Here is a 288,358-nt window from a genome sequence, read left to right on the forward strand (position 1 = left end):
CCCAAAGGAGAAGAGAAAGTCTGGGCACACTGTGGTTTCCTCCACCTGCCTGGGGCTGGGTTTCTGGTCATGGAGGAGTTTGGTATAGCACTTTCAAACTCTGTCATCCCTTAAAGAAATTTCCACTCTGGCGTCTTCCCTTCCTGGCACCTGAAGGGTCCCCGTCCACAGGCGGGTCCACTCTGTTGGATGAATCTGTCACTACTCTCCTACTTTTGTGATTTTATGTTTCCTTTCCCTTCCACCTAGGTACACACACTCTTTTTTTTAACTTTTTACTTTGAAATAATTTCAAAGAACAGTATAAATAGTAAAATGATGTAGATGCTTTGAAAACCAATTTTGGCAGTGTCTTAGAAAGTTAAACATGACTTTACCGTATGAACTAGCAATTCCATTCCTTGCCCAGAAGAACTGAAGACTTCACAGTAGCCCAAAGGGAAAAACCACCCCAATATCTGTTGATGGATACACGGGTCAGCAAAATGTAGTATCTATATACAATGGAATATTATTCAACCATAAAAAGATACGATGTTCTTTTTTTTTTCCTTAAGATTTTACTTATTTGAGAGAGAAAGAGCTAGAGAGAAAGAGGGCACGAGCATCAGGGAGAAGCAGGCTCCCCGCTGAGCAGGGAGCCCAGTGTGGGGCTCCATCCCAGGACCCTGGGATCATGACCTGAGCTGGAAACAGATGCTTAACTGATTGAGCCACCCAGGCATCCCAAAATGAAGTTCTGATACATTCTACAGTGTGGATGAACCTCAAAAACACTGTGATAAGTAAAAGAAGCCAGACATAAAAGGCCAACATAGTATGTTATCCTATTTTTAAGAGATATCCAGAATAGATAAATCTGTAGATACAGAAATTAAAGTGGTGGTTGCCAGGGACTCAGGGGGAGGATGAAAATGGGATGTAACTGTTTAATGGGTATGAGGTTTTTAGCACCCTGGCTGGCTCAGTTGGTAGGGCATAAGACTCTTGATCTTGAGGTTGTAAGTTCACACCCCCCACTGGACATTGAGCTTACATTAAAAAGAAAAAGTAAAAAAGAAAAATGGGCATAAAATTTTCTTTTGGACTGGTGAAATGTTTTGGAACTAGAGGTAGTGGTTGCATATTATTGTGAATGTATTCAGTGTCCCTGAATTGTATACCTTTAAATGGTTAACTTCATGTTATGTGAATTTTACCTCATTTTAAAAAACTGCACTAAGGCTTATGGGAATACATATAGATATATATTTTTTCTTTTTCTGAACTATTTATGCCAACCAAATATTTCAGCATGCATCCCCTAGAACAAAGACATCTTACATAACTCTGATAAAATTATCAAATTGAGGAAATTTAACATTAATGCAATACTATTATATTATCTAAGCTACAGTCCACATGCAATTTTTGCCAATTTCCCAACAATGTCATTCACAGTAATTTTCCTCTCAATTCAGGATCTAGGATTGTACGATGCATTTAGTTGTCAAGTCTCTTTATCCTCCTTTAATCTGGAACCGTCTTTCAGCCTTTACATTTCTTTTCCTTTTTTTCTTCTTGGTCTTTCCTGACATTGCCATTTTTGAAGAGTGTAGGCCTGCTGTTTTGTGGACTGTCTCTCAGTTTGGGTCTGTCTGATGTTTCCTCATGATTCAGGTTATGCATTTCTGGCAGGAATAGCCCACAGTGATGCTGTCCTTCTCGATGCATCACATCAATTTGTCCCATTACTGAAGATGTCCACTTTAATCACTTGGTTCACGTAGTGTCTGCCAGGTTTCTCCACTGTAGAACTACTATTTTTTTTTCTTTTTGTATTTAATAATAACATATGGTGTTTTTAAGGTCTAACAAAACTAATTCATAAAGTCATTTTTTTTAATGCCAGCTGCTATTTTTTCACCCATTCATTTCATTACATCTCTACTTAGTCCAGGAAAGCTATGGTATTTATCAGAATTCATGATTTATGAATTTATAAATTTATGATACTTCTTACCCAAAGAACTCATTGGGTAGGAAGTTCCCAATTTATGATACTCCATTTATGATAATTCAATTATGATACCTCCTACCCAAAAACCTCTGATACTTCCTACCCAAAGAGCTCATTGCTTTTTGCGGGGTGACAGGTTCCAAGTTCCCCAAATTCTAGAGTACCGATTCTGCCCATTATATTAACTATTTCTTTTATCAATTTATAAAATTTATCAATTTTGTAAGCTGAACACAAGAGAGAGCTCTATGAGAATCGAGGATAGAATATAATCATTTTGGCCATGGAAACCAAGCAGTTGTTAAACTGTCTTGCAAACAGTAGAGCTAATGAGTCTGGAATATTCCACTGCAGAGAATGGAAATAATATACAGGCTAATGCATAGATTTTTGTTATAAAACCTGTTTCAATATTTTGTGCTTTTCCAATGATAATAGCTTTTTCTTTAGTTGAATATCTTTAATGGACTGATTCTTTAGATTGTCAGGATAAAACTAGAATTTAAATGACCTGACAGAACACTGACAGTAAGTACCCATGTTGGAAACATGGTTAAGCTGTGTTGTATGACTGTGAGTGCACTTGGCCTCCCCTAGTCACTTTCCCATATGTGACTAATCTTTATTGTCTCCATCATGAATTGTCAAAAGGAGTGGGGGGAAAGGCACACCGACAAAAATATATTTCTTGTGCAACTTCCAAGTATTTCTCTCACTCTGTCACTTTACTAATTTTGAGTGCTAGAAAAATGATAAAATATAACATAATTAAAGAACACATGATTATGCCTCAGATATTTGAAAAGATAGTTTCCATTGTATGATTTGCCTGATTTTCATAATTTCAGATTGATTTTACTATTAGAATCACCTATTTTACTGCAAAAAGTATTGTTTTTATTTAATCGTCTAACAGAATGCAGGCTCAGATTCTAATAATTTCACAGTAGCTTGGAATAAGTGCACTGATCCACTCATGTTTTCAGTGCCTCTTTCTAGGAAAGATGAGGCCCCAGGCCCCTGAGAAAAACACATGAGTAGGAAGCCCAAGAAGGGGAGTCAATGGGTGTTTTAGGTCATTGCTTTCTAAACAAAACAAAACAAAAAAGCTTATATCTGGTTACATTTCTAGGCCTGCCAGCCATGATGTAATTTTAAAAACAGTTATTATTTTGTACTATTTAAGTATATGTACTATTTACATGTTCACCATAGAAAAGGTAGAATATAGCATAATAAAAGAAAAAATTATTCATAAATCACATGCAAAAATAATTATATATAAATAATCATGTATGTGAAATTTTAAGGCATGTTGTGTTCCCTTTTTTATGGTGAAATTTATATGTATGTTATGCAATTTTCATATATGTAATGTAATTTATATTTTATTTCATCCATCGTTTCAAGATAAAAGCTATGATTACACTATTTTTCTTTTTTTTAAGATTTTAATTATTTATTTGACAGAGAGAGACACACAGCGAGAGGGGGAACACAAGCAGGGGGAGTGGGAGAGGGAGAAGCGGGCTTCCCACTCAGCAGGGAGCCCGATGTGGGGCTCAATCCCAGGACCCTGGGATCATGACCTGAGCCAAAGGAAGACACTTAACAACTGAGCCACCCAGGTGCTCCAATACTCACCTTTCAAAATATAACATGATTCTTAGAGGGTATAGCAAATGTTGCCATTGCTCCATTCAGAACCTCTGAACATTTTGGTGTACTTCAGACTGGCTCCCAAAGGCCACCCCCTATATCTTTGTATCTTTGTGAGCCTGAGCCTTTGGGCTGTGAAAATCCACTTTGCCCGTGAACATGACAAGTCAGAAATGTCTGAGAGTTGACACCCCTTGCCGGGAGGCTCTCCACATGTGACTGGTGTATGGGGTGTAAGTACCCCAGCTCCCTCACCTCTTGGCCAGGATGACTGTGACCTCTGTGTTCTATACAACTTTCTTTTTTTTTTTTTTAAAGATTTTATTTATTTATTTGACAGAGAGAGAAATCACAAGTAGACAGAGAGGCAGGCAGAGAGAGAGGAGGAAGCAGGCTCCCTGCTGAGCAGAGAGCCCGATGTGGGGCTCCATCCCAGGACCCTGAGATCATGACCTGAGCCGAAGGCAGCGGCTTAATCCACTGAGCCACCCAGGTGCCCCTCTTTTTCTTTTTTTTTAAGATTGTATTTATTTGGGCGCCTGGGTGGCTCAGTGGGTTAAGCCGCTGCTTTTGGCTCAAGTCATGATCTCAGGGTCCTGGAATCGAGGCCCGCATCGGGCTCTCTGCTCAGCAGGGAGCCTGCTTCCCTCTCTCTCTCTCTCTCTGCCTGCCTCTCTATCTACTTGTGACCTCTCTGTCAAATAAATAAGTAAAATCTTTTAAAAAAAAAAGCCTCTGCCTTCGGCTCAGGTCGTGATCTCAGGTCCTGCGATCAAGCCCCACATCGGGCTCTCTGCTCATCAGGGAGCCTGCTTCCTCCTCTCTCTCTGACTGCCTCTCTGCCTACTTGTGATCTCTGTCAAGTAAATAAATAAATCTTTAAAAAAAAAAAAAAAGATTGTGTTTATTTGCCAGAAAGAGAGAGAGCACTAGTAGGGGGAGCAGCAGGCAGAGGGAGAAGCAGACTCCCCACTGAGCAAGGAGCCCGATGCAGGGCTCGATCCCAGGACCCTCAGATCATGACCTGAACCAAGGGCAGATGCTTAACAACTCAGCCACCCAGGCACCCCTCTATACTGCTTTCTGGAGTTACCCTACAGGCTGGCTCTTCTGTTGCCCACTGTGGTAGCTGGCTTAATAATTTATCTTTTTAGAGACACCTGGGTGGCTCAGTCATTAAACATCTGCCTTTGGCTCAGGTCATGATCCCAGGGTGGTGGGATTGAGCCACATATCAGGCTCCCTGCTCTGCAGGAAGCCTGCTTCTCCCTCTCCCACTCCTCCTGCTTGTGTTCCCTCTCTCGCTTTGTCTCTCTCTGTCAAATAAATAAATAAAATCTTAAGGAAAAAAAGGACCTACATACAAATGTCCAGTTATAAGATAAATAAATCCTAGGGATATCGTGTACAGCATGGTTAACGATGTAGTTAACAACACTGTGCTGTATATTGGAGAGTTGCTAAGAGAATAGACTGAAATGTTCTCATCAGAACAAAAAAAATGTGTTACTATGTGTAGTGATGGATGTTAACTAAACTTATTGTGGTCATCCTTTCCAATATATGCACATATCAAATCATTCTGTTGTGCACCTAAAACTAATACAATACTATATACCAATTATACCTCAATTTAAAAAAAAAAGTTTTCCCAAAGAGCTTCTCCATCCCTTCTGCCATGTGAGGACACAACGAGAACATGACCAGCCATCGGTAAGCCAAGAGCAGGCTCTCACCAGATACTGAATCTTTAGGCACCTTGATCTTAGACTTCTCAGCCTCCAGAACTTGAAAAATAAGTTTCTGTTGTGTAGAAGCTACCCAGTGAATGGTATTCCATTACAGCAGCCTGAATGGAGTAAACAGTTGCCTGCTGTCCCTTTTCTCAGACCTATGCCTGCGCCTTTCAAATCACTAACTACGCTGACTCCTTCCCTTAGGGTAGACTTCTGGGGATGGGTGCGGGGGCGCGGGGTGGCAGAAAGAAAAGCAACTTGCCAGAGTAACTAACAGAGCCAAGATTAGAACTGCAAGTCGCTCCAGAGCCAGCTCTCATAACTTCTGCATGAATGGCTTCCCCAGTTTGGGGATGCCCACCGAGATCCTCAACTTTGGATTAGCCGGGATCAAAAAGGAGCAGGGAGGAGGTAGCTTTCTCAGGCACTGTTAAAAAGGCCCCACTGCTCAGCCCACAGAATTTGCCACCACCGCCGAGGCCACCCCAGCAAAGAAGACCTTCCTCATCTGCCCCACATCATGCTCGTGAGACCACACCTTGTTTTACCCTCACTCCGCCGTACCTAAATGCCCGGAGCGGGGCAGCCAGAGGGCGTGGGCCAGCCAGAGGGCATGGGGTGATCTGAGGCTCCTACCTAGGCAGTGCATGGGCTGCTTGAAACAGGAGCAGTGGCTGTCTTTGTTCTTGAACAGTGTTCCTGTTGCCTTGGGCTGGCAGAAGCCGTGGCTTTGCCCTCCATGCGGCAGATGGGCAGAAAGTTTGGGCAGTCTGCATGCCTGGCGCAAAGCCCCAAAGGACACACAAATGTCTTTGTGGTGGATGCCAGGGCTGAACCGTGCCACAGAGAGCCGTGTGATGTCCTTTAGAAAGGACAAGGCATCTTTCCTTTCAAAGGAAAACCCATGTTTCAGAACCACTAGGGAGTAAGTAGCCAGACAACATGAAATCATTATCCTTTGTCCCTCTGGGACGGAGTGTGAGGTTGCAAATTTCCCAAGGAAAGCATGTGATTCCTTTCTGTAAAGCATGATTCATTCCAGAAAAGTCCACTTTGTTCTCCTAGTGACAGGGAATTAGAAGCAGTATCTTGAACATACAAACCGAGCAGCGTCCCCTATTATCACATAACAAAAAGAATCCAATTTTGTAAGACTGAGAATTAGGGGCAATAATGGTGTTCATAGTTTTCTGAACATCCCAGTCTCAGCTTGTGGAAAGAACAATTTTATGTAAAAATCTCTGTTTTACCTTAAAATCTAGTGCAGCCCTCATGGTGAACCCGCGGGTCACTACCTAAAATCCCCCTGTGCAGCCATGAACCAGATGAGAACAGGAGTTAGCTTCATCTGCTTTTCACAGCAGCTCATCTGGATTTGCAGGAAGGACTCAGGTCTGCGTGCGGCTCTAGCCCTCCACTCAGAGGCCAGCTTGCTCCCTGGAAGGTCCTGATACGGACCCTCTTCAGGATTATGATTAGCTGAAAGGTACCCAGGTCTTCCTCTTGCAAAAAGGCCATCTCTCCTTTACCTTGTCCTCAGATCCAGGCAATTAGACACTTTCTTTCTTCTTTCCTTCTAGCACCGTCCTCTCCAGCTCTCTGCCTCTCAAGCCTAGAGCTGTCTTCCCAGCTTTCCTTTCTTTACTGCTATTGTCTTGTATTGTATATTTTGTAAATTCTACACCCAGTGTGGGGCTCAAACTCACAACCCCTGGATCAAGGATCACATGTTCTACCAACTGAGCCAGCTGGGCACCCCTCCTTTCTGCTCATATAGAAAAGCCCACGTGCACTTTCACAGAAGGCTTTCATCACTAACTGCAGGAAGAAGGAGTACGACAAAGAATATCAGCAAATATGGGAAAAAAGACTTTTTTTTGACAATCATCAGGTTGCAGAATGGCTCTTGTGTAGATCAGATGAGGTCATGTAGAGGGGCACCTTGGGTGGCTCAGCTAGTTAAGCATCGGACTCTTGGTTTAGGCTTGGGTTGTGGTCTCAGGTCGGGGGATTAAGCCCCCACATTGGGCTCCACAGTCAGCTTGGAATCTACTCGGGATTCTCTCTTTTCCTTTCCCTCTGCGCCTCCCCCTCCACTCTCTCTCTCTCTCTCAAATAAATAAATAAATCTTAAACAAATAAATGGGCTCATATACAAAAAGTAGGCAACCCAAGGAAAAGAAAGAAATGGTAGAGTGGCAAATATGGGACATGCTGATAAGGGACTTGCTAAGCTGAGCCGTGTCAGCAGTGACATCCACCTCCTAATGTTCTCACACTAAGGGTTTAATTCAGAGCTGTCCAGTAGAAATACAATGCAAATCATAGATGTAATAACACACTTTTTAGCAGTCCTATTTTAAAAGGTAAATAGGAACAGGTAAGCTTCATTTTAATAACATTTTTAAACCACGTTATCATTTCAACATGTAACCAATATAAAAAACTCATGACACAGTTTGCAGTCTTTTTTTAATATGAACTCTATGAACCCTGATCTGTGTTTTACACTTCGCATATCTCACTTTGGGCTGTCCACGTTTTACTCTATAGTCACATATGATAATGGCTGTCATAACAGACAGCTTAGGTCTAACACGTCTTATTCTGTCCTCTCTCCAAAATGAGAACCATTTCTGCACCCCTGCTACAAATTAGGAAACTGAGGCCGAGAGCTATTCAGTAACTTGTCAAAGTGGTCAGCAATGAATAAGGATTTCATTTTTTAAAAGATTTTATTTATTTTTGTGAGAGGGAGAGAGAGAGAGAGAGCATGAGCAGGTTGGGGAGGGACAGAGGGAGAAGCAGACTCCCTACAGAGCAGGGAGCCTGATGCAGGACTGGATCCCAGGACCCTGGGATCACGACCTGAGCTGAAGGCAGCCGCCCACCTGACTAAGGCTCCCAGGCGCTCTGGAAGTTTCACTATTAAACAGAATCCCACTTGAATCCTGGCTCTGCCACTTCCAACTTCCAGGACTTCTGGTAGCTTGCTTAAACTCTCCCAGCCTCAATTTCCCCATAATTAGAATGAAAGAAATAAAATAATACCTACCACTAGAGTGGCTGAAAGGATTAGAGATCGTGGATGCAGAGGCCTATCAAGTAGCTAGCACATAAAAAAAGCTTACTAGATACTGGCTATTCTGGTGCAAAGGACTGAGCAGAACGTCCCTGTGCAAAGAAGCAGAAGTGCTTCTTTGGGTCTCAGAGCTGAAAATGGGCTCCCCATTGTCAGTCTCTCCCCTGCACCTAGGACCCTCCTGCCCCCAGCTGGCTCCACAGACCCAGACTGCCCAGCCCATCAGTTCTTGCCTCCTGCTCAGCTACACGTTACCCATTCCGGCGCCAGAATCTCTCTCCTCCCTGTCTTTCTCCCTGTGAGATCTGCTTTCTACCCAGTGACAGGTAATAGAATCTCAATACGTCTGTGCTAGTTATCTATCACTGCATCACAATGACCGTAAGACATTGTGGCTTCAAACAACAACATGCATTTTGCTCACAAATCTGCAACCCGGTCATAAACTAAAGTGCTCAGTTTGCGAGGGGTTTCCTGTATCCATTCGGTGCCAGGCACCCTGCGGATTCTGTGGACGTGGAAAGAAATCTGATTGCATCCCTGCCTCTCACAGAGCCTGGTAGAAGTCCTACAGAGCCGCCCGCATTCTGCTTCTGTATTAGCCACTGCTCAGGGAGGTCACACCTCAGGACTTCCTTGTCAGTTTGTGGGGTGCAATTTTTAATCAAGGCAGCATCAATGTCGTCCCCTCCAGGGACTTTCAAACCCAAGCCCGTTTGGTGAGGCAGGGAAGACTGTAACGTACAGAAGGGTTTGGGTGGGCCACCTGTTTTAGAAATGGACCGAAAGGAATTCCCATGAAGTAGTTTCATTTTAATTCTGAAGGTGGATTTTTTTTTTTAAGCTTAAAAAACTTCACTGTGGTTATTGTTCTCCATAATTGTACTTTGACAAGACCAGTGCCCTAACCTCTGAGCTACGGAGCTAACTGCTGTCACTGTACTTTTCGATGTTCTCTGTTCTACTTGAAGTAAAAATAGTTCATTTGCAAAGTTCGACATCTTCTAGGGGCTTTGGTTCATGAGAGCTGACTCAGCATGTGTTTCTAACTCTTCCCCACCTCAGCCCCACTGAAGTGGCAGAGGAATTGTAACAATCCCATGAGCCTGTGCCGTGCTGGGAGCTGGACGGGGTGCCGCCAAGAAATGAGAGCAGTAAGGAATTTTGAAGTGAGAGGAACAGCAAAATCTCATAAAACTGGACTCAGCCCTATGGAACCCAAAGAAAGCGTCTTCCCCCAAAAAATGAACTTTCCCAGAAGCATCATGGAAAACCCCCCAAGAAAAGAGGCAGCAAGAGCTGGGGAAAGGATTGAGCCGTGGGTAGTCAACTTGACAATTTATTAAAAGGCAGCAAAACTTGGCTTTGCTTGTCAGAGGGCTGACTCTGGAATATCACCCTCAGGAAAACCTGTTAACACCTGGTTGTAAAAAGGAAGGTTCCCAGGGTGCCTGGGTGGCTCAGTGGGTTAAAGCCTCTGCCTTTGGCTGGGGCCATGATCCTAGGGTCCTGGAATCGAGCCCCGCATCGTGCTTTCTGCTCAGCAGGGAGCCTGCTTCCGCCTCTCTCCCTCTGCCTGCCTCTCTGTCTACTTGGGATCTCTGTCTGTCAAATAAATAAATAAAATCTTTTTAAAAAAAAAAAAAAAAAAGGATGGTTCCCTGCATAAAACTCCCTGAGGGGGGACTGGACCCACGACTTCTTGGGTAATGGCCCAGGTAAGCTCTGCCGCAGTGAGGAACAGGGAGCTCCATATCTAGAAGACATTGGAAAGGAAAGGTCACCTAGCTGCATTCCCTACCTCTCTGGTCTCTCTTACAGTCACTGGAGCAAAAACTCACCTTGTCAGAACATGCATTGGCCGGCATGTGTACAGGGAGTGTCTTACTCGATCTAGACCATCATCTACAAATATAAACAAAAAAAAAAAACCCAACTTTACCAGATACTTGAGGAAAATCCCTAGTGCAGGAGAAAGTCATCTAAATTGGTACAAGAAGGGGCACCTGGGTGGCTCAGTGGGTTAAAGCCTCTGCCTTCGGCTCAGGATCCCAGAGTTCCCGCATATGGGTCTCTGCTCAGCAGGGAGCCTGCTTCCCTTCCTCTCTCTCTGCCTGCCTCTCTGCCTACTTGTGATCTCTGTCTGTCAAATAAATAAATAAAATCTTTAAAAAAAATAAAAATAAATTGGTACAAGAAGGGGAAGAAAGTCTTGCAAGTCTCCTCAGACGGTCACAGTTAGCAGACCAATAACAGACAAGGAGAAAGTATGTGAAAGTAAGTAAAGAAAGGATTATTATCCGGGGAACCTGGGTGGTGCAGTCAGTTAAGCATCCGACTCTTGGTTCCAGCTCAGGTCCTGATCTCAGAGTTGTGAGATGGAGCCCAATGGAAGGCTCTGTGCTCAGTGCGGAGTCTGCTTGTGGGTCTCTCTCCCTCCCGCTCATACCCTCTCTCCCTCTCTCAAATAAATAAGTAAAAATTTTTTAAAAAGAGAAAGGATTATTATCCATAACAAGCAAAGAGATTCTATAAATCAGTAAATGAAAAAACAAACTTCCTGCTAGAAAAATGGGCAGAGGATAATTATAGGTCATTCATATAAAAAAAAGATCTATAAATGGAAATGCTCAATTTCAATATTTGGGGTTTTTTTGTTTTTGTTTTTTTAAGATTTTATTGATTTAGGGGAATCTGGGCGGCTCAGCCTGCCGAACGTCTGCCTTCAGCTCAGGTCATGATCCCAGGGTCCTGGGACTGAGTCCCACGTCAGGCTCCGGGAAGGGAGCCTGCTTCTCCCCCTCCCTCTGCCTGCTGCTCGCCTTTCTTGTGCTCTCTCTCTTTCTCTTTGTCAAATAAATAAATAATCTTTTTTAAAAGATTAGTATGTTCTCAACAGATTGAGAGAAAGAACATGAGCAGGAGGAGGGACAGAGGGAAAAACCGACTCCCCGCTGAGCACAGAGCCCCACCCAGCGCTCCATCCCAGGACCCTGAGATCATGATCTGAGCTGAAGTCAGACACTAAACTGACTGAGCCACCCAGGCACCCCTCAGTTTCATTGTTAACTAAGAAAATACAAATTAAATAAGATATATTTTTGTTTATCAAGTTGGTAAATTTAAAAGGTTGATCAAATACATTTTTGGTGGAGGTGCACGTAAGAAGGAGCTCACATGCTGTTGGAGGCAAAGCTCTTTTTCGAAGACAATTTGGCAATACCTATAACAGTTTTAAAAGCTCCTAGCCTCTGACCTAGCAATTCTGCTTTGGGTAATCCAAACTCCAGAAACGTTTGCATGTATGCACAGAGGTACATGTAGAAGAAAGTTAGTTGTCTTTTTAAATAGTAAAAAACAAAAGAACGGAAAGCCACATGTCCTACGATACAGGCACAATTAAGTACACAGGGTACATACAAGTACAATGTACATACACACCGCTGTCACATTTTTTAAAGTGGCCAGTCTACATATTCTGACGTGGAAAAATGTCTAAATTGTACATATGTAGCACAAAACAAAAAAGTCACAAATACATCGAGCGTGACCTCATTTCTTTCATTCATTCAGCAAATGTGTTGACCAATGTCTGTATGTTGGGCCCTGGAATGAGGCTGGGGATTCCACAGTGAAGGTGACCTTCTAGTGGGCGTGTGAGATGATTATTAAATAAATACATTAACAAGACGAGTACAGGGGCGCCTGGGTGGCTCAGTGGATTAGGCCGCTGCCTTCGGCTCGGGGTCGTGGTCTCAGGGTCCTGGGATCGAGCCCCGCAGCGTCGGGCTCTCTGCTCCGCAGGGAGCCTGCTTCCTCCTCTCTCTCTGCCTGCCTCTCTGCCTGCTTGTGATCTCTCTCTCCGTCAAATAAATAAATAAAATCTTTAAAAAAAAAAAAAAAAAAACCACAAGACGAGTACAGATTGTGATGAGCTCCACAAAAGAATAACGTGGGGGATGAAAGAGTGATTGGGGAAGGGAAAGTTCCTTGGAGGAGGTGACTTTTTTAAGATACTGAAGGATGAGAATGATTTGGCTAAGTGGGGAGTTGTAAGGGGACACTCTTGGGCAGAGGGAAAGGAAGCATGGTGTGAAAGAGAAGAGGCAGGAGAGGATGTAAGACACTGGTCCACGAACAGGGGATTGGAAATCAGCCTTTGGAGCAGTGACAGTGCTGCCAAGTCAAAGCGGCAAGGGGGGGGTGGGGAGTAGATTGGGGGAGGGGCGATGAGTAGATGGGGGGAGGGGCAACAAGTTCCGACAAGCTGGAGTACTGAAAGACCCCTGATGCACTTGCTGCCACTACCAAGAACAAGGACAGGAGTCAAATGGAGAGGAAGACAGTTAAGCTGAGAGATTAAATCCTCAATGAATAAAGTGCAAAAAGCAGCCAGCTGGTTGATGGCAGCATGGAGCCATGCCAAGGGGTAGAGAAAGCTGTCAAGACCTTCCAAAGTCATTTAGGTCTTTGAGAGAGAAAGAAGGTGGAATGGTTTTGGCCATAGCTCTGGTGAGTAAAGTGGACCACTAGTCCCCTTCTGGCCCTAATGGACTTCTCTGTTTGTTTGTTTGTTTATTTGTTTTAATGCATAGAAAATGGTCTGGAATGATATGCTCCAACCTAGAAAGGTGGCTCCTTTGGGTGTGAAAACTTCTCTTTTGACTCAGGCACTTCTGTTTGGTTGGTTGGTTTCTTTTTCTTTTCTTTTTTTTTTTTTTTTTAAGATTTTTACATATTTATTTGACAGAGAGCGCACAAGCAGGGGGAGCAGTGGGCAGAAGGAGATGCAGACTCCCCACCGAGAAGGGAACCCCATGTGGGACTTGATCCCATGACGCCGGGATCATGACCTGAGCTGAAGGCAGATGCTTAACTAAATGAGCCACCCAGGCACCTCTGTTTGTTTCTTTTTAACAACTAGTGTCTATGAATGCAAACATGCATTTGAGAGTTTTTTAAACAGTGAAAATAAAAGATAGGATTAATGATGGGGAGGGGAAAGCCAACATAAACATTATACCACCCCCATCACAACTATTAACAGATAATTTTCATGGACAATAACAGGTCTCGGGGTACACAGGTTGGCATCACAGGGCTCCCCTAGATCCTATAAAATCAGACACTAGACTTCTTTGATGGAGGAGTTACACTCCCCTTCCTCTCACTGCTCTGATACCAAAAATGAGCAGTAAAAAAAAACCATAATGTGTCCAAAGGGGCCATTATAATTGATTGGATAGTCAAGATATTCTCAAATTTTAAAAGGAGGCATCATTATGAATCTATCATCCTAAAACTTATCTTGACAAGATTAAAAAGAGTTATCTCTTGAAGGTGATAATCAAAAAAAAAAAAAAAAAGGAAAGTTTGTGAAATGTTGGATGTCTCTGAGTCAGTCTCTATTATTATAAAGTGCAGTATCTTTGGGTGTTTGCTTCTCCTCAGTCCCCTATCTGCCTTTCTTTCTGGTAAGATTCCTTTCTTGGTTCTCAGACCATTCCAGGAGAAAGAGCTGTCTCAGTGCCAAAATCTTAGAACCATCTCCCTCCTCTCCCTGTGTCATGGCGGCCTTTGTATATTTTGAATGGGTGTGGTTCTTGCCTGCAGGTGGATTATGATCCAGCCCTGTGTCTCAGGAGAGTGAAGACTTTACAAGTCCACTCTGTGCTGCTCTCCAAATGTAATGAATCAGGATATCTGTGGGTGGGGCCTGGGAATCTCTACACTTTTAACAAGATTCCCCAGGCGATTTTCTTCTGCTTAGTGAAGTTTGGCAAATACTGAACTAGGGGCTTGATGGAGGTAACTGGGGGTCATTTCAGAGGTAGAACCACCAGCAAGCATGTAGCTCACGCTATGACTTCCCTCCTTCTTCTTGGGCATGCCGCTTGATAGGTGCTGTTCATGAAATTATAAACGTAATAATAGAAAGATGTAGAGGAAATTATCAGACCAAAGTTGTTGCATTGTCATTTTGTTCCCTTTTTTTTTTGAAGCAAGCGAAACTGAAACATGGTATATCTATTATGTTGAGTTTTACATGAAATAATGGAGGTTCAATTTCTTTTTTAAGTCAAGAAAATTCATCTCTCAAATCTCTGAATGTTCTGAACGCTGGCATTTAATCTTTAGATCCTGTAACCTGTCTCGAAGTCCAGTCGAAACCTGAAAAAACAAGGCCAGATGTTCTCCCATATACACACCTGATATTTGGCCCTCCTGAAAATAAACCAAAAAACTCAAGGCACATGAGGCAGAATCAGATCCCAGCAATTACATAGCCTTGTTTGTGGAGCAAATGAAAAAAAATTATTACATGTTTTATTGCACTTCACAATCTATTTACAACTGCCTAGTCATTCCGAGGTTTTGAAATGAAAAGCCCTGTAATAAAAAATAATAGAGAGGGGTACTCTATTGGAAAAATGGTAATGGAACTGTAAAAAAGAAAAATAAATTATACCATTGTTGTTCTTTAGTAGTCATTCAATAGTCATCAAAAAAAAAAAAAGAAAAGAAAAGAAAAAAAAAATTAGGATCCAGGCACAGTTCTAGGTACTCAACAACAGCAGTGAATGAAACTAAACAAGCATGTTTGTTCTCATGGAGATTCTAGTTGGGAAGGAGATAAATAAATAAATATAGAGAATATCATGTGGTGAGAGAAGCTATGAAGAAAATTAAGGCAGGGTTAGAGGGCAGAAAGTGAGGAAAGGTTTATTTTGGGGAGGAGAGGATATAACTAATTTAGACGGGCCAGTGCGGGGAGGGGCCAAGGTGACATTTGAGCAGAAACAAAGGAGTTAGTGATCGAGGCAAGCGACTAGGGGGGGAGGGGGGAGGGGGGAAGTGGGAGCATATGGATCTCTTCTGGCAGACAGATCAGCAAGAGCAAAGGTCCTGAGGCAGAAGTGTGCTGGGTACATTTTTTTAAAAAGATTGATTGATTAATTGATTGATTTTAGAGAGAGTGGGAATGGTGTGGGGGGCAGGGGGTGGGGGACAGAGGGAGAGAATCCTCAGAATCCCCACTGAGCAGGAAGCCCGACATTCCGACATTCTGATGTGGAGCTTAATCTCAGGACTATGAGTTCACGACCTGAAATCACGAGTCAGACAAGTAACTGCTTAACTTACTGAGCCACTCAGGTGCCCCTGTGCTGGTGCATTTAAGAAACAGCTAGGAGCCTGTTCAAGGGGAAAAGTAACAGGATGAAATCAGAAAGGTGGTTGGGATTGTGAGCTCATATAGGACCCGGTAGATTTATTTAGATTTAGATTCAGCCCAGAGCTGGAAAGCCATTGGAGAAGTGACCTAATCTGACTTATGATTTGCAGATTGAGAACAGGAAAGAGGTCACGGGTAGAAGGAGAGAGGCTGATCAGGAGGCCACAGCCAGGAATCCACGTGAGAGGTGAGGACAGTTGACAGGGAGGGCAGCTGTGAAGGTGGTGAAAAGTGCTTGGTTGTCAACTGAAGGGCTAACTGGGAAAAGATTTCTCTGTAAAGCCATGACCTGGAATAAACCCATGTTTCTTGAGTCACTTTCTGGTCAGGTGTGCCCTCTGCCCTGCCCAGTTTAGCTCTTCACTAGACCTTCCAAGGGAAATCTCCAAGTTGTGGGAGTCACGCTCTTTCCCATTCCACATTAGTCTATTCTTGCCAAGGGAAACGATGTCATCCCCCAAAGACCTTTCACTGGGAAGATTCCACTGCTCTCTAATCCTTGGGCTTTCAAAGGCAAAATCTCCTCACCCCCTGGAGAAAATAGCCTTGATGAAGACACAATGTTGGAATATTTGGAAGTACAAAGGACTCAGCTCAGCAACCTGGTTTAGCTAGAGTATTAATGATTATGGAAAACTGTAGAAAAACTCATCCCTTAGATCCCAGCATCCACATATTTGCAAAGCCTGTTGAATGAAACAGGTAGCCCGCCCAGGGATGCTTGGTATAGAAAACAGGCCCTCTGAAGACTGCTGCAAAGAAATAATCTTAGGGTAGAAGCTGCAGCATAGAGAGGGCATGTTTGGCCACGGTAGGGGTGGGAGGAGATGTCTGATTCCTATCAGTAAGCAGCTTCCCATCTTCTTTCTGCACTTCATTCATGTATTTGTTCATTCATTAACTCATTAACTGATCCATTCATTCATCCGGCAGATTTATCGGATACCTACTCTGTGCCAGGCACAGTTCTGAGCTCTAGGGCACAGAGACTTAAAAACAAAAACCAGACAATGTCAACTGTGAAGGAATTTGCACAGTTGGAAGGCCATCTGTTATTCTGTGGCCCAGCACAAACGTGGGTCCTCTGCAAGGCCCCAAAGCCATGAACCCTGAGGGTCTCCTGCAAGTGCCCTCAATCCCTCAGGAGGCTCTCTCTCCAAACACATGGGGTCTACCACTTCAGCACAGGGCAGTTCCCATTTTACTCCTTACCTTGCAGTGGAAGGAATCAAAACTAGATGGAAAGAACTTTCTGATCTGGAGTCTGAGCCCTGGGAAGCAGCTTGTGTCTTCGCTGGTTGAAAGTATTTTAAACCTGCCCCCTAGGGGCACCTGGGTGGCTCAGTGGGTTAAGACTCTGCCTTAGGCTCAGGTCATGATCTCAGGGTCCTGGGATCCAGCCCCATAATCATCGGGCTCTCGGCTCAGCGGGGAGCCTGCTTCCCCCTCTTTCTCTCTGCCTACTTGTGATCTCTCTCTCTCTGTCAAATAAATAAATAAATAAATAATTTAAAAATAAAATAATAAAATAAAAAATAAAAATAAACCTGCCCCCCATGTAAATGTGAAGGGAAAAAAAATTCAAGATGCAAACACATACATACAGAATGATATCTATTTGGTAAAAAAAAAAAAAAAGTATATTTATACACATATATATGTGAGGAGAAAATACTGAACGGGAACACAGCTAAATGTTTCTGGGGTTATCTCAGGAGATATGGGATTTATGGGAGAATTTTTTGTGTTTCCTTTACCTTTCCTTCATTTTCCAAATTTCCCATACCCGGGGTGCATTACCTCTATTATTATTCAAAAGCAACTTTTTGCAAACTAGTTAATGATCTGCCACCATTTATGTAGTGCCACTTACTCAAACTTCAAAAAGCCCTCTAGAGACCTTTGGAAAGCTGCCGCTGAAGTTCCTTGAATTCTCAACAGTGAGCTTGAGCTCATCTTCATTTTATCGATGAGCAGCAGCCTCGGGAAGGTAAACATCAGGTCCCAGGCGGGTGGGAACGAGAACGCATGCGCGCGCTCGCGGCTGCAGTATCCCCAGCAATATGGAGCCGCCCTAGAATGTGTGCACCCATCACCCTTGTTACCACGCAGCTTGGAAGCAGCCCCCACGTGTTGCTGGTGCTGTTGCTCCACAGACCACACAGGAGTAGCAAGGGCCTTAGAGACTTTAGGTCTCTTATCCCTCCGGGCCTCGGTTTCCCCAGCTGTCACTCAGGAACTCTAGTGTCTGCTCCAAGGGCTGGTTATGAAGGTAAAATGAAAAGACGTTATCTGTAGAGCATTTTGCACGCTGCCTAGTCCACATGAGGGCTCAGAAATATTAGACGTTTTTCACAAACCCAGGGCTGCCTCCCCGAGTTACACCATACTCTTCAATATCCGCCAGCCTTACTGGAATCTATCAATGCCTCTCTTATTCCAACTGCCCCCAAGCACAGTCTCAACTCACCCACACATAGATGTAAATATTGTCTAAGGGGCCTCTGTTTGCAAGAAGGCCCAGGAAAATACTAGGGCTTTCTTTGCTGCAGAAATTTACTTTGCTCTTTTTTAAAAAGGTAAGGGATCTTTGGTTGAAATGTTTGCTTGGGGGCTGAGAATTAAAATTTATGTCCCTGAACCCATCAAAACAATTTGTTGTAAACATTTCAGTTTTAAAAATTACTGTAAAGAACCTTGAAGGAAGAAAATGGGAGGGGGGAGAGGGCGTGTTATTTGTTTGTCTCACAGACACTTCAGAGGGTTTCCTCTTCACACAGATGGAAGGAGAGGTGGTGACAGGGAGCCAAGAGTACAGGGGAGGACCCGGAGGGGGCAGTAAAGAAGCCCCAAGAAAGAAGCCCTGTTTATTATCAACAAACTTTCTGCTTCACTATGTTAATTCTCTGAGATCCCAATGCTGGAGGAACACAGCTTCCTTGGCAAATGCTGATTGTCTCACTTGCTCAAATAAATCCCAACAAGGAGGGAAAAACTAATTAGGATGGATCAAAGACAATTCACCTGAGTTTTGTTTTCCTTTTCTTTACCCCATAAAGGATGGTTGGGAAGGGGAAGGTGGGATGCTGCGTCCTGATGATTACTGGAATGTGCCCACCTGGGCAGGAGCTCAAGTCCAGCACTTTTTGAAGTGACGACTGTCTCCGGGCTGATTCAATGGCTTAATTAGACAATCTGGTTTTTGGCTGTCAGTCTAGACAGAGTCTTTTTTTTTTTTTTTAAGATTTTATTTATGTATTTGACAGACAGAGATCACAAGCAGGCAGAGAGAGAGGAAGAAGCAGGCCCCCCGCTGAGCAGAGTGCTCCATGCAGGGCTCCATCCCAGGACCCCGAGATTATGACCCAAGCCCAAGGCAGAGGCTTTAACCCACTGAGCCACCCAGGCGCCCCAAGTCTAGACAGAGTCTTGACTGAAGAATGGTTATGGCTGTGACTGGGATAAGGAAAGAGCAAGGAGATTCCAAAGGTTTTGGGGGCTTCCAGGGGGCTTTTTTTTTTTATTCCCTCAAGGTGTGGTCTGGCTGCTGGACTTCCATAGGTCCACCCACACAGCTCTGGCTACAGCGTGTTTTGTTCTAGTGGGTGGCATGAGGGACCCCTGAATCCTCTCCACAACACCACCTTTTTTGTATCATGCATTTAGGTCCACCCCACCAACTAGATGCACAAAGGCTGCACATATCAGGGGCTAATAAATGCGCAATGATGACAGCATCAGAAAACACTAAACAGTTTGCAGAACCCCACCCCATGTGACCTTCCTTGATCCTTAGGACAACTCGTGAGGTATGGCTTAATAGCATCATTTTATAATTAAGAAAACAAGGATCAAAGATTAGGTGACAGGACCCAATCACACAGCAAGTGCAGTGTTGAATAATATTGAGGCAACCAAGTATGAAATGTGAAGTAAATAATGTATCTAATACAGAATAAATAAACGTTCCCCAACTTAATGATGAAGTTTAGTGAAATTTGTATTCTGGTCAGGCTGAGGCTATTTTAGGCAAATGGCTTACTATTTAAGTACCTCTGTGTACTTTTCCACCTATGACTGGTTGGACAGCTGTTTGCTCATTCACTCATTCATTCATTTATCCATTCAAAAATACGTATTGATTGGCTGCTGGGTGAAACCCCAGAGGATGGGAAAAAAGACACCCTGCTCACCAGAGCTTTGAAGGGGAGGCGGAAAAGGGAGGGATGCCAAAGCAGCTGCAGACATCAGGGCGGCTCTAAGAATCTTCAAGAAGTACGCCCACAGGCTGTTCAGGAGGGTGGGGAGGAAAAGGGGCCCGGCAAGTAGTGAGAATCCTCTTCTGCTGCTGGTGCAGGAAATGTGAGTCTGAGTCCCAGCCTCTAAAGCTACATTTTGCAATCCAGTTTCTTGTGTTGCATTGTTCTCGGTTCAGCACAAGGCATTCTACTAAGTTATGAGTTTGCATGTTCTTAGGGTTTGAAATTCAGTTGGAGAAAATTGTAGTCGTTATTTATTGTCATCTGTGGGTAGCTGACCCACAGATGGGAGGCTGGGCTCTAGAGTCAGTCCTGAGTTTGACTTCTGGGCTCTGCCACCTAACATCTGTGTAACTGTTCACAGTTACTTACAGAGAGGTAAGTAACCTCTCTGTAAGACTAAATTTTCTCATCTGTAAGTAGGTGATAATAAATGCAGCTACCTTATAGGGCAGTTGCAAAGATTAAGTGGAATAATGCAGGTGAAGTGCCTAAGACATAGAAAGCAATCGATACATTTCAGCTAGTAATTATTAATAACACTGTATAACCCTCCCCCACCAAAAAAAAGATCATTTTTAGGAGCTTTGAAGTGGAAATCAGCTTTGTGAAATTTTCAAGAAATTTTTTTTCTCTCTATTATCATTCAGGTATGATAAAAGACAATTATGATTTTCAATTTTCTGATATGTTTACCCCACCACAGCTTGCTATAATTTTGGTGTCCGTCGCCTACATTGGATTGATGTATATATTTTAAATCTATTCCAAAGATCTTACTGACTTTTATGTAAATTATAATAAATATTTGCAGGGTTAGAATTATCACAGTTACATGTTGTATTTCTGGGGGTACGTGGCTGGCTAAGTTGGAAAAGCATGTGACTCTTGATCTTTAGGTCAGGGGTTTGAGCCCCATGCTGGGTGTAGAGATGACTTAAATAAATAAATAATCTAACAAGGAAAAAAAAAAAAAGCAAAACATCTTTTTACGGAAATAGCAGAACAGATCCTTCCAGAAACCACATGGCCTGTTAATATTGTTTCAGGACCAAGTAAGTGAAGCTATTTGGAAATCAATATTTAAACATTTTTATGAAGTGAGCCATATGTCAAATAAAACGGGACAAAAGGAGGAGCATTGTGGAGAAGAAAATACAGGATATCTGCTTATGGTGTTACTTCGTATGTCTATTTCCCTTTAGGCAAAGTTTTTTTTATTATTGTTGATGTGATTTCTTTTATTGCGTTGTCAGTACCACCAGGGCAGGTAAGTAATAAATGCTTCTGATTGTTATTTTATATCCATATTTTATGTCTTCCCCTGTAAATGCCTATTCATTTCGTGGATATGAAAGTAATAGAATAACATCACTGAAAGACTGAAAAAAAGACAAAGACAAAACCCAAAAAACAACATCCTCTCCATCCCCTAACACAACGACTGGTATTTCTGTGTTGATACTTGGCTTTTGTGTAGTACTCACGGTGATTTCCTGCACAGGCTCTGCGGTCGGGTGGTGGAGTTTGCATCCCGCCTCCTCCTCTTAACCGTGTGTGACCTATGCAAAATCGCTTCACTCTCTTTGTGTGTCTCTGTTTCCTCACCTGCCTAATAGAGATGATAGTAATAGTACCGATCTCTTGTGGCTAGTGTGACGATTAATTGGAATCATAAATTTTAGTAGTATAATGGAATATTCCATTTCCAATAGTAAATGGAAAGTTCTTGCATAAGGCTTGACATAGTGATTGCTCAATAAATCATAGTTATTCATGTTATTCTTTTCTCCTGTGGTCCTTACCATAACCCTGTGAAAGTTACAGAGTTAGTACTGCTTTTCCTTCTCACAAGAGAACTGAGACTCATCTGAGAGGGAGGGTATAAGACATTCACAGTTCTGGTCCAGTGGCTGTTTTTTGTTGTTGTTGTTTTGGGGTTTTTAAAGATTTTATTTATTTGAGAAAGAGAGAGCATGAGTGGGGGAAAGGAAGTTGAGGCGTGGTGCAGATGAAGAGGGAGAAGCAGACTCCGTGCTGAGCAGGGAGCCAAGTTCAGGGCTCAATCCCAGGACCCTGGGATCATGACTTGAGGCAAAGGCAGACCCTTAATCAACTGAGCCACCCAGGTGCCCCTCCAGTGATGTTTTTTAAGATAAAGGAGAAATGGTACATGTTTCTGCTTCTCAGGAGATTCCTTTTAAGGGACAAGCATTCATTGCCTCTTGATGTGATGCAACAGGAAGTACGGTGTCACATATGACTTAACTCTCTTGGCGAAAAAGTTTAACTGGAATGAGTCACACCTCAGATTTACAGAATATAGGGGCACCAGTGTGGCTCAGTCGGTTAAGTGCCTGTCTTCAATGCAGGTCATGATCTCCAGATCCTGGGATCAGACCCCACGGCAGGCTCCCAGCTAGGCAAGGGGTCTGCTTCTCCCTCTGCCTCTCCCCCACTTTTGCTCTCTCTGTGTCTTTCTCTTAAATGAATAAATAAAATCTTTAAAAGAAATTTACAGTATATAGGAAGGATAGAGGGGTATTACTAAATGGTACCCTGATGAAAAATAGTTAAGCAAATCTGTAATGTAGAGCATTCTACAATACAAACAGGCATGTCTTTTCAATGACTCAATGAAAATGCCACAAGGAAAAAAGGGGGAAAAGATGTGGAATAGTTGGGATAATAGATTATCTATAATAATAGATTAAAAGAGACAGAACAGGGGTGCCTATATGGCTCAGTTAAACAACTGACTCTTGGTTTTGGCTTAGATCATGATCCTAGAGTTACCAGATTGAGCCCCATGTTGGGGTTCAGCAAGGAGTCTGCTTGTCCCTCTTTCTCTCAGCTCCTCCTCCTGCTCTCTCTTTAAAATAAATAAATAAATAAAATCTTTTAAAAAAAGAGACAAAACAAACAAAAGCAATGTGAATGGTCTTTAATAGAATACTTATCCAAACCTAAAAGGAGATTAGAGAATTGAATATGTATAAAATATATTTAGACAATACAGGGGAACTGTTGCTAGTTTTGTGTGGTGTGCTAATGGGATGTGGTTATTTTTTGAAGAAGCATATTGAAGAATTTAGGGACAAATTGTCTTTTTAAAAAAAGATTTCTGTATTTATTTGAGAGGGATTGAGGGAGAGAAAGCGTGCGTGCACATGGGAGGAGGGGCAAAGGGAGAGGGAGAGAGAACCTCAAGCAGACTCCCCCCCCCCCACGAGCATGGCACCCCACACAGGGCTTCATCCCATGACCCTGAGATCACAACTCCAATGGAAACCAAGAATGCATGCTCACTTGACTGTGCCGCCCAGGCGCCCCAGGGGTGAATTGTCTTGATACCTGTCATTGTAAATGATAAGGCAAAAAGAAGAAGAATGAAAAGAAGAAGAAGGAGAAGAAGAAGGAGGAGGAGGAGAAGAAGAAGAAAAGTAGGATGGGGGAGGAGAAGAAAAAGTAAATAAGACAAATATTACCAATTCTTGAATATGAATGGTAGAGTGGGTATATGCGGATCCTTGTACTATTATTTCTATTTTTGTGAATGTTTGAAATTTTTCATAGTAAAAAGTAAACAAATAAACAAAAAGGGACTTTTTAGAAAGCAGAAGCTGTGTATTCAAGTTGTTCCAGGGGCACCTGGTTGGTTTAGTTGATAGAACATGTGACTCTTGACCTTGTGGTTATGAGTTCAAACCCCACATCGGGGTAGTGTTTACTAAATAAATAAATAGTCTCAGAGGTAGCACAGTACCATGCCCAAATGTCCTCTCAGTGACAGTAACATACAGCACAGCTTTGCCTTCACATCTTACACAAATCACAAGTGAGAGTTTGATGCATATTTCATAAGGAGAGAACACAAAAATCCTATACTAACAAAACTAAACAAAAACTCCCTAGACTCCTAAGGAAAGCCTTGCTAGCCATCCCTGTAGAGGGCCAAACCTAAATTATTTAGTTTGGGCACTGTATAGCATTTAGATGTACAATAAAATAAATGGGCAGTTTCAATAATAGTATGTGTTTAAACATAAAGCAGTTTTTTGTTTTGTTTTGTTTTTAAAGAAGAAGATGGTTGATGAGTCTGGTAAGGATCAATCCATACACAGGGACAGAGCTAAGAAAAAAGTGGAGAATGGGAATTCCCTATTCTGGGCTCTGCTCTAAGTCACTCATTTACAAGTAAGCAAGTTTGAGGAGAGTAAATGTATGCACCTCCAAGTTCATAAGATCTTTATTTTGTTTTCAAGCCAAGTTGAAGGAAAATCACAAGTTTTCATTTCATTCTCTAACATTTTCCAAAAATAACATCTTAACTATATACCTCTTAAACCCACCCACTACCCCAAGGATTTATTTTAAGCTAAGACAGAACTGGAACTAAACAAACTCTAAATATTGGAATGTAAAACTCCTAATCTCCCCACCCATATCGCTCAAGGACACAGTGGTGCCGAGGAGTGACCCAGAGCTGCAGATAAGTGGCTTTTTTAGTATTTGAGGGTTTCGGAATCTAAATCTTTATGTAACTATAATGAAAAAATTGGCTTTCATAGAAAAGTTATGGCACTCAACCCTTGAATATAATAAAACTTTAGAACTCTAAAAAAAGGACAAATATTCCCCCAAACTGTCTAGTTCTAAAGTTCTCCCCTAGAATGGACTTATGAACCTGAGCAGATGTTGCAGAAAATGAGTTTTTCAAACAAGAAGTGATTATGAGGGGTGCCTGGGTGGCTCAGTGGGTTAAAGCCTCTGCCTTCAGCTCAGGTCATGATCCCAGGGTCCTGGGATCGAGCCCCGCATCGGGCTCTCTGCTCGGCAGGGAGCCTGCTTCCACCTCTCTCTCTCTGCCTGCCTCTCTCCCTACTTGTGATCTCTATCTGTCAAATAAATAAAATCTTTAAAAAAAAAAAAAGAAGTGATTATGATGGTTTTATTGCCTCTGGGGATCCATTGTGCAAATCCTATAGGGGAAAAATAATCGTGTTAAAGAGTCTGAATATTTTCACCAACATTTTCCACACCTGCCCATATTGTGATTAACAGATTTCCCAGAGAGTTGCTTCGTGTTTAAATGTCTTTGGAAATCCCATCTTGTCCACAGCCAGTTTTCTTTTGGATCTCTTGATTTAACATTTTCAAGAGTTTGGACTAATGGTCCATCTAAAGAGAAAGAGAATTCCATGCAACAGACGCAAATCCTCTGAAACGATCGTTCACCTGACAGTTCTCCAAACAGTCTAAGTAGAAGTGTCACTTATTTGGAGAGGAACATTACCGGGCAAAACCAGATGTTTTCTGACTTACTTGTTTGTTCATGCTCTATCAGAGGCTCTTGCCACTACAACAATCCATCAATAGGTGGTTACTCGGTTCTGTGAGCTTGTCCGTGGGCTGGAGCCGGAAGAGGGCAGGGGTCCTTCCCTCCCTTTGCTTACCATTTCTCAACTGACAGGAAACAATACAAAATCGTATATAAGTAAGGTTGAGCTGCATGCACTCTTCTAATTTATTAACTCTGGAATCGCTGAAGAAAGTCTGAGGTTGCTGCCTTGAACTTTGGAAAAATACATCAAGACCGGATAACATATTAAGTTCAACTGATGATAGCTACCACTTATTGGGTATGGCCATGCTAGGCACCTGGGCTAATAAGCATTTTACAGACATTTCTCATTTAACCTTCAAAAGATCTTATGAAGTGAGTTTTATTAGTTCAGTTTTACAGATGCAGCATGAAGACTGAGCAGTTTGAAGAACTTTCCTGAGGTCACTGCTAGTAAGAGGCTGTACAGGTATAGAAACTCGTCTGTTTGTTCTCTTAACTACCCTGAACTACATGCTCCTCCCTTAGATGGAGGAGTAGGGAAGAAGGAGGTGTGGGAAAACGGGGCTAGGATATTCTCCAACTTTCAGCTCCTCACAACCTGTGGGAACCCGATGCCGATGGGTGTAACCTCAGCCACAAAGCCAGAGTGGTCGTGCCCAAACATTTTCCTGCTTTTCCTCCTCCCCTAGACCTAAAAAGACTTCCCAAAGTGAGTAAATTAGGGAGGAAGAAGGGGATATAGGAATCTCTACTTCTTTTCTTACATCCACACTGGGCAAATATCTGTTACCATTGCACTGTGAGATTTAGGATTGCTTCAATTCAGCGAGTAGTTTAGGAAAGCAAGAGTTGTATGTGCGAGTGTGTGTGTGTGTGTGTGTGTGTGTGTGTGAGTAGTAAATCTGGGTCCAGTCTAACGTATACTGTGGAATGGGTATCAAAGACTCTGACAGCCCAGATCCACAGAAAGCAGTGCCGTGTAGATGAAATACAAGCGTGTTTGCCTCGGCAGAGGCAAGTTATGTCTGGCTCCTCTGGCCACTGTCTGCTGCTCCATGTTAGAGGGGTAGGCATGTAGATTCCACACATCTCTGTTTGGATTCTTCCAAGGGCTGCTGCTAACTAGTTGCCTGATCTCCGAAAACTCATCTTGCCTCTTTGGATCTCAGCCTCCTTGTCTGTCAACAGAACTGGGTCCATCTCATGGTCTCTGGAGCTCTTCCATTTTGGAATTTTTTAACTCTGATGTCAATGTCTGGATTCCTTGCCATGCTGGGGGGACTGGGGGTCACTGCACGCCTTGCCCTGGGGTCACTTATGCTTCCCCTGGGAACAGCACTACAGATTCCACAAGCCCCTTGTCGACCCCTGGGTGGAATGATGGAACACCACAGGAGACGGGAAAAGGGAAATAAATCACCACTATGAAAGACAAGGATGGTTTTCATTCCCTACCTCAATTTTGTATTGCTTGCCTACTAGGTGCCAAGCATTGTTCTGTATAGTTCTAAGCAGGCATGGTCTCTGCTGTCACAGGACTGAAATTCCCAGAGCTTCGGCACTAAACTGCAGTTAATTAAAATAAGCGCAGAGAATTAGGAATTAGGAACTGCTTCCCTACGCATATACTCTTCAGTGGCCTCCTCCTGGTTTCCTTGACTCCTTTCTCTCCTTTCTGCCTTTTCTATCAAACTAATCTTCTTAAAATACCCCTGAAGCTAAAATGCCTTTCACGTCTTTCCCTGGTACCTTTCATCCTATAATGAAATCCAGGCTTCTTAGCTCTCCATGAAGTCCCTCTCTGCAAACTCAGGGTACCCACTCTTCATCCTTCTGTCCATCCAGTCACTTTTCTGAGTCCTTCAACCAAATTAGCCTATTCGTGGGCTCCCCAGTCACTTCTTGGGTTTTTGTCCTCCATATATCTTTTTGTTCTTTTAATGACTTAGTGGTTTGATTTAAAACGTACTAAAGGAATGCACACTTCTTTTGAGAAGTGAAACAATATAGAGGTATGAAATGCGTTAGTAATCTCTTCTTCATCCCCCTGCATTTCATTCCTTCTGACAGAAACACATTTTTGTTCCTCCAAACTGAAAGGAAAACCATACATGTAGTAAGGAGAATATCCATACACCTTTTACCCAGATTCACCAATTTGTAACATTTTGACACATTGGTTTTGTTCCTTCCCTTCCTCTCTCTCTCTGCACCTACCCCCAATACACACTGTTAATTTTTTTCTTCGTAATTTACATGGTTTACAGACATCATGCCTCTTTACCCCTTAATATTCCAGCTTGTGTTCCCTAGAAACAAGAATATTCTCAGTATAGTTATCAACTTCAGGAAATTTAACATCCATACAACACTTTAATCTAAATTCCATATTCTAATTTTTTTTCTATTGACCCGATTCTGTCTTTTACAAATTTCCCCCCATCCTGTACAGGACCTGGTCCATGAACATATATTACATTTAGCTCTCATGCTTCTTTAGTTCCCTTCACTCTGAAATCCCGTTTTTCTTTGTCCTTCATGCCAGTGACAATTCTGAAGAATAAAGTCCGGTTTCATTATTTTAGTTTTTAATAATAAAGTATTTTCTACCTTATATGTATCTATATTTTAACAATGAAATAGTTTGAGTCTGTCTGGTGATTTTCCCCTATCTTTTTAAATGCTATGTCCAGGGCGCCTGGGTGGCTCAGTCAGTAAAACATCTGCCTTCAGTTCAGGTCAGGATCTCAGGGTCCTGGGATTGAGCCCCACATTAGGTTCCCTACTCACTGGGGAGTCTCCTTCTCCCTCTACCCTTCCCCCTGCTTGTGATCTCTCACTCGCTCTCAAATAAATGAATAAAATATTTTAAAAATATGTCATTTTCATCTCAGGGAATGCCTCTCCATCTTCCCAGGTCTTCCCAAGTCTTAGCTATAATCCTTCTCCCCTGGCCCTTGCTGGAGGCCAGCGAGTACCTCTTAGACTTCTTTACATCTGCTGAGACACCCAGTACTATGCTTAGCACACATGGGGCAATTAATAAATGTTTGCTGATTAATTGATTTGTGGCTGAGACATGAGTACTGTGCTGCAAAGACAGAACTCGTCACGTATGCTCAGCAAGTCAAGATTGGTATCTTTGCCGCTGATCGCTTCCGGGGTTTTGCAGTTATTGAGGTAAAGTTTGGATTCAAAACCGGATCCTTGACCATAGATTTGCCACACCATGGAACTACGGGGAAAGTGATGTTTAAAAAGTTTCACAATAGATAATTTAGAGGGTGAAATAGAAGTAATTTTCCCTACTATTTCATTCCTCCCAAATTAAAAAAAAGCAAACAACTGTGAAAGTGTTAAGTTTAAGAAAATGTTTCAGAGATTAATGAACCCAAACTGCCTGAATCACAATCCAGTATGTTTCAATATAGTCCTTATGTTATCAATATAAAGAAGGTTAAAGAAGCTAATTTGTTTAGAGAATAAGCTCTACAAAGGACATGCTAAATTATAAATTGAGAGAATGCTTTCCTACTAAACACTATCCATTTGTCAGCATCAAACAAACCTTTTTTCCCTCTCCTGAGAAAGCACCAGACTCTTATCAAGTCTTGGTAAGTTTTGAAAATCACATGGTTGTTCAATGCCTCCATGTGGTAGAAAAAAATAATTTAGCTTTGTCCTAGCTTCCTGTGATAGCAACATTCAGGACCACTAAAGTCTAACAATGCTTAGGTCCTTCAAAGGGATCAGTGTTTTTTTAAAAAAGGCCTACAGAAAAATGACCTGAATTGAAGATAAAAGCCCTAGATATCATTAGACTTCATGGAATTGACCCTTCTTTGCGAACCTTCCTTATCTTTCTGTGTAAGGAATGCATTTTTCAGGCAAAGGAGCATCATAAAATAAATCAAGCGCACTGAAATCTGCAGTGAGTCCGTATTTTCAGAAAGGCTTTATAGGAATTCTTTTTAAATTCCAAACATAAGATTTTTTTTTCTTTTGACAGAAAAAGGAAATCCTTTCTATCCAGCCATAAGGGAAGTTTAAAAACGCATATTAACAAGTATTAATTTGCTTGACGGTTCTTTAGATGTGAAATTGGCCAAAGAGAACAGTTGCTTTTATGAAACACCTGAAGTTCAGTGTTAGCAACAAGCCAAAAATAGGAATGCTCAAAAGTTAGACTGGGTCTCTTTCTTCTGAATCAACTGTATCATTTCACCTACTAGGGATCAGTCAACACCTTGATCTTCAAGTGTTTCTACTTAAAAGTACTTGATACTCTAAAGATGGCTTGAAGAAAAGGGTTGGATTATCCTGAGGATAAGGAATAGGTATTAGTAAAAACTGAAGCCCACTTTCTCAAAGCTCAGAGATATCACAGTGTTATATCATTTGGGCTTCTGTGACTGCAATCATCTTTTAAATGTAAATTGAGCATTCCTACCAAAGCATCCAGTGTATTTGTATGCATTTGCTTGCTTAAGCACAGCCTACCGCAGAGTTGGGGGAGTGGCAGAGAGATATTTTCCTGGCATACCTTTGATTTCTTTAAAAATGATATAGCATGAGAATGTATTACCTATTTAAAATATATCAAAAAATATAAAATAAATAAATAATAATGATTTTTCTCAGAATGGGGAGTAGGAACTTTAGAAGTGGTCATTGTTTAAAGTAAATGTCAAAGTAGTGATTCTTTTAACTTGCTTCCATTTTTTCCACTTTCCCATCTGTCTTGATTGTTAATATGTTATTTTTTTTTAAGATTTTATTTATTTATTTGACAGAGAGAGAGCAGGAGAGCACAAGCAGGGGGAGCGGCAGATAGGTAGAGGGAGAAGCAGGCTCCCTACTCAGCAGGGATATGGGGCTCCATCTCAGGACTCCGGGATCATGACCTGAGCTGAAGGCAGTCACTTAACCAGCTGAGCCCCCCAGATACCCAATTGTTAATATGTTCTTGAAAATATTACCCAATTTTTAAAAAAAGATTTTATTTTGGGGCGCCTGGGTGGCTCGGTGGGTTAAGGCCTCTGCCTTCCACTCGGGTCATGATCCCGGGGTCCTGGGGTCCAGCCCCGCATCAGGCTCTCTGCTCCGCGGAGAGTCTGCTTTCCCCCCCCCCCCCCCCCCCCGGTCCCCGCCTGCCTCTCTGCCTACTTGTGATCTCTGTCAAAGAAATAAATAAAATCTTTAAAAAAATTATTTTTATCTTTGAGTAATCTCTACACTCAATGTGGGGCTTGAACCTACAACCCTGAGATCAGGAGTCTTTTGCTCCACCGACTGAACCAGCCAGGTACCCCCAGAGCTCTTTTATATTTAATACCTTTTTAGAAGATTTTATTTATTTATTTATTTTGAGAGCGAATGAGAGTGAGAGAGCACAAGTAGTGGAAATGGCAGGGGGAGTGGCAGAGGGAGCAGCAGAGGGAGAGACAGGCAGGGAGAGGCAGAGGCAGGGAGAGGCAGAAGTAGGCTTCCTGCTGAGCAGAGAGCCCCAATGCCGGCTTGATTCCAGGACTCTGGGATCAGGACAAGAGCCAAGGGCAGATGCTTAACCGACTGAGTCACCCAGGTGCCCCTTAATACATATTTTTTAATGTAATTGAGGCTTTCCCCTCCTCTACCCCCCATATCATCTCTCGGGAGCATGACCTATAGCCACAATTTTGCCACCAACTTACTGCATGACCTTGAACAAGACATATCAGGCTTTCTTTGCCTTAATTTCTCCATCTATAACACTAGGAATTTGAACTTGAATATATCTTAGGCTCCTTCTAGTAAATAAAATTCTATGGTTCCTTGATGCTCTCATAGGAGGCTTTTTATATTTGTCATCAATTCTAAGTCATAAAGGCTCCATGTCATAACAGAAATCCTGAGAATTAGTATCAGGGTGGGATTATTAATAATTTACTTTGCATAACAGTTAACAAACCGTCTTTATCATATAGCCTCAGTTGACTCTTCTAACAGCTCTGCCCATCAGTGCAGCACAGGTAGTCTTGCCCTTTAGAGACAGGGAAATTGAGGCTCAGGGAGGTCAATTTAACTCCTTAGGCCTGTAGCTAATAAGTAAAACTGGAAGGTTGCAAATGAATTTTTAGTTTTTCGTGACTGAGACAACTGTATATTTAAAATAATCTGATGTAACCATTAGTCTTTTGAGAGCAGTGAATTCTTTTCTAAACATTTTGAGGTTTTTATTCCCCCTCAATAGGTCATTCTCAAACCATAAAGCACTAACCAAGGTTAGAGATAAGGGCCCGTACACAAAAGAGGGCTACTATCCTTCTAGACTCGTGGTTGGGAAAACACTTCTCTTATAGAGGAGGAGCCCTTCAATTACATGATTTATTTCCAGAGGGACAGATCCAACCCAAGCATCAACAATAAACACAAACTACCATGTTCAGGATTTTTTTTCTTTAAGTATTATTATATTTAGTATCCAAGTATGCGATATACGCAAACCAAAATTGAAGAAAAAAGTCACCCACTGTCCTAGTCATATCAACAAATCAAACCTTTTATTTTCCTGTGTTCTGTCAGCTCTCTTCTTTATACATACAGGATTTTTTACCGGTCATACTCATAGTGTGTACATGTATTTTAAAGTATCAGAAATTCAAATTTTTGTAAGAGAAAGTCTCAATTGTAATAACTTTATTTCCTTCATTCCAACTCAGTTTATTTCATACTTGCTTATTGTTTTCTTTTGAATTTACATCTTTTTCATCAGAAGCACAAAAATATATACTTTTTTTAAGATTTTATTTATTTATTTGACACAGAGAGAGCATAAGCAGGGACAAGAGCAGGCATAGGGAGAGGGACGAGCAGCAGGGAGCCAGCCCTGGGCTTGGTCCAAGGACACTGGCATCATGGCCTGAGCCAGAAGCAGACACTTAACCACCTGAGCCACCCAGGCGCCCTATAACCTGGTTTTAGAGAGATTTTTTTGGTGGTGGTTTTCAAATAACATACAGCAGAGAATGTCATTAAAAAAAAAAAAAAATATATATATATATATATATATATACATACATATATATACTCTATCAGGACTCCTGAAACCAAATGCTATGTGTGGAGATCTTTCAAAATTTCTGTGCATTTGAGTGACTGAGGGATAGCTCTGTCTGAAGGTAGGAGGCTGGAGGCTGATATGATGACCTATAAAGTTTTTTTCCACTTCTTGATTCTTGGCAATTCCTGGTAGATACAAGTTTCCTGGTAAGGATTAAGAAGCATGCACAATTACTTTCTCAGTCCTGATAAAGTTGGAGTTTCAATGTTGAGGGCTAGAAGGGTTTCAGGTGGGTGGTAAGAATGCTTGTTTTCCTGCCACTGTTGCCATGAAAAAGGATGGCAATTTGAACGAGATAATTTAGAGTGCCCATGGAAGTCTGTCTCACCGGCTCCTTAATGTACCAGACCCTGTATATGTGGCATTGCACATATATCTTCAGTTTCCTTCAACTGAAATAAGTGAGAAACTAAATCGTAATTTGATGCATTGATCTTTTTTTTTGATGGCTTAATCTTAACCTTGGTAAAAGCGCTACACAAAGAACAATTCATAAGAATTACTGAGTGATTATTCCAAAAATATTATTTGAATAGCATTTATATTATTGTTGAAGCAGGTTCCAGAGTTCCAAAACTTTTGATCTAATTTCCAAAATCCAACTTTCTATTTAAAGTAAACTGACACCCAAAATTCTAAATCCAGTCTAATTCAGTAGCAAAAGGTTCTTTTCCCAGTGATTTCTCACATTTGTAAGGCTGATACACGTTGGTTTTACCTGTCACGGATCCTTTGTATCACTTCTATAACACACCACCACTTTTTATGAAAAGTGACTAAAAGAATCTAAAATTGTAAAATTGCACGTGCCTGAGCAGAAAACTCCTGCTTTGAGATTTTTCTCGCAGGCGTCCCTAAACCGACCTCTGCTCTTAGCAGGTAAATTGCCAGAGGGTGAAGCCAGTGTCAGCTCAAAGGGAAACCCTGTTGTGGGATTTCTTTTTTCCCCTTAAACCGATCACTTTTTAGGGGGAGTTTCCACCGCATTCTCTGGTCCAAAGTCCTTCCCACCAAATTACTACCTTCCCCACCAATTTGTCCCCCCCCTTTCCAAAAGCCCTTATTGGAAAGAACTTCCTCTCGTGACTGCCCTATTCCATACAGTTCCTATCGCTCCCAGCGCCCCCCATCTCGGAACAGCTTGCCCTCTCCAGCCCAGGATCCAGGTCCCCAAACCACTTGAGAGAAAATTCCCACCCCTCGCCCCTTCTCTGGCGTCCCGCGGCGGCGCTGGAGTGGGGGAGTGGGTAGGGAGGGGGGAGGGTTTCCCGGGGTCCCCTGTGTCATCCTCGCGCCCCCCCCCGGAGGTGTGCAGGGGGAGGGGAGCGCGGGTGGGTGGGACCGGGGCGGGTGGGGGAGGGGTGAGGGCGAAGAGGAGGAGGAGGAGGAGTGTGTGTGCGAGCGTGTGTGGCTGGGGGAAGCCATTGCCTGTTTAATAGTTGCTGTTGCTGCACTTCCGCTTCTCTCCCAGCGAGAGAGAGACACGAGTGGCCAGGCCCAGCCGCAGCCGCAGCAGCAGCCGCCGCGGCGGCACGGAGGAGCCAGACACAAAGAGAGGTACGGGGATCCCCCCCGCCGCCCGCCGCCCCCCGGCCGCGTCGCCGGGCCTCGGGGACACCCCTTGCCGCCTCCCCCGACCCGCGCCTCCCGGACCGCCGGGCACGGGGCTGAGGGGGGGCGGAGAGGGGCCGAGGAGCCTCAGGGGTCCGGGGCCCGCCCGCGGGGGATGGGTAGAGACCCCGGGCCGCGTGGGGTGCGGGGGCCGCCCGCGTCGGGGATGGGGGGGCATTGTGGCTCGAACTGTCAGCGCTGCCCCGGGAGCCCCCCACTGGCCGCTGAGGGGGTCGGGAGCGGGGGAGGGGGAGGCGGAGGAGCCCCGTTTCCCCCCGGGGTGGGGGCCCGCGGGGATTTACCCCTCCGGGGCGGAAGGGCTCATTGTTATTCCTCCGCTGTGGAGGCCGAGCCCCCCCTTCACCCTCGCCCCACCCCCACTAGGGGTGGCTGTCGGGCGTGTGCTCGGGACCCCCGCCCCAGCCGCGCAGCCCTGACCGGGCGGCCAAGCCACAGGCCTGCGGGGAGAGGCGTCGGGGCGCGGCGCTGGGGGGGCCTCGGGCCTCGTCGCCCCTGCCGTCCCCCCCCGCCGGCCTCTCCCTTCCCCCACCCGAGCACCCGCTCCCCGCCTCCGTCCCCCCGTTTCGGCTTCCTCTCTTACTCCTCTCCGCCCCTTCTCTCTTTCCGACCTCGCCAAACTCCACTCCTGGCCCCCGCTGTCTCGCCCTGATCAGTGGCCCCCCGTGACCCCCCAGAAAGCCCACTGAAACAGCCCCGAGGCCAGCACACCGCCGGGACCTTGTCTCCTTGCCCGGCCGAGGCGCTCGGCGCCCCCACCCTGCCCTCAGCCTGCTTGGCTTCTCTCCTCCCTGCCCCGAGGGGAGCCCCGGGGGGCGCGGGAGGGGCTGCTCGCTGAGCTAGTTCTGGTTTTCCCACCGCGTCCCCCACTTGGGGCCAAAAATAAACAAGCCGCGTCGGATTTGCTAAAGCCTTAATGGGCCTGAAGACTTGGAAAAGCGAGTGGAGGGCGGTGGGCGGCCGGGTGCACCCCTGGCCAAAGCCCTTCTGACAGCACCCGAGTTCCTTATTTACACTGACTGCATGGTCTGTGTGTTTCTGTTTTGTTTCTCTCCCCCTGCAGGGGCTGTTTGCGGGGTGGGGTGGGGGGTTCGCTATGTCGGATGACGATTCGAGGGCCAGCACGAGCTCCTCCTCATCTTCGTCCTCCAACCAGCAAACCGAGAAAGAAGCAAACACCCCCAAGAAGAAGGAGAGTAAAGTCAGCATGAGCAAAAACTCCAAACTCCTCTCTACCAGCGCCAAGAGGTACCGTACTCCACCTTCAACCTCCTAGGCTTCCTATTTTCCGAACTGCCTCTTGCTGCTTCGTTTGGCCTGCCTCCCAATGAGGGGTAGCTTGAATGCTCTCATGGTTTGCGTGCTGTTAAAAATGAAAAAAGGGCCTTGGAAGCTTTAATTATTTTACTCTATTGCTTCTGGTTTTTTCCTTTTAATAGTTGCCCAAGTGCAGCTGTTGTGGCTTGCCTCTCTCATTTCTTGCTAAAGTTTGTAAGAATCCTCATTACTTTTCTTAGTGACCCCCAAATCTGGTTTCAAATTACTTGTCCTATTAATCACTAGCTTGTGACCCTTCTCAAGGCTGTCATCTCACTTAATTACTAATACCTGCCCAGACAACTCTATCAGAATGAATTCTGTTATCGTCTTGCTTCCTCTTCACCTGTTGCACTGTGATCTTTTCTGAGTGGAGCTTTCTCCACAAACTGCATAAGGAATAACTCTTGTTAGTGCGGTGAAAAATTTAATAGGTGAAAACAGGTGTTTTTTAAAAGAGATTCTTCTGATTTGGAGACTTGAGGCAAATGAATTGATAAATGATGTAAAATGGGTATTGTAGGTTGTTTGGGGGATTCTCTTTTTCTCTTCAAAAACTTCAATTTTGTCAAATTAAACGGAGACTCATTTTTTTCATGATGCATCCTCTCATATGCTGTAAAAAATTTTCTTTTCCCAAGCTGAATTCAAGCAGTGGCTCTTTTTTCTTTACTTTTTTCTCTTAGTGTCTGAAAGAACCTACTTTGTTACCTCAAGCATCCTTCAGTAATATTCTCTCATCTCCATGACCCTTAAAATAATCTATAGCAGATTCCGGGGAAATCCCCTGCCCTTTCATAAATCCTGCTGCTCTCAGGTGGACAGTCATTAAACTTTAAGGTGGCAAACCAGGAAGACAGTAAGGAATACAAATGGTGGGTTAAATAGGGGTATCTTTTTTAAAGGAACATAAAATAAAACGGAATGTGAGTCTTTAGTTTCCACTCAGTAGTGAGCCCTGAACTCAGAGTCAAAGTTTGTTCTGTTATTTTTCCAGAAATTTGAAAAGTTGGTAAAGTGCTTTGGTGACCTAACCATGGGGGGAATGAAGGAGAGATGTTAGCTTGTTTTAAAGAATTTAGAGGTTTAGAGTTAAATGGCAAGATACCTTAGCAAGATTCTACTTATTTTTGGAGAGGTGGTTTGATGGCACCTCGGCTTCCCAGGAATCCAAACTGGCCCTCATTGATTAGTCCAGAACCTGGCATCTCCCCTGCTCACATTGGATAGGGCTTTCCTTAATCTCCCCAACTCCCTACCCCTCACTACCCTGACCTGCAGTACCTGTGCCCCCTGATCCATGCTGGAACAGCTTTGGGACTGACCTGAGTAAAGCAGGATATTTGCTTTAGATTATTAGTATTTTTTGTGCACCAGGATATCACTGGCGCACATGAATATATTTGGGGGTAAAAGCACAGGTGTCGAATATAAAATAGTCTTCCTTTGTGTCAGCAAATTACTGAGGGGGATTTTTCATTACACACAATTTGTCCATTTATGCTAAGTAAGTTTAAAAACTTACTTGAAAATTCCTGGGAAAGAGATTAGTAGGTGTACAAAAAATGAAAGGTGGGAAGCTACAAGGGGTAATTTTACATAGAAAGTTAACATCAGTTTTCGCTCTCAGAATATCTTGTGGAAAGAGTGGCTGTTAAGTGTTAAAGCAGAGCTAAGGTTAATAGTGAAGGCAAAAAATGGAGAGGGGCAGCGTATCCTGGAAAGAATAAGGAGGAGATTAATGTTAGTGGGACCCTATTAAATCTGCTCTGAAATACGTTGACTTGGAAGCTGAGTGTTGCTGTAGACTTGGAAAGGGCCCATATACCGGGAGGCAGAATAAAAAAGCCTGAATTGGTAGACATAAAGTTACTTAACTGCATATTAGAAAGTGGTTTCGTTTGTAGTCCATGGGTAGATGAAAAGCTCCCATTGAGAGTGGTCTGGACAAGAATTATTCTGTGAAACGTATGTAAGAATTACTCGTACAAATCTTTTGTCAGTATTACGGAAATCGTGCAAATGTTAGTTGTAGAGATGAAGTAGTTAAAACTGGTAGTATACTTTTTAGGTATTAAAGAAGTAACCACCTTTTCAGTACATACAGTAGAGGTTGAATTGGCAAGAAGTGAAGTCAATATGTATTTTTATGCAAGTTGTGCTCAGGTGGAGGATATTTTTGCTTATGTACATAGGTCTTAAGGTATAGTCATTCTAACATGCACATAAAGAATCAGGAAACCAGGATTCCAAACTTTTAGTCCAACATACAGTAATGAGTCAAACAGCCAGGGTGTTTGGAACTGAAATGCTTATTGGTAGCAAAAGAATTGTGCAAGACACAGATAAGTACATGTCCGTAAAGGCTGTGATCAAACCGCCTTCTAAAGCTCAACAGATTTGTAGGGGGCAGGAAGTGTCCTCCAATAGGAAGGTCTAAAGAACTTCCCTAATAACCACCCTTAATTTCTCTTTACTTACACATGGAGAAAACAATGCCTTCTAAAACCTACTGCGCATTGCATCTACCCAGCCTATCTTCCCACCCTCCGAGAACCTTTGGAAAGAGAAAAGCAACCATTGTGATTCTGATTGCCTTTAGACTGTGTGTGTGTTTAGTTTTTTACTACCGTGCTACCTCCGTGAGATTTTTTTTAAGTTGTACCGTAGCCCTTTGGGGTTTTATGTGATAGGAGCAAGAAAGGTTATAAAAATAGAAGGCACCATTTAGTAGATGTCACAAGCTTAAAGGTCTCAAACTTTGCCTTGTTAATTGATGCTCTAAGCGCCTAGGTAAGCAGAAGACAAAGGCCAGTGCTTGGTGTGAACTGCTTGGTGGCGTCGGCCTAGGAGTGGGGGATGGGGCTCTTTGTGAAGTCGTGGGTTGGTGCGAAGATAGAAAATGGGCTGGGGGCCGCGCGGGGGGGTGGGTATTGTCCCGGGTTCTGTGTCCATGCTGAGATGGAGAAGGAAGGGAGCAGATCTAAGAGAATTTGGAGGATATCCAGGAAAAAGCAGGTCCGGAAAGTGGGGGGTGGGGGTGGGGGGGGTGGCTAGAGTGCGAGCGCTGTGCGGGACGCAGGCCGGGTGCACCTGTGCGGGCCCGCTGCTAGTGTCCGGTCTCGTTGGAGGGGCGGGCGGGAGTGTTGGCGCCCAGGGGCCCGCGCGCGGCGTGAGGGCTGGAGGTCCCAGGGCGCGGTGGAGGCGAGTTGGGGAGTCGCTGTGCGTCCTGGCGCGGGCTCTCGCCACCCCTGGTCCGTAACTTCACCCGCGGGTCTGGCGTGCGCCTCCCGAGTTGTCGGGCGCGCGCGGGCTGGGGGCCGAGAGCCGCGCAGCCGAGAGGGGGCTCGGCCTTGCGGCCTGCGCTGCGCCGGCACCCCGCGATGCGGGGCAGGTCAGTCAGGACCCGAGGGGCCTCGCGGGGAGCGGCCATGTTGGCTTCGTCACTGAGGACGCGGGACGGCCTGGGGAGGGCGCCCTGCCGAGGCGGCGGGGAGGGCATCCGAGGTGCCCGGAGTGGGGGGGTGACCCGGGTGGAGATTGGGGGCGCACCCTTCCCACCCACGCGGCGGCTTGGGTTTCTCGGTTCAGGGAAGACGTGCAGCGCAGAAGTGAGTGTGTCCCGGCACATTCTAATGCAACTTAGGAAACGAGTCCGCAAGTGAAGCTTTACAATGATTTCCTAAATGGAAAACCCCGAGAAATACAACTGCCTCAGTGTGGGAGGCAAGACTGGAACCGAAACATTTTAGATAACAGCAGGAGACCCCGGACCGCCAGCTCACTGCCGGTGGGAAAAGTATTTTTTTCCTAAACGATGGGCTTGAAGCTTTTGATGTGTAGTTTCCTTCTCCCTCAGTAGAACCCAGTTATCATGGCAGGCAGTTACGGTTATCTGCCAGACCTATGCGTTACCGGTGAGAGGCTACCAACGCCTTCATGTTTCTTGTGTTTCTCTCTCACTTCCCTGACTCCAGGATTCAGAAGGAACTGGCAGACATCACTTTAGACCCTCCACCTAACTGCAGGTGAGCTTCCTTTCACAATTTTTAAAAATTCTTCTAATCTTTGTCTTGGGGGCTTTTTGTTATTAAAAACTTCTGCTTTTATTTCATGAATTATTTTGGTGCTAACATCAAGTAACAGCTGAAATTGATTAACCTGGGAGTAATGTTTTGATGAGCCTCTGACAGTTTCAGTGTTAAATTCATTACTTCTCTTCAGCATTATCTGGCGTGGACCCTTTCACATACATAAAAAAGAACTGTGAAATGAATTAAAGGTATACACTTGGCCTAATCGTGGACCTTGGATATGTCATTAGGAATTATGTAAAACCTTTTTAGATACTCAGGTACATTTTGGTTTAGAAAATTGCTTTGCCATTTTAATCTGTTACTCAAGCTCTCTGTTAATCTAATAGATCATAGAGTTAAACCAACAGATTCTCAAGCTTATTTCATTGTATATATAAATTCTGTGTTGGACTTTGGCAGATCAATTCAGGACATAATTTGTGGCTTTGATAAAAAGGTTTCTTAAATTTTATAGATTTAAGCTCTTCCATGGGGTATTTTTAAATTTTTTCTCAAAATTGCTTTGCATTGTATACATTTGTGTGTTTCAGTTTGAAAGCAGTTTGATTCCAGCTTTGTGGAACATTTGCCAATCACTTTATTTTATTTAGAATAATTGTTTTGCCACTGTTGAGGTAAAAGACTTGGATTTTATTAAGTCAACAGTGAAGTGAGGAAGGAATTAATGTGTTGTACTAGGCCATTTATATAAGGAGAGATGAATTCAAATCTGTTACTCCCCTAATTTAAAAATTAGGTGTAACATTTAACCTAATTCTCAGTTCTCAGGGTTAGTATTGAAATGGGATGCCACATATCAGAAGTGTTCTCAACTTACAAGAAGTCAGTAGAAGAAAATATTCAGTGGCTCTGCGCAGAATTTAAAACAAGCATGTGGAAATACTCAAGTTGAAAAACTAAATGAAATATTTTGTTTATTAACACTGAACTTTCTAAAGTATGGTTAATGGGTTAAATGGAAACTTTAATATTGCCATTTGGGTTACATATGTTCTTACTGTTGGTCAGGTGTGGGATTTTCTTTGGTAAAATTTTGTCCTGTTTTGTAAGGAAAGTTGTTTTGAATTTGAAATGCTCTTAAATTATGGTTTGTAACTGAACCACTTAATTTCTTAAGGATTTCTCTCATGGCTTTTAAGAATCTTTTTATACTAACGAGAAAGTGGAGAAATAGGCCAGGGTTAGGGCTGTGACATTTTACTTCTTTATTTTAGTGGAATCATTGTTCAGATAGAAGCCTATAGCTTCCCTTAGCTGTGTTGAATCCTTGGGCATTCTCCATGGTAGATGCATGCTGTGTAGTTATTGCTCCTATTTGGTATCATGTCTTTTCCAATGTGCCTCTTGTGAGTTCAGACTTCAGCTGATGAAATTAATAAAGTTTTTAAAGCATCTTTCAAAACTAAGAACATTGATCAAAACCTAATGGTTTTCTTGCAGATATGTGCGATCAGCTTTAAAATTGTAAACACTTTGAAGTTTTCATGGGATTAATTTTTAAAAATGGGAAAAGTACACTTAGTTTCACAGCATTTGAGTTGAATTCATGTGTGAGAGATTTGTGCTGCTGAACATGTAGAACTTTTATTCATGGGAAACCCTCTTAATTACCCCTTCAAGATAAAACCTATAAATGTTAGGGGTGCTCTGGTGAAGCACCAAACTGGATGGGTATTGGATGGTTGGTGTGGGGAGACAAACTGCGACATACTTAAGCATTTTGAAAAAAAAAAAAAAGATTCTTGAATTTGGGAGAAGACGCTAGGTAGCTTTAATTTGCAAAGAATATATTATGGTGAGTTTTAAGAATAAAGACTGCTTTATTTTCTGAAAACATTTTTTCAGTATGGCTTCTTAGGTCATATGAATTACAGTTTCTACTTTGTGTTGGCTTACTAGCGTTACTGACTAAATGTCATATAGTAGTCCCAATATTTAGCTACCTTAAATTTGGTTTTGTGTTTTTGTGTTGGTACCTTTTGGGATTCGTTATTAAACATTTTAATGTACATTATTTGAGATGGAAGAGGATAATTTGGGGATACTTTTGAAGTTAAAAATGTATGAATTAAATGACATATTGAATGCATTCATGTTTATTTTTAGTAAATCTTTCTGATGTTACTCAGCATGAGAGCTCCATTACTTGGTCCTTCTGAAATTGTAATTTCATCAACTATGAATTCTGTTTTGAATGAGTTAAACAATTGACTTTAAATTAACCTATCTTATGTATTAATCCTTTGTAGGACTGCCTTTTTTCAATCAGTATTCAGCCTGTAGTTTTAAATTTAAACGTGTTACTTTATTAAAATACAGCAGTTGGCACAAAGTAACCTCTCAATACACAGTTGATTATTGCAAATCAGTGGAAGAATTGCTTCTCTTGAAGGTGCATTGCTTGCATTCCAGTAATTTTCGCACTTTACTTGGCAAACTTCAAAGTTACTGAACTTAAACTTGTGTGAAATGCAGTTGCTAAATATGTTATAACGTGTGAGCAATCACTTAAAGTTAAATCCTGTGTTGAATATTGTGTTGAGTAGATTTTTTTTTTTTAAGAGCTGAGTGCAGGGGCGCCTGGGTGGCTAAGTGGGTTAAGTCCCTGCCTTCAGCTCAGGTCATGATCTCAGGGTCCTGGGATCCAAAATCCCGCATTGGGTGGGGGGGGAATCTCTGCCCAGCAGGGAGCCTGCTTCCCCCTCCCTCTCTGCCTGCCTCTCTGCCTACTTGTGATCCCCCTCTCTGTCAAAAAAAAAGAACAGAGTACAGATTATAGTCAGTGACCAGTCAGTTTTTTTAAGTGAATATTTAAAAATTTTTCTATATTACCACATAAATCAAATTCTTTGGTATCTAACTATTTGGTCCTGTGTATGTATGCAGATGAAGTAATAGTCTCCCCACTCATGTACTATGCATTTGGTTAGTTTTTTCTTGCATTTTGGCTGTTGGGGGGAAAAAATAACTGTCTTAACTACTGTAATGATTTTCTCAAGCATGCTCTATCCTGGATTATAAATTTATGCCTTTCATTTAACTTTTTAAAAGTTTTTATTTAAATAAAATGATGCCTTTTAGGTAGCTGATGAACTCTGGGCCACTAGAGTCAGTTTTGTACCTGTTATTTATAGTCTAGGGCTCAAGCTTTGCTAAATTGTCTAGTTATAGCTATATAACCAATCTGTAGACATGTGTCTATAGATAGTATGTCTGTATGTAATAAATGATATTTTCCCAAGTCCTTTAAATTCAGAATTTACGTAAGGAAATACTAGTATTTCGAGTAAACTATTTATATAGCAACTTGAAACCTAAAAATTCAAATTTTTTTAGACCTACTCTTTTAGGAGAAAATGTCTTTGAGAAGTCATTAAATGTTTCAAGCAAGGTGGAGAATAATAAAAAATAAATTCTTGTTTTATATGACTTTACTATATTTGATAATTATTTTTGTGTTTCTTAAATATGTAAACCCCACTAAGTAAATGTATTTTATTTTTCTGGGAGAACAGTAGAATCAGATATAGTTGGTTTTAAAGTTTTACAGATAAATCATTCTTTTTTTTCTTTAAGATTTATTTATTTGGAGAGAGCAAGTGTATGCACAAGCATGAGTTGGAGGGGGGTGCAACGAGGGAGAGAGTCTCAAGCAGACTCCTTTCTGAGTGCAGACCTGGACATGGGGTCATCCTACCAACCCGAGATCATGACCTGAGCCAGAATAATACCAAGAGTTGGATGCTCAATCATCTGAGTCACCCAGGTGCCCCAGCTAAATCTTTTTAATTATCTTTTTAAAGATAATTTAAAGGCTAAAGTGAAGAGCATTTTAAAAATGTAATGGATTTGTTGAAGAAATTAAAGTTTTTTTTAACCTTTTTCTCATTTGCTAAAAGGGCCAGCAATCTGACTTGCCTATCTTATAGTATTGTAAAAATTCAAATGAGATTAGAGTTTTCTGTATGTGTTAGCTGTTGGTATTATTAGAGTTGCTCATTTAGCTCCTTTTAATTGCTCATTTTAAAAAATTAACATTATCTTTTATTGCTTGTATTTTATTTTTTTAAAGATTTTATTTATTTATTTGACACAGGGGGAGAGATCACAAGGAGGCAGAGAGGCAGGCAGAGAGGTGGGGGGGGGGGTGGCGATGCAGGCTCCCTGCTGAGCAGAGAGCCCGATGCCAGGCTCTATCCCCGGACCCTGAGATCATGACCTGAGCCGAAGGCAGAGCCTCAACCCACTGAGCCACCCAGGCACCCCTATTGCTTGTATTTTAAATAGTCTTAAGCCATTGTACAATAATTGGAGTGAATGTTTTTGAAAATTTGAGATGTAGAAGTGGAGCTGTAAAAAGTGAAAAACCCCCTCATGATCTCTTCTGATCCTGCTCCTTTGCAGAGATGCTCCTAATTTGGAGCTAATTGCACTTTGTGTATATCCTTCCAGATAGTTTCTGTGAATGTACATTGTTGTATTTTTCTGGTTTTATAAAATCTGGAATTGGTGGTAATAATAGTGAGATGTTAATTTAGAAATCCCAGCCTGCTAAACTTGAAAGGAAAAGAGGCCTTTTCCTTGGAGTAGTAAAGGCCTATACATTTTGTCCAAATTTAGCTTGCTTTAAATGGTTGTTTGGGTATAAGAAATGGGTTCAACAGAAGTCCTTTACAAAATCCTGTATCTCACCCGAAAAAAACCCTTTTTGTTTTTCATTCATCTGATGTTACTAAATGCATTAAAGATAAAAATGTGACTTCAACATCTGAACAGTGTTCAGTTTCATAATAATTCTCAGTGCAGTGTGTTTGCCTTTATGTGCACAGAGACAGTGTTGAAAAACAGTGAGAACCAGGAGACTGGAGTGTCAACGCAATCAAAGCCAAATGAGGGTCAAATCCTGGAAATTAGATCATCATCTAGCGCCTGAGTGGGTAGGAAGGAAGGAAATCTATCCAGAAGTGAATTGCTTACTAAATAAGTAGGAACTCTTGTGACTGTTTTGTTTACTAAAAGACCATGTGTCTGGATTATAAAACTATACTACTATTGTTCCTCAGAAAGCTAAACAGAATTACCATATGACCCAGCAGTTACACTCCTAGGTATATACCGGAAAGGATTGAAAACAGGGAGTTGAACAGATTCTTGTCAGTGTTCATAATAGCCCCAAAGAGGAAACAACCCCAGTATCCATCAACAAATGATTGAATAAACAAAATGTGGTATTTACAATGGAATATTATTTAGCCATGAAAGGGAATGAAGTTCTGATATATGCTACAATGTGACTGAATCTTCAAAAATGTTAACCTAAGTAAAATAAGCCAGATACGGAAGGACAAATACAGATAAATCATACTTTTTTTTTTTTTTAAGATTTATTTATTTGAGAGAGAGCAAGTGTATGCACAAGCATGAGTTGGGGGGGGGTGCTGATTCTAGTTGCATGAAATACCTAGAATAGGTAAATCCATAGAGGCAGAGTATTAGAGGTTTTCAGGGCTAGGGAGAGGGCAGAATGGGGGAGTTATTTCTTTTTTTTTTTTTAAAGATTTTTATTTATTTATTTGACAGAGAGAGATCACAGGTAGATAGAGAGGCAGGCAGAGAGAGAGAGGGAAGCAGGCTCCCTGCTGAGCAGAGAGCCAGATGCGGGGCTCGATCCCAGGACCCTGGGATCATGACCTGAGCTGAAGGCAGCGGCTTAACCCACTGAGCCACCCAGGCGCCCCTGGGGGAGTTATTTCTTAATGAGTACAGTTTCTGTTTGGGGTGATTAAAATTTTGGAAATTTTGAATGTCATCAAAATTCACACTTAAAAATGGTAAAAATGGCAAATTTTACCTATTTTACCACAAAAAGGAAAACCCCTATACCATTGTTGTTGTTGCTTTTTAAAGATTTTTTTTTTTTTTTTTAAATCTCAGAGAGAGAGCTCTTGAGCACACAAGAGGTGCCAGAGGGGTAGGGAGAAGCGGGCTCCCAGATGAGCTGGGAGCCCATTCGGGACTAGATCCCAGGACCTGGATACCTGGACCTGAACTAAAGACAGATGCTTAACTTACTGAGCCACCCAGGCACCCCACATTGTTTAAATGTTAACAGTATTTTGAGGAAAGATGCTTATAGCTTACAAGGCCGCATTTCACAATCTTTGTGGATTACTGCATAGGATACTTAACATTGTATTCTTGTCACAAACCTTGAGTGCTGTTAAATATGAAAACTGGTGACCTTGAAGGAGTTCATTGTCTAGTAAGGGTGGTAAGAAATGCATGTACGGATCTTGAATAGTACTTGGAAACATGAGTATTATTTGGAAAGTAATGAGTGCACATTACATGTTATGAAGGTTCAGAGCAGTGAGAAATTGCTTGACCTGGGTGTGAAGAATAGTGTCTGGAGCACTTAGATATGTGGGAAAACTTCCTGGAGGAGATGAAAAGTGGAGTGGGAAGAGCAAGAGACATCTCTGTAGTAGAGGAAAGGCCGAGAGGGCACTATTAGGTAAGAGTGAATAAACCTATGGCAGGAGTGGGAGGATAACCAGTAAGAGATAAAGGTTGTGTTCTTCAGTGTCAGGCTGAGGCTTTGAATTTCATTATATAGTTACTGGAGAATCATTGAAACCCTTTTGGGTGGGATGTCTAATCCAGTTAGAACTGAGTTATCTGGATAGAGACAAAGCAAGGGTTGAATGGAGTTTGGTGGGAAGCAGGAGACTTGTGGAGAGCTGCATTAGTCCAGGCGAGAGGCCAGGTGGGCTTGGGGGCAGGTGACAGCCATCAAAGCGGAGAGGAGAGAATGGAAAGCAGAAGTCTACAGAACTTGGCCACTGATTTAGAGATGTAGGGCTTGAAAGGACTCTGGTTCTTTGGGTATTGGGGAAGATGGTGGTGCCATTAAAAGAAGTCAGTAAGGCAGGAAGAGGAACTAGTTTGAAGGAGCAGAGGGATTATAGATAAATCCTCTTTCCAAGGTTTAATTTGTATGGTTTGTTGACCATATAGAGCTCTTAACGTATTGTTGTCACGTAGTAGGCTCTCAGTAATATTTGTTGTTCCTTTCTTTTTTTTTTTTCTTTTTGAGGGAGACAGCGAGGAACCACACGTGTTTTGGAGGGGTGGTGCAGAGGGAAAGGAGAAGCAGATAACCTGCTGAGCAGGGAGCCAGAGTGGCTTGATCCCAGGATCCTGAGCTGAGCTGAGCTGAAATCAGACGCTTAACCAACTGAGCCACCCAGTGCCTCAATATTTGCAGTTTGATTTTACATTTAAGTTTATTGTTAATCAGTCATTGAACTCTGATATCTACCTAATCTAATTTTAGATTAGACAAATGGATTATAAACGCCTTAAAAGGCAGGGACCATGACTTTTCTCCTTGATTTTGATCCTACGTGTTTTTCGCCCCAACTTTTTTATTTGTAGAATTTCAAAGCTACAGAAAAGTTGAAATGAGGTGCATCCTTCACTCTATCAGCTATTAAAACTTCACCATATACAATATATATCTTCAAGGAATTGCTGTATGCCCATGGCTTTTTTCTTTTTTTTTCTTTAAACTCTGTTTATTTATTATTTGATAGAGAGAGTGAGCTGTGGGCGCCAGCGTGCAAGCCAGCACAGGCAAGAGGAGCTGGAGAGGGAGAGGGAGAAGGAGGCTCCCAGCTGAGACCAATGTGGAGCTTTTTCCCAAGACCCTGGGATAATGACCTGAGCCCAAGGCAGATGCTTAACTGACTGAGCCACTCTCTCTTATCTCTGTATATTTATTTTGTGGGACCATTTGACAGTGTGCTGCAGGCATCATGGCACATCTGTGTGTTTAGGGTACATGCATTGAATCTGAGGTGGGCTGGCAGGGATGCTGAGGCTGGACCTGGCTTTGCGGGGGAGGTACACATTAGATTTAAAAGTTTGGGTGGTGGTTGAAGTACTCCTAATCGCCAAGGGGAAGAGGTGAATTGAGAATTGTGCTCTGAGGGGTGTCTACACAAGGATAGGGAGATAACGACCTGGACAGAAGCAAAGTAGGAGGAGAGCTACAGGCCTTAAGGGGAGGTCAAGGAAATTTTTTCGTTGGCCTTTAAAGTGTAGAATTAAGAGTGCTCTGTGGGCTGAGAGGAAGAAGCAAGAAGGAAAGAAAGTGAAAATGCGAGGGAGGGAGTTACTATAATGTTTTTAAAACAAAATTTTAGAGAAGGTGATAGAATATGGAACTGAGGTCATAAGTGGAGAGTGTATATTTAGAAAAGCTGGAAGCCTGAACTTTATGATGGAGTGACAGTTTCTAAAGGATTGGAAGCATTTTTTGTCCTTGAGTAATACTCGTGTTACTTATATAGAACAAAAAGAAGCAGCATATTTCCCCAGTGCTATTTGGTTTTTTCTTTCTGGATAGATTTTAAGTTCCTTGAGAGCAGGGATGTCTTTGCCATCCCTACCTTGTCCAAGAAAGAGAAGATAAACAACATACTTGTTAAATTAAAACACAGACACAAAAACCTAATTTGAGTCTGATGGCTTAATGGAATGTCTTCATTACCCTCTTTGGAAAATAATGGAAAGAGTTGGGGAAATTGCTGTCACATTTTACAGCTGTCTGTTGCTGGCAGTGTTTCTGACTTGGCATCCAAGCAGTTTTGGCAATTTTCACCTTCTCGGAATCACAGAGGAGCTCTGGACTGCAGTGTGTTACAAAAGACGGGATCAGTGCTTTGGGCTAGATTGAGAAGATGTATAAAGAAAATACCAGTACCTTTGGTTACCATGTTTTGACTTGATAAGATTACTGTTTGCCGACAAGTAAGCGTGGGTTTAGGGTGCTAAGTAAATTGGACTTCCTAGCGATGTTCCCCCAAATCCTAAAGCTGTTCCAGATAGTCAGTTATGTTATAGCTGCTGGCACCCGCCTGAGACATCTGACACATTCCAGTCATCAGTGGAGTGAAACAGGGTTTCATAATAAGCCCATTCTTATTCAGCCTCTCTTATGCAGCCATGCCGTAAAGTGAAACAAAAGACCTAGTAACTGGTGTCAGAATATGCCTCTAATCCTCAGATTAGGAATCCTCAGAATAGGAAACTTCCTACTCTGTAGGCTAAGAAGCTCATCAGAGCTCTTTGCTGGAACATTGTAATCCAGGAATTGCTGTATGCTCATGGCTTTTTTTCTTGAAACCTCTACCCAAGTGATTATGGATTACTTTGTAGAGTCTGCTGCACTGCATAGGCGATAAACCTGTGGAAGGCCAAGGTAGTGTTTCAGCCCAGTCAGCAAAGTCCTAGGAAGCCAACGGTTTTCCTATGTGGAATGTAATTGAAAGTTGTCACTGGGTTTTGTTACCTGGGGCAGCATACTGTTCACTAATATGTCAATTAACAAAGTAGTTAAAAACTGAATTCTGTCTGCTTCTAAAGAACCTGAATATGACAAAGGGCAAGGCCAGGCCAAAATAAAGGGACTGTATTATCAAGCTCTTAAATAGCATTTAACATTGCGTTCGCCACGGATGTCACATCTGACTTGATTCTAGTACTGAGTTGTGTCAGTATTAAATTTTGAATATAAATAATTAATGGAGAGTCTCAGTAGGGTCTGCTAGCGTTGAAATGATTATCATTATGTGAAATACCAGGACATTGGTTGTTTGTATCTATTTAAATAGAGGAAAATTGATGTGGGATGGATCCTAATTAATTCTTTAAAAAGAGGCATAGAAGCACATTTTCAAATAGCAATAGATAGAGCAGCTTGGAAGGATTTTACTTAGAAAAAAGTTTTAGGGGCACCTGGGTGGCTCAGTTGGTTAGGCATCTGACTTCTGCTCTGGTCATGATCTCAGAGTCCTAGGATTGAGCCCCTTGACGGGCTCAGTGCTCAGCAGGCAGTCTGTTTCTCCTTCTTCCTCCCCCACTCCCCCCATGTACAGACACATGCGTGCACCTGTGCTCACTCGCTTGCTCTAATAATTAAAATATTTTAAAAAGAAAAAAGGTTTTAGACTACAGTTCAGAAAGGTTGTACAGGAGTGACAAAAGCATAAGTAAATTAGATTATATTCATTTAAAATATGAGAGTCCTCTGTGTGCTACTCAGGTGACTAGAACAGATCCGGCTTCTGGCTTGTGGAACTTGAATTTTATTTTACTTTTTTTTTTTTTAAAGATTTTATTTATTTGACAGATAGATCACAAGTAGGCAGAGAGCCAGGCAGAAAGAGGGGGAAGCAGGCTCCCCACTGAGTCAAGAGCCTGATTTGGGGCTCCATCCCAGGACCCTGAGATCATGACCTGAGCTGAAGGCAGAGGCTTCAGTCCACTTCAGTTAGAGGCTTTAATCCACTGAGCCACACAGGCGCCCCTGTTTACTTATGTTTAAATCACTTTTTTTTTTAAACATACAAGAAATACTTGAGACACAAAGCCCAAGAAAGTGCTCAGTCCCTGAGTTGGCAGTTTAGGGAGAGTTGATGACAATGAGCCTTTCCAGTCTCCCAGGGAAAGACAGGGTTGAGAGGTCACAGTATCACAAGGCCCCTCATGAACTCAGCACCGGGGCCACTCACGGCCTAGTTCTCTACCAAGTTTGGAAAGTACTGATTTTCCTTGACCTGGTTCTCGTCCTGCTCCCACACTCAGCCTCCAGTTTTCAGAAGTCATCCAGTTCCCAGAATGTCTGCTTCCTTTAGCTCCCTAGCATTTTCACTCAGGGGAGAAGAAGGCCGCTTACCCTGTCATGGTGTCAGGATGGTGGGGGGAGAGCTCCCTAGTACCTTGCCATTTACTTAGCGTCCATCTATTGTGCTTAGAACCTGAAGATCGGGGGAGTCTCAGGTTCCCTTAAGGGCTTGTTCAAGCCCTGGCTATTCATGGGGGTTTCTGAGGGCTGTCCTTCTTGGAGAAGGCCTGCTTAGAGAGGAGGGAAAACTAGGTACCCAGAGGCGTGTCCAGTGCAGAAGAGGAAGTTGCCTCTGCCTCTAAGGGCAGAACAGGCTCTGGGGAAGATTTGATTTGGGGCATTCGGTCTCAAATACTTCATTCAGGTGTTTAACCAGTGGGCTTGGGACACTCTCTGCTGCTGGTTTTCATAGGTGTCCATGCAATACCAAGGGTAGAAGAGTGGGGGTCTGAGTTTCGGATGTGATTAGGACCTTCCAGCTGCTCCCCTGCTGGTAGGTTTGGCTGTGGAGTGCTCTCCACTGGGATGGGAGTGTGCAGAATGACTGTGTTAGGTAAATGGAGTTCCATCACTTGGGCCAGAAGCTCTTGCGCTAGAGGTTGTGCTGGAGTGACTGGGGTGCTTTTGACTGAACCCATCTCAACCAGGAGGAATCAGGTGGGGCAAGGGCACAGCCCAGGGAAGGGAGAAGGTGCCTGGCTCCAGTTCCTCTTTTGGGTGCACAGCAGCTCGAGCTTCAACTCCCTACGTTGAGTTTCAAACCTCCCTGAAACTTGAATTCTAGTAGGCAGTACAGACAGTAACCAGGTGGAAGGTTAGGTATCTACAAGTTGTGTCAGCTAGTAAGAGAGAAATTAACAGTGCATTGATGGAGAGTGATTGGGATAGGGAAATTACTTGGAGAAGGCTTAAAAAGACATTTAGGCAAAGACCTGACAGATGAGAAGTAAGGAGAAAAACCTTGTGCAAGTACAAGAAGAACATCCCAGACTGAGGGAAGCACAGACCTGGAGGCCATGAGGTGGGAGTACCATGTGAGGCGGGATCATGTAAACCAAGGTAGAGTTTGGATTTCATTCTAAGAACAGTGGAAAGCCATTCAAGGTTTTGAAGCAAGGAGGTGACATTATTTCAATAGTGATTAAAAAGTCTTTTCCTGCCTTCCTTGCTGTGTGGCAGATAGCTGGGAGGAAGGCACGAGGGGAAGAACAGAGATCAGAAAGGAGGGTATTGCTCTATTCCAAGCAACTGGTGATGGCAGTTAGGATTAAGATGGTGGCAGTGGAGATGGGGTTAGAACACCTGTATCTGTTGATGGATTGGATGTGGGAGGTGAGAAAAAGGACCAAGAATGGCTCCAAGTTTCTGTGGTTTTAACAATTAGGTAGACAATGGCCATGTTTTACTGATAGGAACAAGACTGTGTTTGTTTTTGGATGAAGGCAGCATAGAAAAGGAGTCCTTTGTGGATATGTTTGGCTTTATTTTTAAATTTATTTTTATTATTTATTTATTTATTTAAAAGATTTTATTTATTTGACAGAGATCACAAGTAGGCAGAGAAGCAGGCAGAGAGAGAGGAGGAAGCAGGCTGCCTGCTAAGTAGAGAGCCTGATGCAGGGCTCGATCCCAGGACCCCGGGATCATGACCTGAGCCGAAGGCAGAGGCTTTAACAGCACAAGCTGGGAGGGCAGCAGGCAGAAGGAGAGGAAGAAGCCATCTCCCAGCTGAGGAAGGAGCCCCACACGGGGCTTAATCCCAGGATCCTGGGATCATGACCTGAATCAGAGGCAGACAATTAACCCACTGAGCCACCCAGGCACCCCATGTTAGGCTTTAAATGGAGGCATCCAAAATGAAGGTGGCAGATAGAAAGTAGAAGTTAGATATAGGTGAATGGAGCTCAGAGGAGTATTTTAGACTCAAGTTAATATTCATAAGCTTGAGATACATACACATTTGGGAGACGTCAAATATATAGAGGCCCTTGTCTGAGGAATCCCTCAAGCTCATCAAGAGAAGAAAGGTAGAATGAGAAGAGGGTCCAGGATGCAGACTTGAACCTCTAGTTTAGAGATTATATAGTCTGAAGGAGAAGCAAAGGGGACTGAGAGAAGGAAAATCAGAGAGTAATGTCAGAAAGCAGCAAGTGGAAAGTGTTTTGAGGTAGAGTGGTCATGAGTGCTGAAATAACACTTTGAGGTCGGGAAAGATGAGCAAATAATCACTGGATTTTACAGATCTAATGTAGAAGAGGTGATGCAAAAGAGGGGATGATTTCAAGAAGGAAAAGATATTTGTGTTACTCTACTGAATTAGATTTCATGTGTTTATCTGGGGGAGGTGATTTAGTAGTCTCAGATTTTTACACTCTAGGGCAGAACTTCTTAAAACATTGTATAATTATTTTTCTTGGGGGTGTGTGTCTTTTTTAGTGGATTCTCGGATTCTCCCCACCCCCACTAGAAAAAAATTGACTTCTGCTTTACAAGATTCAAGTGCTTTGTGATTTTTATGGTTAACATTGTAGTATGGATATCATATGTAAGTTCCAGGTTCACATTTCACATCTTGATGAATCCCTTTACCAAGGCATATTTTATAAATACTGGAGAGTGGATAAATTGGAAAATCGGTAAATTGCTGCTGACATCCTTAAATTTTTTTACATGCTTTGATTTGCATTGATCTTTTTTACTTTTCACACTTGTGGATACATGAGAATGAGTGGGTATATGTGTTTACTTTTTTTTTTTTTTAAAGATTTTTGTTTATTTTACAGAGATCACAAGTAGGCAGAGAGAGGCAGGCAGAGAGAAGAGGAAGCAGGCTCCTCCCTGAGAGAGCCCGACACGGGGCTTGATCCCAGGACCCCGGGATCATGACCTGAGCCGAAGGCAGAGGCTTTAACCCACTGAGCCACCCAGGCGCCCCTATGTGTTTACTTTTAATACAGTGTAGATTATCATATTCAATTTTTTTCATCCTTTTAAGATTGGTTGTTACGTTTAAGCTTTACATTGAACTTACCTGGAGTTTTGTTTTGTTTTTGCCTGGATTTCTTAAAGCATTATCATATAAGCATCATCTTTCTAATCATTTACCAGTCATATTTTATTGTTTCGTATTAACCAGGTACTCTTGATCCTTGGTCCTGTGTAACATGATAATTAAGATTGTCACTTTTTCTGGGATTGGTCTTCTCAAGACACATACTTATAAATTATACACAGTTAAGCCAGGGGACAGTAGGACAACTAGAGTCATTGTTGAATGTGGGTTAATAGTTTCATAAAGGAAATGTCACATGATGCAAACATATATCTTAATATTTCCCAGCAGAGCAGTATGTGTACATAATAGCTTCTGTATAAAAAATTCAGGTGCCAGATTCCCGTTCAAATTTGGGTGTGGGGGACTTGGGGCATGTGATGTGCAAACATCCTAAGTGGTCTAGGTCTGGTGTCTTTTTATTCACATCACCACAAAAGTGATCAATCAGGTACCTTTTAAAAAGATTTTATTTACTGAGAGAGAGAGAGAGAATGAGCACATAGAAGGGCAGAGGGAGAAGCAGACTGCCTGTGAAGCAGGGAGCCTGATGCAGGATGACCTGAGCCAAAGACAGATGCTCAACCAACGGAGCAACCCAGGTGCCCTCAGTCGGGTACTTTACAACATTTTTAGTCTCCGAAACTGGTGTAGTTCATTGGCATTAATTTTTTTTTTCGTTGACACTAATTTTTTTTTTTTAAAGATTTTATTTTATTTATTTGACAGAGATCTCAAGTAGGCAGAGAGGCAGGCAGAGAGAGAGGAGGAAGCAGGCTCCCTGCTGAGCGGAGAGACCGAAGTGGGGCTCGATCCCAGGACCCTGGGATCATGACCCGAGCCGAAGGCAGAGGCCTTAACCCACTGAGCCACCCAGGCGCCCCTCATTGACGCTAATTTTGTTTAAAAGTTTTAAAGTTTGGTTTATGATTGATGTTTTTCACATTTTAAAATCATTATTAGAGCTTCTCTTCTAGTGTGCCTTTATAGTAAATGAGTATTTAGAGGAGAAATTATTTATGGTATCTCTTAGTCAAATAACCGACAAATTTCTAAATTAAAATTGATGACATAGAGACATGGTTTCTATTTGGTTTTTTATTTTTTTCTTGAATAAACAAATTGATTTAATAAAGGTTGATTATGTTTTATGGAACTCAGTATATCAGAACGTCCTGTGGAGTGTGGTCAAGTGCTATTCACTGCTAGGCAATACTGGATGTGAAAGTTGGCTAATAGCATATATAAAAGGAAGAGTTTATTTGCAGAGTTCGGTTTTGTTTTTTTATTCAGTTAATTAACATGTATTGGTTTCAGAGGAAGAGGTCAGAGATTCATCAGTCATTGTATATCAGGGCTCATTATATCACATGCCCTCCTTAATGTTTAGTTACCCCATCTCCCCCAACCCCACCCACCAACTCCCAGTTTGTTTCCTATGATGAAGACTCCCTCTCTGATTTCATCTTATATTTATTATTTTTTTCTCTCTTCCCCTATAATCCTCTGTTGTTTCTCAAATTCCACATATGAGTGAGACCATATAATTGTTTTTCTCTGATTGACTTATTTCACTTAGCATAATACCCTCTAGTTCCATCCATGTTGTTGTAAGTGGAAGATTTCATTTTTTGTGGCTGTGTACTATTCCATTGTGGCAGGGTTGTGTGCGTGCGTGTGCACGTGTGTGCACATTTTCCACATCTTCTTTACCCATTCGTCTGTTGAAGGACAGATAGTTTGGCTGTTGTGGACATTGCTGCTATAAGCATTGGGGTTGAGGTGCCTCTTCAGATCACTACATTTGTATCTTTCGGGTAAACACCCAGTAGTGCAGTTGCTGGGTCATGGGTAGCTCTATTTGCAACTTTTTGAGGAACCTCCATATGGTTTTCCAGGGTAGCTGCACCAGCTTGCATTCCCAGTGTAAGAGTGTTTCGCTTTCTCTGTATCCTCACCCCCATCTGTTTTTTCCTGACTTGTTAATTTCAGCCATTCTGACAGGTGTGAGGTGGTATCTCATTGTGGTTTTGATTTGTATTTCCCTGATGCCAAGTGATATGGAGCATTTTCTCATGTGTCTTTTGGCCATTTGTATAAGACATGGTTTTTATTTGTATAATATAAAGCTTTAGGCTCAGATCCTGGTGCTGGAGATCACTGGGTGAGATGAAGGCAGCAGGATTGTGCTGCTTGGGTAGGTCAGTGACTCAGCCTGTCTTACAAAGGGATACAGAGTTCTGGGAACATTGAGGGTAGAATTAAGACATTTTCAAGATTGGGAGACACCCTTAAAGTTCAGAGTATTAGTTGGAATGACAAAAGTATTAGGCATTGCCAGAGGGAAGCAAATGATAACATGTAAAGCCACAAGTATTTGGCTCCATAGGAACTTTGCTCCCCAAATAACTTAAATTTCTCCTACTACACATAATCCTTCCTCCTCTATGGGAATACATCTCAGTTTTCCAAGGTAATTTATTGGAATTGGCTTTATAAAATTTTACTTCGTACTAGACTTTGCTAGAATACATTCATCGTAAAGAAAAAGAGATGTTGAATTGGTATACATCAAAGACACTAGAAGAAAACATTTGTTTTTATAACAGTCACCCAGGAGGATATTTTATAAACATGAAAGATAACTTTCCTCTAACTTAAGTATTTCAAAACAAATATATGTTAAGTGATTATAGTAATGTGTGAGCAGAGACCAGCAGTAAAGGCAAAAATATCAACTATTACCTAATAGTATATGATAATTCTTTGGCCTTGGTCCTTTTTCTGAGTAATTGTTTCTGTGAAAGTCCTCCGAACACAAAGCTTCAGTTTTCAGCAGACGGGTAGCCTCCCCAGAAGTTGTTAGCATTTTGAGATGGTTTCACATCTGAAGTGTTTATTACATAGTAAACATTGTCAGGTGATATGGACCAGCCCTAAAATAGACCATATGTTGAGGACACAATTCTTGTTAGAGCTGAAATTTGAAATTGATTTCTGTTCTGTCTGGCTATAGTGCTAGATTCTGTGTAGATGCAGGGCTTTCTACTACTATTTTTAACATAGCTATTATACATCTCTATATATTGGGAGGGGATTTTGTATTGTAGTACCTGCAAATTAAAACACATGATTGTGGGGGTACTTGGGTTGCTAAGTCAGTTAAGTGTTTGACTCTTGAACAGGTTCATGATCTCAGGGTTGTGGAATTGAGTCCCATGTTGGGCTTTGCCTGGGCGTGGAGCCTGCTTAAGGTTCCTTCTCTGTGCCCCCCCCCCAAATAAAATAAAACACATGAGTGTGAAAAACAGTAAAAAGCTATAGAGGTGCCTGAGTGGCTCAGTTGGTTGAGCATCCAGCTTCTGACCTCAGCTCTGGTCTTAATCTCAAGGTTGTGAGGTTAGGCCCCAAGTTGGGCTCCACGTTGGGCATGGAGCCTACTTAATTAAAAAAAAAGGGGGGGCGCCTGGGTGGCTCAGTGGGTTAAAGCCTCTGCCTTCGGCTTGGGTCATGATCCCGAGGTCCTCGGATCGAGCCCCGCATCAGGCTCTCTGCTCAGCAGGGAGCCTGCTTCCTCCTCTCTCTCTGCCTGCCTCTCTGCCTACTTGTGATCTCTGTCAAAAAAAAAAAAAAAAAAAAAGATCTTGGAGCCCAAATTAATATTTGTGGTAGAAATTTTGTAGCTAAAAGGACTGGCTGCTCCCTTCTCTGTGCTCCTTTGTGTCCTAATTATTACATGGTGTGTATTGATGAATTTTTATCCGTTCTCCATTCTGTTGCCGGATGACTGCTGCATTCTTCTTTTTCCAGAGCCACTCCTGAAACCTTTTTACATGTTTTTTTATTCCAGTCCAGCTCTCACTGCTTTCCAAAGATACACACTCCCCAGCCCTTTTAGTAAGCCCCTCCGATGCAGTCACCTTCAGTTCTGAAGCTTCCTTGATCTCTGGCAAGCCTCTGTCTACTGTAGTGCATGGTTTGAGGGCGATAACATTTGCACATTGTCATTTAACCTGGAGGTGCATGAAAGAAATGCTATCTTGTTTTTTTTAAGGGGCTAAGTCAAATCTCAGGATACCTAATGACATTACTGCAGGGTTAATTTGCATTTTCATTTCTGGTTGAAATCTTTGACAGTTCACTCTTGGATTTCTGGCTTTCTTACACCCTGGTTGCCCCCTCCCCCCTCCATTGTACCTTCTACAAAAAAAGGATGAGACACTTAGGTGAAGTTTTCTCAGCAGTTTCTTCTGGACATGCTCACTTAAGTTAAAAAAACAGTTTGTAGACACTTGACTTTTTGATGCAAATTTTGTGCATCCAGACTATATATATGAATTGTTATTGGCCTAACTCTGAAGGTATGATTCATTCCCTAACAGGTATTTACCAGGCCTTCTAGAGTAGTAATTAGGTTCCTTGAATGAGTTTTTAAAATATGTAACTTACTGAACATACATCATTTGCATCATGAGAATTGTCTGTACTAATAACAGTTTTTTTATTTTTTTCAGTTAAATCTTAGTACTAGTTTTGCCAAGTGTATTGGGGCCTGGCAAGGTTATCAGTGACTCAGCTCAGGTGGGCGGGACAGTCTCCTTCTCCGTCCATTTGTGTTCTCTGCCTGTTATTACTGTGAACCAGGCTGAGCAGTACACATCACTGAACATGCTGCCAATACTTTGGTCTCTGCTTGACCTGTTCTTTTCTGGTGTGTGATCCTTTGACCTAAGATAACAGCTGTAACCAGCTGCTCTTCACTGTATTCACTTGCTCATTCTAACAATTGCTGGGCATTTCCTATAGAGCAGTAAAAAAGACCATGTCCCTGCCCTTATGGAGCTTACACTTGTATGGAGGGAGGACAACTTAAAAATGCACAAAAGTGATTTCAGGTAACAGTACTAAGGAATTGGGACACCTGGGTGGCTTAGTCGGTTAAGTGTCAGCCTTCAGCTCAGTTCATGGTCCCAGGGTCCTGGGGTTGAGTTCCACATGGTCCTCCTTGCCCAATGAGGCTTCTCCCTCTGCCTGTTGCTCCCCCTGCTTGTGCTCTCTCTCTCTGACTTAAAAAATAAAAAAATATTAAAACAGGGTAATGGCATAGCAAATGACTGGGCAGATTGGGTCATTGTTACAGGCCATTTTAGGGAGATGGCCCTGAATGATGACAAGGACCTGGGTACGAGAAAGGGCATTTTAGGCAGAAAGACAGCAAACAGGTATTATATGGGGAAGGCCAGTAAGGCTGGCTGTTGTGAGTGAGGATGAGAGTGGTAGGAGATGAAGCAGGCAGGAGTCAGATTTTATCAATTTCAGTAGAAAGCATTGGAGAGCTTTAAGTAAAGGAATGATATACCACCACACTTGACCTATACTTGAAGAATAAAATTCTCATAAAATTTCCAACTCCTAAAAAAAGAATTTTTGAAGCTATTCTTTGTATCTTTTTTTTTTTAGTGAACAGATTTACTCATGTTTTCTTGTATAGCATTTCTGTTATGTCTACATGTAATTGATATATCTATCATACCTATTATGTCTAGATATCTATAGATGTCTAGATATCTATATCTATTATATCCAGAAATTTTATAAAAATTAGAGACACGCTACCCAAAATTTGTGTCTAAACCTATGAAGGGAAGTATAACAGTATTCATCTTGTCTTGACATAATGGTTGGGTGGAAGTGTGGATGCATTGTAATGGGTATATAGCATTCAAAGCCAACAAAAGCAGCTTGTTAGTTGTCTTTGTAATCTCCTTGCCCCGCTTCCTCACTGTGGAGTTGAAGTGAAGATAGCTTGAGTCTGCCAGTGTGGAAGCATCAAGAGTTTGGCTTTGTACCTCTTTTTAAGAGCAGCAGCGGCAGATGGGAGCTTGAGGAAGCAATGAAGAACCCTCAGTGGTCTGGGAGGCAACTTGCCAGATTTCCTCTAGTCCCCCCTTGGTTGGTTACCCGTGGTACTGAAAAGATTTATCTATGTAATGGGAAGCCTCTTATCAGTGTGATATGACTGTATAGTAGGATGCTTTCCAGTTTCTTTGATTTGGTAGATGCTTTTATGGAGTAATAATTTTGCCATAATTCTTAGTTATAATAACTGAAATATGTGGACTAAAGGGGACATGTAGGACAAACACAGGTGTTAAGGCTGTACAACAGATTGGAGTAGTGATATAAACATTCTTAGACATGTATTTGCAATTTCAGTTACTAAAATTAAATTATTGAAACTTTTTTGATTAGCTTTTTTATCCTATAAAATGAAATGTAATTCCAGCATATCTTAATATTACAGGAGATACGGGGTTGCATTGATAAGGAATTAAATCGTTTCATAGTGAAGGGCAATTTTTCTTACTGAAAGACCAGTTTTTTAATGATTTTTTTCCCCCCTTGAACTAATAATAAACAACTAAGAGAAAGGCCCCCTAGGAAAAAAATTTTTTTCCCACTTATCCATTATAGAAAAATTACACAGGTCATTCGGAATTCTTAAGGGGACAAAATTTCAGTGCAAACATAACATGGGTATTTGCTTAAAGGGAAATGAGACCGATAATATAACATTATCAGCATTCTAAAAAACTTCAAGTAATTTGTATTAGACTTTGAAATGAATTTAGTAATTATCTTATTTATTTATTTATAGATTTTACTTATTTGACAGAAAGAGAATACAAGTAGGGGGAACACAGAGAGGGAGAGAAAGAAGCAGGCTCTCCGCTGAGCAGGGAGCCCCCTGCGGGGCCCATTCCCAGGACTCTGGAATCATGATCTGAGCCAAAGGGAGACACTTAACCTACTAAGTCACCCAGGTGCCCCGAATTTTTGTAATTATATTGTAAAATGACATCAGTGTGTCCAGTATTCTGGGTATTCACTTTATACAAATTAATGAACAGTGGAAAGCTTGATTGGTGGTATTTTGGACACCTCTTTAGACCTACCATACAAATCTTAGCTTCTTTTTGCTTCATATTCTGTGCTGTGGAGATTTTAAAAATAGAATAAAACTTAAATAATAACGATAGCCGTTAACCTGATGTGAATATGATTGTTATTCTCATTTTACAATTTACAATTCTCATTTTACAAGCCTTAGATGAAGGACACTTGGTTCTCCAGTTGTGAAGCTATTTAGGTCCTGGCCTTCGAAGCCTTTATGCCTAACTCTACTGCCTCTTGTAGTAGCTCTATGAATTGTAGGCTTTACTTCAAGTTGTTGCTTGTTAAATTTTACTTAGCAAAACTGTATTTAAATTTTAAAAGATAGGCTTATTTTACAGCCTAGCTACTGATACTGTTTCATCAGGCTGGCTGTTTACTTCTAAATGTTCTCCTTAGGTTTGATCTTCGTGGCATTCCTCTTTTTGAAAATTTAAGGCCTTCCATTGCTCTTCAGATGAAGTGCCCGAACTAATATATATGAGATTTGTATGATATAAACTTCTTATCACCTGATTCTAGTCTACTGTATCCCCATCTTACTGTTTCTCCACCCATTACTTAATACATTCAGTCTGCTCCTGGAATATTTCATCTCTCAGTTTCTGTCCTTATTGTTCTTCAAGACTCAGATAAAAATGATTCATTCCACACAACTCTCTCATCTGTGTCCCATGACATATAATTCTTTACAACATTTATTACATTCATTTATAGCCATTTGTGTCTGTCACTGCAGTAGACTAAGTTCTTTAAAATCTGATTGTTTTATTTTTATTTCTTGTGTTTAACACCAGGAAATAACTTAAACAATTTGAAAGAGTACCGAAACAAATTACAGTATTGGATTAGTAGTGCAGTAGTTGTATAAATGTTATTAGGGCATTTCTTTAGATATTACCATCAGTCACTGAGAAATTATTGTAGTCAAATTGAAGGTGACTAAACCACAAAGTCTGTTTTAGCTTTTTGTTGATTAAGAAGACCAAAACAATTTCTATTTTATGTTAAGGGTAATATTTATCCCTAAGGTTTTTATTTATTTATTTATTTTTATTGAGAGACTGTGCGCATGAGAGAGAGCACAAGGAGGGAGGGGCAGAAGGAGAGGGAGAGAAGCAGGGAGCTGAGCAGGGAACCTGACTTGGGGCTCAATCTCAGAACCCCAGGATCATGACCTGAGCTGAAGGCAGACACTTAACTAACTGACTCACCCAGGTGCCCCATCCTGAAGATTTTAAATACAGGTTTAATTTTTAAGAAAATATGGTATACCTAGTAATACAAAATTTAGATCAGTTTTACAATTTGAGAAGATGGGATCGTTATTTGGATATTTGCCTAAGTTAGTTGAAGCATTTGCTAATAAAGGCAGTGGTGTTGCTGCATTAGAGATAGGTGCAATGAAATGTTAGAGTAATAGCCACCATCAGAAAAAAGGACTTGAAAATTTTTGACTATAATTATATGTTGAGCATTTATGTGTCCATGTGCACAGCATTGAATTAGAAGTGTGGAGATACAAAAGTGTGATACATGCTCTTCACGTGGAATGACAAAACAAATAATAAGCAAGACACTGTTTATTAGTGACCTAATTACACATTTGTTTATTATTTTTATTATCCCCTTTCATCTAAAATTTTTGTGGTGTGGTTGCAGCACTATCTAATCCTGTCCCTCTCCCTGCACATCTGTATCTGAGTCTTTCAGTGATTGGAAAGGAAGATAGTGAATTTGCCTGGCGGGTAGGTTGGTGGGTGGGAGAATGAAAACCCTCCATCAATTCTAACAAACTCTAGAAAGGGGCTGGGAGTAGCCTGAGGGGCAATCCCTCCCTCTATTCTTCCTTGAGGTAAAATGTGGGAAAGAAGAAAATGTGAGAGTTTTTACAGATTGAGGGAGCAGAAGGGAAAGGTTAGAGGCCTTTGAAGCTCTAAATTGAGCTAATGAGAGAAGGTGAGGGAAAAAGAGTTGAAGAAAGGGAATGGGTCTAGAAGAGAGATTACAGACTTCTCAAGGTTAGAATGGGGTCTTTTGTGTTTCTCCCTACAGGTTTCATTTGGTAACTTGTACAGATAAGAAACCTCTGAAAGAGAAACAGAAGAAGGAAAGGAGATGTCTCCTCCAGAGAGTTTGTGACTTAGCATGGATTGACAGACTCTGCTGGTTCTGGGTCCCTAAGACAAGGAGCCCTAGAATTTGCCATTAATTCAGAATTTCTGTAGAGAAGCCCTAGCATTGTTAGAATATATTATATGTTTTCCTTCTTTCTCGTCTCCTTTTTATTGGTTAGATACATACTGGAATTTTGGCTCCAGAATAATTTAAAACATTTTTAAAAATTTTTCATTTTTTAATTCATTTGACAGAGAACAAGCAGGGGGAGTAGCAGGTGTAGGGAGAGGAGAGGGAAAGCAGGCTCCATGCTGAGCAGGGAGCCAGATGCAGGACTCAATCCCAGGACCCTGGGATCATGACCTGAGCCGAAGGCAGACGCTTAACCAACTGAGCCACCCAGGCACTCCTAAGATATATTTTTGCCAAGAAAATCTCTCTCGAGAAAGTCATGTCTGTATGATTCTTTATGGCCTTTATTCTAACCTTTATTCTGATGGCCCTTTAGACCCCTCTGTTTATTTTTTATTTTAATGTATATTGGTACATTATATTTGTTTCAGGTGTACAGCATAGTGATTCAGTATGGAACAACACAGGTTTGAACTGTGTGGGTCCACTTAAAAATGGGTTGATTTTTTTCCTTAAGTTTTTATCTATTTATTTGACAGAGACACAGCAAGAGAGGGACCCAAGCAGGGGGAGTGGGAGAGGGAGAAGCAGTCTTCCTACCGAGTGGGATGCCTGATGTGGGGCCCGATCCCAAGACCCTGGGACCATGACTCGAGCCGAAGGCAGACACTTAACTACTGAGCCACCCAGGCACCCCAAAAATGGATTTTTTAAAAATTAAAAAAAAAATAGAATTTTAATTTTAAATTAAAATTAAAATTTTTAAAAATTAAAAAAAATTAGAATTTTAATTTTAAATTAAAATTAAAATTTTTAAAAATTAAAAAAATTTTATTTTCCTTATCATTTTCTTAATAATGTTTTCTTTTCTCTAGCTTACTTTATGAGAATGTATACAGAGAAATGTACAAAATATGTGTTATCCAACTGGTTGTTACTGGTAAGGCTTCCTGTCAACAGTAGGCTATAAGTAGTTAAACTTTGAGGGGAGTGAAAAAGTTATATGTGAATTTTCAGTTGTGTGTGTGTGTAGCGGGGTAGGCACCTCTCCCCCTCATGTTCAAGAGTCAACTCTTTGTGAAATGATCACCACAGTAGGTAGTTTCCATCTGCCCACCATACATAGTTACAGAAGTTTTTTTCTTATAATGAGAACTTTGAAGATTTACTCCCTTAGCAACTTTTAGAATTGCAGTCTGGTATCATTAACTATAGTCGCCATGCTCTATACTACATTTCCATGACTTACTTATTTTATTAGTGGAAATTTGTACCTCTTGACCCCCTTCACCTATTTCTCCTACCATCCTCTCCCTCCCTGCTCCTGCGCTGGCAAGCACCAATCAGTTCTCTATATCTATGATTTTTTTTTTTTAAGATTTATTTATTTGGGGGGGTAGAGGAAGGGGAAGAGAGAAAATCTCAAATAGACTCCCTACTGAGTACAGAGCCAGACCCTTGGGACTGGATCTCACAACCCCAAGATCATGACCTGAGCTGAAACCAGAGTCAGATACTCAACCAGCTGAGCCAACCCGGTGCCCCTACACTTTTCTATTTTCAGTTATCCTCTAAATTCATCTCAGTTGCTATTTCGTGAAAAGATGTAAGTTAGGCTGCTTAAAAATTACCTGAGAGTTTTCAAAAAGCATAAATTACAATGAAACATCTACTTGTAGGAGAATGGATAAATTATTGAATCTCCATATGCTGGAGATTTTAGTTGTGTATGTATGTGTTATACTTAGCATATACTGTGAATAATACAGGTATAATATAGTAACTACTTTTTCAAGTTCTTATTTTTACAATAACTCTGTATGTGTGTGTGTGTGTGTGTGTGTGTGTGTGTGCGTGCGTGTGTAGTCTCTGGGTGTCCCCAGCTTTAACCCCTTTAAGAACAGAAACCCTAGAGATGGACACGTTTCCCAGTACTCTGTGTAGTGGATGTTGCCAAATGACTAACTTTGGGCTAAAAAGATGTGAAAATAAGTGATGCATTTAACTTCCAGGTCATTTCCTTAAAAAGGAAGCACCCTACACTGGACTTTCCTTTTCCCATTTGCTGAGAAGTTGTGACAGTGTGGACAGCCACCTTAAACCCAGAGGTAGAGGCAATACGATGATAATTGTAGGACCACCTTGGCAGAGAATCTCTGAATGTCAGCCCTGTACTGAGCCACCTCTCTTCCTGAAAATAAACGTAGATCCTTTTTTTTTAATATATATTTTACTCAGTGAATTTATTTATTTATTTTTAAATTTTATTTATTGATTTGACAGACAGAGATCACAAGTAGGCAGAGCAGCAGGCAGAGAGAGGGGTGAGCTGAGAGTCTGATGTGGGGCTCGATCCCAGGACCCTGAAACCATGACCTGGGTCGAAGGCGGAGGCTTAACCGACTGAGCTACCCAGGTGCCCTGATCCTTTTTTTTTTTTTTTTAAGATTTTATTTATTTATTTGAGAGAGAGAGAGAACATGAGAGGAGGGGAGGATCAGAGGGAGCAGCAGACTCCCTGCTGAGCAGGAAGCCCAATGTGGAACTCTGCTGGGGCCCCAGGATCATGACCTGAGCTGAAGGCAGACGCTTAACCAATTGAGCCACCCAGGTGCCCTAAACATAGATCCTTTTTAAGCCACTGAATTCTTAGGTTTCTATTAGGACATCTTAGCCCATTCCCTCTGAATACAACATGATATTTTTAATTTCTTATAAAACAGGAAATCATTAAATTAGTACCTATAAGAACTGCCACACCTTGGGCAGATGGTTAAGTGTCTGCCTTCGGCTCAGGTCATGATCCCGGGGTCCTGGATTGAGTCCCACCCACATCAGGCTCCCTGCTCCATGGGGAGTCTGCTTCTTCGTCTGCCTCTGCCCTCTCCCTATAAATAAATACATAAATAAAATCTTAAAAAAAAAAAAGAAATGTCACACCTTCAGTTATAAAAACAACAAGTAGTATTCACATCTACCCTGTGCCTGGCCCCAAGGTAGGTGGTGGACCTGCTGTGCAAATGAGAAGGTTGCTCTCTTGAAGCTTCGGACATTTAAAAAAATGAGATATAGTTGACATATAACATTAGTTTCAGGTGTATAACATAATGATGCAGTATTTGCGAATTTTGTGGAATGATAACCACAATAAATCTAGTTAACATTCATCACCACACAGTTAACAAATTTTTGTGTGTGTGATTAGAACTAGAAAGATCTACTTTCTTAGCAACTTCCAGTTACATAATACAGTATTATTACCAAGTCACCACGTTGTACATTATTGACTTATTTTATAAGTGAAGTTTGTACCTTTTAACCCTGTCCCAGCCTCTGGCAACCACTAGGGAGTGCTTTTTGTTTGTTTGTTTTGTTTTTTTAAGATTCTGCAGGTAAGTAAGATCAAATGATATTTGTCTTTCTCTAACATTTCACTTAGTATAATGTCCTTAAGATCTACCCCATGTTGTTGCCCATGGCCAGATTTCATTCTTATGGTTGAATAATATTTCATTGTGTGTTCTCACACACACACACACACACCCACCCACCACCGTTCATTTTCTTTATCCTTTTGTCCTTTGATGAACACTTAGGTCATTTCTATATCTTTGCTCTTAATAAATAGTGCTGCAGGGGCGCCTGGGTGGCTCAGTGGGTTAAAGCCTCTGCCTTCAGCTCAGGTCATGATCCCAGGGTCCTGGGATCGAGCCCCACATCGGGCTCTCTGCTCCGCGGGAGCCTGCTTCCTCCTCTCTCTCTGCCTGCCTCTCTGCCTGCCCCTCTGCCTAGTTGTGATTTCTCTCTGTCAAATAAATAAAATATTAAAAAAAAAAAGATAAGTGTACTCTTAATTCCCTTTATCTATTAAATAAATAGTGCTGCAATGAACACAGGGTACAGGTACCTTTTTGAGTTAGTGTTTTCATTTTCTTTGGGTAAATACTCCATGTGTCTTGGCCATTGTAAATAATGCTGCCGTGAACATGGGGGTGCGTATATCTCTTCAAATTGGTGTTTTTGTTTTCTTTGACTACATACCCAGAAGTGGAATTGCTGGATCATATGGTAGTTTAATTTTTAATATTTTGAAGAACCTCCATACTGTTTTCCATAGTGGCTGCACCAATATGCACCAACAGTCCACAAGGTGTAGAACCCTCTATTTCCTAAATGCATGTGCTTAATTTCTGGGCCATACTTGGTCCTAGTTCAATCAGGATAATATTCAAATTTTATTCTAAATCCTTTATTTGGAGTTGTCTTACCCCTTCACAGGACAATTGACAGGTATAGAGGATCTTGATCATTGCATATCATATAGATTTAGGGTTCACAAATGTCAGTCAGCCTTCTTTGCCCAGTCCCCTTACACACAAAGATAAAAATCACAAATAACAAAGAATTGTAATGTTTATAACCATCAGTATTTTTTTTCGCAAGCTCAGATCTTTTGGAAAAAAAAAAAAAAAACATACAAAAATCTTTAGGTTTAGAAGCCCAGCAGAACAGAATGAGGAGTAGTGTGAGTAAATACTGGAGTGGGGGCAGGTTTGGGGTTTTGGATGCATGGAAGTTCTTCACGAGAGAACAGTGTGATGCTTGGAGCAGTGGATTAGCGGCTGCTTTTCCTTGTGCTCTTACCTTATTCGGTTTCCTCATTCACCTACATGTGGAGCCTCTCGCTGCCTGCCAGTGATGTTGCCTTGCCATTGCACTCTCTGTCCCTGTGTCATGGGGAAGGGAGTGTGTAGAGCCGAATAGCTGGTCACAGTCGGAGCACCTAAATCACAGCATTAGATCCCTCACAGAGCTCTTGGTCACTGAACAACGAAAACAATAATAGCTAATTCTTTTTAGGCTGTTATTGTGGGTCAGGCTTTATTCTGAGGGCTTTAAATGCAAAAACGGATTTAAAATTTAAACCATTCCTATTAGTGAGTATTGTTCTTGCCATTTTACAGATGATGAAATCCAGGCATAGGTTATATAGGTAGGTAGTAAGTGGAGGAACCCAGAGAGGAGCCCGGGCAGTCTGGGCTCCAAGGCCTGTGCTCTCAACCACTTCACTCTGGGGAGAATTAGGGAGTCAGTCTGATACCACTTTTGTTATTAAGACTCTATGTGCAAGTAACAAAAGTCTAATTCTGACTCATTGAAATAAAAAGATGAGATCATTGTAAGGATATCCAAGTATGTGACTGATAACTCAAGAAATAAAATGTTCTGGGTACCAGAAACAGCAGAAGCCAGGGATTCTTTTTCTCATCTCTGCTTTTCTTTACAAGTACGCTTTATTTTTTTTCATAATGCAGACTGCTACTGGCTGTCCCAAAGCCTGACTGGAGGAGCATGGCCTCAGATACCCAGAGAGAAATGAAATGAGCTGCCCCCCACCCCACCTTTTTTTTTTTTTTTTTTTTTTTTTTTTAACCATTCTAAAATTTCTGCGTAAGGGGCCAGTTCAAAAGTTAGTACAGCTTGATTGACTTCAGCTAGCTTGGTAAGTGTGAAATAAAAGGGTCCAAATGACATTAATTTTGATAGTTAATTTAACAAAATAGATATTGGCTTCTAATAGAAGAAACCTATTCACTTAGCTTTTAATAATTGGCCATTTGATTTTCTCCAGTACTCGAAGCTCTGTGAGGATAGGGACCATGCCAGCCACCTAGCACAGTGCTTGGAAAATGGCAGCTGCTCAAGTGTTTACTGAATGAATGAAGGAATAAGTGAATAATTTCCCTGAAGAAGGAACACTTACAAAAATAGAATTCAGTTTTCTGATCGTTGTCCAGGGAATGGCGTAGGTTACAAATATTCTGTTGGACCAAAACACGCATTTTTAGCAAGGGAGAAGGGACTGTATTTTTCCTGGGGTGTGGAAAACTAGAAGGGAAAATATAAAATACTAGTTTTATTTTAACTGTATAGTACCATATCTCCTTTTATTTTTCCCCCTCTTCTCCCCTTTTTCCTCAGTTTCTTTATGTTTGTCTCACAGAACTTCCTTTTATTCTGACTCCTTTATCTCTTTCAGCAGAGTATAAAATGGAGATACCATTTTGTATTTTTTTAAATACAGGTTTTGTGTTGCTTGATCCTAAACTAAAAAAATGAGTGGTATATGGTATATGTCTTCCTTGAACGTGGACCATTCGATAGTCATATATAAAAAAATTAGAAGTTGTGGCACCTGGGTGGCTCAGTGGGTTGGACCACTGCCTTCGGCTCTGGTCATGGTCTCAGGGTCTTGGGATCAAGTCCTGCATTGGGCTCTCTGCTCAGCAGGAAGCCTGCTTCTCTCTCTGCCTCTCCCTGCCACTCTACCTGCTTATGTGCCCTCTCTCTCTCTGACAAATAAATAAATAAAATTAAAAAAAATTAGAAGTTAATAGACTATCCCATTGGGGAAGATTTGTTTCCTAGACACCTTTGGGAGCAGCTATATTAATGAATTTAATTTGGTTTATTATTTTAGATAAAAAATTGTTTTCGACCATTTTTAGAATATTAATACAAAGTTAGGTTGAAAGATACAAATAGTGATTCAGAAAGCTACATGAGGTCTGAAAGCCACCCTGAAGCAGTAGTTACATAAATATTAATTTAATGCATTAGAGAAGTATATTGAATAGCAGTGGCAATGTTAGCAAAGCTGGAGAGAGGGTAATTATATTTTCAGCAAATTTTGTTGTCCGTAAAGAAAATTACAGGCATGAGTGTGAAGCTTCACCTTTTGATGACTTAACAGGTTAACTCTTGGTCGAAGTGCAGACATTTTTTGAAATGTCGTAGGGACGAGGCCTTTACATTTTCTTTATGAGCCTCATTATTATGTAGTTGTGCAGTTATCTTTGCTATTAAAAAACGTGTGGTATTATTATTTTTTATTTTTAGATTTTAGAGAGAGAGTGTACATGCACATGTGTGCAAGCAGGGAGCGGGGTAAGGGAGAGGGAGAGAATTCCAAGCAGATTGCACTGAGCCTGACGCAGGGCTCGGTCTCATGACCTTGAGATCATGACCTGAGTCAGATGCCTTAACTGAATGAGCCACCCAGCACCCCTTATAAATGTTGTTGTTTTTAATTAAAATACTTGTATAATGGGAATTTCAATTTGGGGAAAATTTCTTTAAATATGATAATAAACTCAGTTTTGGGAGGGGACAATAGCCAGGTACAGTTACTAGTTGGTTTTGGGTTTCCTTTATTAAATCAACTTTTATTTCTGCCCAGTCTCTTAAAGGCTTTAAAAAAGGGATATACAATTCCCTTTCCCTTCGATTAAGTTAATGGAATTTTAAAAAATTTCTTTTTATAATTAAAAGGAATTTATATTGAATTTTAAGACTTGTGGTATTTCCTGTAATGTCTATTAGATCAGTGTGAGGAATCACTGCACCAACTGATAAAATTTAGAAAAAGAACTGAAAAAGGCTGGACTAATTGTACAGTGTGTTAACCTTTTTTAGGTTTTGAATATTGAGTTAATTACTTACTTGAAGTACTCACTTAAAGCAGTCTTCTATTAAATATTTTATGTTTAGTGTAGTGGTTCTCAACCCTGGTTGCTGTTTCAGTTACATGTAGTTTAGAAAAATACAGATGGCAGAGCCCATCTCCCACGGAATCTTCTCTATGGGCAGGCTCAGGCTTCTGCCTTAAAACAAAATACAGAAGCCAGAGATAACCAGGGGAGTAATGCATGTTTTGCATCTGATGCACCTCTGGTCAGTTGCTGTTTTTATGACATAATCATACATTATTATTATTATTATTTTTTTTTTTTTAAGATTTTACTTATTTGACAGACAGAGATCACAAGTAGGCAGAGAGGCAGGCAGAGAGAGAGGAGGAAGCAGGCTCCCTGCGGAGCAGAGAGCCTGATGCGGGGCTGATGGGGGCTCGATCCCAGGACCCTGGGATCATGACCTGAGCTGAAGGCAGAGGCTTTAACCCACTGAGCCACCCAGGCACCCCATAATCATACATTATTAAAACAAAGTCATTCAATTATAGAAACTTTCATCTTTCAAATTTTTTTTAAGGGAGAGCTCAGGGCAAAAGTAAGTTTAGCTTTTTCAATTTATAAATTATTGTTTGAAGAACACTGGTGAATTGAGACTGCATTAAATTTCAGCGTGTTCAGTGTATAATTTACAGAAATCCTCAACAGAAAGTTCATTTTAACATGTAGTAGCTTTATGCTTACAGGCATTAGGAAGAAAGAGGGGGAAGGGTTTAGCATCTGTTTCCTCTGAGTTTTAAGCTGTTTCCTAATAACCTCTTTTCAGCTGCTGCTTTTATGATCTAGTTATGTAGGAATTACTAGATTGATATCTCAGAAAAAACTTTTGAGCTTTTACTACAGACATTAAGATTACTTTTTATGTTACATGGGCCTTCTGGAACAAGAACTGTGTAAGATACAGGTGAAATACATGGAAACAGCAAGAACTAAAAAATTTAAAGTCTTGTGAATTCAGTTTTTGTAATAGCAGTATCCAAAATGAGTATTCAGGTCATAAAATTATCCATTCATTCATGGAATTTAGGAAACAACTGAGTTAGGGTACTACATGAAAAAATAGGTTTTCGGGACACCTGAGAAGCTCAGTCGGTTAAGCATACGCCTTCAGCTCAGGTCAGGATCCCAGGGTCCTCAGATTGAGTCCAGCATGGGGCTCCTTGCTCAGCAGGGAGCCTGCTTCTCCCTCTGCCTGCTGTTCCCCCTGCTTACTCTCTCTCTCTGACAAATAAATAAAATCTTAAAAAAAAAAGGTTCCCATTTCATTTATTGCTCACAAGTTTTCACCTATAATGCATTTCACTCATTAAATATCCGGTATCTTCCATGTGTCCACAACTGTACTGGAGATATCTATAAACAGGACAGACGAGGTCCAGGCCTTGTTGGAGCTCTTAGTCTGGGAGAACAAGAGATTTTAAACAAATAAAGGGGCTTTAAATGTTACTCTGAAAACAGCAAATTATTTCTGTTCTGGTGAGAAGCATTTCTTTTTTTCTTTCTCCAAAAGAGCAATATTGGCTTTTCTTGGAAATTTTAGAGCTGAAAGGGAACTTGGGTTTAGTTCACATCTTCATTTTATAAATGAGAACTCTCAGATCTAAGGAGGTGATGTGACTTTCCTAAAAAGGCACAGCTGAGGACTTGTATGGTTGAGGATAGAACACCAGTCTTCTGATTACTGCCCCTGCCTGAGTAAGTGACATGACAAGATCATGCACAGAATCCATTCATTGAGCCCACTTTCATTGATTTGCTTTATGCTCTCTTTGTGCTAGATTGCTGGGATTACTCAAAATGAAGAAGATAGAGCTCGTATTAATTAGTTGGCATTCTAAAGCAAAGACATGCCATTTTGGGGGAAAATATAAAGAATTACTTAGCATATTGATTAAGATGGCAGGTCTTAGAATCAGATTGAGCTATGTAAATTTGGGAGGAACACAAATATCTGTACTTCAGTTTTCTTATCTGTGAAATGGGATAACAATGCTTGTCTCATAGGTTTTGAGGATTTAAAAATACATTGTATATAAATTACTTGGAACAGTGCCCTGATTGTAGTAAGGCCTCAATTCATAATGACTGTTACTACTTTAAAAAAGCATTATTCAGAAAAAAAATACTATTACTATTTTACAGATGAGGAAGTTGAAGCATAAAGAAGTAAAGTAACTTGTCCGTGATTACACAGCTGGAAAGTTTGGCAGCCAGGATTTAAAAGCAAGGAATCTAAACAGGTGCGCTGTTTAGACTTAGGGGGCCGAGTCAGAGAGTTATCTTTCAAACCTAGCACCAGAACTAGGAATGCTCTCAAAACTGTAAGCATCCAATGATGTTAGTGTCACACAGATAGTAATATGTTTAACTGTTGAAATATTTAGTGATGTATTTGATTTCTTCTGAAGTGAGGAGGACTAAATTTTGGGAATGTTGCCCACTACATCCAAGTCCAGCTTGATGTATATTTTTATTTTTAGTGTTGGCTGATCCCACCTTTCAATTAAATTTTTCAATTTCAATTTCAATTTCAATTAATTTTTCAATTAAAAATCACAGCTGTCTTGTTGCATTTTATAAGGCATTGAACATAGTTTGTGTTTGGTTGGGTTTAGTCTTTGGCTTTTTGTTTTTTGCTTAGGGGAGTAGCTTACTTGTTTGAGTGAGAATGGTTTTTTGATAAGCACCCTTTTTATCAAATCTTTTGAAGAACTTTGGGCATAGAGAGAAGTAATATATGGTATGTACCTTCACTAGAAGACAAGAGTCTGATAATTTGGAGAATTGAGAATCTTTATCATTCTGTTGAAAAATGTCCCTTTCTTTCCATGGTATTGTTGCTCTGTTCTACAAGTTGATAGTTTTAAGTCCCAGCAGGAGAAGATTTTCATATTGATTAGTGGTTTAATAAGTGATAGCTGGCACATAACTTTTAAAAATTTAATAATAAGAGTTTCTTTTAAGCAGCGTATAGTTGGGACTTGCTCTTTTCCAATCTGACAGTCTGCCATTAAATTGGAATGTTTGAGCCATTTACCTTTAATGCTTCTGTTGATGTAATTGGATTTGAATCTCCTGTCTTAATGTTTGTTTTCTGTTTGTTCCATCTGTTGTTTATTCCGTTTCCATTTTTCCACACTTTATTTTGGGTTGAGGTGGGGTTTTTTGTTTTGTTTTTTTGATCAACATATGCCTTGTTGAGTTAGTAACTATACCTTTTTGTTTTGTTTTTTAGTGGTTGGTATAGAGTTTATAGAATACCTCTTTAGCATATTACACTGTCAAGTGATATTATGCCCCTTCTTATAGTATAGGATCCTTTAACATTTCTTCCTTTCAGTTATAAACCCTACAATACTTTGTTACTGTTTTTGCTTTAGACACTTATCTTTTAGAGGGATTTAAGAAATAATTAAAATTTATCTTTTCCACAAACATATTACCATTTTGGGTGTTCTTTATTCTTTTGTATAGTTTCAGATATCCACCTCATTATCTTCCACTTGAGAGACTATCTTTAACATTTCCTACAATCAGTTCTGCTGGTGATGAATTCTTCTGGTCTTTGTACACCTGAAAATTTTATTTGCCTTTGTTTTTGCATGTATTTTTTTTTATAAAGATTTTATTTATTTATTTGACAGAGAGAGATCACAAGTAGGCAGAGAGGCAGGCAGAGAGAGTGAGAGGGAAGCAGGCTCCCCGCCGAGCAGAGAGCCTGATGCGGGACTCGATCCCAGGACCTTGAGACCATGACCCGAGCTGAAGGCAGCGGCTTAAACCACTGAGCCACCCAGGCGCCCCTTGCCTTTGTTTTTGAAACATTTTTGCTGGGTGACAGTTTTAACATGTTTTCTCAGGTCCTTCCCCTTTTTGTATGTTAGGCTGTTTGAAGTTGTTCCACAGATCCCTGATGCTTTACTTCCAATGGCTGTGTGTGCGTGTGTGTGTGTGTGTGTGTGTGTGTGTGTGTGTGTGTGTGTTTTGAGTAATTTCTCTTGCTGTGTTTTCAGGTTTATTCATCTTTTCTTTTGCAGTGTCTAACATACTGTTAATCCCATCCAGTCTGTTTTTCATCTCAAATGTTGTTTTTTCATTTAAAGGTTCGGTTTGGGTATTTTTATAATTTCCATGCCTGCACCTAACACATTCAGGCATTTGTCTATCATTTTGAACTTGCTAAATAGTTTTAACAACAGTTTGCTGTCTTTGTCCATTAATTTTATTCTCTCCGGGGTGCCTGGGTGGCTCAGTGGGTTAAAGCCTCTGCCTTCGGCTCAGGTCATGGTCCCAGGGTCCTGGGATCAAGCCCTGCATCAGGCTCTCTGCTTAGTGGGAGGCCTATTTCCTCTTCTCTCTTTCTCTGCCTGCCTCTCTGCCTACTTGTGATCTCTGTCAAATAAGTGAATAAAATCTTTAAAAAAAATTATTTTATTCTGTCATTCCTGGAATTTTTAATGTTGATTGGTTTTTCTCCTCACTTTTTTTTTTAAATTATTTTTTATTTATATATCTGTCAGAGAGATCACAGGCAGGCAGAGAGAGAGAAACAGGCTCCCTGCCGAGCAAGGAGCGGGATATGGGACTCCATCCCTGGGATCATGACCTGAGCCGAAGGCAGCGGCATAACTGGGTGAGCCACCTAGGCGTCCCTCTCCTCACATTCTTATTTTTTATTTTTTATTTTATTTATTTTTTAAAAAGATTTTATTTATTTATTTAACAGAGATCACAAGTAGGCAGAGAGGCAGGCAGAGAGAGGGGGGAAGCAGGCTCACTGCCAAGCAGAGAGCCTGATGCGGGGCCCGATCCCAGGACCCTGGGATCATGACCTGAGCCGAAGGCAGAGGCTTTACCCACTGAGCCACCCAGGCACCCCTCTTCTCACATTTTTAAACTCCTTTCCATATCTGGGAGTTTTTTATTGAATACCATACACTGTGAATTGTAACCTTTTTGGGTGCTGGGTATTTTTGTATTTTTAAATATATTCTTAAGGTTTACCATTAAGTTCAGATGCATTTAAGTTACTTGGAAAGAGATTGATCCTTTTGAGACTTGCTTTTAAGCTTTGTTAAGCGTGATCAGAACAGGGGCGCCTGGGTGGCTCCGGGTCCTGGGATCGAGGCCTGCATTGGTCCCTGCTCGACAGGAGGCCTTCTCCCTCTCCCACTTCCCCTGCTTGTGTTCCCTCTCTTTCTGTGTCTCTCTCTGTCAATAAATAAAATCTTTAAAAAAAGGAGTGATCAGAACCGTGATAAAAGCTAACTTTTCACTTCTACTGAGACAGTACCAATCTGTCCATTCTTACATTGCAGGGGCAATTGTAGGCCTTTCTATGTTTGTTTTTCTTTTTCAGGAATCATTGCCTTGAGCTGAACTCTCTTGATGTCCACTATCTCCAAACTATTGTATCATCTGTTTTGGCTTTTGTTACTGTTTAAGGTGATAGGGTAAATTTGGTACCTGTTATTCCATCTTGGCCAGAAGCTGAAGTGACTAAAAGACCTATGACATTTTTTGTAAATAAAAATCAGTCATTAGAAAATAGTACTTGTTTGTTATTCTAGCTTTTATACATTTATACTGATCATATTTACTTTCAGAAATGTTGGTGAACTGTTTGAAAAGATTGAAAGGAGTTATTTGAAGAATTAAACTCATCTTAAATGGCTTGTGCTTAAAATTTTATGTGCTATAATGAGTAAGAGATTTTATTTGATTCATGTTGATGGGACACCTGGGCTGGCTTGGTTGATTGGGCATCTGCCTTTGGCTCAGGTCGTGATCTTGGGGACCTGATACTGGACCCTGCGTCAGGCTCCCTGCTCTTTGGGGAATCTGCTTCTCCTTCTCCCTCTGCCCCTGCCCCCCAGCCCCCACCCCAGCACTTATGCACGTGCATGTGCTCTCTCTCTCTCTCAAATAAATGGATAAAATCTAAATAAATAAATGAAATTCATGTTGATACTTGGAGACTGATACTGTTTCTGGCCGTATCAGCTATACTTTGTGACTAGAATTTTTAATTGTTTTAGACTTCTGATATTTTTTAATCCCTCCACTCATACTGGTTTTTAGGATTAGATGTTTATTGAGAGCATATTAATTCTTTTTTTTTTAACTTTTTTTAATATTTTATTTATTTGACAGAGAGAAATCACAACTAGGCAGAGAGGCAGGCAGAGAGAGAGGAGGAAGCAGGCTCCCCGCAGAGCAGAGAGCCCGATGTGGGGCTCGATCCCAGGACCCCGGGATCATGACCTGAGCCGAAGGCAGAGGCTTTAACCCACTGAGCCACCCAGGTGCCCCGAGAGCATATTAATTCTAATATAATTACAGGTCAAGCCACATTAGAAGAATTTATTGTAGATGTTGATTATAATAGAATTTAGATAGCTACATTATTACAGATTACATTTCTACTTCAAATTTCTGTTGGATATGTAAATATATTTTAAATCCAATGAGAAAATGTAAACATCATAAAATCATCTTTTATACTTTTTTATTTTTAAAAATTGCCTTTTCTAAACCAATGTCATCCAGTTTTGGGATTCTGGAGCCACATTTGTAGTCACCATTAACCAAAAAAGCCATATGACTACTTTTTTTTTCTTTCTTTTTTTTTTTTTTTTTGTTAAAGATTTTATTTATTTATTTGACATAGTGAGAAAGGGAACACAAGCAAGGGGAGTGGAAGAGAAAGGAGTAGGGAGTCTGATGAGGGGCTCGATCCCAGGACCCTGGGATCACAACCAGAGCCGAAGGCAGACACTTAACGAACCGAGCCACCCAAGTGCCCCAACACATGACTACTTTTGAACACAGTGTTATGCTGAACTATTCTGACACAAATTTGAAATCCTATGGGTTGGTGAGTGAAAATACCACATGCAGCTGCAAGTCCCAGTTTTATATCATTGTCCTAGATCTTTTTGTTTTGTGGAAGTGTGTTTGGGTGGTAGTGGTTTAAAGTTCTAGTAGGAGAGGGGTTGATGGTGGGTGGTGAGGGGTAACTGCTGTTGGAGGCTCTGGCAAAAAAGGAGTCTCCAAAAGAAGTCTGACACAGAACTTAGTACTCTGATTATTCTAATGGTTGTTAACACTGTGATTATTCTAGTGGTTGCTTGTTTACCTTGAAACATTTATTATGACTCGATGAAAGTAAATATGGTGTAACTTTTAGTTTGACTTATTTAAATGGGTGGTAAATCTCAGGTTTAATAGGCTCTCTGTTAAGATCAGGTAAGAAGGTAGGTTTGAACTGTTTCATGGCCCACTGAAGGGATCTTTGGTCTTAGGGTGGTTCTAGAATAGATCTTTTCATTTCAGTATCTTGTATCTGCTTTAAATATCCATAAATTCTTTCACCTTAATATGAAGATAGGTAAGCAATGCTTTAGGCCTCCTTTTGTTATATAAACTGAATTCAGAGCTTGAGGAAATAAAACTGAGTCTATTCTTATATACAGTTCTGTATCAAAACCCAATAGCAGTTTTTGTGATATGAAATCTCATTACCATGAGTTAAAAGTGTATTTTTAGATTTTAAAAATTTTGATCTTTTAAGTTATACATACGATTTTATACTTTTCAGGAGAATGAAAATTCCTTTTTAGAACACTAAATGAAGTAGACATTTAAAACTTAGACTCTTCTGGAATAGCTAATCAGAGGTTCACTTTTTCCTTACTTGATATCTAACTTTGACCTCTAAGAGGAACAGTGTCTTATTTTATTTAAATAAGAGCCCTATAATACTATAGTTATGGTATAAGTACCATAAAGTTTACCATGTGCTATTATTATGTAGTTTATATGCTTTTTTATATAAAAATATATACCTAAATACAATACTATATATTATTTACTGTTACAATATATCAAGGTATATACTATATATAGTCTATATAATGCATTATATATATATATAATAGTAGTATATAGTATGATATAAAGCTGCTTTTCTGTCAAGAGCATAGTTTGTAGACAACTTCCTTCAGATTTCTAAGATTAAAACTGACTTTTTTGGAAAGCCATCTATCACCTAAGGGTAAAGAAAGGGACAGGGGAGGCTGTTAGGTTACCGTAATACCTTGTGTTGGTCTGTGTAATTATAAACTTGATACCAGTCTTGCTAACTACAGGATAGACAATTCTGTTAAAATATTTATTGATGACATTCTGAACTGTGCCCAGCATCATGCTGTTAAATGAGAGGGCCACTGCACAACTCTGTGGAGCACTGTTCTTAAAACATTCTAGATTTTCTGAGTTCTTGTTTGCTCAGAGAAATTTATCTTAAATCTTTGGTGCCTACTGCTATTGGGTAGATTATACTGTTTTGTTTTAAAGAATTTATTTATTTGGGAGAGAGTTCATGCAAGCATGGGGAGGGGCAGAGGGAGAGGGAGAAGCAGGCTCCCTGCTCAGCTGGGAACCGGACCTGGGGCTCTATCCCAGGATCCCAAGATCATGACCTGAGCCAAAAGCAGACATTTAACTGAGCCACCCAGGGATCCTGACTGTAATGGTATTTTATTTTATTCATTTATTTATTGTTATTATTTTTTAAAGATTTTATTATTATTTTTTTATTTGACAGATCACAAGTAGGCAGAGAGGCAGGCAGAGAGAGGGCGGGAGGCAGGCTCCCCGTCGAGCAGAGAGCCGGATGCGGGGCTCGATCCTAGGACCCTGGGATCATGACCTGAGCCGAAGGCAGAGTCTTAACCCACTGAGCCACCCAGGCGCCCCTGTAATGGTATTTTAAACTCAAAAGTATTTATTTAATTTTTGTTACACACAGGTTACCTTCAATCAGTGAGAGCTATAGTGATTTACTCCCTACCTTCTCCACTCTGACCTTCCACAGTCACTTTCGCCTCTGCTTCCTGTTAATTTTGTCTTAAGTCAGCATCTTTCCACTTCCCCTAGAGCGTTCATGATTAGCACTGCATACATCTTCCATGCCACAGTCATTTTTAATAAATATGTGGCATTTATAACAATGGACAATCCAGATGACTCTCATATCTATAGCCATCCTCAACTGCCCTCTGGAGTCAGTGTTTTCAACCAAACACCGGAAACAAACCTGTCTAAAACCTAGTTCCTTCACCCAAATGCTTTTCTTGTGTTTCTTTACCTCTTTAATGGGTATCCTACTTTTTATTCAAAATACAGATGATACCATCTTCATCCTGCATTGTGGTTATACCAGTTCAAGATGTCTTCTTGATACTTCTTTTACCATTTATAATTTTCTTTTATGCTTAGGACTCTTTTACTTTTACATGCCAAACTGGTGTATGTAAAAATAATTTTAGTGGTAGAGCTGTGTGTGTGTGTTGTGTTGTGTTGGGAGCGCTCTCTCCCAGGTGCAGGCTACAGTAGCTAGCTTGGTGTTTGTTGGCGGTTTCTCCACCACGAAATAAAAACTGAGAATTTGTATAAACTAAGTGCCTTTTTCTCCTTTTCTTTCTTGCTTATTTTTATTCCATTTTATTCTCATTTTCTAGTACAATTAACCTGCAGTGCACTCCTTCTAATGTGTTTCTATACATTATTAATATGTCTTCTTGCCAATGCATTTAGTGTGTTTGTATTTTTAACTTACATAAATGATATTATCTCATTTTGTTTCCTGCTTTTTTTACTAAGCACTATGTTTTAATCTCTCCCTGTTGCTCTGCAGAGGCCTAATTCGTTGCTCTGAACTGCTCCCTAAAATTCCACCAGGTCCATTTCCATTCTGTTTGCAGAAGCCCAGGTTGCTTCCAGCTCTCCCCCACCACTGGCAGAGCAACAGGGACCATTCTAGCATATGCTTCTGTGAACCTCTGTAAGAATTTAGCCAAACTGCAGAAGAATCACAGAGTTTGCTGAAGTTCACTTTTCCTTAAGTTGTGCCACATGCTTCTCCAGAATGATTGTGTTTTTCTGCGTGCCTACAGTTGTGGGGCATGAGAGTTCTTGTTTCCCTGGATCTCCCTGGCATGTTCGGATTTTCAGCTTTTATCATTCTGTAGATATAAAGTGTTATTTTATAATGTGATTTGCATTTTCTTGGATTATACCACTTTATGTTAGTCTCTTGTTTTATACTTGTTAGATTTTTATGCATCCTGTTCTGTATATTACCTAAGCATAATCATTTGCCTACCCTTTCTACCAAAGTTCTGTTTGGATACGTTAGATATTAAACCTTTGTTCTAGGTTTTGCACGTGTCTTCTCCCTCTCTGACCACTATCTTAATTTTATAGTGTATAGGTATTAATTCTTCATTATAAATTTAATTCAGTTCCAGTCTAAATTCCAGTTGGATTTTATTTTTTGAGGCAGCTCTATAAACTTAATCTAAATTTAGATATGGAGAATGTGTTTGGAAACAGCTAGGTCAGTCTTAGAAAAAGACTAAGTTGGGAAGGAGTGGTTGTTGCATTACCAGATATATAAAGATGTGCCTCAATAGTACCCTGTTTTCTTGCCCTGGCCTTATAGGGTACTAAGATAGACAAATGAAGATGAAGAGTGCTGAGAGATAGACACATGTATTTTTGGATTTTAATATATGATTACCATGGTATCAGAAAAAGAGTGGGGGAAAGGATGGAGCATTTAATAAATGCGTGTATGGAAAACTGACTCACCATATGGAGGCAAATAAAATAACTCCTATCCCAATACCATATGTGAGGAAAGTTCTAGATAGATTAAAGGTCTACATGTGAAAGGTAAACTGTTAAAGTAGTGGTTTTTGGTGGGGGAGATTGGTGGTAAAAAAGAAAATGTGACCCGTAAGCTAGGAAGGGCTTTGTAAATAGATCTATCTTCAAAAGCGCAAATTTTAAGATAAAATTAAATTAATTTATCACATGAAATTAAAATATTCTGCTTAATGGACTTCTTTTTACCTCAGGATCTAAATGGCAGTGTGCACTGCATGCCTTTAAGGAGGGAAGGCTGAGTTGGTTGTGCGTGTATGTACTGTGTTGGCAGAAGGAAGGAAGTCTCTCTGTTCTCTGAGGTTGCTCACATCATAACTCAGCTATGAAATTAGACGCTTCTATTGACAGTTTCCCCTTTTTACAAGTGTCTATAGAGAAATAGTCTAGATCAGTTTTTTTCTAAATATATTATCTTGACAGAATTGTACCAGGTGGTGGTTAAAAACAGTGGTTAAAAATTCATCTTCTCTCCATCTCTCCCTCCCCCATTGTTTCAGAATATGGATCTACCCTTTTCTGGAAAGCCTCTAGAGCAGGGGTTAGCAGACTTTTTCAGTACAAGTCCAAATAGTAAATATGTTAGGCTTTGCAGGCCCTGTGGTCTGTATTTAAACTATTCAATTACAAAAGCAGCATAGACCATACCTAAATGAAGGAACATGGTGGTGTTCCAATAAAACTTTATTTATAGGCACTGATAAGATACTAGTGTCACAAAGTATTATTTTCTTTAAACTGTTTTCAGTTACTTAAAAAACGTAAAATTTGCCATTCTTACCTTATTGAACAAAGCAGGCAGTGGGCTTGATTGGCCCATGTGAGTTATAGCTGGCCAACCCTGCTCCAGAAGGGACCTTAGTCAACTGAAGTTTGGAAACCAGGGTCTTTCCATAGTCAACTGAAATTTGGAAACCAGTGCTTGGGATTATCTAATAAAATTAATTGTTAAACTCTGCTATTTTGGGAAATTTCTTGTTTTATAATAAACTTCCAGTACTTATGAGAGAAAGTAGTTCTTAAAAGTCAGGAAGGAATGATTACATATTTCTTATGGTCTAATGCAACATTTGATTTTTTTTTAATTGTTTCTTAAACATGTTCAAGAATGGATAGTGAAAAGGGAAATTGGAGTGTTTAATTATATTTACTGTATCCTGAAGTATACCATTCAAGATAGAATTGTTAAGAGATGAAAAATAGAAGCAGCCTTTTTATTTTTTTCTTCCCTATTTAAAATAACAGTACTATGGTGTCTAGTTTTTTTTTTTTTTTTTTTTTAATGATTTATCAGGATGAACAAATATCTACTACCTTGAAATACTCTAAGGACAGGGACTAGGTATGCTGTGTGAGGTCAAAATGTTAGTCATGATGGGGTCCCTGGGTGGCTTAGTCAGTTAAGGATCAGACTCTTGATTTTGGCTTGGGTCCTGATTTCAGCGTTTTGAGAGCGAACCCTACATTAGGCTCTGTGCTGAGCGTGGAGCCTGCTTAAGATTTTCTCCCTCCCTCCCTCCCTCCCTCCTCCTCCTGCATCTCCCCTGCTTCATGCATGAGCCAGCTCCTTTTCTCTAAAAAACAAACATTAGTCATGTTGTTATACACTTATTGATACTTCCAAAAGAGGAATTTACTATAAATTTTTTTTGTAATTTTGGGGCTCCTGGGTGCCTCAGTGGGTAAGCCTCTGCCTTCGGCTCAGGTCATGATCCCAAGGTTCTGGGATCGAGCCCCCGCATTGAGGTTCTCTGCTCAGCGGGGAGCCTGCTTCCTCCCTCTCTCTCTGCCTGCCTCTCTGCCTACTTGTGATCTCTGTCAAATAAATAAATGAAATCTTCAGAAAAAAAAAATTTTTTTTTCCTTAAGTTGGTGGAATGGTTCTCCTGATTGATGTTATAAGAAGAATAAACCTCTTTTCCCTTTGGTTCATTAGTAGGGTGATCATATAATTATCATTGGTAATTATGTTAGGGCAGTAGGCATAAAGCAGGATTATCCTGGGCAAATCAGGATGCATATGCGTAATGACTTGGTTCACCAGGCACATACAATACTAATTAAAATAAAGCATGGGTCAGTCTTCTAACTTCCTAGATGAAAGCAAGACATCCGGTAAATTAATGTCCTGCCTCAGTAGAACATGATGTCAAAATAAGCACTTTCAAAGAAAGTAAGGGTGGTGATAAATATGAGTAAGATAATTACAACTGAAATGAAGTGTATTTTTACCTCAAAAGGTAGAAACACCCTGTGGTTTTAATATCTTAAAAATATATTTCAAAAAATAGGTATTTCATACATCTGTATGTGTGTTTGGGCATATTGTATACATTGTAATTTTTAAAAAGTTTGGAGGTAATGAATGCACATGATAAGACAATTCAAACAATAGAAAAGGGTATAGAGAAACAGTTTTCCCATTTCCACCCTGAAAGGCAGTTCCTATTGCCAGTTTCCTGTGCAAGTTACTTTAGATATATTTTATCTGTAGAAACACATATGGGGCGCCTGTGTGGCTCAGTTGGTTGGGCATTGGACTCTTGATTTTGGCTCAGGTCATGATCTCATGGTCGTGGGATCGAGCCCTAAGTCACACTCAGCGTGGAGTCTGGTTGTCCGTCTCCTACTCCTCTGCCTCCCTCTTTAAAATAAAATCTTAAAAAAAAAAAGAAACACAAACACGTACTCCTCTCCCCTACCTCCATTTTTTATAAACACAGATGGTAATATGTTAGAGACACTGTTCCACATCTTCCTTTTTTCACTTAGGATACCTTGGACTTCTCCCAGTGTTTTTACAACAGGCCTTGGGTATCGTGATTTGTCCATGAAGAAACTCAGGCTCTGGGTTTAAAACTTGTTTTAAGGTAATGCATATTAAGTATTTAGTTAAGCAGGTACTTAATAAATGTTTGGTCCCATTGTGTTCTCTTGCCCAAGTATGTCTATCTTAAGGAGTTCAGAGGAAGATAATCACAACACAACTTCAAGAAAAATAACAGGAGAAGTAATTATAAATGCCCAAATCAATATGTGATACAATCATGAACTGCCCTGGCAGGTCAGACATGGGAGAAATAAAAGTGTATCGGGAAAATTTTGTAGACATTAGGAGATGGGGGAAGGATTTAAATGGAAGGCCAGAAGGGGAGGATTGCATTAACATTTTGGGAAATGGCAGAATTATTTTTCATAGTGGGTATACTATTTTAGATTTCCATCTAGCTAATACTTATTATCTGTGTTTTATTATAGCAAGCTAGTAGGTGCGAAGTGGTATCTCAATGTAGCTTTTATTTGCATTTTTCTAATAGCTAATGATCTTAAACCTTTTTTTAAAAATGTGCTTATTAGCCATTGTATATCTTCTTGGGAGAAAAGTCTATATCCTTTGTCCATTTGAAAATTTGAAAATTTGCTTTGTCATTTTATGACTTGAGATTTAAGAGTTCTTTATATTCCGTATAAAAGTTCCTTATCAGATACATGACTTGCAAATATTTTATTCCATTTTGTGGGTTGTCTTTTCATTTTCTTGATGGTGTTGTGCTTTTGGAGTTGTAGCTGAGACACCATTATCTAACCCAGGGTCACAAATATTTGCTTCTTTGCTTTATTCTAAGAGTTTTATAGTTTAATATAGTTTAGTTAGAGTTTATAATTTAGTTTAGTTCTTACATTTAAGTCAGTGCACCAAATTAATTTTTTATGTATGGTGTGAGGAAGGGGTCCAGCTTCATTATTTAGCATGTGGCTATCCATTATCCCAGCACCATTTGGTAAAAAGACTATTCCTTCCCCGTTGAGTTGTCTTGACAGCCTTATCAACAATCAGTTTACCCTGAATGTGAAGGTTTATTTCTAGACTCCCAGTTCTGTCTGCTGACCTCTATATCTAGCCTTTGGCCAGTACCATACTGCCATAATGTCTGTAGCTTTGTAGTAAGTTTTGAAATTGAGAGATGTGAGTCTTTAACCTTATTCTTTTTTGAGATTATTTTGGCAATTCTGAATTTTAGCATCTGTTCATCAATTTCTGTAAAAAAAAAAATCTAGCTGGAATTTTTATAGGGATTGCATTGAATCTGTAGAATAATTCGGGAACTATTTCTATCTTAATGCTAGATTTCCATCTGTCAGCATAAGATGTCATTTCAATTTATTCAGGTCTTACTTAATTTTTTGCAGTAATGTTTTGTAGTTTCCAGTATATATATTTTGTACTTCTTCTATTAAGTTTATTCTTTTTTTTTTTTAAGGATTTTATTTATTCATTTATTTATTTGACACAGAGAGAGAGGATCACAAGTAGGCAGAGAGGCAGGGAGAGGGAGAGGGGAAGCAGGCTCCCTGCTGAGCAGATAGCCAGATGCGGGGCTCCATCTCAGGACACTGAGACCGTGACCTAAGCTGAAGGCAGAAGCTTAACCCACTGAGCCACCCAGGGGCCCCTAAATTTATTCTTTTTGATGGTATTATAAGTGGAATTAAAGTTTTTTATTTTAGGGGCCCCTGGGTGGCTCAGTTGTTAAGTGTCTTCCTTTGGCTCAGGTCATGATCCTAGGGTCCTGGGATTGAGCCCCACATCAGCTTCCTATTCAGGGGGAGGCCTGCTTCTCCCTCCCCCACTCCCCCTGCTTGTGTTCCCTCTCTTGCTGTGTCTCTGTCGAATAAAGTAATAAAATCTTAAAAATTTTTTTTTATTTTGCCATTATTCATTGGTAAACTATATAGAAATACAGTCAACTTTTGTATGTTGATTTTTGTACCCTACAGCCTTACTCAGCTTGTCTATTAGTCTAATAGCTTTTTAGTGGATTCCTTAGGATTTTCTCTGTATCTCTATAAACAGAGATAGTTTTGATTCTTTTTCTTACCTAATTGCACTGGCTAGAATTTCTAGTACAGTATTGAATAGTGACAGTGGATGTGTTTGTCTTGATCTTGAGCAAAAGCACTCAGTCTTTCACCATTAAGTATGATGTTAGGTGTGGGTTTTTCACTAATGTCTTTTTAAGAGCCAAACTTTTAAATTTTTATAAGTTCAGTTTGTTGGTTTTTTTTCCTTGTATAAGTCATACTTTTTGTGTTCTAGGAATTCTTTGCCTACCCCAGGTTTATAAAGATTTTCTCCCATGCTTTCTTCTTGAAGTTTTACGGTTTTAACTTTTTTTTTATATTTTATTTAAAATCTTCAGATTTTATTTAAAGATTTTATTTAAAATCTTGACAGACAGAGATCACAAGTAGGCAGAGAGGGAGAAGCAGGCTCCCCGCTGAGCAGAGAGCCCAATGCAGGGTTCAATTCCAAGACCCTGGGATCATGACCTGAGCCGAAGGCAGAGGCTTTAACCCACTGAGCCACCCAGGTGCGCTTAGGGTTTTAATTATTAAATTTCAGTTTGTTATACATTTGTCTTCATAATTCAGCTTTTAAGATTAAATGCATTTAGGAAAGTTGGCAGGAAAAAGGAGGCATTTGCCACTAATTACTTGTTTTTTGAAAATGAGTAAATTGGTGAGAATAACATGTAATCCAAAAGCCCTGCTTTGTACAGTTTTTGCATTTGATAGTCTGTCACTGCTCCTCAAAACACCCTGGTGGTATTTTTTGGGGAGCACACCCTCATGACTGACATAGATGTTATTTGTTCATCTAACTTCCTTTAGAGTACCACCACCCCTCATTTTATAATAACCCTTTTCATTCCATCAAGAGTCTCCCCTGACCCCCAGGAGTAGTACATGACTCAAGCCAGCCCACCAGAGCTCTGCATTCTTCTAATAAGAACAGTGATTATTTCAGAGCGGGGTGTGTGACCTAATCTGAACTAATAGGAGCTGTGGCAAAAGTATTGGGGAGGGCTCTTTTAAAAGGTTATCCCTTTTCCTGAGGTAGCTGTGAATTGGATTTGAGTTTAAAATTCCGATGTCTACTTTTCCAAGCCTCCACGTGTTTAGAGCCTGTCTGAAAACATAGTTGAGGTCATGCGCTCTTAATGACTGTATTCCTTTGGGCCCTCCCTTGGTGTTTTATTTATTTATTTTTTTTATTAGAGAGCGAGAGCGCGTGCGCGCATGCACGAGTCGGGGGAGGAGTAGAGGGAGAAGCAGACTCCCTGTTGAGCAGGGAGCCTGATGCAGTGCTCAATCCTGGACTCGAGGACCATGACCTGAGCCAAGGGCAGATGCCCAACTGAATGAGCCACACAGGTGCTCCCTCCCTCCCTTGGTGTTTTAAATTATGTGGGCCAATAAATTCTTCTTTTGGCTCAGGGTCATTTAAGTTAGGTATCTTCGCTTGTAACTGAATAGGTCCTAACTAATTAGCTATTAATCTTTTCAAAAAAAGGTCTGTATGTAGGAATTTATTATTTATTTATTTATTTATTTATTTATTCAAAGATTTTATTTATTTATTTGACAGAGATCACAAGTAGGCAGAGAAGCAGGCAGAGAGAGGAGGAAGCAGGCTCTCTGCTCCAATGCGGGGCTCCATCCCAGGATCTTGAGATCACGACCCGAGCCGAAGGCAGAGGCTTTAACCCACTGAGCCACCCAGGCGCCCCTGTATGTAGGAATTTAAATTAGGATCTGTTTCCTTAATAGATAGTAAAGGAATAATAATTTTTATGTGTGTGCTGTGGGAGGAAGCCGCACCTTTGGCCTTTACAAAAGCTAGGAGGTTCTTTTAATTACCTAGGATTGTAATACTGCTTTCGTGGAATACCGAATTTAAATCCTATGGTTAAATGAGAATTAGTGAGAAGTTAATCTTTACATGTCTGCTTTTAATGAATATATGGATTAATTACTCATTTGACCAACTTCTTGATAGTATTTTGTGGGAGAGTTAAATGTACAATAGAGGCTTCACATTTAATTATGAGAGCAGGTTGTTCTCTGAAATCTTAGGATTTTCAGCTATAAATTTTTATATTTTTTCATTTATAATTTCAGGTATAATTTTTTATTACTTTAGAGTAATTACTTTGCGAGATTATAGTTTTGAAATTAAAAATGAGGAATATTTTTTCAACTTAAAGATGAACAGAGTAATTATTTCAGGTATGTATCTAATGTAGAGATAGAGAGTTCACTGTGTAGTGGTGAAATTAAAGCATGCTTAAAGCAATCTTTGGGTTTAAAAAGGTAGGTCTCTAAAACGTCTCTCTCTTTTTTTTTTTTTTTAAAGATTTTATTTATTTGACAGAGATCATAAGTAGGCAGAGAGGCAGACAGAGGGGAAGGGGGAAGCAGACCCTCTGCTGAGCAGAGAGCCCGTGTGGGGCTAGATCCCAGGATCCTGAGATCATGACCTGAGCGGAAGGTAGAGGCTTAACCCACTGAGCCTCCCAGGTGCCCCAACATTTGCAGTCTTTAGGAAGCATTTCCACCATTCTTGCAAGTGTATGTTTTTTTAATCAGTACATATCTTAATAATATGATGTTAACGTGTATATTATTTGATTTCAGTATATATAATACTTTCATTTAGCTATGTGGAATTTTACCATATTAATTTTGACCTTTAAAATGAAAAGATTAAGTTGATTATTGGAAAGCCAAAATGTAGCTTTAGATTTTTGTGATAGCCATTATTAATACTCAAGTAGTCATTATTTCTATGGAACTTTCAGCACTTACTGCTTTTAAAATAATTGTGTAGGTTTAAATAGTGCTGTAGGGTTCAAAGCCACTTTATAGTACTTCCTTTACTTTTTCTCAGTTTAGTTCAGTGAGGTGGTATGTAGGATATCATTGGCCACACTTGCCAGATAAGAAACTGAGGGTTGAATTGGAATGTGTATGCTGTTCTTATTTTCAAGTTCCTTATGTGTTTAGTTGTAGCTTACTATGAAGTGTACTTTTAAAGGTTTTTGAAAGCACTGTAACCCTTTCTTAAAACAGATTTCAGGGAAATTAAGCTTTTAAAACATTAAAACTTTCTTCCCTCATCTGGAGTATGGTTTGAAAGTCCTTGCTTTGTAGTAGACATTATTTTTCTAGTGTGTTGTTGAGGCCCGATATCTGTTAAGTCAATGCTAAGAGTTACTGAATTTGTATAAGATTCTGATTTTGTCTTCTGCTTTCTCCTTCCATGAATGCCCATTAAGTCCACTCTGGACCTCCAAACCCTCCAATGAAATGCATCACTCTTTATACTGTTGCAAGGGAAGCTCCTTGGGTTTGCCCCTGTGCTTTGACAGATTAACTGGGAAAGGCTTTAGAAAGGGGAGAGGGGAGATGAGAGGTAAGAGGAGAATTAAGCTGAGAATCAGAAAACTAAAGTCATGATTGGCAAGAAAGTTTTCAAGAAAGCAGCGTTGATAAGTTCTTGACCAAAAAGCTGATGAAGAAAGTCAGAAATGCTGTTTGATTTTGAGATTGGAAGGTCATTGGTACATTTAAGAGAACAGATGACTGGAGTATTGAGGTAAAGCAGGATTGAATCTTAGGTGGAAGGGTATGCATAGGTGGAAGCGGGAAGTTGCCACTAAAGGGCCCCTGGAAAGCTAGACCCATAGCTTGAAGGGAGGGTGGGGGGTAAGGGGTATTTAGGAGTATACTTAGGAGTAGGCTTTATTTAGTTGTGTTTCTCTTTTTGCCTGGAAAAGTTTGAACTTTTTGTAATGAAGTGCTGGATTCAGTGATAAAGGAAGAGGAATTTGATAGACCACATGTTTGGAAAGATGCACATATACTTCTGAAATGAAGAGGGAGAAGAAGCAATAGGGAATTGAAGATAGGAATTTTCATGTGGGAGAATCGATGTTTGAGGGAGCGAGGGATACCAAGATAAGTGAGAAATCCCTATAAAATAACACATTTAGTGCTTTAGGATGTTCTTTCCAAAGCCTGTATCTTTTTGGTTGCCTGTCAAACTAGAGATGTATACCAGCCTAGACAGAATAACAGCAAATTTATTTAGGAAATAGTTTTGGCACAAAGAGGTTTCACTTCACCTACCACTTGAGGGACTCTAATCAGTGTGTGTCAGCCTGCTGACGGCAGGACTTCCTTGTGATTTGGGAGCTATTTGTGAACCTTCTGTGCACATGGAAGTAGCTGCTGTTGTGTGTGCGGTTCTTGGGGAGAAGTCTGAGTGATAGAGGTGCCACTGTGCTGCAGGGTGGGTGGCAGGCGGTGGCCTTAACCTAGGCCCGCTGGAGAGCTGGGATCCTGAGGACACTTGAAAGGTGCTGGGCTAGTTGAGCCACAGGCTTGGGACCAGTCCTTTTTGCTGTTGAAATTGCAATGGCAGGGGCGCCTGGGTGGCTCAGTCATTGGGTGTCTTCGGCTCTGGTCATGATCCCAGAATCCTGGGATCGAGCCCTACATGGGGTTCCCTGCTCATCGGGGAGTGTGCTTCTCTCTCTCCCTGTCTACCACTCCCCCTGTTTGTGCACTTTCTCTTTCAAATAAATAAAATCTTAAAAAAAAAAATTTGCTATGACAGATACCAACCACCCAGGGTTACAGGCAAAAGCTGTTTACTACAGTGCTAAATATGAAATCTCAACTCACAAGGGGCTGATATATGGTTGCTAATTCTATTTTGTCTTGCAAGGACATTGAAAACAAAATTACCATCTACTGTCATCAACATTTCACAAAATGGAAGATAATTTTATCACGAAATAGGAAGAACTGGATATCAGAATGGACAGAACTTTATTTTAAATAAAATTTATGAAAAACAAATACTTTATCCTTTTCCCTTTATTCTTTACCTTTTGGTGAAAAGTTTGTCTTAGAAATGTGTGTAAGAATCATTGACCTACATCACTAAGACTGTTCATTTTGGGAAATTTGTTCTAAATACTTGTCCTCTTTTTTCCCACTTCACCTCACAAGTGAAAGAATGGGAGCTCTTATGGTGGAAAGCCAGCATGTTTGTGTGCATGTGTGAGAGGGAAGGAAATAGAGAATTGCCTGTGTGTTTATATTGGCCCATTTCTAAGCCACCTGCACTTGAGTTCACATTTGCTCCATTCCCTTTTATCCATCTTCTAATAGTCTACTTTGTGTTTTAATAATTTGTTGTTGACCCTCCTCTTAGCTGGGAGTTTTATGAGAATAGACAGCAGACATTTTTGTGACTCTTCTAAGAATTATCTCCATAGCATAATACTGAACAAATACGGTCTACGGTCTAAATGGATACTTTTTAATTGGTTTATTGTATTATCATAAAACACATTAAAATTTATCTTACAATCTCAGTTCCATGTCTAGCAGCCCCAACCGCCAGAGCCACTGAAATATTCCTTTCCTTCCCTTTGAGGAGGCAGCTCTTCTCCAGAACCGTGCTATATTGTACATTTTGCACGAAGCGAATGTGTAAGGGTCTCTGGACGTGAAGGATGGCTCTGATTAACATGATTATTGCTGAAGAACAAAGGCATTTTGCTCTACCAGACTGGAACTCAGAGGCTCATTCCTTTGTCAGCCTGCCTGCTCCAGCAGCTGTCTGCTGCCGGCTGCCGAGCACTCTCACCGAGGCTGGGTACAGACGAACGTTCTGTTCTGCGATCAGGTTTCTGTGGGGTTGGGACTGCTGTCGCAGCTGCTCTTCCTCCCAGGCTGTTGAGGGCACCTCGCAAACTTTGCTGTCTTGCAAAACAACTCTTGACTGCTCGGATTTTGTCTTATCGCTTCAGCAGTGTCTTAGTTGGTGTGCCTCCCCCTGGCTCTGTGTGGCGCTCATTGTTACTGTAAGTGCACGTTCACAAAACACAGAAATGGCTAAATATGAGCAATGGTTTTGGTTAACTAAATTCTGCTAGAGGTATCATTAGTGGTTAAAAATCTGCTGGATTTTAGAGGCTAGCCTGAGTTTATGTTGGAATTCCTTTTACCTCCTGCTTATGTGGTGTTGAATGTGCCTGTTCGTGAGTCTTTATAAACTGTGAGCCTTGGTTCTTTTTAAAAGAAACACAACCCAACCAAGTTGCCAGATAAACTGATGAGATGTGTTTCCTTCCAAAATACTTCCATCTTTATTTGCTGTAAGGTAAATAAAATTTAAATTTTATCTAAATCCGATTTAAATAAAGCCATAAAACCATTTAAAGGGTGTTTTAAAAAGAATATTAAACCTGGTATTTTTTAACTTTTTGGAAGAAACCTAGTATCTAAAATAGTGTATTTTTTAACTACATGTAACAGCAAGCAAGTATCAGTTAAGCATATAACTAATGATAAATATTTTCTGAACTAAAATCAGGATACATGGTTTGAGAGTTTTCTGAAATGTTAATATCATATTGAACATGCAAGATCATACATATAAACTCAAATTTTGTTTATTTAGCAAATGTTGACTTAACTAAGTGCTGCATGGTAGTGTTTGGGATATCTGGTTAGCAATGCTGCCAGGAGACTGGGCAGGCCCTGCAGAGACCCTTGGGGTTTCTTCATGTTCAGTGGGAATTAGATGTAGGCATGTATGTATTGATACAGTCAGAGGATTTGGTTTATTGATAGCTCTTAGGGATTGTTACAGTGAAGTACTTAGGATTTCCCCCCAGATAATTTTGTTCTGTCACTGCTCTAATCCAGGTTGTTAGATTTTTGTAGTCTCCTAATTAGGCTCTCTGCTTCATTCATTGAAGATTGAATTTGTAGCTTCCTATTTCTGAATAGGTTGATGTTTTCAGTATTTAGAATTTTCTACTTCTTAAAACAGTGACTGTCTTTTCACTTCACTCCTGTAGGCGCAAAGCTGTTAAAGTCTAAATGGTTTGGTAGGCATTTAAGGTCCTCTGATTTATTCTCATTTAGTCTTTCCATTTCCAACTGCATTCCTGCAGAAGACACATGTGTACCAAAAAAAGTTGTATGTTTTCTCTCTCTCTTTTTTTTTAACCTTCTTTCTTCCTTTTTTTGGGAGATTATAACTTTACCCTTCATTATATTTTTGAAAATTTTTTGGTTCATTGTGTGTGTGTGTGTGTGTTTAATTGAGGTATTATTGACACCATGTTATGTCAACTGCAGGTGTAGAACATGGTGATTCCACAATTCTATATATTATGCAGTGCTCACCATTGTAGGTGTAGTTACCATTTGTCACCATACAAAGATAATAAAATACTACTGAATATATTCCTTTTGCTGCATTTTTATCCCTGTGACTTTTTTTTTTTTTTTAAGATTTTATTTATTTATTTGACAGACAGAGATCACAAGTAGTCAGAGAAGCAGGCAGAGAGAGAGGAGGAAGCAGGCTCCCTGCTGAGCAGAGACCACCCCCCCCCCCCCCCATGTGGGGCTCAGTCCTAGGACCCTGGAATCATGACCTGAGCTGAAGGCAGAGGCTTTAACCCACTGAGCCACCCAGGCGCCCTGACTTACTTGTTGTATAACTGGAAGTTTGTACCTTTTAATCCCCTTTGCTTATTTTGCCCATCCTCCTCCTTTCTGGCAACTATCAGTTGTTAAGGGTTTTTTTCCACCCCCACCCCCCACCCCCCCATATCTAGGAGTCTGTTTCTGGTTTTTGTTCACTCGTTTGCTTTGATTTTAGAGATTTCACATATAAGTAAAATCATAGTGTCATTGTCTTTCTCAGCCTGACTTATTTAGTGTAATCCCCTCAAGTCCATCCACGTTGCCGTTTTAATTTTTTGATAGTTTCCTTTCCTGTGCAGAAGCTTTGTATTTGGTTTGTCTCTGGTTTATTTTTGCTTTTGTTTCCTTTGCCAGAAGAGACCTGTCCAGAAAAATGCTGCTAAGGCCCACGTCCAAGAGATTACTGGCTGTGTTTTCTTTTAGGATTTTTATGGTTTCTGATCTTACATTTAAGTCTTAAATCCATCTTGAGTTTATTTTTGTACATGGTGTAGAAAGTGGTCTAGTTTCATTCTTTTGCATATAACTGTCCAGTTTTCCCAACACCATTTGTTGCAGAGACTGTCCTTTCCCATTGTGTATATTCTTGCTTCCTTTGTTGTAGATTAATTCACCATATAATTGTGGGTTTATTCTGGTTCTCTATTCTGTTCTGTTGATCTGTATGTCTGTTTTTGTTCCTGTACCATACTGTTTTTATTACTATAACTTTGAAGTATAATTTGAAATCTAGGACAGTAATACCTCCAGCTTTGTTCTTTCTCAAAATTGCTTTGGCTGTTCACGGTCTTTGTGGTTCCATATGAATTTTAGGATGGATTGTTCTAGTTCTGTGAAAAATACTCTTTTTTTTTTAAGGATTTTATTTATTTGACAGCGATCACAAGTAGGCAGAGAGGCAGGCAGAGAGAGAGAGAGGAGGAAGCAGGCTCCCTGCTGAACGGAGACTGCCCCCCTCCCCCCATGTGGGGCTCAATCCCAGGACTCTGGGATCATGACCTGAGCCGAAGGCAGAGGCTTTAACCCACTGAGCCACCCAGGTGCCCCAGTACTCTTGGTATTTTGGTGGGGATTGCATCGAATCTGTAGATTGCTTTGGGTAGTATGGGCATTTTAACAATATTCCTCCAGTCTAGGGGCATGGTTTGTTTTTCTGTTTATATCATCTTCAAGTTCTTTCATAAGTATCTTTCAGAGTGTAGGTCTTTCACCTCCTTGGTTAAATTTATTCCTAGATACTTTATGATTTTTGGTGCAGTTCTAAATGGGATTGTTTTTGTAAGATCTTTTCCTGCTACTTCATTATTGGTGTATAGAAATGCAACAGATTTCGGTATAGTCTGTATCCTGCAGCTTTACTAGATTCATTTATTCTGATAGTTTTTTTGGTGGAGCCCTTAGGGTTTTCTGTATATAGGATCATGTCATCTGCAGATAGTCAACAATTTTACTACTTCTTATCAGTTGGATGCCTTTTGTTTCTTTTTCTTGTCTGATTTCTGTGGCTGGGACTTTTAGTACTGTGTTGAATAAAAATGGTGAGAGCGGACATCCTCGTCTTGTTCTGATCTTAGAGGGAAAGCTTTCAGTTTTTGACCATTGAGTAATGTTAGCTGTGGGTTTGTTACACGTGTCCTTTATAATGTTGAAGTATGTTTGTTTGCTTTCATTTTTAGTTTCTAAAAGCCCTCCTTTCTTTTCTCTGTGCCCCCACTTTATTGAGGTATAATTATAGCATTGTATTAGTTTAGGGTGTACAACACAGTGATTTGATATATGTATATATTACATAATGACTTTACCACAGTAAATTTAGTTAACACCCATCACCTCCATTGTTTTTTTTCTTGTGATGAGAACTTTTAAGACCTACCTGATAGCACCTTTCAAGTATATGATACAGTATTGTTAACAATACTACATATTATATTCCCAAAACTTAGTATCGTATAACGAAGTTTGTACCGTTTGACTGCCTTCGCCCATTATCAGCACCTGACCCCTACCCTCCTTTTTCTTTTCTGAATACTGTTTTGTTTTACCCATATCCTTGTTTCATCAGTGCAATATCTTCTGTCTCTCTGGATATTAGTAATTTCATTTATTTTGAAATTTTCTTTCTAAATTCTGTTTTCTCTAATTGACTGTCTTCTAGTTTGTTTTGATCTTTGTTTGCCATTTTTAGAGAAGAACCATGTTCCTTGGTTATCTGTTAACTTAGTTAGGGAGACATTTCCTCTAGGTTGTTAACATCCCCCAAAGGAGACTGCCTGGAGGGTAAAGGCCAAGCTTTGTTCTGGGAGCTGAGAAGGAAAACTGGGGATCTTATTGTTGGCCATGCATAAGCTCATTGTTAGTTTAGCACCTCTGCCCTCATCCATATTAATGTCCCCTGGTTCAGAGACCCTCAATTTTAAACCTCTCCAGAAAATAAACCCCAGTCAGGCAGGATTTCTATTACTGTGTAACAAGCTACCACAACGTTAGCAGTTCAAAACAGTGCATACATTTTAGTATGTACAGTTCACATGAGTCGGGAGTTGGGGCACAGCTTAGACCTCTATTCAGGGTTTTTTAGGCTACAGTCAAGGAACCAGCTAGCGAGCCTGTGTGCTCATCTGTTGCTCAGGATTTGCTTCTAAGCGTATGCAGTTGTGACAAGGAGTTTACTTCCTTGCAGCCACAGGACTGAAGTCAGTTGCCCCCAGAGGCCACAGCAGTTCTCTAGCCCTCTCTTCGGGCAATTGACATCATAGCAGCTTGCTCCTTCAGGGCCAGCAGGACAGTCTTTCTCTTGTCAGTTAAGACTGAGTCTTATACAATAACAATTTACAGAAAACATAACCTGATCCAAGAGTGGTGTCCAATCAGCTTTGCCTTACTCTGTTAGGGAGAAGCAAGTCACAGCTTCTGTCCATGCTCACATGAGGAGGTCAGAGTGTATTAGCGGGAGGACATCATGCTGCCCATCTCAGAATTCCACCTGTCACACAGGGTCTTGGAATTGGACCACTGATACACACTTTTAACCAGTTCTTATTTTAAAACCTTCCCCTGCCTCATTCTCAACCTCCTCGGGCACCACAGGTTCCTGAGTCTTTAGGGAGGGTTATGTGGTCTACCTGGGCTTGATTTTTGGCTTTTTTCACAGCCACTTTAGGATTCAGCTTCTTGGATATATCATGTCGATTCCTTTACCACTTGCCAGTTTGCCTCCTAACTTCCAAACTTCTGTGAACATTATCCCCTTTCCTTTTCTTCCCATCTTTGTAGGTTTATGCCTTTAAAAATCTTTGCTGTCATACTGTTGGAGTTGGGGAAGGAGTGAAAGTTGGTATTGTGTGTTCCATCTATCATCTTTGTGTATGTGTTCTGAGATGGTTGTCTTCTCCCTCTAGGCCAGGACTTAAATTTTTTTTTTTTTTCCTTTTAAGAGGGAAAAAAGTAAGAAATTAAAACTTCCCCTCTCATTTCATTTTTCATGTCCTTCTCTTCTTTAACCTTATTTTCCAATCATGTATGTGGGTTGTTAGCCACATTTTATACCTCTCAGCCAAGCTCCTCACCTTTGGCTTCGGACAACTGTCTACTCTCTTTCAATCAGAACTTTTCTTGCCTTTTTGACGTTTCCATAAAACTTAGCCTGAATAGACATAAACCTTAGCAGTTAATTCTCTGCAAGTGTTTTCATATAAAATTGGGAATTACTAGCTGACATTTTTGTTAGGACCCTTTTCTGTTTGTGCATTATGCCTTGCATAATTTTTATTTATTTATTAAATTTTATTTATTATATTTATTAAATATTTATATAATATTTATATAAGTATAATTATATATTTATGTATAATTATATTATATATAATTATTTATATAAATATTAATATTAATAAATATTAAATATTTATTATTAAATTATTTATATAATTTATATAATTTATTTTATTTATTATATAAATTATTATAAATAATTTATAAATTTATAAATTATATATTATATAAATTATATAAATTAATAAATAAATTTATTTATTAAATTTTATTTATTTATTTTTTATTAAATATTTCATGATGAGAATCATTTTAGGAAGGACCTGGTTTTAGCGTGTGGTAGCATATGCACTGTGTGTGTTAGTTTACAAGCCAGAATGGTAGCTGGTCAGTGGCCACTGGTGAAGGTCACATGTGTCTGCTTACCAGCACTAGGAGAAAATTTGTTAGACTTGGTCGGCTGTGAAATGTCCCCTTGTGGGTGCTCCAACTTGGGCCGTTTTAGCAGCTGCTGCAGCACGGAGTTTTGTTAAAGGTGTTGTCTCCTCTCCTCAGCTAGAAGAAGATATGTAGACAGCAGGGCAGAGATCTGGTGATGAGGTTTAGTGAACAAGAAGCCAGAGTAGACTCTCCCCTCCAAATGCAGCCCTGTATTTGACCTACAGGGCATAGCCTCCCTCATTCACACTCTCAGCCCTCTGCAAATATAAACAGCCTTTGCCTTTCTCTCCTGGCCTTCTGGGGCCAAGAAAGAAGCCAATGACTCTCCAAGTGCAGTAAATAGTTCTCCTCACCTTCTGACCCTGTGATTTCCTGGTGGTTCTGAGCTGTAGATCCTGCAGTGGAGAGGGAGGGAACAAAGAGGTTGCAGAGGCCTCAGCTTCACAGAGCATTGAGCAGTGGGTGATATTGTATCCTCAGGCAGGAGTTGACCTCCATTTCAGTGGAGGTCATTCATTCCAGTGATTTGCTGGACCTCCCAGTGCCACTGTGGACTAGAATGGAATGGAGTGGAGTGGACCAAATAGACTTCTGAGCTGGGGAAGTAGGTATCATGTTCTACACCTCCTTTTTAGCATTTCCCCCCACTTAAAGTTCTTAAAAAAAAAAAATGTATTGCTTAATCTTTTTGCAATTTAAGAACATAACATCTGGACTATTACTCAGTTGAACTGATGCTTGTTTCCCCAAACCATCTTTGGTTTTCATTAAGCTGGGAGTTCTCAGTTTTTATCGTTGTCACAGTATTATTAAAATCCCCTCTCCTCCACACTAAGTAGTACTCCATGTGGTATGTACTTTTAAAAAAAAAACCGAATCAATTTTTAAGAAATTTTAATAACCCTCTAGCAGGTCACAAGATTTTCTTGTTCCTAATTCTAGCTTCCATCCAAATATAAAAGACAAATGAAATAATAAGGTAGGAAAGGCAGAGTAGTAAATGTGATTAAACAAAATCGATGGGGAGTCCAAAGCAGATAATTTTATTGGAAACTCCATGGATGTATTGGGGGAAAAAAAATCACTGTAGGAAAGAAAGCCTGGGTTGTATTGACCAGAAGTGTGATTTCCTGGCTTAGGATTTTGTACAGCCCCATCACTTAACCTTCACTTAACCTTCTGAATGCGTCCCCATCTTTAAAATGGGAATAACGAGGGGCGCCTGCATGGCTCTGTCAGTCAAGTGTCTGCCTTCGGCTGCATTGGGCTCTCTGCTCAGGAGGGAGTCTGCTTAGAGGAAAGAATGATTTAAAATGATCAATTTCTCTGTATATATTAGATTATTATTCTCCTTTATCTACTTTTTAAGGCACAATTTACCTGCAGTTAAAGCCATCCACCACTTCAGATATTTCGTGTCTTAATAACTATTAGATAAATTGACTATTAGATATCTCGACTATTTAGACATTGAACAGATCATCTTTGCTAACCGTTGGTATTTGGTGGGTATGTCTGCTGAGTTGGCTGTCAGATCCCTCTGCCTTGTTTTGAAAAATATTTGTGGGCTGTTGCATAAACTTGAGCCCCTTTGCTTTATACTGTTGAAGGGTTTGCATTCTCTCCCTGGGTTCAGTATCTCTCTCAGCACCCTGTCTGGAGCGTGGTATAAAGAAGAAGTTAGGGGAGGGCCTGATTTGAAGAGAGGAGAGAGGAAATGGCAGGATAGAGCAGTAGTGTCAGTAGAAGCTTTTATAGTACTAGAGCCAGATCTGTCCTTTAATGGGAGACCACAGGACACCTTAACCCCCATAATAGTTACTGGCGGCTTTCACAGGGCTGTAAATTGGAGATGGGAGCAGTATTACTCATTTTCTGTGAATGACTGTTGTAGATCTTCACCCGACGATGCAGTACATCTCTGGGTCACTATTGAACACGTATTTGGGCTGTGACAGGCAGGAGTGAACTTGTCAAAAGTCACCCCTCTTGAGACCCTTAGGAACTGTGTTCTAAACTACAGTCTACGGAAACTGGGCTGAAATTGCCTAGATTGAGTATCCTGCATCCCTGCAAATTTGAAGGCCTGGTTTTCCAGGCAGAAAGCATCCTTACCCAGGGTAACCACAGTTACTTCTTTCTCTGTTAGTTGACTTTCTCTATTGCTAGGTGAATTTGATTTCATTTCTTCTACGCTTTGTTACGTTCTTAAGAATGGAAATACGTTGTTATTGTAAGATAAATCCCCTGCATCTCATCCTGCAGGTACAACCTTGATCAATAGTTTGGTTATATGGTATGTCTTCTAATGGAAAGGGGGTGGTTTTGCACACTGTTGGGAAGTCACTTCATGTTACACTGTGGATTTTTTTTTTTTTTAAGATTTTATTTATTTATTTATTTATTTATTTCCCTAGAGAGGGAACACAAGCAGGGGGAGTGGGACAGGGAGACGCAGGCTGTCCGCTGAGCAGGGAGCCTGATGCGGGGCTCCATCCCAGGACCCTGAAATGACCTGAGCTGAAGGAAGATGCTTAACGATTGAGGTACCTAGGTGCCCCCATTGTGGATTTTTAAAAACCCTGTTGAGTATGTGTACCTTGTATCATTTAAGTGCTGCATAGTATACTGCTGTGTGGTTGTACCACAGTCTAGCCTGCCTCCTATTGATAGTTTAGCTCATTCCAGACTTGTTTCATCATACATAAGATTCTTATAAATAGCCTGGTACTGTAGCCATGTGCATGTTCCACTCATTTCCTGAGGGTAAGCTCTGAGAAGCAGAATTTCTGTGTCAAAGGGTATATTGGATTTATATTTGAATATATTTTACTTAATCACAATCTATGATTACTAATTTACTCTCCCACCAGCAGTGGGAAAGGATGCCTATTTCATCATCCAGTTAACACAGATTTTTCATTCTTTTAAAATGTTTGCCAAACAAAACAAAAAATATTTGCCCGTCTTGGGGCATCTGGGTGGCTCATTCGGTTAAAGCGTCTGCCTTCAGTTTAGGACATGATCTCAGGGTCCTGGGATTGAGCCCTGCATCAGGCTCCCTGCTCAGCAGGAGCCTGGTTCTTCCTCTCCCTGCCGCTCTGCACTGCTTGTGCTCTCCTGCTCTCTCTGTCAAATAAATAAATACAATCTTTAAATGTTTGCCAGTCTGATAGGCAAATGTGCCTCCTTGTTTAATTTGCATTCCTTTGAGTCTAAGTAAGATTGAGAATTTATTGGCCATATGAGTTCTTTTGAGAAATGTCTGAGTCCTTTATCCATTGCAGTTATTATGTTTCAGGTTTTTTCTTTTTTTTTTTTTAAGATTTTATTTATTTATTTGACAGAGAGAGAGAGAGAGAGATCGCAAGTAGGCAGAGAGGCAGGCAGAGAGAGGGAGAAGCAGGCTCCCCGTCGAGCAGAGAGCCCGATATGGGGCTCAATCCCAGGTCCCTGAGATCATGACCTGAGCCAAAGGCAGAGGCTCAACCCACTGAGCCACCCAGGTGTCCCGTCAGGTTTTTTTCATAGTCAAGATATTAACCCTTAATCATGTACTGCAGTTTTCTTCCCTCACCCTTTTTAATGTGTTTGTCTTTCTCTTACAGATGTTCCATTTTTTTATGTAATCATATCGGTTCATCTTTTCCTTAGTGTGTGTCCAACTTCAGTGGTCTGTCAGCTTTGCTTTCCCCAGGAGACCCTTAAGATGAGAATTCTAATACAGGTAGTTTTAGTGGTGTAAGAAACAAAGGTAGAGGTGGGAAGGAAGACAGGGTAGGAAAGACTGTCAGTAAAGGATGCCTTTTATTAAGTGCTCCCACAGTGAAAGTTGCCAGAGGGAACTCTGGGGAATTGGGTAAAGCACTTGCCTTAGAATTGTTCCACTCCACCATCAGCTATTGGTTGAAGGTTATTCCTGGGGAGTGTTCACAGAACAACCTAAAAACTACGTGGTGTAAAATGGCAGCCACCATTTATCATAAACCTCTGGTATATCTAGGGGCTGGCTGGGGCGACTGGAACTATCTGAAGGCTTCTCTACTCACAAGTCTGCTACTTGGGCCAAGAAGACTCAAATGGCTAAGGGCTGGAACACCTGGGGCTTCTCATTCCTCCCTCATATTTAGTCTTTCCACGTGGTCTTTCCAGTAGGTAGGCTTTGGGGTAGTCACACTTCTTACATGGACTTTAGGGTTTCCAAGTTGCAGAGAGAGCGGGAAGGGCAGAGAGAGAGAGACAGCACCTTCTAGTTCCTGTTCAAAACTTTCGTTTTGTTTTTAATTGTTGCCTAGTTATGCTGATATTAAAGTAATCTGCCTAGCCATTCTCAAACCTTTATTATTTTAGGACCCTATTATACACTCTTAAAAATTAGGGGCCCCAAAGTGCTTTTGTTTATATGGTTAATTATTATGGATTTTACTGTATTCAAGATTAAAGCTGAAACATTAAAAATATCATTCATTTTAAAATAACAAAAACATGTTAACATTTTTAATGAAAACGTTTTCCAAAGCTAAAACACTTAGAAGAGTGGCACTGTTTAACATATATGTGAATTGCTTTAATGTCCGAAGACAGCTGGATTTTTTAAGATTTTTTTTTTTTTTTTATTTGACAGAGAGAGATCACAAGTAGGCAGAGAGGCAGGCAGAGAGAGTGAGAGGGAAGCAGGCTCCCTGCCGAGCAGAGAGCCCGATGCGGGACTCGATCCCAGGACCCTGAGATCATGACCTGAGCCGAAGGCAGCGGCTCAAACCACTGAGCCACCCAGACAGCTGGATTTTTTTATCTGCTTCTGCATTCAGTCTGTTGTCGTATCACACCTCATGTAGTCTCAGGAAAACTTCACAGAACAAATGTGAGAGAAGGAGAGTTAAAAAGGCAAATACTGTTTAGAATTGTGAAAATAGTTGTGACCTGGGGGCTTGCTGAAAGGGTCTTGGGAGAAGTGCCGATCTAGCCTTTCCCAGATGTGAATGTCAGCTTTAGCTCCAAACATCTTTATCCTCCAAATCCACATGAGTTCTGTACTGAGGGAAGTTGTAGGGATCTGGACTTAGGATGAGAGACACCTGCCTCAGGTGTTTACCCAAATCCCTGGAAGGAGGATGCCCCTGAGGATGAAGAATCCTTAAAATTGCTACAATTAGGAGACTGGCAGGGCAGTTCCAGGCTGACTAGGTGGTGTAGGAGGATGTTCTGAGATGCCCTTGTCTCACTTTTAAGAGCAAAAAGGGGCAGTAAAAAGTTAAAATTATTATTTTTTTAAAAAAGGCTTTACCAAAGAAGAGAGTTCAGATCATGTGATAAATGACCCCCCCCCCGCCCCCCAAATCACTGCAGCAAGATGGTGCAGGCAGTTTTCTCTGCTCAGTGGCAAGATGTTGAACCTGTTCCTTGTGCATTTACAGTTACTTTGTGCATTTCCCTCTGACCGTGTCACCCCCGAGTGCCTCACCTACAGTGTGAGATTGGCAGCAGTTGCATTATGGAGGCCGTGCAGTTGAGTGTGAGTGAATGAGAAACTGAACTGTGGTCATTTCCTAATCAAAAGATACACTGTAGGGGCGCCTGGGTGGCTCAGTGGGTTGAGCCTCTGCCTTCTGCTCTGGTCATGATCTCAAGGTTCTGGGATCGAGTCCCGCATCGGGCTCTCTGCTCAGCGGGGAGCCTGCTTCCCCCTCTCTCTCTGCCTGCGTCTCTGCCTACTTGTGATCTCTGTCAAATAAATAAAATCTTTTTAAAAAAAAGATACACTGTAGATTCTTAGAATTGAGTTAAGCCTGGTAAGTTCCTTTTTGAGAATTTTTGTATCCTTTGAGTAGCTTTCCTTGCAACACTGTTGCTTTTGAGGACCTTCATTAAATGTGTGGAAGGTACAAGTATTAACAACTGTACTATATCCCCTACAAAAGTCTAAACAAGAGATTCTGCTTTCCTCCAATACTCTCACTTAGCCTCAGTACAGTTACCATCCCAGTAGAACTGGTTGTGCTTTTCTAGGCCTTGTGAACTGATTACTGTAAGAACCAGAGATTAATAATTGATTTCTACTTACTCGCTTAGATAGCAGTGTTACATAAGCTAATATAAGCAATGCAACTAAAAAATCAGGACTCAAACCACTTGACTGTAAGGTGCAGATATCCTCCTCTGGATTATTTTAGTTTCAGTAGAGGAGGAATAGCCTTAGAACTTGATTCTGTTCTGGCCCTGTTTTTCTAACTTCTCTGGGGAAAGAGCAAATTAGAATTGTTCTTCAGCTTGTGTAGTTCTGCAGAAAAGAGCTATTGTCTGATCCACCTTTGTCCTGACCACCTACGTATTTAACCTTGTATAGGAAAGGAAAAAAGGTTTTTGAGACACAAGAAATGCCAATCTCTTATTTCTCTCTAATCATTCCTATGTGCCATTCTCTACCCTTCCCCACTCCAATTCCTTTTAGGCCCTTGACATTTGACAAGCTTGAATTTCACTTGCTTGGCACCTTTAACTTTATATATCAACAGTCCAAAAGTTAAAGCATGATTTTTATTTTAATTTTTCTTAAAATTTTATTTGAGAGAGAGCAGCACAATCAGGGGGAGAGGGAGAAGCAAACTCCCTACTGAGCAGGGAGCCCCATGTGGGACTCAATCCCAGGACCCTGGGATCATGACCTGAGCTGAAGGCAGACACTTCACCAACTGAGCCACCCAGGCTCCCCTAAAGTGTGATTTTTAGTTCAGTTTACTAAACAGTGTCATTATTCAGCCATCCCTCCCTGACAGTAAGGACCCACTGATGTCCACAGTGTTGTAGATCTGCTTGTTTCACTATCCCTACTGTTGTCACTTTCAAATTATCACGAAACGAGTTTTCTTTTTAAAATTGTGTCCTTACTCGTGCATCTGATTTTTTTTCCTTCAAGACTGGAGTGTAGAATTCCAGAAAGTCTGGATTGTTTCCTAAAGCAGCAGCATATCAGGTAAAAACACAATTGAACGGCTAGCTGAGCAAGACTGAGCTCTTGTAGTGTTTTGTTATTTCACCAAATTTGAAAACATTGTCATGTGATTCTGAACAGTGGTACGTATTTTGCCAGCTAATTAAATATTGCTAATTACTATTATACTAAGCCCTGTAGTATGTGTGGAAAATCACTATTCTCTAGAGACTTAAAACCTGATCTACGAAAGAGTGTATAGCCACATAGCTGTAGCAGTGTATGTAAATACCTGCCAATCTGTCCACTTTCCAGTTTGGAACAGACTTCAGAAATGAACTCTAGAGCTTCTATAGGCCCAAAATCAGCCTTGTGCTTCATTGAAAAGTTGTATCAAATTCCTTTGAAGGTTTATCCCCTTTCTGCTGGGAGAAAGGCACCATTTCCTCGAAGATGATATGACAAGATTTGGGGGGCCTCCATGGGAACACCATTCTTAGTGGACATGGATCATGTTGTTCTAGATCTTAAGTGTCTTGAGTCTGTTTTCCTCCCATGTGTAGGAAACTGTAACCCCCTGTTTGGGCCCACTTTGTTCCAGTGCAACTGCTTAGATACACTGGATACTACTGATGTGAATTCTTACATAGGAGTCCTTTAGGTTGGCCTTTAAACTTAAATTCTTCCCAGGGAATGGTAACCTGGATGTACATCCCCTGCAGTACCACTTTGTAGGAGGCTTCTCTTCGTTATCAGGAAGTGAGCGATCCACTTTGTCATAGCAGTGTTGTGATAGCATCTCACCAAACCATGTCACTAGTGTGTTAGTAGTCATCTTACTGAGGTTTTCTGATTTTTCGAGTTCCTTCTGCCACTCACTTCTAGGTTACAGATCGCAACCGTTTTATGGAGGGATGGTGAGAACAAGAAGCTTTTTTTCATTTTTTATAAAATTCCTCTGCATGTGCTATATAGACGTCACAGAGAAGGCAGCTTTTATTCCCTGGAGAGTAGTAGGTCTACTGGGACATAATTGTGGGCGATGAGGATTCCCTCTGGTAGATTGCTGCATTCATACTATTCTGTCATATTCTCTTTTAATTTCTTAGCAGAAGAAGAATAAATTAAGAATGGATTTTGAATAGTGGGCTGTCAGGAATATAGATTTGATTGTGGGTCTCTTCCTATAAGCATTTTCTGAGTTCTCTATATGGTACTTAGTAAGCATTACCAGGGTTGATACTTGTTTCTTACTGCAGAGAATTACAGGAATGAAGGAAAGAGCTGGAGAGTATTTTTTTTAAAAGATTTTATTTATTTATTTGACAGAGATCACAAGTAGGCAGAGATGCAGGCAGAGGGAGAGGGAGAAGCAGGCTCCCCGCTGAGCCACAGAGAGCCCGATGCCCGGCTCCATACCAGGACCCTGGGACCATGACCTGAGCTGAAGGCAGAGGCTTTAACCCACTGAGCCACCCAGGTGCTGCAAGAGCTAGAGAATATAATTGGTCATTTAAACTTAGATCAGAAGGTAGAGTTGGCATCACTTGCCACTTAATGTCCTCTGTAGCTAGATTCTCAAAGTTTTAATGTGCAGATTCTGATGGATTAGGTGTGGGGTGGAGTCTAAATCTGCATTTCTAACAAACTTCCAGAGGCTGCTGATGTTGCTTTGTCCAGGGACCACATTTTTGCCTTATCAGGAGTCTATGGAACGTTTAGGGCATATGCAAATCTAACTTTTAAAACAACCCTGGAGGGCGCCTGGGTGGCTCAGTGGGTTAAGCTGCTGCCTTCAGCTCAGGTCAGGATCTCAGGGTCCTGGGATGGAGTCCCACATCGGGCTCTCTGCTCAGCGGAGAGCCTGCTTCCCTTCCTCTCTCTCTGCCTGCCTCTCTTGTGATTTCTCTCTGTCAAATAAATAAATAAAATCTTTATAAAAAAAATTAAAAACAAAAAAACAACAACAACCCTGGATATTGATCCCCCCCCCCCCCCAGCAGTAAAACAGATAAGCGGATGGGCACTAGAGCCTGACAATGGATTCAAACTGTGAAGCTCTTAACCTTCTTAGGGCTACCTTGAACACATTTCTCTAAGCAGGATTCTCAGCCTTGGCACTACTGACATTTTGAGTTGAGAATTTTTTAAAAAGATTTATTATTTGACAGAGAACGCACAAGCAGGGGGAGAAGCGGGCTCCTCGCTGAGCAGGAAGCCTGATGTGGGGCATGATCCCAGGACCCTGGGATCATGATGTGAGCCGAAGGCAGACCTGACCCAGGCGCCCCTTGAGAGAATATTTTGTTGCATGGGGCTATCTGGTGCCTGGTACATTGGAGAATGTTTAGCAGCGCCTCTGGCCTCTACCCACTAGGTGACAGTAGCACACTCCCTCCTAGCTGCGCCATCCCAAAATAATCTCCAGACATTGCCAAATATCACCTGGGGGCCAAAACCATCCTCTACTGAGAACGACTGGTTTGAGGCAGTGAGAATCTGGGAGTTTGGAGGATTTTATGACAGAATATATTTTGTGTAAGCAACTGGTTTGAGAGGTTACTTGGGATTTTTAGGTGGGTAGAATGAACTTCTAACTCAGTTGATCATGAGCCTCTATCTACCCTGTTTTGAAATATGCCGGCACATTTGCTAACTTGCTCCATTTTTCGCTTACTTTGTGCTGTTGCTATCCAAATGCTTGTCTTGAGCATGTTCCTTATCTTTTCATCTTCCCAGCCTTTACCCTCAACTTTTTTTTCTAAGATACCAGACCACATAACTAAGCTTTTTAGAATTATGCCTAAAATAATATCTGAGTTAGGGTTTCTTTGTATGCAGGGGTCATCTCTCCCAATGAAAATTTTAAAAACTGATCAGATAGAAACATAATCTTTAAAAACACTGATTATAATTTCACCTTGCTTCCAGGATGTTCTTTAAAAATTGAAATGCATCTTCGGTTGCTGTTGAAACGGAAGAACAGTAGTCTATAGTAAGTTAGTATTGAGGATGGGAATGGGGGAGGACTTAAAAAAACAACGACAACGTGATTTTAAAACAAAATAAAGCTTAAACATTAGCTTATATGATCATCTTAGAAATTTTCAGATCAATCCAGAGAGCACATGAAATTCTGGAAGACTGGTCTAATGACAGTTTTTCTAATTGGTTTTATTTCTTAGGATTATACCTTAAATGACTTGTATTGATAACATTTTATACTATTCAAATGCTATTACTAATATAGTATTAATAAGGCATAAGAAGTATGACAGATAGCCATCTTGTCCCGTGGTTACTGGAGGAAGCATGGGTTTCAAGCATTAAGGGAAAGGCTGGTGGAGGTAAGAGTCCTTGTCATTGAGTTTGTTGCTGATCAGTCAACAGGCAGATGTCCCTTCAGAAGAAGGTTGTGGTTCATGACAATTCCTGCTGCTAATGTTAATGTATCTCTCTGAAGTCAGAAACCATTACAGAAGTAAGAAAATACTGAGTCAAAAATAAGATGATTTTTTTCTTTTTTTCTTTTTTTTTCTTAAAAGTAAACTATACCCAGTGTGGAGCTTGAACTCAAAACCCCAAGATCAAGAGTCACATGCTCTACCAGCTGAGCCAGCCAGGTGCCCTTGACTTACTGTTTTTCTCAAAATGTTTGCCACAGCTCTCTTTTTTTTCCTTCTAGGAAAAAAGACTGAATCAAGGGCAGATTTTTTTTTTCTTTTGCCTTGTGTAAGAGTTCTGTGTATTATACGTTTATTTTGAAAGGTGTTTTTATTACGAATAAGCCTTAATTCTTTAACAAAATGTGAAAGGCAAATGCATGGTCTCCTTCCACATTCTCAGTCTCAGCCTCATGCCAAGATTCTAATCACAGTTAAGGTTGCAACATCTTCAAACAGGTACTTGTAATTTTTTTTGTTCTCATATTCTTTTTTTTTTTTTAAGATTTTTTTTTAAAAATTTATTTATTTGACAGAGAGAGAGATCACAAGTAGGCAGAGAGGCAGGCAGAGAGAGAGAGGAGGAAGCAGGCTCCCCGCGGAGCAGAGAGCCCGATGTGGGGCTCAATCCCAGGACCCTGAGATCATGACCTGAGCCGAAGGCAGTGGCTTAATCCACTGAGCCACCCAGGCGCCCCTGTTCTCATATTCTCTTAAACACCCATCTCCCATACTTTATAATCACTTTAGTAATTACTAATTTAGATCACATGCTATTCTAAGGTACACTTCCATAAGTGTTTCAAACTTAAGTTGTATTTCTTATTGTGAAACTAAAAGGTATCTTAAAGGGTGGGGACAGAAAGTTGGTAAAGGAATATGCTGACCTGTGGGTAACCTAGTTAGTCATTTTATAGAGAAGAGGGTAGGGTGCTGGAACAGACCTTTCCTTGTAGTGTCCCACGTAAAGAGTCTCTTGTTCCTCATTCACCTTCACGGTAGCCTTCTGAAAGTTGTAAACTTGTGCCCTTACCACTCCCCCCATAGGTCTCTTTACCCACCTTCTAGACCAGTAGATCCTAACTTACAGTGAGAACCTGGAAGGAAGAAAAAATGGGCAGAAGATTTGCAGGGCCATAATTTTTGTTTCATTCTATGATTAATAAAATGCATATGACAAAAAGTTATATGAATTTTTCCAGTAACAGCTTTAAGGTGAGTGAAATTTTTCATCAAGCAGCAATGCTTGGTCCTTCCAGTGGTTTCTCATCCTTCCCTGTAACTCCCAAGTACCCTGGCTGAGGACATGCAGATTAAGGATCCATGCTGTTTAGTTTCCTCCAGGGCTCCTGTTGCATGCTTCAGGATTTCAACTACATTTCATATTATTTCATTTAGTATTATTTTTCTTAATATAGCCCACTTTTGTTATCAGTTTTCAAAGTTTAATGAAGCATGTTATTTTTTAAATTATAGTTATGTTTATATTATATACTTGATTCCCTAATGCCCTGTCTCTTTTTTTCTGAACTTTCAGAAAAGTTTATACCCCAGACTGAAAGCTGATTACACACAAGTAGCCACCTTGATTTGAATATCTACTTGTATCATAAGTGATAAGTTGTAATGTTAAAGCTTATGTCCTAAACTGATTGTCTTTCAGTAACTTATACCAGTGATTCCCAAAAGCAACCAATACCTGTTTAAAGATCACCGTAGGTTCTTAAGTCCCTTCCGAATATTCTAAATTCAGTAGGCCTAGGTTGAGGGGTCTGGAATCTTGAAAGTTCTATAGGTGATGTTGAGGAACAATGAAGTTTGGAAATTATAGTTTTCCATACAATCCATAAAAGCTGCATATAGTACTATATTGTTAAACCTTTGTTCTTTTTTCTGTACTGAGGGGCCAGCAGAATCAGGGCCATGTCAACATGTCACCTCTAGGGTTAGACTGACTTTACTGTTTTTTGTTTGTTTTTTTTTTTTTTTCTGGGTCTCTTTCTTCGCGTTACTAAGCTGACTATGAGTTAAACTGTATGGAATGCTGCCATTACTAGGTTTTAGATGGCCTAGCTTCTCCTTCAGGCCTTGGTTCCTCATCTGTAAAAAGGTTTACAGCAGATGATTGTCTTTGCCTTTTAGCCTTTTAACTTTAGAGACCATGAACTAGATGAAGCAGATTAAATGGGGTAGTGCATCTGTTATCTGCAGCCTCTGTGTCAGTGGTGTCTTCACTCATTAGTCCACTTTTCAGTTAATTCTAGTCTGGTAAACAGGTGTCCCAGCTGTAATGGCCAGTGTATATAGACTTTTTGCCCAGAAATATACGCTGAATGCAAACACGTAGGCAGACCAGATAACCAAGGACCAGTTCTAACCGGGTGTGAAGCTGTATCAGGAGAGTATCCTTTCACTAGAGGTTACTGCATGTCCCTAGAAGTAGAAAACTGATTAAAAGTTCTCCCTACATCCCACCTTGTCCAGTCTAAAACAAGTCTTTTAATAGTTCTGAAGAATACCAATCACAAAGGATATTAAAGGACCATACTATTTGAATCAGTAGAATAATTCATAACTGTTAGGAATTACTATGATCACTACCATTTAATGAGAAACTGCTGAGTCTGTTTTTCTACAGAGATGCCACCCTCCATTTTAATTCTCAAAACATTCCTGAGAATTTGTGATTTAAGTTTAGTGACTTGATCAAGGTCACATAGCTAATAAGTGCTCAAGTCCTTGTCCAAGCTCTCTGCCTCTTGGCCAGTTTGGCTCTACTCTTCCCATTAGCCCATGTTCTTTTATCTATATTTTCTCCCTCCTTTTTTGCCACATTATGTTTTCTTCTCCAGCTCTTGTTTCTTTCTGGTTTTCTTTTGTAAACTCATTCTGAAAGAAAAATCTATAGTGGGTTTGTGGAAAGTGTAGGGCCCAGGCAGGTCCCTGCCCCCCTTCCCTTCCTCTAACCTTTCTCTTAAATGAAGGAATTGAACCTCATCTCTAATCAGTTAGCAGAGGGCATCTTGAAGACAAGGAGTTTTTGTCTTGTTCATTATTGAAATCTCTGCCATTTAACTTCGCCTACATGCACTCAAGAAGAACGAGTGAATGAATCCAGTTCATACCATCCATTCATTTAAAATAGCAGTTTGCCTGCTCTGTAGAAATCGTCCTGTGTATTGACTGGGATATACAAGTCTCTCCAAGTAAAGACCTTCCTGCTGACACACCTCATTATCCTTGAAGCAACTATTAGTAGCTAGGTTTGAGAAATCTGAGCTAAAAACGTGTAAGTTAACCACTTTAGTACTGTCATGTCCATGCTGTGGGAAGTCTTTTTAAAATTAATATCTAAAACCATTTCCCAAACTTGTCTTTTCCTCTCTCCTCAATACGAGAGTCTACCCACACTTGTTTTTATTATTGTACTTGGATACAGAGCACTCTACAAGCCAATGCTTTGGAAGGGTATTATGGTATAACTAAATATAAATAACAGTGATTTAACAGGGAAAGGGATAAAGAAACATACCCACTCTAATATTTAGAGAACCTGATTATAGAATTTTATACATTGAAAGGCAAATTGAATAACTTGTCATTGGATACTCTATCATCCTTGTGCTCCTCCCACCCGACATGGTTTATAATGTAAAAAGTACTAAAATCCATTGGAGTCCTTTTAGGATAAGATTATGGGAGTAGAAGAGCAAGGAACAAGAACCCCAGTCAGTGGATCAAAAATTAAACTTTGTGCTTAAAATGGTCATCAGAAATGAATAGCTATGAGCAGAAACCACTGAATATTGCTTACTTTTCTTATGATGTATCCAGGAGAGGTTTGAGAATTGAAGAATTTCTTGCTTGTTCACAGCTTAAATAGGCTTAGAATAGTTTAAACATTTGTTTTCATTCAGTTTACTTGACCTAAGGCTGATGGGTGTTGCATCCAGAATTGGATTGTGTCTGAAAGACACTTCTGTCTTATGGAGAGGATCCCCACGTTAAATAAAAAGGAAGAGAAGAGGTTATCTTTTTTCCTTTTTTGAATACCCTATAGAAACTTGGATGCTGCCACCACCTGCTTACCTTTTGATGTATTACTTCACAGTGCTGGTCCCAAAGGTGATAACATCTATGAATGGAGATCAACCATTCTGGGACCTCCAGGATCCGTGTATGAGGGTGGTGTATTCTTCCTTGATATCACTTTTACACCAGAATACCCCTTTAAGCCTCCAAAGGTAAGAATGCCCAATTTATAGTTAAATTTACATAGTGCCATGAGAGACTATTGAAGGTTTTAAAATTGAGTTTTAATCACAAAAGGTAGATTTCTGTTATATCAACGAATCTCTAAGTACATTTGGATGGACACAAAACACTGCATTGGGGGGGGGGGTGGCCTCTTGCAGAGACCATAGTTCTAAAAGTATGTGCTTTGTTTTAATGGTGCTTAAAATTCTGCTATTTTTAGTGACACAGCAACCCAGAATCAATCCTTTATTTTCCACTTAGAGAAAAAAGTTACTGAACAGTGAAAAATGGTTTCAAAACATCTGTGCACTAAAAAAATGAGAAAGTCAGTATCTCCTATCAAAGACTTGGATTCTGCTCCTTGTCATGTTTTGGTCTTGTTCAAATTCTTAACCTCCAGGCTTCAGTGTTCTCATCTAGGATGGCATTCAATCTATGATTCTTATTTATACTAAGTGGAAATTTTTACTTTGGAATGATTCTGTGTGTCTCACAAAAAAAAGTTAGGAAGCCAAAATAAAGTAACTCAGGCTCATATGGCTTGTGTTAATTTGTCTACTACTATGATCCTTACCCATTTCTGGCTCCTCATTTGTGGAGACTCCATTACAGTGATTCTGTGACCTAGGTAGACGGGATATCTGCGGGATCTAATGTAAAAATCAGAAAAAGCAGAAACAAATCTCATCTTCATTTTTTTAATAGCCTTTATACCTAAGCATTTTGCTTTTGTTTATGTACCCACTATGTTGTATCTGTTTGAATTTATTATGAAGTTTAAGGCCATGTAGTACCACCAGCTAACACAAGAGGTCAGCAAACAATTAGCTATTTCAAACTTGAAAAGTTAAGAAAATATTTAAAACATTGAAACTGTTAGAATAACTGAAGTTACCTTGCTTTTTGTTGATGGATATTACTTTTGAAATGACAGAGTGTATCAATGAACACTTTCTAATCTCAGATTAAAGTCGTTTAACCTATTTTACCAGCTTTAAACTCTGTATTCATCTTTTAAAGAAACAATCTTAAATTACAGCCACTCAACTGAAAAAGCAATTTAGTAAAAATTTCATTGTTTGCTGTTTAAATTTTAATGCTGTCTTATTTTTTTAGGTTACATTTCGGACAAGAATCTATCACTGTAATATTAACAGTCAAGGAGTTATTTGCTTGGACATATTAAAAGATAATTGGAGTCCAGCACTAACCATTTCTAAAGTTCTCCTTTCTATCTGCTCCCTTCTTACAGACTGTAACCCTGGTAAGGTTAATATTTTTTTTCTTCTTTCTCACCTGAAAAATACTTGTTTTGATAAATTACAAGGAGCTTCAAAAGAACAAAATGTAGGGGCATCTGGATGGTATAGACAGTTGGGCATCTGACTCTTGGTTTTCAGCCCAGGTTGTGAAATCAAGCCATGTTCGGCCCTGCGCTCAGTGTGGGATCTCTTTTAGGATTCTCTCTCCTTCTGCCCCTCCTGCTCATGCTCTCTCTCTCAAATGAATAAATAAATCTTTGAAAAAAACATTACTTTTTTTTTTTAAAGAAAGTTTTAATCAAGGGAAGTTGACATAAATTTGGGTTTTTATATTTTTCATACAGTACTCTTAAATCACATACTTCTAACTAAATGTTGAGTCATTGCCTAACCTCTCCTGTGCCTTCTGGTTCACTGAGTACTTGCCCTAAAGCTGGTGTTCAATTTCGAAAGTGATAATTCTTTGCTTAATAGTTAGTGATTATCAGACTGATTGCGGGGGGGGGGGGTGGGGAGGAAGCTTATTCTTTTTATTATTACAGATTCTATTTAGGTTTCAGAGCAACACTATACTTAATTGTTAAGGTCCAAGTTTTGACCTGGTTACCTGGCTTTTTCTAAGTAAGTAGCATAGACGTAGTGTTATATTGCAGTAGCCCAGAAGACTACAGTATTCCACAAAGTCAGGTGAACACAGTTGGATTCCATGTTCATTGTAGCCTTGAATATTCAAGTTTTTATTGAACTTAGCTAATAAGGGCAAAAACACCTCTAATTGGGTGGTGTTTGCTGGGAGAAAAATAGAATGAACTAAGGAGATAAAGCCACGCTAGTACTAAAGCCTGAGCATTCTGTTTTGCTGAGACGTTTTCCCCTTGCATAGTGCCCAGGATGATGGAATGGTGTTTCAAAACTGGTTTTTCACAAATACTTTGCACACTTCTTCCCAAGCTGTCACTGATTTATTTGCTAAAATTTGAAACATTCTTTTCCTTTCTCCAAAGTAATCTACATTCTTTTCTTCCAGCTGACCCTTTGGTGGGAAGTATTGCCACTCAGTATATGACCAACAGAGCAGAACATGACAGAATGGCCAGACAGTGGACCAAGAGATACGCTACATAAATTGGGTTTTCACCTTCTTACATTATTTGTCTGTCACAGAGAGAGCTGCTTATGATTTTGAAGGGGTGGGGGAGGGTGGGAGTTGGTAAAGAGTAGGGTATTTCTATAACAGATATTATTCAGTCTTATTTCCTAAGATTTTGTTGTAACTTAAGGTATCTTGCTACAGTAGACAGAATTGGTAATAGCAACTTTTAAAACCGTCATTAGTTCTGCAATATTAGCTGAAATGTAGTACACAGAATAGACATTGGGTTCAGTTGCTTGTAGTCTGTAAATTTAAAATAGCTTAATTTTGTACAGGTTACACACATGGCCATTTCTGTAAAATCCTTCAAGACTACACTTTTTTTTGTTGTTCAAAAAAATTGGAACTTGTTTTCCTTTCTTGGGAGGGAACATTGATATTTAACAGTTTCTAGAGACTGTCATCTCATACATATAAAATGGATACGTGGCTATAAGACACCATATAGGAAATGAGTAGTTATGTATTTTATTTTATATGCCAATCTACTTTATTGTGACAAGATAAGAGGTTTGAATCACGACTTGTGAAAACCTGTAGTAAAATACCTTAAGCTGTTAACTGTAAGGTGTGAAATAGGAGTTGCTCAGTGGATTGGTTATATGTTGTGGACGACTTAAGTCTGCATTTGTTACTGTGCTAATAAACAATATTAAAACAACCACCTAACACTGCTGTATTCATTCACTTTATTTTGCCTGTGTTTGTAGATTCTTCTAAACTTGGTGAAGCTTTGCTAATACACAACCTACAAGTACTACACACTGAATAATGTGCAAGGACCTAGGTTAGGTTTGATATGCTACTGTTTTTGAGGTGTCTTAGAAAAGGTCAGAGATGGATTCTCATGGCTAAATTAATACATCTGAGAGTGCGATTTGGCAGTACCTAAGTGTATACATATATCCAGCAATTGTTTCTTTGCATGTATTCAGAGAAACTTAAAAAATCACCGTAAAAGTATTTATTATTCTCTTTAAAAATAATAGGAAAGAAACCGAGATGGACCTCAGGTAATGACTTAACCATTATCTGAATAGTTTTTTTTGCCCCCCCCCCCCAATTGTGATAAGGTTGTTTAGCCAATTAAACAGAAGCAACACTGCCTGATTTACAAGTTGTATATTATGCAGTTCTTGGTTTGAACTCTCACAGAAATGAACCAACTAAATCCACTGTACCTAGCCTTAAAAGTATTCCACTTAAATACGGGATGAGACTCCTAATCTTGGGGTCCTGACTTTGAGCCCCATTGGTAGAGTTTATTTAAAAAAAAAAAAAAAGTTACAGTGTACTAGATTTTTTAAACATGTCTTTTTGCTGAACAGCTTATTTCATATTTTACATATAAATCAAATAGCTGAGGGAGCTATTTGACAGAGCCTAGGTGGCTCGGTTGGTTAAGCATCCAACTCTTGACTGTGTCCTCAGGTCTTGATCTCAGGGTTGTGAGATTGAGCCACAGAACCTGCTTAAGATTCTCTTTCCCTCTCCCTCTCCTCCCTGGCCCCACTTCTTTAAAAAAAAAAAAAGCTGCTTTGCCAGTTGAAATACTAAGTATCTTGCTTCCTACATTTAAAATTAGTACAATAGTGTCAACTTGCAAAATATAGTTAGTCCCAAAACAAACTGGGGGTTGCTGGGGGGAGGTGGGATTGGGAGAGGGGGAGCGGGCTATGGACATTGGGGAGGGGAGGCGAACCATAAGAGACTATGGACTCTGAAAAACAACCTGAGGGTTTTGAAGGGTCAGGGGTGGGAGGTTGGGGGAACAGGTGGTGGGTGATGGGGAGGGCACGTTTTGCATGGAGCACTGGGTGTTGTGCAAAAAGAATGAATACTGTTACGCTGAAAAAATAAATAAATAAATAAAAAGGAAAAAAAATATAGTTAGTCCCACGGCTCGGATATGCCCAAAATCTTCAAAGAATACCACAGCACAAACTCCGGTATCTAACCTGAAGACTACCTTAAGTCCAATATTTTTACGATACGTTTTATTGCACATGACTGTGTATCCAGAAAACTATTGCAAAAGGCATAGTAATACTTGTGGAAAATGGAAGCTTTAGTGCCCTTAAGTGCTTAGCAGTTTTCTAAAGAAGGAGCAAACGCTTTGAACATATTTACACCACCAACTACCTCAAGTCATGCTAAACATACAATTTGAACAAAGTTAAATCATAGGTTTTGTTCTATTTAGCAGGGTCTCCATGAGATAAAATTTAGTTTAACACCTAAACAGCTTACTGGTTGTGATCTAAAAATGACAGATGATTAGTGAACTTCTTAAAAACAAAATTATATTTAAGCTAATAAGTTTGCATAAAGTTATACAGAAAAATGGGTTTCTGGAACAAGCTGGGGGTTGTGGAGCTACTGCTCAGTTACATCTGCATACTACCCAAACTTTATTTTACTGTTTGGACAAGTGCAACAAACTTTTAAACAGCAAAGGTGCTAAGTTCAGGGACAAGTTTCAGACAATGACAATGCAAACATATTATTTCGTATCAGGCAATAAACAGTCCAAATAATTTAATTATAACCTAAAGTGCATTAAGTTACTTAAATTACTTCCTTAACGGTTTCCTAAGGACCAAAGTAGATGCAAATGGCCTGTTTTAAATATGTTCACGGACATCTAAGGTCATCACTATTCAACAAACTGTTGTAGCATTACTGATTTTTAGTTCTCCGAGCTAGAGTTCCCTTTGTTTTTCCTCCCAGGCAAGGGAAAGCTTGATTTGCTCTGGGGCTGGGTAAGTTTGCTGGCTAAGAGAGTGAATGGCTCAATCAGCGTTCTCCGATCTGTAACCGTCACCTCCCACAGGCGTACTTTCTCACTTCTTGCCCATTGCTGTGCTACCTCAGCATCCACTTGTCTCTGCTCAGAAAGGTCAATTTTGTTTCCTAATACGACAATTGCCACCTGGAAGGAAAAGAAAAAAGATTACACTTCGCCAACATCAGTTCCTAAGCAAAATAGAAAAATCGAGAAAACTGTCCTGTTGAATAGAACTGCTGCTTCAAAACTGATTCTCAGATGTGCCCTGAGTCAACTTAGTAGGACATTAACCTCATTCTTCCTGAATGCATTTTTGTTAAAAATACAGATGCTCTACAGCTTCTTAACTAGGAAACATTTTAGGTCATCAGTAAGTGAAGTTACTTAAGTCGGGTATGAATAGAAGCTAGACTTGGGGAAATTAATATCTGAGAAACAGCACCGGCCTTCAGTTTTAAGGTTCTTAGAGAAGGACATTATTGGAGACAGCATTGAGGGACAAGGATACCCCTTCTATCCCATGCTCACTGTGGTGGTAAGTACTACAGAGCTGAGCCAGTTTCAGCTAAAAAGGTGAAGGGAATATTCAAAGCAGATATGCGGACACATTTCAGTGTCCACATTTCAGTGTAGCTATACCTGCTGTTTGGGAAATCTGAAATACCTACTTCAAAAAAACAAAAAAGGACCGGGACTGTGAGAGTTCACTCCTAGAACCTAAGTTCTATGAGAACAGGAACTGTTACTCCGTTCACATTATTCCTGATCACAAATAAGTGCCCAATGCAAGCGCTAAACATGTGTCGAATGTAGGGACCAACAGCAGTATTTTACACCAAATGTAAGGCAGTCAGTCCTTCCCTTTAGTTTGAAAGCTTATTGTACACCATGCAGTTTCAGGCCACCAGAACACGGCAGTCACAAGGCAGTCAAAGCTCAGGAGGAGGGGAAGTCTGGAGGAGAGAGAATATCCAATTTTCAGGCCCTTGACTGTATAAAGGAGACAATAAGACAAGATCATGGAAAGTAGAAGAAGGGCAGTAAGAGTTGTTACAGAAGGCACCTCTGAGGAACAGCTTTGAACTAGGACATACAAGCCACTGCTGTGTTCCTGCCTTAAAACAGCTCTCTCTGCTCCAGTTGGACCGTGCCTCCCAGATAGGATGGAACAGCAGGCGCAGAGCTCTCGTTTTCTTGGCACGTCTCGTATTCCTTCATTTCTCAACAGGATCTATCCCTTCAGGCCCTCCTGTTACTCTTCATCACTCATGTTTTCAGCTTTACATGTTATCTCCTATTCTGATCTCCCATCGGCCACCAGGACCTATCCAGTTGCAGAAACCATTCCATGTTGCCCCTAGACTCAACAAAATCCCCTCTGTCTGCATATCTGCTTTGAATATTCCCTTCACCTTTTTAGCTGAAACTGGCTCAGCTCTGTAGCACTTAACCACCACAGTGAGCATGGGATAGAAGGGGTATCCTTGTCCCTCAATGCTGTCTCCAATAATGTCCTTCTCTAAGAACCCTAAAACTGAAGGCCGGTGCTATTAGTCTATACTATCTACTGCCTGTTTCCCACCCCCATGCTGCTGCTACTCATTAACCTGGCTCATGGTCACCCCCACACTACTTTTTTTTTTTTTTTAAAGATTTTTATTTATTTATTTGACAGAGAGAGAGATCACAAGTAGGCAGAGAGGCAGGCAGAGAGAGAGGAGGAAGCAGGCTCCCCGCGGAGCAGAGAGCCTGATGCGGGGCTCGATCCCAGGACCCTGAGATCACGACCTGAGCCGAAGGCAGCGGCTTAATCCACTGAGCCACCCAGGCGCCCCCCCCACACTACTTTTATTGTAAGTCCTAGTGACTTCACTAACCACATGGATGACCCTTCCCAAATAGCCTTAACCTCCTCCTGATTTTGGCCATTTGCTCCCATGAACACACCCTACTCTTGCCATTATTATTGCTCCCTTCCGTGGTCCCATTCCAGGAATCCCACTCCCACCTCTGCCTTCCTGGTCCATGCCTAACACCCTGACTACAACAGTCCTCAACACCAGAAGGACCTACAACCCACTGGCTCACCCACCTTTATCACTGTCCTTCAATCCCTCTCCTGTCCTCAGTTCTCAGCCCAGTTTAGATTCTTTTAATTTATTACCTTGCCCTCATCATCCCATTATATTCGCCTGGTCAAACCCCACCCCCACCCCCAAACCTTAAATTTAACTCTTAATTGGACTGACTTTATTTAAGTGAGCTGGTGTTTCCCCAGCAAATATTTTAACAGCTCCTATCTTGGCCCTCTTTAACCTCCAACATCACTTCTTTCCCCACGTTACTCTCAGCTGATGTCTAGACTATTTCAGTAAGAAAACAGAAGCAATTAGAACTTTCACCTGCATCCACCACCACATCTAACAACATACCATCTTCTAGAACCCATCTTCTACCCCAGATAAGACTGTCACTCCGGCAATTATTCCCCTCCCCATCAATTTCCTCCTCTCTCTTGAATCATTCCGTGAGTATGCAAACACTAGCTCTTGTCTAAAAAAGTCCTCTCTTACACATCCTTCTTCAGCTCCTGTTTCCCTTTAAAGGACAATATATTTAGCCTTTGACTCAAAACTCTTTCAAAGAGCTATCTTTGCTGTGTCCAATCCTGATATCCAGTCCAATCAAACTTCATCTGTTTTACTCTAATTATTTTATCCCAAGTTTCTAAAGACTGGCCACGTGCTTGTCCTCAGCTTTTCCGACCTATCTGCACCATGACGCAGTTTGATCTCTCTGCTTTTTAAAGTGTTTCTCCTCAACTGGTAACTGTTTTAAGTGCTCCGGAGCAATAGCATTTCACAAAACTTGCTTCTCACCTTGTCCCCCAACTATGTTGTCCGTTGTCAACACAGCAGCCAAAATGGACATTTTAAAACAAGTCAAAAGATGTTTAGCCTTATTCGTATTAAGGAAACTGAAACTACTAAACTACCATTTTCACCCCAAAGATGCACAAAATCCACAAACACACACCGTTGTCAAGACTGGAGAACAGGTACTTTCATACCCTTGTTATGGTCAGTAATTTGAGAATATATCCTTTGATTCAAGAACCCCATTTTGGCTGATCTTACAACTATACCCTAAAACACACAAAATAATAAATGTGTAAGATTATTCATTGCAGCAAAGTTCATAATAGCAAATGACTGTAAATAGCCCAAGTGTCCCATCAGTTTGGAACTGGTTAAATAAGTATGATACATCCAATGAATATGCATCCGTTTTTATTTTAAAGATTTTATTTATTTGACAGATAGAGATCACAAGTAGGCAGAGAGGCAGACAGAGAGAGAGGGGAAAGCAGGCTTTCCGCTGAGCAGAGAACCCAATCCCAGGACCCTGGGATCATGACCTGAGCCGAAGGCAGAGGCTTTTATCCACTGAGCCACCCAGGTGCCCCTGCATCAGTTTTTTTAAAGGAATCTGAATACTGCTATGGAAAGGACTCCCAAGACACATTACGTGGAAAATATAAGGTACAGAACACTGTCCTGCTTTTGGTGTAGAAAGTAGGGGTGGGGGAAAACTATCTGTATAATCCCATTTGCTTGTATTTATAGAAAGAAATTTTGGAAGGATGCTCCAGAACAAGTAAAGTGATAAAATATTTTAAAAGCATGCTTGAGGTGCACCTGGCTGGCTCAGATGGTGTAGCATATGACTTTTTTTTTAATTATTTTTTAAATAAACATATAATGTATTTTAATCCCCAGGGGTACAGGTCTGTGAATCACCAGGTTTACCCACTTCACAGCACTCACCATAGCACATACCCTCCCCAATGTCCATAATCCCCCTCCCTCTCTCCCAACCCCCCCTCCCCCCAGCAACCCTGTTTGTTTTGTGAGATTAAGAGTCACTTACGGTTTATCTCCCTCCCAATCCCATCTTGTTTCATTTATTCTTCTCCTATCCCCCTAACCCCCCATGTTGCATCTCCACTTCCTCATATCAGGGAGATCATAAGATAGTTGTCTTTCTCCGATTGACTTATTTCACTAAGCATGATACCCTCTAGTTCCATCCACGTCATCGCAAATGGCAAGATTTCATTTCTTTTGATGGCTGCATAGTATTCCATTGTGTTTATATATCCCATCTTCTTTATCCATTCATCTGTTGATGGACATCTAGGTTCTTTCCATAGTTTGGCTATTGTAGACATTGCTGCTATAAACATTCGGGTGCATGTGCCCCTTTGGATCACTACGTTTGTATCCTTAGGGTAAATACCCAGTAGTGCAATTGCTGGGTCATAGGGTAGTTTTATTTTCAACATTTTGAGGAAACTCCATGCTGTTTTCCAGAGCGGTTGCACCAGCTTGCATTCCCACCAACAGTGTAGGAGGGTTCCCCTTTCTCTGCATCCTCACCAGCATCTCTCATTTCCTGACTTGTTAATTTTAGCCATTCCGACTGGTGTGAGGTGATATCTCATTGTGGTTTTGATGTGTATTTCCCTGATGCCGAGTGATGTGGAGCACTTTTTCACGTGTCTGTTGGCCATCTAGATGTCTTCTTTGCAGAAATGTCTGTTCATGTCCTCTGCCCATTTCTTGATTGGATTGTTTGTTCTTTGGGTGTTGAGTTTGCTAAGTTCCTTATAGATTTGGACACTAGCCCTTTATCTGATAGGTCATTTGCAAATATCTTCTCCCATTCTGTCAGTTGTCTTTTGGTTTTGTGAACTGTTTCCTTTGCTGTGCAAAAGCTTTTGATCTTGATGAAATCCCAATAGTTCATTTTTGCCCTTGCTTCCCTTGCCTTTGGCGATGTTCCTAGGAAGATGTTGCTGCGGCTGAGGTCGAAGAGGTTGCTGCCTGTGTTCTCCTCAAGGATTTTGATGGATTCCTTTCTCACATCGAGGTCTTTCATCCATTTTGAGTCTATTTTCGTGTGTGGTGTAAGGAAGTGGTCTAATTTCATTTTTCTGCACGTGGCTGTCCAATTTTCCAGCACCATTTATTGAAGAGGCTGTCTTTTTTCCATTGGACATTCTTTCCTGCTTTGTCGAAGATTAGTTGACCATAGAGTTGAGGGTCTATTTCTGGGCTCTCTATTCTGTTCCATTGATCTATGTGTCTGTTTTTGTGCCAGTACCATGCTGTCTTGATGATGACAGCTTTGTAATAGAGCTTGAAGTCCGGAATTGTGATGCCACCCACTTTGGCTTTCTTTTTCAGTATTCCTTTGGCTATTCGAGGTCTTCGGTTCCATATAAATTTTAGGATTATTTGTTCCATTTCTTTGAAAAAAAATGGATGGTATTTTGATAGGGATTGCATTAAATGTGTAGATTGCTTTAGGTAGCATAGACATTTTCACAATATTTATTCTTCCAATCCAGGAGCATGGAACATTTTTCCATTTCTTTGTGTCTTCCGCAATTTCTTTCATGAGTACTTTATAGTTTTCTACATATAGATTCTTAGTCTCTTTGGTTAGGTTTATTCCTAGGTATCTTATAGTTTTGGGCGCAATTGTAAATGGGATTGACTCCTTAATTTCTCTTTCTTCCGACTTGTTGTTGGTGTACAGAAATGCAAGTGATTTCTGTGCATTGATTTTATATCCTGACACTTTAATGAATTCCTGTACAAGTTCTAGCAGTTTTGGAGTGGAGTCTTTTGGGTTTTCCACATATAGTATCATATCATCTGTGAAGAGTGATAGTTTGACTTCTTCTTTGCTGATTTGGATGCCTTTAATTTCTTTTTGTTGTCTGATTGCTGAGGCTAAGACTTCTAGTACTATGTTGAATAGCAGTGGTGATAATGGACATCCCTGCCGTGTTCCTGACCTTAACAGAAAAGCTCTCAGTTTTTCTCCATTGAGAATGATATTTGCAGTGAGTTTTTCATAGATGGCTTTGATAATATTGAGGTATGTGCCCTCTATCCCTACACTTTGAAGAGTTTTGATCAGGAAGGGATGCTGTACTTTGTCAAATGCTTTTTCAGCATCTATGGAGAGTATCATATGGTTCTTGTTCTTTTATTAATGTCTTGTATCACATTGTTCATCAAGGATATTGGTCTATAGTTCTTTTTGGTGGGATCCTAATCTGGTTTTGGGATCAAGGTGATGCTGGCCTCATAAAATGAGTTTGGAAGTTTTCCTTCCATTTCTATTTTTTGGAACAGTTTCAGAAGAATAGGAATTAGTTCTTCTTTAAATGTTTGGTAGAATTCCCCTGTGAAGCCACCTGGCCCTGGGCTTTTGTTTGTTTGGAGATTTTTGAAGACTGTTTCAATCTCCTTACTGGTTATGGGACTGTTCAGGTTTTCTATTTCTTCCTGGTTCAGCTGTGGTAGTTTATACATCTCTAGGAATGCATCCATTTCTTCCAGATTGTCAAATTTGTTGGCGTAGAGTTGGTCATAGTATGTTCTTATAATTGTCTGTATTTCTTTGGTGTTAGTTGTGATCTCTCCTCTTTCATTCATGATTTTATTTATTTGGGTCCTTCTCTTTTTCTTTTTGATAAGTCTGGCCAGGGGGTTATCAATCTTATTGATTCTTTCAAAGAACCATCTCCTAGTTTCGTTGATTTGTTCTATTGTTTTTTTGGTTTCTATTTCATTGATTTCTACTCTGATCTTTATGATTTCTCTTCTCCTGCTGGGCTTAGGGTTTCTTTCTTGTTCTTTCTCCAGCTCCTTTAGGTGTAGGGTTAGGTTGTGTACTTGAGACCTTTCTTGTTTCTTGAGAAAGGCTTGTACCACTATGTATTTTCCTCTCAGGACTGCCTTTGTTGCATCCCACAGATTGTGAACCATTGTGTTTTCATTATCATTTGTTTCCATGAATTTTTTCAATACTTTAATTTCCTGGTTGACCCATTCATTCTTTAGAAGGATGCTGTTTAGTCTCCATGTATTTGGGTTCTTTCCAAATTTCCTCTTGTGATTGAGTTCTAGCTTCAGAGCATTGTGGTCTGAAAATATGCAGGGAATGATCCTAATCTTTTGATACCGATTGAGACCTGATTTGTGACCCAGGATGTGATCTATTCTGGAGAATGTTCCATGTGCACTAGAGAAGAATGTGTATTCTGTTGCTTTGGGATGAAATGTTCTGAATATATCTGTGATGTCATCTGGTCCAGTGTGTCATTTAACACCTTTATTTCCTTGTTGATCTTTTGCTTGGATGATCTGTCCATTTCAGTGAGGGAAGTGTTAAAGTCCCTTACTATTATTGTATTATTATTGATGTGTTTCTTTGATTTTGTTATTAATTGGTTGATATAGCTGGCTGCTCCCACGTTAGGGGCATAGATATTTAAAATTGTTAGATCTTCTTGTTGGACAGACCCTTTGAGTAGGATATAGTGTCCTTCCTCATCTATTATAGTCTTTGGCTTAAAATCTAATTGATCTGATATAAGGATTGCTACCCCAGCTTTCTTCTGATGCCCATTAGCATGGTAAATTGTTTTCCACCCCCTCACTTTAAATCTGGAGGTGTCTTTGGTCTAAAATGAGTTTCTTGTAGGCAACATATAGATGGGTTTTGTTTTTTATCCATTCGGATATCCTGTGTCTTTTGATTGGAGCATTTAGCCCATTAACATTCAGGGTAACTATTGAGAGATATGAATTTAATGCCATTCTATTGCCTGTAAGGTGACTGTTACTGTATATTGTCTCTGTACCTTTCTGATCTACTACTTTTAGGCTCTCTCTTTGCTTAGAGGACCCCTTTCAATATTTTCTGTAGAGCTGGTTTGGTGTTTGCAAATTCTTTCAGTTTTTGTTTGTCCTAGAAGCTTTTTATCTCTCCTTCTATTTTCAATGATAGCCTAGCTGGATATAGTATTCTTGGCTGCATGTTTTTCTCGTTTAGTGCTCTGAATATATCATCCCAGCTCTTTCTGGCCTGCCAGGTCTCTGTGGATAAGTCTGCTGCCAATCTAATATTTTTACCATTGTATGTTACAGACTTCTTTTCCCGGGCTGCTTTCAGGATTTTCTCTTTGTCACTAAGACTTGTAAATTTTACTATTAGGTGCTGGGGTGTGGACCTATTCTTGTTGATTTTGAGGGGGGTTCTCTGCACCTCCTGGATTTTGATGCTTGTTCCCTTTGCCATATTAGGGAAATTCTCTCCAATAATTCCCTCCAATATACCTTCTGCTCCCCTCTCTTTTTCTTCTTCTGGAATCCCAATTATTCTAATGTTGTTTCGTCTTATGGTGTCACTTATCTCTCGAATTCTCCCCTTGTGGTCCAGTAGCTGTTTGTCCCTCTTTTGCTCAGCTTCTTTATTCTCTGTCATTTGGTTTTCTATATCACTAATTCTTTCTTCTGCCTCATTTATCCTAGCAGTGAAAGCCTCCATTTTTGATTGCACCTCATCAATAGCTTTTTTTATTTCAACTTGGTTAGATTTTAGTTCTTTTATTTCTCCAGAAAGGGCTTTTATATCTCCAGAGAGGGTTTCTCTAATATCTTCCATGCCTTTTTCGAGCCTAGCTAGAATTTTCAGAATTGTCATTCTGAACTCTAGATCTGACATATTACCAATGTCTGTATTGATTAGGTCCCTAGCCTTCGGTACTGCCTCTTGTTCTTTTTTTGTGGTGAATTTTTCCGCCTTGTCATTTTGTCCAGATAAGAGTATATGAAGGAGCAAGTAAAATACTAAAAGGGTGGCAAAAACCCCAGAAAAATGCGCTTTAACCAAATCAGAAGAGACCCCAAATCGTGGGGGGAAGAAATGGGATAAAAAGAGGTTCAGAAAAAAAAAAAATTAAAAAAAGAAAACAAAGAAAAAATATAAAAAAGAAAAATATTTATATTAGATAAACTAGTTAGAAAACGTTAAAAAAGAAAAGGGTAAAAGTTTAAAAAAATTTAGCAGAAGAAGAAAAAAGAAAAAAAATTGGAAAAAAAAAATTAACCGCAAGACTAAAGAATCATGGGGAGAAAGCCATGAGTTCCGTAGTTTGCTTTCTCCTCCTCTGAAGTTCCGCTGCTGTCCTAGGTATTGAACCTGCTTTCCTTGGTAGATGAACTTCATCCTGGCTGGATTTTTTGTTGATCTTCTGGGGGAGGGGCCTGTTGTAGTGACTCTCAAGTGTCTTTGCCCGAGGCGGAATTGCACCGCCCTTACCGGGGGACTAAGTAATCCGCTGGGATTCGCTTTTGTTCCCTGAACGCTTTCCGTAGAGTTCCGGAGGATGGGAATGAAAATGGCGGCCTCCCAGTCTCCGGCCTGGAGGAGCCGAGAGCCCGGGGCCCCACTCCTCAGTGCGCCCCCAGAGAACAGCGCCCAATCACTCCTGTATCCCCGGCCTCCAGCCGTGCCCCGAGCTCACCCAGCCTGCAACCAGTTCAAGGTAATCCAGAGCTGAGAGCTCAGTCCTCGGCTCTGTCTCTGTAGCCAGCTTCCCCGTTCTAATACCTGCGAGCTCTGCGACACTCCAACACCCCCCGATCCTTCTGTAACTCTGCAGGACCTGGGGCCACGCTGACCCCGCGTGGGCTTCAACCTGGTTTAGCCTCTGGAGCAATGTCCCTCAGTGGAACAGACTTTTAAAAATCCTGATTTTGTGCTCCATTGCTCCGCCGCTTGCCGGGAGCCGGCCCCTCCCCCCACGATCTATCTTCAGGTCGTTTTAGATTCACTTCTTTGCCAGTCCTACCTTTCAGAAAGTGGTTGATTTTCTTTTTTTAGAATTGCTATTCTTATTCTCTTCCATCTCCCGTTGGATTTGTAGGTGTTTGCAAAGCTGATCTCCTGCTACCTGATGTAGTCTCAGCCTGCTACTTCTCCGCCATCTTGACTCCTCCTCCGCATGACTCTTGATCTCAGGGTCATGAGTTCAAGTCCCATGTTGGGCACAGAGCTTACAATCAATCGGTTGATAAATGAATAAAAAAATAAATGAATAGTATGCTTGAGATAAAGGAACTCAGTGAATGAGGATGGGGTGGGAATGAGACCTCACAATAGTCCTTTTTATATAACATTTTTATTTCTGAACCATGTATAAACATCACCTATTTAATTTTTTAACATCAAACATGAAAATAAATAAATGTCACCTAAGTTATTATGTCTTTCCTTTGCTCAAAACCAATGGCTTCTGATCCAAAGTGTGGCCCTCATCTCCTACCATCCTCCTCCTAGCCCAGTCTGGCCTCATTGTTGTTCCTGAACATGACAAAGCAAACTTTCCCAGACCCTTGCGCCTGCTAGTCCCCCCACCTGGAGCCACCACATGGGTCTGGCTCCCTCCCTCACTTTTCTCAAATTTCTGCTAGAAGTCACCTTATGAGGGAGGCCTTCCCAGATGACCCTTCAGAAAAATAGTACCCTTGCATCCTGCTCTACTCTTAATTTTTCTACATAGCATCTGACTCTTTGTGAAACACGTATGTGTTGTCTGTTGTATTCCCTGCACCTTACCTAAAACAATGCCAGGCATATAGTAGTTGCTCAATATGCATTTGTTGAATGAATGTGCTTCTTAAAATCTCTGTAACAACCATATGAGAAAGGTACTATTATCCCCATTTTACGATTAAGGAAACTGAGGCAGAAAGTTGAGCAGCAGACCCAAGATTCAAATACCAAATATGAGTGGTCAATGAATCACTCTTTCAACTTTTGGGGAGCAGGGAGGAGACTATGAAGGATACTCTAGAAAATAACAACAGCATTTATGTGTTTAGGTAGGGAAAATGGGAAATGGGTGGCAGGAGAGCATCCACCCGCTACCTGCCTCTATGTCTTTTGAAAACTGAAACTTGTGACTGTAATCTATTCACAAAGCAAATAAGTATTCAGAAGAATAAAATACCAACAACTCAGATGTCCTTCAACAAGTTAATGGTTAAATAAACTTTGGTACATAAATACCATGGAGTATCACTCAGCAATAAAAAGGAATGAACTACTGATACATGTAATAACTTGGATGACCCTCCAGAGAATTATGCTGACTGAAAAATGCTGATACCAAAAGGTTACACACTGTATGATTCCATTATGTTAACACTTCTGAAATGACAAGGTTACAGAAATGGAAAACAGATTAGTCAGGAATTAAGGGAACAGGATGGGAGGAAAGTGGTTATAGCAAAAAAAGATAACAGGAAGGATCCTTGCAATGATGGAACCGTTTTCTGTATCTTGACTATAAACATAAATATCTTGGTGGTAACATTATACTAGTTTTGTACAATGTTAGCACTGGTGGAACTGGGTAAGGGATCTCTATTATTTGTTTAAAATTGTATGTGAATCTACAATTATCTCAAAATAAGTAGTTTAACATAATAAATAAAATATAAAAAATCTAGGTTAAGAACATCTTAGCCAACGCTGTTAACCAACACATTCTGTGGTTCCCTAGATGAAAGGGAGTCAGCCATGTGAAGATCTGGGTAAGAGCTGCATTAAGAGTTCCAGGAAGGGAACCAGCAATTGACAAAGACTTAAGAGGGGAACAAAGTCATCACATTGAATAAAACAAGAAGTAGGGCCACCTGGGTGGCTCACTGGCTCAGAAGGTGACCTGCCTTCAGCTCAGGTCACGATCTTAGGGTCCTGGGATCGAGTCCCGCATCGGGCTCTCTGCTCAATGGGGAGCCTGCTTCCCTCTCTCTCTCTGCCTGCCTCTCTACTTGTGATCGCTGTCAAATAAATAAACAAAATCTTAAAAACAAAACAAAACCAAGAAGTAGACCAATGTCCCCAGAGTGCAGTGACAGAGGAACAAAATTATAAAAATAAGACGAAAAGAGGGGCGCCTGGGTGGCTCAGTGGTTTAGGCCACTGCCTTCGGCTCAGGTCATGATCTCAGGGTCCTGGGATCGAGTCCCGCATCGGGCTCTCTGCTCGGCAGGGAGCCTGCTTCCCTCTCACTCTCTCTGCTTGCCTCTCTGCCTACTTGTGATCTCTCTCTGTCAAATAAATAAATAAAATCTTAAAAAAAAAATAAATAAAATAAAATATTTAACAAAAATAAGACGAAAAGGATAGGTACAGGCTGGATCATTTAAGGCTACAGATCACAGTAAGGAGCTTATTTCTAAGTAGTAAATGAGTATAATCCCGTCATTTTATTTATTTATATGTATGTTTATATTTATTATTTTCTGCTAAGGCTGAAAACAATCCTGTTTAGGCAATGAGACAAAGAGAGCCCTAGGAAACAGTGATCCCAAACAATACGAAGTGAACTATGTAGTATTTGAGACATAGTGTCATTAAAATTCAAATTGCACACGGTAACAAGCAAAAGCAGTAAGTCAAACGCTGGTCCTGACTAAATTCATTCAATCCTGTATTTCCTAGGCTAAGAAAAAATATTATGAAGATTATAGGTACATCAATACAATTTAATGCTTTTAAAATATTGTTACTGCCCAAAAGTCCATGCTACAAATATTACAATTCATAGTAAGCATTTTTAACAAACTCACTTACCTCCTTTTTGTCTTTAAACTTATCAATTTCTTTCTTCAGAAGTTCTACTCTTTGAAAGGATTCAAGGTTATTCACACTGTACACAAGAACAAAGCCATCAGCAAATGAAAAATAATGTTTTGGAAGCTCCACACCTTCCTGTAAGCCTCTGGTGTCATAAAGATGTAACTGTTCCTTTACTCCCCGATCTGTTTCCACTGAAGCCATATATACATCTTCCATTGTTTCACAATCTTCCATTCCTGGGATTAAAAAGAAATTATTCTCATATTGAACCATTATGTTGTACACCTGATACAAATAAAGTGTTAACTCAAACCTCAATAGAGAAAAAATATTATTCTTTTTGGATAACTCAGTACCAATTAGTATTTTCCTCTCCTTTAGAAGTTTGCTTTCTAGAGGTTTCCCTATTTACTACATGTAAGAATTGTATTTCCATTTACTAAATTTCTTTAAAGTGAAAGGTAGTTGTGAACAACCACCTTGTAAGTAGTAGTAGTAAGTGAACAAAGTGGCATTAAAATATATTTCGTCTGATTAGAAATAAAAGTAGAAATAAAAACTTGGCAATGAGACTTGGTAGTAGGTATTTTTAAGAAGTAACTTAACAAAGTCAAAGAACTTAGTACCAAAACTGGAGAATTAAAGGCGGATTTTAAAAGCAGCTTCAACAACTAAGTAGCTCCATTTTCTTCTCCATCAGAGCCAAGGACAGGACCTGTGGTAATTTTGCTGCCTTTATTCTATACAATTTCCAGTATTTCCAGAGTCTGTTTAAGGGACTCAAAAATTGGTATGTCATGTCTGGGCCTGAGCACCAGGCTTTAGTTCTCAAGTACCTACCGGGCATTTATATGTGAATGTCACTGTAACACAAGTACTTCAAACTAACAAAACCTATCTCTCCTCCCTGCACTTGTTCCTTCTCCTTGCTTTCTTCCCTTGATCGCCATCTCTCCCTGGCAATCTTCAGAGTTCTTGCTGACCAAGAAGAGTGGATGAAAGTTACCAAAAATCAGCCACTCTGCTGCTGGACTGCCTGTTTTATCTGTTGCCTCCTTTATTCCTGTTGGCTTGTTATATTCACCTGAACTACTGCAATAGCTCCGTAAACACCTGGTAAAAGACCTCCTTCCCAAACTTCACGGAAATGTGAACTCTATAGATCCTCTTCTGTCTCCTGTACCAGTAATACCACTTCACACTTCAATCTTTCCTTATCTGTCCCCTCAAAAACTGGACTGTCAACGCTGAGAGCAACACTGGCTTATCTGTCTTTTTTTTTTTTTTAACGATTTTATTTATTTATTTGACAGACACAGATCACAAGTAGGCAGAGAGGCAGGCAGAGAGAGTGGAGGGGAAGCAGGCTCCCTGCTGAGCAGAGAGCCCGATGTGGGGCTCGATCCCAGGACCATGGGATCATGACCTGAGCTGAAGGCAGCAGCTTTAACCCACTGAGCCACCCAGGCGCCCCTGGCTTATCTGTCTTTACAGCTCTGAGGACTAGCAAATTGACTTACATACCTAGAAAGGCCTTAGTAAATGTTTGCTTAACGAATGAATGAACTCATCTCATAACTGACGTCCTAGTTCCTTTCCCTTCTGGCCTGAGTGATCCTTTTAAAATGCATTTTTGTTTGTGGCATTTGTATGAGTTTTGTCTCTTCAACTAGTCCCACATCTTTGAGAGAAACAAACCATTCTGTGTACATAGCAAGTATCCAATAATCATTTGTTGATAAGGGAATTAAGGGGAGATTAACACTCTGAATTTTAATTAACAGCGAAGAGGCTTGTAAGATAGGTATCTAGAGCCCCAGGAACTATCTTCCTATTTAAATATGAGCTATATCCAGAAATAAAATCATGTGAATAACATCCTATGCCAATAAAACATACAGGTATATCCCAGAAATTTGCTGGTTCTGTTCCAGACCTCTGCAATAAAGTGAGCATCACAATAAAATCAATCTTGAATTTTTTGGTTTCCCAGTGCATATAAAAGTTAGTTTACACTACTGTGTGAACCAGACTAATGCCATCTTAGACAAATCTGCCATGACCACTCTGTGATCTGAAGCCTTCCACAGCACAGTCTTCCTTGCCTGATTCTGTTTTGCCACACCCTTAAGCAAACCCTTGGTGCATAATATCCTTGATCTGCTCTGGAGATTGGACTATGATTCTCAAACATTCCTTCCCAGGTGGTCTCCCAGCCTGTACTCCTCAGCCTTTGAGCAGTAAAAGCAGGTCTTATAGGAGGTGGTGTTGCAGAGATACACTTGCTTGTAGCTGCCCAAGGACTTCTGTCCAGAAGCCCCTTTAAACCATTTTTTGTCAAGTTGGACTTGCTGGCCTTTTTCTTCAGTCTTATGGCTCCTCTGACCTTTGAATATCATTTTGCCTATTACCTCCCTTTCACAGAACAGTTGGTGAACCAGCCAGGAGGAGCCCAGAGACTGAAGAATGGGCAAGGAAATGAAGCTTCTTTTGGGGGAAACCCTGGAGTGGCTGACCACAGCAATGTGGGAAGGCACAGTCTGTCTGCTTGATGCCTATGGATTTCTGCATGAGTATGGGGACACTCTGAAAATGCTATATGGATTAGAGCTATTACAAAGTTGCATGATCCACTAGGTTAAGGAAGGCCACCAGGTAATGGTGGATTGGCTGCTCCTATGGGCCCTTCAGGATGCCATCAATTCCTGGCTAGTGGCAGAAGTGAAATAAGGCAGCTGGAGAAAGAATTACAACTGGAGAAGGACAGGAGACTATCTACATCCCTTTCGGGTCCTAATTTGGTAGAAACTATCTAAAACCAGGATGCACAAATTGAGACCTTAGTGTGTCTGTCGCTTTGTGTGTCCTGGAGGGCATAAAATGCGGCAACCTCGGATTACAGCCATCATTTGAAGCCAGCCTGGGATGCTCAACCATGGAACTCATGGGAAACGTCTTTGTATGCCAGGAAAGTAGGATGTGTTTTCAGTAGGAGAAGGTAAGAAAAATGGAGATGCTTTTTTGTTGAGGAATAAAAAAATAATTTTGTCCTAAAGAAGATCTGGTGGTCTGAAGAGGAATAAAAAATAGGACAGGGCGCCTGGGTGGCTCAGTGGTTTAAGCCGCTGCCTTCGGCTCAGGTCATGATCTCAGGGTCCTGGGATCGAGTCCCGCATCGGGCTCTCTGCTCGGCAGGGAGCCTGCTTCCCTCTCACTCTCTCTGCCTGCCTCTCTGTCTACTTGTATCTCTCTCTGTCAAATAAATAAATAAAATCTTTAAAAAAAAAAACAGGACAAAATCAGAATGGAGAAAGTTGTAGAAGGTCTGTGGAAAAGGAATATTTGGAAAGGAATTTTATGTGTGGCCAAGCTAGCTAAGATTAAAATGAATTTATATTAAAATGAGTTTTCATACCAAAAGTAAATTGATGAAAAATTAGAATTTGGTTTTCTGTCTGTTAAAAGAACATATAAATCTTAAGTGTCTTTTCCAAACAGAAGTGGAAAAAGCTTAAGCCATCTATACAGGTTACCTTACCTTATTCCATCTACCAAAAAAAAAATTTAGATGCAACATTTATGAGTGAATTTTGTACCCACTTCATGGCAGTAATTTTAAAACAGAAGCTATAAAGTTTCTGCATCTGTATTTATGTGTGTCCATATGTATGTGTTATGTAGTATTTTTTACCTCTGGATGGTATTGCTAAAATTTCTATTAAAAGAAACCTCTAGGGGCGCCTGGGTGGCTCAGTGGGTTAAGCCGCTGCCTTCGGCTCGGGTCATGATCTCAGGGTCCTGGGATTGAGCCCCGCATCGGGCTCTCTGCTTAGCAGAGAGCCTGCTTCCCTTCCTCTCTCTGCCTGCCTCTCTGCCTGCTTGTGATTTCTGTCTGTCAAATAAATAAATAAAATCTTTAAAAAAAAAAAAAAGAAACCTCTAGGGGTGCCTGGGTGGCTCAGTGGGTTAAAGCCTCTGCCTTTGGCTCAGGTCATGATCTCAGGGTCCTGGGATCGAGCCCCGCATCGGGCTCTCTGCTTAGCAGAGAGCCTGCTTCCCTTCCTCTCTCTGCCTGCCTCCCTGCCTGCTTGTGATTTCTCTCTGTCAAATAAATAAAATATTAAAAAAAAAGAAACCTCTATTTAATTGGCTTAAAGAAAATTAAGCATTATATAATTCAAATTCTCAAATATAATAAAAATTAACCCAAATGTTTTTTAAGTTCATGTGATCTATGATAATTTTTCTTAAAGTTTTAAGTTTTTTGGTTTAATTAAAACAGTTATGTCTTCAGAGTTATCAACATCAAATATGATTCCAATAATCAAACTTATTAGTTAAGTTCATGTCCATCTATTACAATTTGTCGGCAAAAATGACTTAGAATGTTGGTTGATTTTGTCTAACCTCTCATGAAATTTTCACAGGTCATCTAGACATAATTGTTAGTAACACACAGACTGAACAGATAAAAAGTTTTAGGCAAACTTCCTAATTAGCTTCCCAAATCTTCCTGCTGTCTTGGAACCTTAAAGTTTTGCTAAATGAAGAATACTGGTATAACAGTTCACAATTGCTTACTTAGTTTTTACTAGAAATTAAGGTTTCTGAAGGTTAAGAATTTTAAGTAATATATGTAATAAAAGCTGTTAGAAATAAGGTTACTCTAAAACAAAGGCGCCATTAGGGTAGCCCAAAAGCAAATGTGGCATCAACTGCTGGCAGGGGGCACAAACAGAGAAAAGACAGACTGCCAACCAAATGCTGTTCTTTTTTTTTTTTTTTTTTTAAAGATTTTATTTATTTATTTGACAGAGAGAGAGATCACAAGTAGGCAGAGAGGAAGGCAGAGAGAGAGGAGGAAGCAGGCTCCCTGCGGAGCAGAGAGCCTCATGTGGGGCTCGATCCCAGGACCCTGAGATCATGACCTGAGCTGAAGGCAGCGGCTTAATCCACTGAGCCACCCAGGCGCCCCCCAAATGCTGTACTAATGGCTTCAAGGAAGGAGTTTACTTCTGCTCAGCAATTTAGGCCACTGCCCTCTATCCACCCTGGGGAAAAAACTAAGCCACAAGTGATTTCTTACCAGGGCCGGGTATCCCCTTGCCGGAGAGACCAGGGACGGGGCAAAGGCTGCTTCCATGTAAGAATAATAGGGGGCAACAGGTGGTCCCAAGTACAGTTCACAATTTACTGGACACGATAAAATAAGCAAAAAACCACTTCCTTAGTGGATACCAGAGCAGAATGTACCCTAATTCATGGCAATTCAGAATGGCATTCAGGGACCTTGGCAGCCACCAACACTTATGGAGGGAAAAGCCTGGGTGGCTCAGTCGGTTAAGCATCTGCCTTTGGCTTGGGTCTACAATCCCAGGGTCCTGGGATGGAGTCCCATATTGGGCTCCTTGATCGGTGGGGAATCTGCTTCTCCCTCTGCCTGGTGCTCCCCCTACTTAATGCTCTCTCTCTCTCTGATAAATAAATAAAATCTTGGGATGCCTGGGTCACTCAGTCAGTTAAGTGTCTGCCTTCAGCTCAGGTCATAATCTCAGGGTCCTGGGATCAAGTCCCCCATCAGGCTCCCTGCCTGCTGCTCCTCCTGACTGCTTGTGTGCTCTCTCTGACAAATAAATAAATAAAATTTTTAAAAATAATAAATAAATAAAATCTTAAGAAAAGAAGAGCATAAGGGGAAAATGCACAACAGTGTGCTTGAGAATAAAAGCCCAACTGCTCCTTATGAGGTTTTCGTTTCTCCAATACTGAAGAAAAATTAGTCATAGATATTCTTCTGGGAAAAATTACTACAAAGCTCTGTAGGAGAATTTCACATTTGATTTACAATAACTAAAACAATCTTTTAAAAAAGATTTTATTTATTTGAAAGAGAGAGTGAGAGAGAGAGCATGAGAGGGAAGAAGGTTGGAGAAGCAGACTCCCCATGAAGATGGGAGCCCGATGCGGGACTCGATCCCAGGACTCCAGGATCATGACCCAAAGCAAAGGCAGTGGCTCAACCAACTGAGCCACCCAGGTGCCCCTAATTAAAACTGTCTTAAGGGGAAATGCAAGTTGGGATCCTGTATTACCCCCTTCCCAGGTTATAAATTAAAGCAATACTGGTTGTTAGGAGGATTTGAGGAAATACCTGCCACTATAGGGGAATTAGCAAGAGTACAAATAATCAGGCCGGCACAAATTCCCTGTAATAGCGCTATATGGCCTGTGAGGAAACCAGACGGCACCTGGAGAAGGACTGTAGATTATAGAAAACTAAATAAGGTTGTATACTAATATTACCCAAATCATTGAACAGAATGTACATGGTGTATGTAGGCTCTTACCATGTGGTTTCAGATTTAGCCAATGCTTACTTTTTTTTTTTTTTTTTTTTTTTTTTTGCCTGGGTGGCATTTATTTGAGAGGGCATATGCATGCACATGAGCATATGTGGGAGGGCAGCTAAGGGAGAGGGAGAGAGAGAATCTCAAGCAGACTCATGGCTGAGCACAGAGCCTGATGCAGGGCTTGATCCCATCACCCTGAGATCATGACCTGAGCTGAAACCAAGAGTCTGTGCTGAACTGACTGAGCCACTCAAGCGCCTTCCCCCTACCCCCCAATGCTTCCTTTAGTATCCTTTGCATCCCGAGTCACATGAGACGGTTGACAACAGGCATTCCAGGCATTGCCACAGGATATTTGCATAGCTCCACTATCTGTCATGCTAGGCCTGCTCATGACTTGTCTTTATATCCACCACTACTCATGGTTAAAATGTACCATTATGCCAAGGATGTGATGCTAACTTTTTTTTTTTTACTTTAATTGGGATGCTAACTTTTGAAGACTTCTGTTATTGTCTTACTTGAACAGTCTCTGCTTTCATCTGAACAAGCAAGGATGTGCCATCAAGCTACAGAAAAGTATAAGGCCCTGGGCCAGTAGTCAAGTTTTTGGGGATTACCTGGTCAGGTTAACTGACAAGGCTCAGTGACTGACAAGATCCAACAGTTTCCCATCCCTTGGACAGTTAAGCAACTGCAAGGGTTCCTAGATCTCCGGGGTACTCTAGGGCCTTTAGCCCAATTTAGCACAATGCCTATACCCTCTCTACCATCTGGTGAAAAAGGAAGCCGACTGGCATCGGGCAGAACATCAAGCTGGCTTTGATGAAGCTATTAGTTACTCAAGCACAGGCCCAGGAATGCCTTTACCTAGTATCCCCATGACCCTAGATGTGACCAACAATGCGGAATGGGATAAGCTGGGCATTTTGGCAGAACAGCACGGAAAGTTAACCCTGCTGAACTTCTGATCACAACTCTGGAAGGGAACAAAGATCCAATATTTTCCTACTGAACAAGTATAGGGCGGCTATAAGGCCCTTCAACAAGTGGAGCCCTTAACTGCCACTCTTCCAGTAACCGTCCAGACTGGGTTGCCTATAACAGGGTGGCTAGATTGTATATTCACAAGACTGGCCGTAACACAAGCCCTTACGTTGCAAAGATAGCATGCTTACCTACGACAGAGTATTCTTGTCAACAGTCCCCTGGAAGCTGAATTACATGGTATTTTGAAGCCAGAAGAATATGAAACCTTTAATGGCCATCCCCCAAAAGCCTCCTACGGAAACCTCTCACAAGTAAAAGGCACATATCCTATTCCTGAAAATGCTTGGTATATGGGTGGCTCTCCTAGAAGGAATCCTAGTCACTAAACTGCAGGAATAATCCCACCCCAGACTGATACTGTCCGGTTTGAGACCGCAGATAATAAAAGCAGCCAGTGGGCTGAACTGAGAGCTGCCTAGAGGGTAGGTATACATGAACCCTGACCCCTTACCCTCTGCATGGATAGTTAGGCTTTCTATAAGGGCCCAATGGGCTCAGGCTGACTGGGAAGTTTTACAGAAACCACTATGGGGAGAATTATGGAAGGATATATGGAATATAGGACCCTGCTGCCTCCCATACTGTTTTCCATGTCTCAGTGCATAGGCCTGTCTCACACAATGGGAATACCGAGGCAGACACCTTAGCAAAAAGCAGGGCCCTTACCTCCATGCAAAGTTCAGAGCTGGCTGCATGCTTTTAAAAGCACAGTGGGCATTGCAATATAAGGGGGGTTGAAACATAAAGAGGGGAGCTGGCATGCCCCTTTACTATACTGACTTCTTAGCAGTATCAGTAACTGATCTGCTCCCATTTGAGACCTAGGAAGTTCCACACACCACAAGACACATATATCATGCGATCAAACTGGTTTTAGATTGCCAAATTGATTATATAAGCCCTCTAACCATAAGTCAAGGGGAAAAGATCACCCTAACTTGTGTGGCTATAGCCAGGGCTCATCTAAATCCTTCCCTGTAAAATGGCCAATCAAAATGCCACCATCAATGCCCTAGAACGATTTAGTGCCATGTACAGATATCCGCAAAGGATAGACTGTGATATGGAAACATATTTCACTAGATAAGATGTGAGGACGTACATTGGTGGTTTCATTTTCCCTATAGTCCACAGGCCACCAGGCTAACTGAAAAGAAGAATGGCATTCTTAAAGCTCAACTCAGAGCTCTCTTACAGATGCCACGGCTGCATGGATAGACAAGTCTTGCCAGAAACCATACACTTGTTAAATTTGACTGAGACCATCTGTGGTGACCATTTCTTGCCACAGTAAGAAATGCTCGAGAGAGCTAAGGTGGTCCCCATTGTTCCTGCTGGAGTTGGGGCCAAAACAGTCAACACATACATATTCCAGACAAGCACCTATACTGAAAGGCTTTATAGTTGCCTTTCATGGTTGTTTGTACCACTTTTTAATTTTACATGTACAGGCTGACTCTTTGGCCCCAGGCAACATGCCTGGTATGTCCCACCTACTCACGCACCTCAGGCCACCTCTGTGCTCCTGACAAAGGGCAAAGGCACTAACAACATCTCAATAGAGGGAGAGAATCTCCCCAGACAAGTGCCTACTAAACATTTCTTCTTTTATCCTCAGCCTGCTGCTTCTCATGTTCTGATAAAGGAGACCCTTTCCTGCAATGAACATAGACATATGTGGATGGTTTACAATGAGATCATGCTAGATATGTGGTTTGCTCCCCTTTTCATAGGTCTCTTCTCCTGTTGCTATCTACATTACTGCTGTGGTTTAATGCCTTCAGCTTGAACACAGTCTGGCAAAGGAAGCTACTGCCAAGTGCCACTCTCTGATGGCTGAGAGAATACTGCAGAAAAGGTGGGCATGGGAGACTGTGAGAGCCAGACTGGAGAGGTGGAGTGTGTGAACAAAACTAACGTCGTCTTGGACAAATCCACCATGATGACCGCTCTGTGATCAAAAGCTTTCTTAAGCACAGTACCCCCCACCATATTCCTTCTGTTAAACCATACCCTTCACTAGACCCTTACGGCGTAATGTCCTTGATCAGCTCTGGAGATGACTACGATTCTCAAACATTTCTTCCCAGGTGGTCTCCCAGCCTTTACTCCTCAGCCTCTAGGGCTATAAAAGCAGGTCTTATGGGGCAGGGGGGGTGGGGAAGGGTTGCAGAGATCGACTTGTAGCTACTCAAGACACACCTCTGTCTGCAAGTCCCTTTTTTTTTTTTGTATTTTTTTAATTTATTTATTTTTTCAGCATAACAGTATTCATTGTTTTTGCACAACACCCAGTGCTCCATGCAAAACGTGCCCTCCCTATTACCCACCACCTGTTCCCCCAACCTCCCACCCCCGCCCCTTCAAAACCCTCAGGTTGTTTTTCAGAGTCCATAGTCTCTTATGGTTCGCCTCCCCTTCCAATTTTTTTTTTTTTTATAAACATATAATGTATTTTTATCTCCAGAGGTACAGGTCTGTGAATCGCCAGGTTTACACACTTCACAGCACTCACGATAGCACTTACCCTCCCCAATGTCCATAGCCCCCTCCCTCTCTCCCAACCCCATCTCCCCCCAGCAACCCCCAGTTTGTTTTGTGAGATTAAGAGTCATTTATGGTTTGTTGCAAGTCCCTTTAATAAATCATTTTTTGTCAAGCTTGACTTGGCCCTTTTCTTCAGTCTTACGGCTCCTCTGGCCTTTGGAGATCACTTTGCGTGTACCTCCCTTTCATGCTGGTCTATTAAGTGGGCAATAGCATTATGTCTAAAAAACGTACATACCTTAATTTAAAAATACTTCATTGCTAAAAAGTGCTAACCATCACTTGAATTTTCAGGGAGTTGTAATATTTTTGTTGCTGGAGGGTCTTGCGTCAAGGTTGACGCCTGCTGACTGATCGGGGCGGTGGCTAAAGGCTGGTGTGGCTGTGGCACTTTCTTAAAATACGACAACAGTGAGCCTAGCACATCAAATGACTCTTCACAAAGAACTTCTCTGTAGCATGTGATGCTTTGATAGCATTTTAACCCACAGCGGAACTTCTTTCAAAAACTGGGAGTCAATCTGGGGCACCTGGCTGGCTCAGTTGGTAGGGCATGCAACTCTTGATCTCAGGTCCATGAGTTCAAGCTCCCACATTGGGCATAGAACTTACTTAAAAAGGAGAGACAAACTGGAGTCAATCCCCTTATATCTTGCTGCCTTTTTAAAAATTAATCTTTTTAGTACTCTCTATACCCAATGTGGGGCTGAAACCCACAACTCAGTGATCGAGTCACACACTCTTCCAACTGAGCCAGCCAGACACCTCCTTGATGCTGCTTTTATTAGATCAGTTTATGTGATACTCTACATCCTTTGTTGTCATTTTTCTTCTTTGTTGTTATTTCAACAGTCTTCACAACGTTATCACAGAAATAGATTCTATCTCAAGAAACCACTTTCTTTGCTCATTCATAAGTAGCAAATTCTCATCTGTTCAAGTTTTATCACGAGATTGCAGCAATTCAGCCCCATCTTCAGGTTTGCTCCACTTCTACTTCTAGTTCTCTTGCTGTTTACCACATCTGAAGTTACTTCCCTCACTGGTCTTGAGCCCTTCAAAAGCATCCATGAGGGCTGGAATCGACTTCTTCCAAACTCTTATTAATGTTAACATTTTGACCTGTTCCCATGAATCGTGAATGCTCTTAATGGCATCTAGAATGCCGAATCCTTTCCTGAAGGTTTCAACTTGGAGCCAGGTCTTTACCCTTTAGGCAGAAGAACCTGGCCAGTGAAAAATATACTAATATCCAGGGTTCCTTCAACAAATGCTCTACCAGATCACCTTACACTGAAACTCCAAGTCATAAATCCTATCCTCACTCTTAGAGCTTTCAATTAGCTTTTCAGTTTCCCATTCTTAATTAAGAACAGATAACCAGGGATTACCAGATAGGAAAAGAGATAGGAAAAGAGACCAAAAATCAGAAAAGAGCACCCTAGAGGGAAAAGACTATGCAAAGAAAACAGAACACTACAAAATATTTACTTTTTAAAAGGGATAAGATAGGGCACCCATGAAATAAGAACGGCGTACTAAAAAATGAAAACTCAAGAGAAGGGCTAGAATATAAAGATGAGAAAAACTCAGAAAGTGAAACAAAATAGTGAGATGAAAAACAGAAGTGAAATTCAAAAATTAGAGGACTAGTCCTCTCAAAAGAAAGTTCCAGAAAGAGAACAGGAACATAGAAGAGGGAAAGCCTCAAGAAAATAATTCAGAACTGAAGAACATCCATTTCCATATTGAAAGAGCCCACTGAGTGCCCACTATCACAGATGAAAACTAATTTGATACACCACTGTGAAATTGCAGAACACTAAGGACAAAGAAAAGAACCTACAAAAGCTTCCACATCCAAACCATCAAGAATCATAACGGCTTCTCAAAAGCAACACTGGTAGCAAGAAGAGAACCTGGTAGAATTGAAAAAACTCATCCTCTCTGAACCAGCAATTTCACTCCTACATATATAACCCAGAAATTGTCCACATATGGGGTGCCTGGGTGGCTCAGACCATTATGCAGCTGACTTTTGATTTCGGCCCTGGTCAGGATCTCAGGGTTGAAAGATCAAACCCATGGTTCAGCTCTGCACACACTCAGCACAGAGTCTGCTTGTCCCTCTCCCCTTCCTCTTTGAGCCCCATTCCCCACCCACCTCACACACCTGTGCATGCACTCTCCATCTCTCTCTCAAATAAAGAAATAAAATCTTAAAAAGAAAAAAAAGAAATTGTCCACATAATAGCTGGGCTAAATGTACAAGGTTGTTCATAAGAGCATTATTTCTAATAGCCTAAACTGGAATTAATCAAAATGTTCATCAAAAGAGAAGTGATACAATAGTCAAACTATAGAAAGAACCTAGATGTCCATCAACAGATGAATGGATAAAGAAGATGTGGTATATATACACAATGGAATACTATGCAGCCATCAAAAGAAATGAAACTTGCCATTTGCGACGACATGGATGGAACTAGAGGGTATTACGCTTAGTGAAATAAGTCAGTCGGAGAAAGACAACTATCATATGATCTCCCTGATGTGAGGAAGTGGAGATGCAACATAGGGGGTTTCGGGGGTAGGAAAAGAATAAATGAAACAAGATGGGATCGGGAGGGAGACAAACCATAAGTGACTCTTAATCTCACAAAACAAACTGAGGGGGACTAGGGGGAGGAGGGTAGGGAGAGGGTGGTTGGGTTATGGACACTGGGGAGGGTATGTGCTATGGTGAGTGCTGTGAAGTGTGTAAACCTGGCAATTCACAGACCTGTACCCCTGGGGATAAAAATACATTATATGTTTATTAAAAAATTTAAAAATTTAATAACAAATACATTAAAAAAAGAGAAGTGATAAATTGAAGTATACTCATATAATAGAACACCATAAGCTTTTAAGAAAGAAAATTTTTAAATATTTTATTTATTCATTTGAGAGAGAGAGAGTGAAATAGAGCAGGAACAGGGGAAGAAGCAGAACCAGACTCCCCACTGAACTGGAAGCCCGATGTGGAGCTCGATCCCAAAACCTGGAGATCATGACCTGAGCCAAAAGTAGATGCCCAACCATCTGAGCCACCCAGATGCCCCTAGGCCTTATGAAAATTAAACCATAGCTATCTTCAACAATACAGATCAGTACTAACAATACAGTATCTTACAAATATAATGTTAAGCAAAAGAAGCCAGAAACTGAAGAATTTATACAGAATGTTTCCACTGACATAAAATCAGTAACAGGCAAAAGTAAACTGTATCATTTAGTGATACACATATAAATGGAAAAACTACAAAGAAAAGGAAATGATTAACTAAAAGTTAAGGGAAAGCTGAGTTGTGATTGGAGAGAGAAATATGGCAGCTACTGGAGTGCTCTCTATTCTACTTTTTGACCTGCATGGAGATTACACAAAGGATTGTTTTATAATTATTCATTAAGCCATTAATATGTTTTATGCACTTTTCTATGTGTATGATGAATTTTATAATAAAGAAAAGATGATAATGGAGCAATGCTTGCAAAATTCTGAAAGGAAATTATTCTCAATCTAGAATTCTATACCCTTCAAAATTCTAATTTTGAGAGTAAGAGACATTTTCAAACATATGAAGGCTCAAAAAAATGTGTCACATACATTTCTTCAGGTAACTATTTGAGTAAGTCCTCCATCAAAATTATCACATACTCATAGAGAGATGAAGACCTCAGATCCAGAAAATATACCCTAACACAGAGGTACAGGAAATCAGAGGGAAAATAGAAAATAACACTATTCAGAGGCTCCAGGATTACTACTGGCATAGTCGTACCCAAGTAGTACCAGGCATAGAGGGCACTTTAACAACTGTCATCACTGATGCTCCACTCCCGTACAACCTCTTCAACTGACAAAAAGTCCTAGAAGATATGTTCTACCAAGAGGGCATAAACCCAAAGAAGATAAGAGATCTAAGACACGGGACTCAGGGGTTCCTAGATGGCATAGTTGGTTAAGCAGCTGACTCTTGGTTTGGGCTCAGTTCATGATCTCAGGGTTGCAGGATCCAGCCCCACGGCAGGCTCCATGCTCAGTGCGGAGTCTGCTTAAGATTCTCTCTCTCCCTCTCCTTCTGCCCCTTCCCTTCAAATAAATAAATCTTTTTAATAAATAAATAAATAGATATTTTTAAGGATTTTGTTTATTTGCCAGAGAAAAAGAAAGAGAGAGAGAACAATAAAAACAGGGGGGAATGACAGGCTGGGGAGCAGCAAGCAGAGGGAGAAGCAGGCTGCCTGCTGAGCAAGGAGCCCAATGCAGGACTCATCCCAGGATCCTGGGATCGTGACATGAGCCGAAGGCAGATATTTAACCGACTGAGCTACCCAGGTATCCCTAACAAATAAATTTTTAAAAAAGAAAAATAAAAAAAACAGGAACTCAAACCCAGGAACAAAGTAAAGAAAAGTTCCATAGTGATAGCTGTGTAATAAGCCAACATAAGAGAATCACTAACTCCTGGAAGGATAATCTCCAAAGGTGGGGGTATTTGCTGTAGCTGACTTTGTAAAAACTGAGAACCATGTGTACATGTGGAAGAATAAGCAAAACAATAAAACTAAAGAAATGACAAAGCAAATATCAGCCTCCAGAAAAATAAAAAGAAAGAAAAGAAACAATCATAGTACAGACTATTGCTCAGCTGAGAATATTTACATGCACCAGCAGTTCTTAAAGTGTGGTCTAAAGATCCCTTAGTGCCTCCTTTCAGAGAATCCACGTGCACCAAACTATCTTCATAATGATCAAAGACATTTGTCTTTTCCACTGTGTTGACATTTGCACTGATGGTGTGGAAACAATGGTGGGTAAATCTGCTGGTGCGTTAGGACAAATCAAGGCAGAGCACCAACTGTATTCATTGGTAGGAGTATTCTTCACCACCTCATACTTGCCATTTGGAGGGGAAAAAAAGCCAACATTAAGAATTTCCTTGACAGGGGCACCTGGGTGGCTCAGTGGGTTAAGCCTCTGCCTTCACCTCAGGTCGTGGTCCCAGGGTCCCGGGATTAAGCCCCACATTGGGCTCTCTGCTCAGCGGGGAGTCTGCTACCCCTCCTCTCTCTCTGCCTAGTTGTGGTTTTTCTCTGTTAAATAAATAAAATATTAAAAAAAAAAAAAAAAAAAAAGAATGTCCTTGACAGGGGCACCTAGGTGGCTCAGTGGGTTAAACCTCTGCCTCTGGTTCAGGTCATGATCTCAGGGTCCTGAGATCGAGTACCGAATCAGGCTCTCTGCTCAGCGGGGAGTCTGCTACCCCTCCTCTCTCTCTCTGCATGCCTCTCTGCCTATTTGTGATCTCTCTCTCTCTGTCAAATAAATAAATAAAATCTTAAAAAAAAAAAGTCCTTGATAAATCAGTAAAAATTTACTTATTTTATTAAATCTCAAATCTTGAGTATACACATTTACATTTTTAAATATTCTGTGTCATTAATGCATGAAGTATTCTGCATGATGAATTGTGGTAATTGGAGGAAAAGCTCATGTTTGAGTTGCGGATTGAACTAGCCAATTTTTTTTTTTTAAAGAAGAAAGGACAGGAAAATTTATTTGGGGTATTTGATAGATGTTTTTAAAAAATGAATAAGGGGAGCTTATCGTTTTTGAGAAATATAACTGGCAATATTTGTTGTCAATGATAAAATTTGAGCTTTTGAGTGAAAATGAGAATTGTACCCAGCACCACGAACTTGATAGCTTCTTAATACTGATAAGACTGGTGATGATATTAATAAATGGTATTTGGAAGATCTGCTTATCTCAGTGAGCCAGTATTTTTCAAATGAACAATTTACGATGTTTAAAAACCAGTATTGGGTAAAATCACATTTATAGTTCAAAATGGATCAATGAGGTTTTACTTTAATAGAGTAGGAAAAGTTTACTAATGTGGTTTCCAATAAGCTTTAAGTAAACGTCACTTGTTGAGTTTTAGTGAAATAGCAAAGAATACCCACAATTATCTGGAAAGGCTATAACATACTCCTACTTCTTCCAATGATTTATCTGTGTGAGGCAGTTTTCTTCATATATTTCAACTAAAAAAAAATATACCACAACTGATTAAATACAAAAGCAAGTAGATACGATAATCCAGCTGCCTTATAGTAAGCTGAACATTAGATTTTCAAAAAATGTAAATCAATGCTCATTTTCTCACTTTTTTGAAAATATAATTAAACTTTTCATGAAAATGTTATCTTAGCATATAACAGATTTATTATTTTAAGCAATAAATGAGTATTTTTAAAGATTCCTCAGTTTTCATTTCTAACACAGTAAAAATATTGGATGATAAAGCCTACATAAATAAAACCTGTTTGGGGTTTTAAGAGGATAAAGAGATTTTATTCCCTGGACATAGTTTATTTTTGCATAGGCATAAATTAGAATTGGGAGGTAAAAAAAAATTAAGAATCAATAGTGCGGGGGCTCCGAGTGGCTTAGTCAGTTAAGCATCTGACTCTTGATTTTGGCTCAGGTCATGATCTTAGAGTTCTGAGACGGAGCACCACCTGGAACCTGCTTAAGATTTTGTCTCTTCCTCTCCCTTTGCCCCTTCCCCCATCACTAAAAGAGAAAAAAAAAGGGGGGGGGGAGAGAAACCATAGTGCAGCATTTATGACAGGGGGATTCTGAAACCAAAAGTTCTCAAAAAGTTTGAGAACTGCAGGCACTGGCATCATAATAAAAACCAAGTATGGATTTAACCAAAATTGTTAACCATTATTTCGGGAAGCAGGAAGAGAAGCAGAGCTAATCAAGATGGGTCAATAAAAGAAATGTGCTCTGAGCTACTTGCTAGAGATAAATACTTTGAAGATCCACGGTTCCACTACCTAACAAACCTCATTTCATTCTAACTTGTAATGTCTATATTCCTTACTAAATGATGATCTCCTTAAAAAGAGAGAGATGTGGTTTTCAATTCTGCACTTTCAAAAGGTCTTATTACAGCCTGTATCATACAGCAAGTATTTACTAATTATTTACCTCAATGAATGGAAAAATGAATGTGATAATCCAATTCACAAAATTAGGTCATATTAGAGCAAATAAGAGTTTCTTCCATTTTTAAAACTTTTATAGCAGAATTGGAAAGTCCTGTTTGAAACTTGAATGACAGATCACTGTTCAGTGTATTCTTAGGTCAGTGATTCTATGACTCTAAGACCACTATTTATTATGTAAATACACGGGAAACCACATATGCACACACACATTTGTTTTCTTACCTGTTGTAACTTACAGCAAATACTCTTGAATTTCCATAACAAATATTATTTTTTTCTCTCCCCTACTTCCCCTGCTTTTCAGTTTCTGTTGACTTCAACCCTTTAGTCCTATAGATTATACCTCACTTTTGGTACCATTACCCATCTTTAGGTTAGCATGGCCAACAAAAGACCCTGAACAGTTCTCAGAACCTATAGAGAAACTAGAGAAAAATAATCTTACCAATAGTATGATTCCCATAAAGAAGCTGCTCCAAAATTGCAGTTTTCCCCACAGATAACAAGCCACAGACCACAACCTTGCAGCCCTTTCCCATCTTCTCTCAGGATATGCCACTGTGAAAAGAATAAAAGATCTGTGAAACTGTACACTGTTTGAATCAACCGTTTTTCCTTTTTTCTATGTTTAAATAAGTCATACATATGCAGGGGGAAATGCCAAAAATAAAAAAGGATATATACAATAAGGCATGGCCTTCCAAACCCCATTCCTAGTCTATTTGCTCCCTTAGAGCAATCAGTGTTACCAGTTTCTTACACATTTTTGCAGAGGTAATCTAGATAAGCACAAGAATACACGTAGATACAAACACATGTTTATTTAAAAAAAAACATTTTATACAAAGAATATTTCAACACTAAGTCTACAGGAATCTAAATCAAATCCTAGATGAAACCAATCCTTGAAAGACACTGCCTGCTCATCAATATTTATCTGGGAAAAAACCAATATTCAAACAAAAGTTTAAGGAGGCATGAAGACAAAAATTTGGATAGAGAATGGACATGATTTTTTATTTTTTTTATAGTTTTTGTTTTGTTTTAAGATTTTATTTATTTATTTGACAGATAGAGATCACAAGTAGGCAGAGAGGCAGGCAGAGAGAGGAGGAAGAAGGCTCCCTGCCGAGCAGAGAGCCCGATGCGGGGCTCGATCCCACGACCCTGGGACCATGACCGGAGCGAAAGGCAGAGGCTTTAACCCACTGAGCCACCCAGGCGCCCCTGGACATGATTTTTTAGAGAAACATTAATGCTATTAATGCCATCCATCTTTTCTCAGTTAAATGAAAAACTGGGCTTTTTCATGCTTCTTTTTGAGTCATGCTTTTTTTTTTTTTTTTAAGATTATATTTATTGGGTGCCTGGGTGGCTCAGTGGGTTAAGCCTCTGCCTTCGGATCAGGTCATGATCTCAGAGCCCCGCATCAGGCTCTCTGCTCCGCAGGGGACTTCCCCCTCTCTCTCTGCCTACCTCTCTGCCTACTTGGAATCTCTCTGTCAAATAAGTAAATAAAATCTTTTTTTTTTAAGATTTTATTTACTTATTTTTTATCTTTTTTTAAAAAAAGATTTTATTTACTTATTTGACAGACAGAAAGAGAAAGAGAGAACAAGCAGGGGGAGCGGCAGGCAGCGGAAAAGGCAGAATCAGATTCCCCACTGAGCAGGGAGCCCGATGGGGGGCTGAATCCCTGGACCCTACGATCATGACCTGAGCTAAAGGCAGATGCTTAACTGACTGAACCACCCAGGTGCCCCCAAAAGTCTGTAATTTTTATAACCCAAATTAGCCACAACACCAATCTGCTGACAGGAAAAATTTTATTGCTACCATTACTGCAGCACAGTAATAACACAGCACTCATTTCCAGAGCAGTACAGTACATTTTACCAGTAGAGAAATAATCATCACTTAATGCAATGTAGCCATTATTTCCTGGTGGCATGGTTGGGATCCTTCCAAATCTTCCCAAGAATATTTATCACTTATTTCTATGAGAACTACTTCTCTTAAGGGACAGACACACACACACACAAATACACATATATTATATTTATTTTTTAAATTTTTAAAGTAATCTCTATGCCCAATGTGGGACTCAAACTCATGACCCTGAGATTGAGTGTTGCATGCTCTACCAACTGATCAAGCCAGGCACCATTTTTTAAAATATATTTTCAACATAACAGCAATACAAAAATTCTCAGCCTTTATTTGTAAGAGGAGAGCTCTGTGACGCACTGATCATCTATGGTATGATATCTCCTATGTCAGCAGCTATGGACTATTTTAAAAGGTTTTCTACACCTGAATTTATGATTAATCTAATGTCATCTCATTGATTGTAGGATTCTACTCTTTTTGCATTTTGTGATCTCCTATAAGTTTATGATATCATTGAATCTTTCTTTCAAAGGGTTTTTAATGATAATAGTTAAAATTTAAAGGAAGTTGCCACTTAACCACATGCCACCAACCAAAAGGATGAAAAAGAAATCTGTCAGATAAGAAAAATGATGGCAGCATAGAGCAATTCCGTTGTCAGAAAAGGTTGCTACTGGCATCTAAATTCTAATTTTTCTATTGTTATTTCCCATCCTCTGAAAATGTCTTAGTCCCTGCAGAATTTCTAAATACCTTACCTTCTCTTCTTTTCCTGTTCAATAAGAAAATACCCCTTTACCACATATCATATCAATCTTAAAACAAAAACAAGTGCTTTAAAAGGGCAGGTACAGGGGCGCCTGGGTGGCTCAGTTGGTTGGGAGACTGCCTTCGGCTCAGGTCATGATCCTGGACTTCCAGGATCGAGTCCCGCATCGGGCTCCCAGCTCCTTGGAGAGTCTGCTTCTCCCTCTGACTTTCTCCTCTCTCATGCTCGCTCTCACTCATTCTCTCTCAAATAAATAAATAAAATCTTTAAAAAAAAAAGGGGGGGGCAGGTACATGTTGCAGTTAAGTGAACCAGAGAGTTAAAAGAAAAAAACACCCCAATTATTAACAGCAATAGACTCCCCATAAAAGAGAGGCAAATATGAGTTCTGGGGACTCCAGCAAACTGGGAAAATGCTGAAACCAACAGAATCCTGAGAAATCCCAATCAAATACTCCACTCTTAGGAAGTGGTCTTAATATACTTGCTTTAAAAGTGGCATACTACTGCAGTGCCTAGATGACTCAGTCGTTAAGCGTCTGCCTTCAACTTGGGTCATGGTCCCAGGGTCCTGGGATTGAGCCCGTATTGGGCTCCCTGCTCCACGGGAAGCCTGCTTCTCCATCTCCCACTCCCACTGCTTATGTTCCCTCTCTCGCTGTCAAATAAATAAATAAATAAAATCTTTTAAAAATATATAAATAACAAAAAGTGGCATACTACAATTACACTTTGATCACTCACTGATAATAGGATTAGCAGATGAAGTGTGTTAAAGATACACACTACTTTTGGTGTATGTGTGTGTATAAATAAACTGGGGGAGTTGTTTTAGTCTATCAGAGAATCTCCATCAAAGGCAAACAGTAAAAATAATTGAACAGAGGGTACTCAACACTTGGTAAGGATTTTAAGGTATTTTATAAGGAAAGAAGCAAGATAAAACAGAATAATCCATGTTAAATATTTTACACCATTAAAAACAAAACAAAGATGAAAGGATAAATATGATTAATCAAAGCACAGCTGAAACATTCTAGGTTCTAAGTTGTTGTCAAGTGGGAAACAATATTACCTAAAGCTGAAGGTTAACAACCTGCTAATGAAAGTATTAATTTTTTTTAATAGTATCTAATGTTTTTTAGTAACCTCCACACTCAGCATTGAGCCCAATGCAGGGCTTGAACTCATAACCCTGAGATCAAGACCTAGGCTGAAGAATTAGACACTTAACTGACTGAGCCTCCCAGGCACCCCAGTTAGTGTTTACTGTAAAGCACTAGTTAGAACTACTTAGTACAGTCCCTACCCTAAGTAACTGCTGAACAATAAAATTCAATCTGTGACCTATTAATCCTCATCTGATATAAATGACTTGAGAGAACAGGCTTAACAGGCAAAATCCAATGCAGTCTTAACTGCATACTGCTTTGCTTTCCAGGCTAATCAATAATGTTTCTAGAGAATAAAAACATGACTTGATCCATTCCTGTGGAAAACACTGAGCTTGGTCAATAAACGCTTTAAAGAGCTATCAGAAACAGCTACTCGAAACTGCCAGTACTTCTGTTTTTCTAAGGAAATCATTCTACTTATATAAGCTAAACAACTTTTTTTTATGCTACTAAAACAATATTAATACTGAAACACTTAACAGGGAGATGTTATAATCATATTATGAAGCCTCGTATGGAGAAAACTTTTACACTGTGTATTTATGCAAACATCAGGTACTGTGCGCAACACTTACTTATCCATATATGAATAATTTTACATAAACATACATTTAAAAGGTTTTGTAAACAATACTGCATATAATAAAATATAATGAGCAGATTCTAGCTTACCATTCTTTTATTCATTAAATATTTACTGAGGTCTTACCATAATGCCACACATGAGGTACAAAAGGGGGGCAAAACCAGAAATGATACCTGCCCTCAGGAATCTGAGTCAATTGAAAATACCAATCCAAATCTTGCAAAACTACTAAGAAACTGCAAATTGCAAATGAAGAAACAAAATGGCAAAAACTAATTAAGGAATTAGCAGCAATTATTTGCATTGCCAGAACTCCTTTCCAAATGATTCATCCAACTTTGTAGTCATTTTTTTAAAGTAATCCCTCTGCCCAACATGTGATTCAAACTCAACCCTGAGATCAAGAGTCACATGCTCTAGGGGCACCTGGGTGGCTCAGGTCATGATCCCAGGGTCCTGGGATGGAGCCCCGCATTGGGCTCTCTGTTCAGCAGGGAGCCTGGTTCCCCCCCTCTCTGAATGCCTCTCTGCCTACTTGTGATCTCACTGTCAAATAAATAAATAAAACCTTAAAAAAAAAAAAAGTCATATGCTCTACCGACTGAGCCAGCCAGGCATCACTTTATTTTTTTAATTAATTAATTTTTTATAGCCAATCATTGACTCATTTTTTTTTTTTTTTTTTTTTTTTTACCCCACATCTGATAAACCAGTAAAGCCACCACCTTTGGAACATATCCAGGACAGGACCACTTACTTACCAGGTCCACTAATGAAGTGATGAGAGGCACCAACTTCTCTCACCTGGTCTCTCAAGGATGTCTATGTGATAATGCCCAAAACCTGTGAATATTTTATTTTACAAAGTACCAAGGACTTTGCAGCGGTGATTAAATTAAGACCCTTGAGATGGGGAGACTATACTGGACTATCTGGGTAGACCCAGTGTCATCAAGTGTGTCAGAAAGAGAAATAGAGAATACAAAGATGCTATACTACTGGCTTTGAAAATGAACGAAAGGGTCAGGAGCCAAAGAATGCTGGTGGCCTCTAAAAACTGGGAACAGCAGGGGCACCTCGGTGGTTCGGTTGGTTGAGCATCTCACTCTTGGTTTTGGCTAGAGTCATGGTCTCAGGATCGTTGGACTGGCCCCTCAACCCGCTCTGCCCTCCAATGTGGAATCCGCTTGTCTCTCTCCCTCTGCTCCTCTCCCTGCACTGGTCCCTAGCCCCCTCCTCTCATATAAATAAGTAAAATCTTAAAAAAAAAAAAAGGTGGAAAAAGCAAGCAAATGGATTCTCCCCTAGCTTCTCTAAAAGGAACACAGCAATCTGATTTTAAGCCTACAGAGATTTCTGACCTGTGTAAGACAACATATTTGTGATATTTTAAGCCAGTAAGTTTGCTGTAATTAGCGAAAAGAAACTAATACAACTTCCTAGTCTCTCTGCTTCAACTTTTTCCCTTCTTTGGGGCTCAAAACTGCAATCCTGATAATCCTTTTTTATTTTTTTAATTTATTTTCAGCATAACCGTATTCATTGTTTCTGTACCACACCCAGTGCTCCATTGCAATACGTGTCCTCTCTATTACCCACCACCTGCTTCCCCAACCTCCCACCCCCCACCCCCTCGCCCCTTCAAAACCCTCAGGTTGTTTTTCAGAGTCCATAGTCTCTCATGGTTCATCTCCCCTTCCAATTTCTATCAACTCCCTTCTCCTCTCCATCTCTTAAAAATGTAAATCACAGGGGCGCCTGGGTGGCTCAGTCGGTTAAAGCCTCTGCCTTTGGCTCAGGTCATGATCTCAGGGTCCTGGGATCCAGACCCACGTCGGGCTCTGTGCTCAGCAGGAAGCCTGCTTCCTCCTCTCTCTCTGCCTGCCTCTCTGCTACTTGTGATCTCTCTCTGTCAAATAAATAAAATCTTAAAAAAAAAAGTAAGTCACAAGAAGTCACCCTTCTGCTTAAAATCTTCCAACAGTTTCTGATCTCAGGCAGTGTGAAAACCTAAGAACCTCCATCGCTCTCATGTCATCTGCTAGTTTCCCTTATGGTTCATTCCTGCCACACTGCCTCCTTGATGTTTCTGTATGAATCAAGGCATACTCCAGCCTTGGCAATTTTCCTTTTGACTGAAATCAGCCCAAATCTCCAATGTTCACATCCTTCTGGGTTTTTTTTCTCAAATGTTATTTCAAGAAGACTAATGCTGAATATTTCATCCAAAATTCTGATCCCACCCCCACGCCAACACTATCCTCCCTCACCTCTTAACGTTTGTCTTTAGTACTTTTTACCGAACATAATATATCTTGTTTATGTTTATTGCCCATTTCCAAGAAAGCTAGAATTTCTGCGTTCACTATTGCTGCATCCCCAGCAGTTGGGACACTGCCTGGCACGTATTAGGCATTTCATAAATATATGCTGAATAAATCAGTGACCCATGTGAGGATTCCTGCAATGGTAAAGCTACAATTTAAAAAAAAAGGAAAATAGGAAAAAAAAAGGGGAAAACCCCGCTAATAAGTTAGAAAAACTACATGACCGCATCAAAAATGAAAATATTCTGGAGACGCAAGAAACTGGTTAACTGTTTCTCAATAAAAGAACTCAACCCAAAACGCCAGCATTTTCTCGGCATTTCTTCCCCAAACACTCGCACCTGCAAACCAGGTCTTAGCATAAAAATATTTTGCCTTAAAAAAAAAAAAAAAAAAAAAGAACTGTTTCTGACGTAGCAAATCTGGGACCAAGTCGGCAGGAAAGGCATGAAAATGGAAAGGCGCCGAGTTACCAGCGCACCCCTCCTAACCCCCCAGTTCCCCACCCTCCGACCCTACTTTAGGGTAAAATCCCTCGGAGCCCGGGCCTGCAGAGGCTAAGCCGGAAGGCGGGGCGCGCGCCCCCACCCGTGAAGCCCTGACAGCACGAGCGTGTTATCTGGCTTGCTGGGGTGCAGCTAGTGGGATAAGGGGGATAGATAGCGCCGCACTGGGGTACCCGCCGCGACTCCCCAGGTGAGGAGCCTGCGGAGCGTTAAGCTGTTCCCTGTACCTCAAGACACAAACCTGAACACCTCCACAGGCTCCAAAGACGCGGTGCTCTGGTAGAGTGTCTCCACGACCTGTTTCGGCCACGTGAGCCCCGCCCCCAACTTGCCTCCTCCGGGCTACAAGACCAGTGCGGACACCCGCCGGCCGAGGCCTAACCAAGGACTCTCGCTCTTTGAACCGCCCCTGCGTCTTAAACTCAAATCCTGAGGACCAGAGGGGCGGGATAATAAGGGAGGCTGCGTCCAATCCGGGCCGAACTCCGCCCACCAGGATCGCTGCGGGAACTACATGTCCCATGAGGCCGTGGGACCCGAAGCTTTCCACCGGAAAGAGGCTCGCCGCTGAGGGGGAGGAGCCCAAAAAGGATTGTGGGAGAAAAGCTCTTTCCTTTCCGTCGGGCGGCAGCCATCAGGTAGGCTGTGTTGGTGGAATTCGCTGCTGCATCCGCCGCTCATCTCCGTTCGCTTCAGCCATCCAGACTCGGGGACCCTGCGGCCTTGGAGCTCCTTCTGTCTCCTGTGCGGCGCGAGTTCGATCAGGATGCGGGGCTGCGCGGGCTTGGAGAGGCGGCTCCCGGGGCGGGCTGGGGTGGTGATGTGATGGCGGCGCGAATTCGAGCGGGCCCTGTAACGTGAATGAAAAGGAAGCATGGGGCTGAGGAAAGGAAGGCCGGGCCTAGAGTGTCTAAAGCGAGGCCTGTGGATTGAGTGCAGTAGTGGATTTTCCTCGAGACTTACCCTTCGGGGATAACGGCCGCAGCACCTTTCCCTGTGGTATCGGCGAGGTTTCTTTGCAGGCCAGGCCCTAGGGGACGCCAACTGCCGCATTCAGCGGCCCTCAGTGCTCAGGCCTGGCGCCATTCATTCATCAAACAAAAATGTACCGAGACCCTTCTTGCGCTGCTCCGCGCTGGGGTCGCAGAGGTGACAGAGCTGTTTTCCTGGGGCGCAGCTATTCCTTGCAGCGCATGGAGAGCCGTTTTCAGCCTCAGTGGTTTTGTTATGGCTGGTGGGGAACTAAGATGGACGGACGCGATCGTCTCATATTTTAAATGCATGATTTTTTTTTAGCTCAAAGATAGGCCAAGATGGGCGCTTACAAGTACATCCAGGAGCTATGGAGGAAGAAGCAGTCCGATGTAATGCGCTTTCTTCTCAGGGTGCGCTGCTGGCAGTACCGCCAGCTCTCTGCGCTCCACAGGGCCCCCCGCCCAACGCGGCCCGATAAAGCGCGCAGGCTGGGGTACAAGGCCAAGCAAGGTGAGTGGTCTCTATATGGATCCTTGGATAAAATTGTGTTCCTGGGGAAATGCTAGAGGACTGGTATTTAGAGGTACTATGGCCCCAATGTCTCCGTGTAGAGTGGGAATGAAGTTATTCTTCCTGTGTGTCACAAAGTACTTCGAAAAACACTGGAATGTGTTTGTTTTTAGAGTAAGTCTTAAGTGGTAGTTTATTTTATCTTCAGGATACAGTATTTGGCTTACAGCCCAAAATACATTCGACATTGCAGGATTTAGTAGCAAGTTACTGAGTCTTCATCCGTCTGGCTTTTATAAGACCACTGTAAATGTGTTTGTATAGGTTATGTCATATATCGGATTCGTGTGCGTCGTGGTGGCCGCAAACGCCCTGTTCCTAAGGGTGCTACCTACGGCAAGCCTGTCCATCATGGTGTTAATCAGCTAAAGTTTGCACGAAGCCTTCAATCTGTTGCGGAGGTAAGTGATTTTTCAGCAGTTTTATCAGTCATCTGGAGATGGTGGAGAAGAATTTGAACACCTTTGTAAAGTGTTGCTGTCAGAGTCATAGTCTTTGTTATTAATGTGTCTTTGTGTGCAATGGAACGTGTTTTAAGGTTAGTGTGAGCCTTGGAACCTAAGCTTTTGAAGGGAAGTAAACTTTGTCTTGAAGAACATATCTCGCCAGGTGTACAGAAGCTGTGCATTTATTCATAAGGCTGATTTCCGATGTTCAGTTGTAAGTTGTCTTTCTGGGTTAGTAAATGAAGCTGTGCTCTCCCAGAGGTTGACAAACAACCTTACAGTTGCCTTCTGTAAACTGAAAATTTTTTATTTTTAAAAGAAGAAACAAAGACATTTTATATTAAAGAGACCATTGTGACCATGCAACGCCTAAAATAATACACTCATTATTAAGGTTTTCTATGAAAAGTTCGCTGATCCCTCAGTTGTCTTAGAAAAGGACTAGGTTCCTAAATTTTGTTAGATATTACTAACATTTGTGCCTTAGTCAAGGAGAAGGTGATAATAGGCAGTGGTTTCAAGTAAGAATGTTTCATGTGTTTGTTGTAGTAAGTCTTACTCATATTTGGGGTCCTAGCCCCTGGGAAGATGTTAGTAAATATTCAGGTAGTTAAGTGAACAGCCCTAGTCAGTTTCTTGTCTGGTATGGTAAACTAAAGGGGATTCTTCTTAATTTCCTACTATGGGAAACAGGCTGACCTTGAGTCTTTTTTTCCTATTACAGGAGCGAGCTGGACGTCACTGTGGGGCTCTAAGAGTCTTGAATTCTTACTGGGTTGGTGAAGATTCCACATACAAATTCTTTGAGGTTATCCTCATTGATCCATTCCATAAAGCTATCAGAAGAAATCCTGACACCCAGTGGATTACCAAACCAGTTCACAAGCACAGGGAGATGCGAGGGCTGACATCTGCAGGCCGAAAGAGCCGTGGCCTTGGAAAGGGTCACAAGTTCCACCACACTATTGGTGGTTCTCGCCGTGCAGCATGGAGAAGACGCAATACTCTCCAGCTCCACCGTTACCGCTAATCAAAGTAATGTTTGTAAAATTCTTACCTAATAAACAATTTAGGACAGTCATGTCTGCTTAAAAGTGTTCTTTAATTTGTCTGTTAAATTTAGTTGTCTGCAGATTGTTCCATGAATGCATTGTCAAATTATGAAAGTTAAAGTGCAATAATGTTTGAAGACTATAAGTGATGGTGTATCTTGTTTCTAATAAGATAAACACTTTTGTCTTTGCTTTATCTTATTAGGGAGTTTATATGTCAGTGTTTAAAATACTGTTTGGTATAATAGGTATAAAATCTGTAAAAGTGGAATGCATAAGCTAGCCATGTAGATTTGTTGGTGCATGTAAAGAAACCTACAGCTTCATTGGGGTGATGTAATGCTCTGGTTTACTCTCAAATGGCTGTTATTAGGGGTTTGGAAAGAAGCGTTTTAAACTGGATCTTGCTTGGAAATGTGAAGACTCCTAATCTTTAATCATGATCATATGCAAACAGCATTAACTAGGAACTAATTTTTTATATTGAGTCCAATATTCCAATTATGTAACTGTTGCTTTGGAAAGAATCCCACCAATTTTTTAAGAGAATTGAATAAACCTACCTGTTACAGGAGGGTTCTCTTAAAAATGAAAATACATCCTGCTTAACCAAAGCAAAATTGCCTTGGTCTCCACAGGACTGTTGAAGTTAGAAATGTGGAGGCTCCTGGTTGTATCCCACGACACTATAGGATCTGTAGAATCCTGAATTTCCTGCAAAGTGATTAGTTAATGGTCTCTATGAAAACTGATGGAAATTGAACATTAGGTAAATGAGAAGACTAAGCTAGTAATTAGTGCTAGAATTGGGAAACTGGTGGCCCTCATATAACCTTTCAAGTGTGAGGATAAAAAATTAAAGTTGGCTTTGATGAGAATCTTAAATACTTTATCCATGGTCTTTGTGACCATTATGAATCCACTAGCCACCTCAGGAGAAAAAATGGGGTTGGCTTTAAAAGTATGTCATTGCTCATTCCAAGTCCTAAGTCATCTTGGGTCAACCCACTTAAACATTCCCATAGGCTATTGAGAAAAGTCATGTAGTTGGTGTCAAAACAAGTCTATAGTTACTGATCTAATCCTTACATGTGTTACCCCAGTCATTTTTCTCATTCTTACACCGCAAAATCGGCCAGTCCATCAATTGTGCGCACCTTGATGTTAAGTATACCACTATTCTGTGTCCATTTTGTCTTCCAGTAGGTGAGGTTTTTGTGTTTCAGGGTGAATTTGGGTGTGTAGGAACTACAGGAGAGGAATTGCCCCAATTTTAAGTTCGCTAACTTAATCCATAGTTTGATTTCAAAATCTAATTGCTGGTTTCCTTGAACCAGTTTTTATATTTTTTTTTAGGGGTCTTGGGCTCAGTTAAATGATTTCCAGAAAAAGGCTCAAAACCTCTTGAGACCTAAATTCCTTTTCCACTCAAAAAGAGATCCTAAACCATATATATATTTTGTGTGTAGAGGTTGTTCAACTAAAGGAATAAATGTTTATTAAACTAAAATGGACCTGTTATCTTTTGTCATCTAATGCTAATAAGCAAGCCAAACCCCCTAACCTGCAAAAAATTGTAATGGCAGAAACAGTCACTTTGAGAGAAAATAAAATGTATTTAGTCTTGAGAATTTTTTCCTCTTGGTTCTTTGGTCCTTGCGTGAATTAGAAAAAACCCATTTAAATGCTTTTTCAAACAACACTGATTTGGGAAAGAGACGATGGGGAGGGTTCAGGCTAAAGGTCAGTGTTCCTCACTTCCAAAAAGGGCTTGCTTCTATTCTTGGTACCGTATAGTTTGCTGTCCATACAGTAGCTATGTAAGTGTTGTCATTCCAGTGCTGGAAGCTGAAGTCCTAGATGATCTTTATACACTTCCCCCACTGAAATCATGTCCTACTGCTCTCCTCTTGAGACTGCAGCGTCTTTGCTGTTCTCAGACAAGCCAAGCACTCTCCTAATGCCTTCGTGATGAGAAAACTCCCAGATCTTAAATGTCACTTTAGAGGCTTTCCTGACAATCCAACAAGCTCTTCTTGTTTACATCAGTGTTTCTAAGTGTGATTAAAAAACACCCAAATCAATTAAAATTTTCTTTAGAAATAGAGCAGTTGGCTTCTCACAACCCCACAAATGCAGGTTGTACTAACTCTTTTGCTGATGAGCACACAGACCTAAAAATGAAGCAACTTGCTTCACAAAGTGCAGTCACAAAGTGGCTGGCTGAATTCATATCCTCCCAATAAGATGAAGTTAAAATTTTGACTAGGTAATACATTGACATGTCTAAAAATTCAAAAGGTACAATTAAAAGTTGGCAGTAAAAGTCTCCTCAGGTCCCCTCTGGAGACAATCCGATCAGTTTTTTGGATTTTCATCAGATTCATACATGCACAAAAAATACTTTCTTTTTTACCCAAATGTTACTGATTTTTTTTTCATTTAGTTACAGAGAGCTTATTCTATATCACTTCGTGAAGAACTTCCTCATTCTTTTTTATGACTGCATGGTATTCCATCATAAGGGATGCATTATAATTTGATGTTCTTACAAAGAACATTTAAACATTTAAAATTACTTCCAGTCTGTTGCTTTTACAAAAATTTTTTTTGCATATATCAGTCTATCTGTAGGATAAATTTCCTAGAAGTAGAATGGCAGTTAAAAAGTATTGGCAGAGGTTTTGCTCTGCCAATCTGATAGGAAAAATGGTACTCTTACCTAGATTCATTTTTGCACTTCAGAGTGTGGCAGAGGCAAAGCCATGTGCGCATCATAGCCTTTTTTCCCCTCTGGACACATACCAAAACAATGTTTTCCTGGTCCTTTATACATTTAGGTAGGAGTTTTATGACACTCCTGGAATGAACACAAATGACTTATTACTTCTTCCAAGACACGGGTAGGTATACCAGTGGAGGCCAGTAATCCAAATAGCATAGCTACAAGGTAGAAGAAAACTGCTCAATCCCTATCAGACTGGGCAAGTGAGAATATCTTGTGTTAAGCCGCTGTGTTAGTTGTAATCCTTTTTTTTTTTTTTTTTTAAGATTTTATCTATTTTTCTGACAGAGATCACAAGTGGAGAGAGAGGAGGAAGCAGGCTCCCTGCAGAGCAGAGAGCCTGATGCGGGGCTTGATCCCAGGACCCTGGGACCATGACCTGAGACTTTAACCCACTGAACCACCCAGGTGCCCCAGTTGTGTTCATTCTTATGGCAACCTAGCCTAGCTTGACCCTAACTAATTCAATAAGTAAAGTTGAGCATTATTTATAAGAATCATATGTTTGGGGGCGCCTGGATGGCTCAGTTGGTTGAGCCTCTGCCTTCGGTTCATGATCCCCAGATCCTGGGATGGAGTCCTGCATTTGGCTCCCTGCTCAGCAGGGAGTCTTTCTCCCTCTGCCTGCCTGTCTCTCTCTTTCTTTCTCCCCCTCTGTCTTGTCAAATGAATAAATAAAATCTTTAAAAAAAAGAAAAATGTTGGCCCTTAAAAAAAAAAGGCTTATGTTAGCTTTACAGTGACCTTTCTTTATAATCTTTTGTCCATTTTTCTATCAGAATCCATACTGTATTAAATGGAGGGTGGTTGCTAGCTCATTGCTAACCATCATTACTCTGCTCTTAAGAGCCTATAGCTGGGGGGCGCCTAGGTGGCTCAGTTGTTAAGCAGCTGCCTTCCGCTCAGGTCATGATCCCAGGGTCCTAGGATGGAGCCCCACATTGAGCTCCCTCTTTGGTAGGAAGCCTGCTTCTCCCTCTCCCATTCCCCCTGCTTGTGTTCCCTTTCCCGCTGTGTCTCTCTGTCAAATAAATAAAATCTTTAAAAAAAGCAAAACAACTTATAGCTGGACCAGTTTCTCACACCATACACAAAAATAAACTCAAAATTGATAAAAGACCTAAATGTGAGACCTGCAACCATGAAAATCCTAGAAGAGAGAATAGGCAGTAATTGCTGACATTGGCCTTAGCAACATTCTTCTACATGTCTCCTTAGGCAAGGGAAACAAAAGCAAAAATAAAGTATTGGGACTACATCAAAATAAAAAGCTTCTGCATAGCAAAGGAAACAATCAGGAAAACTAAAAGACAACCTACAGAATGGAAGAAGCCGTTTGCAAATGCTCTATCTGATAAGTGATTAATATCTGAAATATATAAAGAAGTTGTACAACTCAACACTGAAAAAAACCCAAAATAATGCAATTAAAAATGGGCAGAAGACATGAACAAACATTTCTCCAAAGAAGGCACATAGATGGCCAATGGACAGATGAAAAGATGCTCAGCATCACTTATCATCAAATAATTGCAAATCAAAACCACAGTGAGGTTTCATCTCACACCTGTCAGAATGGCTAAAATAACACAGGAACACAAGAAATAATAGGGAGGGTGTGGAGAAAAAGGAATCCTCAGGGACACCTGGGTGGCTCAGTTGTTAAGTTGATGCTTTTTGTTCAGGTCATGTTGCCAGGGTCCTGGGATCAAGCCCTGCAGTGGGCTCCCTACTTGGTAGGAAGCCTGCTTCTCGCTCTCTGATTCCCCCTGCTTGTGTTCCCTCTCTCGCTGTCTCTCTCTGTCAAATAAATAAATAAAATCTTAAAAAAAAAAGAGAGAGAAAGAAAAAGGAATCCTCATGCACTGTTGGTGGGAATGCAAACTGGTATAGCCACTGTAGGGAAAACAGTATGGAGTTTCCTCAAAAAATTAAAAAATAGAATTACCATATGACCTAGAAATTCCACTCCTGTGTATTTACACAAAGAAAATGAAAACACTAATTTGAAAAGATATATACACCCCTATGTTTATTGTAGCATTACTTAGCATAGCCAAGATATGGAAGCAACCCAAGTGTCCATTGATAGATGAATTAATAAAGAACAGGTTGTATATACACATACACAATGGAATATTATTCAGCCATAAAAAAGAATGAAATATTATCATTTGCAATAACATGGATGGATCTAGAGGGTATAATGCTAAGTGAAATAAGTCAGAGAAAGGCAAATACCATATGATTTCACTCATATATGGAATTTAAGAAAAAAATGAACAAAGAGAAAAAAAAAATCAAACTCAAATGCAGAGAACAAACCAGTGGTTACCAGAGGGGAGAACCATGGGGGGATGGGTGAAACAGGTGAAGGGGATTACTAACTGTAATGAGAATTGAGTATAGGATTGTTGAATCACTATATTATATACCTGAAACTAATGTAACACTATATGTTAATTATATTGGAATAAAAATATTCTTGAAGGTGACTTTCTATAGAGTAAGTTCTGGAAACGCAACTGTTCATTTTATCCTTTTGATTCTGAGTTGTGATTTCATCTCTAAATTCTGAAATTGCTAAGGGATATTAGTAGGTATATTATATCAGTAAGGCAGACTTGATTAAGCTATAGTAAAAAGTATTCCCCCAAATCTCAGTGGCTTAAAATAAAAGGTTTATTTCTTGCACATACTAGGTTCATCACGGTCCTCTCTCTAGAAACCAGGCTATTGGAGTAGCTATTATCTGGAACATTGCCATGTGCCCAAGGCCAAGGGCAAAGAGAGCAGAGTATAGCATGCCCTGGCTTTTAGCACTTCCGCTGAGATTTTCAGGAGCAAGTCTGAGATCAAGGGGTAAGGAAGTGAAATCTTACCATGTGTCTGGTAGGAGAGGAAGAACCATTTATTTGTGAATAGCTCTAATAGCCATCACATACACTAATCCATTTGATTTTCTTTGGTCCTTGTATATGTGTGAGGTATTGTGGAGAAGAGATGGTGTACCGAGGGAGCAGAGCAGAAACCACTGCAGTCCACCCTGGCAAAGACGAGTACTCTGTAACTGACATTGCTTAGAACAGTCAGCATGTAATGGTAGTAAAAACAGTGATGACATTTAGCCAGCTTTTGTTGTTTTTAAACTCTCTACAGAGAATGCAACCACCTACTGAGTTGGTTTTTTTTTTTTTTAAACAAATTAAGGTTATCTACATACAACTCAGCAAACAATTTGCCTGCCACTTTATCATGTGACATGGCTTCTTTCTGGAAACCACACAAATATTTACTGAAAAGTACTTTAGAATTGTGCTGTCCGATATGGTAGCCACTAGTCAGCTGTGACTATATTTAAATTAAATACAATTTTAGGGGGTGCCTGGGTGGCTCAGTCGGTTAAGCGTCTGCCTTCCGCTCAGGTCATGATCCCAGCATCCTGGGATTTAGCCCCATATATGGTTCCCTGCTTAGCTGGGAGCCTGCTTCTCCCTTTGCCTCCGCTTCTGTCCCTGCTCCTGCTCTCTTGTGCTCTCACTCTCTCTCATGTATGTGCTCTCTCTCTCTAAAAAATAAATACAATCTTTAAAAATTTTTAAAAAAAATAATTTTAAACGTCAGTTCTTCAGTGGCACCTAAGGGCTCAGTTGGCTAAGCATTCAATTCTTGATCTCAACTCAGGTCTTGATCTCAGGGTCATAAGTTCAAGCCCCACATTGGGCTCCATGCTGGACACGGAGCCTACTTTAAAAAAAAAAAAAAAGTCAATTCTTCAGTCCTACTAGCCACATTTCAGGTGTTCAACAGCTACACTGTTTATCACTTTGGAAAGCACAGAAGATATTTTAACCATTAGAGAAAGTTCTGTTGTACAGGTCTGCTGCTTTAGACCCTTGATGTTCTTTTCTTTTTTGTGGTAATTCCCAGTAGGTAGAAATGAGGTATCTTAAGTCTGGTTTTCCCATACAAAATCTGTTTGATGCATAGATTCCATATCAGAATAATATTTATTGCCACAGATTTTTAAGGTGTGTATGATTCCATTTCCTTTGTTGGGTTGATATTGGGTTTATAGAAATTCTAGGCAAGAGTTTTATCCCATGAGGATTTGGGCTGGCTCAGTTAGCAGAGCATGCAACCCTTGATTTGGGGATGGTGAGTTCAGGCCCCACATTGGGTGTAGAGCTTACTTTAAAAACAACAACAACAACAAAAAGAGTTTTATCCCATCAGCATTAACTATACAAGAAGGAACTGCTACAGCTTTACTAAGAATGAATATTTGGATTGAAAAAGACCTTTAGTTTTCCACAGGCTTCAATGTAGCCTGCATTTCCCGCCCCCCCAACTCAAGTGCTTGATACTCAAAATAAGTTTATAAATATTCATCATTTGGAATAAAAACAGTCATTGGATTTGTCCTAGAAGGGTTAAGTTGGGCTGAGATACCAGTTGTGAGGTGATATGCAGCCACAAACTATATCTTGACCATCCCACAGAGACTCACCCAAATTGGCAGTTTTTGCCCAGCAACCCTCTCCGCACAGCCCCATCAATACCTTCTAGTTCAGCCTTGGGAATGTCGCTTGGACATTTAGCCCATTCATAGATTTTAGCTATTGTTATTAATGCTGCAGTGAACATCATCATTATACATATAGTTTTTAATCTATTTTTATATAGTAAAAATAAAACAGAGGCCTTTATTAGGAAATACCGATCAGGTTACCTTAAAAAAATCTCTGCAAAGGTGGCATGGTTAGCTTGTACCTTCAAAACTCATAATTAAAGCATTCAAATTTAATGAAGCATCTGGAACTCATACTTCACAGCTCACTCTCAAATCTTAGTGAAGGAAGACTCGCCCTCTAAAATTGATTGAACCATTTAATTTAATTGTTATGCCATGAACATCTGAACTCTTTTGCTTGCAATTCTCATTGTCATTTAAAGAGAGGTTGATTATTTGGCATTCCTAGTTGATTTAGAAATAGTAATTGATAGGTAATGTAATTATCAGCCATCTAATCACTAAACTTCTTTCTCTGAGACTGTAAACAGACCATTTAAGTTCCAGAGGTTGATTTTTTTTTAAAGATTTTATTTATTTATTTGACAGACAGAGATCACAAGTAGGCAGAGAGGCAGGCAGAGAGAGAGGAAGGGAAGTAGGCTCCCTGCCGAGCAGAGAGCCCGATGAGGGGCTCAATCCCAGGACCCTGGGATCACGACCTGAGCCAAAGGCAGAGGCTTTAACCCACTGAGCCAACCAGGCACCCTGGTTGATTTTTTTTTTTAAGTTTTTTTTTTTTTTTTTTGTAATCTCCACACCCAACATAGGGCTCAAACTCCCAACCCCAAGATCAAGAGTAGCATCCTCTTCCAACTGAACCAGCCAGGCACTCCCAGAGGCTGATTATTAACTAAGCTAGGAAGTTTCACTTATCAGAAAGGAAAATCCCAAATATGATCACTCACATTAAAGAATTCTGTCTGTTGGCCTGTAGTTGGATTCTTTTGGAATCTATTGCTGCTAACACACCCACGTTAGTATTGTGATTAGAATAAATAATAGCTAAATTTAGTTCTCTAATTTGTTCATTCTTGGTAATTTTTGTATGGTATATGTTGGTATAATGACTGCTCATAGATTTGCTCCTCTATGTCCTCATCATACCCTGACTCTTCCCTTTCTTATAATTAGTCAGTGAAAAGAGAATTGAAGGCCTCAGTATAGGATCAGTAACAAAACCTAAGAACAAGTTCGAGAAGTGCCAAACTCAAAGATCAAAATCACCACTGAAGATGTTAGCCGCCAACTGAAAAGTTCCCCTACTGTAACGCATCCTACAATGTAATAGTAGAAATTAATATGTGTAAGGCTATAATATCACCGATTGTTTTTATGTGATGTGCAAAATACTTTTGAAGTTTTGAAAATGCTTTGAGCAACAGCATTATTGCTGTTGCAGTATGGTGCTCTTCCTCTTATTATTCTTCATAAATGTCATTATATTTCAAAATCCACTGCCTTTATTTCTATCTTAAGAAAGAAAACTCTCAAATAAACAGCCTAACCTTACACCTAAAGGACCTAGAAAAAGAAGAACAGAGAAAGCCCAAAACCAGTAGAAGAAAGGAAGTAATAAAGATTAGAGCATAAATAAACAAAGTAGAAACTAAAAAGCAATAGAACAGATCAATGAAACCAGGAGCTGGTTCTTTGAAAAGAACAGCAAAATTGATAAACCTTTAGCTAGATTCATAAGAGAGAGAGAGAGCGAAGTCAAATAAAATCAGAAATGATAGAGGAGAAATAACAACTGACACCACAAAAATGCTAAGGATTATAAGAAAATATTACAAACAATTATATGACAAAAAACTAGACAACCTAGAAGAAGTAGATAAATTCCTAGGAACATATAGCCTCCCAAAACTAAATCAGGAAGAAATAAAAAAGTTGAATAGACCAATTACCAGCAATGAAATTGAATCAGTGTTCAAAAAACTCCCACCAAACAAAAGTCCAGGACCAGATAGTTTCACAGGTGAATTCTACCAGACATTTAAAGAAGAGTGAACACCATTTTTCACTAACTGTTCCAAAAAATAGAAAGGAAGAAAGGTTCCAAATTCATTCTGTGACGCTATAATTACCCTGATACCAAAACCAGATAAAGACACCACAAGAAAAGAGAACCAGAGGCCTATATCTCTCATGAATATAGATGTAAAAATCCTCAACAAAATATTAGCAAACAGAATCCAAAAATACATTTTAAGAAACATTCACCACTACCAAGTGGGATTTATTCCTGGGGTGCAAGTGTAGTTCAATATTTACAAGTCAGAGGCACCTGGGTGGCTCAGTTGGTTAAGTGTCTGTGTTTGGCTCAGGTCATGATCCTGGAGTCCTGGGATTGAGCCCCATGTCAGGCTCTCTGCTCAGTGGGCAACTGCTTCTCCCTCTCCCTGCCACTCCTCCTGCTTGTGCTCTCTCTCTCTCAAATAAATGAATAAAATCTTTAAAAAAAAAACTTAAAAAAAATTTATTTAAAAAATTTTGCAAATCAGTCAACGTGATACATCACATCAAGAGAAAGGATGAAAATTATATGATCATTTTGATAGACGCAGAGAAAGCATTTGATGAACTACAACATCCATTCATGATTAAAAAAAAAACCCTCAACCAAGTAGGTTTAGAGGGAACATACATAATAAAAGGCATAAATGAAAAATCCACTGCTAACATTATATTCAGTGGTGAAAAATAAGAGCTTTCCCCCTAAGATCAGGAATAAGACAAGGCTATCCATTCTCACTACCTTTATTTGACATAGTACTGGAAGTCCTAGCCACAGCAGTCAGACAAGAAAAAGAAATAAAAGGTATCCAAATTGGTAAGGAAGAAGTAAATGTTTCACTATTTATAGGTGACATGATACTATATACAGAAAATCCTAAAAATTCTACCAAAAAACTATTAGAACTGATACATGAATTAAATAAAGTTGCAGTATATAAAATCAATATACATAAATCTGTTGCATGTCTATATGCTAATAATGGAGTAGTAGGAAAAGAATTTAAGGAAATAATCCCATTTATAATTGTACCAAAAATAATAAAATACCTAGGAATAAACTTAAGGAGGTAAAAGACCCATATTCTGAGAACTATAAGATAGTAATGAAAGAAATTAAAGATGACACAAACAAATGGAAAGATATGCCATGATCATAGATTGGAAGAACAAATATTGTTAAAATGTCCGTACTACCCAAGCAATCTATAGAATTAATGCAGTCCCTATCAAAATACCAGTAGCATTTTTTCACAGAACTAGAACAGATAATCCTCAAATTTGTATGGAACAAAAGATCCTGAATAGCCAAAGCAATCTTGAAAAAGAACAAAACTGGATGTATCACAATCCCAGGTTTCAAGATATACTACAAAGCTATAATAATCAAAACAGCATGGTACCAACACAAAAACAGACACATAGATTAATAGAACAGAATAGAGAACTCAGAAATAAACGCATGATTATGTGGTCAATTAATCTATGACAAAGGAGGCAAGATCATGCAATGGGAAAAAGACAGTCTCTTCATCAAATGGTGTTGGGAAAACTGGACAGCAATACCCAAAAGAATGAAAGTGGACCACATTCTTACAATATACACAAAAATGAACTCGAAATGGATTAAGGACCTAAATTTGAGAACTGAAACCATGAAAATCCTAGAAGAGAACACAGGCAGTAATTTCTCTGACATCAGCCATAGCAGCATTTCTCTAGATATGTCTCCTCAGGCAAGGGAAATAAAAACAAAGATAAACTATTGGAACTATATCAAAATAAAAAGCTTTTGCACAGCAAAGGAAACAATCAACAAGACTAAAAGACAATCTGTGAAATGGGAGAAGATATTTGTAAATGACATATTTGATAAAGGGTTAAATTCCAAAAAATACAAACAAATACAACTCAACACCAAAACCCCAAATAATGCAATTAAAAATGGGCAGAACACATGAACAAACATTTCTCCAGAGAAGACACACAGTTGGCCAATGGACACATGAAAAATGCTCAACATCACTCATCATCAAGTAAATGCAAGTCAAAACCACAATGAGATATCACCTCATATCTATCAGAATAGCTACACACACACACACACACACACACACAGGAAATAAGACGCATTCAAGAGAGTGTGGAGAAAAAGGAGTCCTCATGCACTGGTGGTGGGAATGAAACTGGTGTAGTCACTGTGGAAAACAGTATGGAGTTTCCTCAAAAAATAAAAAATAGAATTATCATACAATACAGAAATTCCAATCCTGGGCATAGTACTATATGTTGCCTAGAATCATATTCATATACAGTATAGTTGCTAGTACTAAAAAACAAAAGAAAAAAGAAAACAAAACAAAAGTCACTTCCTTTTTTAAATACAATAAAACTTTAATCTCAAGGGCTTGTAGATTGAGAATGGTCTCCAAGTGGGATTGCGTGGCCAGACTATTCAAGATCCCCTTTACCTTCAGGGTTCTTTGTGGTCACCTCTGTCACCACACTGACCTCCCCTTACTACTCTGTAGTGTAGCTGGGAACAGGAGAAACTATTCAAAGAGAATTTTAGAAGAATCAAGAGGTTAACAGGAAGGAAAGACCTACACACATATCCAAAGACCTACACACATATCCCAATCTAGTTTGGGAGAACTTGGCTGGCTCAGTTCAAACAGCATGCTCCCCTTTAAAAAAAAGATTTTATTTATATATTTGAGAGAGAGCATGAGCAGAGGGACAAGCAGACTCCTTCTTGAGCCAGGAACCCGACTCAATCCCAAGATCCTGGGATCATGACATGCCCCCAAAACAGATACTTAACCAAGTCAGCCACCCAGGCACCCTGAACATGTGACCCTTGATCTCAAGGTTGTGAGTTCAACCCCCATATTGGATATAAAGATTACTAAAAATAAGTAAATAAATAAATAAACTTAAAAATATGTGTGATTTTTTAAAAAGATAATCTATTTTTACCATTTGGGACTCACTGTGATGCCTCAGGCAAGCTTCTTAGTCTCTCTTGTGCTTCTATCTCCCTTTGTAAACATGAGAGAGAGTGCTATGTGTTAGTAGGGTGATAGTTAAAGACAAGGAGGCTGGAGTCAGATCACTGGAATTCAAACTCCTGTACTCCCAATTCCTGGCAGGAATCATCTTGGGCACATGGCTTCAAGTTCTTGGGTAAAGTGGATAAAACAATAAATTGAGGTTTGTCAGTAATTTTCCAATTCCACCTGGAAGAAAGAGTATTCTGAGAGTCTGTATGTCTAGGTCATATATTTTTTAAATTTTTTTAAAGATTTTATTTATTTATTTGACAAAGAGAGACACAGCAAGAGAAGGAACACAAGCTGGGGGAGTGGGAGAGGGAGAAGCAGGCTTTCTGCTGAGCAGGGAGCCAATGCAAGGCTTGATCCCAGGAACCACGGGATAATGACCTGAGCCTAAGGCAGATCCTTAATGACTGAGCCACCCAGGCATCCCTAGGTCAGATCTCTGAGAGAAGTATTTCTGTAGTGGAACAAAGGGATCTACTTAGGTCATGATAGCTGTCTGAGATTTCTCTTAAGAGACAATTTTCAAGATTCTGGGGCAAGATGGTGGGGGAGTGGAGACCTAAATATCATCAGGTCCCAGAAGTTCAGCTAGATAGTTATCAAACCATTCTTAAACCTACAAACTCAACAGGAGATCAAAGAGAAGAATAGCAGCAATTCTAGGAACAGAAAAGCAACCAGTTTCTGGAGGTAGAATGTGTGGAGAAGTGAATCAGAGGTGATATATGGGAAGATAGACAGTGGGGTGAGGGGCCGGCTCCTGGCAAGTGGCAGAGCAGCAGAGCACAAAATTGGAACTTCTAGAAGTCTGCTCAACTGAGGGACATCACTCCAGAGGCCAAGTGGGAGTTGGGGCCCTCACAGGGACAGTGTGGTCTCAGGACCCACAGGGTCACAAAAAGACCAGGGAGCTCTAACCAGGGGTGGCAGAGCTCCCAGGTATCAGAGCAGGGAAGCCGGTGGCAGAGACAAGGGGAATGAGGTGCTCTCAGCTCAGGGTTACCTTAAACCATGATCCAAGGCATAGTCAGGCTACTGCTCTTCAAGCAGGAACCCCATGGGTGGCAGATCTGGGGAGACTCACCTTCCTCCTCCAGAAGGAGAGGCATGGGAGTATGCAGCAGGAATCTGCTGGGTTTGGAGACTCTAAACAGGGCCATGTGCCAGAGATAGAAATGTTTGGTCACAGGCCGGGTGAGCATAGAGTGTGCCCAGAGACCAGGGAGATGGGAGGGATTAACTGCTTTTCTCTCAGGGCACACTGAGGAATGAGGCCCTGAGCTTTCAGCTCCTACAGGCTGGAGATTGGGAAGCCGCCATTTTCATTCCCGTCCTCCAAAGCTGTACAGAAAGCGTTCAGGGAACAAAAGCTCCCAACAGCAAACATGAGCAGATTGCTTAGCCTGGCCCCTGGCAAGGGCAGTGAGATTCTACCTCAGGAAGAGACATTTGAGAATTACTGCAACAGGCCCCTCTCCCAGAAGATTAGCAAGAAAACCATTCAAGACCAATTTCACTGATCAATGAGAACTGTGGAACTCCAGAGCTAGGGGAATGCAACACACAGAATTCATGGGTTTTTTCCCCCATGATTCTTTAGTCTTTCAAAGTTAAATTTTTAAAATTTTATTTTTTCTCATTCTATTTTAAAATTTTTCCTTCTTCTTATTTTAACCGTTTAAACCATTCTTTCTTATCGATACCTTTAAAAAAAAAAACTTCTAAAATTTTCATCATTATAGTCATATTCTAACTTTTCATTGTATTTAACTTTATTTTTTGTATACATATAGGTTTTTCTTTCTTTAAAATTTTGCGATACATGTTCTTCTAACAGATCAAACTATAACCTAAGTCTAGGGCATGGCTTTGTCCTAGAAAGCTGGTGTGGCAATCCTTATATCAGATAAATTAGATTTTAAGCCAAGAGTATAACAAGAGATGAGGAAGGATACTATATCATTTGTAAAGTGTCTGTCCAGCAAGAAGATCTAACAATTTTAAATATTTATGCCCCTAACATGGGAGAAGCCAATTATATAAACCAATTAATAAAATCAAAAAACACATGGACAATAATACAATAATAATAGAAGACTTTAACACACCTCCTCACCGAAATGGACAGACAATCTAAGCAAAAGATCAACAAGGAAACAAAGGCTTTAAAGGACACATTGGACCAGAAGTCATCATAGATATATTCAGAACATTCCATCCCAAAGCAACAGAATACACATTTTTCTCTAGTGCAAATGGAACATGCTCCAGAATAGATCACATCCTGGGTCACAAACCAGGTCTCAGCCAGTACCAAAAGATTGGGATCATTCTCTGCATATTTTCAGACGACAATGCTTTGAAACTAGAACTCAACCACAACAGGAAAGTTGGAAAGAACTCAAATACATGGAGGCTAAAGAGCGTCCTACTAAAGAATGAATGGGTCAACCAGGAAATTAAAGAAGAATTTAAAAAAATTATGGAAACAAATGAAAATGAAAACACAACTGTTCAAAATCTTTGGGACACAGCAAAAGTGGTCCTGAGAGGAAAGTATACAGCAATACAAGCCTTTTTCAAAAAACAAGAAAGGTCTCAAGTACAGAACCTAACCCTACACCTAAAGGATCTGGAGAAGGAATAGCAAAGAAAGCCTAAACCCAGCAGAAGAAGAGAAATAATAAAGATCAGAGCAGAAATCAATGAAATAGAAACAACAGAACAAATCAACTATGAGCAGGTTCTTTGAAAGAATTAATAAGATTGATAAACCCCTGACCAGACTTATCAAAAAGAAAAGAGAACGGACCCAAAAAGATAAAATCATGGGGGCGCCTGGGTGGCTCAGTGGATTAAGCGCTGCCTTCGGCTCAGGTCATGATCTCAGGGTCCTGGGATCGAGCCCCACATTGGGCTCTCTGCTCTGCGTGGAGCCTGCTTCCTCCTCTCTCTCTGCCTGCCTCTCTGCCTACTTGTGATCTCTCTCTCTCTGTCAAATAAATAAATAAAATCTTAAAAAAAAAGATAAAATCATGAATGAAAGAGGAGAGATCATAACCAACACTAAAGAAATATAAACAATTATAAGAACATATTATGAGCAACTATATGCCAGCAAATTTGGCAATCTGGAAGAAAAGGATGCATTCCCAGAGACATATAAACCACCACAACTGAACCAGGAAGAAATAGAAAACCTGAACAGACCCATAAGAAGAAAGGAGATTGAAACAGTCATCAAAAATCTCCAAACAAACAAAAGCCCAGGGCAAGACGGCTTCCCAGGGGAGGTCTACCAAACATTTAAAGAAGAATTAATTCCTATTTTCCTGAAACTGTTCCAAAAAATAGAAATGGAAGAAAAACTTCCAAACTCATTTTATGAGGCTAGCATCACCTTGATCCCAAAACCAGACAAGGATCCCACCAAAAAAGAGAACTACAGACCAATATCCTTGATGAACACAGATGCAAAAATTCTCACCAAAATACTAGCCAATAGGATTCAACAGTACATTAAGAGGATTATTCACCACGACCAAGTGGGATTTATTCCAGGGCTGCAGGGTTGGTTCAACATCAGCAAATCAATCAATGTGGTACAATACATTAATAAAAGAAAGAACAAGAACCATAAGATACTCTCAATAGATGCTGAAAAAGCATTTGACAAAGTACAATATCCTTTCCTGATCAAAACTCTTCAAAGTGTAAGGATAGAGGGTACATACCTCAATATCATCAAAACCATCTATGAAAAGCCCACTGTGAATATTCTCAATGGAGAAAAACTGAGAGCTTTTCCCCTAAGGTCAGGAACACAGCAGGGATGTCCATTATCACCACTGCTATTCAACATAGTACTAGAAGTCCTAGCCTCAGCCATCAGAAAATGAAAAGCAATTAAAGGCATCCAAATCAGTAAAGAAGTCAAACTATCACTCTTTGCAGATGATATGATAATATATGTGGAAAACCCAAAGGACTCCACTCCAAATCTGCTAGAACTTGTACATGAATTCAGTAAAGTGTCAGGATATAAAAATCAATGCACAGAAATCAGTTGCATTTCTTTACACCAACAACAGGACAGAAGAAAGACAAATAAAGGAGTCAATCCCATTTGCAATTTTACCCAAAATCATAAGATACCTAGGAATAAACCTAAACAAAGAGGCAAAGAATCTATACTCAGAAAACTGTAAAGTACTCATGAAAGAAATTGAGGAAGACACAAAGGAATGGAAAAACATTCCATGTTCGTGGATTGGAAGAACAAATATTGTGAAAATGTCTATGTTACCTGATGCAATCTACATGTTTAATGCAATCCCTATCAAAAAACCATCTTTTTTTTTTTCAAATAAATGGAACAAATAATCCTAAAATTTATATGGAACCAGAAAAGACCCTGAATAGCCAGAGGAATGTTGGAAAAGAAAACCAAAGTCAGTAGCATCACAATTCCAGACTTCAAGCTCCATTACAAAGCTGTCATCATCAAGACAGCATGGTACTGGCACAAAACCAGACACATAGATCAAAGAATAGAGAGCCCAGAAACGGACCCTCAACTCTATGGTCAACTAATCTTCTACAAAGCAGGAAAGAATGTCCAATGGCAAAAAGACAGCCCAGCCTCTTCAACACATGGTGCTGGGAAAATTGGACAGCCACATGCAGAAGAATGAAACTGGACCATTTCCTTACACCACACACAAAAATAGACTCAAAATGGATAAAAGACCTCAATGTGAGAGAGGAATCCATCAAAATCCTTGAGGAGAACACAGGCAGCAACCTCTTCGACCTCAGCTGCAGTAACTTCTTCCTAGGAACATCGCCAAAGGCAAGGGAAGCAAGGGCAAAATGAACTATTGGGACTTCATCAAAATCAAAAGCTTTTGCACAGCAAAGGAAATAGTCAACAAAACCAAAAGACAACGACAGAATGGGAGAGGTTATTCACAAATGACATATCAGATAAAGGGCTAGTATCCAAAATCTATAAGGAACTTAGCAAACTCAACACCCAAAGAACAAATAATCCAATCAAGAAATGGGCAGAAGACGAAAACAGACATTTCTGCAAAGGGGACATCCAAATGGCCAACAGACACATGAAAAGTGCTCCACATCACTCAACATCAGGGAATTACAAATCAAAACCACAGTGAGATACATGACACACCAGTCAGAATGGCTAAAATTAACAAGTCAGAAAATGACAGATGTTGGTGAGGATGCCAAGAAAGGGGAACCCTCCTTCACTGCTGGTGGGAATGCAACTGGTGCAGCCACTCTGGAAAACAGTACGGAGGTTTCCTCAAAAAGTTGAAATTAGAGCTATCCTATGACCCAGCAATCACACTACTGGGTATTTACCCTAAAGATACAAATGTAGGGGGCGCCTGGGTGGCTCAGTGGGTTAAGCCGCTGCCTTCTGCTCAGGTCATGATCTCAGGGTCCTGGGATCGAGTCCCGCATCGGGCTCTCTGCTCGGCAGCGAGCCTGCTTCCCTCTCTCTCTCTCTCTGCCTGCCTCTCTATTTACTTGTGATCTCTCTCTGTCAAATAAATAAATAAATAAATCTTAAAAAAAAAAAGATACAAATGTAGTAATCCAAAGGGGCAGGTGTACCAGAATGTTTATAGCAGCAATGTCCACAATAGCCAAACTATGGAAAGAGTCTTGATGTCCATCAGCAGATGAATAGATAAAGACGATGTGAGATATATATATATATAACAGAATACTCGGCAGTGATCAAAAAACCTGAAATCTTGCCATTTGCAAAGATGTGAATGGAGCTAGAGGGTATTATGCTAAGTGAAACAAGTCAATCAGAGAAAGATAATTATCATATAATCTCTCTGTTATGAGGAATTTGAGAGGCAGGGTGGGGGGTTGTGAGGGGAGGGGAGGGAAAAAAATGAAACAAGACGGGACTGGAGAGGGAAACAAACCATAAGAGACTCAATCTCAGGAAACAAACTGAGGGTTGCTAGGGGGTAGGGGTGGGGAGGGATAGGGTGGCTGGTGACATTGGGGAGAGTATGTGCTCTGGTGAGTGGTGTGAATTGTGTAAGACTGATGATTCATGGACCTGAAGCAAATGATACATTATATGTTTTGTTTTTTTTTAAAAAGAGCCAATTTCTGGCCCTCTAATTCTACATTTCCCCTAAGCAACCACTTAATCAATAATTTGGTTCTCCACCTGGGCCAGGAATAGCTCTTTTTTTTCTGCAGACCCTAGGTCTGGAAATTCAGTTTATATATCATCATATAAAAATGGTCCTAACTGTATACCATTTGTGCTCGTTAACCCCCCAGTCCCCAGTAATTCCTTAGTAAATTAATAACATTTCTGAATATACAAAGACTATTTAATTCCAACGTATGCCATATTTGACTTGTGACTAAAAGTAAATCCTGTTGCATTTTGACATGATCTAGAAAAAAAAATTATACTAATTTTTTTTTTGCCTAGAAAAGTTGTCATTTGAAATAATGACATCTTTAGAAACTGACTCCACATCAGGGATTCCTGTGTTCATGGTTATCACAGAAGTCCTCTTGGAGAATACTGGTGTGCAAGTTATGCCTCAGAGTTTGTCCTAACACATGGAAAGAAACTGGGTTTTTACATATTCCTGCACCAGTCTCTCATGGGCTTGGGGTCACCTGGGGAGAGTGTCAACTCCCAGGCACTAGAATGTCACCTAGCAGGCAAGTGGCACCTGCAACTCAAGGATACAGGTGCAGGCCCTTAGAAACAAAAGCACACAGAATCTGAGGAGGGCAACATAGAATCAGTAAAAAAAAATCTTCAGTATTCTGGCTGAGCACCAACAGTGTCTGTCTCACAAAATTATAGTGCTTGATCTTCATGATCTTCTCTCCATTTTTTTTCTTGAAAGCATTTTCATTATCAATAATTTCTTTGGCCAACATTTCAAGGCTAATAGAATCAAGGAACAGTTTTGCATGACTTACTTAGTCTTCAGTGTTTTGGAACTGTTCTTAAAACTGAACCAGTTTTAGATAAATATTTAAATGTGATTTTTCAAAACACATTCATGTCTGTAGTGGAAATATAATTATTTAATTACATGTAGTCTCTTCTATATACAATAATTTTCTTTTTTTTAAAGTTTTATTTATTTAAGCAATCTCTTCATACAAAGTGGGGCCCAAACTCATGATTCTGAGATCGAGTCTCATGTCATGCTCTTCCAACTGAGCCAGCCAGGCGCCCCCAGTGATTTTTTTTTTAATAGTCAATTAAACTATAATTTCTAGGTGAAGTATGTTTCCAAAATCTCACATATCTTCAAATAAATGACAGTGTTCTTAACAAGCTTACACTAAATCACTTCTAATTTTAAATAAGTAGTAAATTATATTCGATTTATTGGCTAATCAAGTGTTCAGAGTACTCCAAGGAACAGTAAGTTACTTTAAGTTTTTCACATCATTTAAAAAGAATGTTTAAAATGTACATTAGGGGAGCCTGGGTGGCTCAGTGGGTTAAAGTCTCTGCCCTCGGCTCAGGTCATGATCCCAGGATCCTGGGATCCAGCCCCACATCGGGCTCTCTGCTCAGCGGGGAGCCTGCTTCCTCCTCTCTCTCTCTGCCTGCCTCTCTGCCTACTTGTGATCTCTGTCAAATAAATAAATAAAATCTTTTAAAAAAATAAAATGTACATTAAAATTGATTATAAAAACCACATTCTAGACTCTCTGTACAAATTATTTCTACTTCTAAACATACTTAGAATGTATGGGACTTTTTTTTTTTTAGTGTAATCTCTTCACCTAACATGGGTGAAGCTCAAGCTCACAACCTGAGACTAAGAGTCACATGCTCTACTGACTGAGCCAGCCAGGTGCCTCTAGACTTTCAAACTACTTCCTTTTCTTCTTCTTCTTTAAGATTTTTATTTATTTATTTTACAGAGAAAGAGAGAGAGAGAGCAAGTGGGGGCTTGGGGGATGGAAAAGGTGCAGGGAGAGGGAGAGAGAGAATCTTCAGCAGAATCCCCACTGAACACAGAGCCCAAAGAGGGGCTCAATCCCAGGACCCCGAGATCATGACCCTGAGATCATGGCTCTGAGATCATGACCCGAGCTGAAATCAAGAGTCAGGCGCTTAATGCACTGAGCCACTGAGGCACCCAGATTTTCAAACTTCTTGAACATAATGCTAAGAAGCAAGAAGACTTTTTTTTTTAATTACAGGAAATTTGAAAATACAAAAAAATTTTTAAATTACCTGAATTCCACCACTTAGAACCATGTTATCATTTGGTTTCTTTTCTTTGAGATTTTTTTTTTTAAATCATAAAAGTCATAGAAATTCCACATTTAATAATGGTGGGATCTATAATTGGTGGAATAGGTAATCTGGACAAGTTCTCTCTCCGAGGACAACTAGAAAGGTAGAATAAATTTTATGTATAATTATATACACACACATATACAAAGTGAATAAAGTATATATCCACACACATATAAGTATGTAATGTAAATATATATACACCCATGTAAGTATATGAAGTATATGTATACTTTATCTATATTCATGTATATGCAGGCTTTGGAGCTAAAAGCAGTGAAGACTTAGAGAACCCAGATCCAGGAGAACATGGGGAGTCTGGAGAAGGTGTGGCATTCAGGACTGCTTCTGGAAGGGGTAGCCGAGATGTAGAGAGGCAGAGCAGCACTCTGATAGCCTTGGTGGGCTACAGTGGTAAAAATGTAGGGATCCACCGAGCATTGTAGAAGGACGGTCCTGATAAACCTTCTACACTTTGAGTCGGGATTCCCTAAAATCTATTCCCTACAAAGTAGCAAGAGTGATGCTTCTAAAATTTGTCAGATCATGGTACTCCTGCTCAAAACTCCCCAGTGTCTTTCAACCTCAGAGTGAAGGATAAAATAAGAAAAAAAAAAAAAAAAAAAAAAAAAGGACAAAAGGCCTACAAGACTCCTACACTAGCAGTTTCCACCCTATCTTGAGGTTCAAAGGACCCAATACTCTCTTTTTAAAATTTAAAATCCAGTTAGTTAACATACAGTGTAATATTAGTTTCAGGTGTAACTGTAGTGATTCATCACTTCCATACATCACCCAGTGCTCGTCACAAGTGCCCTCCTTAATCCCCACCACCTATTGCTCACATCCCCCCCCCCCGCCCTCCCCTCTAGTAACTATCAGTTGTCCTCTATAGTTGAGTCTGCTTCTTGTTTTGCCGCTCTTTTTCTCTCACTTCCTTTGCTCATTTGTTTTGTTTCTTGAATTCCACATAGGAGTGAAATCATATGTTATTTGTCTTTCTCTGATGACTTACTATTTTTTTTAAGATTTTATTTATTTATTTGACAGACAGAGATCACAAGTAGGCAGAGAGGCAGGCAGAGAGAGAGGAGGAAGCAGGCTCCCTGCTGAGCAGAGAGCCCGATGCGGGTCTTGATCCCAAGACCCTGGGATCATGACCTGAGCTGAAGGCAGAGGCTTTAACCCACTGAGCCACCCAGGTACCCCTCTGATGACATCTTTAACTCAGCATAATACTCTCTAGCTTCATCCATGTCATTGCAAATTTCATTCTTTTTTATGGCTGAATAATATATTCCATTATACATACATATATATATATATATATATATATCCATATACATAAAACACATCATCTTTCTCTATTAATCAGTCAATGGACACTTGGACTGTTTCCATAATTTGGCTATTGTAACTAATGTTGCTGTAAACACAGGGTGCATGTTTCCCTTTGAATTAACATTTTTGTATTCTTTGGTTAAATACCAAGTAGTGCAATTGCTAGATCACAGGGTGGTTCTATTTTTAAGTTTTTGAGGAGCCTCCATACTGTTTCCCAGAGTGGCTGCACCAGTTTGCATTCCCACCAACAATGTAAGAATGTTCCCCTTTCTCCACATCCTTGCCAACACTTCTTTCTTGTGTTGTTCATATTAGCCATTCTGACAGGTGTGAGGACACATCTCCTTGCAGCTTCGATTTGCATTTCCTTGATGATAAGTGATGTTGAGCATCTTCTCCTGTGTCTGTTGGCTATCTGTATGTCTTCTTTGGAAAAATGTCTATTCAAGTTCTCTGCCCATTTTTAAAAAGATTTTATTTATTTATTTGACAAGAGAGACACAGTGAGAGAGGGAACACAAGCAGGGGGAGTGGAGAGGGAGAAGCAGGCTTCCCACTGAGCAGGGAGCCCAATGTGGGACTCCATCCCAGGGCCTTGGGATCTTGACCTAAGCCAAAGGCAGATGCTTAATGACTGAGCCACCCAGGCACCCCCTCTGCCCACTTTTAATTAGATTATTTGTTTTTGGGGTCAACACCCTCTTTTTGAATTTTTTTTTTTTTTGAGAGAGAGAAAGAAAACGCATGTGTGCGAGTAGGGAGGGGAAGAGTGAGAGAGAAAATTTCACAAATCAATCCAATTGAGCACAGGGCTCAATCTCATGACTCTGAGGTCATGACCTGAGCCAAAACCAAGAGTCTGACACCTAACCAACTGAGCCACCCCGGGTCCCCCAATACCCTCTTTTTATAATAAGAATTTATAATGCCCTCTTTACTATCATAATAAATGTATATGTAACAACTAGTCTACAAATATAATTTCGGAAAAATCAATATAATGCCCAAATTGTAATATAAAGGAAATATAAAAGTAATCTATAACAAAACAATATGTATTTCAATATGTAAATTTCTGCATATAACTAGATCAGATGACCTAATGAAGTGATAAGTAGTGTTTATACTTGTCTGCAGAATAACGTAAATACAGCTCAATACGGGTGTGTACGTTATCAGCAACTCGAATACCATAAATGGTGTTGACACCAATGATATGATTTCTTTTTCCTTTTTTTTTAAATTTTTAATTTATTTGACAAAGAGAGACACAGTGAGAAAGGGAACACAAGCAGGGGGAGTAGGAGAGAGAGAAGCAGGCTTCCTGCTGAGCAGGGAGCCCGATGCCATGCGGGGCTCCATCCCAGGATCCAGGGATAATGACCTGAGCCGAAGGCAGACGCTTAAATGACTGAGCCACCCATCATACCAATGATCTGATTTCTGAACAGTATGAAAAATCTTAGTAAAGTTCCAAACCAGATAAACAACCTTACCTTCATTTGCAAAGTAGTTACACTCCTAGAGAATATGGTATATATTAAAATCATACCAAAAGTAGTTTGTGTTTATATGTGAAATGAAGTTCTAGGCTCATATAATAAAATAAAATTTTCTTTCCCCCTGTCACTGTGACAAGACATTTGGAAGTTGTGTTAAACACAGGACAATTCCCCACTGAGTGGCACTGTCCCACACAGTTGCAGGATTTCTGGCAGTCTTGAAATACAGGTAGCACCCCTGCCATCATTGTGACAAATTGTGATTTTCAAAATGTTCCCCCAAGACAGAGGAACACACTCACTGCCTTTGAGTCTCACTCTTACCAGGAACCGGGGGGCATAGCTACCTCCCTGAGTTCATTTCCCACAGTTTTTCCTTCTTCCTGCTTTTGCAGCTACATTGACCTCCTTGCTGTCTTGGAATACAATTACCCCTGCTCCACCTTTAGGCTCTTTGCAGTGGCTATTCTCTCTGCCTGGAATGTTCTTCCTCCAAAGACATGACTCACTCCCTCACCTCCTTTGAGTCTTTGCTCAAACGTCACCTCCGCAGTGGGACCTTCCTAGACCCTTTATTTAAAATTTAAAATTCCCCCATCCTTGCCCTTGGCATTCCCTCTTCTTCCTTTCTCCATTTATTTTATCCCCATAACAGCACCATCTGCCAGTGCCCATGTTTCACTTATTTATTTACTCTTTATCTGACCACTTTCACCCCTAGAAGTCATAAGTCTAGTGCAGTTAGGTTTCTTGTCTGTTTTGTCCATTGTGGTGTTCAATAAATATCGGTGGAAGGGAAGGAAAGGCAAAAAGAAAAAGGGAAAAGAAGGAGAGGGAGAGAGTGAGGGAGAGCAGTGGGCTTCCAAAAAGTAGTGAAGGGGTATGAGACCCAGATTTGTCTTCTCACCCACAACTACCCAGTGGGTTCAGAAATGCATTGGTGGTTGCTTCCTTGCCCCAAAGACTGTCTCATCTTTCCTCCTTTCGGGAACTGGGCAGAGACAGAGTTTCTTATCCAGTGCTTATCTGGTGCTGCGACACTAGTTATTAGTCAGTGGATTAATCAGTGGAGTCTATCCCTGTTTTTTAAAGTTGCTGTAAATGGAGAGGTTAATTTTGAGTTGAGAATTGGTGAGAACCTCTATTAGCCATATTACCCCAAAGCCAATAGACTACATATGGTTGTAAAGGAACATGGCTTAGAGACCTTGATCTCTTTATAATGTGGTGCATTTATGGACCTGAAAACTCACAACTAAATGGAAACATCAGACGTGATTATGGATACAGAAGACTTTTCAAGGCATGTTTTGAGTTAGTCACAGGAGGCAGGCTTCAAAAATAGCTATTGTGAGAGTGCCTATAAAATAGGGCTAAATAAACAGGGGTTTAATAAACAAAGAAATCACACAATGAAATTCCAGTCATTTGTATCAACTGCTATACCAAATGATATCTGGAAGTTCCTGTCTTCCCTTGCAATTTCATGAGCTGAAGTGTACATCTTAAACAAAACATGCCCACCTAAGGACTATATATTATTACCTACCACAAAATAACCTCCAATGTTTTAGAAAGAAATGGAGAAGATTGCAGGTGCCTCTCATTGGAAACAGAAGGAACTAGTAGTGTGTTCCATTCTTGCTTCTATCTCCAAAGCAGGATTTTGTTTTGTTTTGTTTTTCCTATGGCAGAAGTCAGTAATATGAAAATTAATGGGATTGTCCCATATGTGTTTGTGGTAGGCAGAACAATGGCCCCTCTGAAGGTGTCCATGTCCGAAATCCTGATATTTATACCTGAATCCTGTGATATTTATATATTAAGTTACAAAGCAAAGGGGAATTAAGGTTGCAGGTGGAATTAAGGTTGCTAAGCAGCCAACCTTGAAATGGGGAGATTATCTGGTGGGCTCAATGTAATCACAAGTGTCCTTTAAATATGAGAGGGAAGCAGAAGAGCATGAGGGTCAGAGAGATGTGCACATAAGAAGGATTTGATTTAACAAATTCAAAATTTGAAGAGGGTAGGGGGGGACAATCTAAAGAATGTGGACAGCCTCCTAGAGCTTTCAGCAAAGGCAAGAAAACAGATTCTCCCCAAGAGCCTCCAGAGAGGAATGCAGCCCTGCTAATATTTAGATTTTAGTCTAGTGAGACCTTTGTTGGACTTCTGACTTATAGATCTGTAGGATAATAAATACGCATTGTGTTAAAGCACTAAGTTTGTGGTAATTTGTTACAGCAGCAATAAGAAACTAATACAGTATTGTTCTGCTGTCTGCATTTGTCATTAAACCTCACTCACAGCAGTTACTCTCTCTCCTACTCCCACCTCCAGAGCTCTAGTTCTCCTTTCTGCTGTCAGTTTGTGAGTCACTAGTGGTTCTCAGTGAGGCAATTTTGCTCTCCCCTCTCCCCACCCCCAAGGGGACATTCGTCAATGTCTGGAGACTGTTTTGTTGTCACAACTGGGGACTGGGAGGTTTGGTATTGGCATCCAGTGGGTAAAAGCCGGGGATAAAACCCTATAACACACAGGACAGCCCTCTACAACAGGATTATCCAGACCAAAATGTCAATTTTCTCTTGGGGAAAATCTGCTGCATGCACATATTGGCTTATATAATACATGGGGTCAGAGGGACAATTGCCCACATTCAATGAGTTTTTGTATCCTCCTTTCCCCACTGCTTCTTTCTTCCCCTCTACCCCTCTCTGGACACTCCAGCCCTTACTTTTTTTTGGTCTTGCATTCTTTACATGACAAAGTCTCAGACGGGCAATTCCCCCCTACCCCGGCAGTGAAAATTGTTTTTTAAGGGGCAAAAATACAGATATTACAATAGTTTGTGGCCCTTCAAAACTCAACCCCACCTGAAAACTCCTGTTCTTTAGTACTTCATTTCACCCATTAGGGAGTATTTAAGTATATATATATAAGTATATATGTGTGTATATATATATATATATACTTTAAAATTTAAAAAGTATATATATTTTAAAAATTTTCCCCTTAGGTGGGTGATAATGGAAAAAAAAGGTTGAGAAACATGCTTTACACTAAAGTGTGTTATTAATCACTTTCAAAGATGATCTTTTCTTCTGACCTTTTCTGTTAGATTTAAGGGGAACGTACTCATAAGGTGTTAGAACAGTTGTGTCGTTTAACAAAGAGGTTAGTGAACAAATGTTTTTGCAATCTAGTAAAGTCATTTTTAAATTTGCATGCTTATGTATTTTTAAAAATGTACTTAAGATGACGTCCAAAATTATTGCTCAACCTGCTAACATCTGGTTTAAGATGTTTTGCCCTGGTTTACTTATTCCTTCATTTTTCCTAGGACAGGTCATTAATTTGAAGAAGGAAAATCTAGTAGTGTGGCACAGTCATGAATATATAACCACAAATAATAAAAACTCTAAAATAGAATACATTTAGTTTCATACCATGTAATATTTTTTCACTTTTGTTAAACAATACTTCTAAAGGGTTAGTAAGGTGTACACACCAGCAACCTAATAAATATTTTATGAGACTACAATTTTTTGCCTTTTGAAGTTTACGTATTCATATTAGAAATATTAACAATGCTATGAGACATTTCTAAATCTAGCTCATCAAAGAGTGGCAAAGTAATGACCTGACTTTGATATTAGTCCAAAAGAAATGGGGAGCATTTGTGTGTGTGCGTGTGTGTGTTTATCATTTGCTCCTTCCTCCCTTCCATCTTTTACATGCAGAAACCTTTTTCCACAAAGGAAAACCAAACATCTTCTCACCTTTCCTCGCCCCCAAACAAAGCACTCCAATAAAGCAAAACTAAACACCAAACGTAATGGTATCGTTATGTTTTGTCCTGGGTATAAAGTAAGAAGGAAATATCCATCCTAGGCAGCTATGGCCACGCTGTCATAATGACATGTCTTTTATGATATTGGTTCTTTGAATGATTAAACACTTATTCAGTGATTTGAATGATGTCATTCCTTTGCGGTTCCTCTGGTTATTTTGCTTTCATACTGCAAATGTGTTAAAAATTTAAGTCCCAGCTTGAACTTTTATTTATGCTGAGATCAGCCCTGTGGATTGTCTCATTACACAGGGCCCGCAGGGCAGCACTTTTGGGCCGGCAGCCAGCACTCTCCGGTCAGCAACAACTATTTCAGCTCAACTTATAAAGCAAAAGAAAGGGATCTGGTTGACCTGCAAGGATTGACTCTGCAAGAATGAATGCTAACCATAATGGTGATTATTCACAGCTTGCCCATCTTCCTGAGAAAATAAAACATTCTACGGAGATTTTTTCCCCCTCTTTATTTATTTATTTATTTATTTATTTATTTGACAGATAGAGATCACAAGTAGGGAGAGAGGCAGGCAGAGACAGAGAGAGGAGGAAGCAGGCTCCCTGCCAAGCAGAGAGCCCGACACGGGGCTCGATCCCAGGATGCTGGGATCATGACCCGAGCGAAAGGCAGAGGCTTTAACCCACTGAGCCACACAGGCGCCCCTTTTCCCCCTCTTTTAAATGAATGCATCCATTTCCTCTCTAGTTCAAAAAAAAAAAAAAAAATCCAGAGAACATCAGAAGACTTGGTACCTAATAGATTTTTTAGAATCTGTAAGAGTGCTTAAGAGATCCATGTAATCAATTATCTCTTAATCTTGAAAGGATGATGAGGGAAAGCAGTGAGAATCACGCAGCGGGCTCCTTTCCCGTTTCATTTACCCGTTCTTTCCCTGTTAAAGATTTCTCAGTTCTTCAGGTTGTTTTCACATTTTGGGCAAAGATGAACTGTGTGCAGTCAGCATTCCAAGAGTAAAATGCAGACTTTCTACTGCTTACCAAAACTTTTACCAGTCCGTACACTCAAAACTAGCTGGGAGCTTTGTTTTTCCTTTCCTCATTCTACCCGAGTGACTTTGTGGTGTCTGTATTTGTTCTCTGTTGCTTCTATAAAAAGGTACCACAATTTAGCATCAAATTGCAACCCAAATGTATTAATTTATAGGTCTGGAGGCCAGAAGTCCACGATGGAGCTCTCTGGGCTAACGTCCAGGCATCTGTAGAGTTGTATTCTTTTCTGGAGGGTCTAGGGAAAAATCCTTTCGCAGCTTCTAGAGGTTGCCCAGATTCCTTGTTTTGTGGCCGCCCTTCCCTCTTCAAAGCCAGCAATGGCCTGTGTGGTCTTTCTCATCCTGCATCACATGAACACTGACTTTCTGTCCTGCTCTTTTCCATTTAAAGACTCCGTGAGGGGCGCCTGCGTGGCTCAGTGGGTTAATGCCTCTGCCTTTGGCTCAGGTCATGATCTCAGGGTCCTGGGATCGAGTCCCACATCGGACTCTCTGCTCAGCCAGGAGCCTGCTTCCTCCTCTCTCTCTGCCTGCCTCTCTGCCTACTTGTGATTTCTCTCTGTCAAATAAATAAATAAATAAATCTTTAAAAATAAAAGAAAACCACTAAGGAAAAAAAAAAAAAAAAGACTCCGTGATTCCATTGGGCCCCCCGAGCTAATCTCTTTAGTTTAAGGTCAGCCGACCTTATTCCACCTGCGCCTTAATTCTCCCTCATAATGTAGCATAAGATAATCACAGATTCTGGGGAATCATGTTGCAGAATGCGGACATATTTGGGGGCCATTATTGTGCTGAGCACAGTGTCTTTGTCAGGCAGGAATGAAACAACTCAGGTTTCAACCATATTGATCTCCTTCCTCAGTACACCTGCTCCTTCTTTCTCCTTTGGTCATCTCCACACAGACTTATCTTCTGGGATCTTTTGTATCTTCATTTCTTCTCCATCCTTCTACTTGGCCCCCTTCTCAACTGCCTGCCCTCTACCTTATGAATTTCTACTCATCAACCAAACAAAACCCATCTCTTTAGTGATGACCTTTCGGACTCTTCCATGACAAGTGTCTCATTCCTCTCTTTCAGCTCTTCCTACACATCATTTATTCACTCAATTCATAAATATTTATTTTGGAATAGCCACGTGTCAGGCAAATGGAATTCACCAGTGACTATGATGGACGGGGTCCCTGCTTCCATGTAGCCCATATTTTAGTAGAGGGGACAATAAAGTAAATGAATAAAACAATTTCAGATAGTGACAAGAACCAAAAGACATTAAATGGGGATCAGGGAAGTCTCCAGAAGGAAATAGAGATAACGTGTGGATAAAGTGTGGCTCTATGTGATGATCTGAGGGAAAATCATCCCAAGCAAGAAGGAACAGCAAATGTAAAGGCTCTGAGCTGGGAGGATAGAGGAAAAGATAGGAGGACAATGAAGCAGGAATGGAAGGACAGTCAGGGAGAGGGTAGAGGGAGATGAGGCTGGAGACAGAGGCAGGGGCTGGGTCTTGTTGGATCTTTGAAACCATGGGAAACTTGGTTTTATTCTATATGAAATGAACAGGTATTGGAGGGCTTTATGCAGGGATGTGACATAATTTTAGATTAAAAAAATCACTCTGAATGGAATATTGTGGGTGGGGTTAGGTTGGAGCCTTGATGTCAGGACGGAGAAAAACCAGGTGGACCAGGGAATTAGAGGTGATGCAGCATTGTAGTTATCTGCTTACTGGCAAAGTCTTAAATATCAACTGTGGCAAAAGATTAAATATATCCAGTTTAACCCATGCATTAATTATATCCAATTTAGGGGCATCTGGGTAGTTCAGTTGGTTGCCCATCAGACTTGATTTCAGCTCAGGTCATCATCTGGAAGTTGTGAGATCAAGCCCCACATGGGGCTCCATACTCAGTGGGGAGTCTGCTGGAGATTCTCTCTCTCCCCCCACCTCTCTCTTTCTCTCTGTCTAAAATAAATAAATCTAAAAAAAATTTTTTTTAAAGTATACCCAATTTAATGAACATATTATGAAGACTATAATAGTCCTTCTCCTTCATTAGAAGCTCTCGAGTTGTCTGAGTAGAGACTAGCATCTTTTCATCCTGAGGACTTACTATAGTGCCTGATATAAAGTGGGTATCTAAAAGTGCTAATGATAAATATTATCCTGTCATTTCTAGTTATTTGATTTTTATGAAGTAGGATATTTTGACTAGGCCTTTACCTTTTCTTGATCAGCAGTTTGGAGACTCAGTTCAAAATGGGAAAAATGATTGGGATGTTTGTTCAACAGTGGAGTAGCCCAGTTGTGAACCTTGTACCAATCCCGAAATATCTGAGGAGAATTTATCACATATTTTCCAGAGTTAGATTTAAAAACAAAACAAAACACAGAAAACAACAGGCTTTAAAAAATCAAATTCATAATGAATATTATAGTAAAAATAAAACTTACAATGGTTAAAATTGAACATGGTAAGATTTGTTGTTGACTCAAAAATAACAGAATTAAATCTTGGCAAATTGAAAATCTGCAAAATTTGATAAGGCAAATGACTTGGAAGAAATAAGTTCTTGAAAGAAAGCTTAATGTGGGGAGCCTGAATGGCTCGGTCAGTTAAGCATCTGCCTTTGGCTCACATCATGATTCAGGGTCCTGTGATCCCATGGTGATGAGCAGGGAGTCTGCTTCTCCCTCTCCCTCTGCTGCTCCCCCTGCTTGTGCTCTCTCCCTCTCTGTCAAATAAATAAATAAAATCTTAAAAAAAAAAAAAAAGAAAGCTTAATGGCTGAAGCTCTGATTGGCCAAAAAGGAAGGAAACAAAAAAAAAGAAGAAAGAAGAAAAATTGATCAATGAATCACCTCTTTTTTAAATACAAATTTTAGGGAAAAGTTTGATGTTTATGAAAATAATTCCAAGCCAAAATGAAAATGGAAACTATTTGAAATCGTTTAACTTCATAATATAAAAAACTGATCATTTGTTGATTTGTTCAATAATAAATTACTCAAGTCATGTTGGCCTGATGGATTTCTCTAGTTAATACTGTCTTGCTGAAAATTTATCAGTATTGGGGTAGTTGTGGTTAAATGTTTGTATCCATAAACTTGTCAAAGAGCCAACAGTCTGTAAGTTTGAAATGATTGCCCTTAAAAAAAATTCACTGGATAAGAACACTAAGGCCAAGTTAGCAGCATCAAAATGGTAAACTTCAAAGACATTTTTAACATAAATATTAATTTTAATTCATATTTTCAAGTATTTTCATTATATTATACAAAAATTTTGAAATTTTTTGATAATGCACAAAGTAAAAGGAAAAATATCATCTATACTATCATCATCAAAACAAAACCATTGTTAAACCTTTTTGTGTATTCTTCCAATCTTTTTTTAATGCATAAAATTAAAAAATCATTAATTTTTAATTGTTAATATTACTTCATGTGCAGTTTTTCATACTGATTTTTTTCACTTAATGTTAGATAATCAACATTTTCACATTCTGGCCTCATCTTCATAAATATTCTTTTTTAAAGGCAAGGGGAATTTCCTTTTGGTTGGGTTAATTTTGCCAATTTTGTAATAATATATAAATAGTGCTATACATTTGTTTCACATAAAGATTTTTGTATATTTAGGATTATTTTGTTAGCAGAGAGTCCTAGAAATGCAATTATAGGTTCAAAACATTCTTCTTTCTTTTAATTTGGAAGAGAGAAAAAGACAGTTTTATTAGTAATATCCTGACCAGACATGGGACCAGTGAGAAAGCAGCTCAGACACCTAAGAGCAACCATAATGCAGCTGTAGATATTTTCTATTATTTTTGGAGATTGTGGTATTTTAGGGGAGTTGGGACAGTTTTCGCCTTTTTTTTTTTTTTTTTTTTAGAGAGAGAGCGAGAGAGCACACATGTGTGCATGAGTGTGTACTCTCCTCGAAGCAGGGGTGGAGGAGGAGGGGAAAGACAGAGGGAGAGGGAGCGAGAGAAACTCAAGAAGATGCTTGCCCAGTGTGGAGCCCAAATCGCAGGACTGGGAGATAATGACCTGAGCTGAAATCAAGAGTCAGTTGCTTAACTGACTGAGCTACAAGGCACCCTGGTTTTTGCTTTTTTTTTTTTTTTTTTTTTTTAGATTTTATTTATTCATCTGAGAGAGAATGAGAAAGACAGCATGAGTGGTGGGGAGGGGCAGAGCGAGAGGGAGAAGCAGACTCCTGGCTGAGTGTGGAACCGGATATGGGGCTTGATCCCAGGACCTGAGATCATGACCTGAGCTGAAAGGCAGGTGCTCAATAGACTGAGCCACCTAGGTGCCCCAGTTTTTGTTTTCAAATTAATCTTTATTTTCATCAAACTGATAAATTCACACAATTTAAGAAGTGAAACGGTACCATAAGTCTTACGATGAGTAACAGTGGTTCCCTGCCCCATCCTTCCCCATCCTTCATGAGATCCTTAAAGTGCTATTTTTTTATTCATAAGTTTTAGGTATTAGCTATTGACTTGCTATTATGGAAGATGAGAATTTAAATAACACTTCCTGTCACACACATCCCTTTTCCAGTACCTCTCATATGTGTAGGTGTGTTAGCCCACCCACTTGCTTCTGCACTTGCACACACATAAACATGCACATTTCCCTTCCCTCTATTCTCCCAGTCTATGTTATATCGCCTTAGTGACCTTCTAAGAGAAGGTATATAGAAGGGGAGTTTTTTGAACTTGTCTGAAAATATCTTTATCCTACCTTTGCATTTGACTAATAGTTTGATTGAGTTTTGAGATAAAGTATTTTTATCACAAAATTTGGAAGGCATTCCTGAGGCTTTCAGTGATACTGTTAAGAAATCTGATGACATTTAGATTTCTATTGTTTTGTATGTGATCTGATCTTTCTTTTTGGATAATTTTATGATCTTCTCTTTATCCCTGATGTTTTGACATTTCATCTTGACACGCCTTGAAGGTTTTTTTTTTTCATTAGTTGCACAGGATAATATGTGTGTATTCTAATCTGGAAACCCTTTCATTTCATTCCAGGGAACTCCTTTCAATTATTTCCTTGATACTTTTCATTCTGGAACTCCTGCTCTTGGATTAAACTTTAAGTTTAAAAAATAATCACTTCAGGGACACCTGGCTGACTCAGTTGGTGGAGCCTGCGACTTGATTTCAGAGTCATGAGTTCAGGCTCCAAGTGGGATGTAGAGATTACTTAAATAAATAAAACTTTAAAAATATTTTAAAATAAGTAAATAATTTCTAATGTCCATCTTTTGTCTTTATGTTCTGCTTAATGGTGATTTCCTCGATTTCTAACTTTTTTTTAAAGATTTTATTTATTTGACAGAAAGAGACACAGTGAGAGAGGGAACACAAGCAGGGGGAGTGGCAGAGGGAGAACCAGGTTTCCCGCCAAGCAGAGAGCCCGACGACGCAGGCCTGGATCCCAGGACCCTGGGATTATGACCCAAGCGGAAGGCAGACGCTCAACGACTGAGCCACCCGGGCGCCCAAGTTCTAACTTTTCTAATACTTCTTTTATTTTGCAAGTTGCCCTTAATTTTCAAGAACTCTTACATATTTTGTATTGCTTTTTTGTAGCATCCTGCTCTCATCCATCTCATGGATGCTCTGTCTTCTCTTATCTCTCCAATAATAAAGAAAATTTGCTTCGTGTATTATTTCTTAGTTTCTGTTTTCTTACCATCATGGTAGAATCTTCCCTTAAAACTTTAGTGATCCGTTGCTATCTGTTTATATTTGAATGAAGCATTAAAAGCTGATTAGTGGGACGCCTGGGTGGCTCAGCTGTTAAGCGTCTGCCTTTGGCTCAGGTCACAATCCCAGAGTCCTGGGATTGAGTCCCACATCAGGCTCCTTGCTCAGTGTGGAGCCTTCTCCTTCTGTCTGCCGCTCCCCCTCCTTGTGCTCTCTCTCTCTCTAACAAATAAATAAAATCTTTAAAAAAAATTAAAAGCTGATTAGATATTCTGTATGTATGTGCTCATGTGTTTGTGTGTGTATCTTGGGAAGCTCTGGGGAGCCCCGTTTACTTTAAAGCTTCATTGTAGAGTGCTGGATGGGCCCTGCTGCTTCACGTATGTGAGCTTGAAATCAATCCCAGTTTTCAGTCTCACTACTCATCTTGGACTCAGTGATACTCTTCTTTAGGTGTTCACTCTGCCCATAGGTGTTTATTTATCTAACTGTCTGTTAGGTCCCTGTGACTTCTGGGGAGTCTGGATGATATCTGAATTTCTAATATCTGTGATCTACTGGTTCCTGCTCATTATTAGTCATCCATTGCTGAGTAACAAATTACCCTAAAACCTAAAGGCTTAAAACATTTGTTATCTCACAGTTCTATGGGCAAGAAATCTGCATGCAGTTTAGCTGGGTTCTCTGCTTTAATATCTCACAATCAAGGTGTTAGGTGTGGCTGAAATTGTCTGAAGGTTCAGCTGAGGAGAGATCTATTCCCAGGTTCATGCACGTGCTTGTTGGCAGGATCCTGTTCCTTGCTGGCTGCTGGCCAAAGGCCACCCTCACTTCTTTATCGCATAAATCTCTCCAGGGCAGGTCACAGCCCTGCAGCTTGCTTGATCAGGGTAAGCAGGTAAGAAGAGCCAGGGAGAGAGGGTGAGCAAGATATGTCTCAGTCTTTTATAACATCATCTCAAACACGATTTTATTTATTTATTTGCTAGAGAGAAAGAACACAGGCAGGGGGAGTGGGAGAGGGAGAAGCAGGCTCCCTGCTCAGCATGAGAAGCCTTGAGGGACTTGATTCCAGGACCCTGGGGTCATGACATGAGCTGAAGGTAGAGGCTTAACTGGCTGAGCCACCCAGGGGTTCCCTGCCATAGTCTATTTTTAGAAGCAATTCATAGGTCCAGTTCACACTCTAGGGAAGGGGATTACACAAGGGAGTGAATAACAGGAGGCAAGGGTCACCGGGGGACATCTTGAGAAGCTGCCTACCACTTCCTTCCAGAGAGTACTCCTGCTGCAAATCCTCGGTCTCCTGCATATAGCATTTCTGGGCTTCTCGAACTTTTTTGTGCAGATAGGTCACCTGGAGCTTTTGTTAGCATGCAGATTCTGCTTCAGTAACTCTAGGGTGGGATTTGAGATTCTGGCTCCCAGGTAATCCTAATGCTTCTGGTCTAGGACTACACTTTGAATAGTGAGGTAGTAAAAAAACCAATGTGCTTTCTGGCTTAATCTAAAAAAATTACATTTGGCCTCTCTTCCAAGACCGAGAGAAGATCCATACCTAAAAGATATTTACTAAGTCGGCTTCCATCATGGTGTACCGTGGCCAGGGCCAAAAAGTACAGAAGGTGATCATTTAGCCCATCAACCTTATCTTCAGAGACTTGCAAAATAGATCTCGAATTCAGGTGTGGCCTTATGAGCAAGTGAACATGTGGATAGAGGGCTGTATCCTTGGTCTTGATGAGTACATGAACCTCATGTTGGATGATGTCGAAGAGATTCATTCTGAAACAAAGTCAAGAAAACAGCTGGGTCAGATCATACTAAAAGGAGTTAATATTACCCTGCTCTAAAGTGTCTCCAGCTAGAAATGATCAATGAAGTGAGAAATTCTTGAGAAGGCCATGTAGTTTGTTTTTTTAGATGTCCTTTGTTGGGAGTGTAGTTCTAAAATATTTGCTTGCATTTTTAAAAAAAGATTATTTATTTATTTATTTGACACAGAGGAGAGAGAGAGAGATCATAAGTTGGCAGAGTGGCAGGCAGAGAGAGAGGGGGAAGCAGGCTCCCCATTGAGCAGATAGCCCAATGTGGGACTAGATTCCAGAACCCCGAGACCATGATCTAAGCCAAAGGCAGAGGCTTAATCCACTGAGCCACCCAGGTGCCCCTGTTCATATTGTTTTGGTTACCTTTATGTTATTACCAGAGGACAATAAATGCTGTGGGATTGTTTTTATTTTTTTTTTTAAAAAAAGGTCATTACTAGACCAAAGCCGAATATGTTAGTCACAAATTGTAAAGTCTTTGGATATCCCAACATATTGCTTTAAAACAATGGAATCCAGACATATGAAAAATCAGTATGCAGTCTCTTGGTTATTATGCAAGTGGTAAGGTATACTTTCTCCAATTTTCTTTTATAGAACTGCATCATGAGGAGGAGGAATGAGTTTTTATATGGATTTAGAAGGTAAGAGATGGTCCTGTATATTGACTATGGTTTAAATGACAATCCTACCGTTACCACTATTAAGACATTTTGTTTTTCCTGCACAGTCAGACAGAAGTGTCTAAGCCTTAGGAATAAATGTACTTTCTAGAATATAGATAAATAAATCTGTAGGTAATTAGTAAAGACTTGCTAATAGTAAGCGTACCAATTCATGAGACTAGCAGTTTACTCCTGTAGTCTGTGGGCAGAAAGTCATCCAGGTCTGTAGGAATAACTGAAATCAGAAGCCCATGCAATGTGGGTTTTGCATATAGACTCCTACCCAGCTGTATAACATCCTGTCATATTATATACACATTACAGGGCACAAATCCTGCTCACTTTGGGGCATGGTGCAAAGAATCTGGAAAGAGGCAGCCACTGGCCTTATATATTTAGTCACATGGCCCTACAGCCCTGAAATACAGGACTGATCAGTTCTCTGCTGGTGGATGCTACTGGCTCCATAAGCAGTGTTTTCAAACTTGAGTGCATCAGCATCACCTGGAGGGTTTGTTAAAACAGAAATTGCTGGGGCGCCTGGGTGGCTCAGTGGGTTAAAGCCTCTGCCTTCGGCTCAGGTCATGATCCCAGGGTCCTGGCTCTCTGCTCCACGGGGAGCCTGCTTCCTCCTCTCTCTCTGCCTGCCTCTCTGCCTAGTTATGATTTCTCTCTGTCAAATAAATAAAATATTTAAAAAAAAACACAGAAATTGCAAGCGTCACCTGCAGAGTTTCTGATTCATTAGACCTGGGTGGAGCTCAAGAAATTGCATTCAAACAAGTTCCTGGGTGGTGTTGCTAGAGTGATCAGTAACCATACACTTTGAGAACCACTGGTCTAGATGAAAGGGAGACACCCAAGTCTCTCAGTGCCCTCTGAGTGTTGCTGATAAATTGGGATAGAGAACTTAGGAGATTGTTCAGTTAATGGGGGTCACACTAGGACAGATTCCACTGCTGGGAGGGATTCTCAGACGAGTTTTCAAAAGTAGGAAGATCAGATGGGAAGATGAGTGAGAAAGTCAGCAAGATGTGTTGTTCCTTTAGTGGGACAGCATGCCCTATTGTTAGGGCTAGCCCTTTGTATTTGATGCTTTGGGTTTCTTTTCCCCCCTGGAGAAATAGTATAGTATGGTAGATTTTTTTTTTCAAACTGTGATAAAGAGTATTGAAGATAATTAATATTCAATACTCAAACATTTCTTATAGCATTTTAGTTTGTTGAACAGCCACGCAACTTTTTATTCTTTATTTCCATTCTTATTTTTCTTCCAAATTTCTGTTTAGTATGTTATTAAATCAATGGAGGACTCAAATTCAACCAGGGTTTCCATGTCATGTTGTATAGGTTGCACTCATTGCATGTTGACATAACCCTTTCTCCTACTAGATTCTCCCCTGAAGGAGTAGTCCCATTCCAATGCTATAAAATAGTATTGATGGTGGACAATAAAGGACTTACAATAGACATGAGACTGGGTCTGTATTTGGAATGTTATTTTATTGACCTTCAGCTGCACAGAGAATAAAACAATGGGCTGGAACAATCCTGTGGAGTGGGGGCCTTTCCCTCCCCACTTGTTATCTCATTCCTTTCTTTGGACCATCTTTTCTCCTTACACCAACACTTAGAAAATGTGGCCAGGTAGAGGGGATGAAAATGCTTACCCAGAGAAGTGTGTCTTAAGTTTTTGATACTGCAATGTGGTATTCAGATCAAGATGGACTGTGTTCGTGTGTGTTATTCTTTAAAACTGTACTCTATTTTAACAATGGTAGCTGCAACAATATATTCCATCTCACATCCTATCCAAAATATGACCTTGATGTTCCTCTTCAGAAGAGACTGAGGTCTATGTGCCCTATCTTCCAGTCTGGGTATGCTTTTAACTCTCTTGCTACAAACCAATAATGCAGTGAAAGTGATGTTGCCTGACTTTAGAAGCTTGGTCAGGAAAAAGTGAGACAACTTCTGCAGAATTCCCTGGAATGCTTGCACAGGAGCCTGGCCTACTGTGTTGCAGGTAGCCTGACTGCCCTGGGCCAACAAGCTGTGAGGGACTCCAGAGTAGCCCATATATAGAGACAGTGTAGAGAAGCTCTGCAATTACTGAAAAGAGAAAGGTTTGGCCAGCCCTTAGCTGCTCCGGCCCCCTGTTGTTCTGGCTCTGTCTACTGTCTGATTGTCAGTGTTGAGACTCTGAGTCATAAATGTCCAACCAGGGGCTCCCTCCCCAAATTCCTGACTCATAGAAGTCAGCAGAGAGGATAACATGATTGCTGCTATTTTACTTTTATTTTATTTTTTTACAGATTTTATTTTTAATAATTTCAACACTCAATGTGCAGCTCAAACTCACAACCCTCGAGATCAAGAGTCAGATGCTTCACTGACTGAGCCTGCCAGGCACCCCATGATTGCTGCTATTTTAAATCACTAAGTTTTGGGGTAATTTGTTACACTGCAGTAGTAACCGAAATAATCCCTGTAATAGGTGAGAATGATTAAAGCAATTTTACCAATGAGGTTTCTTTCGTTATAAGAGAAACTGACTCTGGTTAACTGAAGCAACATTAATGAGATAGATGTCCAAATTATGAAGTTAGAAAAATCAGATTAAAAGTGAACGGAAGGGCGCCTGGGTGGCTCAGAGGGTTACGCTTCTGTATGTTCTGCTCAGGTCATGATCCCAGGGTCCTGGGATTGAGCCCTGCATCAGGCTCTCTGCTCAGCAGGGAGCCTGCTTCCCCCCACTCTCTGCCTGCCTCTCTGCCTACTTGTGATCGCTCTCTCTCTCTCTCTCTCTCTGTGTAAAATAAATAAATAAAATCTTAGAAAAAAAAGTGAATGGAAGAAGGGAGATCAAGATAAAGAGCAGAAATTTCGTGAAGCTGAAAACAAAAATAATGAATGAATAAATTAAATCTTTGAGGACTGAGCAAAGAAAAAAACAGTGCAAACAAAATTAAGAATGAGAAGCTAGGGGGGGCCCTGGGTGGCTCAGGTCATGATCTCAGGGTCCTGGGATTGAGCCCCACATGGGGCTCTCTGCTCAGCAGGGAGCCTGCTTCCCTTCGTCTCTCTCTGCCTGCCTCTCTACCTACTTGTGATCTCTGTCTGTCAAATAAATAAATTTAAGGAAAAAAAAAAAAAGAATGAGAAGCTAGAATTGATGGAGATTAAAGAGATAATAAGAGAATATGAAGAATTGTGTTTCAATAAACTTGAAAACTTATACAACATGGATAATTTATCATACTGATGCAGAAAGAGGAAGAAAGGCTCTATAAATCTGTAATGACCAGTATGGTTAATATTACATGTGACTTTTGACACTTGAAACATGGCTAGTGTAACCAGGGTGTTAAATTTATATTTTATCTATTTTTAAAAAAAGATTTTATTTATTTGAGAATGAGAGAGCATGAGTGGCAGGGAGGAGCAAAGGGAAAGGGACAAGCAGACTCCATGCTGAGTGTGGAGCCCAACTCAGGATTTAATCCCATGACTCTGCAATCATAACCTGAGCTGGGGTGCCTGGGTGGTTCAGTGGGTTAAGCCTCTTCCTTGGGCCCAGGTCATGATCTCAGGGTCTTGGGATTGAGCCCCATATTGGGCTTTCTGCTCATCAGGGAGCCTGCTCCCTGCCCCCACCTCTCTGCCTACTTGTGATCTCTGTCTGTCACATTAAAAAAATCTTTAAAAATTAAATTTAAAAATTAAAAAAAAATCATGACCTGAGCTGAAATCACAAGTTGATTACTCGACTGAGCCACCAGGTGCCTCGATTTTACGTAATTAAAAAAAAATTTATCTCATTTTTGAAAAAGATTTTACTTATTTGTCAGAGAAAGAGAGAGCATAAGCAGGCAGAGTGGCAGGCAGAGGCAGAGAGAGAAACAGGCTTCCCCCTGAGCAAGGAGCCGGATGCAGGACCCTGGGATCATGACCTGAGCTGAAGGCACAGCTTAACGAACTGAGCCACCCAGGCATCCCGAAATTTTGTCTAATTTTAAATAATTCAAATTTAAATTAAAAAAAAACTGAGACAGCATAAAAATATTTCTGTTAAACAAAGTTGACTCTTTTGCTAGGACTATATTTCACTTTAACTATTACAGCTTGTGAGATATTATCAAATTATTGTGTGCAGGATGTTTGTTTATGTGCACATAAACACATCACTGATCTTACTGATATTTTTTCTGTATATATATGTATATATATGTGTGGGTATTCTCGTGTATTAAGCATTTCTGTTTTCATTTCTAATAGGTAAGTATGGATAAATATATCCCACAAAAGAGCCTTTTGTGGTCTTTAATCATTATAAGAGTATAAAGAGTTTGAAAACTCCTGAACCAGGGCATAGAGAAGACAAAGTAGAATGTTGTTATGGTATTGGGAACTAGCAGTATTCATTGGAACATTTTAAAATGAGGAATGACCTTGGACATTTTTAACAGGCTTTAACTTAAAAAAAAAAAATCCATCTTCTTTCCCAATACTTCTCTTTCATCAAGGTCCTCATACTGCAATACCTCAGTTGATCTATTTTACTGGATCTTGGGACTAGAGGACTCTAATATTTAGGCTCTTCTCTTCTTTATCTACATCCAGATCGATCTATCCTGTGTTCAGTTTCCCAGGGCCCTGGTATTAGTGGAATATAAGAATTAATGAGGAAGCTTTCACAGGAAATCATTTGCCTTTTTAAAAAGATTTTGTAAGCAATCTCTCCACCCAACACGGGGCTCGGGCCTACAACCCTGAGATCAAGAGTCAAATGCTCCACCAACTGAGCCAGCCAGGTGCCCCTTAATTTGCATTTTTTAACGGATGACTTTTGAAGACACAGTCTTCATTCAGCAGAGTTATTATTTTGGTCAGAGGAATGAGGAAGGTGGAGTAGGTAGAAATCCACCATGAATAGTCTGAGAATCCTACAGACTGAGCCATGGACTCTACAGGGTTAATACTTAAGTTTCCCTGGAATGACAGCAGCAAAAGGCAATTTCCACTGCAGCTACAATACCCTGGGGACTGTCCAACTCAGATGCTGCTCAGCATCCTCCTCTGCCCTGATGAACCTAACGTTTCCAGTGGCCAGTGGTGTGGCTGGTCACTGACCCGGATTCTAGTTTCATAGCCTCTGATAATTATCCACAATGCCTCTCAGGTAAGAGGTGGCCTTTTGAAAACACAAGGCTCGCGGACACAGATTTTATTTCATTTATTTAAATTTAAGATGCTTAAGGGACATTCCTTTGCAATGGCTTATTTTCAACTCCACTCTTCTTTTTCAAATTTAAATGGTAGTATCCTCTTTCTCTCTTAAAACAGGCTTCACTTTTTAGAGCAATTTTACATCCACAGCAAAATTAAAGTACAGAGAGTTCCTGTATACATTCTGTCCCCATGAGCACACACAGACTCCCCGACTAGCAATAGCCCATACAACAGGGGTACATTTGTTACCACTGATGAACCTATATTGACATCATAATTATCCAAAGTCTTTAGTTTATATCATCATTTACTCCTGGTTGTACATTGGACATGAATCCACCATCATAGTATCGTACAGAACAGTTTTACTGCCCTAAAAAATCGTCTGTGCTCTTCCTTTTCATCACTCTGCCTCCCCAACCCCTGGCAATCAATGATATTTTTACTCTCTTCATAGCTTTGCCTTTTCCAGAATGTTATATAGTTGGAATCATACAGTATGTAGCCTTTTCAGAGAGGTATCCTCTTTTATGATTTCTTTTCTTTCTTCTAGACTGCTCATACTGGCCTCAGAAACAGATGGTGGTTGATAAATAAAATGAAAAAGCAAGCTACAAAGTATAGCCTGGGGAACTCTTGCATCAACATCACATAGAGTGATAAAGCCCTGAGGTAAGGAAGAAAAGAGAGCACTGTGGTTAGAGAACAGTGTTTAGGCGGTGGCAGGCAAGCCTTAGAAAGAGAATCAGGGCCTACAGTCTGTGCTGGGCTTTGCAGGTCAGGCTAAGGCTTTTGAGTTTCCTTAAAGTGCATTAGGAAGCTATTTGGAGGGTTTTGAGTAGAGTAACCTGATCTCATTTACATTTAAAAAATGACACTCTGAGAGGGAGACATGACTATAGGTGGATGCAAGGAACAGTCCCTCTCCCCAGTTAGGGAACTATTAGAGTAGCTGGGGCAAGAGATGACAGCCATTTGGTCTACAGTAATAGTAATGTTGATGGAGAGAAGCATAGAAATTGAAGATATATGAAGGTAGAATAGTCCAAATTTGTTGATTTACTAAATAGGGTATAGAAGGCGGAGTGAGACACACACACACACACACACACACAAGACAGAAGGAATCCAATTTGCTGGTTTCAGGAACTGGCAGATTTGCCATAAAGATTGAGATGGCGAAGGAACAAACGCGTGTGTATGTAACGGATTGGGGGCACAGAAGAAGGAGTGTGGCACATGTAAAAATGTTTTACGCATTACGTTTCCTCCAACATTTTGTACTGAACATATTCGAAGAGCAAACTGGAAAATAATTTTATGAATACCCATTTACAACATCTACAACTACCATCTTAATATACTTCTATCCATTTATCCATGCCATCAGCTCATTTTACTTTTGTAATACGTTTCCGTTGCAGACATCAACAGGCTTCCCTCGGCATACTTCAGCATACATGTCATTTATTTCCAGCTTTTTTCTTTCGATGTAAAATTTATACACAAGGTGAAGCGCACAAACCTTACGTGTGCATTCACTGAGTGTTAACACATGTACACCCCTGACAACACCTTTAAGATGTTTAAGGGACATCAAGGGGGCATAATCAAACGGGATGCCAAGAGCGGGAATCTAGAGCTAAGAGAGGTCTCGGTTTGAAATTCAAATCTGGTAAGGCTCCGAACACAGGTCTATTTAAGCCATGGGTTTGGATGAAATAACCCAAAGGGTGTAGACTGAAGAGAAATGGGTTCTACCCGCTAAGCGTCCAGCGTTTAACGGTCTGTTGGGGGGCGGGGAAGGACGTGGGGGGAGCGCGCGACCTGTGGGGAGGTGGGGTTGGCCCAGTCCCGGGTCTCGAAAGGTCGGTCTGTTTGGCGCCTCTGGGCGGTCCTTGGTAACCACCGAGGTGACCTGAGATGTCACGGGAGGGGGGAAATGAGTAGGGGGACACGGAGGGGACTCCCAGTCCTAGACCGGACGTCGGCCTGGAGGGGAGGGAGGAGGGGAGAGAGGAAAAGGGATCTGGGGAGGAGGGAAGGGGGCCAAAGGAACGAAGACGAGAACCCAGAAGCCGAGCGAAAGGGAGAGGTGGTTGCGGTGAGGGGGCGGAGTCGCCGCAGCGGCCGGCGGAGGGGCGGGCAGAGGGAGGGGGTGTGTGCGCGGGTCACATGGTCGCAGCTGCCCTCCCCGTCAGCCGCCCTCGCCGCCGCGGTGCGCTGGCTGCAGGAAGCCGCCGCGCCGCCGCTTTTGTTGTCAGGGACTCCGCGAGGAGCGCTGCTCGCCGGCCGCCGCCGCCCTCTCTCAGTGCAGCCCGCTCTCTGGCCGCGGGGCCCGGGTCCCGGGCGCCCCGCCCGCCCTCCCCATGACGGGGCCCCGCGACCACCGCTGCCTCCAGCCCGGGGCGGCGCGGTGCTGAGGCGGAGGCGGAGGCGGCGCTGCCACCTCTGCGGGAAGCGGGCAGGCTCGGTTCCCTCCCGGAGGGCACCATGGAGGTGAATGCGGGTAAGAGCCGGACTGCGGAGGGTGGGGGCATGGCGGAGGGGCGCTCGGATCCCGCTGGGGCACTTCGGCGGGTGGCGGCGGGGGTAACCCTAGGGCTGGTGGGGTGGGCTGCCCTGTGGTGCGTATCGACTCGGGCTCGGTCCCCGCGTCGATCCCCGGGCCGCTCCACGGCCGCCCTCCAGGCTCCCTGCAACGCCGCAGCGCGGCCCGGCGGAGCCGGCCCGGCCCCCCCCTCACATGGCCGGGCCGCGCGAGCCACGTGCGCGCTGTGTTTACGTTCGGCGGCGCGCGGGCACCGGTTGGCTGGGCGGGCTCGTGACGCGGCATTACATAATGGGCGCTGAGGCGGCGGTGGCGGGCGGGGACACGTGAGGCCGCTCGGCTCGGTGACCCACATTCCCCGGGGCCGCAGGGACACGTGGGGGCGGGTGCGCGCGCGCGCCGGCGGGGAGCGCCGCAGCCTTCCGGGAGGCCCCGCCCCTTTGGAACCCTCCGGGCTGTGACGTGGCCGCGATTCCCTCCTCCCCCGCGGGGTTGCACACTGCGGAGGAGGCCGCGCGTGCGCGTGCGGTGAATCCCGCGCGCGGGCGGTAGCGCGGCGGGCGCGGACGCCGCAGTGCACCCGCTGCCACCCCAGCGTCGGGAGACTGGGCTAGGCAGACTGCACTGGCCGCAGATTTTGGGGATACTGAGGAAGAAGTGTGGGGCCAGAACGCGCCACAGGCGGAGAGAGGTTTCTTTGGGGGGAAGACTCGGTGCTTTCCCAAAGCGAGACCGCCTCGGAGTTCTGAGGTGCTTAGATCGCGAGCAATGTCTGCTAGCTTGGACGACACCCGCCTTTGTTATGATGCTGCTTCAGTATTTCCTGGAAAAATGGTTGCTCTAGGACGTGACCTATCTTACACACCTTCAGTCATAAAAAAGGCTCGAAAATCTCCTTGGGCTGGGAGCCTATAGGTCATACAGATAGCTAATCATTCATCTCACGTAGGGTCGGGATGACTCAGGTGATCCTAAGTGACCCCGGGACTTTAGGACGGATTGGTCATTGTTTACTTAAGTTGATTTTTAAAAACCCCTTGGTTGCCGACCTTCTTGAACCTGATCAACAGAATTCGGCTTTATCAATATTTTTCTGGTTACGTTTCCTGTTACAGCGTCACAGAACAATACTGTACTCCCTTCTCGCCTTTTGTCTGCCCTCATTGATGGTCTTTACACCTGAGGCCAGTGAGGTTACAGAAGAAGCCAGTTTGTGATGAGGTCTGGGTGTTACACGCAAGTGATAAATTATTGAACACTACATCTTAAACTAATGATGTGCTGTGTGTTGGCTAGTTGAATTTGAATTTAAAAAAGCCAGTTTATATTTTCTAAGTTTTAAGTAAATATTTTTATATGTATACACACTTCTAAAAAACCATACCTTGAAAACAAGTGTGAGTTTTTCACCAATAGTAGAAATAAAGACAGTTTTCTGTGTTTTAATTACCTCTAGGTCTGTTTAGCCTTTGAGGGTGTTTTTTAAAAATTGGGTGATCTGTCAGGGAATTAAACTTTTGCTTGATAAGAATTTAGAGATTATTAGGTTCAACCTCTTCAACCCAGCTTTCAGCATGAATAAATTCTTCCAGATCTGTAGCCTTGTAAGGTGGGCTAGCTCAGGAGGCTAGAAAGTTTTCATCTGGTTTGAACCTTCCTCGAACAGGATCACTGATTTTAATCTTGCCTTTTGGAGCTATAGATAATAAAACTTCCTTTGGATAACTGTTGAGCACATCACCCCAGTTCTCCCATTTTCAGTTCTTATTACTTGGTCCTTGCAGTGTTGTTTTGATCATCATCCATGTTGCCCTTTGGGCTGTAGCCCCCAGAGGTGAACAAGCTCCTGTGGAAATGGTTGGACTGTTACCAAGTTCCAAGTTTTGGATTCTGCTGCAAATGAATTCTCTGGCAGGCTGTGCTTTTGTGGCTTATTGGCTTTGCTGACTCATAATAACCTTGCAATCAACTAGGACTTTTTATGTGAACTATTTGAGCTAGATTTCATCCATTGTGCAGATAATTCTTTGCTGTAAAGTGTAGGAATTAGCAGTTCTTAAATTTTCTCTTGTTCCTTTTGGCTCCATTTTCAACCTGTTCTAAGCTGTTATCCAGTACATTTGACAGTTTCTGCCATATATCTGTTAGAGGGAGTTTTGGTAAGCTTTCCCTGTAATTTCCTTCAAATTGGCCCTTAGGGTGGGGCCAAATTCAGTCTGTGTGGCACACCTCTAACCTATCCCTTCGGTTGATATCATTGTATCAGTACAGCACATTCAGCCAATGACCATTTCCTCTGTCATGACATATTGGGTCTTTACATATCCATGACTAATGCAGATGTGAAATAGTGAAGTGACAGAAATCGACTGTATACGTTTCTGTCGCAGATTTTGGGTGAATATACCAGGTTCCTTAAGTGATAACTCATGGCACAAACTTCATAACCATAGCTGTAATTCACATTTTTAAAAATCGGAAAAACATTCCCACATAGTTCATTCTTGTTTTTACAAACCTGTATTTCTAACTTGGAAAAAAAAATATCGGAGAGCAGTAACTGTAAAGAAGTCAGTTGAAGAGAGAAGAGAGAAACAGATCATGGGAAGACTTAGAAGTGAAGTAGCAAGTTGCTTGACTAGTGAAGGGAGTTAAGATACTCAGAAGATGGTATGGAAATAACCTCCAGGGAAACCACTGCGTCCATATTAAACACTCAAAATTAAAGGAAAGAAGAAAGGATAAGGAGGATTAATTTTGTTTGAACTCTTAAGTATGATGGTAAAATAATAATCACCAGTGTTGGTTGAGTACTTACCATGTGCCGGGCCCTTTACGTGTGTCACTACTTTGATACCACAGCTTAATTCTGTGAAGGCAGGTACTGTTACCATTTGAAGATGAAGAGCTAAGTAGATTGAAGTTAATTAACTTATTCAGGCAAGTGTTGGAGCCAGATTTTGAATCCACAAAGTCGGCTTGGGGATCATAAGCTACTATGCTGTATTAGGTCTAAGCCCACGTAACATTTGATAGCATGTGCACATCTGGGTGGTCTTGTCTTCTTGGGGGTAAAGGAAATAACTATGTGGATCCACTTGATTTGCAGTGGTATAGGGTCATAGCTGATGGAAAAGGGTGGGTGTCAGTAAAGCCTCCTAATCTTGTCATTCCTCTCTTTTAGTCTTCTTGCTAGTCAAACTGTTTTTCTCCCCCAGATGTTAGATTACACTTGTGTGTTCCCGATCTCCTACTCCCCCTGGTAATTTACATGGAGACAAAAAACACTGTTTTACAAAATAAGACCGGTTTGTTTTGTCATCCCATTTTTTAATTTGTTTTCTTAACTCTCTTACATGGTATATCACTAAATGATTTGTACATTCTTCAAGACCCCATTTACCGTCATCTTGGCTGTGTTTGCCCCTTTTGATCCTTGCCCTCCAGAGTGCTCTTGTATCATCCTCAGCAGTTCACAGTAATTTGTATGAAACAGTGCTCACAATGCAGGGAAGTGAATGGTTAACACAGCTGTTTTCCTCAGTTGGTCTTTAAGGCTTTTTAGGGAAAGGACCATGTTCTCTAGAGCCCTGACATTCAGGACACAGTTGGAAGTTTAGATCTATTCTACTATCCTGTGAGTAGAAATTATTAGTAACCTACTTTTAAAATGAGAAGACTAAAGCTTCTTGATGGTAAATCTGTTTCATTCTAAGTCACAAGGCACAGTCATGAGTTGAAATCAAGCATAGTTTCCAGGATGGTGGGCAGTGGGAGTGAGAAGGTTTTGGTGATGGGCAAGCCTAGAATTGGGGTAAGAAAACCCAATATATGGTGAACAGTAAGTGCTTCCCAGCAGTATAAAATTAGATATTGACTTCTGGCTTGTCTGAAGTTGACCACTGGGTAAGCCCTTGCCTGGGAACCTGGCCCAGCTCCAGGGATTTTTTTTTCCAACTAAAAATAGAGAAGACTGCTTCAGCTAATTTTAGCTTGAGACATCTAAGAAGTACATTCTGCCTGTTTCTGGAAGTGTTGGGACTTGCTGGTTCGGGCATTTTACCTTTCTTGCTTTATCATTGAAAACCATGTATGTAAAAACCACTGCAATAATCCCCTTTTATGAACACCACTTCATTTCAATCTTATAATAACTCTGGCAGATATTCCCATTTTATAGAAGGTGACTCAGTTTTAGAGAGCTTGAAAGTGACTTGCTTGCCCAAGTCTTTACAGTAAGAGATAATAGTCTGTACTCTGGCCTTGGCCTTCAGCCCTGGCCTTGCCACTTAAACCTCTCTGAGCTCTGAGTTCCTCCTGTGAAAAATGGGATAATGGAAGTAAATGCTTGTGAGGTCAAATTGTGATATGGAGTTGTGTCACTTTATTCTTGGTATTCAGTAGGTACTTGAGGACCTGTAGTTTTCACTTCCCTTTCTTCAGTGGGTTGAGGAACTATTAGATGTACTTCTTAACTTTCTAGGAAATTAAAATGTAACCTTCAGGTCAGTAGATTGGTGTCTGGTAGCAAGAGTGGCTGCTAAGACAACTAAATCAGTGTTGAAGGTCTTGCTGGGAGAATGTAGGTGCTTCTAGGTGGGTCATCTTTGATGGCACAAATGCTTGCCGAAAAGGATTGTTAAGCTCTATAAAGGTAGGAATTGGATATTAACTGGATTGATAGTAGCTCAGTAATTTTTCATTGGTTTGATTTTGGAGGTTTTGAAAGGACGGTGCTTTTGGGTAGATAATAACAATACCTTCCATTGGCCAGTTGGTGTTTTAAAACAGTTATTAAGGCATTGGGATAGCTCTGATTTCTGCGAGTTTATTTCTAAGGTGAGGTAGTCAGAAGACCTTGTGAACACAAATGGCTCTCTCAAATGCTGGTCCTAAGAAAACCATACTTTAAGGAAAACCATCATTTCTCATCTTTTACTATCTTGAGATGTAAGGAAGTGAATTTGCCGCCTAAAGTGGTAGTACGTTAGGTAAGATAAATAGCTGTGAGATATTCCTTTGGGAATTTATTGAAGACTAAGAATAATATTTTCCTTTGCATTCTATTCTGAGTGTGTAGACACGTGAAAAAAGTAGCAGTTTGCTAACACCTGGAATTTCTAATGTGAACTTCAGATCTCTATATTTTTATGAAAACAGATGGCACAGTGGTTTTACCTGGTAATCAAGACATTTGCTAGTCTTCCAAGTTAGAATTGTTTATCTCTGGATTCACAGTATATTAAGGGTATTCAGGCAGTTATGTCAATGAAAACATCAACTTTTAAAATTATGAACCAATTTGTGCTTTAATTCAGTGATTGTAGCTATTCTTAAACTTCAGTGTGCAAAGAATTGCCTGGAGAACTTGTTAAAAATTAAAAATGATCATTCCTAAGGGACCTTCTCTAGTCTGGGCAGAGCCTTGAAAACATGTCCTTTGAAAAAGTACCAGGTGGTTCTTATGATACATATTTTACATAATTTCTCTGGATGATGAGAATAAACTCAGACTTAGGAAAATTTTCCTCCTTGTGTTTGGAGTTTTAGGACCTTTCAAAATCAGCAGTAGTTGACATTTCTATTATCAAAATTACCCTTGGTCACTGGGGTGCCTGGGTGGCTTCATGGACTGAGCATCTACCTTCGGCTCAGGTCATGATCCCAGAGTCCTGTGATCAAGCCCAGCATCTGGCTCTCTGCTCAGAGGGAGCCTGCTTCTTCCTCTCCCTCTGGTCACCTCCCTCCCCTGCAGCCCCCCCAATGCTCTCTCTGTTTCTCTCTCTCTCAAATAAATAATTAAAATCTTAAAAAAATTACCCTTGGTTGCATTTTCTTCCATTGAACACAGATGAAGACATTGACTTGTGACAGTCCCGGTTTTACTGTGTAACTACTTTATTGTGTATCAGTTTCACCAAGAGGTTGATAAAAGTTTCTCATTCAGTAGATATGGAGTGGGGCTTGAGAACTTAGATTCTGACAGATTTGCAGGTGATGCTGAAGCTCTTGATCTAGGGACCACATTTTGAGAATGACTGGTTTATAGATGGGGAGCACACAGGTCTAATATTAATCATGAAGCTCTGGCTTCGTTTTGGGAAGGTAATAAGCACATGCCAAGAGAACATTTGGGAAGTGGGTTAGTCTAGAAAGATTGAGTCACACCTCCAACTTCAATGCTAATAGCAGGTGTATGCTTAATAATGGAAAAATAGATGGAATTCTCCACATTGCATTTTTTGTCTTCAAAATTCAGGTACATTTAGTTGCATTTATGCATATTTGTGTATGATGAATACTGTTGTATTTTTCTTGGCATGGTAGTGCTGTTTTAACTTCGATTTTAAGTTGTGACCAAAAATCCCCAAAAGTTACGGTTTCACTTTACTTCTCAGGAACTTCCCATCCTCCATATGTATAATTGGTACTTAAATACATGTCTGGTACCTTATTTCGACACAACAGACTAAAGTGACCTAAAATTCCCTCTGCCCATTTTTTTCTTCTATGTAAGTGTGTCTTTCTGTTCTTTGGAATCGTTTTAGCCTTAGCATTTTGCTGTGTGTGTGTGTGTGTGTGTACGCGCGTGCGTGCGCGTGTGTATTGGCTTATAAAGTGTCGGAAGTGTGGCTTTTATCTAAAAAAAGATTGGGGAATCATTTCTCAATAGCAGAGAAGTGTATTTCAGAGTGAATGCTTAAATTGCCAGTTATCACTTAGGGAATGTGGAGAACTCTTCACTTACTACTCTGTATAGTTACCCAGATTGTTTTCAGAAATGCCCTATTTTGTGACTTCCTAGTAATGTTTTATGATATTTGGGATGTGTCTGTATAATTAAATGTGGCCTTCACAAAGGCAGGGAAGTAGGTCTTAAAAATATTTATGGCAGGCTTATTACTTGTAAAGCATGTATAGAAAATTAGGAGGCGCTGTGCACTTAGGTGCTTATAGGCTAGTGAGAAAGAGATGGAAACAGGTAAATAGTAGATTTAAACAAGAGCTCAGGACAGTGACAGAGATAATTTTATCTTTGTATCTGATGCACTTTGAAAAGGCCCATAAATGTTTGTTGATGATAGAAGAAAGAGGAAAAGAAACCACAGTAGATCTTGGCAGAAAAGTTGAGAATTAGTTGTTTGGCCTGGGATTTGGAAAAATAATATATTTGGCTATGGGATAACTCTTGCAGCATTTTATGTCTTTGAGGGAAGATGTTTGAAATTATATTCTTTTAAATACTATTTCTTAACCTGGGAGGTTTATAGTCTCTTAAAGAGTCCAAGACCAGTTTTCACCAGGGTTGTGGAGGTTATATTGGTGAGGTCCTGAGTAGTGTTTTAAGAGTAGTTCTATGGAGAAAGAACTAGTGTCAGCCTTAGTGTTACTCTCTTAGAGCATGCATTCTTTCAGCCTCTTTTAACATTTACTGTAAATAGCAAGTCAGAGAACAGGTGGTGAGTCTGGATTCTTTAAGAGCTGTTTACGGATAAGTGTGTCTGCAAGGCCAGTGGTAGAAGCGGGTGGAGAAGGGAGAGCGTAGAACTGGTGATTAGTGGATAGTCATAGAAGTTTTCAGGGATCCTTCAGGAAAGATTCGGGGAGCAGTTGCTATGAAAGGTTCCCCATTTTGACATAAATTATCTGGAGTTCCAAATGTTACATCTGTTCCTGATTAACATTTTAGCCAAGTGCTGGTGGAGGCAAATGAACTCATTGTTTCTAGGATTGTGTCACTGTAATGAAGGAGGCAGAGAGAGGACCAGAAGCAGACTTCTTCATGGCAAAAACAGTTTGCTTACTCTAAGCTCTGTAGTCAGTCAGGGAAGTTTCTCATTCCTTTTAGGTAAAACAAACAAACAAAAAAACCCCAAAAGAAACCTAGGGAAGGAAAAGCTTTAGGTTTGGATCTTTGTGTGCTCAGAATAATTAAGCCAGTGAGAACCTTCTTATTTTTTGAATCAGTGGAAATGATCTGTGCTTCGAGCTTTGTGGAAGCAGGAAGAATTAGGAGATAAGGAAATAAGTTATTTTCTCCTTTTAGGGTAAGTTAGCAACCTGTTTCGAAAGTTAGTGACTTTACTGTTAAGATTTGGAAAAATAGAAAACATGTATTGTCATGTATCTAATTATGTGAATTCTCCCTTTTTCTAGGAGGTGTGATCGCCTATATCAGTTCTTCCAGCTCAGCCTCTAGCCCTGCCTCTTGTCACAGTGAAGGTTCTGAGAACAGTTTCCAGTCCTCTTCCTCCTCTGTTCCATCTTCTCCAAATAGCTCAAATTCTGATAACAATGGTAATCCCAAAAATGGTGATCTCTCCAATATTGAAGGCATCCTGAAGAATGATCGAATAGATTGTTCTATGAAAACAAGCAAATCGAGTGCACCTGGGATGACAAAGAGTCATAGTGGAGTGACGAGTAAGTTACTTTAATTTTCAAAGGTTGGTGCCATTAATTGCAGGTGGGGTTTATTTTATCAGTTTTTCATTTGGGTGTCATTTCACCACATTTTGGGTAATCATCGTTTAGTAGTTAGGTAAGAAATTAGCGATGATTTTAAAAGTTACAGCCTGGGGGTTGTCAAATTGGTTCTTGCCACAGAGCAAGAAATGTGACCTGCACTATGCCTGACCATGTTTCCTCTAGGGTGTCCCCTGCTAACGCATTTTCACAGTTGCCTTTCTTCTGAATTCTGGGTACTGAATCTGGTTTCTGGAACAGAGTACTTGTTATGGGAAGGGGTTTGCTTTCATGAGGTTGGAGCTAGGAACATTGGGGATTAGAAAATAAAGCAGCATTGGGTTAACTAAATGAGTGGTAGAATTTGGACCCCTAGGTGAATGTGGAGGTAAGATGGGCTGATACAGGGGGGAATGGTGCCTGTTAGGTAAATTGAACTGTGTATCATATAGCAGCCTGTGGAGACATGTGTTCACATTTCTGTTAATTCAATCTTCAGTCTGAGGAGAACTGTTTTGGTTTTTTTTTTAAAGATTTTATTTATTTATTTGACAGCGAGAGAGAGAGATCACAAGTAGGCAGAGAGGCAGGCAGAGAGAGAGAGAGAGAGGGAAGCAGGCTCCCTGCCGAGCAGAGAGCCCGATGTGGGACTCGATCCCAGGACCCTGAGATCATGACCTGAGCCGAAGGCAGCGGCTTAACCCACTGAGCCACCCAGGCGCCCCGAGGAGAACTGTTTTTAATTCTGGTTGCATATATATGGTGTAAAGTAACTTTAGATTCATAGAATTTCAGTGTATGTTTAAAATCATCAGGCTCTCAGAGATATTTTTGGCAATCCCATAAACTGTGTTTAAAACAAAGTTTTCTTTGGATTTGTTAATTTGGTGTAAAGATTTTTCTTTTGCATTGTTAAAGTAGATTGATATCTTTCGAAAGTACTTAACAAGTTGAATATAATAAATTGGAATCAGTTGGAAAGAAACAGTTGAAGTTTTTCTTCCAGTTTTATACTTTTGTGTCTGTTTGTGTCTTAGAATTTAGTGGCATGGTTCTACTGTGTAAAGTCTGTGGGGATGTGGCATCAGGATTCCACTATGGAGTTCATGCTTGTGAAGGCTGTAAGGTAAGCTACTGCTTCTGGGATTAAAGAAATTGGAGTTAGCCTTGGCCAGTTTCCATTATTGATAACCTGGGAGGATGAGAGAAGTTAGCAGCTACTCTTAAAGTTTTAAATATTTTAGGTAGTGTATAAATGTAACTTGTTTTGAAAATGTATTTTTAATTCAGTGAAAAATTTTTTTTCTTTAAGATTTTGATCAAAATAAATTTGCTGTCTTGCTCAAACTTAATTATGGTATGAAACCAAGTGCACAGATGCTTATTCATTAATGCATCAGGCACTATTCCAGGTAGTGGGGAAATCGCAGGGAGCAAAACAGACAAGGCACTGCTGCCTTGTTGGCTTAGTTTATGCCAAACTTTGAATAGGTCTCCTCAGATATGTTGACATTCTGATATGTCAGGTATTAGGAGTTGGGAATAATTCCCACATACTTGTAAAAATGTAGATCTTCAGAAGTAATGCCAAATGAGTAAAATAATCTTGAATATAAATTGAACACTTGAGAAACCTCATTTTATTTTTAAGGTTCGTTGACTGTTTCTTGGGTGGGGGTCGGCTAATTCCAAGTGAGATAGTCTATACCTCTTCCTTACATCCAGGGAATCTCTCTCTCTTTTTAAAAAATCTGACACACACATTTCTCCTGAGCATCAGAAATTAATATCGTCAAGACATTTGCTCTTGCTGTTTTCTGACTGAAAGCCAGTTGTAGGAATCCAGTTTGGCAAGATAAGATGGGTGAGCAAGATGAAGAATATACATGATGGAAGAAGAAATATTTTCTAGGGTAGCCCTGAATAAATTGTGAGTTTTGTAGCTCTTAATGGCTGGGTCACTTCACAAGACTAGTCAGTATTTAATATAGAACTAGTACTTTTCCACTGTTTAAAAAATTCTCTATATACTGTTTACTCTTTGTTTTCTTTCTTTTTTTTTTTTTAATAAAAATGTGAAGTAATTGTAGAAATTGTAGAGCAGGCATCATTTTCACTGTATTCCTGAAGAAACAAAAGCACAAGCAAAGGATCCTAATTGTGTGTCCTTGATAAATACACCTGATTGTTCTATAGCTTCTTAGAGATGTGTTGGGTTCAGATATTTTAGTGTCCACATATAACATTGCAATAATAAAATTTTAAAATGTTGTATTTCAAAATTATATAGATGCATGAAATGTGTGGTTAGTTATGATATTAAAGGAAACTGCAACTTAAAATTTTGGTAGCTGTGTTCTTGATTTCTCTGTTCTTCCTGAGACCGTGGAGCTGGAGCTCTTTGAAGACCCATCACAGAACATACTTTTTTTGACAGAGAGAGAGAGAGACACCACAAATAGGCAGAGAGGCAGGCAGAGAGAGATGGGGAAGCTCAGGCTCCCTGCTGAGCAGAGAGCCCCATGTGGGGCTCGATCCCAGGACCCTGAGGTCGTGACCTGAGCCGAAGGCAGAGGCTTAACCCACTGAGCCACCCAGGTGTCCCCAGAACATATCCTTAAATCGTTAGTATAGTAAGGGCAGTTATTTGTAGCCATCTAGCTGGGAACTGTCTTTCCTTGGATCATTAGCAGCTCTGTGGGTGTGTGGTGTCACATGTACCTGTTGCTCACAAGTAGCCAGGAACATCTGGCACATGCAAGTAGACCTTGCTGGTATTAGCAGGTAATGATCCAGGAAAGACCAAACTCTTCTGATGGAGTCCTGGGTTCTAGTGAGGGGATTACAGCTATGGAACACATTTCTCTGTCAACTCTTTAAAAATCATTCATTCATATTTCAAGAGTTTTAGGATTTGTGTATGATTAAAGTTTGGACTGGAAAGTGTGGCTTCAGGCAGAGGCCAGCAACAGGGTAAAGTGTGGTGAAGGGGTGCTTGGCAAACTCCAAGATTCTCCAAAGGGAAGAAGGGGAAGGAGAGTTTTGGTTGGCTAGTAGGCATAGGTGCTTACTAATAACAGTTAGAATCCAGTTAAATTCTGTGTGTCAGTGTTATGTATCCTTGTGTTCTAAGCCAGAATTATTTCCTAAGTAGCTGGTAAAATACTCGATAGTTGTGGGGGGAGTGCTTACAAGGATTTCATCTGGATGTTTTTAAATGGCTGAGTACATCTTCCTTTGTTCTTAGGGTTTCTTTCGGAGAAGCATTCAGCAAAACATTCAGTACAAGAAGTGCCTGAAGAATGAAAACTGTTCTATAATGAGAATGAATAGAAACAGATGTCAGCAGTGTCGCTTCAAAAAGTGTCTGTCTGTTGGAATGTCGAGAGATGGTATGTTCCCACTTTAACGAGTACTCTTCTTAAAACATACGAACTAGGCTTTTATTCCACAGCATAAACCAGACCTATAGGCCAGTTACCAGTGGCCTTCTTGTGCTTAGAGTGAAGTGTATTTTAGAAAACACATTTTGATGCCTTGTAAGATGCTAAATTCTTTAAAGTTAAATTTTAGTGTTATCACCCTGGAAAAACAGCTTTTGGCTCTCTTTGGGACTTCTTGTAAACCCCCCCTCTTTTTTTAGTATACAGTTTGAATACTGTATTTCCTAAAAAAAGAATTCATTTTCTTTCTTTCTCTCTCTCTCTCTTTTTTTTTTTTGAGAGAGAGAAAAAGAGAATCTCAAGCAGGCTTCGTGCCCAGCGTGGAGTCCAACACAGAGCTTGATCCCGACCCCCAGATTACGACCTGAGCTGAAATCAAGAGTTGGAGGCTTAGGGGCGCCTGGGTGGCTCGGTGGATTGGGCCATTGCCTTCGGCTTAGGTCGTGGTCTCGGGGTCCTGGGATCGAGCCCCACATCTGCCTCAGCATCCCTGCTGAGCAGAGAGCCTGCTTCCCCCTCTCTCTCTGCCTGACTCTCTGCCTACTTGTGATCTCTCTCTCTGTCAAATAGGTGGATAAAATCTTTAAAAAAAACAAGAGTTGGAGGCTTAACTGAACCACCCAGGCGCCCCTCTTTTTTTTTTTTTTTTTTTTGAATATAGGAATCCTTGGGTCTTTCTCCTTGATTTCTTAGCATTTCTGAGGACTCCATTTCTCCTATGTGAATTACCTCTGTGACTTTGTTAGTACTGAGATAGTAATGTGCTTTTAGGGCATAGGTTCTGAATACATTGAAAGGAGATACAAAATTGAAAGGAACAGTAGGGTCTGGGGTGGAGGTGATTGCTAAATTCTGGCATGATCCATTCCCATAAAAAATAAAAGTTAATTTGTGGGACTATTAGTATTTTCTGTGGATGACATTACTGGAACGTTTGACTCTTCTGTTATGCTTACGAAAATCACTTCTGGATAGTCTCATTCAGTTCTAAGTAACATTACAGAAGAGTATGAGGTTTTCAGAGGGATTAGTTTAGTAGGATTAATTAAGAATTGCTAAGAAAGAACCTGATATTTATCTAGGGAAGCATCACTTAAGCAGTCCCTTAAGTTACTCTAAACATATTACACCAATACCATTTGTAATAGAGCTTCTTGAGTAATGTTTTGGATTTCATTTGCCTGAACATTTTTTTTTATATTACTGGAAATACTGATCCAGAGTTGGTGGATATTGTAATTTCCCCAAAAGAACAGAAATGGCAATCATTTGTGAAGGACGGAGTAGAGGTAGAGTGAAATATGATAAAATTGTCCATGATAGCAATAATGTCACAGGCTACAATTAGATTAGTAAGGAGTTCTTGCTGGGTGGGTATATTGGATATTTATTATCTCTGTATGAATATTAGATTAGAAAGCTTTTCTTTTCTGTCCCTCAGGGATAGGAATGTTGGAGACAGATAGGAATGTTGGAGACATTCTAAAATAATGGAAGATGAATGATTTAATTTTTGTTTCATTGATTTTAATTAAAATCCAGCAAATTTTCCAAAAACTGCATTTCTATTGGCTGTGTTTTTTTTTTAAATTAAAAAAATTTTTAAAAAAGGGGCGCCTGGGTGGTTCAGTGGTTTGGGCCGCTGCCTTCGGCTCGGGTCGTGATCTCGGGGTCCTGGGATCGAGTCCCACATCGGGCTCTCTGCTCGGCGGGGAGCCTGCTTCCCTCTCACTCTCTCTGCCTGCCTCTCTGCCTACTTGTGATCTCTCTCTGTCAAATAAATAAATAAAATCTTAAAAAAAAAAAAAAAAAAAAATAAAAAAGCTGGAAAAGGAAAGCGCAAATCCTTTTTTTAAAAAAGATTATTTATTTATTTATTTGGGGGGGAGAGAGAGCTAGAGAGGGAACACAAGTAGGGGGAGTGGGAGAAGGAGAAGCAGGCCTCCAGCTGAGCAAGGGAGCCTGATGTGGGGCTCGATCCCAGGACTCTGGGATCGCGACCTGAGCTGAAGGCAGATGCTTAATGACTGAGCCACTCAGGCACCCCAAGAGCAGATCATTTAATAGTTGGGTCTTGAGAATAGGGTTACAAAAATGAATTGACAAAGGTTAGATGTTCAGGGACTACTTGTACCTACTAGGTTCCCTTAATTAATGGCTGGGGGTGGCTGAATCCCATTTGCCTTCTTAAGAACACAGCCTTCAGCCTTGTTAATAGGTGCTGCGTAGTAATGCTGATCTGCTTCAAACTGCGTTTTTTATTAGTTAATTTCAAATTTTTAAAGTTTTGCTCCTAAAAACCCAAGACATAAATCTTCTCTTAGTTCTTTTTTGGAAGAAAAATGAAAATTTTTTCTCCTTTCCACTTCCTCTGGTAACATTAAAAATATAACCAGCAAATTTAGAAAAATTTGGGCAGAAACTTGCAGATATTTTTTATTTGTATCACTAGAGTCCATAGCTAACAGAGATAATTTGATGCTATTCATTTGTATGAACAGGTCTTATTTAGAATATAGATGTTAAATATTTTTTTCTTTAATAGCTGTTCGGTTTGGTCGTATTCCTAAGCGTGAAAAACAGAGGATGCTAATTGAAATGCAGAGCGCAATGAAGACTATGATGAACAGCCAGTTCAGTGGTCATTTGCAGAATGACACTTTGGAACATCATGAACAGACAACCTTACCAGCCCAGGAACAGCTGCGACCTAAGCCCCAGCTGGAACAAGAAAACATCAAAAGCTCTTCTCCCTCTACTGATTTTGCAAAGGATGAAGTGATTGGCATGGTGACCAGGGCGCACAAGGATACCTTTATGTATAATCAGGAGCAGCGAGAAAACTCAGCAGAGACCATGCAGCCTCAGAGAGAACGGATTCCCAAGGGCATGGAGCAATATAATTTAAATCATGACCATTGTGGCAGTGGGCTTAGCAACCATTTTCCATGTAGTGAGAGCCAGCAGCACCTCAATGGACAGTACAAAGGGAGGAACATAATGCATTATCCAAATGGGCATGCCATTTGTATTGCAAATGGACATTGTATGAACTTCTCCAATGCTTATACTCAACGAGTATGTGATAGAGTTTCGATAGATGGATTTTCTCAGAATGAGAACAAGAATAGTTACCTGTGCAACACTGGAGGGAGAATGCATCTGGTATAGTGAAATCAATGTTTTTACTCAACTTGCATCAAGGAAAGCTTTTGAAGGTTTTATTTTATTTATGGGGAGTATACAAACTTCAGGGGCAGGGGTGGTATCAGAAAACTTGAGACTTACAGAATCAGTATTGTGTGATATTTTAGGTCAAATACTTATAACATCATTTGTTGATTGACCTAATTTCACACACAACTAGGTACAAGCATGCGATTTGATTGATACTATAATTGGGATTAAGATTTTAAATAAAATATGGATCATGTAGAATTGATCCTTTAATTCTTAGAAATCCCTTTCAAAATTTAAGCATTCTGATTAATCACTATCTTACTAGCTTTGGGATTTTCTCAAAGGGCTGATCATTTAGCTTGCCATGGTTAGTAATCCTTTAATTTCTATGGAGTAGGTTCTTTAACCATTATAATACAAAAAGGTCTTTGAATATAGAACATGGTTAGGTGTTTTACTGTTTGAGAATTTTAGAAATAATTTAATACGCTAGTTTCTAAGGATTTTCTCAGACTTCATCTTATGAGATGAGTTAATGTTATTCACATTATTTAAGTTTTTTTTTTTTAATCAAATACAACAGTCTACAAAAAAAAGTATACAAAGTACAGTGTTTATATTCAGCCAAATTTTCATCAAAAACAGCAGTACCACACCATTTCCAGTATAAACCATGAGGTCCTTTGATAGTGCTTGGTATTTTCTACAGCCAGGTAATTAAAGTCTTCTTTTTTTCATTTTCAAAATAGCTGAGACTACTCCAATTCTTTTGTTAGATTTTTCTTTTCACTTGCAAGTATTTGATTCCATGGGTCTGAAAGGTGGTCTTATATCATATTAGACTTAATGGCTACCTTAAGGAGGGAAAAATTTACAAGCATTTAGGTTCTAATTTTGTGATATTTTCCATGGTTATAGAATCATCCCATTCTTGGATCTCCTGTGGATTTTGTGAAAATTTAAAGGCTGATTTTACTAACAGAGTATACAGTGAACGTTCATAATCTTTCTAGTGTTCTTATACCTTGTTTGGCTTCCTAGTTTTTCCTCACCAATCCTTATACAGAAGGTGCCCCTTGTATCTCCCATCATTATTCTTATTGATTGAGCAAGTGGAAGCCAGTGGTCACACCACTGTTTATGAAATAAATGGTTAATGACCTTTTTAGAAAAGTGAGGTATCTCACTATCTTTCCTTCTTTGAAATTATAATACTGTAATTGAGCCATTTGGAAAAAAGTGAGTTTTGAAATATTAACTAAATATTGGGTTCTAGGCCTGTGACTTCTAGCTGTATTTAGAGAAATTAACTAAACTTCTTAGAATCTCATTTCTTTATCTAAGAAATAGTAATTCTAATATCTGCCATGACTAATGAATAGGACTGATAATAAAGTATGTCTGAATTTGTTTGAAAATCATAAAACCAGCATAAGGTGGCAGCAGTACTAAAAAATAAACTCTTAAACCCAGGTTTTTGAAATAGCTTAGGCTTCCTCTTTTGTGATGCACTAATTGCTGTTCAGAGTAGGTTGCCATGAGGCTTTCTAACATGAGGCAAGTAGAAGAAGAGAAAGTGTTATTATTAGTAGATTTTACCTGTGTCTGAGAGTTATTTTCACACTGGGATTTCCAATGATTTGAGATGCCACTTTCGAAGTTTCTTTATCATCTCTCATAATTTAATAGTTTTTCTGTTTTGTGCATGCTAGGTTTGTCCAATGAGTAAGTCTCCATATGTGGATCCTCATAAATCTGGGCATGAAATCTGGGAAGAATTTTCAATGAGCTTCACCCCAGCAGTGAAAGAAGTGGTGGAATTTGCAAAGCGTATTCCTGGATTCAGAGATCTCTCTCAGCATGACCAGGTCAACCTTTTGAAGGCTGGGACTTTCGAGGTAGGTTTTATTTATCTGGAGTATCAATGCACGGTATGTGTAGTATTTTATTTTCATGTACATTTTCATTCTTTTCTAAATAAGTATTTATAGTCCAGAGGCTAAAATTACCAGCAAAAGAATAACAATATCAGAATCTTGGGAAGAGATTTGACAAATCCAGAATTTCTTAGGGCTTGAAATACAACTGCTCTGTATCCTCAGCTACAGATTTCCTCCAGGTTGTAGTATTACTTCCAGACAGGGTCTGTAGAGTGTTAGACACCCACTGAAATCCTAGCCTCGTGTTCTAGTACAGAGTACAAAGGGTAAATAGAATGTGGCTTTTCTCTTTTAGGAGATTGTAGAATGTTTCAGGGTTATATGAGATGTGTCTTCTGTGTTACCGTGGACTCTCTTGGCCTCATCTCATCCAGAATCCTTGCTACATTTTCTTCTCTGGCTTCCCTTGCTGTGATGTATTCTGCCTGGACTTAAGGGACAGCTGCTGTTGCCAACTTGAGTAGGACACAGGGGCGTCTCTCTGTGCTGTGTTAGGTGCCTCCCACCTATGGCTTCTAGGTGCTGCTGAAGTGTGAGGAGCCTCAGGACTTGGTCAGAACTCACTGAAATATTATTCTGAAATGCAGGGTGGTGGGTGGAACGTTGGTGTCTGGGGGGCCACCTCTTTGATCCATGGGGGATGGGATCTGGGGAATATATTTTCATTTTCCCCTGCTGGTCCCACAGACAGAGCTCTCAGTTGTTAATGATACTGAGCGGCGGCCTGCTCAGTAATGGATCCTCTGGTATTTGCTGATAATTGCTGTCATCCCTGTCATCTCATTTCCTTTTTCTTCAAACCTGTTTTCACATATGGTAGTGCACATTCCGTGTAAACTTTGGCCTTATGCTCTGTTTTTAGGAGCACCTGGCCCAGAATGGAAAAGGAGCCATGTTCATAAATAAAGTAGCTGTGGTATAATTTAGAAGTAAAACTGTTAGGTTAGGATTTTCAATGTAAAGGAAAACATTAGGGTTAAGATTTAAACTCTGAATCTTAGAGGGGTGTCAGTGATCAAGTTCAGTTCATTCATTTTTTGAGGCCCCATAACACAAATTCCAGACTCCAGGACTTATGTTCTTTCCACCTTGTGATATGACTTGGGATTGCTGTGTTCCAGTTAGTGCCATAGAATACCCTCTTTTGGATTGTCTTGAGTAAAACAAGCCTTTGGAAAAATTGCAAAGGGGAGCTATTTGTTCAATATTCCTCTGGTTATGAAAGAAATACGTGACGTAGGTGTTACCATTTACTATAGGGGAGGGAATGCCATAGATAAGCGTTTGCTGATTTGGTTTGGATTTGAATTACAACTTGGTGTCTGGAACACTTCTGCTATAATATTTTTCTTTGGGTATTGTCTCTTTGGGTTATGGTTTCTTAAAATAGTCTAATGAGAGTTTATCCGTGTGTTTGTCTTGGCTATATTTGGTGTTCTGATGTCTCTAAGTGTTGTTGCATTGAAATACTGCTCTTTTTACTTAAGATTTAGAGACCGTGTGATACACTTGGTAGCTTAAAGAGTTTCTTTCATGCCTTTGGCCAAGGCCCAGTTTCATATTTCTTGGCATTATTGCCTGCTTTAATTTTATATTTGCATTTCAGAATCTTTATTAATAGAGTTTCAGAATATCATGGGACTCAGGTATTTTTGCCACTAGTGGCTGGAATTTTTTTGATGTTCACTCCACAGATATTTATTGCTTTGGTAGAGAATTTGCCTTAAGGAAATGGTTCTGGGTAAAAATAAACTCAGTTTTTCTTTTACAACTTTCTTTTATATGTAGGATGTTTCTTAACTGGCTTGAATACGAATTTTTTCTTACTATTAGTACTGAACTCCTTCAAATACATTTTTCTTTTTCCAGGTTTTAATGGTACGGTTTGCGTCATTGTTTGATGCAAAGGAGCGTACGGTCACCTTTTTAAGTGGGAAGAAATACAGTGTTGATGATTTACACTCAATGGGAGCAGGGGATCTGCTAAACTCTATGTTTGAATTTAGTGAGAAGCTAAATGCCCTCCAACTTAGTGATGAAGAGATGAGTTTGTTTACGGCTGTTGTCCTGGTATCTGCAGGTAAGCAGGCTGGTGCAAAATTGTGCTACATCCAGAATATAATTAACCAAGTGGAGAGAAGGTGGAACTATGTTCCAGCAAGCTATCTATAAGGCAAGAGAGCCTGAGGCAGATGCTAAACTGTATGAATCTGTTGTTTTTGCGAAGTTAGACAGCAGAAATTCAAAAGTGCTGTATGATAATAAAATGATCTTTAGATATAGGCCTCAATAAGTCTTAGTCTTTAACTTTTGCCTGTAATTTTTACAACTCTAAATTGTTGCTTTTGTGGATTTAACTTTGGGAACATAGGTGGTTCTGATACGAATTTAAGTTTTAATTAAAATGTGTATTACTTGAAAATGTTAAAATTATCAAGGTACATTAGTGTGGTCTGTTCCAAAACTTGGTGAATTACGAGTAGTCTTTTACCTAGCTTTGCCACTGAATTTTCTGTGTGATTTGCATAAATAATTCTGTTCTTTTGGGTCTCAGTGTCCTTATGGAAGGAAAGGATTATACCATGTGAGCCAACCTGGGGTCTGGCACAGAATAGGTACTTAGTTTCTGTTTGAATGAGTGACCGAGATTTTTGAGTCCTAACATTTAATGTTTATTTATATGAGTCACTGATGATGTTTTCCAGTTTCCCTGCCTCCTTGCATTTATATTATATTATTTCTGACCAAAGTATTTCAATTTAGATAATAGCTATTAAGATAATAGCAAATGGGAAATTGACACACAGTGACTTTCCTGGGGATATATAAGTAAGTACCAGCCATTTTTAGGTATCACTGACTTTATTTTAAAACATTGAGAATTGTACAGTATTTTGATATGACTCACTTCAAGTTTCATATTTGCTTCCTACTATGTAAAAGCCATTGTACCAGGTGCTGTGGGGGTTATAAAGTATAAGTTATAGCCCCTGCATGTGTGGTAAACTGTTAATCAGTAACTCCTAATGAGATTAGGTTCTTTGTATATCTTAAAGGGTCTGTACATTAGTGGTGTAAATAAGAATTATGTAAATAGCTCCATATGTAAATAAGAGTGTAAATAGTTATGTCATTTGGAAGCATAATTTAGCTACCTATTCTGATCAGCTCTACCTAGGTGGCTAAAAATGGACTTACGATATGGAATAGTATGACAGTAATAGTATGACAGGTTAATAAGAGATTGACTTGTTTTCTTACGAGTAACCTTGTAGTTAATGCTTCTTGCGCTTCACCTACCATTTTGCAGTCTCTTGATAAGTAATTATTAATGGTTTGAGTTGACATCAGATTAATAAATGTATTGTGAATCTAAAGGTAGTCCATACTTTGTGATTTCTTTATATGATCAATATGTGTACAGGGGAGACAGAACAAGCATTAAGACACAAGCTTACTCTCCAAGCATCTATGTTTTATTTGGAGAGAGAGAACTAACACAGAAAGCTTTATGGTATTAAGCTGGGTGGTTCTGACTGAGGAAGTAGGGGTTCTAGGAAGGAAGATGAAGTTACCTGAGAAAGCTTTGTGGGGAAGATGGAAGTACAGTTGGAATATGAAGGATGGGTTAGTAGATTTTCCTATCAAAACCGTGATGAAGCAGCTTTGGAGAACATGAGGTAAGGCAGGGGCAGGTGGCCAAAGCCCGAAGTGTACATCAAGGGGGAAAGGGATGGAAGGCTTGGGAGTTAAAGGGACACTGGATTATGGAATGACCACGAGGAGAACTAAGCAGAGAAGTTTTAACTGAAATAATGGGGCAGTGGAAAGTCAGTGTAGGAGAATGATGAAGCATGGACAGAGTCATGGTCTGGCATTAGTTCTGCATGTTTATCTTGGGTAGATTAGACAAGTGAGTCATTGGAGCTGGAGGGTCAGGCTGAGAGGCTGTTGAAATAACTTCAGGTAGGAGGGAGTGGAGTGAACTCTCCTGAGATAGGTGTAGTAGAGGAGGTGGAGCTGGAGGGACTGTCTCAGAGATAGTGGAAAGGAAGAAGCAGTGGCAGGGGATAAAAGGGAGCTCTCTACCAGGAAATATGCCATTTACTTACATTTTCTACCAAGTGAACATAATTTTTATTTTGTTTTAATCTCCTTTTGAAAAAGCCTTGTTTTGTTTACTGGTCATAACAATAATATGGGTTCTTTGCAAAAGTAGGAAATACTAAGATGAACATAAAGATGATGATATTGCTACCAAAAAAGATCACTGTCAACATTAGGGGTTTCTCTGTCTGTTCACCTGTCCATCCATGTACCATTTGCCTGCTTATTATGGTACATAAGAAAATATGTGACATACCGAGTGGAAAAGACTGATAACAGAAGAATGTAATGCATTCTTATTTTTGTTCTATCTAAATGAAGGTACACAAGCAACACATACACAGGCACAATTTCATGTATTTTAAAATAATTTGCTTTCATTTAGACATATGATAGCGTTGATGTCTAACTTAAATCTTTACCGCAAAAAAAAGACTGTTGTTATTTTTAAAGCAGTATCTATAGAAGAAAATAAAATTCAGAAACTACAGAAGATAAGTCTCTCCTTCCTTCTCCCAGCCTACTCTTCAGAGAACTAGAATTCTATCTATCTTTCTTCTTAATTGTTCTGGGAGTTGCCGACTCAATTCTAAATATTGTGCTTATAGCTTTTTTTAAATTGAGTAGATACAACTGACAAAAGTGTCTTCTCCTTATAAATTTTATTTTTACAGTTACTTTGTTTTATATAAAATTATAATATGCTCACATTCTTTGACCATTCACTTTTACATAATCTCTCAGATAGTTGAGAGAGAATCTTCTCCTTAGGGAGACAGTATCGTTGTCCTTCCATATCCTGGCTTTTGCTATACCTTTTTTTTTTTTACATTATCAAGAATGAAAATATTTATATTCTGTTCTACAGGTGTGATTAGTTTCCATGCTTTATCAGATGACACAATATTGAAAAGTAAAAAAAATCTACATTTATAGTATTAGGATTATGTAAATAGTACCCACAGTGTTCACACAGCGGGGTTGAACTGGTACATGAGGCAATACAAATTTTAAGATTTTATTTATTTGAGAGAGAGACAGCATGAGCATGGGGAGTGGCAGAGGGAGAGTGAGAGGGACAAGCAGACTTCCTGCTGAGAGCCTTACAAAGCAACAGTACCCACCATCCTAGGACTCTTGAGTTTCTGGCCTAAGCTGAAGTCAAACACCTAACTGACTGAGCCATCAGGGTGTCCCAAGGCAATATAAATCTTGCCCTAAACCTGTGCCTCCCAAGGGGGGAATGTTCCAAGTATCAAATAACAAATGGATTATTTATATTCTCTATTAATTGCTTAGAATTGAGTAGCCATTACATATGCTTTATATTTAAAATAGCTTTTTGTTTTTCTTGGAATCTACAGTTGCCATCTGGGTTTTGTTTTGGTTGTTGTCAGATAAAGTGCTAGTTTCTAGATCTCATTATATAATTTTATCTGCTGTAGCAGACCTCTGATGTGAGCTAGGATATGTTATTTTCAAATATAGGCAAGAAATTTGAGGAACAGAAGAGTTAAATTGTCCAAGGTCGCGCATTTTAAAAAATTTGCTGAGCGTGCATTTGGACTACTGTTGGCCTAGCTTCAAAGCCTTTCTGTTATATTGCTTGTTAACAGAGTAATTCTAGCTGCTAAGAGAGAGAGAAATCTAAAACATGATATTTGCCTGTGGTGACTCTTGATGCCATGGAGAAAAAGGAAATTATACCTGGAAGGTAAATTCTTCTTGAGATTGTGTGAAATGGCAGCAGTCACTTGCAGTTGAAGATGAGGGATGGGCATATAGGTGTGAGAACAATCTGAGTGTGGATTTTAGTTGTCCTCATAGAGGTTTTTGTGGAAGGAATTTGACTTTCATCTTGTAGAAAGTGAATATACACAGATGATTTTGGTGAGATTTGGTGTTAAGCAGTGAAGAACCTCTCTGAGTTTAAGGAAGTAGAGGACAGGTATATCGTGAATTAAACTCTGCTGTAAACTATGAGGTAGGTAGTGTAGCATTTAGTACATCATTTAGAAAATCAATTTTTATTTCAATCTGTGCATTGTATTGTTTTAATTTCTAGAGGATTATTGTTTATGATCCAGCTAGATTTGTAGGTAGGTTATTTGGCCTTGAAATCATGAAATCATGGTTTTAGAAATGCAATTTTAGAAAGATTTAATGCAGTTCACATTTTTAGGTGTAGAAATCCATTTTCCCGAAGTTTTGAGTTGTAAGGAGGAAGCATAGATCTTTCCAACAGAGTATTCCCTGAAAGACTCATAATATTAGTTCTAACTCAAGTATCCTTCTCTGCCTATCTAGATTATTTTGTTTGTAGGGCTCATAGTCATTCTTTTCACAGTTGTTGGTATTGTAAATTACTGATGATGTGATGCAAACTAGGTATTTTTTTCTGCTCTAAGAGGTCTCTCAGGGAAGGAATTTTGGTTTGTTATGTTGACTGCTAATTCCGTAGCACCTATCACAGTAGGCATATACATTCAGTAAGTACTTGGTGAGGGAATTAATAAGTTGCAAGGATATTGAAGAAAAAAATTACTTGAATATCAAAGGCAGGAGAGACACTTGGAAGCATCATTTAAGGCTTTACATAGTTTTATATGGCCATTATGATTGTATGATCAAAGTTGTATGTTACGAGGTCTTTTCTCGGGCGCCTGGGTGGCTCAGTAGGTTAAAGCCTCTGCCTTTGGCTCAGGTCATGATCCCAGGGTCCTGGGATCCAGCCCCACATCGGGCTCTCTGCTCAGCAGGGAGCCTGCTTCTCCCTCTCTCTCTGCCTGCCTCTCTGCCTACTTGTGATCTCTGTCTGTCAAATAAATAAATAAAATCTTAAAAAAAAAAAGAAAGAGGTCTTTTCTCCATGTAACAGTTTTGTCTGAAAACATATGACTCCCCCAAACCAGTAGTCAGCATGCAAATTGTTTCTTTTTCCATAATAATTAGCACATAGTTCAGTAATAATCCACACTTCATTTTTTTCTGCATTTAGAGTTAATCAGACTTCCCCCTTGACTATGAAATTTTAGTCTTTGCGTTGCAAGTGGCCTTTTCAGCTACCAGCTACAATGCAGAGCTTAAATATCCTTGTGAACAATAACTAAAAAGGGTGTGAATGGCCAGAGATTTTTGCTTCCTTGGCAGTATCTTTCTTATTAATTAAAACTCCCTACACTGGGCGCCATTGAGTATTTCTTAGACTCTACTGCCTCCTATTGTAAAGGGAAGAAATAGTCCTTGATGATGATTAAAAAAAAAAAAAAGTCCATGGGTTAACAGTATAGATTTTGCTAATTTTAAGATACTTTGCTTTATTGTTGGATTATACTAAATCACTAGTTTGTTAACATTTTGTATGATGAGCTTAATAAACATAGTATGCTAAATGGAAGTGAATGCAGGTTAATATAACTAGGTAATAAAGTACACAGTATATTAGTTACCTGTTTACTGCACAACAAATTACCTTAAAACTTAGTGGCTTGAAAAGATGTACATTTATTATCTCACAGTTTCTGAGGATTAGGAATATGGATATGGCCTAGATGGGTGCCTCTGGCTTGAGGTTTCTTGGGAGATTGTAGTCAAACTGTGAGTAGGGCTGTGGTCGACTGAAGGCTCAACTAGGGAAGGATCTGTTTCTAGGATTATTCATATGGTTGTGGCAGGAGTCCTTTCCTTGCAAGATGTTGGGCTGAGTGCCTCAGTTCTTTGCTGGATGCTGGTCAGAGTACCACCATCAGTTCTTAGCGTAAGGGCTACCTCATAGGCAGCTCACAAGATGGCACTTGGCATCTGGCTTTACTCAGAGGAGGTGAGTAAGAGTATGCTGAAGATGGAAGCCTTTTTTTTTTTTTTTTTTTGTAGTATTTTATTCATCAGTGGTGAGTCAGTAAGTCTAGCATACTGAAGGGGAAAGGGATACACAAGGGTTGGGATAGCAGGATGAGGGGGCCATTTTAGAGGTTGCCTGCCATACATGGTAACATACAAATGTGGATATGTTCCATATGAAGAAAAAAAATATTTGTAAACTACACTATTTTATTTTGACAGGAGGAGTTGAAATGAGTAGATGCCATCTAATTTTAAAAATTAGAACCTCTAGTTTTGTGAACAAAATACTAAATACCAGGTTTTGATTTATCAAGTATACTGTGTAATGTATCTCTTTATAATATAATAAATAGGTACAGAAATTTGCCATTGGGATTTAAATGTTGACTACTATCTTTTGCCTTTATTCCAATGTATAAAACCTTGTTGTAGACTCATTAATGAGATTGATGAGCAAGAATTTTATTTATATTTAATGTTTTCTCTTAATTGGTGTTTATATTTAATGTTTATAACGTCCTCTTATTCATATCTGTCTATTCCTTACTCTCTGTTAGATCGATCTGGAATAGAAAACGTCAACTCTGTGGAGGCTTTGCAGGAAACTCTCATCCGTGCACTAAGGACCTTAATAATGAAAAACCATCCAAACGAGGCCTCTATTTTTACAAAACTTCTTCTAAAGTTGCCAGATCTTCGATCTTTAAACAACATGCACTCTGAGGAGCTCTTGGCCTTTAAAGTTCACCCCTAAGGCCTTTGTTTATTTAAACACGAACTGATTCATGCTAACTGTACATTTTGTGCTAAAATGCTTATTTATATGTGTATACCATATGTGGAGATAGAAAAGACCTTTAAGACAATACAAGATTGTAGGCTATCTCTGTAATTATGCAGTAGCTGTTTGGATTGAGGTTTTTTCAGCCATGGTTAGACATTGACCGCATTTCCCCTATAGACCAATCAGCTGTGTCGCACTTAAACTGGAGAAGTTACACTGAATTATAGTCACACTGAATGTTAGACTTTTTCATCTGCCAAAACCAAAAATCATTTTGATCTCCCTGTGGTATAAATATAACGCACAATCACAAGTACATGAAGACTTAAAAATTAATCCTTCGTGGTATTCTGTGCTGTTGTATGATGAAGACTTGATTTCACCACAAGACCATTTGATCTGGTAATTGGAGACGTTGCAAGTTAGGAGATCTTGATGTCTGTATTTTGCTTTGCCGCTTATTAAACTGTACGATCCTGGGCAGGTTAGTTGGTTGTGGAAAATGAAATTGATAGTGTTCTTAATGCCCCACCTCACTGATACTAAAAAATGTCTATAAAGCATATTTACCTCTTGGGAGATAGGCACTATGTAAATAAGATAAATTTTTTGTTATTATAATTATTCATAATAATATTCTTTCCTTATTTCTAAGTATTTCTGAGAAATCATTTCACAGTCCACTCCAACCTATTATTCAGGGTTCCTGCATATGTGTGGGGTATCCTCCTGGCACACATATATTCAAAGTTTATGGGTACATCAAATACATAGTATGTGTACATAATATCTGTGTGAATATAGTTATACATAAACACATTTCTTCACAATATTTTAAACTGTGAAGAACTTTTATCATACAATAAACTTAAAACAAGTGGTGTCAAAGACTCAAATTAGGTGCATTTTACCTATTGATATAACCATTGCTTTAAATGTTTAGACAGTATGTTATTGAACTTAGGCTCTATTTTTATTTACGCAGCACTTAATGTAAAAGTACAACAGGCTGTTGAGTCCAAATTTCAAAAAATATGTATTTTGAGTTCATCTTCGGTTAAATCTTTGGTTCAAGGTACTAGTTTTAAAAGTTCATTGAGATTTCTTACCTTGTACTGAAAAAGGTTACATTGCTGCCCCTTATACACATGCTGCAGTTTAATGATAAATATTTTGATTCTTTTTGGAGAACCAATCAATGTTTTCAGAAAACTGTTTAATGTGTTGGCCCCACATGCATATGTGTGCATGTGTGTGTATGCGTTTGTGTGCAAGTGTGTTTTGAGTCCACTTTTTTTTTTTCCTAGATAACACTACAGGGATTTTGTCAAATTAGATTTACTCTATAATTTGAAAAATGCATTTAGTGTGTGTGACCTACAGGCTTAGAAGTGGTACAGAGACATTTCCTCCACATATCTAATATTGGGCTTTATTAAATAGAGAAAATCAGCCTCTATTTATGGCAGTGGGAGAAAAAACCAAAGTTGAGGATTTTATGTATGTTTTCCTGTTTCCCTGGAAAAATGGCAATTAATTGGAATTTTTTGGGAAAAGATTGCCTTCTGTATAATTTTTGGATTATATAAAACTGTAAGAATGGAAAGAGCCTGCTTTACTATACTCAGCCTGTTACTTTAATGATATATGAGCAGAATGCCTTATTTTGTAATCTTGTTTAACTTGTTGCTACTGGGACTTGAATTTCTGTGGCACTTGTTAAGTAAGTCAAAAAAAGAAGTTAAATCCTCTCATTATTAAAGAGGAAAGGTGATGGTGATGTCTTTAATACATTATAAACCATAATTGTGATTTACCTTACATAGGTAAGACTTTTATGGGATATACAGTATAGTTTTTGTGAATTTACATGATAGCATTAACTTTTATAATTTTTTTTTTCCTAAGATAAATGCATAGTTTTCTTCTATGGGGGATAGAAATGGCTTTTTGAAGTAATCCTGAAAACCTCAAAGATCATGTTTGTTCTTAATTTTTGCCTTTTGCCTAAGCCTCTTTATAATATGTTATCTTTAAAACAGTTACTGTCTTAAGAATGTGTAACCAGAACTATGTTAGTATTGCTTATACAACTTTAGTTAGGTTCAATATATACATGTATACATCTATATATAGGGATGTAGGGTCGCATTTTGTCTTGTAAAATTTTATTTGAACAATTCTTCCTGTAGGTAATGGGAAACAAAATTAATAGTTCATATGCCACTTGTAGCATCTCTATATTTGAAAATAGCCCAATATTAAAACTACTAAAATTAAACCAGCAGCCTATTATAAGCACATTCTTTGATTGAGTCATTGGGTATAAACTTTGTAAATGTGGAGAAGACAACCAGTTTGGGAAACTTCTGGGTCAGTGGGACACTGTTGATTAATTGATAATGTACTGTATGAATTAAGTGATGCTTTAACTCTGATTTTACATTTTAAGTTAAAATATGGGCATTATGTCAGCAAACTTAAGGGCATTATGTCAGCAAGCTAAAACATTTTTTTCCTGTGCTTTTAATGTATCTCTTTACATGATCTGAGAGAGGATTCAAGCTTTAGACAGAAATAGCTGAGGGAAAGGGGAAGCATTTTCTTGAGTTGAAGCTTTTCCTTAGGGCGATGGTTTAATTACAGATTTAAACAAATTAGAAGGCAATTTCAGTGGATTAAGTGTATAGCTTTTGTATCTACATTTCAAGAAATTACCATTGTAACTTGATAAGAAATGATTTATTTTATGTAAACATCATTGCAAAGCAAGGTGTAGAAGCTCAGCTAGGTTTATTACTGTGCACGAGAGTAAGTACCTATCTCAATTATTCTTTTTCTTTTCCAATATAAAGTTTGCTGAATGTACAAGAAGAGTTTATCACTTAGGATATAGAATTTTTTTTAGGGGTTGGGGGGGATGGGATCTGTCAGGAAATTGCCTATAAACAAAGATTGTCTTGATTTGATTCAAAACATAAAACTTGAAGCTATTCTTGAACTAATGTGGAAAAATAAAATGGCTATTGTTTTAAAAAAGTGATAAAAATATATTGTCAAGATATGAATTAAGTTTATTTTCTACAAACTGTTATTGATGAGGACATGGATAATATCTTCATGTTTCTGAAAAGTAATGTGTACACGGGGGGAGGGGATAATAAATATTATTTCTAACCAAGTGTGGTTTTGGTATCTTTTTATCTTGCTGTTTTTGTAAGACTCTAATTTAACTTCCTACTTTCCCCTGAGCATAGCAGTACATCTTAACCTAAATCTCTGATTCAGCGTGGTGGAACGTATATATGCAGGACTCTTTTGATTTTAGTTTGTTTAGAGAGTCCAGCAAAGGTTGTTGCTGTTTTCTGTAATGATAGCTGAATAGTGATTCGCTGTATCTTGTAATCTGTCCTAGAAGGGGATGGTGAGAGAAGAATGGGGTGCTTGATCTAGCCAAGACTGAGCCTTGGCTATGAATGGCATAAGATGCCTCAGCAAGACCACCTCCTCCTTTCCCCTTTTCTAGGGGCTGTAGCCATGCCAGCAAAGTTGAGGCCATTACTTCAATCTGCACTCACTACAGTTGTTTCCTAGATCAGTGATACCCATTACTTTTTTTTTTTTTTTAAAGAATTTATCAGAGAAAGAGGGAGAGCACATAAGCAGGCAGAGGCAGAGAGAGAACCTAGGCTCCCTGCTGAGCAAGGAACCTGATGCCGGACTCGATTCTAGGACCCTGGAATAATGACCTGAGCGGAAGGCAGCCGCTTTACCGGCTGAGCCACCCGGGCACCCCATACCACTACTTTTCTGTGGGTGATAATCTATGTTGGGTGGGAGAAATGGACTCCTTGATCAAATAACTTGGAAATGCTGGGTTAACAAGGTTACTGAGATGTCTTTATGTGAGTCCCATTCTCTAATGAGCAAGTGTGTATTGTGAATTCTTTAAGGAAGTTTTCAGTGTAGTCTTTCTCAAACTTTCTCTGCCAAGTAACGCCCCCTTCTCCTTTTTTCTGTGTTGAGAACTTTTTGGGACTCCTTGGAAGGTGTGCTTTCAGGAGAAAAAAATGTTAACCCACTTTGGTTGTTGGTCAGGATACTGATCATATTCTGTGGATTACTCTCTAAATTTGTATTTTGTCCCTTTTTTGCACAGTATAATAAACATTGAGCTCTGAATAAATGTAGTTGATGAAAAACAAAGATTAAATTCCTTTTTGAATTTTGGAAGTGCTGCATGTGAATGAACACAGTCAATTCATGGATCTGGTTTTAGTTTCTCACATTTGGGCCTCTTAAAATCTGTCACATTTGCTTTTCTTAATTCTTGGTCTGTCTAAAGGTTTAGCACCAAGTATAGCCCGTGTTCTAGTAGCCATGCTAGAGTCGCTCTTCACAATGCCAAAACTGGTGGAAGAATCATAAGGACAGTCTTGGAGGAACTCAACCTCTCCAGAATGCTTTCTATGGGGGCATGGTCCCAAGAACGGAAACATGGTCTTGAAATTAGCATTTCCCCTACATTGTAATAAAAATTACTAAAGAGGGTGAGACCAGTGTTTTAAAGAAGACTCAAATACCTGGAATGAAAATGATGTTTTCAAATGTTTTTTCCCCCTCTGTTTTCCTACTGGTAACCACAGAATTGAGAATGATCTTCTGAGAAGTCTCTAAGGTAAGTTCTGTGTTTTTTCTCTTCTTCATTTTTCTCTGAATTCTCCTTATCCGTAACCCCAGCAGTTCCCTCCGCCCGCCCCCCTCCCCAATACTTTGTTGCTTTGCTTGTAAATTTTCATCTATTCCCCCCCTACAACAGCCATTTCGTTTCCTGTGCAGGTTCTGCAGTAAAATGCAAGTAGGGTAATTTCCAAAGTGGAAAGCACCTACACTTTCATTCTCTCTTGATCATCTTGCTCCCTACAGTTAGGCTGCTCTCTTTCTAAGTTGTTTTATCTAAAGGACTTTGGAGGAATAAACTGATGGTTTACTTACTCATTACACATTTATTGAACATACATGTATGGCTCAAGGATTTCTCTTTTTATCCAAATGCAAATGAGTTTCCTTGAAAATCCGGGGCACTAAGCCAGACAGTGTTGTGGAAGTTGTGTGCACATGAAGCAAATGGCTACCAATCACAGCATCTTAAGTTGTAATTGCCAGTAAATGCTGTTCTAGCTGTGGTGTGCTGGAGCAGCTTATAAGGTCTCTTGAGGTCTCACTGTTAAATTTCCAGGAATGTATGGAGCTGGTTATTAAAAGAGCCATTATTAAAAATTAAATTACATAAGCTTACATTTGAATTATATTTGAGAAGATAATACTTAGAACTCCTCACTTCCTAATTACATTTTACTCTTATTTATGCTTTTGAGGCTCAGTACCTTTATTTTTATGGATATGGTGGCAATACTTTATAATGGTGTTCCTGCACGTCTCTTCTCAACTCCCTAAGTGATGGCCCATTGGTAGCTCAAAATTGGCCACAGTAGGATTATTCATACTATGCAAAGCTGCAAATGCTATGAATCAGGATGATTTATTTTGCTGGTTGTCTAGCTTTAAGAAAGTGATGGAGAAATTGTTAATAATACAAATTAAAATTAAAATGTCTCATGCCTGTAGACACTAAATGTTGCAAATAGAAAATAGACCAAATAGTATTTGAAAGTCATTATCAGATTCAACAAAGAAGCTGCTCACATCTTTGGTGAGCAAATCAAGTTCTGGCATAATTTTTGTTTTTTTTTCCATTTTCATTTCGTTTTTATTAATATACTTAAATAGCAACATTCATGTCGGAACTGTACTTGTTAGTTGCAACTTCAGGAAAAATAAAGGAAGCATTCTGTGAAAATTAGTTGGTTACATGGGACTTACAGTAAAGATTTTCTTATAAATTTAGAAATTGTGTGCTATATAGCCTGTCAGTAAAAACAAATACAGACAACATTCATAAAGTATTTTTCCTCTCAGAGAAGCAGTAAAATGTTTACCAGCACACCACTATTAGACACTAGAAATAATTCTGTTTTCTAGATATAGGAAACCAAGGTTCAGAGAGTGTAAGTAATTAGCTCAAGGTCACACAGCTACTGAACGGGAGAGTTGACTATAAACCTCAGATGTTTGGGCCAAGAGTTTATTCTCAACTTCTGTACAATAGAGGAGCTCTGGGCTTGGGGTCTCCTTGGCAGAGTGGTTTTAGTAAGTGTACTCTGATTTATACGTATGTAGAGTTCATCTATGTGGAATTGTTTGGTGACGGGTAAGAGCAAGCTCTTTAGTCAGGATTCAGTACGTAATATGAGTTTAATGTTATCCTCCAACCCCTACATAACTTTTTCTCTTATCTGTAAGAAGTGTAAGCTACTTAGAGTGATTACAAGACTAAACGAGAAGTATTTAAAAACTCTGCAGCGATGTCCTCTACAGACATGAGGTAATTGTCTTTCCTTAGGAAATGACATAAAGAAGAAGAGAAAGGAAGAGTCTGGGGGTGGGGGGTGGGAGGAGTGAGCGCAGGGCCCTGGAGGAGGCTCTCCCAGAGCAGGCCTGTGTGGCTTGGCCTCTCACAGGCACGTTGGGGCTGAAGTGAACTGGCAGTTCCCGATTTAGGCCTTTCTCAGCGGGGAACTGCTCTGACAGTTGACTGTGATGACCGCAACCTTCAGATACTTCTGATTTACAGTAACGTCCTCAGGAGAAGCTAACCGAGTGACAAAAGATGACGCGGCCCACATCCCATTTCCAAGCCCTCAGACAGGAATACAGTAGTCCCCCTGTCCTGCAGATGGGCTTTCTGGAGTTCCAATTATCTACCCTCAGCCTTGATTGTGCCCGGAAGCAAGAGCCCCACCTCTGCGTCATAGCTTGGCGACGTTCGCCTTACGTCATCCCACGTAGGCATTTTCTTTCTGCCATCCTCGCAAGGAGAAGGGTGAGTACAGCGCCCTAAGGTGTTTTGAGAGCGGCCATTTACATAACTTCTGTCACAGTATATTGTCACATCATTCTTTTTTATTATTGTTAATCTCGTACTGCGCCCAATTTAGAGGTTAAGCTTCATCGTAGGTTTGTATGTATAGGAAAAGAAATCACGTATCTAGGTTTCGGTACTTCCGCGATTCAGGCATCCACTGGGGGTCTTGGAATGTATCCCCCTGCAGCCAGGGGGACACGGCTGTGTATGAGGAAGGTCATTAGTATTCCACTGGATGCTATTATTGTTCAAGGTCTACATCTGTCACAAGGGGCAGGGATAATGGGCTCAGTGCTCCTTCATAGTAAAAATAATAAAAATACCCTTGAAAGGGTAGGAAGAAGTTTCATGTCTGAGTTTTGAATATTCTCACCATTTATTGAGGATTGAGGATACCTTTCTAGTTGTGATTCTGTTCTTCAGTGATCTTGAGAAGATCCCTTTATCTTTGGGTTCAGCTCCCTTGGGTAAAATGAAGGAATTTAACTGTAAGCCCTGCCTCATCTCCTCCAGGGCTAACATTTGTGATATGATAGTATGTAAAAAACAAAACAAAACCCCCAAACTAAACAAACACAAAAAAGGAACTAGAGAGTGGCTTTTAAAAAAGAAAAAAAAGAGTGAAAAATTCGTTTTGTTGGAGGTGAGGTGAGGGGAGACAAAGAAATGTGGTTCCTGCAGCTAAAGGTTGACAATCATACTTGCCTTAACCTGGTGTGACATTGCACCCTGCTGGCCATCTGTCCCCGCTCCTTGTGGTGTGACTCCCTGTTTGCTTACGCCTGCCTCACTGCTAAGTGTTCACAATACAAAGTCAGCTCTTAAGGTCAGGGACAGGAAGTGTGCTGGGGAAAGAGGAGTCATGTCTAGGAATTTCACACCCCCCAAGGTTCCCAATGCCCAGTGGAAGGGGCAACTGAATCTGGACGCAGAAAGCACAAGGAAGGAACATCAGGAAGCCCTAAGACCTGTGGCAGCACTCACTGTTCAGGCTGAGCCCTTTTCTGCACGGCAGCACTTCCCAGTTTTTGATCATAACAAAAATATAAAATTTTGTAGTTGAAGTAAGAAAGTGTAAAATTTTTTGTAGTTGATGATTCTCTTGTCTTTTTCCTAAGTCTTTTTAATTTTATTCCAACCCTCAAGGTACTCAAGAAAACTTTTACCATATAAAACCAAAACTTGTACCTATTGTTACTTTCCAGCACTCTTAGCTAGCAAAATCAAAAGAATTTTATTTTGAACATCCTGACCCCTCCACCATTAACATTTTATTATACTTGTGAATTACACAGCTGTCTGTCCTTCCATCCATTGGTCCTTATCTTGGCATTTAAAAAAATGTATTTCAAAGTAAATTGCCGTCCTCAATAAACTGCCCCTTAAATTTTTTGTCTTGCATATAATTTACTAGAGTTAAATATTAATTTATACTTTGTTCTTTTGATATACAATTTATAGATAATGAAATGCACAAGTCTTTAGGGTATATCTGCCACTTTATTTTCACAAATGCATTCTCACTGTGTAACCCAAAAGCCAGTTGAGATATAGACCATTACCATGATCGCAGAAAGTTTTCTCATGCCTCTTTCTAGGCAATCCCCATCCCTCAGAGGCCACAGCTATTGTTCTGATTTTTTTGCACTATAGATTAGATTAACCTGTTCTATAACTTATACATTGCCATATGTACTCTCTTGTATAAGACTTCTTCACTCAGCATAGTGTTTTTGAGATTTATCCATCATAATTTTTTTATTTTTATTGCTAAATGGTATTCCTTTATATGGATGTACCACAGTTTGTTTATCCTGTCAGTGGATACCTGGGTTCTTTCCAGTTTTTGTTTATTATGGATAAAACAATTATGAATACTCCATTGTATTTGGTGTTATAGTATATCATGACTTGACCTTGGGGTAGAATTTGTTCTGTGAGTACAAGAAACAGCATATAATGGAAAGCATGAGAAACAGAGAATTAAATTTAGTTCTTTCTGCTTAGAGTTCTTATAGAAAAGAACAGCTCATCAGTTAGAAAATGCTTAAGGCCTATTTAAAAGGGAGTTCAACAGTAAGGATATTTATTACTTATTTCCTGCATAAGACTTCTGGAGGCCGGGCAATTCCAGGCTGGTTCAATAGCTCCAGATGCCATTGAAGAACCCAGGAGCTCACCTCATATCCGTTAGATTGGCCATTATTAAGTGAACAAACAAAAAAACAAAGGAGAATAGCAGGTGTTGGTGAGGGTGTGGAAAAATTCAAACAATTGTGCACTCTTGTTGGGAATGTGAAGTGGTACAGTTTTGTGGAGAACAGTATGGTGCTTCTTTAAACAATTAAAAATAAAAAAGAAAATTAAAATAGAATCACCATATGATCCAGCAATTCCACTTCTAGGTATGTATACCCAAAGGAATTGAAAGTAGGTTCTTGAAGAGAAATTTGTATATCCACATTATAGCAGCGTTATTCATAATGGCCAAATGATGGAAGCAACCCAGGTGTCCACTGATGGATATGCAGCATGTGGTATATACACACAGTGACATATTATTCAAACTTAAAAAAAAAGGAAATTCTGATACATGCTACAACATAGATAAACCTTATGCTAAGTGAAAGATGCCAATCACAAAAAGACAAATACTATGTGATTCCACTTATACGAAGTACCTAGAGTAGTCACTTTTGTAGAAAATAGAGTGGATAGAGTGGTAGTTGCCTACGGCTGGTGGGGGAGGGTCGGAATGTTTCAGAGTTTCAGTTTTGCAAGATGAAAGAGTTTTGGAGATTTGTTGCACAACAGTGTGATTGTATTTAAACACTACAAAACTGTACACTTAAAAATGGTTAAGGTGGTAAATTTCCATGTTATATGTATTTTACCACAATTAATTAAAATAAAAAACCAACTCAGTAGCTTCTGATCCTTCTTTGTCATCTTGTGCATATTGGTAATGTTTTCTCTCATGATTACAAGATGGTGGGTGTCACTGTTAGGCATCAGAGCAGAAGGAGTATGTTCAGAGAATAAGAAAGGTCATTCCTCTTGTTTTTTAGGGAGAAACCTTTCTCAGGAGGCCCAAGCTGACTTCCCCCTCTCAACTCCCATTGGCCAGATATGTATCTTGCTATAAGAGAGCTTGGAAAGCAAGTATGTACCATTTTTCGGCCTCTGTAGAGAGCAGCAGACTCTTCTGGAGAGAACAAGGGGTTGGGGAATGGCTTTTGGGGAATGAACCAACAATGTTATCTTGAGTGGACTACTGTTAGGAAGGAAGGGTCCTTCTTTGTTAGCTCAGCATTGATGGCCACTATGAATGGTGACCAGAGCAAATCTTGGTTGATACAGGGACGATGCCCTTGGCTTACCTTTAATATAGGCAGCGTCAGGGCAAGAATACAAATAAAGAGGGGCACCTGGGTGGCTCAGTGGGTTAAAGCCTCTGCCTTCGACTCAGGTCATGATCCCAGGGTCCTGGGATTGAGCCCCACATCGGGCTCTCTGCTCAGCAGAAAGCCTGCTTCCCCCTCTCTCTCTTTGACTGCCTCTCTGCCTACTTGTGATCTCTGTCTGTCAAATAAATAAATAAAATCTTAAAAAAAAATACAAATGAAGACCTCCAGCTTGCCCTAGTTTTTTTTCCCACTCCTGCTTTGTCCCTTAGTGTGAAGGACTATTTTTTGTTGTTGTTGTTGTTATTGTTTGTTTGTTTTTTCCAGGAATTTTTGTGAGCCAGTTGACTTCATATTGGTATCTTGAAATTGGCTACAGTGGGAATATTCATACTATGGAAATCAGTAAATACTACGTATTAGGACTCTTTCCACCCCAAGTACCAATGTGCTGTTGAGCCTTTCATGCATGTTCATGGACACTCCAGCTCCTAGGTCTAAGCTCTATTCATCCCCTCTCTTTTATCATCTGTCTCTTGGGCCAAGTTTTGTACATATTGGCAATGTGGTCTGGCTGTGGGAAGACCAAGGAAGGAACCTTCTGCAGGCCTTGAAAGCAGGCCCAGAGTCATTTGGGTAGGGAATTCAGGTACTGGAGCATCATCTGGAGTGGGGTATAGATTCTGGGCATACTTGGCCTGAGGAGAGGGGCATAGCTTCAGACTTGGAACTTCTTAAATGTGACTCCAGCGCAGGGGGCCAGTAGCCTGGGTTGTAGGGTGGGCAAGAGAGGGAAATACTTTTGTCCATTCTCCCCCATCTTCTGCCTTTTACTAAATGGAAGAAAACCCTTCCATCCCTCATATACCTGCCTAATTTCTTGATGCAGGGAGAATTGCTGGTCTAATTTATCAGAATCCATTCATGGGCTATGTTTTAGTAGTGGACAGGGTTATTGTGTCTTAAAGTTTAGGATCCCTGAAAGATGTAGCTTTCATAATTGCAGCATATGGGGCAAGCTCACCTGTGACTGTACCTGAGTGTGAAGCTCAGGTCAGAATCAGTAAGAATCCTTTCTATTTTAGATTCAAGAAGGAGGGAGAAAGAGGGCTCTCGACTTGAGTCTGTTAGGATTTGATGTAATTTGTACTTCTTAGAACAGTAGTTCTCAAGAGGTAGTGCTTAGACCAGCAGCATCAGCATTACTTGAGAACTTACTAGAAATGTAGATTCTGTGGTTGCTCTCCAGACCTCCTGGATCAGAAACTCTGGGCATGGGTCCAACAGTGTCTTAATAAGTCCTCCAGGGGACTGTAATGCAGCCAAAAGATTGAGAACCACTATTCAAGAATATAGCTTCAGCGTACTCATTTGCTAGGCTGCTATAACAAAGAGCCACAGGTTGGGTGGCAAACAACAGAAATTTACTTCTCACCTTTCTGGAGGCTGGGAGTCTGAGATCAAAGTATTGGCAGGGTTCGGTCTTTCTGACGGCCACGAGAGAAGGCTCCTCTCTCCTTGGTTGTAGATGCTTGTGTTCTCCCTGTGTCTTCACATCATCTTCCCTCTGTGCTTGTCTGTGTCCAAATTTCCTCTTATAAGGACAACATTCTGATTTGATTAATGCTGACCCTGATGACCTTGCTTTAATTTAATGACCTCTTTAAAGACCCTGTCTTCAAATATGGTTACATTCTGAGGTACTGTGTGTTAGGACTAAAACATACAGATTCTTTGGAGGATACAATTCAAACCATAACACTTGGGAAAACTGGTCATATAATTTATGTCTCTGGGGTGCCTGGGTGGCTCAGTGGGTTAAGCCTCTGCCTTTGGCTCAGGTCATGATCTCAGGGTTCTGGGATCAAGTCCCACATCGGGCTTCTGCTCAACGGAATCCTGCTTCTCCCTCTGCCTGCCTCTCTGCCTACTTGTGATCTCTCTCTGTCAAATAAATAAATAAAATCTTTAAAAAAAATTAAAAAAAAAAATTATGTGCCAATATGAGCTTATCAGAGGTCAGAGACTGGGTCTTCCTTATTTTTGTAGCTCTAGTGTCTTACAAGATGCCTATTGTGTGTGTGTGTGTGTGTGTGTGTGTGTGTGTGTGTTTTTAAAGATTTTATTTATTTATTTGACATACAGAGATCATAAGTAGGCAGAGAGGCAGGCAGAGAGAGAGAGAGAGAGAGAGAGGAGGAAGAAGACTCCCTGTGGAGCAGAGAGCCCGATGTGGGGCTCGATCCCAGGACCGTGGGGTCATTACCTGAGCCGAAGGCAGAGGCTTTAATCTGCTGAGCCAGCCAGGTGCCCCGATGCCTAGTGGTTTTTTAATAAATTTAAATAGACGGTGGATGGTAGAAGTTTTTGATGTTTTATTGGTGTTATAATCTTAAAACACTTTTTTGTATGTATATGTGCAAAGCACATATCTCAAAGCTTATGGTCTCAGGCCTTTTTTCAAGGCTATCTGATGTAAGACACTGACTGAGGTTTTACTACCTCATGCTGCTATAGATTTTTGAGTTGCTTAATCCCGCTTCCTCCTTTTGTGTGTGTGTATAGTGGGAGCAGTCTTCTGGGGCCATAGAAGACGCTTGACATCTAAACTCTCTCAGAAAATTGTTTGTTTGTTTTCTTCTTTCCTGCTTGAGAGCTTTTGAAAAGAAAAAAAAAAGGAAAAAATTAGCCCTTCTTCGATCAAACATAGCAAAGGATTCTAGGTATTTGTATTTGGAGAACTCAAAACCAGACTGTGATAAACAGATAATTGTCGTTAAGAGGTATTCCACTTTATTTGCCAAGGATTTTCTATTGTTGCTTTTCAATTTAGTAGACAGTAGAATTACAAGTTGCCATGACAACCTATCCGTTGCCCAAGTTGCTTGGGCCTTAAAGACACAGAAACCACATTTGGTTTTATTCCATAGAGCTGACATTGTTATGAAACAGAGCAAAACAGAGTGAATGAGGAATTAGAGCAGACATCCTGCCCCCACTTCTTTCCCTTCCCTCCCCTCTTGTGGTTTCTGTGTTTACCAGGCCTCTGAATAGCCCAGTGTTGGAAATTGTATAATTTGGTCTCTGGAGTTCTTTCAAGAAAACAACCACGTTGCTGTGTCCTATGCAGTTTTGTTGCCTTTGTTAGTAACAAACTATGGGAGTTGAGGTTTGGCATATATGTAGTTAAATTCCCACTTTAGTACAAGGTTTGACAGATGATGGACGTCTGTCATTCCTGCAACTGCGCTTCTTTTATTCAGGTGGGATATCAAGAGAACACTCCAAAGAAACTGAAGACTGGTTGTCCAGACATTTCCAACTTAAAGGAAGCCAGAAACGCCTGGCAGACCCTGGGACCCATTCTTGGTTATGCCCAGAAGTAGAATTAACTGGCTAAGCTTGAGAAAACACTGGAACTCTCGCAACTGCTCTAAATGAATTTTCTCGTTCCTCTGAGCTTTGCCCATGTGCATTATGTTACAAAGCTAATTATAAAAGATCTTGAGAGCCAAGGGAAGGCTGATTCATCTGATAAGCTAATTTGAGAGCATACCTTGGGCTTGGGTTGTAGTACTTCCAGTAGGCATGATTGAGAAGTTAAAGAATAAAAAAAACCTTCCACTTGGCTGCTGAAATTGCAATTACCTGTAGTTTGCTGGCTCTGAAAGTTTAGCTTTTACTCAGATATATTTATTTTCAATCTTGCTTAATTTCTTTTCAGGTTGTAGGCCATCATTCAGTGCTGATACTGATTTTTATGGCTACCTTTAAAAAATTAAAAAAAAATTAATTATTTTTTGGCGGGGTGGGGGAGAGAGAGAGATAGAGAGAAAGAGAAGGAAAGAGGCAGAGGGAGAAGGAGAGAGAACATCTTAAGCAGGCTCCATGCCCAGCACAGAGCCCAATGTGGGGCTCAGTCTCAACAACCTTGAGAGCCCGACCTGAACTGAAATCAAGAGTTGGACACTTCACTGACTAAACCACCCAAGTACCCTTTTATGGCTCCTTTTAAGGGATCAAGGAGGAACCTCCTTTTTTTTTTTTGCTGTAGAAAGTACTTTATTTCATGGGGAAAGTGGGATCCGTTAATGAAACAGTTACCCACCCAGGTACGGGAGCAGTTTTGGCTTTACCCTAGGACTTCTTTGAGCACTCAGGGCAATCCCAGACCTTCCCAGTTAACCACATTTCTGATATGGATGATAATAATTGCAGGAATTTAAACTGGGGAGGTCACCGGTTGCAACAATTCCCAGACTTCTCTAATCAGGACACACGTAATGGGTGTTTTAGTTTGGGTCTCCAAAAGCAGACTGGAGGACAGGAAGTCAGGTGCTGGAATTGATGCCAGAAAGCAAAGATGCGGGAGGTAGTGCTGGAGGGAGAAGGGAGGAAAGCCAGTGCGGAGGGTATTAATGAGCTGGCTGCTGCTTAGGCCAAGTGGCTCTCTGTCATGTTGGACACCACCTGACTTTACTTCAGAACTGGCCTGCCAAGGGATAAGGAAGTTGAATATTTATCCACTGACTCTGTTATTGGTTGAGGGTTGCCTCTGAGGGCTTAGCTCCTTCCCGCACAGAGAAAAAGCTCTTGGGCTGAGAAACAAAGACCTGGGCCCCTGCAGTGGCCATTGTCAACAATCACAGGAAATGTAATCTGCGGTTGTAGGTGACTTCAGACATGGGCCAGGGCAGCAGTATTGTCAGTCTTACTCTTTGTGAGTATCCATGGTTATTATGGTGGTTTTAACGTCTCATCTACGAATTCTTGACACACTGCCCATTCAGAGATGGGAATCTATTGCTTTTTTCTCTTGAATATAGGTAGGCTAGGGAGTGCTTTGACCAACAGGATATGATAAAAGTGATTTCCGTGCCTTCGAACGTTAGGTCATAAAAAGCCATGCAGATTCCACCTTTGTTGCCGGGACTTGCATTTGGAGCTTTGATCTGCTATGTGAGATTGCCATGGTGCAGAGGCCGTGTGTTGTCAGCAGCCCCAGCTGAGCTCCCAGGCAATGGCTTCCAGTCAGTTACCAGCCATGTGAGTGAACCATCTAGGATGTCTAGCTTAGTCGAACCTTTAGGTATCTGCAGCCTCGGCCAATATCTGACTGCAACTCTCTAGGGAGAACTGTCCAGTCAAGCACTTCCCTAATTCCTGACTCACAGAATCGATGAGGAAAATAAAATGATTGTTTTACACTTTTACATTTGAACTACTTTGTTATGCAATAGTAGTAACTAGAGTACTTACCAGGAAACTGGAAGTATCGAGGAAATCCTCACATAACACCTTTTGTGGTAAGGGTAATCTGCTGTTTTTCAGAGAAGTCACTGGAAGCTCAGGGAGGTAAAAATATCCACCTGAGCTCACTTTAGCATTTTTCCCCCCAGCTGTGCTATTAGCAGTTCCCCATCTGCTGTCTGGGGATGCTGCAGAACTGGGAGATAGTATTTGGAAAGGGCTTTGTGAAGAGTCTGGTAGTATCTTGCACTCATACTGTGCCTTCTTTCCTTACTTTGGAATTCTCCAGTGTTACCCTATTCTATTCAGTTGCAAGATTATACTAACTGCTGCTTCATAGAGAAGACTTTCATTCTCTTTATCCAAAATAGTTAGAATCAAGGACAAAGGAAAGAAGGGGAATGATTTGTCTAACTAATTTGGAAATCTTTCCATCTTGTGAATATTAAATTTGGACAAAAGCTCTTAAGAACTTGATATGCCAGGGGCGCCTGGGTGGCTCAGTTGGTTAAGCATCTGCCTTCGGCTCAGGTTTTGATCGCAGGGTCCTGGGATCAGGCCCCACATTAGGCTCCCTCCTCAGCAGGGAGCCTGCTTCTCCTTCTCCCTCTGCCTATGGTTCCCCTGCTTGTGCGTGCTCTCTTTCTTAAATAAATAAATACAATCCTAAAAAAAGAAAAAAAAACTTGATGTTCCAGTCAAGAGTATGGTTTACAAATTCTGGGACTCTTTGAGAGGCTGGGAGAAGAAAGTCCCCTGAAATTTTAGCCTTAGAATCATATGAACCTTGAAATAACTCCCATAAAAGAGAATGTCGGTGTTGTACAGTGTAATACACTGTAATGAATGGAGTGTAAATACATCCCACAGCACATGGATTTCAGTTTCCTTGATAATACACTTGGATTTAGAAATGAAGGAGAAAAGCCTTAAGAAAATATGGTTTTGGTTTTTTAAATATGCAATATTAGTTAAAAAGAATTTAAAAACTCTAAACTGTTCCTTACACCAGATGAACCCAAACTCCTATCATATTTATGCATTTGTAGTTCAAACACCTAGACTGCTTTATTACTTGCAGTTGATAATAATCAACCTGAAGTTGATAATAGTCCTTCTTTATGTCAAGGAGGATAAAAATTTTGAGATAAAAAATGGTTAGTCTGATGGTTTTCCCTGACTCTGTGTGAGTCATAGAGATTGTGTGGCTGGGTTTCAGAGACTGACTATTAAAATGGTCCTTAAAAAATTTAACTGAAAAGTGATCAATTCAGAGGCTGCATATAGATAAATCTTTGTCATAGGTTCTAAAGTGGCCGGACCTCAACTTTCCTCAGGATCCCTGAGTTGCAGCCTTATATCTTCTGTTTATAGAACACTGTAAACAGTGTTGGGACTAATTTAGGTTTTAGGCACAGTAAGGAGAACTGCTGGAGAAATGTGCTTCCAGAGTTCTCAGGGCATTCTCTAACTTAAAAAAACTAAATACTGTAAATTGATTGTGTGTAGAGTGTGCATATGTGTGTGCTTATTTATATATACCTGCCTCATTGTCAAATAGAAGTTAGTTTGTTCCTTTATCCCGTGTAGTTCTGTGAACTAGAAATTACAACTAAATACTTGATTAGATGCAAGTTAATTAGTTATGGCTATGACGCACTATAGGTGATGTTGGAGTTTCATATAGCTTCATAGCTATTCAGCTCATAATTCTGAAGGTCATTCTTCAATATAGGCTGGGCTCAGCTGGGAAAGTCTAGTTTAGGCTAGGCTTGGTTGATCTTGGCTGGGTTTACTCATGTAGCTGGTCAGCTGGTGGTTTGACTGGTTTGATTGGCTTATACAGACACACCTCATTTTATTGTACTTTGCAAATATGGTATTTTTTACAGATTGAAGGTCTGTGCCAACCTGGTTCAAGCAAATGCTATTAGTGCCATTTTTCTAGCAGGATTTGGTCACTTTGTGTCTCTGTGTCCCATTTTGGGAATTCTTGAAATATTTTATACTTTTTCAGCGTGATGTGTTGGTGATCTGTGATCAGTGATCTCTGGTGTTACTTTGTAATTGTTTTGGGGTTCCATGAACTGCACCCATATAATAAGGATGAACCTAACAGATAAATATTATCTTTCTCCCTCTCCTCTGGCCTCCCTATTCCCTGAGACACAACAATGTTGAAGTTAGGCCATTTAATAACCCTACAATGACATCTAAGTGTTCAAGTGAAAAGAAGAGTCAGTTGATGTGGCAAATTTCATTTTTGCTGTGTTTTAAGAAATTGCCACAGCCACCCTAACTTTGGCAACCATCACCCTGATCAGTCAGCAACCATCAACATTGAGGCATGACCCTCTATCAGCAGAAAGATTACGACTTGCTGAGAGCTCAGATGATAGTTACTATTTTTTAGCAATGAAGTATTTTTAAATTAATATACATATATTATTTTTTAGATACAGTGCTATTGTGGACTTAATAGAATATAATGCAGTATAAACATAATTTTTATATGCACCGGGACACAAAAAAATCAGTCTGATTTGCTTTATTGCACTATCTACTTTGTTGTGGTGGTCTGGAACCAGACCTGCACTATCTCTGAGTTATGCCTGTAGTGGATTCAGCTTGGATGGCTCAGATGACCGAGACCTTTCTCCATGTATTATCTTTCAGCATGCTATTTTAGGCTCATTCATATGGCAACTCAGGGTTCCAAGAGTTGAATCAGGAACACACAAAGCCTCTTGAGACATAGAGTTTGAGCTCATACAATATCATTTCTATTAGAGAAAATCCCAGGGCCAGACCAGATAGTGGAGAAAAAGAATCTCACATTGCTAGGGCATAGGTAGAAGGAGGAAAAGAATTTGTGGTCATTTTTTCAATCTGTCACACTGGGTTTGTATTTTTCATGAATGGGCCAACTAGCAAGAAAATTTCCCAGGTGACTGTTGAAAATGTAAGTTTCTGAGAAACCAGGTACTATGGATGTTTTGGAGTAACAGAGAAGCCCTGAAAATTAGAATGTTGAGTTCAGCTGAGATAGCAGGTTAGTAGTTGGTGAGGAGTTTTTTTTTTTTTAATATTTTATTTATTTGACAGAGAGAAATCACAACTAGGTAGAGGGGCAGGCAGAGAGAGAGGAGGAAGCAGGCTCCCCACGGAGTAGAGAGCCCAATGTGGGGCTCGATCCCAGGACCCTGGGATCATGACCTGAGCCGAAGGCAGAGGCTTTAACCCACTGAGCCACCCAGGCGTCCCTGGTGAGGAGCTTTTTACAAAACTGATTATGGCAAAAACTTGCTGTGGCATATATGTGTATATGTGAACACATTTGTGTGTGTGTGTGTGTGTGTGTGTGTGTGTAAAATTTTGCTTCAGTGTCTCAGTTGTAGAATAGGGACATCCAGTTAGCTCACTTGAAAATGTAACTCCTTGAATATAAAATCTATAGGGTATAGAATATACTATGGATTATTGCAAGATATAACAGTGGTATGTATGTAGAGTGGGATCACTTCGTAACAAAATACCATTGACTGGGTTGTTTGACCAACAGAACTTTATTTCTCACAGTCTAGAGGCTAGTAAGTCTGAGGTTAGGGTGTAGCATGGTTGAGTTATGGTGAGGGCTCTCTTCCTGGCTTGCAGATTCTGCCTTCTTGCTGGGGAGTGGGCAAGATTGAGAGAAAGGTAGGAAGGAAGGAAGAGAAAGCTCTCTTACTGGTTCTTATAAGGGCACTAATCCCATTGTGAGGACCCCACCCTTATGGCCTCATCTAAACCTAATTACCTCCCAAAGACCCCACCTCCCAATATCACTGTGGGAGCCATGACTTCAACATATGAATTTTGAGGGACACAAACATTAGTCCATAACAAGTTGCAGACAAAATCAAATTTTCCTGGGTTATAGTTATTGGGGAGTGATCAGTATTTCGAATGTTTAGGGGGATATGGTAGCATATTTCCAATATTTAAAGGGCCCACTTTCAGAAAAGTGATTAAATCTTGTAGTGTCTCAGAAGAAGAATTGGGAATTGCAGATAAAAGCTATGAGGACTATAGAAAGCTGACTTCAGTTTAGTATAAGAAAGGCCTATGCAATAATTTGGGCTCTCTCTAGTGGGCAGAATAGCCTGCCATATGAGGTCACCAGTTCCATATCATTTAGCTGATTGAGAGAAAGGCCCTACCTCACTGGCTGGCAATTCTGTTCTACACAGGGTATTTTGTTAAGTCTTTGGTAGATGGTGGTTAAAAAATAGTTTTATTATACTGTGGTGAAGTTCTGTTAGGGGTAATGTCCAGTGACTTCTGCTGGATAGTGAGTGGAAGGATTCTTAAGAATATTACACTTGTTCCTGAAGAATCTGTACCTATGATGAGAAAATGGTCACTCGAATTATTTTATCCTTTACAAAACCAAAAGCCGTCTGATCTGCTAATTCCCATTTTCTCAGCAGGCGGCGCTCTAGCACCAGGGATTGCATAAAAAGTATCAATTTAGGGAAACAAGGACTTTTTTGGTTAATGTTTGTTTTTCAGACAAAAAAGGAAAGCTGTTAGGAAAAATAAACAGTTTATCAGGCATTGCGACAAAGACACTTCAGGGGAAAGACAAGCTGTCGCTTCAAGGATGGGAAGAAAAATCTCTCCATTTGTAGAAGCATCAGACGCTGCGTGAGTGCCTTGTAAGAAAAAAAAATCATGATGATGAAGGGAAAAAAAACAGCGGAGATAATAGGGAAGATTAAGAAAATAGAAAACAAGTGAAATCAGCTGCAAGCAAGCATGGAAGAGTAGAGCCTTGGGAGAGGGATGTGGAGTAGTGTAACGATTGGAAAAAATTAAAACTACTTTAATATAATTGAGAGTCATTCTAAGTATTCAGATGTACCATTTACTTTAGATGCCAGATTTCCTGCATAATTAGTTTCAGCTGCCCAGCGCACAGCCCACATCCCCTTCTTGTTCTGTAGCATTCGTTTTGAGGTCTTCAAGCACATAAACTTTTGCACCTAATGACAAGTATGTGATTTCTGGATTGGTATTGCTTTGTTGTTTTCCAGATTTTCAAGGTGAGTTTGGAACCCAGTTTTTATGAAAGGGATTGGGGGAGGAATAGCTAAATTGAACTGGAAAATAATTCACTGTGAAATTGGTTGGATTTCTGAAGTATCATCTGCGCTTACCTCTTCCTAGGATTAGGAAAGATGCTCCCAATTTAGTCTTCCCTTCTTCCATTTGGCCATTTAAATGACTTTTCTTAAGAACTTCTTAACATTTATCTTTTTATATTGAATCCCTTCATGTAAGGTGTTTAATGCAACATCATTTCACTTGGTTTACTCTTTTTTTGGGGTAAAGATTTTATTTATTCATTTGAGAGAGAGAGAGAGCGCAAGCAGGGGGAGAGGCATAGAGTGTGAGAAGCAGACTCCCTCCTGAGCCGGGAGCCTGACATGGAGCTTGATTCAAGGACCTGGAAAACATGATCTGAGCTGAAGGCAGACGCCCAACCATCTGAGCCACCCAGGGGCCCCTCACTTGGCTTACTCTTTCCTGTAACGAGATTTAATCAGCACAGTACATTAGAGTAAACTGAAAAAAATGCATAAAAACCAAAGGATAGCGATCGTCAGATTATCAGGATCTAACCACAGTCTATGCAATATTTGAGTTAAATTAATGCCATGGCAAAACTCTTATACACATGGTTCTGAAACTTTAGTGTGTATCCACCTCACCTGAGGGCACCTTAAAATACAGGGGCCACGAGGATCAATATCACCTGGAATTTGTTAGAAATTCACATTTTCTGACCCCACTCCAGCCCTCATACTGAATCAGAAACTCTGAGTAGGGCCCACTGTCTGTATTTTAAGGAGCCCTACTCAGAGTTTCTGATTCAGTATGAGGGTTGGAGTGGGGACAGAAAATGTGAATTTCTAACAAATTCCAGGTGATATTGATCCTCCTGGTCAAGGGACCTGATTTTGAGAACCACTGTCTTACACATTTGCTGAAAGTTTTTTATTTGATTTTGTTGTAACTTTGGTCCCCCATGCCCCTCAACATGCTATAAGTGCAGATCAGATATTTAATTAACAGGAAAGGACAGACTGTGTAGCTATTGTTGAATACCTACTATGTGCCTGGCTCTATTCTGAGTTCTTTTCATTTTTAATCTTCTCACTTAATCTTCCCTATGATCACGAAAAGTATGATTTGCTCTTCCCACTCAACATAACGTAGAACCTGAGTCTTGAAGAGCTGGGGAACTTTCCAAAGGTAAACAGCTAGCAAGTGGCAGAACTGGAATTTGGACTCAGGTTGTGCTTGACTACAAAGACTTTATTACACAAGAAGACTTCAAAGCATTCATCGAAGTTTGATTTGTTGAATTTTTGCAGATCTCATTTCAAACTGGCCTTTACATAATTGACCACAAGCAAACTTCGTAGTTTCTGGACCTAAGTGTTTCAATTTCTAAGAAGATAAGTATCTGTCTCATAGGCTAATATAAGGAGTAAGTGAAATAATATATATTGAGGGCCTAGTATAGTATCTGGCACATAGTAAGTACTCTTTTAAGCTGAACTCCCTTTCCTTTCTTTAAAAACACAAGTATTTAATCCAAGTTCATCTTTGAGTGAGAAAGCTATGACTAGAATAGAGACACTCAGATTCCAGCTTGTCCCAGGGAACTTAATTTGGAATGCCTTAGTGGGGAAGGAAGACAGCAATTCTGTTTGACAGTAGGCGAGACTGACATGAATCTTCCAGATTTCTCCAGATGGAGCCTACCTCTACATTTGCCTCAGGTCACCCAGTTCCTCTAAAAATAGTGGGGGTCTGTCACAAATAATCTGTTCTCATCAGTGCAACCAAAAAGAACTAGACATTCTCCAGGTGAATTGTCTAGAAACTGTGTATTCTAACTACTCTCTTGGTTTGGAATTCCATCTCTTACCCACATACCTTCCCTTGGTAATTTCATTATCCTTGTTATTTTGGGGTCTGTTTCTTTCGACTACTCTTTCTCCTGGATGTGGGTCATTTTTTCCTGCTTCTTTCCATGTCTAGGAATTTTTTAGATGTTGACATTGTAAATGATACTTTTTTGGATGTTTAGATTTGTTGTTTCATGTTAGTGTTTGTTTTGGTAGGCAGTCAACTTACTTGCAGATCAGTTTATCCTTCTTTTAAAAAAAGATTTTATTTATTTATTTAGAGAGAGATGGAGCATGCATGAGCATGAGCAGGGGGAGGGGCAGAAGGAGAGAGAGAGAGAGAGAATCTCAAGCTGACTCTGTGCTGGAGCACAGACCCCAACACAGAGCTTGATTTCACGTCCCTGAGATCATGACCTGAGTTGAAATCAAGAGTCAGATGCTTACCTAACTGAGCCACTCAGGTGCCCTCGGATGATCCTTTCTATGCTTGTTTTTAAGCTTTGTTAGGATGGGTCTAGAGTACCATTTATTCTGCTACTAAGGCATGACAATTTTGAAGTTGCTTTGAATGCCCTTGTATTCAGTGATTCCTCTCTGCTCTTGCTGGGGGTGGGGTGAGGTGGGGTGGTGGTGGACTCAAAACATCTCCTTGCCCTAAATGGACTGTGGGAATTATTCAACTGAGAGCTACCTGGCCGTTGTCCTGTTTTTGGCTTTGTGGAGCTTTATCTAAGTATTTACGGACTAGTATTCAGTTGAAGATTTGAGGAGACCCCTGTGCAGATTTCTTGAAAACTTTTTCTGCATATAAATTCCAACTATTTTAGCCTCCCCAGGGGCCTATATTTATATCCTTAACTCCAGTGAGTCTGCCAGGTTCTGTCTGGGTTCTCTTCCCTGTGCCAAAGTCCAGAAATTGCCTCCAGACAGAAAACCAGGTCAATTGTATGGAGGGTTCATACAATTGTTTATTTCCTTTCTCTCAGAGATTACAGTCTTGCTGTGGATGATGTCAACAGTTTCATGTATTTTGTCCAGTTTTCTAGTTTTTCACAGTGTGAGGGTATGTCTTATACCACTTACTACTCCATGGGTAGGCGTAAAAATCTACACACCTTCATTTGGTGGATTCCTGTTTGTCATATTTCTAAGGCTTGGTTCAGCCACCATCTCCCTTGGGAAACCTTTTGGATTCCTACCAGTTTGACTTAAGTGCTGCACCTTCATCTGCTTATTTATGTCCCCCACCCCCAACTCTCTCAAGGCTGTGAGCTTTTTAGGGCATGGATTATAAATATCTCAGTATCTTTAGCCTCTACAGTGGCACTTAGAACATAGTAAGTGCTTAATAAATGCTCACTGGCTAAATGAGTAAATTACATTGATTTGTAATTTTTGACTTTAAGGTTTACTAAGAGTGTTCCTCATTCATCCTCTATTTCAAAGACTCCTCTTCCCTGGTCTGTCTTTTATTTACTTAAAATGTAATTTTAATTTAATTTTTTAAAAGATTTTTAAAAATTTGTCAGAAAGACAGAGAGAGCAAGTACAAGCACAAGCAAGGGGAGTGGCAGGCAGAAGGAGAGGGAGAAGCAGGCTCCCTGTTGAGCAGGGATCCCAATGTGGAGCTCGATCTCAGGGCCCTGGCATCATGACCTGAGCTGAAGGCAGATGCTTAACTGATTGAACCATCCAGGCGTCCCTTCCCTGGTCTTTCAAACTCAAGAACAAGTTGCTATAAACCACCCATAGCCTGCCCAAAATATGGGGAAGTCTCCTTCATGTCATTTGTAGCCTATGGCAGAAATGACTAACTCTTCATCAAAATGTGTGATCCTCTGTCATAGATACGATTGTCCCTGGAAGAGGGCTGCTGCATTTAGCACGCAGGCAAGCAAGCAACTGCGGAAAGCAACTGCGGAAAACTAGAAAGCACCTAGTTAAGTTTGAATTTCAGGTTCAATATTTTGGACATATTAAAAATGGTTCTTTTTTTCCTCAAAAAATTCAAATAACTATGCATCCTGTATTTTATCTGGCAGCACTACACTGGGAAGTAGCTGCTGAGTTGGGGGCTCTATTCTCGCCAGTGGACCATAGCGAGATGTGAGTTGTAATGCCTGGTGTGTGTCACGGCCTGGTTAAGGTGGTTAAAATGTGTGTTTTCCACTCTCCCCTTCTGCCTGAATGCAGAGGCTTTGGGTGCTTGAGGGAAGGAGCAGGGCACAAGTTGGGGAGAAACGGGTGTCCCTGCATTGCATATGAAGGGGAGCTGCTCACATCCTGCCTTGGCCTCCTTTGTGAGTGAGCAAGGAACTTCAGCTGTGGTGAGTCATTTGGTCTGTGGGGTTGGTTTGCTACAGCAGTTAATATTGTTCTATTTCATGTTCTCTTGAGAGAATGACATGGGAATGTTTTCCCTGAGGTTCTACACTGCCTGCTTGGTAGCTCCCGTGACGTATCTCAAGATGCCTCGAACTCTACATGTCCAAGCCTGAATTTGTGATTTCCCTAGCAACCAAACTGGTCCTGTGCCCTTTATTTCAGTGAGTGGTATAGCATCTACCCATTCTTGACACCTTTTTTTTCTCCCCTCCTCAGTATCCAATCCACCATCAGCTCATGTACATCTCACCTTTTAAATACATCTTTAACCAGCCCACCTCTTTTATTTTCATTGCTACCACTCTCCTCCAGTTAATATCTTTTGTATGGACTGCTGCTGCTGCCTACATTCTATTTATCCCCTGACCCAATACAGCCTCTTGTAGAAAAACCCATTTTTCTACCTTTCTCGGCCAGAGGTGATCTTTTCAAAATCTCCTTTTGTCACTGTCAAGGGATTCCATTGCTCTTACCATAGGGATCAGAATCTTTAATGTGACCTCCAAAGCCCTGCAGGATCTGGCCTCGTGCTCCCTTCTCTTTTCTAAAGTTTAGGTCAACTGGCCCTCCCCCGCTTCTTTGAATGTTCTATACATTCTCCACAAGACTTTGTGCAGCTGTGTCCTTTCCTAGGTATGTTGTTTTCCAACTCTTAGCTGAACAAATCCTTATTCTTTCTTCAGATCTCAGAACTAAGTTCAGTCAGTTCCTTTTCAGGGAAGTATATCTTGACTTTCCTAATCTAATTCCTACTCTTTTGAGTTTTCATAACAGGTAGTAGCACTTTTTTTTTTTTTTTTGGTAGCCCTTACAACAATAGTAATTTTTACTTATTTGCATGGTTCTTTGATTTAATATCTTTTTTCTTACCTGTTAGCTATACAGCAACAGAAAATATTTCTTTTTGTTCTTATGACTAGATCTTAAATAAGTATTTGTTGTCAGGTAGGGATCCAACTTAATTTTTTTTTTTTTAAGATTTTATTTATTGGGGCACCTGGGTGGCTCAGTGGGTTAAAGCCTCTGCCTTCAGGTCAGGTCATGATCCCAGGGTTCTGGGATCGAGCCCCGCATCGGGCTCTCTGCTCAGCTGGGAGCCTGCTTCCTCCTCTCTCTCTCTCTGCCTACCTCTCTGCCTACTTGTGATCTCTCTCTATTATCATCTCTCTATGACAGAGAGAGATCACAAGTAGGCAGAGAGGTAGGCAGAGAGAGAGAGAGGAGGAAGCAGGCTCCCTGCTGAGCAGAGAGCCCGATGCGGGGCTTGATCCCAGGACACTGAGCCGAAGGCAGAGGCTTAACCCACTGAGCCACCCAGGCGCCCTGCAACTTAAATATTTTCTGAATGAGTGTCCAGTTGTCCCTAAAAGATTTCTTTCTTTTTTTTAAAGATTTTTAATGTATTTATTTGAAAGAGAGCAGAGCGAGTGAGAACATGAGTGGGGTTGGTGGGAGAGGGAGAAGCAGGCTCCCCACTGAGCAGGAAGCCCGATGTTGATCCCAGGACCTAGGAATCATGACCTGAGGCAAAGGCAGACACTTAAAGATGCAGATGCTTAACCATCTGAGCCACCCAGGCACCCCCCTAAAACATTTCTTAAATAATCCTTTCTTTCCCTACTTCTTTTTTTTTTTTAAGATTTATTTATTTTTTGGGGGGCAGGGGAAGGGACAGAGGAAGAGGGAGAGAAAGTCACAAGAAGACTGTGCACTGAATGTGGAGTTGGATGTGGGGCTGGATCCCACAACCCTGAGGTCAAAATTTGAGTGTAAACCAGGAGTCAGATGCTTAACAGACTGTGCCACTGGGCACCTCTCCCTACTGGCTTTAAATACTATTTTTATCTAAATGTATTCTGATCCGTAATGAGTCTCTTTTACAATTTCCTATTCTTTTTCATCTCTCTCTTTGTCTGTTATTGTAACAATGACACCTTAAAAATCTTTTGATATTTGGTGGATTAAGTCTTATGTATTATTCTTATTTTTAAAACATTGCTTGACTAGTCTTGAGTATTTTCTCATTCAGAGGGTACTTATAATTAGTTTGTCAAATTTCACTAAGGAATCATATTGGGATTTTGGTGTGTTCGCATGAGAATTTATGGGTTAATGTAGGAAGGAAATAATGAGTTTTACAATAATGAGTCTACCCATACCCAAGGACATGGACTGTCTCTCCCTTTACTCAAATCACATTTTATCATCTGGAGAATATTATTATAATTTTATTCATATAAGTTTTATACATTTCTTTTTAAAAAGATTTTATTTATTCATTTGAGAGAGAGAGAGAGGGCACACACTAGCATGTGCGAGCAGGGTTCAGTCCCAGGACCGGGAGATCATGACCTGAACTGAAGGCAGACACTTAACCGTCTGAGCCATCCAGGCTCCCCTGTACATTTATTTTCAAGTGTGTTCTTAGGCATTTTATAATTTTTGTTGCTATAGTGAATGGAATTTTTTTTTCAGTACCAGTAAGTTTTTATTTATTCACTGTATTTTTCCAGGGTTAAAGAGAAGGGAAAAAGGTCTGCATGTGTGTTACAAAATGTTAGCAAAGTGGGAAAGGAAGTACCTAGCACAGCAAAATTAGCCATCAAATAAGCATTCCCCTGTGAGGGGTCACAGAAGTCCAAGAGGGCTCAGTTCAGAAATGAGGGGAAGGGGTCAGGGAAAGAAGAGAGAGGTACACACTTTCCTTCCTTTCCACTCCCCTCCACCCCATAAATCAAGATTTCACCAGAAGCTTTGGTTTCTATTAGTAAACACGCATGGAGCTACATTTGTCCATTTCTTATTAAACAATCTTGTGGCCACTTTGACATGTTTCTTATACCTGCATAAAAGTTCCTGAGTTACTTGGATATACATTTGTCTTCCCTTTCTTGGTCTTCTGACCCTGCTTCATTTCTTTTCTTTTCTTTTCTTTCTTTCTTTCTTGATTTTATTTATTTATTTGAGAGAGAGTGAGAGAGAACCAAAGACGGGGGGTGGGGGGGGGCAGCAGAGGGAGAGGGAAAACCAGGCTCTCTGCTGAGCAGGGAGCCTGATGTGAGGCTCAATTCCAGGACCCCAGGATCATGACCTGAGCCAAAGGCACATGCTTAACTAACTGGGCCACGCAGGTGTCCCCCGACCCTGCTTTCTACATGGAAGGCCCCCCTCACTGCTTTTGCTTCTCTCTACTTTTGCTTCTAGGATTAGAGATAAAAGTAGGTTTGATCCTTCCAAATGCAAGTGTATCAGTATGAATCTCATCAAAAAATGGTCTTGACACAAAAGATTGAGAACTGGGGATGGAGTGTTCTTAGCTTCTTCAAGATTTTTGCACAAATCATGTAAGAGTTGTAGACAATACCCACAAATTAATTATGTATATGTGGGAGCTTTTTTGGGGGGAAGAGAGAAGTGGGAATAGGATGAAAGTCAAGTTTTTAGGGCATTGGATCTGGCCCAATATAGAAAACAGGGGAAGGGGAACATAAAAGAAAGGATGGTTTAAGACCCTCACACTTCAAGAAGAGGGCTCACTGAGCTCTGCTCCAGATTCTTTTGCCTCGTGCAAGAACTTTGGTCAGTGATGTTTTAGCTGTTTTTCTCAATACATAAAGAAGTTTGTAAACAATAAAACTCCAAAAGAACATGGAGAAGACTAACACGTTATATTTACGCAGTCAACAAATGAGCTACTTGTGAATTCCTACAAAACCTGGACAAAAATGACAACTAGAGGATGGTAGCAATTGAGGGAGACAAGAATCCAGGATCAGACATACCTCATCCAGTGTGTTCTGTTGCATTTGCCCCATTTCAGCACCTGTATAGATGTTGTTTACATGTGCAGATTTTTTATTTTGAACCAAGTACTGCACTAAGATCATAGTTCCTTCTAGTTTTACTTCTCTCTGAGTTGTTAATTGCATCCATTTATTTTGCTTAGTTTTATTTGTACATATTGTGAATCTATCCCACACCCTCCACAGATAATTTACTAATTCCACTCCCCTACCTCCCTGGACCTCCTTCCTGGAGTCCACTTTTCTGCCCAAATCTGGACTCTGTGCTCCTAGGCTTGCTGACCTCCTGGGACTACTTTTCCTCTTAGAAGTCTTTCCTCCTCACTTTTCTTTTGGGTTCTCTGTTTCCTGGATTCTGTGCTTTCCTCTGCTTTGATTACTTTCCTCCATTTCTCTCTGGAAGCTATTCCTGGTGTTCTGAAATTCCACAATGATCTAGTGTGGTACGTGTCTTTTACATTTTATTGTCGTGGGTTATAAATGGCTGTTTCCTTTCTTTCTTTTTTTTTTTTTATTTTTATTTATTTTTTCAGCGTAACAGTATTCATTCTTTTTGCACAACACCCAGTGCTCCATGCAAAACGTGCCCTCTCCATTACCCACCACCTGTTCCCCCAACCTCCCACCCCTGACCCTTCAAAACCCTCAGGTTGCCCCAACCTCCCACCCCTGACCCTTCAAAACCCTCAGGTTGTTTTTCAGAGTCCATAGTCTCTTATGGTTCGCTTCCCCTCCCCAATGTCCATAGCCCGCTCCCCCTCCCCCAATCCCACCTCCCCGCAGCAACCCCCAGTTTGTTTTGTGAGATTAAGAGTCATTTATGGTTTGTCTCCCTCCCAATCCCATCTTGTTTCATTTATTCTTCTCCTATCTCCTACCCCCCCATGTTGCTTCTCCATGTCCTCATATCAGGGAGATCATATGATAGTTGTCTTTCTCCGATTGACTTATTTCACTAAGCATGATACGCTCTAGTTCCATCCACATCGTCGCAAATGGCAAGATTTCATTTCTTTTGATGGCTGCATAGTATTCCATTGTGTATATATACCACATCTTCTTGATCCATTCATCTGTTGATGGACATCTAGGTTCTTTCCATAGTCTGGCTATTGTAGACATTGCTGCTATAAACATTCGGGTACACGTGCCCCTTCGGATCACTATGTTTGTATCTTTAGGGTAAATACCCAGTAGTGCAATTGCTGGGTCATAGGGTAGTTCTATTTTCAACATTTTGAGGAACCTCCATGCTGTTTTCCAGAGTGGTTGCACCAGCTTGCATTCCCACCAACAGTGGAGGAGGGTTCCCCTTTCTCCACATCCTCTCCAGCATCTGTCATTTCCTGACTTGTTCATTTTAGCCATTCTGACTGGTGTGAGGTGATATCTCATTGTGGTTTTGATTTGTATTTCCCTGATGGCGAGTGACGTGGAGCACTTTTTCATGTGTCTGTTGGCCATCTGGATGTCTTCTTTGCAGAAATGTCTGTTCATGTCCTCTGCCCATTTCTTGATTGGATTGTTTGTTCTTTGGGTGTTGAGTTTGCTAAGTTCCTTATAGATTTTGGATACTAGCCCTTTATCTGATATGTCGTTTGCAAATATCTTCTCCCATTCTGTCAGTTGTCTTTTGGTTTTGTTAACTGTTTCCTTTGCTGTGCAAAAGCTTTGGATCTTGATGAAATCCCAACAGTTCATTTTTGCCCTTGCTTCCCTTGCCTTTGCCGTTGTTCCTAGGAAGATGTTGCTACGGCTGAGGTCGAAGAGGTTGCTGCCTGCATTCTCCTCAAGGATTTTGATGGATTCCTTTCTCACATTGAGGTCCTTCAACCATTTGGAGTCTATTTTTGTGTGTGGTGTAAGGAAGTGGTCCAATTTCATTTTTCTGCATGTGGCTGTCCAATTTTCCCAGCACCATTTATTGAAGAGGCTGTCTTTTTTCCATTGGACATTCTTTCCTGCTTTGTCGAAGATTAGTTGACCATAGAGTTGAGGGTCGATTTCTGGGCTCTCTATTCTGTTCCACTGATCTATGTGTCTGTTTTTGTGCCAGTACCATGCTGTCTTGATGATGACAGCTTTATAATAGAGCTTGAAGTCCGGAATTGTAATGCCACCAACTTTGGCTTTGTTCTTCAATATTCCTTTGGCTATTCGAGGTCTTTTCTGGTTCCATATAAATTTTAGGATTATTTGTTCCATTTCTTTGAAAAAAATGGATGGTATTTTGATAGGGATTGCATTAAATGTGTAGATTGCTTTAGGTAGCATAGACATTTTCACAATATTTATTCTTCCAATCCAGGAGCATGGAACATGTTTCCATTTTTTTGTGTCTTCCTCAATTTCTTTCATGAGTACTTTATAATTTTCTGTGTATAGATTCTTAGTCTCTTTGGTTAGGTTTATTCCTAGGTATCTTATAGTTTTGGGTACAATTGTAAATGGGATTGACTCCTTAATTTCTCTTTCTTCAGTCTTGTTGTTGGTGTACAGAAATGCAACTGATTTCTGTGCATTGATTTTATATCCTGACACTTTACTGAATTCCTGAACAAGTTCTAGCAGTTTTGGAGTGGAGTCTTTTGGGTTTTCCACATATAGTATCATATCATCTGCGAAGAGTGATAGTTTGACTTCTTCTTTACCAATTTGAATGCCTTTAATTTCTTTTTGTTGTCTGATTGCTGAGGCTAGGACTTCTAGTACTATGTTGAATAGCAGTGGTGATAATGGACATCCCTGCCGTGTTCCTGACCTTAACGGAAAAGCTTTCAGTTTTTCTCCATTGAGAATGATATTTGCGGTGGGTTTTTCATAGATGGCTTTGATAATATTGAGGTATGTGCCCTCTATCCCTACACTTTGAAGAGTTTTGATCAGGAAGGGATGCTGTACTTTGTCAAATGCTTTTTCAGCATCTATGGAGAGTATCATATGGTTCTTGTTCTTTCTTTTATTAATGTGTTCTATCACATTGATTGATTTGCGGATGTTGAACCAACCCTGCAGCCCTGGAATAAATCCCACTTGATCGTGGTGAATAATCCTTTTAATGTACTGTTGAATCCTATTGGCTAGTATTTTGGCGAGAATTTTTGCGTCTGTGTTCATCAAGGATATTGGTCTGTAGTTCTCTTTTTTGGTGGGATCCTTGTCTGGTTTTGGGATCAAGGTGATGCTGGCCTCATAAAATGAGTTTGGAAGTTTTCCTTCCATTTCTATTTTTTGGAACAGTTTCAGGAGAATAGGAATGAGTTCTTCTTTAAATGTTTGGTAGAATTCCCCTGGGAAGCCGTCTGGCCCTGGGCTTTTGTTTGTTTGGAGATTTTTGATGACTGTTTCAATCTCCTTACTGGTTATGGGCCTGTTCAGGTTTTCTATTTCTTCCTGGTTCAGTTGTGGTAGTTTATATGTCTCTAGGAATGCATCCATTTCTTCCAGATTGTCCAATTTGTTGGCGTAAAGTTGCTCATAGTATGTTCTTATAATTGTCTGTATTTCTTTGGTGTTAGTTGTGATCTCTCCTCTTTCATTCATGATTTTATTGATTTGGGTCCTTTCTCTTTTCTTTTTGATGAGTCTGGCCAGGGGTTTATCAATCTTATTGATTCTTTCAAAGAACCAGCTCCTAGTTTCATTGATTTTTTCTATTGTTTTTTTGGTTTCTATTTCATTGATTTCTGCTCTGATCTTTATGATTTCTCTTCTCCTGCTGGGTTTAGGGTTTCTTTCTTGTTCTTTCTCCAGCTCCTTTACGTGTAGGGTTAGGTTGTGTACTTGAGACCTTTCTTGTTTCTTGAGAAAGGCTTGTACCGCTATATATTTTCCTCTCAGGACTGCCTTTGCTGTGTCCCACAGATTTTGAACTGTTGTGTTTTCATTATCATTTGTTTCCATGAATTTTTTCAATTCTTCTTTAATTTCCTGGTTAACCCATTCATTCTTTAGAAGGATGCTGTTTAGTCTCCATGTATTTGGGTTCTTTCCAGCTTTCCTCTTGTGATTGAGTTCTAGCTTCAGAGCATTGTGGTCTGAAAATATGCAGGGAATGATCCTAATCTTTTGATACCGGTTGAGACCTGATTTGTGACCCAGGATGTGATCTATTCTGGAGAAGGTTCCATGTGCACTAGAGAAGAATGTGTATTCTGTTGCTTTGGGATGAAATGTTCTGAATATATCTGTGATGTCCATCTGGTCCAGTGTGTCATTTAAGGCCTTTATTTCCTTGTTGATCTTTTGCTTGGATGATCTGTCCATTTCAGTGAGGGGAGTGTTCAAGTCCCCTACTATTATTGTATTATTATTGATGTGTTTCTTTGATTTTGTTATTAATTGGTTGATATAGTTGGCTGCTCCCACGTTAGGGGCATAGATATTTAAAATTGTTAGATCTTCTTGTTGGACAGACCCTTTGAGTAGGATATAGTGTCCTTCCTCATCTCTTATTATAGTCTTTGGCTTAAAATCTAATTGATCTGATATAAGGATTGCCACTCCAGCTTTCTTCTGATGCCCATTAGCATGGTAAATTGTTTTCCACCCCCTCACTTTAAATCTGGAGGTGTCTTCGCGTCTAAAATGAGTTTCTTGTAGGCAACATACTGATGGGTTTTGTTTTTTTATCCATTCTGATACCCTGTGTCTTTTGATTGGGGCATTTAGCCCATTAACATTCAGGGTAACTATTGAGAGATATGAATTTAGTGCCATTATTAGCCTGTAAGGTGACTGTTACTGTATATTGTCTCTGTACCTTTCTGATCTACTACTTTTAGGCTCTCTCTTTGCTTAGAGGACCCCTTTCAATATTTCCTGTAGAGCTGGTTTGGTGTTTGCAAATTCTTTCAGTTTTTGTTTGTCCTGGAAGCTTTTGATCTCTCCTTCTATTTTCAATGATAGCCTAGCTGGATAGAGTATTCTTGGCTGCATGTTTTTCTCGTTGAGTGCTCTGAATATATCATGCCAGCTCTTTCTGGCCTGCCAGGTCTCTGTGGATAAGTCTGCTGCCAATCTAATATTTTTACCATTGTATGTTACAGACTTCTTTTCTCGGGCTGCTTTCAGGATTTTCTCTTTGTCACTAAGACTTGTAAATTTTACTATTAGGTGACGGGGTGTGGACCTATTCTTGTTGACTTTGAGGGGGGTTCTCTGCATCTCCTGGATTTTGATGCTTGTTCCCTTTGCCATATTAGGGAAATTCTCTCCAATGATTCTCTCCAATAGACCTTCTGCTCCCCTCTCTGTTTCTTCTTCTTCTGGAATCCCAATTATTCTAATGTTGTTTCGTCTTATGGTGTCACTTATCTCTCGAATTCTCCCCTCATGGTCCAGTAGCTGTTTGTCCCTCTTTTGCTCGGCTTCCTTATTCTCTGTCATTTGGTCTTCTATATCACTAATTCTTTCTTCTGCCTCATTGATCCTAGCAGTGAGAGCCTCCATTTTTGATTGCACCTCATTAATAGCTTTTTTGATTTCAACTTGGTTAGATTTTAGTTCTTTAATTTCTCCAGAAAGGGCTTTAATATCTCCAGAGAGGGTTTCTCTAATATCTTCCATGCCTTTTTCGAGCCCGGCTAGAATGTTCAGAATCGTCATTCTGAACTCTTGATCTGACATATTACCCATGTCTGTGTTGATTAGGTCCCTAGCCTTCGGTACTGTCTCTTGTTCTTTTGTTTGTGGTGATTTTTTCCGCCTTGTCATTTTGTCCAGATAAGAGGATATGAAGGAGCAAATAAACTACTAAAAGGGTGGCAAAGACCCCGGAAAAATGCGCTGTAACCAAATGAGAAGAGACCCCAAATTGTGGGGGGGAGAAAGGGGATAAAACAGCTTCTGAAAAAAAAAGAAAAGAAAAAAGAAAAAAAAAAAAAAAAAAGAAAGAAAAAAATTTAAAAAATAAAAAAAATAAAAAAAATACAAAAAAGAAAGAAAAATATATATATTTAGATGAACTAGTCAAAAAATGTTAAAAAAGAAAAGGGTAAAAGTTTTAAAAAATTTAGCAGAAGAAGAAAAAAGAAAAAAGAAAAAAAAATTGAAAAAAGAAAAAAAAATTGAAAAAAGAAAAAAAAATTGAAGTAGCCGCAAGACTAACGAATCATGGGGAGAAAGCCATGAGTTCCGTGCTTTGCTTTCTCCTCCTCTGGAATTGCTCTGCTGTCTTAGGAATTGAATCTGCTTTCTCCTTGATAGATGAAATTCGTTCTGGCTGGATATTTTGTTGATCTTCTGGGGGAGGGGCCTGTTGTAGTGACTCTCAAGTGTCTTTGCCCGAGGCGGGATTGCACCGCCCTTACCGGCGGCCGGACTAAGTAATCGGCTCGGGTTCGCTTTTGGGAGCTTCTGTTCCCTGAACGCTTTCCGTAGAGTTCCAGAGGACGGGAATGAAAATGGCGGCCTCCCAGTCTCCGGCCCGGAGGAGCCGAGAGCCTGGGGCCCCACTCCTCAGTGCGCCCCCAGAGGACAGCACCCAATCACTCCCGTATCCCCAGCCTCTAGCCGCGCTCGGAGCTCACCCAGCCCGCGACCAGTTCAAGGTAACCCCGAGCTGAGAGTTCAGTCCTCGGCTCTGTCTTGGCAGCCGGCTTCTCCGTTCTAATAGCTGCGAGCTCTCCGACACTCTGACACCCCCGATCCTTCTGTGACCCTGCGGGGCCTGGGGCCACGCTGGCCCCGCGTGGGCTTCACCCCGGTTTAGCCCCTGGAGCAATGTCCCTCAGTGGAACAGACTTTTAAAAGTCCTGATTTTGTGCTCCGTTCCTCCGCCGCTTGCCGGGAGCCGGCCCCTCCCCCCGCGGTCTATCTTCCCGTCGTTTTAGATTCACTTCTCCGCCAGTCCTACCTTTCAGAAAGTGGTTGATTTTCTGTTTCTAGAGTTGCTGTTCTTCTTCTCTTCGCTCTCCCGTTGGATTTGTAGGTGTTTGCAATGTTTAGATAAGCTATCGAGCTGATCTCCTGCTACCTGATGTAGTCTCAGGCTGCTACTTCTCCGCCATCTTGACTCCTCCCCCTCCTTTCTTTCTTTTTTTACTTCTGAGATTTTATTTAAACTCAAGTTCGTTAACATGTGGGGTAGTATTGGTTTCAGAAGTAGAATTTAATTATTTATCACTTCCATGTAACACTTGGTGTTCAACAATGAGTGCTCTCCTTAATGCCCATCACCCGTCTAGCCCATCCCCCACCCACAACCCTCCAGCAACCCTCAGTTTATTCTCCATATTTAAGCCCTTATGGTTTGCCTCCCTCTCTGTTTTTTATCGTATTTTATTTTTCCTTCCCTTTCTCTATGTTCATCTGTTTTCTTTCTTAAATTCCACATATGAGTGAAATCATATGGTATTTGTCTTTCTCTGACTGACTGACTTCACTTAACATAATACACTCTGGCTCCATGCATGTCATTGAAAATGGCAAGCTTTCATTCTTTTTCATGACTGAGTAGTATTCCATTGTACATATGTGCCACATCTTCTTTATCCACCCATCAGTTGACAAACACTTGGGCTCTTTCCATAGTTTGGCTGTTGTTGATAATGCTGCTGTAACTGTTGGGGTACATGTGCCCCTTCAAATCTGTTTCCTTTGGATAAATACCTAGTAGTGCAATCGCTTCGTTATAGGGAAGCTCTATTTTTAACTTTTTGAGGAACCTCCATACTGTTCCCCAGAGTGGCTGCAGCAGTTTGTATTCCCACCAGCAGTGTGAGAGGATTCCCCTTTTCCCAAATCCTTGTGAACATCTGTTGTTTCTTGAATATTAATTTTAGCCAATACATGGCTGTTTCTATCCAGAGAGTCACATGTTCCAGTTCTGAAGGTTTTCTTCTTTTATTTTGTATAGTTCTTTTTCCCATTACCCACTTCCCTCCCCTCCAGTCCCATCCTCATATCTGGGACTCCATGTATTTGGATAGTGAATCTCACAGATTGAACCTCTAATTCTCTTACTCTCTTCTCTGCTTTTTGATTATTTTATGTCCTTTCCTTCTATTTATCATTTGGGGTTTCTCTTTCGTTGACTTTTCTAAACTTCCTATTAAATTTCAATTATCACTATCACAATTGTAGCTTCCAAGGACTCTTTCTCTTTCTTGTTCTTGCGTTTTAAAAATAGCAGCCTGTATTTGGTTTGTGGATGTGACAATGTCTCCTATGACTCTGTGTCTATTCATTTTAAGTGTTTTTCTACAAATTGTTTTTTTTTAATGTTGTGCATAGCTCAGTTTCTTCCAGTTCCTTTTCTTATTTATTTGCTTTGCCCTCTGTTTTATGTTCAAGGCTTCCTTTAAATACCAGGTATCACTGAGACATGGGTCTGTAAGAATGAAGAGTGAGGTGCTGAAAACTGGCAGACCTGTGTGTGTGTTGGGTGGGGGTCAGGCTTGCTCATTGCTTGTCTCCATCATATGGTGATTGAGTGGTGAGCTGGCTTTTTCCCTGGGAGATCCTGAGATTTCAGTAACTGGATGTCCTTTCTCTGGGCCTGTGCGATTTCTCCTGAGACGAGTCTGTCTGTCCTATGCTTTGGAGGTTTCTCCATCATTATGGGAGTTCTGGGAATTTGGCTGGGAAAGAGAACGGGGAAGAACTCTCACCATTCAAGAGGCAGAATTTCACTAAAATCACCACTTTAAAAAAATTTTGTTTGGGGGAGGGTAGGAACAGACGGAGGGATTGAGAGAGAGAGAGAGAGAAAGAGAGAGAGAGAAGCAGACTTCCTGATGAGCAGATCTCAGCATCTGGAGATCATAACCTGAGCTGAAAGCAGACTACTTAACCAACTGAGCCACCCAGGTGCCCCTCCATCACCTTTTGAAATGTTTATGTGTGTTTTCTTCTTTGATCTTTTAATGTCATTCATATGTAAAATTTTAAAAATGTGACCTAACACTGACTTCTTGGAATCAGTAGTAATTTTCCATTATTATAAATATTCTCTTATGTAAACATTCTGCCTATATATTCATACATGAGATAGGCCTGTGCTTTTTTCCTGTGAATTCTTTTTCTGTGTGTTTTTAAAGTAGGCTCCACACCCAGCATGGAACCCAGTGCAGAGCTTGAACTCATGACCTGGAGATTGAGACCTGGGCTGAGATCAAGAGTTGTACTCTTAACTGACTGAACCACCCGGGTGCCCCTCTTTTTCTGGTTTTGATATCAGCATTATGCTAACTTCATAATACTAATTAAAAATCTTTTCACCCTTATCTGTGATCTGGAATTGTTTATGTAGCTTGGAAATTATGACCTTGGAAGCTTGACAGAACACCTATAAAATCAAATGGACCTGTACAATTAGATTTTTTTTTTTGTACAATTAGATTTTTTAATGTATATTTTTTATGGTTAGTGTTCTACTTAGGTTTATAATTTCTAATTTATTTCTTCTTTTACCAACATTTTAAAAAATTTCTACTGAACTTTATTTTTTATTTTTTGTTTATATTTTAGGTAGTTAACATGCAGTGCAATATTGGTTTCTGGAGCAGAATTCAATGATTCATTACTTACATAAAACACACAGTGTTCATCATAACAAGTGTCCTCTTTCATACCCATTACCCATCTAGCCTGCTCCCCACCGACTGACCTCCATCAACCCTCTGATTATTGTCTATCATTAAGAGTCTCTTATGGTTTGCCTCCCCTTCTTTCCTCTCTTTTTTCTCCCCCTTCTCACACTTTCATCTGTTTTGTTTCCAAAATCCACATATGAGTGAAATCATATGGTATTTATCTTTCTCTGACTGATATATTTCACTTAGCATAATATACACTAGCTCCATCCACATCCTTGCAAATGGCAAGATTTCATTTTTGATGGCTGAGTAATATTCCATTCTCTCTCTCTCTCTCTCACACACACACACACCCCACATCTTCTTTATCCATTCCTTAGTCAATGGACATTTGCACTCTCTCCATAATTTGGCTATTGTTGATAATGCTGCTGTATACATTGGGGTGCGTGTATCCCTTGAATCTGTATTTTTGTATCCTTTGGGTAAATTGTAGGATAGTTCTATTTTTAACTTTTTGAGGAAACTCCATACTGTTCTCCAGAGTGGCTGTACCAGTTTGCATCCCACCAAGAACGAAAGAGGGTTCCCCTTTTCTCTGCAACCTTGCCAACACCTCTTATTTCTTGTGTTGTTATTTTAGCCATTCTGACAGGTTGAGGTGATATCTTACTGTGGTTTTGATTTCTATTCCTTGATGATGAGTGATGTGCATCTTTTCACGTGTACCCAGATATTTTTTAAGATTTCACATTTTTATGATTCTTTGGTTGAGGTGTGGGTGGGAAGTGACTATCAATTTTTTTGTTTTATGAATTTTAAATTATGTTATAATATGATCTAGATGATATTTGCATTTTGAAAATTTTCAGGGTTTTTTTTGGTGTAGCCTGATACATAGTTTTTATAAATATGACATGTGTTTGCTCACAAATTGTTGACTGCAAAGTTTTCTTTTTATATCTTTAGTTCAAGTCTGATGGCAGATCTAAATAATATAAAACCATGTTATATTACCATATTTTATCTATATGTAGATTTCTGAGCGAGATATGTAAAAAGCTTTTGTTAAATTGATTATGTTTTCTGTTTCCCCCTTCCCTGTAATGTCTTGGAAGTTACATGTTCTCCTTTAGTTCTTCTGGAGGTTATCTTTACATTGACAGTAATTGATTTAATTTACTTTCTTTAGAGATACAGCCCACATGGTCCAGAACTATCTTTAGAACTAGGTACTTTGATTCTATGTACTCTGGATGATTGCAATGGAATAATTTAATTCCACAAACCTTTATTAAGCATTGGCTATGTGCTAGGACTTGAGCCAGCCACTGTGGCTATGAAAGATGAGTGAGATGGTTCTTTCCTTATGACACTCATAGTCTAATGGGGAGGCTGACAACTGAATTGTAACATCACATGACAGGTGATAATAGAGACACAGAGTTATGGGAAAGCTTGGGGGATGGTTGTCACAGTAATGCTCCCAATGAGTCATCCCTCCCAGTTTTGTGTGGTCCCCTCCCCTTGACTCTGGGCTGGTTAACTAACCTGTGATTCATTTTTTATCAAGAGAATGCAGCAGAAATGACACTGACTTTTATTTCATATTTTTAATTCCCTTGAAAAGTTGAGCTGCATTCTGAATTTCTTGGCTTATTAATTGTTCCTTAGCTGCATCTATTTTATAGATAATAATTGCTATTTATTTTTATTATTTCCCAAGATCTCTAATTGGTTCTTTCCCTAATACTTCTTTTAATCTTTTGCCTGGTTTTCCATTAACTTTTTTTCCTTGGGTGTTAATTCTGTTTGTTGAGTTTAATACCTCCTTTTCCTGCTGTCAGCTTCCTATAAACATTAGAATATTATTGCTTCTGTATTCACCTGGATAGTTGAGATTTCCTGTTGTATGTCTTATTGCCTCTAATGGAGAAAGAGTTAAGATGTGATGTTGGTAGGATTCTAGTATTCACTTATCTGGTGGTGTTCTAGGTTTTTCCAGCCAACCCAGGCAATGTATGGCCTCTTTCATCCAAGCAGCCATCCATCTGCTTCATTCTGCTTGGCATAGATGGTGTGGGATGAACCACCTGGGGTATTACCTGTTAATGTCACCTGGCATGTGGTTGATTGCCTTTCCTTTGTGTACCCTTTTTTGCCATCTCAAAGCTTGGGCCTCTCTTGGGGCAGTTCGCACCTTCACAGAAGCCCTCTCCCATCCACAGATTGTGCTGGGGTTTCCTCCTTTGATCTAATTGCATCTGTTTTCTATCTTTGTTTCTGAGATATTCATCTTTAAGAAAAATGACTCGGAATACAAAATAACCTGGAATTGAGAACTGGCATGACAGATAGGAAATTATGATTGTTCAATTTAGCCCAGAATTCAGACCTATTAAGATCATTTTGAAATTTGAGTGTAATAGAAATAAAGACCTGGAATTTAGCTTCAAAAGAGCAATCACACCAGCACAGAATGGAGGAAAACCCAGTTTGGTATTAATTTGTGAAAAAAAAATCCTAGAGCATATGGTTCATGACAAGCATTAAAAGGTGTGAAACAGGGGCGCCTGGGTGGCTCAGTGGTTTAAGCCTCTGCCTTTGGCTCAGGTCATGATCTCAGGGTCCTGGGATCGAGCCCCGCATCGGGCTCTCTGCTCAGTGAGGAGCCTGTTTCTCCCTCTCTCTCTGCCTGCCTCTCTGCCTACTTGTGACCTCTCTCTCTGTCAAATTAAAAAAAAAAAAAGGTGTGATACAAGTCTGTAAATGTGATTACTAAAAAAGCCAGTATAGGACAAGATGGTGAGGTAGAAGACCCCTGCCTCTGTCCCCCCCAAAAAGATCAACAGTTAGATAGCTATCTGTGAACAAATACAGTTCTGGGAGAGATTAGGGTCCACTTAAGAAATTTCAGCAACAGTGAAGCAAAAAACCTGAGAAAACTATATCTCTAAAGCTGAAAAAAAAAAAACCCAACAAAGATTGTAATGCAATTTTAGGTTTTATTTTTATTTTTTTTTTATTTTTAAATGTGAAACATCTTTTAAAAGTCTTTCATAATATTGATTTATATTTCTTCCACTAAGAATGTTTGTTTATATCTTCTGCCCTTATTTTATTGGGAGTGAAATTAAACTTTTTAATGTTGATTTATGAGAGCTTTATATGTATTGCCTGTTTGTAGTCATATACATCATAATAATTTTCCTAGTCGTGATATCAAACTTTGTGTAAAATTTTGCCTCTTACATGCTTAATGATTTGAATAGTAATCAAATCTGAATATTTGTGTTACATTTTAAAAATGTCTTCCCCCTTCAGTATTATAAAATATCCTTCTATATTTTCTTCCAGTGTTTTTATAGTTCGTTTTTATTGAAACTTCTTATCAACTTGAAATTTGTTTTTATTTATCTATAATATGAGCTCCTATCTGTATTCTTTGCTGAATTTATAACTAACTGCTGCAATGTCATTAGGATTTTTGTGCCTGCATTTGTAATTGAGATTCTTTCCTATGATACTTTTATCAGGTATACCAAGAGGATTGTGCTAACCTTGACAAATGAATGTAGAGGGGCGCCTGGGTGGCTCAGTGGGTTGGGGCCTCTGCCTTCAGCTTGGGTCATGATCCCGAGGTCCTGGGATCGAGCCCCGAATCGGGGCTCATCCCATTCCTCAGATGGAACACTGCTAAGGCAGTGGATTAGGATTTGGTGGTGGACTCTGGGCCTACCTGGGCAGGGCAAAGGAAAACTAGAAAGAGATGATGGTGTGACTTGAAGCAGCTTGCTGATATCCAGGGCAAAAGGAGTGCCTGCTGGACAGTGGGACTCCAGCAGGAAGCTGCTGTGGGAGCATTACCAGGAGCAAGAGCTAAGGGGGCATCTGAAAGAAGTTGAGTAGGGCTGGACCTCCTGTCAGGAACCCTCCATCGTAGAGGCCCTTCCAGGGCTCCTAAAGGATATGCCCCATGTGCTTCGTGAGTCATTGAGCATCAGTTATAAGCAATACTTTTCTCTTTCTTCCTCCTCCCCATCCCTGCACACAGGAGGGAGAGAGATTGAAGGCTGAGTAGTATTCCATTATATATATATATACACACACACACATACACACACCCCCCCCAATCTTCTTTATCCAATCATCACTTGGGCTCTTTCCATAGTTAGGCTATTGTTGATAATGTTGCTATAAATGTTGGGGTGCATATGCCCCTTCAAATCTTATTTTTGTATCTTTTGGGTCCATAACTAGTAGTGTAATTAACGGATCATAGGGTTCTGTTTTTAACTTTTTGAGGAACCTCCATACTGTTCTCCAGAGTGGCTGCACCAGTTTACATTCCCACCAACAGTGTAAGAGGGTTCATTCCCTTTTCTTCACATCCTTGCCAATACTTGTTTCTTGTGTGGTTGATTTTAGCCACTACTACAGGTGTGAGGTAATATTGTGGTTTTGATTTGCATTTCCCTGATGATGAGTGATGTTGTGCATCTTTTCATGTGTCTGTTAACCATCTGGATATCTTCTTTGGGAAAGTGTCTGTTCATGTCTTCTGTCCATTTCTTTTTTTTTTTTTTTTAAATATTTTATCTTCTGTCCATTTCTTAACTGGATTATTTGTTTTTTGGGTGTTGAGTTTGTTAGGTTCTTTATAGATTTTGGATACTAACACTTTATCAGATATGTTTGCAAGTTATCTTATCTAAGTCCCAGTAGTTCATTTTTTGCTTTTGTTTCTCCTGCCTCCTTCTGGCAACTTGTCTAGCAAGTAGTTGCTGTGGCTGAGGTCAAAGAGGTTTCTGCCTGTGTTTTCCTCTGGGATTTTCGTGGTTTTCTGTCTCACATTTAGGTCTTTCATCCTTTTTCTCTTTTTTTAAGAGAGAGAGCATGAGGTGGGGGGGGAGGGGCAGAGGGAGAGAGAGAGACAGAATCTTAGGCAGATTCTGCTTACCATCCTGAGATCATGACTTGAACTGAAATCAAGAGTTGGCTGCTTAACTGATTTAGCTGCCCCGGTGCCCCGGTGCCCCGGGTCTTTCATCCATTTTGAACTTATTTTTGTGTATGGTATGAGAAAGCGGTCCAGTTTCCTTCTGCATGTGGCTATCCAGTCTTCCTAACGCCATTTGTTGAAGAGACCATCTTTTTTCCATTGGCTATTCTTTCCTGTATTGTCAAAGATTAGTTGACCATACAGTTGTGGGTCCAAATCTGGGTTTTCTATTCTGTTCCATTGATCTATGTGTCTGTTTTGTGCCAGTACCATACTGCCTTAATGATCACAGTTTTGTAATATAGCTTGAAATCCAGAATTGTGATGCCTCTAGTTTTGTTTTTCTTTTTCAAGATTGCTTTGGCTATTCGGGGTCTTTTGTGGTTCTTTACAAATTTTAGGATTGTTTGTTCTAACTCTGAAAAGTGCTGGTGGTATTGTGATAGGTGTTGCATTAAATGTGAAAATTGCTATAGGGAGTATAGACATTTTAACAATGTTTTTTCTTCTAGTCCATGAGCATAGAATGCTTTTCCATTTCTTTGTGTCCTCTTCAATTTTTGCCTTAAGTGTTCTATAGTTTCCAGAGTACAGATCTTCTACCTCGTTAGTTAGGTTTATTCCTAGGCATTTTATTGATTTTGGTGCAATTGCAAATGGGATGGATTCCTTGATTTCTTGTTCTGATGCTTTATTATTGGTATATAGAAATGCAAATGATTTCTTCACATTGATTTTATGTCCTGCAACTTTGCTGAATTCATGTATGAGTTCTAAAAATTTTTTGTTGAAGTCTCTTGGGTTTTCTCCATAGAGTATCATGTCATCTGCAAATTGTATAAGTTTGACTTCCTTGCCAATTTGGATGCCTTTTATTCCTTTTTGTTGTTTGATCTGAGGCTAAGACTTCTAGTACTATGTTAAATAGTAATGATAAGAGTGGTGAGGATGGAGAGGGAAGTGAGTCATTGCATATAATGAATTATTTTACATACTGATATACTAAAGCATTATTGAAGGATAAAATGGTCTGATTTAATAAAGGGAAAGAAATCATATAGTAATTTGTATAGGGAAAGTTTAATATAAAGAATTATTAACTATAACAGAGGATGGTGTAATGAAGAATTGGTAAGAAGTAGAGAGATCTCTAAATAATATAGGGCCAGTAGATATATGAATGAGTTACCACCCCTGTGGTTGAGGTCAGGTGCCTGAGGATGAGTTCATCCCTTTCAGCACTGAGCTCTAGACCTTGTTGGAGAAGGTGTGGCCATGGCTCGCCGAACAATTGAGAGGTTGCTGTGGGACCCATCTGGTCAGATTTGCAGGAAATATGCCCTCTAGGGTTCCAGGGAAATCTGTTCATGGAGAGAAGTCTCACAGAAGATGCACAGCTACAAAACTGCCTAGGGGGTATCAGGGGAAGCTGGATGCTAGTGCTGTAGGTAATCTACACTATGGGAGTTGGGAGTTGAGAAAACCATTTATACTAAAAGCTAGATTTTTAATGTTGGAAAAGCCGCTCCTGCAGCAGGAGCCGGCTGCTGGATCTGGCAAGAGAACACACCAACCAGGGTGCAAACTTCTTCCTGCAATCTCTCCTGTGCCCCTATTGACAAAACTTAACATCTAGTCAGTAGGCTAAGGAAAAATATTTAAAGGCCCAGATTCGTTTTCATAGAGCAGAGAAGAATAATAAATTTGGATCTGAGAGGCAACAACTTGCTAAAAAATATAGGGGAATTTATATAGATCAAATACACTGGCTTGCCCTCTGAAGTAGAAGCTTGTGTACATAACTCCTTTTCTTTCCTTTTCCTTTCCTTTCCTTTGCAGTTGAGATCACAGACAGTACTTTATTGCAATTTCTGCACTTCCTAATTTCCTGAATTCTAGTGGAAGCTTTCCCTTATCTTTATTCCCTCAGTCCCTCCAGTGTTTTGTAAGGTTCTAATTTCTAGTATTGTTCAGAATGCCTCAAATGACTTCTGGTTTCCTGAACAAAATCATGACTGACAAACTTAAAACTTTACTTTTGTGAATGACTTAGAAACATGGCCAGGGACGCACATTGATGAGCAGCAGCATTGCAGTTTAAGTTTTACCTCTTTCCTTTAATGTTAGCGTGTAAGTCATCTTCTTTCCTGCTTTGAGAAACACTTGCCATCTTCTTCTTATGGATGCGAAAACCAAGACAGTTCACTGAACTCTTTTGAAATCCTTTATAATCTCCAAAGTACTTCCACATACATATTTCCTTTGCTTTCCAAAACATTCCTGTGACAGGCAGGAGGGCAATAATTCATGTGTCCATCCATCTGTCTATCCATTCAATAAATACTTACTTGGCAATCTGGATGTGCCAACTCTTATGCTGTGTGTTGGGATTATAGAAGTAAAAGATAAAGTGCTGGGGCGCCTGGGTGGCTCAGTGGGTTAAAGCCTCTGCCTTCAGCTCAGGTCATGATCCCAGTATCCTGGGATCGAGCCCCGCATCGGGCTCTCTGCTTGGCGGGGAGCCTGCTTCCTCCTCTCTCTCTCTCTCTGCCTGCCTCTCTCCCTACTTGTGATCTCTATCTGTCAAATAAATAAATAAAAAAATCTTTAAAAAAAAAAAAAAAGATAAAGTGCTTGCCTCTAGATATGTGCAGTCTAAGAGGAAACTAGACAGAGGAATGTGATATGATTGGTGAGATGTATTCTGGAAGCCTATGTAGAACAAAGAGACTAATTTTGTTTTCTCATCAACTGCAAGCAAATATTTGTAATACAATGGAAGTTCTGTATTTTAGTGCTGGTATCTTAATTTTTCCCATAGGTGTTCTTAGACTCCCTCAAGTAAATTTTCAGTATTTCTAGAGCCTGCCTTAGGTGAAGTTGAACTTAGAGAAAATTGGATTTTATTCATAAAGCTTTTAGGTTTGTTAAAGAAGAGGCAGGAAATCTCATGCAACTCTCACAGTAGCCCTGTGATTTGGGCATTGTGACTCCTCCTTTGTATAGTTGGACAAACTGAGGCTCCAGAGAGACCAAATTTGCCCAACTGGACACACAACTGGGACTAAGTATCAGGGTCTGGATTAGAACCTGACCTGTTTCTACAGGCTTTGAAGACATGTTCAATGATGCAACAGGATCTCTTAAATGCTACAGAGACTTTTTTTTAAAGAAGTTAACTTTGGGGGCACCTGGGTGGCTCAGTGGGTTAAAGAAGTTAACTTTGAAACTTAGTCTAAAAAATAAGTGGCAAGTGACTTTGGATTTCTGGTCTTACTTTTTTTTTTTTTTTTTTTTGTTAAAGATTTCATTTATTTATTTGACAGAGAGAGAGATCACAAGTAGGCAGAGAGGCAGGCAGAGAGAGAGAGAGAGAAAGAGGACGAAGCAGGCTCCCCGCTGAGCAGGCAGCCCGATACGGGGCTCGATCCCAGGACCCTGAGATCATGACCTGAGCCGAAGGCAGAGGCTTTAACCCACTGAGCCACCCAGGAGCCCCTGGTCTTACTTTTTTGCTTTACATTTTTTCTCTTTTCCTTATTTCTGGCATGATTGTTGTTCTTGGCTTCTCATCTGTCTATACCAAGATGGTGGAGAAGAGGTTATCCTCTTTTTCAGTTTGACTCTGTTGAGCTGAGGTGCTTCTTTGTCAGGCTGTGGTGTCTGACCTGGTGGTCTGCTAAACACCTTTCTACCTAGGATCCTCCCTATTACAGACTCTAAAAAGACCTGAACTTGCCTAGAAATATATACATATAGAAATGAATGTAGAAATGCATGGAGATACTTGGCTATGAGTGTCAAAAGGAATTGGATGTTAATTAACCTTTACTGGATTAGCAGAACAGGAAAATACTTGAGAAGAGAATATATTGTTGTTAATCTGGTAAAACAGAAGAAGTGGTTATGCTTTCTGAACTAGACCTTCTCCTTGGTGTCAGGTAGCTACTGAATGCATTCCTTTTCAAAAAGGTTACTAAGGAAAGACAAGAACCCTCTCTTTTGCTCACTGAGTATAAAGTCTGCAGAATGGAATTTTGCCTAATCAGCCTTGATTTCTAAGCTTTCATACAATCAGTAATGTTGGCTTCTTCTGAGACCTCATTTTAATCTTCATGGATTTTTGAAAACTGAAGCTTTGCCCAGACTGAAACAAGCAAACCTACTCTTTCAAACAATAATTTATTTCTTATTTTGGGTTGACTATTTCCAAACATAGACCACTTTCTGTACTGCTTGTCCTCATATAAAGAGTTTATACTTCTCTCATAGAAGACAGTTTTCAATGAAAATGCCCTTATGTTATAGTTTTAGAAAAAAATATTTTGAACAGTGAGATGAGAATGGGTTATATCCAAGTCCTGTTGCAGTCTGAGAATTAAAGTTTTAAAATATGACTCTTGGAGGCAGTGTATCAGAGTGGCTAAAAGTGTGGGCTCTTGTTAAGAAGACTTGAGTTTGAATCTCATTTTTGCTAATTATTTTTTTATTAGTCTTTACTAAGTGATTTCCCCCCCCAAGCCTCAAAAAGGGATGTGACTGATACCTCCTGTTGGTTTTGTTGATCTATGTTTTATCATGAGGTAAAAATCATTTCACAGATTAAATGGCTTTTAGCACCTTTCCCCCTCCCTGTGAAACGTTTCTTGAATAGTTCTTATTTGCCTTTCTAGGTGGACTCTTCATTCACCTCCTCCCTGCTCTGTGCTGTAGGGCTGACCCTGAAGAGCTTTAAGAACTTGAGGCTTCGGTTACATCCAGCCAATGGGAAGCATCAGGGAGATTTGCAAGGTGGAATGGAGTGAGGTCAGGGTATTTATTCTGCTCTTCTCTCTGGATTCTGGTGACCGCTTTCTTCCCTTGCTTCTTTAGGGGTGGTGAAGGTAAATGTTTCCAGGTAATCTAGGCTTCCAAACTTTTCTTGGTTTCCCTTAAACCTACCTCCATCTTTATAACTAGAGCCTTTATTAAGCTCTCCTCAATTATCCCATTTGAGGGGCTTTTAGCTTCCTCCTGGGACTGGGCAACACAAGGCTGTCTCCCTGCAGTTCCCTAAGCCCCTTAGGAATACATTATCAATTCTGGATGTCAGTCCTGCTTGGTATTGCTTGCTCAGTGAGCCAGTTTTGGCTGCTGTTGCTGCCACTGGGTATTGCTGCTGATACCGGGGAAGGCTGGTGGCCTGTGCCTTCCTTTTAGTTTACTCCTTGTTGATCTATTCAGAATTGCATCTAATTCCCTTACAGTTCCTGCTCACTTAGAACCTCCTGTGAGCCTAGTCATTGCCTGTGGTGTGGTCACCTCCACACAGGACTTTAGCCACAGGTGGGAGAACACAAATGCCACTTGGAGACAAGACTAATGTAGGCATTTCACCTGTGTTGGTCTTTGACCCTTAGATGTCAAGTGAGCATTAATGATGCAGACTTGGTTCTACTATGGTTACTCAACTTGTGGAGTTCTCTTTCTCTCTTTCTATCTCACATACAGCCATTTCCCCCAACATAGCCCAGCAGGGCCAGGGTGACTATATAGTAAATGGCCTTTTCATCTCCAGCACCTGTTCTGTGTGGAACCAGCCCAGTCTCTTCCAAGGAATTCTTTACATGTTCCATGGAATCCATGGGTAGAAGGGTGATTTAGGACAATTGATTTCCTTTATTTTATGCATTTAAAAAACATAATTCTAAGAAGGTATTTGTAGGCTTCACAAGAGTGCCAAAATGGGCCATGGCACAAAAAAGTTAACCTGCTACCTAGCAGGCTGTATCTCCACTCAGGAGATGACAGGGATATGATGACGGCATGTTAATACTCACTTTGCAGGATGGTTCAAGTGAGATGATAAATGAAAAGCACTTGGTTTCCACTTGTTTACTATGGCCAGGTACTGTGCTATTATCATCTAGTGTCATCCAAATCATAAACACCATAAATCATAAATACCTTATGTTTCCCACATTATTCATAGCAGTAATCTTCAAATGTTGGAAAATGGGGACATTCTCCTTCTCCATTTTCCCAATTTTTTTTCCCCCACACTGTTATACACTAGCTAGGGCATTTCTCTGTTATTAGGAGTGGATGATATATAGGTTTTTTTCTCCTGCCGTTTTTCAATCCCTACATATAATCTACAACCTCCATCCCTGCCCCACCTTTCAAGACTCAAAAGCATGTCTGCCAGAAACCAAGTTAATAAGACATCTGTCCATGGTAGTGCGTGTACATGTTAATCTTGCTGTCATTCATTAGTACCTGCTTTTTTCTAGGCACTGTATTTATATGAGGTGACATGGCTGATTTGGATTTCATGATTGCAGTATTTTATCCATGTGAATTAAGCTGCCACAGACTGTCCTATTTCCAGTTTGTTATTTCAAGCCAGAATGATATTGTAAAAAGTTGGTGAAATATACTCAGAAGACTATTCATCAGTAGTTTAGGAGAGATGATGATTAGTTAATAAAAGAAGAATACAAAGGAGAGGAGAGAAAATTGATTTCAATCTGAGTTAGGCAGGATAGAAAAAACACATTTTGAACCTTGCATATGTTCATTTCTAGTTGGAATTTTAAATTTTTTTTAAAGATTTTATTTATTTATGACACAGAAAGATAGCGAGAGAGAGAACACAAGCACAGGGGAGCTGGAGAGGGAGAAGCAGGGTCCCTGCTGCGCAGAGAGCCTGATATGGGGCTCCATCTCAGGACACTGGGATCATGACCTGAGCCAAAGGCAGACACTTAACGACGGAGCCACCCAGGTGCCCCTAATGTTGTTTTTGTAGTGATTATTTTGTTCAGTTTTATTTCCTAGAAGTTAATGGGTAGATTGAATGATGTATTTCAAATCAAGGAAATTAAAACTGAGTATTGTTTGGACAGTTGATGCTTAAGAAGCTGATTTTTGCTGTTTTAAATTTCGTCTGAAGCACATTTTTACAACTGCTAAAGGTACCTAGGGAATTGATGGAAAATATTTACAAAATGTTTTGTCCTTAGAGCAAAGCCTTTTTATTTGTGTGGGAATTGGCATTAATGCTCCTTTGTGTAAGACTTTAGTTTGGACCCATTACCTTAATATTGACCTCGGAATCTGTCACGCTGGAATCTCCAGTAGCTTTTACATTAGGAATATTGGACTTAATGAGCTTTTAATAAACCAGGCAGCATTTGGAGATGAGGAAGTATCCCTTGGCCCTTTGAAAATTTCCCCAGAAGTCCTAGGCTGTACTGAGTCCACCCATTTCTTACCACTCAAAGCATCTCCAGCCTGCAATAACGTTTTTCATGATTTGCTTTGAGCTCTAAAATATAGTGGCCCACGTGTGGACTTCGGAATTAACAAACTTGGCTTTAAATGCTGGTTCTGTCATTTAGTAGCTGTGTGATCCTAAGAGGTTTACTTAACCTCCTTAAGCTTCGGTTTACTCTTTTACAATAAGATGATAATAATGGCAACCTTGGAGACTTGTTTAAATTTTTAAAAAATTTTTTGTATATACAAATAATAAATAAATAAATGTAAATGTGTGTGTGTGTGTGTGTGTGTGTAATTTTAGTTCCAGTATAGTTAACATACAGTGTTATATTCATTTCAGGTGTACAATATAGTGATTCAGTAAGTCCATGTCTTATTCAGTGCTCATCATGATAAGTATGCTCTTAATCTTCTTCACCTATTTCACCCATCCCCACCACCCGCCTCCCACCTTGTAACTGTCTGTTTGTTCTCTATAGTAAAGAATCTGCTTATGGTTTGTCTCTTTCCTTCCCCTTTGCTCATTTGTTTTGTTTCTTAAATTCCACATATGAGTGAAATCATACAGTATTTTGTCTTTGACTGACTTATTTTACTTAGCATAATGCTCCCTAGCTCCATTCATTTTGTTGCAGATGGAAAGATTTCATTCTTTTTTATGGCTGAGTAATATTCCATTGTTTATATATGCATATCTACTTTATTCATTCATCAATCAATGGATGCTTGGGTTGCTTCCATAATTTGGCTATTGTAAATAATGCTGTAGTAAAGATAGGAGTTCATGTATTCCTTTGAATTAGAATTTTTGTATTCTTTAATTTATCTTTATTTATCTTTATTCTGTATTCTTTAGGTAAATGCCCAGTAGTGCAGTTACTAGATCATACAGTAGATCTATATTTTTTAAAGGTTTTATTTATTTATTTGACAGACAGAGATCACAAGTAGGCACAGAGGCAGGCAGAGAGAGATGGGGGGGGAAGAAGGCTTTCTGCTGAGCAGAGAGCCCAATGCAGCGCTCAAACCCAGGACCCTGGGGATCATGACCTGAGCTGAAGGCAGAGGCTTTAATCCACTGAGCCACCCAGGTACCCCTAGTAGATTTATTTTTAATTTTTTGAGGGACTTTCCATGGTGGCTGTATCAGTTTGCATTCTCACCAACAGTACATAAAGGTTCCTCTTTTTCCACATCCTTGCCAACACTTGTTTCCTGTTTTTGATTTTAACCATTCTGACAGATAATGAGGTGATATCTCATTGTGGTTTTGATTCGCATTTCTCTGATATGAATGATGTTGAGCATCTTTTCATGTGTTAATGGCCATCTGTACATTTTGTGAAAAGTCTGTTAATGTCTTCTGTCCATTTTTATATTGGATTATTTGGTTTTTGGGTGTTGGGTTGTATAAGTTCTTTATATATTTTGGATACTAAGCCTTTATTGGCTATGTCACTTGCAAATATCTTCTCTCATTGAGGGAGAGGATTTTTCTCCCATTTTGGTTTTGTTGACTATTTCCTTTTCTGTGCAGAAGCTTTTTATTTTGATGTAGTTTCAATAGTTTATTTTTGCTTTTGTTTCTCTTACCTCAGGAGACATATCTAGAAAGATGTTGTTATGGCTGATACCAGAGAAATTTCTCCCTACATTCTTTTGTATGTAGCTGTCCAGTTTTTCCAACACAGTTTGTTGAAAAGACTGTTTTTTTCCCCCTTGCATGTTCTTGACTCTGTTGTTGAAGATTAATTGACCATATAACTGTGGGTTTATTTCTGGACTTCCTATTCTGTTCTGTTGATCTATGTGTCTATTTTTGTGCCAGTACCATAGTATTTTAATTACTAGAGCTCTGTAATATAACTTGAAGCCTGCAGTTGTGATACCTCTGGGGTTTTTTTTTTTTTTCCAGGATTGTTTTTGGCTATTTGGAGTCTGCTGTGGTTCCATACAAATTTTAAGATTGTTCCAGTTCTGTGAAAAGGGTTGCTTGTATTTTGATAGGGATTGCATTAAATGTGTAGATTGCTTTGGGTAGTATAGACATTTTAACAGTATTTGTTCTTCCTATTCATGGACATGGAATATCTTTCTATTCCTTTGTGTGTCTTAATTTTTTTTAAATCAATGTTTTATAGTTTTCAGAGTATGGGTCTTTTACCTATTTGGTTAAGCTTGAAGTCTTTTTTAAAGATTAGAATTAATGGAAGTCAAGCCCCTTGTATGATGCCTGGAGCAGAGTTTGCACTAAATATATGGTAGAAGTCATTAGGATTGCCTTTATTTTCTATTTCTGTACAATTTTTTCAAAATTTTTTCTTTTATTTCAAATTTTTATTTAAATTCTTGTTAGCCAATACATAACATTATATTGGTTTTGGGAATAGAATTTAGTGATTAATCACTTACATATAACATCTAGTGTTCATCATAACAGGTGCCCTTCTTAATACCCTCCACTCATTTAGCCCATCCCCTATCCTTTTACCTCCATCAACCCTCAGTTTTCTATCATTAAGAGTCTTTTATGGTTTGTTTCAGTCTCTTTTTTCCCTGCTTCACATATGTTCTTCTCTTTTGTTTCCTAAATTCCACATATGAGTGAAATCATATGGTATTTGTCTTTCTTTGACTGACTTATTTTACATAGCTTAATACCTTCTAGTTGCATCCACGTTGTTGCAAATAGCAAGATTTCATTTTTTGATGGGTGAGTAATATTCCATTGTATATATGTGCCACATCTTGTTTATCCATTCATTAGTTGAAGGGCATTTAGGTTCTTTTCATAATTTGACTATTGTTGATAATGCTGCTATAAATGTTGGGGTACATGTGGCCCTTCAAATCTATAGTTTTGTATCCTTTGGGTAAATACCTAAGTAGTACAACTGTTGAGTTGTAGGATAGTTTTATTTTTACGTTTTTGTGGAAACTCCATACTATTTTCCAGAGTGGCTGTACCAGTTTGCATTCCCACGAACAGTGTAAGAGGGTCCCCCTTTCTTTGCATTGTTACCAACATCTGTTGTGTCCCGTGTGGTTAATTTTAGGCATTTTGAGAGGCATGAGGTGTATTTTAAAAAATTTTTTCAATGCTTTTTTCAATATGTTATGTCTCTAAAAGGAAAAAAAAAAAAAAAGCTACTGTAGGTACCAGAATCTGGGTACATATTTGGCCCAGAATGAAAACTGTTGAGTTAGGTTAGGTGAGTCCCTTCCACTCTCAGGTAATATCAGACATCCCACTCAATGTCAACTTTTAAGAGTCTATGAATTACCAATTATGATCAAATCATACTGCTTTTGGGAGTGAAAATGTTGTGTGTATCCCGGTTTATGGAAGCAACAGGTCTGTCTGCAGGTGTTTATATGAGAGAAGGTAGGGCAGCCATGGTCAGATGGGGATGTCTTTTAGAAGATTGACTCCTCCTGGACACTGTTCTCTGTGGCTTCTACAGGATTTATGAGGGGAATAGAATCTTGAACTGAGTGTCTGCTATGAGATGATGGTTTGAAATAAAAAAATAATGAAAACAGCATTGGTGAAGATGTGGAGAAATAGACTCTTTAATACCCTGCATATAGAAACATACTTCATGATAACATTTTCTGGAGCTCAGCTTTGTATTAATACATACATCCCTTTCAGTCCGGTATTCCACCTTTAGAAATTTCTCCTAAGTATTTAAATAAGTGCAAAAAGATACAAAGATACATATAAGTACATATGTATGTTTACAATGATAGAAGAATGGGAACAAACTAAATTTTTAACAAGCTAAGATTACTTCAATATATTATAGTTGTCTCATTATAATAGGATACTGGACAACATTTAAATGTTATTGCATAAGCCTAACCAAAGACATAATAGATCTGTACTCATGCTCGTACTCATGCTCATGGATCGTAAGAATAAACATTGTTAAAATGTCTATGCAATGCCCCTCCAATCAAAATACCACTGACATTTTTCAAAGTGCTGGAACAAACAATTCTAAAATTTGTATTGAACCAGTAAAGACCCTGAATCACCAAGGAAATGTTGAAAAAGAAAAAGCTGGAGGCATCACGTTGTCTAATTTCAAGCTTTAGTACAAAGCTCTGATCACCAAGACAGCATTGGCCTGGCTAAAAACAGACACATAGACCAATGGAACAGAGTAGAGAGCCAAGATATGGACTCTCAACTCTGTGGTCAAATAATCTTTGACAAAGTAGGAAAAAAATATCCAATGGAAAAAAGACAGTCTCTTCAATAAATGGTCCTGGGAAAACTGGAGAGCTATATACAGAAGAATGAAACTCGACCATTCTTTTACACCATACACAAAGATATACTCAAATGGATGAAAGACCTCAATGAGAGACAGGAATCCATTAAAATCCTAGAGGAGAACATAGGCAGTAACCTCTTCGACATCGGCCACACCAACTTCTTTCAAGACACGTCTCCAAAGGCAAAGGAAACAAAAGCGAAAATGAACTTTTGGGTCTTCATCAAGATAAAAAGCTTCTGCGTAGCAAAGGAAACAGTCAACAAAACAAAGAAACAACCCAATGGAATGGGAAAAGATATTTGCAGATAACACTATAGACAAAGGGCTGATATCCAAGATCTAGAAAGAACTTCTGAAACTCAACACCCCAAAACCAAATAATTAAGTCAAAAAATTGGCAGAAGACATGAACAGACACTTCTCCAAAGAAGACATGACACATGCCTAACAGACACATGAAAAAGTGTTCATCATCATTAGCCATCAGGGAAATTCAAATCAAAACCACATTTACACCAGTTAGAATGGCAAAAATTAACAAGGCAAGAAACAACATATGTTGGAGGGGATGTGGAGAAAGGGAAACCCTTTTACACTGTTGGTGGGAATGCAAGGTGGTGCAGTCACTTTGGAAAACAATGTTAAGTTTCCTCAAAAAATTAAAAATAGAGCTACTCTATGACCTGGCACTACTGGGTATTTACCCCAAAGATACAGATGTAGTCAAAAAAAGGGCCATATGTACCCCAATGTTCATAGCAGCAATGTCCACAATAGCCAAACTGTGTAAAGAGCCGAGATGCCCTTCAACAGACAAATGGATAAAGAAGATGTGGTCTATATAAATAATGGAATATTACTCAGCCATCAGAAATGATGAATACCCAACTTTTACATCAACATGAATGGGACTAGAGGAGATTATGCTGAGTGAAATGTCAGGCAGAGAAAATCAGTTATCATATGGTTTTACTTACTTGTGAAACCTAAGGAATAGCATGGAGGACATTAAGAGAAGGAAGGGAAAGATGAAGGGGTGGAAATCAGAGGGGAAGATGAACCATGAGAGACTGGGGACTCCAAGAAACAAACTGAGGGTTTGAGAGGGTGGGAGAGGGTCAACCTGGTGATGGGTATTAAGGAGGATATGTATTGCATGGAGCACTGGGTGTTAACATAAGCAATGAATCTTGGAACACTACATCAAAAACAAACGATATACTTACTGTATGGTGACTTACATACCATAATAAAAAATAATAATAAATCACATAAATGTTATTGCATATCTATATTTATTGACATGTAAAGAAATTAATGATATAGTTTCAGCAGTTAACAAATATTTAGCCATGTACTCAGGAAAGTGAAAATATGCAACATTAAAAAAAAAAACTCGATTTTATCTCAATTTTGAGCATCTGTCTCACCAAACTTGAGATTCACCATTTTTTTTTTTTTTCAAACACTGAAGCGATTTCTCTGACATTTCAGATGTAAAGGTGGTAAATTCAGAGTTCCTTTTCTTACCCCTTCCCAGTCCCTTTTTCCTTATGGTAGTACCTACATATTAGATGCTTGGTCAGTGGCAATTTTTTTTTCTTCTCTATCTGTGGGCTTGTGAAGCTAAGAAACAAGGATGAATTGTTTAGAAATACATAAGTGGTAAAAATAGGAGAAACACAGAAATTCTGAATGGTAGGCCCTAACTGGTACACCCTAATCAGGGGAGGGATGGAGCAGGAAGGAGGGTCATTGAATCAGGATGGTACACACAGAATATCCTTAATATTTTATTTTTTTAAGCTGGGTTTTGGGTACACAAGGGTTCATTTTATTATTAATTTTTACAGAATCCAGGCCTCAGGGAGTTCAGCAACAGACATGGATGGAGACTGTAATCCTAAATTACTTTTTCAAGAGAAACAAATTGTAGCTGAGGGGTCCAAGGTTAAGGGAAGGTTGTCTTGTAACAGAGGGGGAATGACTCAACACTGGAAAGAAGCAATTGGAAATAGAGCCTGAAGGTAGGAATTGAGTGAGGTAATTTAGGGAATGGAATCTAGTAGGCTGCTGGAAGAGCCAGTTTTAGAAAGCAGTAGACATGTGTTGTGTGTCGAGATGTTGTCTTTAGTGCTGTGGAGGATTTGGAGAAAATCAATGCAAATCCCAAACACAGAAATTCTTAATTTTTATAGTCAACTTTATCAAATTTATCCAGTACAGTTTGCAGATTTTGTGTCTTATTACAGACATATTTCTGTATCTGAAGTTGTAAGTGTATTTTTCCATGTGTCTTCTATATGTTTTATAGTGTTGCTTTTATCACTAAAGACTTTAATTGAACTAGAGTTGATTTTTATGTACATTGTGAGGTAGTGACCCAATTTCACTTTGTTTATTTGAATTTATTTCCAGCAACATTTATTAGAATAATTCATTCTTTACCCACTGACCTGCATGTGTCTATTTATAGTCTTCCTTCTGTTCCACCAGGGATAAAGACCATACATTTTATATTACATTGACTTTAGGTAATGCCTATTTGCTATTATAAACTCTCATTAATTTGAACAGTTTAGAAGTAGATGGAAGTCAAATTTCACTGGATAATTTTGTATGTTTTTTATGCCTCTATTGAGACAAGCATGTGGTTTTTCTTCTTTTATATTGTAGCATGGCAAGTTCTGTTAATTTGATTTTCTTTTTTTAAAAGATTTTATTTGTTTATTTGACAGAGAGCAAGAGAGGAAAACAAGCAGGGGGAGTGGGAGAGGGAGAAGCAGGCTTCCCTTGGAGAAGGGAGCCTGATGCGGGGCTCCATCTGAGGACCCTGGGATCAGGACCTGAGCCCAAGGCAGATGCTTAATGACTGAGCCACTGAGGTGCCCCTTAATTTGATTTTCTAATGTTAAACCAACTTTGCATCCTGGGATATATTCAATTCAGTCATTGTGAATTATCTTTCTTGTACCCTGTTGAATTTAAATTATTAATATTCATGTAAGATTTTTAGTATCTATTTCAACAGTTTTTTCTTTTTTTGGTCCTTATCAGATTTCTGTATCAAGGATATACATGTCTTTGAAAAATGGGTTGTGGAGAACTTCCTCTTCTTCTCCTTTCTTCAGTAGTTTACCTAAGATTTCAGTGACCTGTTCCTTAAAATGTAAGAATTTAGCCGATATTTTCTTAATAGGAAATTTAAAAAAATAGGTTTATTGGGAATCTTCTAGGGTTTCTAGTTCTTACCAAAACTAAGCTACCCTCTGTTTAGCGGTCCTGTATTTTATATCTGTTAATTTGATGGCTCTCATTTATATTTTAACATGTCTATTTAACAAAGTCTAAAGTTTATACATATTTTTGGCTTCCTTCCTAGCAGTACTTTGACCATAGACTATTATACTTCCGACCATCCTCTCATTTTATGTTACTGTTTTTTGGTATTTTAGTTCTATCCTGACTTTCCTCCCATTACTTACTATTGTTTTCTTCTTTCTTCCTTTCTTTCTTTTTTGTTTTTTATATATTTAAAATTTAAATTCAATTAACATATAATGTATTATTGTTTTCAGAGGTAAAGGTCAGTGATTTGTCAGTCTTATAGAATACCCGGTGTTCATACCATCACATGCCCTCCATAATCTCCATCACCCAGTTACCCCATCCCCTCACCTCCACCCCTCCAGCAACCCTCAGTTTGTTTCCTATGATTAAGAGTCTCTGGGTGGCTGGGTGGCTCAGTTGTTAAGCATCTGCCTTTGGCTTGGGTCATGGTCCCAGAGTCCTGGGATTAAGCCCTGCATTGGGCTCCCTGCTCAGTGGGAGGCCTGTTTCTCCCTCTCCCACTCTCCCTGCTTGTATTCCCTCTCTCACTGTCTCTCTATCTTTCTCTCTGTCAAATAAATAAATAAAATCTTAAAAAAATAAGAGTCTCTTATGATTTGTCTCCCTCTCTAGTTTTGTCTTGTTTTATTTTTTCCTCTTGTCCACTATGATCCCATTTTTTTCTTAAATTTCACATATAGTGAGATCATATGATAATTACTTTTCTCTGATTGAGTTATTTCACTTGGCATAATACTGTAGTTCCATCCATGTCATTGCAAATGGCAAGAGTTCATTTTTTTGATGGCTTTGTAATATTCCATTGTGTGTGTGTGCATATATATATATATCACATCTTCTTTATCCATTACTTTGTTGATGGACATCTGGGCTCTTTCCATCGTTGGCTACTGTAGACATTGCTGCTATAAACATTGGGGTGCAGCTGGTGTCCCTTTGGATCACTACAGTTGTATTTTTGGGGTAAATACCCAGTAGTGCAATTGCTGGGTTGTAGGATGGCTCTATTTTTCAACTTTTTGAGGAACCTCCATACTGTTTTCCAGAGTGGCTGCTCCAGCTGACATTCCTACCAACAGTGTAGGAGGGTTCTCCTTTCTCTGCATCCTTGCCAACATCTGTCGTTTCCTGGCTTGTTAATTTTAGCCATTCTGACTTGTGTGAGGTGGTCATTGTGGTTTTGATTTGTAGTTCCCTGATGCCAAGTGATGTTGAGCATTTTTTCATGTTTCTTTTGGCCATTTGGATGTCTTTGGCGAAATGTCTGTTTATGTCTTCTGCTCATTTCTTTCTTTCTTTTTTTTTTAAAGATTTTTAAAAAATTTATTTACTTCACAGACAGAGATCACAAGTAGGCAGAGAGGCAGGCAGAGAGAGAGAGAGGAGGAAGCAGGCTCCCTGAGGAGCAGAGAGCCCAATGTGGGACTCGATCCCAGAACACTGGGATCATGACCTGAGCTGAAAGATAGAGGCTTTAACCCACTGAGCCACCCAGGCGCCCCTCTTCTGCCCATTTCTTTTCTTTTCTTTTTTTTTTTTTTTAAAGATTTTTATTTATTTATTTGACGGCGAGAGAGAGAGATCACAGGTAGGCAGAGAGGCAGGCAGAGAGAGAGGGAAGCAGGCTCCCTGCCGAGCAGAGAGCCGGATGTGGGACTCGATCCCAGGACCCTGAGATCATGACCTGAGCCGAAGGCAGCTGCTTAACCCACTGAGCCACCCAGGTGCCCCACTTCTGCCCATTTCTTGATTGGATTATTTGTTCTTTGCATGTTGAGTTGATACGTTCTTTACAAATTTTGGGTATTAGTCCTTTATCTGATAAGTCATTTGCCAATATCTTCTCCCATTCTGTCGTTATCTTCTGGTTTTGTCAACTGTTTCTTTTACTGTGCAAAAGCTTTTTATTTTGATGAAGTCCCAATAGTTCATTTTTGCCTTTGTTTCCCTTGCTTTTGGAGACATGTATAGCAGGAAGTTTCTGTAGCTGAGGTCACAGAGGTTGCTGCCTATGTTCCCCTCCAGAATTTTGATGTCTTTGATCCATTTTGAGTCTATTTTTGTGTGTGGTGTAAGGAAATAGTCCAGTTTCATTCTTCTGCATGTGGCTGTCCAATTTTCCCAACATCATTTGTTGAAGAGACTGTGTTTTTTCCATTGGATATTCTTTCCTGCTTTGTTGAAGAGTAGTTGACCATAGAGTTAAAGGTCCCTTTGTGGGTTCTCTATTCTGTTCCATTGATTTGTGTGTTTCTGTTTTTATGCCAGTACCTTATTGATTTGATGATTACAGCTTTGTAATAGAGCTTGAAGTACAGAATTGTGATGCTACCAGTTCTGGTTTTCTTTTTTAACATTCTTTTGGCTTCGGGATCTTTTCTGATTCCATACAAATTTTGGGATTATTTGTTCTTGCTCTATGAAAAAAGTTGATGGAATTTTGATAGGGATTGCATTGAGTGTGTAGATTGTTCCACATAGCATAGACATTTTCACAATATTTGTTCTTCTAATCCATGAGCATGGAACTTTTTTCCATTTCTTTGTGTCTTCCTCAATTTTTTCATAAGTATTCTATAGTTTTCTGAGTACAGATCCTTTCCTCTTTGGTTAGGTTTTTTCCCTAGGGACCTTCTGGTTTTGGTACATTATAAATGGGATCAACTTCTTAATTTCTCTTCCTTCTGTCTCATTTTTAGTATATAGAAATGCAACTGATTTCTGTGCATTGATTTTATATCCTGCCATGTTGCTGAATACCTGCAGGAGTTCTAGCAATTTTGAGGTAAAGTCTTGGTTTTTCCACGTAGAGAATCATATCATCTGCCAAGAGTGAGAGTTTGACTATTTCTTTGACAATTCGGATGCCTTTTATTTCTTTTTGTTGTATGATTGCTGAAGCTGGGACTTCTAGTACTATGTTGAACAACAGTGGTGATAGTGGACATCCCTGCCATGTTCCTGAC

The 288,358-nt window shown here is 40.1% G+C and overlaps 4 protein-coding genes and 2 pseudogenes across 4 annotated transcripts; 4 read left to right on the forward strand and 2 right to left on the reverse strand.

Moving 5' to 3' along the window:
* The first annotated feature begins 33,808 nt into the window (after positions 1 to 33,808).
* On the forward strand, positions 33,809 to 114,950 carry UBE2E1 (ubiquitin conjugating enzyme E2 E1). The gene is made up of 6 exons (XM_046001852.1): positions 33,809 to 33,975; positions 35,111 to 35,295; positions 39,342 to 39,392; positions 111,728 to 111,860; positions 112,990 to 113,137; positions 114,163 to 114,950. The coding sequence occupies exons 2-6, from the start codon at positions 35,144 to 35,146 to the stop codon at positions 114,258 to 114,260; spliced, it is 582 nt and encodes a 193-aa protein (XP_045857808.1). The 5' UTR covers positions 33,809 to 33,975; positions 35,111 to 35,143; the 3' UTR covers positions 114,261 to 114,950.
* Positions 50,042 to 51,368, reverse strand: LOC123939862 (annotated as a pseudogene).
* Positions 114,951 to 116,175: 1,225 nt separating the features above from the next.
* NKIRAS1 (NFKB inhibitor interacting Ras like 1) lies at positions 116,176 to 154,292 on the reverse strand. The gene is made up of 4 exons (XM_046001853.1): positions 154,099 to 154,292; positions 147,050 to 147,162; positions 129,584 to 129,825; positions 116,176 to 117,220 (listed from the first exon to the last, which is right to left on the reverse strand). The coding sequence occupies exons 2-4, from the start codon at positions 147,141 to 147,143 to the stop codon at positions 116,978 to 116,980; spliced, it is 579 nt and encodes a 192-aa protein (XP_045857809.1). The 5' UTR covers positions 147,144 to 147,162; positions 154,099 to 154,292; the 3' UTR covers positions 116,176 to 116,977.
* A 177-nt stretch (positions 154,293 to 154,469) lies between these two features.
* RPL15 (ribosomal protein L15) lies at positions 154,470 to 156,929 on the forward strand. Its single transcript, XM_046001850.1, has 4 exons — positions 154,470 to 154,601; positions 155,154 to 155,342; positions 155,667 to 155,803; positions 156,573 to 156,929. Exons 2-4 carry the CDS (start codon positions 155,171 to 155,173, stop codon positions 156,876 to 156,878), a joined length of 615 nt encoding a protein of 204 aa, XP_045857806.1. The 5' UTR covers positions 154,470 to 154,601; positions 155,154 to 155,170; the 3' UTR covers positions 156,879 to 156,929.
* A 35,782-nt stretch (positions 156,930 to 192,711) lies between these two features.
* On the forward strand, positions 192,712 to 192,990 carry LOC123940859 (annotated as a pseudogene).
* Positions 192,991 to 201,043: 8,053 nt separating this feature from the next.
* On the forward strand, positions 201,044 to 230,343 carry NR1D2 (nuclear receptor subfamily 1 group D member 2). Its single transcript, XM_046002428.1, has 8 exons — positions 201,044 to 201,357; positions 209,557 to 209,823; positions 210,903 to 210,991; positions 213,113 to 213,257; positions 215,854 to 216,473; positions 218,201 to 218,386; positions 220,298 to 220,508; positions 226,936 to 230,343. Exons 1-8 carry the CDS (start codon positions 201,342 to 201,344, stop codon positions 227,130 to 227,132), a joined length of 1,731 nt encoding a protein of 576 aa, XP_045858384.1. The 5' UTR covers positions 201,044 to 201,341; the 3' UTR covers positions 227,133 to 230,343.
* Positions 230,344 to 288,358: the final 58,015 nt, after the last annotated feature.

The sequence above is a fragment of the Meles meles genome, chromosome 4, assembly GCF_922984935.1.
Source record: "Meles meles chromosome 4, mMelMel3.1 paternal haplotype, whole genome shotgun sequence".
NCBI lineage: Eukaryota > Metazoa > Chordata > Mammalia > Carnivora > Mustelidae > Meles > Meles meles.

Excerpts from the sequence above, each read along its gene's own strand:
- RPL15 (XM_046001850.1), top strand. The coding sequence starts at position 155,171 with ATGGGCGCTTACAAGTACATCCAGGAGCTATGGAGGAAGAAGCAGTCC. Across the intron at positions 155,343-155,666 it reads GGGGTACAAGGCCAAGCAAG|GTTATGTCATATATCGGATT; the intron begins GTGAGTGGTCTC and ends GTGTTTGTATAG. Across the intron at positions 155,804-156,572 it reads GCCTTCAATCTGTTGCGGAG|GAGCGAGCTGGACGTCACTG; the intron begins GTAAGTGATTTT and ends TTCCTATTACAG.
- UBE2E1 (XM_046001852.1), top strand. The coding sequence starts at position 35,144 with ATGTCGGATGACGATTCGAGGGCCAGCACGAGCTCCTCCTCATCTTCG. Across the intron at positions 39,393-111,727 it reads GACCCTCCACCTAACTGCAG|TGCTGGTCCCAAAGGTGATA; the intron begins GTGAGCTTCCTT and ends ATTACTTCACAG. Across the intron at positions 111,861-112,989 it reads ACCCCTTTAAGCCTCCAAAG|GTTACATTTCGGACAAGAAT; the intron begins GTAAGAATGCCC and ends TTATTTTTTTAG.
- NR1D2 (XM_046002428.1), top strand. Across the intron at positions 209,824-210,902 it reads GAGTCATAGTGGAGTGACGA|AATTTAGTGGCATGGTTCTA; the intron begins GTAAGTTACTTT and ends TTTGTGTCTTAG. Across the intron at positions 216,474-218,200 it reads CTGGAGGGAGAATGCATCTG|GTTTGTCCAATGAGTAAGTC; the intron begins GTATAGTGAAAT and ends TGTGCATGCTAG.
- NKIRAS1 (XM_046001853.1), bottom strand. The coding sequence starts at position 147,143 with ATGGGAAAGGGCTGCAAGGTTGTGGTCTGTGGCTTGTTATCTGTGGGG. Across the intron at positions 129,826-147,049 it reads TTATGGGAATCATACTATTG|GAATGGAAGATTGTGAAACA; the intron begins GTAAGATTATTT and ends TTTTAATCCCAG. Across the intron at positions 117,221-129,583 it reads AGTTTAAAGACAAAAAGGAG|GTGGCAATTGTCGTATTAGG; the intron begins GTAAGTGAGTTT and ends TTTTCCTTCCAG.